At 40.1% G+C, this 287,826-nt stretch overlaps 12 protein-coding genes and 1 long non-coding RNA gene across 33 annotated transcripts; 10 read left to right on the forward strand and 3 right to left on the reverse strand.

Annotated features, from left to right (window-relative positions):
* The first annotated feature begins 25,959 nt into the window (after positions 1 to 25,959).
* LOC143421410 (sterile alpha motif domain-containing protein 3-like) lies at positions 25,960 to 29,265 on the forward strand. The gene is made up of 8 exons (XM_076890524.1): positions 25,960 to 26,053; positions 27,029 to 27,224; positions 27,312 to 27,473; positions 27,955 to 28,042; positions 28,133 to 28,297; positions 28,575 to 28,781; positions 29,015 to 29,149; positions 29,248 to 29,265. Exons 1-8 carry the CDS (start codon positions 25,960 to 25,962, stop codon positions 29,263 to 29,265), a joined length of 1,065 nt encoding a protein of 354 aa, XP_076746639.1.
* A 14,744-nt stretch (positions 29,266 to 44,009) lies between these two features.
* rmi1 (RMI1, RecQ mediated genome instability 1, homolog (S. cerevisiae)) lies at positions 44,010 to 58,372 on the reverse strand. 2 transcript variants are annotated; one of them, XM_014414422.3, is made up of 9 exons: positions 58,111 to 58,372; positions 55,089 to 55,298; positions 50,719 to 50,829; positions 50,036 to 50,185; positions 47,780 to 47,850; positions 47,407 to 47,530; positions 47,176 to 47,251; positions 46,791 to 46,980; positions 44,010 to 46,062 (listed from the first exon to the last, which is right to left on the reverse strand). In XM_014414422.3, the coding sequence occupies exons 2-9, from the start codon at positions 55,248 to 55,250 to the stop codon at positions 44,907 to 44,909; spliced, it is 2,040 nt and encodes a 679-aa protein (XP_014269908.3). In that variant the 5' UTR covers positions 55,251 to 55,298; positions 58,111 to 58,372; the 3' UTR covers positions 44,010 to 44,906. The 2 variants fall into 2 exon arrangements, with proteins under 2 accessions (XP_014269908.3, XP_076747033.1); XM_076890918.1 differs by lacking the exon at positions 58,111 to 58,372 and adding an exon at positions 57,514 to 57,709.
* A 43-nt stretch (positions 58,373 to 58,415) lies between these two features.
* hnrnpk (heterogeneous nuclear ribonucleoprotein K) lies at positions 58,416 to 72,304 on the forward strand. 3 transcript variants are annotated; one of them, XM_004547281.3, is made up of 17 exons: positions 58,416 to 58,542; positions 59,377 to 59,450; positions 59,661 to 59,724; positions 60,069 to 60,166; positions 60,491 to 60,547; positions 61,558 to 61,601; positions 63,156 to 63,228; positions 63,657 to 63,770; positions 63,956 to 64,084; positions 64,373 to 64,701; positions 66,377 to 66,424; positions 67,709 to 67,748; positions 68,870 to 68,885; positions 69,310 to 69,342; positions 69,450 to 69,517; positions 70,010 to 70,179; positions 71,434 to 72,304. In XM_004547281.3, the coding sequence occupies exons 3-17, from the start codon at positions 59,667 to 59,669 to the stop codon at positions 71,462 to 71,464; spliced, it is 1,308 nt and encodes a 435-aa protein (XP_004547338.2). In that variant the 5' UTR covers positions 58,416 to 58,542; positions 59,377 to 59,450; positions 59,661 to 59,666; the 3' UTR covers positions 71,465 to 72,304. The 3 variants fall into 3 exon arrangements, with proteins under 3 accessions (XP_004547338.2, XP_012773517.1, XP_004547339.1); XM_004547282.3 differs by having other exon boundaries at positions 58,417 to 58,542; positions 59,571 to 59,724; XM_012918063.2 differs by lacking the exon at positions 66,377 to 66,424 and having other exon boundaries at positions 59,571 to 59,724.
* Positions 72,305 to 73,466: 1,162 nt separating this feature from the next.
* On the forward strand, positions 73,467 to 81,452 carry qng1 (Q-nucleotide N-glycosylase 1). Its single transcript, XM_076890919.1, has 7 exons — positions 73,467 to 73,569; positions 74,366 to 74,556; positions 75,986 to 76,136; positions 76,855 to 76,967; positions 77,409 to 77,552; positions 78,187 to 78,382; positions 78,462 to 81,452. The coding sequence occupies exons 2-7, from the start codon at positions 74,374 to 74,376 to the stop codon at positions 78,689 to 78,691; spliced, it is 1,017 nt and encodes a 338-aa protein (XP_076747034.1). The 5' UTR covers positions 73,467 to 73,569; positions 74,366 to 74,373; the 3' UTR covers positions 78,692 to 81,452.
* Positions 81,453 to 83,683: 2,231 nt separating this feature from the next.
* LOC101465349 (kinesin-like protein KIF27) lies at positions 83,684 to 96,624 on the forward strand. Of its 3 annotated transcripts, none has more exons than XM_004547278.2 (15): positions 83,684 to 84,219; positions 84,495 to 84,695; positions 85,125 to 86,125; positions 86,743 to 86,886; positions 87,039 to 87,209; positions 87,348 to 87,550; positions 91,554 to 91,675; positions 91,788 to 91,925; positions 92,324 to 92,535; positions 93,020 to 93,082; positions 93,325 to 93,495; positions 93,623 to 93,799; positions 93,899 to 94,126; positions 94,974 to 95,172; positions 95,257 to 96,624. In XM_004547278.2, the coding sequence occupies exons 1-15, from the start codon at positions 83,922 to 83,924 to the stop codon at positions 95,871 to 95,873; spliced, it is 3,945 nt and encodes a 1,314-aa protein (XP_004547335.1). In that variant the 5' UTR covers positions 83,684 to 83,921; the 3' UTR covers positions 95,874 to 96,624. The 3 variants fall into 3 exon arrangements, with proteins under 3 accessions (XP_004547335.1, XP_076747037.1, XP_076747036.1); XM_076890922.1 differs by lacking the exon at positions 95,257 to 96,624 and adding an exon at positions 94,394 to 94,553 and having other exon boundaries at positions 94,974 to 95,166; XM_076890921.1 differs by lacking the exon at positions 95,257 to 96,624 and having other exon boundaries at positions 94,394 to 95,108.
* Positions 96,625 to 97,040: 416 nt separating this feature from the next.
* gkap1 (G kinase anchoring protein 1) lies at positions 97,041 to 103,180 on the forward strand. 2 transcript variants are annotated; one of them, XR_191084.6, is made up of 13 exons: positions 97,041 to 97,346; positions 97,771 to 98,033; positions 99,135 to 99,293; positions 99,440 to 99,517; positions 99,820 to 99,955; positions 100,078 to 100,106; positions 100,261 to 100,422; positions 100,644 to 100,730; positions 101,487 to 101,550; positions 102,170 to 102,240; positions 102,338 to 102,415; positions 102,568 to 102,704; positions 102,909 to 103,180. XR_191084.6 is itself a non-coding variant. In XM_004547276.5 (12 exons), the coding sequence occupies exons 2-12, from the start codon at positions 97,785 to 97,787 to the stop codon at positions 102,948 to 102,950; spliced, it is 1,155 nt and encodes a 384-aa protein (XP_004547333.1). In that variant the 5' UTR covers positions 97,042 to 97,346; positions 97,771 to 97,784; the 3' UTR covers positions 102,951 to 103,180. The 2 variants fall into 2 exon arrangements, 1 of the variants encoding a protein (XP_004547333.1); XM_004547276.5 differs by lacking the exon at positions 102,568 to 102,704 and having other exon boundaries at positions 97,042 to 97,346.
* A 720-nt stretch (positions 103,181 to 103,900) lies between these two features.
* LOC101464112 (ubiquilin-1) lies at positions 103,901 to 114,344 on the forward strand. 2 transcript variants are annotated; one of them, XM_004547273.4, is made up of 11 exons: positions 103,901 to 104,238; positions 106,736 to 106,878; positions 108,114 to 108,208; positions 108,381 to 108,643; positions 108,825 to 108,962; positions 109,060 to 109,219; positions 109,336 to 109,457; positions 109,591 to 109,674; positions 109,900 to 110,015; positions 110,109 to 110,280; positions 111,309 to 114,344. In XM_004547273.4, exons 1-11 carry the CDS (start codon positions 104,107 to 104,109, stop codon positions 111,450 to 111,452), a joined length of 1,569 nt encoding a protein of 522 aa, XP_004547330.1. In that variant the 5' UTR covers positions 103,901 to 104,106; the 3' UTR covers positions 111,453 to 114,344. The 2 variants fall into 2 exon arrangements, with proteins under 2 accessions (XP_004547330.1, XP_023011420.1); XM_023155652.3 differs by having other exon boundaries at positions 109,063 to 109,219.
* Positions 114,345 to 114,895: 551 nt separating this feature from the next.
* Positions 114,896 to 121,968, reverse strand: LOC101487441 (IDNK gluconokinase). Of its 7 annotated transcripts, none has more exons than XM_076890925.1 (7): positions 121,409 to 121,968; positions 120,163 to 120,324; positions 119,803 to 119,884; positions 119,341 to 119,371; positions 119,055 to 119,141; positions 117,490 to 117,533; positions 114,896 to 116,730 (listed from the first exon to the last, which is right to left on the reverse strand). In XM_076890925.1, exons 3-7 carry the CDS (start codon positions 119,838 to 119,840, stop codon positions 116,361 to 116,363), a joined length of 570 nt encoding a protein of 189 aa, XP_076747040.1. In that variant the 5' UTR covers positions 119,841 to 119,884; positions 120,163 to 120,324; positions 121,409 to 121,968; the 3' UTR covers positions 114,896 to 116,360. The 7 variants fall into 7 exon arrangements, with proteins under 7 accessions (XP_076747040.1, XP_076747039.1, XP_076747041.1 ...); XM_076890924.1 differs by having other exon boundaries at positions 120,159 to 120,324; XM_076890926.1 differs by having other exon boundaries at positions 120,143 to 120,324.
* An 11-nt stretch (positions 121,969 to 121,979) lies between these two features.
* On the forward strand, positions 121,980 to 188,506 carry frmd3 (FERM domain containing 3). 4 transcript variants are annotated; one of them, XM_014414423.4, is made up of 16 exons: positions 121,980 to 122,348; positions 141,950 to 142,054; positions 143,632 to 143,674; positions 148,333 to 148,414; positions 157,106 to 157,203; positions 160,114 to 160,237; positions 162,034 to 162,121; positions 164,029 to 164,117; positions 165,564 to 165,627; positions 166,032 to 166,067; positions 170,077 to 170,165; positions 171,736 to 171,810; positions 174,117 to 174,185; positions 174,343 to 174,467; positions 182,198 to 182,432; positions 182,783 to 188,506. In XM_014414423.4, the coding sequence occupies exons 1-16, from the start codon at positions 122,244 to 122,246 to the stop codon at positions 183,261 to 183,263; spliced, it is 1,908 nt and encodes a 635-aa protein (XP_014269909.2). In that variant the 5' UTR covers positions 121,980 to 122,243; the 3' UTR covers positions 183,264 to 188,506. The 4 variants fall into 4 exon arrangements, with proteins under 4 accessions (XP_014269909.2, XP_012773527.2, XP_014269911.2 ...); XM_012918073.5 differs by having other exon boundaries at positions 148,336 to 148,414; XM_014414425.4 differs by lacking the exon at positions 166,032 to 166,067 and having other exon boundaries at positions 121,981 to 122,348.
* Positions 188,507 to 188,696: 190 nt separating this feature from the next.
* On the forward strand, positions 188,697 to 191,403 carry LOC101485047 (uncharacterized). The gene is made up of 3 exons (XR_013100996.1): positions 188,697 to 188,778; positions 189,822 to 189,998; positions 190,378 to 191,403. It is a non-coding gene; the product is annotated as an uncharacterized LOC101485047 (long non-coding RNA).
* A 2,894-nt stretch (positions 191,404 to 194,297) lies between these two features.
* On the forward strand, positions 194,298 to 199,494 carry LOC101486193 (F-box and leucine-rich repeat protein 13). The gene is made up of 10 exons (XM_004547264.4): positions 194,298 to 194,369; positions 194,672 to 194,832; positions 195,187 to 195,341; positions 196,019 to 196,096; positions 196,856 to 196,922; positions 197,071 to 197,190; positions 197,295 to 197,422; positions 197,634 to 197,750; positions 197,909 to 198,016; positions 199,073 to 199,494. Exons 2-10 carry the CDS (start codon positions 194,800 to 194,802, stop codon positions 199,167 to 199,169), a joined length of 903 nt encoding a protein of 300 aa, XP_004547321.2. The 5' UTR covers positions 194,298 to 194,369; positions 194,672 to 194,799; the 3' UTR covers positions 199,170 to 199,494.
* A 3,591-nt stretch (positions 199,495 to 203,085) lies between these two features.
* On the forward strand, positions 203,086 to 222,784 carry rasef (RAS and EF-hand domain containing). Its single transcript, XM_076890927.1, has 18 exons — positions 203,086 to 203,247; positions 203,330 to 203,659; positions 209,186 to 209,332; positions 210,615 to 210,705; positions 211,965 to 212,060; positions 212,748 to 212,825; positions 212,929 to 213,044; positions 215,142 to 215,210; positions 215,371 to 215,437; positions 215,800 to 215,888; positions 216,883 to 217,183; positions 218,179 to 218,301; positions 218,690 to 218,840; positions 219,066 to 219,147; positions 219,266 to 219,380; positions 219,774 to 219,881; positions 220,045 to 220,121; positions 220,506 to 222,784. The coding sequence occupies exons 2-18, from the start codon at positions 203,355 to 203,357 to the stop codon at positions 220,606 to 220,608; spliced, it is 2,118 nt and encodes a 705-aa protein (XP_076747042.1). The 5' UTR covers positions 203,086 to 203,247; positions 203,330 to 203,354; the 3' UTR covers positions 220,609 to 222,784.
* A 29,475-nt stretch (positions 222,785 to 252,259) lies between these two features.
* On the reverse strand, positions 252,260 to 272,062 carry LOC101485884 (transducin-like enhancer protein 1). 5 transcript variants are annotated; one of them, XM_012918077.4, is made up of 20 exons: positions 271,225 to 272,062; positions 270,768 to 270,856; positions 270,004 to 270,067; positions 269,292 to 269,336; positions 264,408 to 264,470; positions 264,179 to 264,283; positions 260,877 to 261,096; positions 260,678 to 260,694; positions 258,540 to 258,653; positions 258,345 to 258,398; positions 258,007 to 258,156; positions 257,761 to 257,899; positions 257,227 to 257,426; positions 256,148 to 256,224; positions 255,800 to 256,049; positions 254,686 to 254,933; positions 254,166 to 254,313; positions 253,838 to 253,988; positions 253,569 to 253,645; positions 252,260 to 253,135 (listed from the first exon to the last, which is right to left on the reverse strand). In XM_012918077.4, exons 1-20 carry the CDS (start codon positions 271,246 to 271,248, stop codon positions 253,028 to 253,030), a joined length of 2,343 nt encoding a protein of 780 aa, XP_012773531.1. In that variant the 5' UTR covers positions 271,249 to 272,062; the 3' UTR covers positions 252,260 to 253,027. The 5 variants fall into 5 exon arrangements, with proteins under 5 accessions (XP_012773531.1, XP_012773532.1, XP_076747043.1 ...); XM_012918078.4 differs by having other exon boundaries at positions 260,877 to 261,093; positions 264,209 to 264,283; positions 270,768 to 270,868; XM_076890928.1 differs by having other exon boundaries at positions 264,209 to 264,283; positions 270,768 to 270,868.
* Between the last annotated feature and the right edge of the window lie 15,764 nt (positions 272,063 to 287,826).

A 287,826-nucleotide genomic window follows, 5' to 3' on the forward strand; every position in this document is an offset into this window, starting at 1 on the left:
CATAGTTATGAAAGCTATAAAAGTGCAAACGTATGTGTCGTTGACTGCATAGCGTGCAAAGCAGGAGAGACATTTTCTCTAGGTGCCGATTTGGATTGATGATCTCACCACACACTGAGATGGTTGGGGTCGCTAACTGTAAGTTCAGAACATCCTCAACACGTTTCCATTTATTTAACAATTTTCATGTGAGACCGTGCATGAATTGATGAATGACCTCCTCTGAGTTTAAAAGAAACTTGAGTACTAACAAGAGTCTCACTTTCAAAGGCCCACAGGCTCCAAAGTCCTCCTCAAACATGCTCCAGAACTGCTGCACATTCACGAAGCTACTATTAACTGAATTGTAAACTTGAGCTGTTAATTGTTAAAAATCTTAGATTTTACTTTGGGTTAGGGTTCTTTTAGCACCATGAATCTAGCATTTAAGTTAGCTATTGGAAAACTAATGCTAGCTATCCGTTATCAAGCTACAGTTAGCTAAAACGTTTCCAAACACAGCTCTACTTTTAACTTTGAATATTATAACAGCCTAAAATTTATGTTTAGATATTTGACTTATCTAAACATCTACTCCGTGTAAATGTAACCATAGTGAACATAAGGATCCCACAGCTTACCTGTTCTTACTGCTGCATGTCTTATCATTAGCTTTCACTTTTGAATCTTGCCAGGCTCAATTTCACACTTTGGCAGCTTATAGAAAATATTTTTGTCCTTTACTTTGATTTTTTTTGTTAAAGTCAGAGCCACAAATAGTTTTCCCCTCTTTGGGACGCTTAGAACTAACTGTATTTTGCCTCTACGGTGGACATTGATGTCACACAATGCTTTAAGATCAGCTTGGTCACAGAAATCCAACAGCACCATGTTGTTTAAAAACTAGAAACATGTTTTTCTGATTTCAAGTTACTTCAATAGATGACCTCCAATATTTGCCATACTGGTGAAACTGAATTGAAGATAAGGCGACTGTCCTATGATTTAAGGAGCGACCACAGCCTCCAAAAGCAGAAGAAGAAGAGGAAGAAGAAAAAGAGGATGATAAGATGATGATAAATGGGAGAAGGTAGAAAAACTATGGGTGTCTAGAAAGCTTTGCAGCCTGGCCCCCAAATGGTTTCACTAAAATGCTTTTGATGCAATGTGCATTTTACAGTGTAACCTTGTGAATTGAAAATCGAGGAAATGAAAATCGAGATCTTGAAAACAAAACAGAGCTACAAAAACCTTCTTGAAAGCAAATTTGCTGCAAAAAATTTTGGGTCTGCCTGGACTTGTATGAAAACCATAGCAGGGTTTCAAAATCCCCAGAGCAGTAGTCAGGTCATTTTAGATGGTTTTAATTCAGACAGAGATTTTGCAAATGCTTTAAACATGTTTTATGCTCGTTTTAGTTCTTCTGATTTTAGCGAGGATATTTTGGAAGTGAAACAGAAACTGAGAGATACTCAGCACTTTATCATTGAACTCAGCGATGTTAAAAAGGCCTTTCATACAGTTAATGTGAACAAGAGCCAGGGTCCTGATAATATTAGTGGCCGCCTAATTAAATCTTGTGCTGATGAACTCAGTCCTATATTTCAGGTTATTTTTAATCAATCCTTGCAAACACAACATGTGCCCTCTCTTTGGAAAGAAGCAGTCGTGGTTCCTGTCCCTAAATCTAGTCGTCCAAAAATTCTAAACGACTTCAGGCCTGTTGCCCTCACTTCAGTTGTAATGAAAGTCTTTGAAAAAATGTGATTATGAAAGAGACTGAACATCAGCTGGATCCAATGCAGTTTGCATATAGGCCCAACAGAGGAGTGGAGGACGCACTTTTGACTTTACTAAATCTAATTCTTAAACATGTAGAGAGTAAAGGGACTTTTGCAAGACTTCTTTTCATTGATTTTTCTTCGGCTTTTAATACAATGCAGCCCCATATTAATTAAAAGACTTTTAGAACAGTTTGAAATCAGGAAAAACCTGGTGGGCTGGATTTTAGATTTTTTTAACTGACAGGTCACAAAGAGTGAGAATAAATGGGGTTCTGTCTGACCCAGTGTTCTCCTCCACAGGTTCTCCTCAAGGGTGCGTCCTATCGCCCTTATTATTCACTCTCTATACAAATATGTGTCAGGGCAGACATGAAAACAGGGTCATTATTAAATATGCAGATGACTCTGTTATTGTCAGCTTACTGAAAGAGGGTGAAATTAACCACGGTCCAGTCATTGATGACTTTGTTCAGTGGTGTGAGGAGTCTTATCTCCAGCTGAACATATCTAAAACAAAAGATATGGTTGTTGATTTTAGGAAACAACAAAATGGGCACGGAGTCACTTTAATTAAAGGTCAGAAAATAGAGCAAGTACAATCATATAAATATCTTGGGACCATAATAAATGAAAAACTGAACTTTGATCAAAATTGCAAATCAGTTTGTAAAAAGGGTCACCAGCACCTTTATTGCCTTAGGAAACTTGTTCATTTCCACATTGACCAAAAAATTTTAACTTTGTTTTATCGTTCTTTTATTGAGTCTGTTTTATCCTTTTGTTTGGTGTGGCCAGACCTCTGTCACAGAGAAAAATTCTCTAAATCAGATAGTGAGATGGTCCAGTCGTCTGATAGGTGAGCCACAGTCTTGTTTAGCCTCCCTGTACTCTAAGCAGGTACAGAGGATGGCTTTATCAATCCTTAAAAATGGTTCCCATCCTCTAAGGGGTGAATTTCAGCTTCTTCCCTCAGGACGGAGGTTTCTATTTCCGAGATGCAGGACAAAGCGTTATAAAAATAGCTTTGTCCCCGTTGCTGTCACTGAATTAAATAAGAACTGTTTTTGATTCGAAATACTAAAATTACTATATATGTGCCACAGTGAGCTTTATATATTTACTAGGTATGTGTGTGGGGGGTTTTTTTTGTTTGTTTGTTTTAGGGATGCCAAATGCTGTCATTTTTCTGTAAAGCAAATTTACCTTGTCTTTGGGTATAAATAAAGTTACCTTGACCTTGACCTTGTGGGAAGTAACAGCTGGTCAATTTCAAAAACCAAAAGAGAAGGGAAAGCAAATTCTACCGAGAACATTTCTGTAAGTACGAGGTACGTCCAATCTCAAAAAAAAAAGAAAAGAAAAGAAATTTCCTGCAGCAGCAGAGAGGACATTCAAGGATTAATGGAAAGATAAAGATGGATAGATGAAAAGGCCGAGTATTTAGGAGACTAAGGTTGGTAGATATTGGATTGTCATGTAGCACCACTCAAGAAGAAGAGGGAAGTGAAAGGGACCAGAGATGCACCGAATAATGGGGATGAAGCTGCATCAGCCAGTACTCTAAAAAAGCATACAAAGGAAGAGGAACAGACTGAGGAAGGCTGCTGGGATGACAGAAGCGCGTGGAGTTGGACTCAGGGTCGGCAGAAAACAGAAAATAAAGTTTGGCATGATTCACAGAGGCATTTAAAAGCAAAATAGGAAAAGAGAGAAATAGTGAAAGCGTGGATGGATGGATGGATGGATGGATGGATGGATGGATGGATGGATGGATGGATGGATGGATGGATGGATGGATGGATAGATAGATAGATAGATAGATAGATAGATAGATAGATAGATAGATAGATAGATAGATAGATAGATAGATAGATAGATAGATAGATAGATACTAATCACTGTTCCTGGTGATATGCTCTCAGCCTAATAAACCTTAATTGATGCTTAATTGCTCATTGACACATAATTACACGGATGTGTCTTGGCACAGAGTGAGAAATTAAACAGGAGAATCCCTGACAAACGTGTGCAGACAAGCAGTTGATCTGGTGCATTAATTATAGTAGAAAGTGGAGAAGCATGTTTCTCGTTAGAATATTACACACAACAGCAGTAATCGTGTTAGTATGGCCCGAGCATCATTTATATCCAAACAAGCGTAGAGGTGTTTTGGTTTATTTTCTTTGTTATGGGAAATCTCCAGCATCATATCATTTTAAATGGGGTATTATTATTTGCGATACATGTAGATAGTATATGTGTAAGTGCAGTAAGTAGTATCCCACTTTTTTAGTAATTAATAAGGCAAGAAATACATTTTAAAAACTGTTACTTATTTGTATCTTTATTAACACTATGACATCACAGTCCCCTTTTTAGAGAGAGGAGTTACAGGGGACTATTTCTAGACCAGGACTGACGGTTGGGTCTAATATAGGTGGACAAGCTCAAGGTCACAACAGTCACACTATCAGAATTTTGTCCCAGGGTATTCTGGGTTGTGAAGTACTTACAATAGACAACCTTCAGCTTATTTGACTTTGTGGGAGCAGTGTGGAGCGACCACGAAAGATATCATCCTAATTCTTTCACAGTGGTCATCTTTTGTCACACCGGGCTTGCACAAAGAACACAAATGTGTTTGACAGTTCAGGAGTTGACAGAAGTGCAATCCGTCTTTTTGCAAACTTACATGTTTTTCTGACAAAAAGTAGAGTCTGTGAAACACTATCTCAGCGTGGCCCCATGAAACTTTAGTTTTTCTGTGTATCAGCAAAAACTTTGGAGGGGAACTTTTCAAGCTTGGAAGCGGAGTGAAAATGGTGCCCATTAAACCGTTCACATCAAGCCGGATTCAGCAGCAAACATTGTTTCCCATTTCCATTTGTTCTCAGAAATGATGTCTGTCTCTCTTTTTGTCTCCCCTTCAACAACACATAGGCTGTTTGAGGCAGGTTCTGGGAAAAACCTCTCTCCGACGAGCGACTGTTTTATGACTAAACTCGTGTTTAGCCGCATGTGCCCTTCATTCCATGTGCTTTCGCTCCTGCTGGGAGAGCTCACACAGACGCACAATTGCACGGAAGCGTAAACACATCAACGCGTGTGCGTGTGCTTGTTGACCAATGCACGCGCTCATTTTCTGTCAGTCTCTTTCTCGCGCACACACTCCCTGTAGGCCAGGCGGGTGGTCTGGCTAGGACAGGGATGGACACATGCTGGGATCAGAGCAGCAGCATGTGATTCACATTTCTCTCTCTCTCGCCCTCTCTTTCTGTCTCTGTCTTCCTTCCAATTTCTTGCTTCCTTCTTTCTCTTATTGCTGGAGCCTCTCTCCCAGCTCTCCCAGCTCTCCCAGCTCTCTGTGCCCCCCGGTGCCTTTGAAAACCTGAGTGTTTCAAATGTATTCTGCACACAAACTCATCAGTGAACCTATAGGGCCAATTAGATACTTGTGATTGAAATGTGGTGATTTTTGCCCTCTCTCACTTTCTCCCCTTCCCCCAAAAAAATCATGTGTTTTCTGTCTTAATCCTACACTCCCTCCTTTCTCCTGCCTGTTTTTCATGTAGCTAGCTGGGTACCAAACTCCTCATTACTCTAATAACTAATTACTCTAATTTGGAGAGAACGGCATTCTCCTAATGGGCTCAGAGGCCCAAAGAATATCAAGTGCTGTTTAATTCTTTGATTCTATTCAGGCTTTACATTTGTGCCTTCCCTCCAGCATCTCTTCTGCCCATCTTTCCATCAATTTGGATCCCATTTAGGGTCCCTCCACAAACAGCTAAAGATGGCTCCATGGTGGGGGGAGACAGACGTGAGTTCTAAAAGCATATCAAAGCATCGCATCGAGTCCCTCCATTCAATGCTGCCCGTTGTTCCGGGCATGCAACAAGTGTTTACATGTTGTTGCTGCTACTCGTGCTTCACTGAACGCGTACTTATTTAACCCTATCGTTTGCTGAAATACACAAATCTCCATGGTGACCAGAGCAGCAGAGCACATAGAGGGCTCTTGAGGATGCATTAGGACCTTCTTGCGACGAAGGGGATCTTCACTGTAAGCTAAACGGAGTATTGAGCCTGCTTCAAGGGCCCAAACACGGGTCATTGTCTCTACCTGGAAATCCTAACTATGAGCTGCACTCTGAATGGGCAGGTAATGATGCATGTGGAAACTTAGATGGAAAAATTGGAAACAAAAATAATTCCACGACCTAGAACGCTAGTTTGAAAAATTGGAGAATTTTAAATTGGTAACAAGATATAAAGGAAGACATCAAATTCCATATAATATATAAATGTCAGTAAAATATAAAAAATATACCACTCACCAATCAACCAGTTAAAGCCAAATACTGTGTAAGTGCTGCCCTGACTGGCTGAGGTCCTGGCAGGCAATTTCTGAGATTTGCAGGATATCTATAAGAACTTCACAGATGCTCGATCTATGGAGTTTCAATGAAAAGTGACATTTATAGGTCTCTCTGCAATTCTAATGCATGTCTTTCAAGTGTATGTTCAGGTAGGTGTCCGAATATTTTTCACCAGAATATTTCATTGTAACAAAATGATCAATGTTATTCTTCCGTATCTGTTATTGGACTGAATTCTGCGTCTGATTGGTGGAAGTCGAATGCATGAAAACTATGGTGGTTACTTAAGATAAAGAACAAAAGAAAATCAGAACAAGAGGAATTTCAGCTGCGATAACAACAAAGAAAATCAGGACAATCAGTAGCTTGTTGAAAAGAAAAAGAAAGAATAAATGCGTAATTGCTGCTTTTATTTTTCTATAGGTGGAAATGCATTAAATCAAGCACTTTCTATCGTTTCAGAGGAGTAATCATTTGCAGCCCTGATCATTAACAGCAGTGAAATAACCTGTTTTTTCCCAGATAGTTTCTCTGAAACTATTGTCTATGTATATTTCAGGAAAAACATCTTGTGTTTTTCAGCAACCTTTGAAAAAGTATTGAAAAAGACAGAACAGGAAAAACAAACTAAATAAGAAACAACCAAAAAAAGACTTTAAAAACAAGATTAGCTTTAGACAAGATGTAGCACGGCAACAAAAACAAAAAGCAAAGCTCAGAGAATAAGATAAGCTCAATTAAATGAAACAGCCTGACTGATATCAGTAAATTACAGCCTGCTGAGGTGTGTGTCTGTGTGTGTGTGTATAGGTGTGTGTGTGTATTAGGATATAAAATCTGCACACTGTGATATTTATAGATACATTTTAACTAGTTATTAAAGGTAATAATTAGAAAATACCACAAATAACAACATTACGGTGTAAACTGTTGCATTCCTAGATGTTGTTGACTGTGGAGGGCCACAAGTATGGAGGACCACAAGAGCCACGCGCATCGAAATAAAGAATTCTGTGCTTAAATAATCTGACTGTAAATATAAACCTACAGAATAAATGCATAAGCTAAACTACCAGACCCCTGTTTAACTACCAGACCCCTGTCATCAACGAGTGCCCAGTGGAGAGAGTGGACAGCTTCAAATACCTCGGAGTTCACATCACGCAGGACCTGTCATGGTCCTGTCACATCAACACCGTGGTGAAAAAGGCCCGACAGCGTCTCTACCACCTCAGACGCTTGAGAGACTTCCAACTGCCCTCCAAGGTGCTCAGGAACTTTTACTCGTGCACCATAGAGAGCATCCTGACGGGAAACATCTTAACCTGGTTCGGGAACAGCACCATGCAGGACAGACGAGCTCTACAGAGGGTTGTGCGGTCAGCTGAGCGCACCATCCGCTCCGAGCTCCCTGACCTGCACTCAATCTACAGCAGGCGGTGCTGGACCAAGGCCAGGAAGATCGTGAAGGACCTCAGCCATCCCAACAACAGACTGTTCTCTCTGCTGAGGTCAGGAAAGCAATTCCGCTCCCTGAAGACCAACACAGAGAGACTGAGGAGGAGCTTCTTCCCGCAGGCGATACGGTCTCTCAATCACACCACCACACAGTACTGACCCACACATATAGTTCTTACACACACTGGACATTCTGGACATTGTTTCACTTCATTACTTAAATCACGCTGCTGTTATTGTGTATATATTTATTTATATTTCTTCATACATTCTTATATAGTTCTATATTGTGTATTTTGTTGTACAGTTATTTTATTTTCAACTTTAATTTATATATTTTATCTTATTCCTTCCCAGTTAAATTTACCCTTCATTCTAATTTGTGTTGTACAGTTATTTCATTTTTAACCTTAATTTATATTTTATTCCTTCCTAGTTAAATTTACCCTTTTTAATTTTTCATATTTATTTCCTATCTTATTCATAGCCTTTTCCTGTTTTCTTTAGGTCACGAGCAGTTGTCCAAGCATTTCACTACATATCGTACTGTGTATGACTGTGTACGTGACAAATAAAATTTGAATTTGAATTTTATTTTAAAGCAAAATTAACTGAATTAACTGAAATTAACTGGGAAAAAAATGCTTGTGAAAGTAGAAAGATAAGTTAATCACATGGTCAGAACATGGACTTCTTATACAGGGAGTGCAGAATTATTAGGCAAGTTGTATTTTTGAGGAATAATTTTATTATTGAACAACAACCATGTTCTCAATGAACCCAAAAAACTCATTAATATCAAAGCTGAATGTTTTTGGAAGTAGTTTTTAGTTTGTTTTTAGTTTTAGCTATTTTAGGGGGATATCTGTGTGTGCAGGTGACTATTACTGCCAGCCACGCTGTGGAGTACTTGGACGCGTGTGATGGAGCATTGTCCTGCATGAAAATCATGTTTTTCTTGAAGGATGCAGACTTCTTCCTGTACCACTGCTTGAAGAAGGTGTCTTCCAGAAACTGGCAGTAGGACTGGGAGTTGAGCTCGACTCCACCCTCAACCCAAAAAGGCCCCACAAGCTCATCTTTGATGATACCAGCCCAAACCAGTACTCCACCTCCACCTTGCTGGCGTCTGAGTCGGACTGGAGCTCTCTGCCCTTTACCAATCCAGCCACGGGCCCATCCATCTGGCCCATCAAGACTCACTCTCATTTCATCAGTCCATAAAACCTTAGAAAAACCAGTCTTGAGATATTTCTTGGCCCAGTCTTGACGTTTCAGCTTGTGTGTCTTGTTCAGTGGTGGTCGTCTTTCAGCCTTTCTTACCTTGGCCATGTCTCTGAGTATTGCACACCTTGTGCTTTTGGGCATTCCAGTGATGTTGCAGCTCTGAAATATGGCCAAACTGGTGGCAAGTGGCATCTTGGCAGCTGCACGCTTGACTTTTCTCAGTTCATGGGCAGTTATTTTGCGCCTTGGTTTTTCCACACGCTTCTTGCGACCCTGTTGACTATTTTGAATGAAACGCTTGATTGTTCAATGACCACGCTTCAGAAACTTTGCAATTTTGAGACTGCTGCATCCCTCTGCAAGATATCTCACTATTTTTGACTTTTCTGAGCCTGTCAAGTCCTTCTTTTGACCCATTTTACCAAAGGAAAGGACGTTGCCTAATAATTATGCACACCTGATATAGGGTGTTGATGTCATTAGACCACACCCCTTCTCATTACAGAGATGCACATCACCTAATATGCTTAATTGGTAGTAGGCTTTCGAGCCTATACAGCTTGGAGTAAGACAACATGCATGAAGAGGATGATGTGGACAAAATACTCATTTGCCTAATAATTCTGCACTCCCTGTAATATAAATGTGGACACCCTGCCTAAAAATGTCCTGAGTTGACACTGAAAGCCAGAAGTATCTCAGTGTGTCTCCAGATCTAAAGCTGGATTTTGTCCTGGGAGTCTACATTTAATAAAAAATCATGACAAATCAGTCCTGCTTCAAAAACCAAGTGCTAGACAGCTTACTCCAATTTAAATATGCATCTATCTAACAGCGTTAAATTCTCCACAAGCTGATGAAACTGCTAATTAAATGAAGAGAAACCGACAACAGTGTCATCATCTGCTAGATGCATTTACATGAATTCACTCAGATGCTTTCTCCATAAACACATGCAATTCAAACCCATTCTCCTCTTTGCCTTCCTGTTGCTTTGTCACGAGCCCTCACTCCCTATTCATCTACACCAAACACCTCTCCCTCAATCTCTTCTCAGCTTTTTCTACTTCCTCTTTCCATCCTTATTATAGTTCCTTCAAACTTCTTGCCCCCCCCCCCATTCTCCTCGACACTGCCTCTAGGCTCATCAAATCAGATTTCAGAGTGAGAGGCATCTGAGTTTTCTTAACAGATGATTGAATTGAATAGATGGAAGCAGGATGGAAGGCTGTAGGAATATAAAAGACTACAAATAAATATGGGGACTACATAGTTACATCTTTTTTGAATAGCCAGCTGTAAGTTATAGAATTTTGAAGCCGTTTCACTTTTGTTCCAACTTGGGCAAACTAAGAATGAACACGTCCTCAAAATCTGGAGAAAATCCCTTATCAACCACCCCCCAAAAATAAATATTTACCTGCGGCCTGTGTTAAAATGCTGAAAAACACAAGCAGAAAATAATACCTAATGACTACTACTAATGGTAAAATAAATGATCCATTAGATGGTAGATTTAAATTTTAGGCAGCACTGCAGTCAATAGAAAAACTAACATGATGATGGGGCAAGACATTTGCAAGAGTGTGATAATGCATGATAATGGGTGAGCAATACATAGCGGCCAGCTGGGTCATTTCCGATCAGCTCCATTAATAAGACTTGAAAATGTCCCCGTCCAAATCCAAGACTTGTCTCTAATGTGTGTGAATGTGCATAAATTAATTACTATTTTTCACTGTTGGAATAATTTTTCCCTGAGCAGCAACATAAACCTGCTGGTCCCTACTTGCAGTAGTTTAGTGCAGATGTGTGTGTGAGTGAGAGTAACTTCCACATGCAGTCTAGCTGAACACAAACATTATATATACAACAACATGCAAGTTTGTTAAAACTTAAGCAGAAACTAGAAGGAATAAACTGAAAGGAATATGCATTAGTTAAAAGGTTAGTGAGCAACGCAGATTATTTTTTCTTGTGTAAAGTCGTGATGTAGCTATGGCAACTGTTGACTACTAATAGAAATTATTACAATTAAAGACAGACCTTGAACAACAAGGTGACTGACACAGCCATCAGCGACATCCTCCATGATCTCCAAGCGTAGGTAGTCCCTGCTTCTTTCAATCTGTCATTCATCGCTCTTTCGTGGTAACAACTCACCATGAAAGTTGTGACTCACCATAGAAACACATACTAAAAAAATCCCAACAGGGGACGCTGATCAGTGGTACCTTACAGGTGCTGAAGCATGAGCCTGCAGTCATGCGACAGCAAAGTAGAAGAAGGTTTTTAAATCATTTAAATAAAAGGAAACATTTCGAATTAAAACACTGAAAATAACAACGACTGTATGTTTCAGTATTTTACTGTGAGAAAAGGTGGCATTGCACGGAAAACTGCTTGAGGCTGTAACACTGAGCATAGAGTCGGGGAAATAATTATTTATTACAAAGAAATGCACAGAATTTTATTTTAATGGACAGAGACAAAATATCAATCAAAAAGCTAGAAAACAGACATGAGGTAAAAGTTATGAAATGATTTGCATGCCACAGAGTGAAATAAGTACTTAATCCTAAAGGAAAACAAGACTGAGTGTTAGGTGGGCAAACCCGTAGTTGGTCACCAGGTTTGCACACATCTCAGGAGGGTTTTGGCCCACTCCTCTTTACAGAAACTCCACTTGCTACTTGGCAACTCAAAGCCTTTGCTCCTTCCACAGATTTTGTACAGGACTGTGATCTGTGATGTGTTAGTTATTTGTTACCTTGTGGATATGTTCTGGGTTATTATCATTCAGTGTTCTCGCTGAGAGAAGAAGGTTTTGTCCAAGATTTTACAGTGCATGACCTAAACGTGATGGAGTTGACCTGTACCCTTAACAGAAAACAACCTTTAAATGCAATGTGTTTCCCCATCTGTGCTTGACTGCCAGGATGGTGTTCTTTGGGTCATACTCAGCATTTCTCTTCCTCCAAACACGGCAGGTCCAGTTGATGCCAAAGACCTCGATTTTCCACTTTCGTGTGTGAATGTTGGTTAGTTTGCACTTGAGTTTAGAAGTGCTTGTATGAGTGGGTGTGAATGAGGCATGTGGTATACAGCGCTTTGGGTACTCTGGGAGAGTAGAAAAGCACTATATAAGAATCAGTCCATTTACCAATGTAAAACTTTAATGCTGTGTTTTTGTTGATATTCTGTCTCTCTCCAATAAAATGAAACTGCCATAAAAATCAGATACTGCTTGTTTCATTATCAGTGAGCAAACTTACAAATTCAGCAGGGGAGGATCAAATAATTATTTTCTCCCACTGCAGTAAACAAAGGCGTGAGACTAAATTATTGCACAAATTGAGTTCTTTACTTGACGATGGGCATTAGATAAAATTTTAAGGAATCAGCAAAGTTGAACACTGTAGATGTTTTAGATTTTATTTGAAGGAGATTTACTCCCATAGCTGTTTAGCAGTGGGAGGAAGTCTCATGTTTAAAACAACACACAAACTATCAATATCAACCTGTAATGTAGGCATTCTGTCTGTCTGTCCTGGAAAACGGATCCTTCGGCTGCTGAGGTTCCTTCTGTTTCTTTCCTATTTAAAAAGTTCTGCTTTATCTATAGCAACGGCCTCATTTTTTAAAATGCATACATCACACAGAAAAAAGCTGCATGTCAGCATGTCAGAGCAACATTCTCATTCCTGTAGAGTTGTGGTGCTGTTCCACTGAGATCACAGCAATAACTAAGAAATAATAAGAACAAAAAAAAAAAACAGTATAATCAACTTTAGAGGTTTTGGCTTTGCAATTTTTGCAACACTTAATAGGTCAACAATTGCAGCTTAATCAGAGTTTTTAATTCACTTTTCCAGACTTTCCTAGGAAACATTAAATCAATATGAGGCCAATAAACAACATTACAGAAAGAAGCAGGGGGAAAAAACGCACTGAAAATATGATATTTTTGTTTGATAACATCAGAATGTATGAATATGAATCAGTCACTCCTTGAATAGATAATAATGGCAAGGTGCAATTTTTTTTCAGAATATTCGATCGTTTATAACAATTTTGTTGCAGTTACAGTACAAAGTCTCTATTTTATTATTGAAACTTTTGTATTATAGATGCAATACAAAAGGCTACTTTTTGGAAAGAAAAAGGAATGCAGTGTTGCCTAAAGCAAGCTTTAAATTGTGCTGCAGTGTGGTCCAAAAACATAATAAGCTGTTGCTAAATTATTCCCTGTCACTGAAAATTGCCCAGAATACACACAGCACCAGTTTTAATAGTCTTAGAGGGGAATGTAATGGCAAGAAAGAAAAAGGAGCAGAAAGAAGAAAAAGAAGAAAGGGAAAGAACAAGCTGGATAGAGAGATGATGGAGGATGAAGAGAATATAAAAGCACAAAATAACACGTCAATAATATAAAGTAAAGGCTGGGTGGTGGGTTGCAGTTGCAGCTAACCACAACAACATCTCCTCACTCTCACTCCTGTGGTTTGTTGTTTTGAAATGAAAATTAATGTAAATTTAAGTAAAAACCCAGCAGCTTTAATATGCCTTGGCAGTGATTCAGAATATTATTAGTTTTAGGCCAGGGTTTGGATAAGGAAGGGTTAGTCATTTATGTCTAAGGCTAATAGATAGCAAAACCAGGCTCACATAAAAGATTTTAGCAGTTATGTTATCAGCAGCAGAAAACATATTCATTTCCCTGTAAAGGTTTTAAAAAACAGACATGTCTTTGAGTTTTCTTCTTTCCCGTTTGGCTGCATTAACATCAAATGAATGTCATGTTCAAGTTCTTGTGAATCACAACACTGAAAACTACAGTTTCAATCCCAAGTGGGAGCTTTGTTTGCTTTAGCTGTTTTTGCTTTGGTTTGGGTTAAAGCACATGGTTAGTTTTAAAAAACAAAACTTTAAAAATATGTATTGACAAGATTGATGCTCCACTGTATAAAACAGCACTAAATGGTATTCAGTGCTTGACAGTGGACTGCTGAGAGGTTTTAACTAAATTTGTGACAGCTTGAGACTGAGGCATGTCAGTGAGCATCTACACAGGCACATATAAAGGCTACCTTTTTACCTATGGATACTCTTTGGAGGTATGTGGTTTTGAAGACTTTGTAATTTGAACTAAAATGTTTGTGTGCTTGTATTACACAGTCAGATTGCATGGGCACGCCACTCTGTTTGGGAGAAGATGTACGTCATCATTGTATAAATTTAAGGCATAACATCTTGATTTACGGGTACAGTTAGTGTCTAGAAAATTAATGTAAATCAGAGTAATGTGTGTCTGTGTGTGTGTGGGTCTGTGTGTGTTTTGGATTCACACTCACAAAAGGTCTTTCATGTTGAGCTCTAATTCTCTTCCAGCCTTGTCTGAAAACATCCACAAAATATACAAAAATATCCTCTAAGATGAGAGCTACATTAACCACTTCCTGTTTTTTGTCTGTATTTTCTTTCTGTCTGTCTCTATGCAATCTCCATACCATGTAATTCTCCTGTGATGGACTTCATTTCCTCTTATTTCCTTCTCGTCCCCGTGGTTTCCTGATGGTGACCTTTCATTTCGTACTCTGCCTCATGAATTAAAGCCATTAAGTCAGCCAATAAACACACGCACGCACACACATAAAGGCATGCACAAACAGGTGTTCGTACCTATAAATTAACATCCCGATAACATGCATGACTCCACTGTTTTCACCTGAAAATGCAACCAAATCACATCAAGATCAAGTGCAGTAATCTCCTTCATGAATAAACCATAACACTAACTCAGTGGCAGTGCACAAGCCCTCAACAGCTGGCTGACAACTGACTGACTCACTGGCGTGAGAGTCACTGATTTCAAAGATCTGTGTTGATCTGAGCAGGACATATGCTTGATACATTGGCTGTCATTTGTCATCATCTGTAGTCTTTTCCAGGATGTGTATTTTCTTAATATTATCTGGGGGTACAGAAAAAGGCTTGATGATGTTCAAGAGGTGTAAGGGAGCCGCAAAAGCACTCTACTCAGCTTGTTAAATTACCTTCCTAATGGCCAGCTTGTCAGACCGACTCGTTTCTGAGGACAAGTGGGGGGAGAGAACAATTCTCTTTCTTGTCACAGCAAAATCATTCATTCAGCTCTTTATATGGTTCCCTTGCTTCTTCTTTTTTTTTTTTTAAGTCCTGCTTCTCAAGTACATCCAGCTCTATTTAAATGTTAGTAATGGCTTGGTAGTAGAGGACAGGATGTAGAGAAAGGCCAGCCGTATTGTAGGCCTGTCAATCGTTTGTCTGCACTCTTTCAGACTTGCCTCTTAAGTACGCTCCCCCATTAAGTCTGGTTAACCATCATTTACCTAAGTCATCAGAATGAGGTCAAAGACTGGGTTCGTTGTTTCTGCTTAATTGCGACATCTCCAGAATTAGTACAGTCTTTTCACACCGTTTTATAACTTCGCTGTGAGATATAATGTAGAAATTGTGTGAAATTAATTAATATGCACTCATCAAATTAACATAAATATTTATGTTGCATTAATTATTATCTAGTTTAATTGCATAGCTTATTTTAAAACCACTACACACATGCTGGACTTTTTATATTATTATCAGTAACGTCTATTATCTTTTCAAAAACTAATTTTTGTGCATGCGGCAACTTTCAGTTAAATACAACCACAAAAAATCTTACATCACATTTACAGACATTATATGTATTAACAAGGCTCGAAGCATCACTACATATAAGCTAGATTTGGTTAAATTAGTTATAAAAGTAGGTACAAAAGATGTCAGAGCAATCAGAAATTTGCAAAGGTGGTAGCCTGCGTCCTGATGGTAGTAACTCGTATTCAGAATAGACAGGGTGCTGCTGGAGATGCTCACAAAATCAACTGAATTCATTCTTAATAACTACAAACAAAGACACATACCAGCCCATTAGTCCCACTTGTGGGACTAATAAAGGTTATCTTATCTTATCTTATCTTATCTTATCTTATGAAAAAGAACCAAAAATGGTCTCTAGAAGTGAACAATAGGAAATAACTATTGTGTGTAAAACTGTCTTAGGTTCTGCATGAAATATAATGATTGTAATACTTTTCACTTAATTTTAATCCCATGACATTTTTCATCAATTTATTTACAACCTCAACACAGGTTGAGGTTGTAAATAAACATTTACAACATTACTAGCTACTTATTAGTTTGTCTCCCTGCTCAAAAAACGAAAGACAGAAAGAAAATCTAAAACTGTGATGGAATAAACAAAAAGTGAACACAGGAGGCAATCAGAGAGATGGGAAATATGAGGGTAACAAGACACAAGGAAATTAAACTATAGCAAAAGCACAAGAGACAAACAACTAAAAAAATAAAACAGGAAGTAAATAACTAGACAGAGATGAGACGCTAGCACTCAGCTAAACACAGAAAAACACACTGGATGCTACAGTAAACTACAACACAAAGAATCAGAGAGTCAAACTCAGAGACTGCATAACCAATAATTATAATACTAAAACAGAAAAGTGAAAAAATCAAAACAAAATAATAAAACTATGAATCAACTTATAATCAAAACTACTGCTCAAGAAATAAAAAGAAAAATAAACTTAAAAACTTAATAATAATAATAATAATAATAATAATAATAATAATGATATGAGAAAAGCCCAGAATTATCCCATCAAAATGTATTAACAATAACATATACTGACAATTATTGTTCCAACTAATGTCTTGTACATTGTTAGGAAATAAAAAAAAATAGATAAATTATTTACATAATTTAATTAAAACCTAATCCCCAGAGTTTGTAGTAGTCAATGACACTGCAGCGTTTACTCTAATGCACTACAATTTCCTCTTCTTTGTGAGTTTTTTCTTCCATAATAATAATAATAATAATAATAATAATAATAATAATAATAATGCATTTTATTTGAGGGCGCCTTTCAGAAACCCAAGGTCACCTTACAAAAAACAAAAATAATAAAAGGAACAGTAGTCATAAAATACATAAAATAAGTTAAAATTACAAGCTGTGTCTTAAAAACGGAAAGGGAGTCAATATTTCTTGGTGCAGGAGGAAGAGAGTTCCAGAGCCGAGGAGCAGAGCGACTGAAAGCTCTGTTCCCCATAGTGATAACGTGTGAGGACAGAACAGTAAGATGAATAGCAGATGATGATCTGAGAAGGCGGGAAACAGTGGTGATATGGAGCAGGTCACACAAATATGAAGGAGCAGATTTATGGATACACTTGTATGTACGAAGTAAGATTTTAAAATTTATCCTGGCTTCTACGGGCAACCAGTGAAGCTGCTGAAGAACTGGGGTAATATGAGCTCTTAACAGAGTGCAAGTTATGACCCAAGCTGCAGAATTTTGAAGAAGTTGGAGTTTATGAAGGGACCTTTTAGGGAGACCAAATAGGAGGGAATTACAGTAATCAGTACAGGACGTAATAAGACTATGGACAAGGATGGCAGCAGCATGGGGAGTAAGGAAGGGAAGGAGTCGGTTAATATTACGTAAATGGAAGTAAGCAGACCGGGTTATGTAATTAATGTGAGACTGGAATGAAAGAGTATTATCAAGTATGACACCCAAACTCTTAACCTGAGGGGAGGGAAGGGTAGGAGAATTTTCAATGTTAATGGAAAAACTGTGGGATTTGGTTAAGATAGATGGTGTACCAACAAGTAAAACTTCAGTTACTGTTAAGTTTGAGAAAACTGGAGGAGAACCAGGATCTAATCTCAATAAGACAGTTTGAGAGGGAGGTAGGTGGGAGGGATGAATTGGGTTTAGAAGAAAGGTAGAGCTGGGTGTCATCAGCATAACAGTGAAAATTTATATTATATTTTTGGAATATATGACCAAGAGGGAGCATATAAATAATGAATAAAAGAGGCCCTAATACTGAACCCTGGGGCACACCAGCAGAAACCGGATAGAGAGTTGAAGAATGGGATTTAAATTGGAGTGCGGTCTGAGAGATAGGAGGTAAACCAGGCAAGGGGGGTATGACTAATACCAATGGAAGCTAACCGGTTCAGGAGAATAATGTCAGAAATGGTATCAAACGACGCACTAAGATCAAGAAGGATGAGGATGGATAGGAGACCAGAATCAGCTGCCATCAGAAGGTCATTGGTAATTATTAACAGAGCAGTTTCTGCGCTATGATTGGGGCGGAAACCAGATTGAAATTGTTCATAAAGATTATGGTCATTGAGATGTAAATGAAGCTGGGCGGCGACAACTTTTTCAAGAATTTTTGAAATAAAGGGGAGATTTGATATAGGGCAAAGATTTTTGAGAATTGGGATAACAGAAGCCTTTTTCAGTGCTTCAGGAACAATTCCAGTGTTCAGGGAGGAATGAATAATATTGGTTATGAGAGGTGCTAACGAGGGAAGACAGGCTTTAACTAACACAGCAGGGAGAGAGTCAAGTTGACAGGTAGATGACTTCGATTTTTTAATGAGATTAGATACATCAGTTATTGTTACTTCAATAATTATCTTTCCATAAAAAATAAAGAGTTTAACATTTTATACACTGTATAAGAAGTGCCTTTACCATATTTGACATAAATTATAAAAGTTTTTATGCAGTAAATAGTGAATTTATAACATTCAGCTGCAAATATTTCTACACTGCTGTACTTTGAGTGTCTGGTTTTACTTTCTTGTGAACAATAAAAAAAATCCTCATTAAAGGTGTATGATTTTTTCCTTTCTTTAAATTTCATGTGTGTATTGGAGACAAATTTAGAGTGGCATGGTTTGAGCATGTGCAGAGGAGGGACAGTAGATATGCTGCACAAAAAGATGTTGAAGATGGAGCTGCCAGGCAGGAGGAAAGTGAAGGAGGACATGCAGAGGGTTGGTGTGACAGAGCAGGGCGGTAGGGAGATGGGTGGTATGAAGGCAGATGAGGCAGACAATGAAGAAGAAAAGATGTGCATATGGGATGTATCACTGTAATTATTGTTGGAAAATAAATGTCTGACATTCTCTTATTTAACAGATTCAAAATACAATATTTTTTATTGTGTATTACAAATCGTATAATACAGTATAAAACTCCTTGATATAACTACGAATGCAAACTTGTGCTATACAAATAAGGCAGAACTGAATTGAAAAATACAATACATTTCATCACAGCTAAGTGCATATACATAGTACATGGAAAACTTTTATACATGAACCTAAAGCCCTTGAAAACTTTGATTTGAGCATGAAATGGGTCTTTTCTTGGTTCTTTTTAAAAGCACAATAATCATCTTCTCCATCCACCCAGATGAGGCAAATCAAAGTGGAAAGGTACTTTATTGTTTCCCATGTCCAATTTCCTCATAATTTTCTATTCCTTTAATGATTCACATTCTCAAGTCACAGCAGGCACGCACACACACACACACACACACACACACAGGCATTTAGAGGTATGTTTTTGCCATAAAGAGAAACCATTTGCTCATTTTGATGGAGGCCTAAAAGAGAGGTTGAGCTGTCTAAGTGGATTTTTCATTACTGACTGTAATAGGGCAAAGAAAATTACAGCTGCTACAGCAGGAGGGGCATTAGAATTGTTCATGTACTTTTTACACAGATAATTGTAATGACCGGAAAGGTTCAGTGCAGCTGTACATGAACATTAGAAAATTAACACGGTGCTCTCTCTGTCGCCTGCGTGTGCTCCGTCCCTTCACGACTGGCCTGCTATTTGCAATTTGGAAAGGTACATCCAAACTCGCAGGGGAATGAAAAAGCTTATTTTGTCCCCCTGCTACTGCTCTGGACTGAGACAAAAGTGGAAAACCAACATAATCAAGGAAATCATTTTCAAAATGAAAGGCTAGGGCATTCGAGTACTTTCTCATGCTGCTTCTAAATGTATTTTTTATCATGTGCTACTGAAAAACCTTTAAAAGGTAAAAAGAATACACATATATATATATTATTTCCCCGCAAAACTTTCAGCCTGCTTTCAAAAGAACCCCCGACCCATAGTGCATGAGCCATATGTTTTAGAGGAATTAGTCATAAGGTCATAGTAATGGCAAAAATGCTGAAATGTTTGGCTTGTCTCCTCTTTATTTGTTCCCTGACCTCGTACATTGTAGTAATTGACTGTCTGCACTAAAATGCTTCATATACAGCAGTGGGGGAAGGAGTACTCAAACCCTTCACTTCAGTAAAATGTTTTCAACAACAAAAAAGAGGAAAAAAATTTAATAAATAAATAATATAGCGAGTCACACATTCCTGTCACAACTGCTCCAGATGTCCTGCCTTTCCCTCTGGGTTCATACTTTATCGCTCCAATTTCAAACCATCGCTGAATACAGTTTGGAAGAAGATTACTTTGTGTGTTGTACATTATCACTGCAGTGTTGAATAATCCATTGGCTGCCAATGATTTTTTACAGCTTTCTTCTGTAGGATATAAACTGGGTTAGTGTCTGTTTTGAATGTGTTTCCTCCACACAGATGGTCAAGTATGGAGCTAGTATCTATAAGGATTTCTGAATTAAGATATGTTTGGTTTTATAGGATATTGAAACAGTTTTGCGCATTTTATAATTGTTTATGAGCCTCCCAACATAAATGATGGTTAGTTATCAAATTTGATTTCACACTTCCACTTTCGGCTGGTCACCACAGTCCATAGCATCCTTCTCTGTCACACTCCTCCTTCACTATATCCACAGATCTTCTCTAAGGTTTCCTCTTGTACTCTTGCCTGGGAGCTCCAGATCTAAGATCTTTTGCCCTGTGTATATACAACGTCCGTCCTCTGCACATGCCCAAACTACCTTGCCTCTCTAACTTTGTCTTTGAACCGCTCAACCTGAAGCATCCTGCTAATGACCACACCGCTGTGCTACATCTTACTGCCATCTTTTTGTCAAAAATCTAGTTTCATACAATCTTCCCATTTCAACATTTCATCATAAACTTGACTTTATTTTGCATTCCTCCAACCCAAGATTGAAAAACCCGAAAAAAAAAAAAAAGGCGTTGGAATTTTTATTATAACTGCTACTAAACATCATACACGTTTTGCTAGAATTTAATAACCTCAGTTTCTTCCAAGTTTTCAGTTTCTTTTTCACTACATTCAGAGGCTCTTCTCAACTTTTTTCCAGAGCATATTATATATATATATATATATATATATATATATATATATATATATATATATATATATATATATACATACATACACACACACACGTGTATATATACATATACACATGTGTATATATACATACACATACATACACATATATATACACATATATACGTGTGTGTGTGTATATATATATATATATATATATATATATATATATATATATATATATATATATATATATATATATATATATATGTGACATAAAGACGAGAAGCTGGAGAAATACCAAGGGCTCAGAGAAGAGCTCGAGAGGATGTGGAGGGTGAAGGTAACGGTGGTCCCCGTGGTAATCGGAGCACTAGGTGCGGTGACTCCCAAGCTAGGCGAGTGGCTCCAGCAGATCCCGGGAACAACATCGGAGATCTCTGTCCAGAAGAGCGCAGTCCTGGGAACAGCTAAGATACTGCGCAGGACCCTCAAGCTCCCAGGCCTCTGGTAGAGGACCCGAGCTTGAAGGATAAACCGCCCGCAGGGGCGTGCTGGGTGTTAAGTTTAGTTTATATATATATATACACACACACACACATATATATACATACACACACACACATATATATACACACACACACACACACACACACACACACATACACACATATATATAATAAGAGTTGGACAGCACCAGGGCCCGACATGGTTCACGCCTACTGGCTGAAGAAGCTAACTGCACTCCACGAGCGTCTGGCAGCACAAATGAACCAGCTGCTAGTTAACGAGAGACACCCGGAATGGCTAACTGAAGGCCGGACGGTCCTGATCCCCAAGGACCCCAAGAAGGGACCGGTCCCCTCCAACTACCGACCAATAACCTGCCTCAGTACTACATGGAAGCTCCTGTCAGGCATCATATCGGCTAAGATGAACAGGCACATGGGTCAATACATGAGCGGGACACAGAAAGGAATTGGCAAGAATACCAGAGGCGCAAAACACCAGCTACTGGTAGACAGAACAATCAGCCGAGACTGCAAGACCAGACTGACCAACCTGTGCACTGCCTGGATTGATTACAAGAAGGCCTATGACTCAATGCCCCACAGCTGGATACTGGAATGCCTAGAATTGTACAAGATCAATGGGACCCTAAGAGCCTTCATCAGGAACTCAATGGGGATGTGGCGTACAACACTAGAGGCCAACTCCAAGCCCATAGCACAAGTCACCATCAAGTGCGGGATCTACCAAGGAGATGCTCTGTCCCCACTGCTGTTCTGCATAGGCCTGAACCCCCTCAGTGAGATCATTAACAAGACTGGCTACGGATACCGACTACGGAACGGAGCAGTTGTCAGCCACCTCCTGTACATGGATGACATCAAGCTGTATGCCAAGAGTGAACGAGACATCGATTCACTGATCCACACTACCAGGCTATACAGCAATGACATTGGAATGTCGTTCGGACTGGAGAAGTGTAGTCGGATGGTAACAAAGAGAGGGAAGGTAGTCAGAACTGAGGGGATTGAACTACCAGAAGGCAACATTGCAGACATAGAGGACAGTTACAAGTACTTGGGGATCCCGCAGGCGAATGGGAACCATGAAGAGGCCGCTAGAAAAGCTGCAACCACCAAGTACCTGCAGAGGGTCAGGCAAGTCCTGAGGAGTCAGCTGAATGGTAAGAACAAGATCCGGGCCATCAACACGTACGCCCTGCCCGTGATCAGGTACCCTGCTGGGGTAATAGGCTGGCCAAAGGAGGAGATAGAAGCCACTGACATAAAGACAAGAAAGCTCCTTACCATGCATGGAGGGTTTCACCCCAAGTCCAGCACCCTGAGGCTGTACGCTAAGCGGAAGGAAGGGGGCCGGGGACTGGTGAGTGTCAGCACCACAGTCCAGGATGAGACAACGAACATCCAAGAATACATTGGGAAGATGGCCCCAACTGACCGAGTGCTCAGTGAATACCTCAGGCAGCAGAAACCCAAGAAAGAGGAGGGAGACGAGGAACCATCATGGAAGGACAGAGCCCTGCACGGTATGTACCACCGGCAGATAGAGGAGGTGGCTGATATCCAGAAATCCTACCAGTGGCTGGACAAAGCTGGACTGAAAGACAGCACAGAGGCACTAATCATGGCAGCACAAGAACAAGCTCTGAGCACAAGATCCATAGAGGCTGGGGTCTATCACACCAGGCAAGACCCCAGGTGCAGGCTGTGTAAAGATGCCCCAGAGACAATCCAGCACATAACAGCAGGGTGCAAGATGCTAGCAGGCAAGGCATACATGGAACGCCATAACCAAGTGGCCGGCATAGTGTACAGGAACATCTGTGCGGAGTATAACCTGGAAGTCCCGAGGTCAAAATGGGAGATGCCCCCAAGGGTGGTGGAGAATGACCGAGCTAAGATCCTGTGGGACTTCCAGATACAGACGGACAAAATGGTGGTGGCTAACCAACCGGACATAGTGGTGGTAGACAAACAGAAGAAGACGGCCGTAGTGATCGATGTAGCGGTTCCGAATGACAGCAATATCAGGAAGAAGGAACACGAGAAGCTGGAGAAATACCAAGGGCTCAGAGAAGAGCTCGAGAGGATGTGGAGGGTGAAGGTAACGGTGGTCCCCGTGGTAATCGGAGCACTAGGTGCGGTGACTCCCAAGATAGGCGAGTGGCTCCAGCAGATCCCGGGAACAACATCGGAGATCTCTGTCCAGAAGAGCGCAGTCCTGGGAACAGCTAAGATACTGCGCAGGACCCTCAAGCTCCCAGGCCTCTGGTAGAGGACCCGAGCTTGAAGGATAAACCGCCCGCAGAGGCGTGCTGGGTGTTTTTTTTTATTTACATATATATATATATATATATATATATATATATATATATATATATATATATATATATATATATATATATATATATATATATATATATATATATGTATGTATGTATGTATGTGTGTGTGTGTATATATATATACACACTCTCAGAAATAGAGGTACGAGAGAAGAACATTTTTGTACCTATAGGTACATTTTTTTTAAATGTTCCCTTAAAAGTACAATACTGGTCTTTAAAAGTCCAGAAATAGAATAGAATAGAATAGAATAGAATTCAACTTTATTGTCATTGCACATGCACAGGTACAGGGCAACGAAATGCAGTTTGCATCCATCCAGAAGTGCTTTAGTGATATAGATATATTACAATATATATTAGCAATAATATAGATATGTGAGTATATTACAGAAATGGGTCTATTATGGTATGTTATAGTGTACACGGTATGAAGTATGTTGTGAATATTCTATAACTATAAGTATGTACAGGCTGTAGTGAGTACAAGCTATGTACAGGATATGAACAGGATATAAATATGAAAAACTATACAGAATATGAAATAAATAACTTTACAGAATCTGGGATATACAGCTATACAGAAATGGGAACTATGCAAGTTGTAAACAGTTGTAGGATTAAAGATTATCGAATGTACAGAATGATTATTTACACAGAGCTATACAGTAGTGCAGTTAAGATAAGTGAGATATAATTCCTACAGAGGCTATATAAAGTGCTAGTGGTTGTGAGTGGTGGTTCAGTCCATGTTATTATTGTGTTTGAGGGTACAGTTGTCCATTGTGGGTGTGTGTATGTTCAGTCCATGAGTTTAACGTGGGTCAGATGTCAGGAGGCAGAGTTCAGGAGTCTGACAGCTGTGGGGAAGAAGCTGTTCCGGTACCTGGTGGTCTTAGTCCGGAGGCTCCTGTGGCGCCTCCCAGAGGGCAGGAGGGTGAAGAGTCCATGTGATGGGTGACTGGGGTCTCTGATGATTTTCCCAGCCCTTTTCAGACACCGCTTCCTGTAGATGTCTTTTATGGCAGGAAGTGGTGCTCCGGCGATGCGCTGGGCAGTTTTCACGACCCTCTGCAACGCCTTCCGGTCCGAGGCAGAGCAGTTCCCGTACCAGACTGTTATACAGTTGGTCAGGATGCTCTCGATGGTGCAGCGATAGAAGTTCACCAGGATGTCTGAGGACAGGTGGTTCTTCCTCAGAGTCCTCAAGAAGAAGAGGCGCTGGTGAGCCTTCTTGACCAGCTTGGAGCAGTTGGTCGTCCAGGTGAGATCCTCGGAGATGTGGACTCCCAGGAACTTGAAGCTGCTCACACGCTCCACAGCCGTCCCCTTAATGTGGATGGGTGGATGTGGGTCAGCATTCCTCCTGTAGTCCACGATGATGCCCCTTTAAAGGTTCAATTTGAAATAAAGTACAAATCTGTACCATTTTGACCTGTACTGCAGTGACAGTGGCAGAATGTGGTAATGGGTCAGCATGGGAAAATCTGGATGGGCCTGGTTAATTGTAAAATTCATATGAGATGTGAGTGTGCTCATAAAAGCTACATGTTATAATAAAATCTGTTGGTCCTCTCCTCTGTACTTAAATTATCCTATGATGCAAAGAATATCTGTAACCTACCTTTGTGTAAGTTATGTTAAATTATATTAAAAAAAAAAAACACACACACAATGACATGCAGGCACAACCAAATGATGTTAAAAAAAAACTGGTCCATTTCCATTTTATTAAGTTCCAGTTATAATTTTTAATGTTTTAAATCTTTCAAAAACGTGAAATCATTTTACTGTTATGTTTGGCCATTTACTTTTTTGCTTTTACTACATCCTAGAATTGTTCATTAATTGTCAGGTTATGGAATTTGCAACATCAAGTTAAACCGAGGCTCTTTGGAAGTTAAAATGTCAAGCAGATTTTTATGTTACGGTGACTACATTTTGTAAGTTACAAATATAGTTCGCCAAGACAGCATAATGGTTTCTAAACAGCTGCGCATTAATACCACAATGTTGTATTTTCATGTGTCAAGTTCGCAACGCGCATTAATCCCAGAGGCCGAAAAGGCAGCAGCGATGAGTGCTCCGCCTCCGCGCTGAAAATGACTCTCAGGGGGTTATCCACGGAGGAGCTCCTTAAAACGTTGATGGAAGAAGGCATTGATGTGTCAAACGACGAGGCGCAAAGATCTAGAGGTAAGTCGGGTGTGATTTTGTGTTTTTATAAAAATTACAACGTGTAATTTTACAGTAGAGTTAGCAAAAGTCCGAAGAGCTAGATTTAGCATGGGCGAAAGCTAGCAGTTAGCTAAGTTTTAAACAAAGAAAGGTACAAATGTGGACTATTTAGACTGTTGGTGGAATGTTCAACGTCTGTCTGCCCGCCGTATTCGAGTGTTTTATCAATAAATAGTGACGAACCGTGTACAACAATGTAAAAAAAATCAATAATTTCTCAAAACATGCTAGTATGTAAATATAGCTATTAACAAAATCGTTTTCTAAGCAAAATTTATGGCATCTAACTTGTTTCCCGCTCAAAGGGATTTTAAACAATGGAAGGTACACATTTGTACCATTCCACCTACTTAGTGGGATTTTCGAATATGAGAGCTGTAAGCTATGCGCAAGGACATTTACACTTACTTACATTTTTATATTACCAGTTAATTTATATTAACAATTAATCAAGAGAATTAATTGTAACTTCCTTTTGGGGAATATAGACAGATTCACAATGATAGCTTATTATTATTATTATTATAATATCGTGGCTCAGGGGGTTGGGAATCGCATCTGTAACCGGAAGGTCGCCGGTTCGATCCCCGGGCTCTCTGTCCTGGTCGTTGTGTCCTTGGGCAAGACACTTTACCCTACTTGCCTACTGGTGTTGGCCAGAGGGGCCGATGGCGCGATATGGCAGCCTCGCTTTTGTCAGTCTGCCCCAGGGCAGCTGTGGCTACAACTGTAGCTGCCTCCACCAGTGTGTGAATGTGAGAGTGAATGAATAGTGGCATTGTAAAGCGCTTTGGGTGCCTAGAAAAGCGCTATATAAATCCAATCCATTATTATTATTATTACTATTATTATTATGTATTGACCATAATGTCACTTTAAAACTAAATTTGAAAATGGTTTTATTTTTATTTCATACTGTACTTTATATTTCAGATAACGATGTAGATGGAGAGACGGTAGACTGTGGACTCACGGAGACCATGGTTGCATATCTTTTTGACAAGTCTTTCAAAAAGCAGCTGAAGTTCAGAGACTTCACAAACCGCTACAAGGAAGTCATCATCACTTTACAACCGGTCGACCCATGTGAAGGTACAGTTGAAGGTCCAGTGTCCCAAGCAAACCAGAGGTAGGTTGTGATAAATGTCTAAATTTGCATATGCATTTAAGTGCTTGCAAAATGGCTAGTTAATGCTGTTTCCCTACTGTATTGCAGTTCTATACCTTCTTGCCGTAGACTGCCTGCAGTTATTTCCATTCCAAAATTCCCACAAGATGTCCAGAGTCGCTTGGATCTCAAAGAACCAGTCCAGAAAGAACAGAAGTACCGAAACAAAATAATTGGGACTCTTTATGAAATGCTGTCACAGTACACAATGTAAGGGTTCCGTTCTGAATAATTACATTAATTTTTTAATATTAATATTGCTGTTGTACGAAAGGCAGAGAACAAATGCTTAGCCCATCTCCCTCCCAATTTGGAGACCAGCGTTCGAGTCTGGCGTGACACACGGTTCAATTGAACTGGCAATAGTGGTAAAACCATACATCCTGTGTCTCCAGACCTTGTCTGGACTATGATATCCAAAGTGTTCATTTTCGAATTTGCTCAAGAGTAAATTAATAATTCAGGACTGCAGTCAATTAATTAATGAAGTTTGGGAGAGGTGTGGCTGTTTGTCCATGCCCATTTTTAAAAAATTTAAATCAACTTTAGCTACATTGATTTGACATTGGTCTATAACATACTATTTACGGTAATAACAATATGATTAGAAGAATTGAAGAACAGAAAAGCCCCCAGGAAAGGATAAGAGTAATCAGTGTACTGTGGGTTGTTTTTCTTATGTTTGAAACAGGTACCCAACCCACTCAGACTACATCCAGGTCATCAAAGCCCTGATTGTGAAGTATCCTTTCCTAAGAGATGTACACGGAAATGGTTATGTGAGTACCTCTCCTTTTTTGTTTCTTTTATAGATTATATTAATATAAAGTAAGCATAATTAACTACTTATATACATTTGAAACAACTAGGACACCTGGCACAGCCAACTCAAGAGAAAGTTCAAAGCAGAACGGGCTCCCCTAATCAGCAATGAAGAAGTGAACCGGGTTAAAGAAAAGTTTGGACGCACGCAGAAACATCGGACCACAGAGGAATCCAGCAGCTCCTGTCTGAAGAGACTGAAGCCCTCTCTCGTAAGTCCTCACACCCTCAGCCTCTAAGAGCTATGTAGTCTTATTATCACTGTAAAGCTAAAAGTTAACATTAATTGAAAGAGACATGTTAACAGATAACATTAACATAGAAAAAGGAACTTCACAGTTGATTTAACAAAAGTCAGCTCAACTTGCAATTCCTATTCAACATTTTTGCATTTTTTTCAAAGCATTTGGTGTACAAATTACCGCATTTCGAGTAACATTAACTTATCAGATTTTACTTATGATAATACTGATATCTGCTTTGACAAAGGATTCGTGCTTTGTGGGGGAAGATGCAGCCTCCGTTGATGCTCATATCAAGGTGCTAAATGATCAGCACAAGAAGCTACATCCTGACACAGCACTGGTGAAAGACCGCATGACAAAAACCTTTGCATGGAGACGTCGAGAGGTAGCTGAAGGAATGTGTACTGTGGACCTATTAAAGAGATATCCATTCCTGGGGACATCTGCAGGGGTAAGAATTGTTAAGATGATTGGGGAAACAGCTAATGATTTTTTTGTCTCCAAATCTGATTATTATTTTCTGTACTAACTGATTATTCAATCTGTTCATTATCTTTAGAATTTTTGTTCAAGGGTTAAAGCACTTTACATTTATCTCCAGTCTGTGTCTTTAAACATGTCAAAAGTTTAAATCCTCAATGTAAAATGTCATTCTTTTGTCTATTCTGCTCTTTTCATTTCCAGTTGTGTGATGAGGTTGATTTAATGCATCCCTGCCAAGACAACATCTGTCGCCGCTTTAGCGAAAACTTCACTGCTGTTCTTCAAAATATTCTTCAAATGACCAAGGATTTGCCACTGAAGAAGGTCTACATGGAGGCAAGAGAGAATGCACTTGCTGAAGACATTACAGGTGCTAATTTGACCTCATACAAATAGTAAATTTTGTGACAATTCATTTGCTCTCTCTTCCAAAGATAATTGATGTACGATAGTGCTATGTCAAGAGCATGTTAATGGGAATTTGCATGCTATCAAAATCTAATGAAGTGAATTTGCATCTGTATGACCTAGGAATTGACTTCAAGGGGGCACTTCTCCTCTTGCCATCCATCTTCAAGGAGAAGATAGAAGATTTCATCATCCTTGGAGAGGTAAATGCATGATGCAATGCATAGCCTTTGGCCACAAGTTTCATTCTCGGTGTTTTGTTGGCATGGAGCTGAATTCAGCTGCGGTTCAGCATCACAGCTAAGCTAATGTAGGGAAAACACTGCTGTTAATTTACAGTGCTGCTGTGATCTTGGGTTTTGTCTGGTGTTTATATAGATAGATAGACCTTTATTGTCCCCTTAGGGAAATTCTTCTTCACAGGTACTGTCACTGTCAGGGGTGATTGCTTTTGCCCTTGAATATTATGTCAAACTTTAGCAGCTTATCAAACACTACCACAACAGTCATTGGTCAAGAAGCTTTTTGTTTGGAGTAGGGGCCATGTTTACAGGTTATCAGAATAGACAGTTTTGTTTTGCAGCAAAAAAAAGAAGGTAATTTGAGGAATCTGTTGAAAATCCACTTGGCACATATTGCTTAAACATACTGTATACTAATGTTTTTCTTCCTCTTCTGCAGAATACTCCCACGAGTCCATACCCAACCATTCGAATGAAGGATAAGAGTTGGACAACTGCCCTCTCAAGACAGTGTCGCTGTGTTGTGACAGTTGAAGGAGTGGATGTTTGCTCGTGCCGCTCGCTGGATGAGGCCTACATCTCAGCATTCTCCACCTTCTTCGTGTTCAACATGACCTACCCTGCATACTTCAAGAAAACACTTGTCTTTCTTCAGAACTGCATTGTCAACATAGGAAACCAGGGAGACAAACCCCTGCCAGTAAGTGTCACCAGGGTACTTAACCAACTCTATTAAATATGCCCCCACTCCACAAATGTTCAAAATGTTCAAAAAGGGCATTTACTCTGAGGAAGTTGATTACACATGTTGGGTTAGTACACGCACATGAGCCTCATTTCAGCATCACTTGTGGAATAAATGACTGCCAGGCAGCTTTTTCCAAGTATCACTCTTTTCGACGCCATGTGTATTGCAAACACAAACCCTCTGTTTTGAATAGCCTTGAGGTAGTTGAAGATGGATTTGAAAACCATGCACACAAAGAGGTTGAAGACCCACACACACACAGTTCAGACGAGACGCACACAGTTCAGCGGCCCACACCACCTAGTATGGACAGTTTGCTTGATAATTTAGGAGATCATTTATTTAGCTTTATTCTCAAATGTACTGAAAAAAATAACCTTCCACACTCTGTTCAGCAAGACATCGTTGATGATCTTAGTTTTCTTTTGTGTTTTTTTAAAGAAAACTACGACTCGTTTATTCGTTATCATTTGGATAAACATGGTTTCCGCCTCAGTGATTGTCCAGAACTTGAGCAGGTTTTGTCTACTTCAGATTTTTTCCAGAAAGCATGTGATTCAATTCGTTCACCATTTATGATAAAAGAACACTGCAAATCAAAAATGAACATGACAGAACCTATCAGTTACACAGTAAGAGACCATTCTGGTGTGAAAATTGGTAGTTATTCGTATGTTCCAATCCCACAGGTATTAAACAAATACTGTCAGGTGGAGGATGTGTGGGAACAAATTGTTCTGGATAACCACAGAAATCAAGATGATGATGTTTTGACTGATTACAAAGATGGCATGTATTTTAAAGACCACTCATTTTTCAAAGACCATCCTCAAGCTCTAAGACTTCATTTTTATGAAGATGAATTTGAAATTGTGAACGCACTTGGTGCAAAACGAAATAAATACAAAATCTGTGCATTTTATTATACTATAGGAAACATAAGTGGAAAACATCGCTCAAAGTTGAGTCACATTCATTTAGCCTTACTGGTTCGCCATTCACATTTAAAAGAGTGTGGGCTTGAAACTATACTTCAGCCCTTGATAACTGACTTGAAGATGCTGTCCACAGAGGGTTTCACTATCTGTGTCGATGAAGTAGAGCACACAGTTCATGCTGCTCTTGCTACCATTTCATGCGACAACCTTTCCGCTCATATGATTGGGCGTTTCTCAATGTCTTTCAATACAGGCAGAATATGCCGATTTTGTATGGCCTCGCACTCGGAGATACAACAGCGCTTTTGTGAGGACCATTTTGTTATTAGAACAACCAAAGTACATGAGTACCACATAAACTGTGTGGAAAACAACCCAGAGAGTGCTGCTTTGTACGGTGTGTATGGTAACTGTACATTTGATGCACTGCCTTACTTTGATGTGACCCAGTCTCTTCCCCCAGATGTAATGCACGACTTGATGGAGGGGGTTATTCCTTTGGTAATGAACTTGGTTATTTGTAAAGCTCACAGGGAAAAGCACATTACCATATATGAAATCAATGATGAGCTGAAAAATGTGAAGTTTGGGAGGAATGACAAGCCGAACAGACCAGTGCCACTGACGGAAAAGATGCTTCGAAATTCTAACATAGTTGGATCAGCCAGTCAAAAATGGTGCCTTTTCAGGCTCTTGCCTTTTTTAATGGCTCCCCATGTTCCACCTGGCACTCCATACTGGCATGTGTTCTTATTATGTTCAGAAATCGTAGATCTTGTAATGGCTACAAATGTGAGAAAAGATGAGCTTGCTCATTTAAACCTGCTTATTCAAGAATTTCTTGAAATGACTACAGAAGTGTTTGGAAATGTTTTAACACCCAAGTGTCACTACCTTATTCACTACCCAAGGCTGATTTTGATGTATGGTCCTCTTCGCCCTTTGTGGTGTATGAGATATGAAAGCAAGCATCAATATTTCAAAAATATAGCGAGTAAATGCAAAAACTTTGTAAACATCACTGCAACTCTTAGCAATCGTCATCAAATGAAACAGTGCTGGGAGTTTTCTTCAGGTAGGTTGCTTGTTGACTTTGAACATTCACGCAGCACAAGTGTCAGTGTGCCATTTTCATCTCTGCCAGGTGACTTACAGAATGCTCTGGAAATGCACAAAAGTTTTACAGATGTGCATTTTCAGGATAAAGTGCTTCAGCGTGTGTCGGCTATATCTGTCAGCAGTGTCAAATATGAACTTGAGGATGTTTTTGTAGTTGGCCATGTACACACTGAAGCCATACCTATATTCTTTAAAATCAAGTATATTTTGAATGTTGATACTTGTTGGGTATTGTGTGGGAAACTGTTACTTCCTCGCACTTATGAATGTCATTTCCATGCTTACCAAGTGGCAGTTGACAATGACTGGATCCTGTTCAATCCAGGAAATGAATTAGACTTTCAAGCTCTAGACACCTATTTAGTTGATGATAAGCTATTTGTGTCCTTGAGGTATTCTGTGTGACGTGATTGCAAGAACATTTTCCACTTTGTCTATATATATGACATATATATATATATATGTAATGAACATATATATTCTGGCTTGATGAAGTAGAGCAAAACATTTGTGTGGACAGTTTTTTAAATACATGCCATCTCTGTGATCCGTCAAAACATTGTGTTCAGGTGTTTAATGTCTTTATGTGATTGTTTACTTTTTTTAAAATGAATGTATTTTTCTTGACATGTCCTATGGCAATATACGAATGTAATCAAGGACGTATTCCTGTGGTTTAAATGCTTTGATGTGATTCTATTATCGAAAATAAATGGTTAAATAACCAAATATTTTGGACTATTGGCGGTACATTTTTGTCTCTTTAGGTACAAAATAGGTTGTCGCTGGGGGGGTACTAGGGCTGGGCGATATGACCCAAAATTCATATCTCGATATTTTTTACCTGGACGGCGATATAAGATATATATCTCGATTTTTTTTTTTTAAGCCATGAAGTAAGAACAAAAAGAGAGTTCTTAGTCAAAGCTGTGTCCCAGATGTCACACAGGCACTTTTATTAACATAGAGCATAGATGTACATAAGATTTACTCAAAAATAAATTATGAGCATTTATTAAATAATAATGCTCCATAAATAAAAGAAAACAATGTTGTTTTTGTGCATAACAAAAAGCTCACAATTGTGCAGTCAAAATGTAAACTAAAAGACGCTGAGTAACAAAGACAGATTTCACAGCTGCTCTGTTCCCAACTTCTACTGTGTGACTGACAGTCTTGAGTTTGAAATCCTCTTCGTAACCACGTCTCTTAACAGGTGCCATTTATGGTCCTTATACACAGTAGGGTAATATTACGTTGAAGCACAGTACGTATCACTCCGCGAAGCTCCTCGGTAGCCGTAATGCTCCGACAATCCATCAAGCGGTGCAGCACCGTAGCTTACCAAAGTCGTACTAAAACATTTTTGACAGATTGCTGAGCGCTGTGTACCACATAAAATCGGTTAGTGGCCATCAAGCACAACCAGAATTCATACATAAGGCGCGCTGTCAACTTTTGAGAAAATGCAAGGATTTTAGGCGTTAGCGTGGTTAGCTCGTTAGCGTGGTTAGTTAGCTAACACGTTGACGGCGTCCAGCCCCACGCACGGGGCGATGTGCAGTAACTCGTTAACGGAGATTTGCCGTGTCCATCTTGTCGCTTCCTGCAGGTGAAGCGATGGGGGAGGAGGGGGAGCTGTGTTTATTGAAGGAGGGGCGAGGCCGAGTAACGTTGCGTAAAGACAAAAGTGGACGAAAGAGAGGCAAACTTGCGGCTCCACAAGTATAATTATAACGTAACATAGACTATATCGATATAAAGGATATTGTCACATCTTATATCTCGTATAAAAATATATCGATATTTTTTAAAAACTCGATATATCGCCCAGGCCTACGCACATGGCCGATTGTTGAGTGAAACAGATGAACCAGAATTGGTTTGTAAAAATGGTGCAACTTCAGTGATGTGGAACTGGTTTGGTGTTTGTCCGTCAGATACACGACAAAGCACATTTTTTTGCAGAACATGCAAGCGGCCGTCGTTATTGTCGTATTTGTCGGACTAAGATGCTCTTAAATCTGGGAGTAATCTGGGTTCTAAACTCCGTATGCGTCAGGTCAAACGAACACTGCAGCATCACCGAGAGTTAAAAACTGTCTAAATTCTTTCATATTTAATAAAACGATCAGCATTGCTGCTTTACCAGGTGTAACTATGAAGTTTAACTTCCAAGCATCCATGAAAACAAAATTTATTACATTTAACGGAGTTAGAAGTTAGCGGGAAGCTAGCGGAAGTTAGCTCGCTAGTTTCGCTAGTTACTTAAGCATGATATTGCATGTTCTGACTGAGAGATTTCTGAAAAAATTCAAACGTACAGCTCTGCTATCACTTCCAACATAAATGAAGACAGGAAACTAAACAGCAGTGACGTTTGTAGGGTTACTGAAGTTGGGCTAGCTGATATATAATGATGTGCTACGTGATCGCTAGCGACACAGCTATGTTAGCATAACATAAACAGTGAAGCTGGAGGACGAACACTAACACTTTTCCACTTATAAAAGTTAACGTTAAGGTTCCTGATAGATAGAGACAAATGCAATCGCATGGCAGGATGCTGTAAACGGACCAAACTAAAGTCAGGAGAACAACTGAGATAATCCATCCACAATACAAGGTTAGTTATTAATATACTGCAACAACATGGAAATAGAGCAGCTGCCAGAGAATTCAACATTAATGAATCAATGGTACAGAAGTGGAGGAAGCAAGAAGAATGAGTTTAATAAAGTTTGATTTATTTGACTGCTTTGTTTCACTTAATGTGCCTTATAATCCTGTGCACCTTATGGTCCGAAAAATACATACTGCACACTGCAGTTTAATGTTGCAAAGCACCTCTTTTTAACTTCAGTGGATATTATACATGGTTATGCTCAGGATATGTCAGCCCATTTCTACTGGAAATGCCTTTTGGTTAAACTTTCAGCAAGGAATTTGCATTTGCACTGTTACATTTTTATAAAGCTTTAATGTACATAAAAACCAGCTTCTTGTTTAAGTGAAAATAAATGGAAGGTTGCCTTTTTGCGCTAGTAATATTGTGGAGTTGTATTTTGTCTTGCATCAATTATATCGTCAGTTATATCGTTATCGCAAATTTTCAAATATATATCGTGATAAATATTTTTGGCCATATCGCCCTGCTCTACTAGGCAGTATCGTTAGAAGACATAGCATACATTTTCACTGCTATGCAGATGACACCCAGCTCTATCTGTCCATGAAGCCAGATAACACACACCAATTAGTTAAACTGCAGGAATGTCTTAAAGACATAAAGACCTGGATGGCCGCTAACTTTCTGCTTCTTAATTCAGATAAAACTGAGGTTATTGTACTCGGCCCTGAAAATCTTAGAAATATGGTATCTGTTGGGGGAAAACTCTGTAAAAGACCCAGGAGAAATAAAGACACAATGAGACAAAGTTACTTTCTTTATCAAACGTGTACACGGGTGAGCTGCTAAGAACAACTCACCCCATGCACAGTGGCTTGGTAATTTTTATAGGAAAGACAGTGAGAACAGGATAAGAAAATACAAAACAAATAAAATAAACAACTCCATATGTGGCGCTAGTCTCGTCAGCAGAGAGCTGGGAGAAGGCTGTGAGAGATAAAACAATCTAAAACAATATGTCCCAAAACAGTATGTCTTTGCTGGGAAAGTCTAAAAAGATAATTCTAAACTAATCTAACCATAGGCAAAGGGCAGACAAAAGGCATCTTTGTACATTTAAAAGAAGGTAAAGAAACATAGAATCATTTTTCCTGTAACAGTATCTAACCAGATTCTTACTCTGGATGGCGTTACCTTGGCCTCCAGTAACGCTGTGAGGAACCTTGGAGTCATTTTCGACCAGGATATGTCCTTCAACGCACATATTAAACAAATATGTAAGACTGCGTTCTTCCATTTGTGCAACATCTCTAAAATTAGAAATATCTGTCTCAGAGTGATGCTGAAAAACTAGTTCATGCATTTATTACTTCAAGGCTGGACTACTATAATTCATTATTATCAGGATGTCCAAAAAACTCGCTGAAAAGCCTTCAGCTAATCCAAAATGCTGCAGCAAGAGTACTGACAGGGACTAGAAAGAGAGAGCAGATTTCTCCTGTTTTGGCTTCCCTTCATTGGCTTCCTGTTAAATCCAGAATTGAATTCAAAATCCTGCTCCTCACATACAAGGTCTTAAATAATCAGGCCCCATCTTATCTTAATGACCTTGTAGTACCATATCACCCTATTAGAGCACTTCGCTCTCGCTCTGCAGGCCTACTTGTTGTTTCTAGAGCAGGGCTCGCAAAATCGCTAGCCCGACGTCCCAGGGCTAGCGATTTTTCCAGTCGGGCTACCAAAATCTATCTCAGCCCTGCCCGTCGGGCTATCATAGGTAGGAAAAATATATGTCAATGCTTTTGCATTCTTTCGGCAATGTAGTTGGGTAATTATGTCATTGGCATCGGTGAGCCACTGTCAATATGTCACATATTGAAATCGCGTTTGAATTTGCGCTTGTTTTTTGCTTCACTTTGCAATCGCGCGAACTGCGCATAGAGAGCGACAGTACTGATTGGTGAGTGACGATAATTTGCGCACCAATTCCTCTGACATCATCTTATCAATCGTTAGCTTACTATGCAAACATGACAAGTGAAATCTCCCACAGCAAGCTTAAACATGTGAGAGGTTGATCGCGCAGAGAATTGCTGACAACGTGAGTGCGTGTGTAAAAGCAGCAGGATATATATTTTAGTTCAGCCAAATAAGACAGGTCAGGGTGAAGAAGTGACAGCCAAAGAAAAGCTTACCACAAAACGGAAAAGAACAAAAGGAAAGTGCAGCTTTATGGTTTCATGGACAAAAGAATTTCTGTGGCTGCAATATGACAAGCTAAATAACCAGGGGTGCACATAAGTGGTCCGCAGGTGCGCATTCGCTGTCAAAATAAAAAACGCGCACAAGATAAGAAGTTGCAACGCGTGTTTGCGTACATAAGATTTTCTGGAGGAGGACAGACATTTGTTTAGAACGCTTAAAGATGTCGAAGAAGCAAGCTCCTTTAATAAGCAATTACTTTGGTGTTCCTCCACCTCCAAAGAAATGTCAGAAGGAGTCCGAACCACAAAAGAAGCGCGTGTTCTCGGAAAAGTGGTTGCAGGAGGTGAGCTGGCTTCAAACAAATGATGAACGCACAGAGATGTGGTGCACAATGTGCCGTGAAAATCCCACTCTAGCGGACAAAAACAGTGCCTTTTATATGGACGCAAACGCGTGTTGCAACTTCTTTTCTGGTGCGCGTCTTTTATTTTGACAGCGAATGCGCACCTGCGGACCACTTATGTGCACCCGTGTAAATAACATAATGTTCTGCCGGGTGTGTTGTTGGTTTTCCCTCGATTTCTGAGTCGACAAGCGTCTTTGTTACTGGGACCAGTAATTTTAAGAAAGGCCCCCATTAGAAGCCATGAGAAATGCAAGAAATGCATTATTATTATTCCAGAAATAAACAGTTAAACATTTTTCTGGAGTTACGATTTCATTTCAGTAGGTAAATAGTGTAAAACATATTTGCTTATATAGGAAATATCTGTTACACAGAGTGGTGATAGCATGACACGTTCAAGGTAACAGTGAATGAGCAACAACTGGACTTAAATACATAAATAGCCCTTTTTGAACTAGAAGTCATAGTCATACATTTCATTCACACCCAAATGCATTGGGGACAATCGAAGGTTCAGTATCTTGCCCTTTGACGTGTGGACTGATAGCATTGGGGACTGAAGCACTGATTAGTACGCATAGCCACAGCTGCCCAACATAAATGATTCCATGTTGGTTAAAGACCAAACCAATCAGCTGCATATACACTGCAAAAACTCAAAATCTTATCAAGTATATTTGTCTTGTTTCTAGTCAAAATTTCTCATCACACTTAAAATACGAGAAATCAGCTACAGATATTTCAGTGAGATATAGGAACTTGTGAAAAAGTCTTGAAAACATATTGCTTTATTTTTTGTACCTTTTAACATTTCACAAAGTAAACTTGTTTTGTATTATGAACACATGTTTTTGTTGGCTGGTTAGAGTTGCATGGATCGCAGATTTATCTGTTTTTTGTGAATATAAGCTGCTGACTGGTGAGCAGAATTTTCAGCTTGGTACGTTAGTGTTCATCGTCAGTTAATCATCAAACATATTTAGTGCTTATAACAAATATATTATGCTAAATAAAGACAGATTTTTCCACAATGTATATGATAGTAAGAGTTAGTAAACCTCTATTAAAGTCTCCCTCTGCAGTCTGTTGTTTCTTAGATTCAGCATTGAAACTGAATTTAAAACAAAACATAGATGACATTCTGTTGCCTCGGCAACCACCAAGATCTCACTGCCTACAGACATTCAGTAACTCTCATTGGATAATGTTAATAAATATCTTTCACTAAATATGAACGTTTTCTACCTGTCCTTGTTTAAATTATGAAAGAAGTTATTATGCCTGAGAATCTCTAGAATGTCGAATACTTTCCACTAAACAGTTGTCTTCTACTTTGGTTAGTTTTTTTAACAACCATTTAAAAAACATATTTTTCTTTAGTTTTATTTTTTACTGCAATTCCTGTAGAGTAGCTTTTATAGTGTTAATTCAGTATGTGCTACAAAATAAAAGCCTTTCCTTTACATTAGGTTTGTGGGCATTTTATTTTGAATTGTTCTAATCATGGCACTTCAAAGGAACAGCGCATCACAGGAACAGCCTGTGATGTCACTGTGCACATTCTACTGAAAAACCTATAAATAGGGGAGACATTCAACCAACTTCAGTGGATCTCGGATGGCAGAAACACAAAACAACCTGGTTGTTAAAACAAAGACAAGGCAGACGCAGAGAAACGCAGACGCAAACGCTGACGCATCTACAATGGCAGAAGCAAAAAAAGCCGCACAACCAAATACTGAAAAGTCTCCTGTGGCACAACCACCAAAGGAAACGGTTGTGAAACCAAAGAAACAACAAAAGCAAAAACAGAAAAGAGTGGCTGAAGAACCAAGAAGACCAATTACTCGGGCATATGCCCGGGCTCTTCTTGAAGCTCAAAACACCACGGGTTATGGAGCAAACCCGAAAAATGAAGAAGTGCAAAAAAACACTGAAGCCACTCCTGAAAAAGAAAAGGCTGAATCCCTCCCTATTTCAAATGCAAAGGAGGACATGGAGAGAGAGGGAAATGGGAAGAACCACAGCAGACCAAACCCTGTGCCTAACGGAGGGACTTGGCAATATCAACCCAATCCCACATTTAGACCCCCGTTTAATCCCTGGCACGAGATTGCTGCTCTCAGACACCAACTGGAAGCCTCCCAATACCATCAGAACAACCTTTACTGTAAAATGGTAGGTGCAAACAAGAGGGCCTCTTATCACCAGCTTGAGGTGAACAAACTTCGTGAAGAAATTCACGAGAACAAGCGAAATTATGAGGAAACGATTAAAGACCTCATAGAGCAGCTGGAAGAGGCTTCTAGTAATAAGCCCAATGACATCAGTGAGACAGACACTCTCACAAATGACAATGAAGCTATTGTCATATTGGATGAGGTGATTGCTACCCTGCAGGACCAAATCAGCCACCCTACCACAGAGCAGTGTGTGGAGTCTGCCACTCCAACCACAGAGGCTTCACACACTGACTCTGTAGGACTGAAGTCCTCTAAGGAGGCTGAATTTGAGCTCAAATGTAGGATTCAGCAAGAGCAGATTGAGATGCTCCAGAAACAGCTCCTAGCAGCTCAAAATCAGCTTGAAGAGCAGGCCGTTAAACATAGGCAGGAGCAGGAGACACTCAACCTGGAAATCAGTGACCTGAAATCCCAGCTCTGCCCCAACAAGGCCCTTCATGATTTGAAGAGAGAATCTCCTGAGCGAGAGCTGAAAGAGGCCAAAGATTGCTCACTTAAAATCCCACAGCAGCACAAAGAACAAAATTCCACTGCTGCAAATGAAATGCATAAATGTGAGCCTCTGAAAGAAAACGAGACTGGAGAACAGGAGAAGATGGAAAAAGAGGACTCACTGCCATCCACTGCAATGTCTCTGCAGGAGCCTCAGAAAGAAAAAGACACCACAGAACAACAGAAGATCGAAAAAGAAGAGTCAGCTGCATTTTCTGTACAGGAATCTTTGCAAAGTCTACAAGACAAACAGAAAATGCTCAATGTCAAGGTGGCTGAACTCGAGAATGAAGTTAAGAGCCTGCCAGAGATTCCGCCAAGTAAGAAGAAGAAGAACAAGAAGAAGCGGAACTGTGTGCGTCCCCAATTTCACATAATTGGTGTCAACATCAAGTCCTAAAAATCATATTTATATACAACTAAATTGTCAGTGAACATTTGAACCCCTCTCAGTCGAGACAGAAGGCCACCCCTTCCTGAGCCCGGTTCTGTCAGAGGTTTCTTCCCATTAAGAGGGAGTTTTTCCTCTCCACTGTCGCAAAGTGCTTGCTCATAGGGGATTTGGGGGCTTTTTTTTAACACCAACCACTGACATCAAATTTAAGACTCAGCAAATATGGAAATGGATCATCCGTCATCAAGTGAGGAATCATCCATTTAAAACATGTTTGCTGAGTCATATTTAGTTGTATATAAATATGATTTCTGTCACACTCAGGCCAATCACAGACTAATTTGGACAATTGGTAAAAAATAAATAAATTGAAAAAATTGAAAAAAAGTAGTTGTGTCATTGTTTCGTGTAGATTTCAAATAACATGCCATTTTATGTCAACATATTTCTGTTACATTTGTAGTGCTCGTGGTTTTATATTCTTATGATCCTGTTTGTTTGATGAGTATATCCTTCTTCCTTACTTCACATATTTACTGCTGCTTGGCTAGCTTTAGTCATGCTAGCATCAGCACGGGTAGAAACAGATACACATCAGAGACATCACATGTAGCTTGTGTTTATGTTCAGAGTGACATCTGATTTAAAAGCAGGCAGCAAAGCACTGAGCAGCATATCAGTCAGCACAGAAAGCAAATGCCATAAATGTCATCAATTAGGCTGGAATAGTTTGTTGTTTGTCTTCTATTGTAAGTGCTTTACATTTCAGCATGACATCCTGTATGTGTCCTAGGCAGTAGGGCTGGGCAATATTATACCGTTCACGGTAATACCAGTATAATGTTAGGCAACGATAGGAAAATTAAATATCGCGATAGAATATGAGTAAAACGCGCATGCGCAGTGCCTTTGTTTTCATACGCACATGTAGGGCTGGGCGATATGACCCAAAATTCATATCTCGATATTTTTTACCTGGACGGCGATATAAGATATATATCTCGATTTTTTTTTTTTAAAGCCATGAAGTAAGAACAAAAAGAGAGTTCTTAGTCAAAGCTGTGTCCCAGATGTCACACAGGCACTTTTATTAACATAGAGCATAGATGTACATAAGATTTACTCAAAAATAAATTATGAGCATTTATTAAATAATAATGCTCCATAAATAAAAGAAAACAATGTTGTTTTTGTGCATAACAAAAAGCTCACAATTGTGCAGTCAAAATGTAAACTAAAAGACGCTGAGTAACAAAGACAGATTTCACAGCTGCTCTGTTCCCAACTTCTACTGTGTGACTGACAGTCTTGAGTTTGAAATCCTCTTCGTAACCACGTCTCTTAACAGGTGCCATTTATGGTCCTTATACACAGTAGGGTAATATTACGTTGAAGCACAGTACGTATCACTCCGCGAAGCTCCTCGGTAGCCGTAATGCTCCGACAATCCATCAAGCGGTGCAGCACCGTAGCTTACCAAAGTCGTACTAAAACATTTTTGACAGATTGCTGAGCGCTGTGTACCACATAAAATCGGTTAGTGGCCATCAAGCACAACCAGAATTCATACATAAGGCGCGCTGTCAACTTTTGAGAAAATGCAAGGATTTTAGGCGTTAGCGTGGTTAGCTCGTTAGCGTGGTTAGCTAGCTAACACGTTGACGGCGTCCAGCCCCACGCACGGGGCGATGTGCAGTAACTCGTTAACGGAGATTTGCCGTGTCCATCTTGTCGCTTCCTGCAGGTGAAGCGATGGGGGAGGAGGGGGAGCTGTGTTTATTGAAGGAGGGGCGAGGCCGAGTAACGTTGCGTAAAGACAAAAGTGGACGAAAGAGAGGCAAACTTGCGGCTCCACAAGTATAATTATAACGTAACATAGACTATATCGATATAAAGGATATTGTCACATCTTATATCTCGTATAAAAATATATCGATATTTTTTAAAAACTCGATATATCGCCCAGGCCTAGGGGGTACCCTCATAGGTACCCTATTGTACCCTTTTCAAGGGAACATTTCTGTACTATAGTTTGAAGGTACATTTATGTCTTAGGAAAGTACATGATTGTACTTCAGATGGTACAACTTCATAAGGTACAAAAATGTACCAAGCCTAAAGGGTACAGAAATGTCCTTCAAAAAGGAACACCCCCAGCGACAAGCATTTGTACCCTTTTTGGTACACTTTGGTACCCCTATTTCTGAGAGTGTATAATAGTTTCATTAGGAAATAAAGTGAGTTTTAATCATTTACTTACAATATAAACAGTAGGGCTGAAGTCCACATGTAACCTTTATTAAATTGGAGTGAAATTTATTTTATTCGTCCATACTGATATCTATCATCAAGGTAACTGTGTACAATCTCTCCACAGTAATCTGTGACTCTCTAGGGTCAGTGAAGTCAATAAATGAGATGGACCTATTTGCTCTACACTCATATGAAATAAACTTGTATTTTTCATTTAGTAAATAAATCAAAACCTTAAAACTTTGTGTTTAAAACTGAACCTTTTTCTTTAATTGATCGTTCTCTTTAGACTCTTATAGCTCTGGGTAATTAACAGCTATGAGTGAACAACCATTGTGTGATGGAGCTAAATCAGAGACAGCTCTTTAAACTTGATGGTACTTCTAAATTGCACTCATGGTTTCTGTAGCATGACTGCATATAAACAGGAAATAAATGTATTGGGTACTCCTTGTTACTCACCATACAGCCACCCAATAATATCGGGAGCAGACGGCTGGTTTGCTTTCATACCCGGTGAACAAGCACTCCCCTCTCAGTTCATTTACTCTATCACCCAATAGTTATTCCACTTGTATCTCCCTATGGGTTGCTGCTTTCCCCCTTCCTCACTCAGCCCTCCACCAAATTCAGCTTCATTAGCACATAACAGGCTATCAACATGCATAGCAGGGTCCTGATTTAGATGTTCAAGCTGATTAGCTCTTAATGAACCAAGACCGGCTACCTGAATGGAAGTGCACACAGTGGCATAAGACTACAATATACATGCAGGTGCGCTCCCACCACAGAAACACAATTCTAAGGATATAACATACATTTTAATAACCCGTGTTTTGCTCATTATCACACCTAAGAGAAGACGTAGACAAGGCAGAAGAGACACTGAGTAATTTATGTAGCAGAAATTCTTAAACTGTTTCATCTGAAAGTGAGATCTCTGACTCCTCTAAAGAAGCCCAGGTAGTAATTAGAGATACTTTTAAACACTGTGTGCTTAAACAGTGCATATCCAACAGCTGCGTTTGATACAGACCAAATGAAACACGGTGTATCTGTGAGGCAGTCTGCTTTATAACGTTATTCAGCTAAACTGGAAAAAACACAACGCTCAGAAAGGAAAGATAAGCATAGCAACAAGGACGGGCACATTTTTATTAGTCACAGAGCGCAAGACAAAAAAAAATGTATATATAAAAACGTTCAAGATACAGTAAATGCAGACAATGCATTAAATTTGTGGTATGCGCGTTCTTAAGAGATGAAAACAGACGAGACTCTGTAATGAACGGAAATAATCGAAGCTCATGGCCTCTCCTTTATCTTTCTTTCCTCTCATTCTTCTCTGAGGGAGTTTATTAAAGACCCGCATTGCCCTTGGCTATTCAATCACTTTTCAGTAAGAAGTAATGGTTGTACTGAATGAATGCAACGGCTGGCAATTCATTACCACAATCAGACGACTAACACCCCACCCCCCCAACATCCCTCCTCTCATCTTGTGTACTTCGCCCTGCTCTTCGGGTAGTTTTCAGCATTAAGCAGAATTCGGGGCCTTGAAAACCGGGATGTCTGATCTGATTTGCACATAACCACCTTTGTTTGTTGAATCTGTTTAGTGTGCTTGTGAGCAATGCGGCGCATTCTAAGCGGAAAACAACACAATGAATAGATGAATGAAATCCTCAAATGACAAATGGCAGAACGTCACATTCACATGGAGCAGATGGGATGCTGATCATCATTTCACACCTTCTGCTCTCCAAATCTGAAGCAGAAGGGCAGGTTGATCACCAATTAAAATAACTACCTTAGTCTGAAACTAGCGTGATTTTTTTCCTTCCATGCAGCGCAACTATTAGTTTCATTACATGAAAAGAAAACTTTCAAGGCCACTGAGTGATGTTACATCTGCCACAGTTTTGTTGGCAATTTTTTTTATCTCTGCCTAAGAGCAATATACTTTTCCGCTGCCTGCAATTTTCTCATTATCGCCCACTTCCCCTCAACCACTGTTTATTTTCTCCCGTCCCTCACCCTCTGCTCGAGCTCCTGGAGTGTTTTCTCGCTGACGGGGTCCACTTTGGTCACCACCGCTTTCCTGCCCTCCAGTTGAACAATAACAGTCATAATGCAGCACATGTCCACAAGCTCTTCCTGGCATCTCCTCATCCCCGCATCCAGCTCACCTCTCCGAGACGGGTCACGCTTCAGGGCTCCCTTCTCTGCTACCGAGAAGCCCAGAAGGCCTGTCAAAACTTCATTGGACAGCTCCACGTCCAGGTAACCGGTCCCGTCAGATATTGTAGCAGAAACACTCCAAACGCCATTACTGCTGCTCAGTTTTCCCAAGAGAGTCACAATGAAAGCTTTGACATGGATCTCCATGATGTGGAGAAGTGGTTTGGACATTAAATTTTCTAGCAAGCACAAGTATGTAAAGGGTGGAGAGGTCAGAGTGACAGGAGGGACTGGGCTGCCACTCCGAGCATTTTGTTTGGACGACCTTGAAGCTTCTGTTTCGTAGCTAGTGCTCTCGGTGCCTCTACTAGACCTAAGCTGAACAGGGATCTCATTTGGTCCACTAGTCTTCCCACTGGTTTCTGCCTCTTCCAAAATGCAGTCCATATCTTCATCCACAAAATCAATCTCGTCATTAGCAGCCAAATATAATTCACGTGCTGCCTCCGAAGCTGCTGGAGAAAGAAATAGCTCGGGAGTTGTCTTGGTTAATTGCTCTGAAGCTTCTCTATTGTCCCTTTTCTGTGCGCTGGATCTGGAGTTGATAGACCCAAGTCGTGGCCCAGAGCCACTCAAAGTGCATGATTCAAACAGAGCAGCTTGGGGTTTTGTTGCTCTGTTGGGATTTCCTGTTATTCTGCTGTTCCGTGGTGTGTTTCTGTAACTGCTGTCAGATGGTGTGGGGACACTTTCATTTTCCTGGAAAATCACACTGTCCAGCTCCTCCAGGGGAAGGTCGTCAAAGTCTTCGTCAGGAAAGTCTTCGTCTGCCATGCTGTGATCTTGGATCTGTTGATGAACTGCATCGGGGGGAACTGAGTCAAAGAGGTCAGCTTCCACGTGTTCGTCATCATTTAGGTAACCCTGGTCTAAACCATTTCTGCTGCTTCGGGTCGAGCCACCTCTGTCAGAGCGGGTGGAGAGTTCACTTCTGAAAGACAACAGCAAATTATGTCGGACTGAGTTAACAGGGCTTTTAAATCATCGGGGTTAATCAGCTCACTGTTCAAAGCGCACACAGAAGACTGGACAAAGAAGTTCACACAGACATAAATTTGAAAAAACTGTAGCGACAACACTTTGCATCATCCTATCCTTGAATCTTCGTCATCACAACATTGAAACGATATAACAGCTAAATATGAGACAATGTTATTTCTCTGTGTAAGTCAATGAGGCCAGTGTAAACTAGTGACTCTGCAGTTCATTCCTCCTGGAAATAATTGTACCCTGCACAACTCGCTTAGCATTTTACATCATGACATATGAACTGTCTTTTTCCTGCATCTCAAAATGACCGGTGTACGTTCCACTTTATTCTCAGCAGCTTCTGTCTCTTCAGGAAATTGATGAACTTTAAATAAAACGGAAATTGTCGTGACATTTGAATCTACCCTGTGATTTCTCCTCCTGCTGTAGGTATACTGCCTATTTGTTAAGAATGTTGTTCTTGTCACCGGCCGCAGCGACGTAAAGACATTTTATTAGAAAACTTTGTGAAGATGCTGTAAGACGAATGCATTAAAACCATCTTAAAGTCTTTTTTTTCCCTGAAGATAAAAGTGATGTTAAAACTAGAAATGCCACGATTTCCACGACAGTGCAAAGTGAGGCTTTGCAGCATCGAAATGTCAAGACATCACATTGTTTACCACCCACCTGGACGAAGCGGCTGGGACAAGGCTCCTGATGGACGAGCTTCTCGAAGACTGAGTGGAAGCCTCATGCAGCGTGCTGTAGCCGCTGTCTCGGGCAGGTTCAACCTGAAGCATTTCAACTTCCTCTTGGGCCTCGAGACTGGCTAACAGCTCTGCATCATCAAGATCCAGATCATCCACTTCCTGGTTACCTTAAAACAAAGAGAAAAAAACAACAACAACAACATATATGTTAGTATAATTTTAAAAAATGGGCAGGTTAGATTAAAGAAGAAAAGCAAAGCCATATAAGACAGAATGTCTAAATTTCTAATAAAGTGTATGTAGTGTCACATTGTGCCGATGATGGATGATCTTTGAAGATACACAGAGTCTAATACATATACCTTGTTGTTGTGCTGGAGCCTCCTCTCCTTCCTGTTCCTGCTCAGGAAGTCCCAGTGTCCGACACAGCACCCTGCCCTATCACAACAGTATCAAAATAAGCCACTGAATGTGTATGGTGTACTCCATCTTATTGCTATACAAAATCCTATAATATCTTTGTGTAGTTTTATACAAGAAAAGAGAAATCAGAAGAAATGAGACAAAACGTACGAGAAATCGTTAGAGGTTACCTGGTTATTCCTGTCCACCAGGTCTTCGACCTCACCACCGAGGATTTTGATGTTGGACGGCCCCAAAAGCAAAACACCAAGTCTGCAAACTATCTTTCCTTGCAGCTGCAGCTTTGCACCGGGCCTGCAAGAGTCAGCAACATTTCAGGAAAATGTCTAGTTCTTATTTTTAATTAACAATAACAACAACATTTCATCCATTTCTCATTGTGCTTGGATACTTGTGTTTCTATAAAACTCGAGGCAATATTGTTAGGAGGAAAAGACTTTTATTTCATTTTAGGCAGACATGTGCCCTTTAAAATGTTTTCAAATAACTAGCAGTAAAAAGACACGATATTGCAGTAACATGTTTTACAGCTCAATCCTTAACCTGAGTGCCGCGCTGAGAGCAGGGATTGGCTGATACTCCATAGCCTCCAGGCTCTGAACTCCATCTGTCACCTGTGCAATCAAACATGTTTGATCAGAAAACACGTAAGTAATAAAAAGATTATGATGACATTTATGCAAATCTATAAGAAAAGTGTGTTTGTCTTTTTGTGTGAATTAAACAGATTAAAAGACAGTTGTGTGAATTTTTCAGTTCATTTTCTGCAGTAATCTGAGACCCCGTGGGCTGTTGTCTGGAGGCTCTCATAAATATGTGAGGGTTTGGATTTAGACAGAAATATCTGGGCCAAAACTTAACAGCTCTGTAACTGCTCTTTACTTATGAATGTAGACGTATTAAGGCATAAAGGAAAATTAGAAAAACAAAAAAAACATAGTAGATGATTTGTGCATTTGTGTAAGTTAGCATATTTAATTTAATTTACAATTTCACTAAATAAGGGAAATATGACTATCTAAAATTTTTAAAAATAAACTGAGTTCAATTAGACTGGCCGCAACCAGGTTTACTGCCAAACCTGCTAAATCAAGAAATGATTTAAATTAACACAATCTAAAGAAACTCAAAACAGCTGAGAAACAAAACATTGACATCTATCAGTCTGGAAATGATTACAAAACCATTTCTAAAGTTTATCCACAAATGGAGAAAACATGGAACAGTGGTGAACCTTCCCAGAAGTGGATGGTCTGCTAAAATTACTCTAAGAGCTCACCGACAGCTCATCCAGGAGACTCCAGAACAACATCTATTTTGGGATGTATGTACATATTTTGGGGGGAAAAAGTCTGTGGACTGATGAGAGAAAAGTTGAACTTTGTGGAAGGTTTGAGTCTCGTTACATCTGGTGTGAAACTAACACAGCATTTCATAAGAACAAAATCGTACCAGCGGTCAAACATGGTGGTGGTAGTGTAATGGTCTGGGGCTGTTTTGCTGCTTCAGGATGACTTGCAGTCAATGATTGAACCATGAATTCTGATCTCTACCAGAAAATCCTGAAGGAGAATGTCCTTCCATCAGTTTGATCCTAAACATGTGAGCCAATCATCCTCTGAATGACTCAAAAAAAAAAAAAGTCTGGTCTTATAATAACTCTGGATACTGTAGCATAACTTTAAACAGGTCAATGATACCCAAAAACCCTCCGGTGTGGCTGAATGATAATAACTCTGAAAAGATGAGGGGCCAAAATTCCTCCACAGTGATGTGAACAACTCACTCAGTTATCACAAACATTTGATTGCAGTTCTTGGTGACAAAGGTGTCACAGCCAGCTATGACATTTAGGGGCAATTATTTTTTCACACACAGTTCTAAAACAGTAATTTATATTTACTAAGTTTATGTTTGTCTAAAAATGCAAAATTGTTTGATGATCTGAAACATGCCAGCGTGACAAATATGCAAGAAAAGAAAAGAAAAGGAAATCGTGAATAATAAATAATTTTCCACAGCACTGTAGGTTGTTTAGACTCTAAAACCCATGTAGACTGATTCAGTATGGAAATAACTGTTATTTCGATTTCTTTTAATATGATTATACACGCTGGCTGCCCTGTCCTAGTCAAAGCTAATCTACGACTCTTTGATCAAAAATGGTCTGAGAAACAGTTAAAAAAGTCACAGCAACGTTTCTAAGCAACACCTGCACTGTTCTTTAAGAAAAGAAAAAAAACATACACTGAAAAGTATATTACTTATGGTGGAAATTAGAGTCTGCCTCATATATTCCTGCAATTTACTCTTTCATATGCTCTCACTGATGGTACCGTCCGCTCTGATTCAGTCAGGAAGAGAAGCAGAATTATTCCACTCAACCAAACATACAAAGATAAAGTCTGGTCACAGATAAGTGCTGGACACACTGCGTCAAGACGAGTCCAGACAATATTTTCTATTAACAACACAGTTTAAAGCTCTGTCTCTACGGGAAGTGCCTGAATGTTTTTCTGTTTGTCTGTGAGACGCTGAAAAGCTACTAAGACACAGACAAATGCAGGATGCTGGATGATGCAAAAGCCAAAGCTTTAAAATGAAATTTTATGTTTTAAATCTGCAATTTTTGATCTCCCTTTTGTGACCCAAGAAGACAACTAGTATCATCACATATTCAACATCTGCTTTTTAAGGTTAACGCTGTTATTTACATAAAGGCATTCATTCAAAAGGCTTTTACTGAAACTCAATTGAGATTTTTTTTAATGGCAACTATGATTCACATAAGACTCTGACCTGCAGTAGAAGCATACGGGTGGGTTTGGCTTCCCAGGGCCTCTGGGTGGTCTGTGTGACTGCAGACACCTCGTCATTGACACAATCTGTGCCCCTCCACTTCTGCAGCTGACCATACGCCGGCTGACTGATGTCCAATAATGAGTCGACCTAAAACAGAGTTGGACCTCTTGTCATGTTTCCATTTGCGTGCACGATGATCAACCGAGCGTTGGTGTCACCAGCAAGGTGAGTTATCTGTATGCACAGCCCAAATTAATCATCACCATTAACTCAAGCGCTATATTTCCTCAAGAGCTTGCTTTGCAATTTTTTTCCCTCTCCGATGCAGGCAAAAAAGCCACAAAAGCAAAAGTAACAACAATAACAAATGTACACACAATACACACAAAAACTCCAATTTTAGACTACTTTCAAAAATCACGGATCAGTTAAATAAATGCAGCAGGAACGCCTAAATACCCCCCTCCCAATGTGAAAAGCTGAGTGACTTGCCTTTATGTGATTTAGCTCAGGTTTTATGCTGTTGGTACACATATTGTTCTCAGCCTATTGTTTGCTGTTTTTACATGCTTTTTTTTTATTTGTTTTTTTTTTTGTTGAAAATATGATCAGAACTGTCCCCAACAACAAAAAGAATAAATAAAGAAACTGGATGAACTATGTAACATGAAAGTTTGTACCTGGACGCAGAAGTTGCCACTGAGCTCAGTCTTCTGGGCTTCAGCGAGCCCTTCTGGCAGGACAGGAAAGTCCAGGTCTCTGAGGTCTGTTAACAGCCATTGGTCCAGCGCCTGAAAAACCACATCAAGCAGTGAGATTCATTTTTGGTTCACTTACTGTCATTCAGCAGCAGTTACACATAGAGTGGACCTATTATGTTCACTTCCAGTCCCATAATTGGCTGTTCGACAACAATATTTTGGTACACTGTGTCATACAAATGATGCGTCAATACAGGGAAATATTCCCCACATGACGCCACCGCAAGCTGCGACAGCTGACGCCGAGTAGGATGGAATCATGCTGCCATCAGCTTGTTGTAACAGAAACCAGGATTTGTCAGACCAGAATGTGTCCTTTCACTCTTCAGTCACCCACATTTGCTCATTATTACCTACTCTAGCATGAGCTCCTTGTTCTCAGCTAACAGTGATAGAAATGTGTATGGTCTTGGGCTTCTGTTTCTTGGTTATCAGCCCCAGGGTTGTTTGAGTTTTGCCTTCTGCTAGCTGCATATTTGCAGTATGACGATCACATGAATGCAAAAAAGGAAGAGACACCGAACTAACTGCTGTGTCACAGATGTTATTCAGCTCAGACTGGGTTATTCTACCAAGAGTGATAAAATGTGCATGAACCACATCAAATCCACATGTTCACATCGAAGCCAGTAACCATCTTTGAGTCAAAAGTGGGGTAACCATCCACCCCGTGACCACCTTCTATCATGTGGCCCATACTTAACCCATGTCATAATAAGTGAGCGAACATCTTATAAGACAATAAGTGGAAACAAGATCTCTTAATCTATACTGGAGTTTCTGGAGCTGTGGAGAATTATCCAGAAACAGGTAGGAAAGGAATCCTTAGACTTTTGTTGACAAAAACAAAGCATTTGATTTCTGTCTATCGAGTTGTACACTGCTCCTCCTTGAATCACTACCTTATCGTGGTGGAGGGGTTTGTGTGTCCCAGGGATCCCAGGGGCTATGTTGTCTGGGGGCTTTTGCCCCCTGGTAGGGTCTCCCATGGCAAACTGGCCCTGGGTGAGGGACCAGACAAAGAGCGATTCATAAGACCCTTATGAAAAGGACACCGAGGGAACAGTTTACCCTGCCCGGGATAGGGTTACCGGGGCCCCGCCCTGGAGCCAGGCCCGGGGAGGGTGCCCGAGGGCGAGCGTCTGGTGGCCGGGCCTTAGTCCATGGGGCCCGGCCGGGCACAGCCCGAAGAGGAGACATGGGCCCATCCTCCCGCAGGCCCACCACCCGCAGGAGGCGCCATAGGGGTCGGGTGCATTGTGTGCCGGGTGGCGGCCAGGAGCGGAGGCCCTGGCGGACTGACCCCCGGCTGCCAAGACTGGCAATAGGGACATGGAATGTCACCTCTCTGGTGGGGAAGGAGCCTGAGTTAGTGCGTGAGGTTGAGAGGTACCGGCTAGATATAGTCGGGCTCACCTCTACGCATGGCTTGGGCTCTGGAACCAGTCTCCTGGAGAGGGGCTGGACTCTGTCTCAGTCTGGAGTTGCCCCTGGTGAGAGGCGGCGGGCTGGGGTGGGTATTCTAATATCCCCTCGGCTTGCTGCCGGTACGTTGGGGTTTTTCCCGGTGGACGAGAGGGTTTGTTCCCTGCGCCTTAGGGTCTGGGAACGGGTCCTGACTGTCATCTGCGCTTATGCGCCGAGTGGCAGTTCAGAGTACCCAGCCTTCTTAGAGTCCCTGGGGGGGGGGGGGGGGGGGGGGGGGTACTGGAGGGTGCTCCACCTGGAGACTCTGTTGTCCTGCTGGGAGACTTCAATGCTCACGTGGGTAACGACAGCGAGACCTGGAGGGGCGTGATTGGGAGGGACGGCCTCCCTGATCTGAACCCGAGCGGTGCTTTGTTATTGGACTTCTGTGCTAATCACAGTTTGGCCATAACGAACACCCTGTTCGAACATAAGAGTGTCCATAAGTGCACGTGGCACCAGGACGCTCTAGGCCGTAGGTCGATGATCGATTTTGTAATCGTATCAGCAGACCTGCGACCATATGTTCTGGACACTCGGGTAAAGAGAGGGGCTGAGCTGTCAACTGATCACCACCTGGTGGTGAGTTGGATCAGGTGGCGGGGGAGGACGCTGGACAGACCTGGTGCACCTAAACGCGTAATGAGGGTGTGCTGGGAACGTCTAGCAGAGGCCCCAGTCCGCGAGATCTTCAACGCACACCTCCGGCAGAGCTTCAACAGCATTCCGAGGGAGACTGGGGACATTGAGTCCGAATGGACCATGTTCAGCGTCTCCATTGCCGAAGCTGCTGCATTGAGCTGCGGCTGCAAGGTGGTTGGTGCCTGCCGTGGTGGTAATCCCCGAACCAAATGGTGGACACCAGAGGTGAAGGGAGCCACCAGGCTGAAGAAGGAGTCCTATCGGGCTTGGTTAGCCTGTGGGACTCTGGAGGCAGCCGACAGGTATCGACAGGCCAAGCGGAATGCGGCTCGGGCAGTGGCTGAAGCAAAAACTCGGGTGTGGGAGGAGTTCGGAGAGGCCATGGAAAGACTTTCGGACTGCCTCGAAGAGATTCTGGCAAACCGTCAGACGTCTCAGGAGGGGAAAGCGGTGCTCTACCTGCACTGTGTATAGTGCTGGCGGAGCGCTGCTGACGTCGACTGAGAAAATTGTCAGGCGGTGGAAGGAATACTTCGAGGACCTCCTTAATCCCACTGACACGTCTTCCGAGGAGGAAGCAGAGTCTGGGGATGAGGGGAATGACCCGCCAATTTCCGGGGGCGAGGTCACTGAGGCAGTTAAACAACTCCTTGGTGGCAGAGCCCCTGGTGTTGATGAGGTCCGCCCCGAGTTCCTGAAGGCTCTGGACGTTGTAGGGCTGTCCTGGTTGACACGCCTCTGCAATGTTGCGTGGAGATCAGGGGCAGTACCTGTGGACTGGCAGACCGGGGTGGTGGTCCCCTCTTTAAGAAGGGGGACCGGAGGGTGTGTTCCAACTACAGGGGGATCACACTCCTCAGCCTCCCTGGGAAAGTCTATGCCAGGGTGCTGGAAAGGAGAGTTCGTCCGTTAGTCGAACCTCGGATACAGGAGGAACAATGCGGTTTTCGTCCTGGTCACGGAACACTGGACCAGCTCTTTATCCTCTCCAGGATACTTGAGGGTGCATGGGAGTTTGCCCAACCAGTCTACATGTGTTTTGTGGACTTGGAGAAGGCATTCGACCGTGTCCCTCGGGGTGTCCTGTGGGAGGTGTTGCGGGAATATGGGGTGTCTGGCCCATTGCTACGGGCCATTCGATCCCTATACAACCGTTGCAAGAGCTTGGTTCGCATTGCCGGCAATAAGTCGGACTCGTTCCCAGTGGGTGATGGGCTCCGCCAGGGCTGCCCTTTGTCTCCGGTTCTGTTCATAATTTTTATGGACAGGATTTCTAGGCGCAGCCAAGTGGCGGAGGGCTTTCGCTTTGGTGGCCTCAGAATCTCATCTCTGATTTTTGCTGATGATGTGGTTCTGTTGGCTTCATCGGGTGAGGGCCTCCAGCTCGCACTGGAACGGTTCGCAGCCGAGTGTGAAGCAGCGGGAATGAGGATCAGCACCTCCAAATCTGAGGCCATGGTTCTCAGCCGGAAAAGGGTGGAGTGCCCACTCCGGGTCGGGGATGAGTTCCTGCCCCAAGTGGAGGAGTTCAAGTATCTCGGGGTCTTGTTCGCGAGTGATGGGAGAAGGGAGCCGGAGATCGACAGACGGATTGGGGCTGCAGCTGCAGTAATGCGGACGCTGCACCGGTCCGTCGTGGTGAAGAGGGAGCTGAGTGTAAAAGCGAAGCTCTCAATTTACCGGTCGATCTACGTCCCTACCCTCACCTATGGCCACGAGCTGTGGGTAGTGACCGAAAGAACGAGATCGCGGATACAAGCGGCAGAAATGAGCTTCCTCCGAAGGGTGGCTGGCCTTAGAGATAGGGTGAGAAGTTCGGCCATCCGGGAGGGGCTCAGAGTAGAGCAGCTGCTGCTCCACATCGAAAGGAGCCAGCTGAGGTGGTTCGGGCATCTGACAAGGATGCCCCCTGGGCGCCTCCTGGGTGAGGTGTTCCAGGCATGTCCCACCGGGAGGAGGCCCCGGGGCAGACCCAGGACACGCTGGAGAGATTATATCTCTCGGCTGGCCTGGGAACGCCTTGGTATTCCCCCGGATAAGCTGGAGGAGGTGGCTGGGGAGAGGGAGGTCTGGGCCTCTTTGCTTAGGCTGCTGCCCCCGCGACCCGGCCCCGGATAAAGCGGATGAAGATGGATGGATGGATGGAGTTGTACACTGAGACAGTCGCACATCCTGCCTACCTGCTGGTTGGTTTGCTGCTGTGACAGATGAGCTTCTCCTCCTGCCTCTCCTTGTAGCCACTCCACACAGGCTTCTAGCCAGGCAAAGGGCACCTGGACATGCCAGGAGGACTGCAGCCATGCTTGGGTAGCACGGACCACTGCCTGAATCCCAGGAGTCATCTCTTCCTCTAAGTGTATTTGGCTCTCTTCTGCTTTTCCAGCTGCTTTCTGTCAGAATATACAGACTGCTTTAGCCACATTCTTATTCCGAAGCTGCTTTAGCCACATTATTTCAATTCAGGTATTCATATCATAGTCGCACTTCTCATTAATTACTCAATAACACATTTAGAGTTTTAATCATTCACAGTTTTTATTGTCATTCAGTCAATGAGTCACTGATGCATTGACTGAACAAAATTATGTGTGCAGAAAAAAAACACACACAAAATCACAACAAAAGGTTAAAAAGACTGTAGTGTAACTGTCTATTAAATAGTAAACACTAAAAAAAAAATTAATTAAGATGGTAGTGAAGAATAAAAAAATAAAAAATTTATTTACAAAAATATGTAAGTGTATAGCTGAGGTGTCTGGTGGTGGTCAGGTAAAAAAAATGCAACACAGTAGTTATCTGTAGTGCACCGTTTGTTTGTTTGTTTGTTTTACTTAATGTAGTTTTAACTTGACTGTATTGTAAGTGCAAAATATGAGAAGAGATAAAATTCTACATTTAATTTACAATGATCCCTGAGCTGAGTCCCCAGTGACCTATGACGGATTAATAGTTAAGCTGTGTTTTAACATGTTCGTTTTTAAATGAAGCCTCTTAGAATAAATTTAGCCTTGCAGTTTATCTTATTTTGTTTTCTAAGTGAGTACTCCAAATGGGCAAAAAATTAATAATAATTCAAGGTAAAGTGTTGAATGTTAACCCTCACTAGATTGCAGGATGAGCTTTTTTGCACACTAGTCTCTTTGTAAAGCCCTCAAACCACTGGGACCATTTAGAAAAGACTGTTTTATAACAAGAACATAATATTATTGTATCTGATTGTTTTCTTGGGTTATTTGAACAAGGGCCCTGTGCTTCGTACGTCGCTTACTACATCCAAGATCAAATGAAACATCCAAGATCAAATCATCGCGCTAACCGTGAGCTCGCTAATCCGGTTCCCCGAACACACCTGCTGTTGACGATTAGTACAGCTGGATGAAGTAATGTGCGATCACTGGGTGCCGTAAAAGGGGATACGCATCGATAGCAGAAACAGTGATCGGCAACCCGCTGATTGGTTGGCGAAAATGGCGAAGGAGCGCGCTCGGTATTTTTCGGCAGCAGAGCAAGAACTCTTGAGTGAGGGATTTCAGGAGTTTCAGAGTTTAATTAAAACGCAAGGGAACACTGCAAAGGCTGCAAAAGCAAGGAGAGAGGGCTGGCAGAAAGTTGCTGACAAATCAAACTCGTAAGTAATCCAATAATAACAATAATAATGGAGTGGATTTATATAGCGCTTGTCAAGGCACCCAAAGCGCTTTACAATGCCACTATTCATTCACTCTCACATTCACACACTGGTGGAGGCAAGCTACAGTTGTAGCCACAGCTGCCCTGGGGCAGACTGACAGAAGCCAGGCTGCCATATTGCGCCATCGGCCCCTCTGGCCAACACCAGTAGGCGGTAGGGTAGATTTATCATATCACACCATATTATCCAATATTATATTACATTATATTATAATATGTTATATTATATCCCCTTTCACATTAGAGCCACAACAGGACCCACTAGAACATGGGAACAAGTAAAAGTGAAATATAAGAATATTCTACAGAATGGTAATATTTATCACTTATATTGCTTTTAGTCTCTTGGAAAGAGACCCTGGAATACTCTGTTTGTTTGTTCATAACAGCAACCAAGAAAAGGGCAGAGCAAAAAAAAAGACAGGTGGTGGTCCTGCACCCCCTCGTCAACAAGTTGGTTAAGTGAATAATACCCTCACGGGAAAATCGATATCTCTCTATGAGCACACTGTCGCGCTGAGCTAAAGGATCCTGTCTGTCCCGCAATATACGCTGAATTCTGAGGACTCTCCTTATCAATCTTGCACCTTCCGCAATGGGTTGCTCGCGTAAACGGACAGGATATGACTGCGACAGACTTCCCAAATCCACCTTCGCTTTTATAGCCGTGGTCTCTCATCTTGATTACACGAAGTAATTTACAATTACTACTCTGAAATATGAATTACATCTGTAATAATCACATACATGTAATAGAATGTTAATAGTACATTTCCCTTTTTTAGGAAATGACCTGTGTGAAATCAATAAAAGGATCAAGTGCTGCATTATCTTTAGTTACATTGGTGTTATTTATTTATGCTGAAACAGTGGTGGAATATCGCTGTTGCTTTCGTATGAATGACGCGGACATACCTGCGTGGCCGCGATCTAATCCTGTTTACATAAAGTAAACCTGCTCCCCAGCAGGTTTACGCTTACGGCTCTGTTGCTATGACAGCAAGTCCCGGATGGGCTTCGGGGAACCGAACGATCCAGGATCACGCGAAATCGTCAACAATCTAATCCAGCTAACTCACTTAGCGCGGTACGAAGCACAGGCCCAAGGTAACCACACTGTCCCTGTACATGATCTTAAGCAGACGTAAACAGATGTTGCAGGACTGAACGGTTTATTAATTTTAAATTGAAATCGCCAATGAAAACAGTTCAATTACGACAAATATTTCGGATGTCTTTATCATTATCATTACCTTACAAAAATTATGTTTATGTCTTGCAGGTATTTCATGCAGTTGTGCTTTTAAACGTAAAGTATGAAAAACAAATGAAATTCAGCTTTGAGAATATGCATTTCAAATCAAATCGGGACTGCGAAAATATCAGAAAAATTATATATTTTTCCCAACATTGTCCAGCCCTTCTGTTGGAGAGCATGAAAGGGATATCGGGTAAGAAAAACTTTACCAAATAAAAGTGTTTATAACCATTTAGCTGGTATGTATATGTTACCTGAGAAGCACGGGGGCAGACTCGTCCATCAAGTATTGCACAAGTAGGTAGAAAGGCGCCAAAGTTGATTAACCCAGCCTACTTATATAACAAACCTGAACACAAGCATCCAGCAGCAGAGGTCCCTACTCACAACAGAAGGCCTTAAACCAAACACTCGTGTCGGAAAAACGTGACCATTAGCCTTGCAAATTGCATCTTTCTAAACTGGAATAACTAGAAGGGCCACAGTTAACAGTCGATCCATGTCCGGAAACAGACTGGTATGTACCGCCTCGGTTCTCGTGATTGGCGTTCGTTGTAGCCAATCGGATTTATCGCCTGCTTGAGTCGCTCTCCGTTCAGCCAATCAGCACACGGTGAGTCGTCTTATCATTTTATTTCCAGGTTCGGTGGAGAAGGAAGAGGCAACTAGCGAGGTGTTTGCTGCAGGTTTGTGTTTTGAAGATATATATTTGTGCTTTTTGTTGTTGAACTGCACGGCTACTATAATGAGAACTACGCCTTTAATGTTTGTTTGCTCACTGTGTTGCTTGTTTGGTGCAACCCGCTCTGCTTGGCTGCGTTTGTGCTGAACCGAAATTAAGGCAACATGGCGAAAGTAGCTAGCTGCTAGCGTGCGCGACTTAGTGTACTCTTTGTATTGATCGATTGGTTATATTTTAGCAACTCGTTCACGTTAGATCCGTGTCGCGTTACTGTTCGCATTTGAAGCGCTAAGTGGTGCAGGGTAGTAGGGAAGTTTTAAATTCCAATGTGAGCGCAAGAACTCGAAGCGTTTCACTGCGGGCTGGCTAGCTCCGCCGACGGCTAACCGCACCTTAGGCAACGGTCCCTATGTTAGCTTTAACCGGACCAGCTTACTTTCGATTTGGTCACCAGTTCACTATCTTTTGGCTGCTATTGGTTAATATAGTATATATTACTTATATTAAAAAAACAACCCTCGCCTTGTTGTTTTTAGCAATAAGTTATTTTTTGGTCTGCCATTATATGTTAGTGTTAACTATTTAACTCCTGATTATAAAGCTGTCGCGGTTTCTCCTCTCTTCAGCCAGACAAACCCCGTGCGTGATCACATTACAGCTGATAACATTTAGCAACGGTGTTCATTCTGATAACAGTGGTCTTAGTTGATTATCGGTCACTTCAGATAAAATATAAGAATTTAAACCCATCATTGGTGTTTACCGAACTGTCTTCTCGCGCTCTCTATTTATATGCCATCATTTCAGTATTTTAAATTAGCCTCTCCCTCTCTTTCAGGTCGCAGGAGTTGTTTGGTTCTTGCTCCGGTAGTTCCGCCTCTCAACACGCCCTTGTTCTCCTAATAAATATCGGTGAGTCTCTGGGATCGGCCAGTTTCTTCCATGTCAGTCCTGCGATCTACTTTACTCAGATGATTTGTCTAATTTCTTCATTTTTTTTCTTGCTCTTACAATGATAACAAAAAACCTCAGCTCACAGGGGCCAGTTTTCTGCTTCTCCCTCCCAATTGCTACCATCTCTATCCCTGATCGAGGTGTTTGGCTCTTCTATTCTTCTGTTAGAAGACGATGGAGACAGATATTGATCAGCAAGAAGAGGCTTCATTCAGCAACACAGAGACTAACGGTAAAAACCTTATTTTAAAGTTTTGCATGTTGTTTAAATACATCAGATTTTGGACACGGTTGGCAAATCTGTGTATTTGGAGATTAAAGTAATTGCTTTTTTATGTTACAGTAAGGGATCTAAATATTCACTGGTCTATGTTTAAAATTGTGTTTGTGTATTAAAAGAAGTCTTTTCTTTCTTAGATGTGCAGAGGGAGATTTGTATATGTTTAGCTTATAATGGGAGAACAGTTTGAAATCACTTTTCTCTTTCGACTGAATAGTTAATTTATCTTGTTGAAGCGTGTGCACGTGCACGCTGGCGCAGTGTTGTCATGCTGTGTTTTTATCTCCTTTTGCCAGGTAAGCGCCCCGCTGAGGATGCAGATGAGCAGAAATCATTCAAGCGCTCCAGGAACTCGGATGAGATGGTTGAGCTTCGCATCCTCCTGCAGAGCAAAGTAAATCAGCTTCTCTTTCATTTCACATTTCATGTTGAATCCTTATGTGATTATTTATATTTTTGTCTCATTCTTGTGGGTAGCCCTTCAGTAAGACTGACAATGTCTCCTACTCAGACCATTTTGTTTTTTGTTTTTGTTTTTTAAATGTATTTTTCATGGTTTTCTTTCTGTTCACCTCATTACATTTATGCCTTTTGAATAATTAATTTCCAGGCTTCATTATATTCATAAAGTACTTCTCCTCACATTTAATTGTAATGTCTTTTAATTGCAGCACCATAATTAATATTTACTCTTCTTATCTGTTCTTTGTGTTTTTAGAATGCAGGAGCTGTAATTGGGAAGGGTGGCAAAAACATCAAAGCCCTGCGTACAGACGTGAGTACATCTATTCTATGCAGCCTGAATTTTAATTTTGTTTAGGATTTTAATTTTTTATTCTATAGTTTTTCTATCTCTCTCCTTCTCTCTTTCCACTGGCCTCTAAAACCTGACTAGCCTCTCTTATGGGACAGCAGTTTTTGTTTAAAATTTTTTTTTTTTTTTACAGTAATAGCTATTCAAATATATTTAAATATTTAGCTTTTGTATTTTCTTACATGTAAACAAGGCAAAGTTTCTAAGCCTCCTGTTCATTAGGTCCTCTGACAAACCAGTTGGGGTTGTGTTTATCTTTGTTTTTTGTTTTGTTTTTCTTCTCACATAAACATTATGTAATCATCTAAGCTAAACTATCCCTAGGCACAAAGGCCCAATTTCATGTCCATTTGTTTCTTCACAATGATAATTTATTGTCACACTGCTGATGTGGAAACACTGGTGCTCCTGTTAATTTAAATTTATGAGCACAGTGCTGAGTTTGTAAGGTCACCTGCTGCTCAAGCTAACTTTTTTTTTTTCCCTTCTTTTTTGTGTTTAGACAAACAGGCCAGTTGTTAATTCATTGAGTTTCATTGACTTTCTCTAGCCCTCAGCAATTTGTTGTCCCCCTCTTTTCTCACTGTCTCTGGTTTATTCCCCAACATTGAACTCTTCATGATAATGATATGCCATTACCCATTTTCCAATGTCACTTTTCCTCCTTTTCTCTCTTTGACAAACCAATCTCTGAGAGAATCAAATTAAAGTAACATTTGAACAGTGTAGAGCCTGTATATTAAAAATGTATTCCTCTTCCCTCTTCCCTCTCCCCTTGTTTATTATTTTACTGTTTACTTTTTTGCCCACTTCCTCCTCTGTTGCCCATGTTCTGGATGGCCCCTCCTGCGCCCGCCCACCTGACACCCTGGTTGGCCCTGCCCATAATCGTGCCCTGTCCTTAAATGGGCGCCTTACTTGATTGACATCTGTGCTCGAATGGCCCTGGCCCCTGCCCATGCCACGCCCAGTACAAAGCCAGTGTGTCAGTCCCAGACAGCAGTGGGCCTGAGCGGTATGTCCCTAAGCTCCTCCCTCTCACTGCCTGACTACAGGTCAAATAAACAAGAAGAGATGAATAGTCATCCTGCCTCTGTCCAGTCACTGTATTTTTAAACTACCTGTTCATACAATATATTAGCCTGAGTCAAAATGCCTAAATACCTTCATGTCCAAATCTGCCTGTTGATCCAGTAAAAGCCATGTGAACAACCTTTTATATGCCATTTTTAAAGTCACGTCAGCATTTAAACTTAGGCTGGTGTTGTCAGGGTTTTTCTGCCACTATCTTTTTAAATCTTTGCTATAATCTGTGCAATATGTCCGTGTGTTTTTGTGGTTCCTCTTTTGTTTGTTTGTTTGTTTGTTTTTAAGTTGATCATCTATCCTCTTTATCTTTCGTGTTTTCACTTCCCTCCCCCTTTCAGAGTGGATATACTGGTGTTATTTTTAATTTTTGTTAGTTTCATGTCCTCACTTGCTTCATCATCTCATTCCTTCCTTATGAAGCCCTTCTTTTATATTGATAAACTACAGTAGTCCATCCATTCTGAAATGCAAAAGGCAAGCTGAGATTCAAGTGTTGTGGTTTTTTTTTTTTTTTTTTTTTTCCTTTCCTGTCTTCTGCTTTATCTGAACTTGGTTGACTGCTGAAGCCATTGAAAATACAGGATATCTCTGTCCTGCTCATTTTTGCATTCTTTGGTTTTATATTTATTGCTTCCTCCATCCCCTTAAAAAGCAAACAAAGCAAACTCGAGTGGTGGCAGACTTCATTTACCATGGTGTAATCTGCTCTTTTACTCTTCAACTGCCAACATTCTGCTCCCATGTAAAAACTGTGCTTAAGTTTTCCTCCTCAGTAACTAGTGTTTATTGTACTGTCACTAGGTGGGTGTGGACACCAACATTTTAACTACAAATTGACTGTCCAAACTATTTATTTATTTAAAAAAAAAGAAAAAAAAAGTTGCGTGTAATTTAAAAAAAAAAAAAAAAAAAAAAGCGATGGGGTTATTTATTTGATTTTCCTCTGCGATTTTAAACGTACTGTTTTGCGCATTTTGGGGTCTTTGTGGTCAAAATGTTTGTGGTTTGCATCCACCAAACTCTGCTTTAAGATTTTAGAGTTCTCTTTGGCACCATTGGTGCTCATTCCTGCCAGTTCCTCCTCAAACCTCCCTTGTCTCCCCTCTTCAGTGGTCACCAAATGCAGTCACTTTTCTTTGGGTCCTTTTAATTTTGTCTCTTTGCTTTCCTTCTCTGGACAAAGACTTTCCTTTTCATTGCATTGTTTGGGTGCCAGCTTTTTGCCAGTTACAGAGGTTAAAAAAAACAACCTTGACCTAACATGTAAAGTTTAGAAAACCAAAAAAAAACTGGACGCAAATATTTAATTTAGCTGTGTTAGTCTCATTGAATCATTATTTGGTGTTTGACAGTTTTTTCTATGGCAAAAAGGGGGATGGTATGAATTCTATAATCTAAAATGTTGTTCCCTTCCTCCTGGGATGCCTTGCCGGCACCCCAACCCCACCCTCTAATTGTTACGCATGGATGAATTCTGAAGCATCCTGAGCATCAGTGCAGACATTGAAACTGTTGGAGAAATCCTGCTGAAGATTATTCCAACATTGGAAGAGGTGAGCACTTTTATACCCCCGTTTTATTTAATTATTTATTTTTCCCCCTCTGATTTTAAGTTATTGCAAAACTAGTTGTTGCAAATGTGGGTTGCTTTGAAAATTTCATATGCTTGTTGTAGGTGTGAGCGTGTTTGCCAGTATGTGGTTTTTAAGGTCAAACTTCACTGGTTTAAAGGCTTTCTGATTGCATGTGTCGGCAGTCTGATGTGACTATGTATAACACTGTTTCTATGTGCCTCTATCTACCATTAATTGGTTTTTTTGTTTTGTTTTTTAAAGAATAAATATTAGAATTTTCCCTCTAAGAGTCTTAAGCTACATTTCAGGTTGAATATGCTCATGTGTTCCCATTGGCAATCAGGTGTATGAGGTAACGATGTATAAAATTTGTATTATGGTTTGAATATGTTAAATGTCCCGTGCAGTACCAGCAGTACAATGGGATGGATTTTGACTGTGAGCTCCGTCTGCTGATCCACCAAAGCCTGGCCGGTTCTATCATTGGAGTGAAGGGAGCCAAGATCAAGGAGCTGCGTGAGGTATCTTCAAAAAAATGGAGATTTGTTTTTGTTATGTTTGTAAATTTTATATTATTCTTAGACTTGATTTAAATGCCATCTTTTGTTCATCTGTCTTTCCCTAATAAATGGACAGCCTTGGGATTTTGTTAAATGAGCATCTGTTTTCTTTGTCCATTCATGTGTGTGTCTGTATTTGTCTCCAGAACACAAAGACCAGCATCAAGCTGTTTCAGGAGTGTTGTCCCCAGTCGACAGACCGTGTAGTTCTGGTTGGTGGTAAAACGGAGAGAGTGGTGGAGTGTATCAAGACTATGCTGGAGCTCATATCTGAAGTAAGGTTATCTATTCTGGAGTAGTTCATTTATGTATTTATCTTTGCAGCTATTTATATATTGAAAATTGCTGATCTATGGGAATTTTTTTTTTTTTTTTTTTTTTTTGCCTTAGGTTTGGTTGGGAGTTTTAATTCAATATGAAATCCATGATAATTTCACAGAACTTAAACCATATAATAATAAATAATACATAAATAATAATATTGTTGCGCATGATCCCTCTATTTTCTTGTAAATTAAATTGACGCTCTGGGCAGGCCTGAATGTTCTGTTTCCCTGTTTCAGGCTCCCATAAAGGGCCGTACACAGCCCTATGACCCCAACTTCTACGACGAGACGTATGAATACGGTGGTTTTACCATGATGTTTGAGGAGAGAGGGGGTGGACGCAGACCAATGGGAGGTTTCCCAATGCGCGGTAGCCGGTCCAGCCATGGAGAGCGCAGCTTTGACCGAATGCCTTCAAGTAGAGGGGGAAGGGGACCCATGCCTCCGTCACGTCGAGATTACGATGAAATGAGCCCCCGCCGAGGTCCTCCCCCACCACATCCGAGTAGGGTTGGTAGAGGGAGTAGCCGTGGACGCAACATGCCAATGGGACACCCACACAGAGGGTAAGAGATGAGCACAGATAACATGCAGTTTGCTCCCCTGCTTTGCTTTTTCTTGTGCACAAATCAGTCTTGTCCCAAGGCATTCCCACTTAAGTGAGTTTGTTATAATAAGAATACATTGCCCATCTTGTAAGCATTCACTGATTTGCTTAATACTATAGAGCTTAATGACTATAGAGATTGACTGACCATGTGACTTTCGCGCATTGCATGCTGGATACTCGTGGCAAAGCAATGCATCAAACGCAAGCATTTGCAGCATCGCAAAACGTTCATTCTCCGGTTCCGATACCTTCTTTCTTTGTCCCCCAAAAAAGTTATGTACAAAACGAAGGAGAACAATGCCGGTCCGTACAAAGACAGACTTGATGAAAAGTCAAAGAAAAGATATGAGGAAAAAATCAAAGGAGTGAAAGGGTCAGACCCTTACGAGCACACAGAGTGGACAAAATATATTAGTGTGCTGCCCAACTTTCACCACGCTCATATTTATAATTACACGGTTCTTGGAGTGAGTGCATACACTCATGAAGTTTAGTAACTTCAGGTCACTGCAACAAGCCCAGGTACAGTTTACTGACGGATGGGTACAGGACCTTGAAATGCACCGTGTAGAACGAAAGACCATCGTACGTATCATAAGTTTACCAGTCTCACAAATCGTCTTCATAAATACACATTCGTTAACCGTTTATTAATAGGACTTTAAGCTCAACAATAATTAAATAGTAGTGGAAATAATTTCTGATTCGCATTACAGAAATGTAGCAGTGACAATAATATTGTATGCTGTAATCGTCCTGGGCAATTAGTGATACAATAAACAAAGGAGCATAGTGCGACAGTTTCTGTTCAGCGCCAGACTTGCTTGTAACCTATATCACCAATTATGTTATGAAAATGACGTATTAACTACTACAAAACACTGACCTTTGTGGAAATTCTTGGGGCAGACTAACATGTGAGCTGGAGTGTTCTGGGACGTTATATTTGGTCTTTGAATGGCTGCAATCCAGGCCATCTGTCGCCTCTTTGTTACTTCGGAAACATGGCTCAAACAATTTCTCTTCAACGACGTAATCCGATTAAAAAAAAAAAACCGATCTCTTTACCCGTCGGCTTCCCGTGGCTGTCATGTGACCGGCTATTGCAGTTAATAATACAACAGCTTCTTGACATTTTTGTGTTTCTTTTTATCGCTGTGTAATGTAATTTCAATTGAAAGCCTGCGTGCGCTAGTACCTCTTGCCACGAGTTCCCAGAATCCTTTGCGGTTTTACCCCTGAATGACGTCACATTTTCAATCTCTATATAAAATTTGAGTTCGAAGTTGAGTCCTTTCACTCCTGTTTAGCGCTTCTTGAGTTTGATAGGTTAAAAAAACAGCAACTCTATATTCAAGAGCACTTGCTCATTTTCCTACATGTCCATATACAGAGCTTAATCTCTTCAGGTGCCTTCTTTCCATTCAGATGCGTTCTGTTTAGGGTCAACTTGGTTCAGTTGTCTTGTGTAAGACGAACTAAGTCCAGTATTCTGTATGTTATTGAGTGGCTATCATTTCATTAAGTGTATGTGCTCATCATTGTCTGGGTGTGTTTGTATCCTTTTTTTTTTTTTTTTTTTTTGTGCGTTTATTTGTTTTTGCCGACCCCCATCTCCATCTTGCCCACAGAGATGATCGTTACTATGACTCGTACCGCGGCTCAGATGAGAGGTCAAAGTAAGTTTCTGCCCCTAAACCTTTGACTAAACCTCCTAACTAATCTCAACAGGGATACTTTGACATTCTGATTTTCAGTTGGTTTGTATTACCTGCATTTGTAACATTATAAGTAGATGTTCTGTAATTCACTTCATGTTAACGCCAGTGGGATTTTGCCCATCGGTCTGTGTTTGGAGTGATTCGCTGCTGCTGAAAGCCTAAATTTACATTCACAAATGAAATGGACAATTTGTCTGGAGTTTATGAAAATTAATTGTTAAGGTATCCCCACATGTTTCCTCTGCTCTACACATTTTTCTGCTCATTTTTGAGAAACTAAAAGATTTACTCTTCTTTTGTATTGCTAACTACTAAATACTACAGTTTGTTTTTTTTAGTACCCTAACCTTCATTCACATGTTCAGCCCATCTATTTGGAGTGCTTTGTAGGACAGTAGAGCAACACTGTATGACAAGCTCTTTCTTGTGATGGTAACACATTCATTGTGCTACTCATTAGATAGTTATTTTGTGGTGGTGTGTGAGGGTCATGTGCTGATGTGATGCTTGTCACTTACAGCCCCTGCTAAGAGGTATGCTTTCAATGCCAGCTTTTGATTTAAAAATATTTTTAATATATAGAGATGTATAATTTTGCTTCATTTTGGACTCTTAAATCCAACCTGAAGTAAACCAATTCAAGCAAATTATGTTGGGTGTCAAACTATGGGCGGGGCTATTAAAAATTCTAAAATGCAAGCTCTGCGATGACAAAACAAGAACAAAGCTATTATGATACCCTGACAGTAGCCTTGTTGATGATATCTCTAAGACTTTTTTATTATTAACAAAACGTGGGGAAAGAGTGTAGCAAAAGCACTACATGATATTAAGTTATGATGAGACTTTTATCACAACATTAACATCTGTGCATGTATGTTCTTAAGAAAAGAAAAAGTACAAAGTACATCCAAATGTGTTTCTTCAGTCTTCTTTATTTTAGCTCAGTCGTGTAGGGGGGGGAAATTCAGCAGCCCTTGGCTCTGATCATCATCACCACCACCTGTCACTCCTCTCACCATAACACTGTCAGAGCTGTTCCTGTTACTGTGTGGGAAGATGGCTGAGAGGAAATGTGTTTATACTGTAATCTTGCTCAGCGTGTGTGTGCAGTTTGACCTGGACCAGAAATTTTCTTTGGAATGTTGTCAAGCATTTTTCTAAGCTTTTTCTATTTCTTTCCACCCCAACCCACATCTCCCTCTCTCTGTGTTTCTGCCCACCCCTCCCTTCCATCACCAGTGACAGAAGAGGCAGACCGGATCGCTACAGCGATAGCATGGTTAGTGACCCTTTGCTAAATGCATGCGGCTCTGGTACTAGCATCTCATTGGGTGCCAGCGTCCACAACCTAGCATACTTGTTGGTCCTGTCGCCACACAATATGCTGTGATTGTCCCATTATCCTGTCATGACAATAATGGTTTATCAAGTCAGCATGTGATCAACTGCCATAACCAGAGGGATTTTTTTCTAGGTTTTCTTTCTGTACGTCTGTCTGAGGCGAATTTCTTAAAATTTGGCACAAGTTTGTTTGAACTAGAGTATGAACTGGTTTCATTTTGGCGGCCAAAGATCAAAAATAGTTTGAAACAGTTCATTATATATTGTGTAAGTGTGTAACCATGGAACTGATCATAAATGCCAAAGAGTATTAAATGGTTAAGTGATAACTTTACATACAGAAGGGCAGGGCTGGGCAGGATGTAAATTGAAATTTGATTGGTTGGCGGAAGGATAAAATAACAAGGTGGTAATTCTAGTTGACATTACGTCGTCACTCGTGCAAATGAATGTGCATACACTCAAATGAGCCATGGATCCAAGCTAGCTTTTGCATGGTGTAAACCATCCCACCAAATGACCGTAATCACCACAGCCGGAGACACCCCATAATAATCAGCTATAATTACCCTCTTACTGTGTACTTTTCACGGCCAGCCTGTTTTTCCTGTAAAGTGAGGGAGGATGTTGGAAGGGTAGGGAGGTAGGGGGTGGCCGTGGTTGGTTGCTAAGCACTAATAATGCTTTGTTGACAGACTGGAAGGTCTCTCTCCCTCATTCTCCCTCTCCCTCTCTGAGAGCTGGCAGGATACTGCCTGCCGTTGCTCAGCAACAGCTATTTGAATTGCTTGTTGCCCTGGTGACAGCAGCAGCTGAATAGCAGCTGAAAATGGGGGCTGATGGAGATGCAAGGAGAGATGGGGAGGGGGGATGGAGGGAGAGAAGGAGGAGGAGTCTGTATTATGGATGAAATACTGGGTGGCTTTTAGTTTAGTCTACTCCATGGATGCTGCAGCTTCAGCATCCGTGCATTTTTGCGTACGATCTGTGGGATGTAAAGATGAAAGGACTTCATTGTGCTGTATGTAACCGGTCTGTGTTTCTGTGTGTTTCTTACAGAGTGGCGGAGGATATGGTAAGTGCTAAACATCCTGTATTGCGTGACGAGGATGTGGTTACAATGCTGTTAACGTCTTAATCAACAGTACAGGTTGGAGAATTCTTAATAATTTAGTGTGGTGACAATAATTTTCTCATATGTTACAAATATAAATGGGCTAAAAGGATATTGCAGCTAATGAATTTGGGATATTAATTTAAATCTGTATTGTGAATTTTAAAGAAATTTGTTTGCAATGACATTTGATTTTAAACATGTTTCCAGCAAATGTTAAGGATTAGGTAGAGATTTAAATATGATTTAACACATTTCTTGATTTCTTTGCCATATGTACCCACTTATGGGTTTAAGTTTAGTATCAAGGGGGGTCATTTGAACAACTGTTGGCCTGTCTTGGTGGTGATCACTGAGTGTTCTTTTTGTTTCCTCTTCTGCTCAGATAACAGTTCCTCGTGGGATAGCTACCAGTCAGGTGAGCCTCTACACTTCATCAGTCAACGTGATTAGAAAAGATTGCTTTTTTCTTTCTTTCTTTTTTCTTCCCCCTTTTCTTACCTTTCCTCTTCTTCTTGCCATCAGGTGGTCGTGGCTCCTATAACGACATGGGTGGCCCTGTCATTACCACACAAGTGACGATCCCTAAAGATGTGAGTGAATGACAATATAGAACTGTAAACTTACACCTAAGGAAGATCTGTTTTATTTGTCTACTGTGCCCCATATTATAAAGATTGGAACTGTACATTGCAATCCAAGCATGTTATCTGCACTCTGTCATTATCATTATGACATTTAAGTGGCATTTAATTTTTTGTGTGTGTGAGAGTTGCTGTTAGGTGTGCAGCAGCTAAAATTTGCCAACAGAATATCCACAGTAGACAAGTCATTTAAGGTCCATTTATTGGTTTTATTAAAGAACTAACCACTACCTAAAATAATTTCAAGATGTATTTTCATTGATTTTTTTTTTTTTTTTTTCCTGAGTAAAGCTTTTCTGTGTTTTGTGTCTCCAATTTGGATTTGTCAACCTACACGCACCTTTAGTCACAGAACCTAAAATAATTTAACATTTTGCCCGCCCCCTGTTCACCACCCCTCTTTTTTTTTCTTTTCTTTTTTTTTTTTTTTACTCGGTACAGTTGGCTGGCTCTATCATTGGTAAGGGAGGCCAGCGGATCAAACAGATCCGCCATGAGTCTGGGGCCTCCATCAAGATTGATGAACCTCTGGAAGGTTCTGAGGACCGAATCATTACCATTTCTGGCACCCAGGATCAGATCCAGAATGCCCAATACCTCCTACAGAACAGGCAAGTCCTGACATGGGCTCGGTATATTCCAGTGACTTTTATCCTGTTTTCGGTTTAGAAATTCTTGGTCTAGCATGCTGGTGGTAGTTATATCTTCAAGTTGTGTTTATAAGGCTCAGTAACTTGTAATGTTAGTTTTGAACTTTTAGAAAACCTCAGTCAAACTGTTCAGTGGTCAACTGACCTCTCATGAGTGAGGGTTGCATCATTAAAAGTATAATGCAACCCTCTCAGAAAGTGCATTCTTGTTTACTTATGCTGAGAAGAGCTGCTCATGTGTGAAAGATTAACTTTCCCTCAATTCATTGAACCTCACATTAATAGGGGAAAGGTTTGGTTGAGGTTGTAAATATGTTATATTGAAATTACATTCTGTTAGTCCACTTTTCGTTGGGTTTCTGAAATTCTGTTGCCTGCTGTCTTTTCTTCACTAACCCCCTTCCTTTCTTCCCATGCAACGTGCAACTAGTACAAACCTTCCTCTTACATGAAATGGCTGTGACGGAACAGACAAGCTTTAACAGCTGTTGTACATATCACGTAACATGTTTATTTTTGTTTTGTTTTTGTTTTAAGGGTTGATGTGATAGGCATATTTTGTTGACTGTCACATCTGTCCCGTGAAATATGATTGTTAAATTATTATGAAAAAAAAAAAAGCAGAAAAAAGAAAACAGTCCGTTTGCCATCAGAGCCGTTTCACTGTGAAGCAGGGAGTGGATTGATTCTTCCCCTGGCTGCTGCTGTGTGGAAGACTAGTGATTTTGTTGTTTTTAGTTAGAGCAACCGACAACAAATCACAGTCTGCCAAATAGCACAGGCTCCTCCTCTTCTGTCTCCCTTGGCAACCAGTAGGCACGTATAATACACACTACTTCCTTGTTGATGCTACTGCCCGAATGCTAATACAGCTGTAGACCTGCCGCCCTTTCTCTTGAGTAGGGTAGTGTTGCCATGCTAACTAACCCTTCCTCCCTCTTCCTTTCTCTCCTTCCTCCCTTTCAGTCTGCTGCACCTGCTTAGACACAAGGGCTAACCACACCCTGCTATTTTCCTCGTCTTCCTCATTCTCTTTCAGGCACTTCAGTCACATCTTCATCCTCTCTTTCCTCTGCCTCTCCTATTTGCTGTCTCTTTCCACTCCACATTCATGCTCCCACTCATATTTACAATTCCATTGGCTTGCAATGTGCAACGTCCTCCCCCCCCCCCCCTTTGTGTGTGTTGTTTATTTTCTCACTCTTTTTATTTCAGTGTGAAGCAGTACTCTGGTCATTTGCTGTAGACCAAGGAGGCTCAAAGTGAAGAAGAATGAGATTGCCCCTCCTTCCTCAACCTTTCTGCCCTTCCCAGCACATCACCTTCAGACTATTCTGGATTGTGGGTGTCTTTTGGTTTTTTCTTAATCTTATTTTTGTATTTTTTAATGAAATAAATGTCCAACATTCCTGTGCATAAGAGAAAATGTAGATGTTCTGCATTTTTAAGAGTGTAATCCATTAGTTTATCAGATACACACTTGCTTTTTTCTAACACAGATAACAAATTATCCTTCAGACTTTTCACAGAAATAAACATAACCTTTATTTTTTGGATGGCTTTTTGTTTTTGTTTTGTTTTTTAATGACGCGTGTGTGTTTGTGACTTGGTGGAAATCTATCTTTTGTGCGTACATGTAAGCACATGTCAGCGTGTGTGGGTTTGGTGTGCTTTCTGTAGTCTATATTGATTCCTTCGCACCCAGTTGTACTACATTACCACTCTGTGCAACATGCAGAACGTAAGCTTATTCTTTTTATTTTATTTTCGAGAGCTGTGGGGGACTTAACCCTTTCAGACTGGATTTTTGGGATGTTTATGTTGGGATTTGTGTGAATATAGCAGTTGTCTGATGAAACAGCTGAAATCTTTGATTTTTTTTGATTTTTTTTTTTTCCTCACAAATGGGGAAAAATGTAGCTAGAAATTTGTTGGCATTTTATTAGAACGTTGGAAGGAGAAGGGGGGGGGGAAAGGATATTGAACCTCATTGTCCCTGCAGTTTCCTGCTCTCCATGTGCCCATGCTGTAGACTCCCCATTTTCAAATTACAAGATGAATAAAGATGATGCCACTTTTTACTAAATCTTGAACTTCTGTTTTTATTAATTCACATTTCTGGTCTATATCAGTTTCTAAGTGTTTTTAGTTAAATGCTGTTTTATTAATATACTGCCAAACAACAACAGTTGCTTAAAGGCACTTTATATTGTATGATAAAGACCCAACAATACTGCAGGCATGTGATTGAAGAGTGAGTATGTGAGTGCATACTCACATACTCTGAGATGTAATGTCTGAGATGTATCTCTTGGGGTTTTTTGAGCATCTGAGCATTTCACAGGAACTTGTATTCCTGGGAATATGGGTAACTATAATGTTTGGAAATGACCTTTTAACCCTTGTCAGACTGATCTTAGAGAAGCATCAGTTGCTTCTCTAAGATCATTGCTGATGTCTGTCTTCTTTGGCAATTTGTTAACGCACACCAGAATGCTCCAGACAAATACACTACTATAACTTGTGCTTTTGTAGAGGTGCTCGCACCTGCTGATGATAAACACATTTGCTCACCATCACCTGGCCACAACTTCATTTTTCATACAGAAGCAGTAAGAGTGTGCTTAGTTTTTCACACACTGACTACATTTTGGGTTAGTTTCCGTTAGATAACACCACGATGTAATATGGCATGTGTTGTTGTTCATCTGAGGCTGTATTTACCTCATTTTAACACCCAGCAAGAACCACATTTTATATTCAGACGTGTAAAACCTTAGAACTGAAAGAGAGTGGAATTTATTTCACTTTCTTTAATATGAGTCCCCCCCCCCCCCCTAAAAATAAATAAATAAAAAGAAAATAAATTCAAATATTTTCCGGTGAGTTCAAGAAAAGCAAAATACACTCACAATAGACTCTCGGAGTAAATGTATGAAAGTTTGACTGAATAATTACTCAGATTGTTTTGTTATTAAAATTTTTACTTAATAATTTTGTGTTGATCATACTCAGCCAGCAGAAATAAATCTATTGATTTATATTTTTTTCTTTCCTTTTCTTAAAAAACAAATAGAGAAGTTAATTCTTATTGGCTCACCAGATCGTCCTCATGTGGTGTTATTACAGTCATTTACCTCAAATCCCCTCAAACCATGAGATTTATGCCACCATATTTGAGACATTTTTACACCAGCAGGCAGTTGGAACGGACGTTGCTTTGTTGTTTCCTCTCTTAGCTTCTTGTGATTGGTTCACTAACCAGCTAAGGCCACAAGCGAGGCTCTGATTGGTCAATAGCTGGAAACCAGGTAGTGGGAACAGTAGAGCGCGGGTGTCGTGCTTTCGTCGGTGAGTAGCAATAGCTTGCACAGGAATAAAAAAAAGTACTGCTGCCCACTGCGTTTATATTAGAACACAGTTTTTATTATTTAATGACGATGACTGTATACGCTCAGAAATGTCCTTAATGGTCGTGAAACTCCAGAGACCGCGTGCGTGCTCCGGTAGTTGCACTTTGCACCTACAGGTTTCTCAAATAAACGCGATGGCGTAAAATTGGCCTGCATAACAAATAATTAAGCCTTAAAAATGAATGAAACATATAAGTGAGAGGCAAATCATGTTCACTGAGGAGAGGAGTAGAAAATGGGGTTCATTCAGCAGGCAACCGGAGCTGTGCGTCACTGCGAACATTAACCCACAGTCATCAGATACTTGAGAACTCCTGGAGGGGTGTAATTGTCTTCTTTTAGGGAAAAGGAATAGGAGTGACGTCGGTCAGACATGCGTCGCTTTTATGTTTGAAGTGCTTACACAGGATGAATACCTGAACCTTCAAAATAAATCCACGTTTCTTTTAAATGTTGGCCCAAAGCACTTCATTGTGGAGAATGTTATTAGACGATTTTTGTTCTTTTTTTATAATCTGCATCCATTTTTTGGTCATTATTTTTATTATTTCAAATAATGAATCTTTAGTTTGTAAAGGACTTACTCAATCCATACATGTTTCATCAGCTCTAGTCTTTGCATATATTAAAGATAGTTGTGTTTATCCCCACACTTACATTCGTGGACTCTTCTTATTTCCACAGAGGAGTGCATTCATACTATGCATGCTTGTTTTAATTTCTGCTCCTTACAGTCTCCATCATGGAGCCTCTGTTACCAGGAGAGTCTGGCCAGTTCATAGCAGAGCAGAGTCGGGATGTGTTTGTCGAGGATGAAGGAGTGCAGAAGGTGGCGGAGATGCTTTACGGTCTCCAACACAGTGACGAGCTGACAGCCAGTGGCTGGAAGAAAGCAAATCCATTGGCCCCAGCACCCACATCTGACCAGGGGAGTGTACTAGTACCCAGGCTATGAAAAGATTCTTCATAGTATACAGTATTGTGCAAAAGTGCTGAGCCATCCTTCATTTCTTTATGTTTTGCTTCCAAGGAGCCAGAGTTTCTTGCAATGTTTTAAAATGGTTTTAAGCAATAGTTCTTCAGTCCTTCTGAAAACCTTTCAGAAGATTTTCTTCCATCATTTTCATCATTTTTTTTCCACCAGTTTCTGGTTTTCTATCAGTCCTGAATATCCCTATCTACTGTCTCTGTCTTTGGCGGTTCATCAGTTTTCCCTCCAGATGTCGACCTCTGTGTGTTCCCTAGTTTTTCCCTTGGTTATACCTATATATAAGTTAGACCAAGCATTATATCTGCTATAGTCAGGGGTGCACATAAGTGGTCCGCAGGTGCGCATTCACTGTCAAAATAAAAGACGCGCACCAGATAAGAAGTTGCAATGCGCGTTTGCGTCCATATAAAAGGCACTGTTTTTTTCCGCTAGAGTGGGATTTTCACGGCATATTCTGCACCACATCTCTGTGTGTTCATCATTTGTTTGAAGCCAGCTCACCTCCTGCAACCACTTTTCCAAGAATACGCGCTTCTTTTGCGGTTCGGACTCCTTCTGACATTTCGTTGGAGGTGGAGGAAAACCAAAGTAATTGCTTAAAGGAGCTTCTTCGACATTTTTAAGAGTTCTAAACAAACGTCTGTCCTCCTCCAGAAAATCTTATGTACGCAAATGCGCGTTGCAACTTCTTATCTGGTGCGCGTTTTTTTTATTTTGAAGGCGAATGCGCACCTGCGGACCACTTATGTGCAGCCCTGACTATAGTGCTATGCCGAAGTCTTGAGTCACCCCTCATTTCTTTATGTTTTGCTTCCAGGGAGCCATATTTTCTTATAATTTTTGAAGTGCTCTTGAGACATTCCCTTTTAAGCTGTCTTTGGGCATTGGCTGCTTTTTCACTTCATTTAAGTCCGGTCCTTGTACCTAGCCATAATAACTTAGTGGTTATTATTGTGAAATTTAAAAAAGAAAAGAAAAAAGGTTTTAAGGGGGGTTTATTTAATAGTTGCAGCTAATCAGGTGGTGAGATTGTGAATATGTGTTGCTTTACTCTGTTTTATATTACCATAAATATAAAGTATTAAGGTTTTCAACTGTTGTCTGGACACAATGAAGGATTTATGAAATGATTGTATCTACTGACATCCAGAATTAATCAAAAAGACAGTAGCTGCAGTGGTCTTTGATTGTATTTTGTATGGGTACAGGTTTTTAAAATATTGACTAAAACACTAATTTAATACAAAATTTTAAAACCTCAGTTGAGAAACCCTGTCTCTTTTGGACAGTGTGTTACAGTATATTCACTTTTCTTTCCTTTTTTTTTGTATACTTTCTTAATAATTTGTGCAATTTACCACTGCAGGCATTGAACTGGGTATTTGTAGTAGACACCATGAACTTTTCCTTTTGGCCAGAGGAAGAAACCCAGCAATGTGAGGTGACTTATAAAGGCACCACATACACAGGCTACATGACCCTGTGTGCTGCCATCACCAGAGCCATGGAAGAAGGTAAGAGTACATACCTGTACATCCACTTAGTTACTATATTATACAGACTTATAGAAAATAGCAGTAGGCAACTCACAGCACTTTCTATTTTAAGGTAAAGACTCTTCAGCTTTATACATAGAAAGCCAGAAATGTAACAATCCTTGATGAGCATAAACATGAAGGATGGAAATGTCAGATTTATAAATTGTTTGCCGCTGTGACTGTTTGCAGCAAAGTTACAACCATGCTCTTACCTTTACTTCATACATAATTTTAGGTGTTTTAATCCTAGTCTCTGGAGAACAAAATGTATATTTTGATTGTCCCTCTATTCTGTGCAGTTTTGTTATTACCCATTATCGTGTTTGTGCCCTTTATTTGAACTACAACTGCTGGGAAATTGCTTGTAGCTCTGCATGTGCCTGTGCATCATTTATAATTAGCATGAATGACTCCGGATATGAATCAATTATGTCTCATATGGAATAGCTCTCAGTGTGTGGTCGCCATGGCCTTTATAATTACAAGAGATTTTCTCAGAAAAGCACAGGTAGTTTGGCTCCAGTGTGAATCTCGGGGTGGGGGGTTGACAGCGTGAGATCAGAGCAAATTATGTATTTTGAGTCTATTGTGAGCAATGGCCACTGTCAAGTTATATTCTTATTATTGCACACCGAGGGTAGCTCCTGTTTTAAGATTAATCCACCTAGCACCTTCTCTTCTCCACACTCCACAGGTGTACCTATTACTGATCCAAAGTATTTCTCTCAGATGAACGTGGAGGAGTTGGGACGTGTCCTTCGGTCAGACAATGAAACACCCATGCCGATGCTGCGGGAGCGTCACCAGGTTCTGATATTAATACGATATTCAAATAATGATTCAATTGGTCAATATATGGATTTCAGTAATGCTTCAGTTTTGATTTTACTTTGCTTTTTTACTTTCTTTAAATCTAAAAGCTGTCTTTTCAGTCAGGGCAGTCTCAGCATTTACAAAATGAAAGGAGTGCTTTTTAAAGCAACAGTGACTTTTTCTTTTAGAAATAAACAAGGTTTTACATTCCTCTATTCAACATCATGGTACATATATTCATATTGGGCACATTTTTCTGCCTTTCTTTGTATGAAATGTCAAATTTTATTTTGATATTAAGCAAGAAAAGTGATTTTATGGTTCAATTAATTATTGAGTCTGTTAGTTTTGTTACATTTATAAACACAAATTTAAATTGTGGCGCTTTCTGCCTGTTACATTTAAAGAAGCCACCTGCTGAATCTTTTTAACAAGGTGCTGACAGAAGGCGGCCGTGTGCTGCTGGAACATGGTGGAAGCTTCCGCAGTTTTATCAGCCAAGCCGGAAACGACGCCCAGAAGATGGTGGAGCTCATTGTGCAGAAGATCCCCTCGTACAGGGATGAGGCTACATATGAGGTGAGAGTTTAGCAGGATCATTGTACAAATTAGGAACCTCTTCTAATTGGGAATGTGCAAAAAATAAAAGAGACGCCCTCTATTTGCTGCACTAGTTTGGCTTTTCAGAAATGTCAAGTTGGTACAAGAGGAAAGGGTTGGAATGATTAACTTATTTACAGGTTTTTAGATACTAATACAATCACTTATGGTTGAATAGGTCACAGTGAGCAAGCATAAAACTGTAATTTCCCCAAATATTTGGAAAACTGATCTTTTTATTAGTACGGAGCATAAATACATAACTGTGCAGATACTTTGAGTTTTCAGCCTAATGATACAGCCTGTATATTGCTTTATAGATTATGCACAATGCATAATACATATTAAATGCATATATGAAATATATGTGATCAAATATATGCATTTGGAGAATTTAAAATAAATTGTGATGTGAGAGTTCCACCTCCTGGTCAAATACAGTGCAGCAACACTGATGCTGTCAGTTTATTACACAGTCAGAGGAGAGCATTATACTCTTTGACGTTATTTCTTTAATTTTATATTTGTGTAAGAACACCTGCCAAATTATAAATATTTGTGGCCTAAGGACAAATACGATGTTGATATTTTGTCACTTTCTTGGTTGCGTAAGGGTAAAAGGATTTCATTCTACAAGCGAGCCCAGATTCTTGTGGCAGATTACTGGGGCCTCATGGCGGCCAGAGGACAGGGTGACATCATTAACATGGATTGGCTCACCATGTTTGCTGACTACAGGGTTCCTCAGGCGCTTGTCTACTTAGGAGCTCTACGATACTCTGATACGCTGATGCAGGCGTTGAAGAACGGTGAGACAGTAGTGTGTCTATGCACTTGTTTCTCTTACTGAAGATAATATTTCAAATCACGAGATATAATTGCTTTCAGGTGAGCTTCTGTCTTCAGGAGACCGGAGAGAAGTAGAGATCCGAGGTTGTTCCATTTGGTGCGTGGAGCTGATCAAAGACCGTCTCCACAAGCTGGTGCAGGAGAGAGATGGACAACCCTGCAGTGTGAACTCGGTTATCATCGACTTTTACCTGTGGCCTTACGCCAAGCAGCACCACAAAGAGATGGCCCACATTCCCATACACCACACACGCTGTATTTACTATTGATGAGCTGGCTGGCAGCCGTACATACAGGAGGCTGCACTTCTCAGTCTGCCGCTCGCTGGGCTGAAGCCAAGCACATCACTGTGCCAGGTATACATACAAACAGACTTCTCTTTGGCTGCAGTGGAAACAGCTGTGAAGTGTTAATGCAGCGTGTCTTTCTGAGTGGGCACTGCTGTTCATTTCCGGTCTCAAATATGTCGGTCATATTTTCTCACAAACCTCTCGATGTGGAGAAAATGATCATATTATGCCAATCTGCGTATGCTCTGCAAGTATATAACAGTCTAACAATAAATGATATTAGGGCTGCCACAAACGATTATTTTGATAGTCGACTAGTCATCGATTATTTTTGCGATTAGTCGACTAATCAGATCATCATCCATTGGATGCAAAACTACAGCTTATTGCACCAGCAGCATCTGCTCTTATATAACTATCATTAGCTTACAGCTTTAAGTGTTTAAGGTCTGTGCTAACTAAAAATAAAGACAAGATGATAGTTTATTAAATTTTAATGAAATTTGCGGATTGTTTCGGTGAAGTTTAATAAACTCCTTGCTATCTAAAATATAACAGGACACTGGAGTATATTCTGGAGCATCTCACACTTCTGATAATCAGTTGTCTGCTTGACGTTTATTCAGCTGTGTAAAAACTATAACTTTAATCTCAGACAAACTGATTTACTCAGGAACAAATAAAATACTAAAAAAAAAAAGCCAAACAATAACATTTTAAGTTATCTAAGTGACTCATATATATTTAACCTGAGTAGCGAAAGACGGCGGTGGGTTTGAAAACGATTTGCGGGGAGTCCGGTGTTCTCACGGCGCTAGTGAGCCTAGCCCCCGGCTCGCTAACGAGCTAGTGGGTAACAGATGTCTCCGAAAACGTCGGAGCGCTTTTGAAAATATGTGGTGTCCTGATAAACTGAGCAGATATTTGAGGTTTACACAGCTACATTCTCGCCTGAAAATATGTTAAACGTTTATTTTGTGACCCAGAAAGAATAATAAGAGTAACATTAAAACTAACCAGCTGCCGCCATTGTTGGAAACTGCGCTGGGCCGCGCTATGAATTCTGGGACACAGCTGCTTCTTCTTCTTCTTCTTCGGGGTTTAACGGTAGCTGACATCCTTGTACATGCAATGCTGCCATCTTCTGTTTCAGTCCGTTATTACACTCTTAAATCCTGCCACTTATTCCTGCGTCTTTTGTGATCTTACAAAGCTTCAAACGACGCGTCGACTATTAAATCAGTCGTCGACGATTTTGATAGTCGACGTAATCGTGACTAGTCGACTAATCGTGGCAGCCCTAAATGATATTCATCAAACTGGAGGAGGATTAGAGTACTTTGGTTTTTGATACTGTCTTTCTTTTTTAAAAGGAGTGTAATCAGAGTGTTTTTTAAATTCAGTGTAGTCAGTATTATGCATTTCATGAGTGCAAATGGATAAGCCCGATGTTAACATGCAGCTCTTTTTACTTCTCTCTTTTTTTTCTTGGTAACATAAAGCCTTTGGTCATTTCTCTTTTCAGTGAAATATTATTTAATACAAGTTATATAGAGGCATCTTGCTTTCTGCTCCTCTTTGAAAAGGGAACAGAAAAAAGTGACAGCCTTCACTGAATATAGCAAAAATGTGATGAAAGATGGAAACCTTCCTCAGATGAGAGATTTCTGCAGTCTGCATAATGAAGGAGTACAGATATTGTGTTAAGCTGAATATTGAGAGGCTTAAGCTAAAATTTGAAATAATAATAAATTATCTAGCAGATGCAGTCTGCCTGAAAGGTATACTGTATTATTAGGATGACAGCGTGTGGTATAATAGATTTCATGTATTTTCTTCGTGCCAGCTGAGTTTGTTAGATGGGGTGCTCTGCTGTTGTCCAGTAAGTAGAGATGGCACGATACCACTTTTTTATGTCCGATACCGATATCATAAATTTGGATATCTGCCGATACCGATATGAATCCGATATAGTGTTTTTTAATCAACAAAACTGTTTTTTAAATATCTTGCTGCATTTTGTATAAGTTCATACTCAAGTTTAAAACAACAACTACACTAAAGCTATTCTGTTATACCTGTATGCAAAAAAAAATATTTCATAGTTCAGCAATACTGATCAATCTAATAAACTTACAGTTTTTTACAGACGCTAGGACACATTTCCCAATACTTAGGTCACTTTTGCAAAACTCTTCACACAATCCTCCTAACTGACCGTCAGCTTGGCAAAGCAGTTCATTTCACATTCAAAATGCACTATAACTACCAAAAGACTTCATTCAGGTCTCAAATAAACTCATTCTTCCAGAACACTAGCAAAGGTTGACAGCCGACAAACACACTTTGTCACCCACAAAACAATGACCTAAAAAACACTAACAACATGTAGCATTACACAGTGTTTTCTTGTGTAAAACAAGGACACATCTCTGTTTATAATTTCAATATATGTTACTGGAATGAATCCGACATCATGCAGAATTCGTTAATATTTGTTTATGTATTTTTATTTTTTTGCACTAAGTAATCCCAAAATACAAGAATTTGTATACACACCATCCACTGATACACATACAATAGTAATGCTATTCTACTCGGTCTTCTCCATTTGGCCACATCACATCTTATGTCATCTAGGGCAATGCACCTAGGAAAGAATCTTCTGGCATGCGAGAATTGAAGGAGTTGAAAAATTGAAGGAGTAACACCTGTGTAGATGTTCATCTACAATGAGAATAAGCTGTGGCTGGTTAAACTGCATTTTTAGATTTAACATATGTTTCAATAAAATATTGCTGTTGGATTTTGCTGTCTTTTCAAGTTTTGCATTGTGTTATTGTTTTGGCCATAAGTTTAACAGTTTTGAAAACAGTATGTAAGCACATGCAAAATGTCCTGTACGTACAAAGATTTTTGGCAGTTGTTGTGTCTGAGTGAGAAGATGATTCATGAAATTTGAGAGATGTAGTCATTGAATGCATTTTGTGCCAAAACAATGATAACTGGTCCTCAGTTTAGCCCACATAGACTTCTGTTGTGCTCACTGTGTGAGGAGTTTTGCAAACGTGACCTAAGTATTGAGAAATGTGTCCTAGCGTCTGTAAAAAACTGTAAACCTGCACCATCCTCCCTATTCTGGTATTTTAAAGAGTACTTAGCGTAAATATTAAGCAACCTAACTAATAGGGTTCCAACTCCCAGCAACAAAAATAAATAAATAAAAAATGGGGAACCACCCCTCACACTCCACCTCATGATGCTTAATCGACGTAATCAACCTTAATTTGATGCAGTGTGAAAAAAAATGCACAGAAATCAATTATTTTTCAAGAAATATTAAATAGATTCAACATCTTTCTTCAACAAAATTGCAGACTGCACAGATGGTACCTTCACAAAGGAAAAAGTACTATAGCTTACTAGGGTATATATATTATACTTAATAGTTACTATATACAGTAATGGACTTCTATTCATTTTGCATCAAATTAAAACTTTGGGTGTCAGATAATTATTTATTAAAAGCTAGACATTTTAAATGAGAATAAGAAAGAAAAGTATGTCTTTGTGCCCCCTTTTCCCTGTTAACGCCCTATCGGCCCCCCTGGCTAAACTTTGCTAGATCCGCCCCTGCACAGTTACAGCCGTCAGCTACGTAGAAAAAGATCCTGGAGTAGAAAGTAATATTAAATAAATTCTAACAACAGCTGATCAAGCTTAAACGTGCTGCTGTTGTTCAGCCACTGGTTTCCTCTTTCTGGTGCGAAGTGGGCCAAAAGCAAACTAGAGACACGGACTCCCGACAGAAAAGCCGATCAGCTGATCATTAAGCAGTTTCATGATTGAAGTAGCAGCAAGAAGAAGCAGTCGCTCCATATATCGCTTGTTAAGCTTAACGCAGGAATGCTTTACAAACATTCAGAGATGGACTTACACACTTGCTTTACTTCTCTCGGGATAACTTTGTCGGAGATGAAATGCCGGGTTGCTAGCGAAGCTCCAAATGCTATCCAGACCACCACAGGTCCCGCATGCCACAGCCGCTCTATCACGTGATGCATACTGCTCCGACGTGCTAACGTTCTGAGGTGAGTTACGGCGGCGTGTGGCAAGTTTTGTGAGGTGCTTTCGTGATATTTAATAGATCGGATTACATTTTTTATTTTTCTCCGATATCCGATCCAGTAATTTAGGTCAGTATCGGTCCATCTCTACCAGTAAGTGATGCAGAAGGTGGTCAGGATTACCCATGACCCATCGCACAGTTTGTGCAGTGATCTCCTCTCCACCACAGCTAGAATAGTGTCCAACTTGCAGCCAATCACAGAGCCTGCCGTCCTGATCAGTTTATGCAGTCTGTTGGTGTCACCAACTCCGATGCTGCTCCTCCAGCAGACCACAGTGAGGTAAGCTGCGCTTAGCACAACAAACTGTAGGAAAAGCTCCAACATTTTGCTGCACACATTGAAGGATCTCAGCTTCCTTAGGAAACGAGTGTGCTCGTTCCCCTCTTGTAAACAGCTTCTGTGCACTCCTCCACTTTATCCCAGGACAGACATGGCCTGTTTCACCACACTATACCTTTGAACATGGAAACATTTCTGTTTCAGAATTCTTGTACATCTAAAAGAATACGTATTTATCCAGAATGACCAGACAAAAAAATTAAACTATACACTCATACTAACCACTAAGCAAATGCCTGTGTAAATAAAACTGCTCTATACCTTTGTAAAGTAGAAACTGAAATCTTTCGAATTGGAGAAGACTTGAGTAAGAGCTCAAACCTCTTCGCAAACTTAAAGAAGTCCGGTCGTCTTAAAAATAGAGTTAAATAACAATTGGTTGGTTGTCTCATATGATCGGTTTCGCTGTATGGCAAATGAAAGTCATCATATCTTAAAAAGACCTAACAAATCTATAAATCAAGTAAATCTCAGACTCCTGATGGCGCTGTCGCCTTAACGGCGCCGACTTCCACGAGTACTCTTGAACGTCCCACTTCCGGTTTCATAACGGCGGCGGCAGCGGTTTCCCGGGCAACCGAGGACCGACAACAAACGAGATGTCACAAAGTTTAACAAGAGCGCGACAAGCGATTGCCCGAAAAAAAGTGACCAGGTGTTACGGTGAATTTGTGTTTATTGAGTCTTGTTACTATCGAGATAAACAAGTTAAAGAGCTCCATTAAAGACATCAGGACGTCATGAGCGAAGGGTGTGTGCGGGTGGCGGTCCGTATCCGGCCTCTGCTCCCCAAAGAAGTCCTCCACGACCACAGGGTGTGTGTGCGTGTAGTGCCGGGGACCGGACAGGTGATGGTGGGTGAGGACCGACTCTTCACCTTTGACAACGCGTTTGGACCATCAGTCAGCCAGGATGAGGTGTACGAGTCCTGCGTCCAAAGCCTGGTGGAGCGTTTGGTCGACGGTGAAAATGCAACCGTTTTTTGTTACGGGCAGACCGGATCAGGCAAGACGTACACACTGGGCAGAAGGAGCCGAGGTAATGTGAAGTTTAACCAAAAAAATTGGTTAAGCTCCAACACAGAGCTTAACCACTCTGACTGATAAGTGACTGATGAGTTCATGGATTGTAGGAAAAAGGGAACTAAGGGGTTCAGGGGGTTGTTTATTTAATGTGGAAAAACCAACATCTGTGGACTTGAGTCTTTAAACACAGCAGTTTTAGGAGTTTTGTTTGTGCTCTCCAAGGCCCATTAATCATCTGAACTTTCTAACTTCATAACTGTAATTCTCTTTTTCCAAAACCTTCCATAGATGAAGAGGGGGGAATTATTGACCACGCAGCCCAGGATCTGTTCCTATACCTGGCGGAGAAGAGGAAGGAAAGTGATGTTGTGGATGTCACAGTGAAGGTGTCCTACATTGAGGTCTACAGGGAGGAACTAAGAGACCTATTGCAGCTGCAGACCACCCACAAAGAGCTTCGTATCAGGGAAGATGAGAGGGGAAACACGGGTAATCAACTTTTTCTACCTTTACTTTACATATATTTTAATATTCAGAGTGGAAATAAAAAAGTAGAAACCATACACTTTCAGAGATGACAAACAGTATCCTATATTTTTGACCATCCATCTGAGTTTCATCCGACTGATAGACCGATTGTGATGTTATTAACATGTATGTATTTCAGGATAAAAAGTTTGAGAGAGCGCACTGGAGAAATCACAAGTACTGCGAAAGATATTATATACTGTGTAATCATTTACAGTCAGCGACTCTGCGGTGCACCTACTTGTAATAATATGTAATATAGTTTTCAGCACATTTAATGAGTGAATGATAAATGATCCAGTGAGATTAGGCATTTTGTGTGAATGTCTGCCTACAGGGGAAGCAACAGTCTTGTTTCATTGACTAAAAAGTCTCTTTGTGTGATTCCAGTGGTGGTGGGAGCCAATGAGGTTGTTATCACCTCAGCAGAGGAGCTGCTCAACAATGTAGAGATGGGAAATATTTTCCGGCACACCGGCACCACTGGAATGAACGAGCGCTCTAGTCGCTCTCATACCATCCTCACCCTTCAGGTCATGTTATCCTACCACAACAGCAAGAACTCTTCCTTTAAGTCTGTCCGCTCCTCTAAGCTCTGTCTGGTTGACCTGGCAGGCTTGGAACGTGCTGGAAAAACTGGGAACACCGGGACACAACTGAAAGAGTCTGCTCATATCAACACAGACTTGTTTGCGCTGGGCAACGTTATCCGTGCACTTTCAGAGCTAAGTCGAAATCGGCACACTAACAACTCCTGCAGTGCACACGTACCATATCGTGATGCCAAGATAACTCGACTCCTTCGTGACTCATTAGGAGGCAGCACCCACACGCTAATGGTGGCGTGTGTAAGCCCCTCCGACCACTTTGTAGCTGACACCCTGAGCGTCCTGCAGTTTGCATCCACGGCCCGATCCGTTCAGAACCGTCCAGGAGAAACACCGGATCAAACAGAGGTTAAATCATGCCCTACTACAACCTGGCACCCCAGTGATGCTCGACTAGGGGAGCTGGAGTATGAAGTAGAGACACTGAGAGAGCTGTTGAAAGGGAAGGAGAGAGAGGTGGAAACAGAAAAAGCAAAGACTGGTCAGAGATATGAAGAGGGAAGTGACATCAATGCATACTGTCAGACCGAAGTATCTGAACCAGATAGGACAGCAAGCCGAGAGGAAACGTCACAGTACCGTCTGTTGGCAGAGGAAGCTGCTGCTCTGCTTGAGAATATCTCTGGCCCCTCTCCAAGTCCTTCTTTCAGGGAGCGGCTGGAGGATTGGCAAGAGAGACTCAGAGCTGTCAGTTACTCACCTCCAACTCGTATGGAGTGTTCAAAGGAGGAGGGAGACCATTTTGCTCCATTAAACCTCAGAGAAGAGCTTAAAAAATGCCAGGTAACTATAAAAGACTTTAAAAGGGATGTTGCCATGAAGAGATCGCAAAAACTTTGATTACAAGCAATTGATAAAAGTAACGCAAAAAACCTCAGAGATTTTTATTTGCTTACCTTGAAGCCTAAAAGATGGCTAGTGTCTCCAACATGTGGACATGCCTGTCACATTAAACAACAACAAAGGCATGTAAATGAGCTTGGTGTCTTATATATATTACTGTACCCTCATAGATACCTGTTATTCAGAATAGGAGAAGCGTATTCAGACTGAAAGCATTCAAACTGCTGATGGAATTGCCGTTAAAGAACTGAAGTCTAATATGGATTTTTTTTTTTAAAACCACTGACATATCTAATGTAAACTAAGAATGACTGCATCCCGTTTAGATTTGAGGCTGTAGAAAGAAGTGAAGCCATTGGTATATCATTGGTTATTCCTTTGTTTCCGTTACAAGTTGTCAACATTTCGTCTGGAATATCTTATCCTCTGAGAGCTTTTGATAAGGTGATGTGAACAAATGCAGCATGGCTCAAATGGAACTGTTTACATAAACAAAAGCCAAGCTGTACAATTTTATAGGCTTGCTATCCTATCCAGTTTCTCTTTTGTATGCTTAGGAAGCTCTCCACATAGACGAGCAACTGTTGGAGCAGAAAGATGCAGAACTGAGACGGGTAAAGGAGGAACTCGAGAAACTCCTTCAAGAGAGGAAAACTCACCTTATGTCGTTAGAGGAAGAAAAGCAGCGATTACGTATACAGGTGAGGAGGAGAACACTGCAATAAAGAGCTGCTCTGTGATGCAGAAATCAGTATATTTTATTTACGGGAAAAAAAATTAAAAGATGAATTTAAGGCATGTCTGCTGTGTTATCGTTTGTTCTTTAAATGTGCGCCTCTGTGCAAATGTTTAGACAGAACAACTGGTGAACCAGCAGATAATGATTGATCGCCTTCGTGGCGAACTCATGACCTTTCGGGGGACAGCCTCAGGGGCAACAGTGGAAGTGGGGAGGTCTGAGTACAAGAGACCCCACAGTGTCCCTCTGATCACACACAGCTGCATGTGGAGGCCTCCCAGGAAGGTAGGTAACTGTGGGTAGTGTGTGGGTTAGGTTGGTGTCCATAAGTGTGGGTTTTTTTATTTTTGTTTTTGTTGTTTTTGTTTGGTCTGTTATAATGTTTTTTTTGTGACTTTTATTATCTGTGCCTGTGCCTTCTAGATTCACTCCAGTCCACCAGCCTATACGCTGGAGAGGGTAATGGCAGCTTTTAAGATGCATGGCCAACTCTTGCTGGCTGAAATCAAGGAAAAAGAGGACGTGTACTGCCCGCTCTTAAAACAGCAGGCAGAGAGCAAAGATAGCAGACCAGAGATGGAGGAAGAGGATGAGAATGACACATCTATGCGCAGACCGAGATTTAGGTGAGAGCAGCATTCTTACTTGTGCAAAAATAAGTAGTAAGTTTCAAGTAACTTACACTCCAAATGCTGACTTAACTAATTTAACTACATGTCAATTTTCTCTGTAATTCTGTTACATAAATACAGTGCAATATGCTAAATTTATTGGTTAAATGAAATTTACATGATTGGTATAGAATCCCTAATGATTAATTATTTGAATAAATAAACATTTGATTTTATATATTTAAGCTGCATTTTATTCACAACTATTGCTTTATGTTTATTGAGGCTGAAGAATCTTTTTTAGTGTATTCTGCTAAACAAGCAATCCCAAAAATCTGAGGCATTAAATCATTTATTCATGTCTAAGGCAATTTAAGCTAAATGTGTAGTGCGAGGATGGACTTTGAAGAAGTAAAAAGTTGTTTTCTTCAGATGCTGCTGCATTTATTCCACGCCGCTTTTGCACTTTGCATATCAATTTTGGGAAAAGGGCTGGATAGTGTGTTGTGTGTACTTGAAAATCCAGCGACACGCTGCAATTTTGCTGTCAAGGATGACTGCATATTGTGCTGCTAGGCAGCGACCTGTTCAGACAACAAACCACTCTTCACTTGGTTTGTGCAGCCAAGCAAACGTCTCACAAAGGCAAAAACATCTAATGTCAAGTTTTTCAGTTTCTCTTTTTATTCTTTTAGATTTTTTTCGATTTCTCTGCAGGTTTGAACCGGCAGCTAAAGCAAGTTTTGCACTTTTTAAAGTAACCCTCTTGGTTTGATCATCTTCCTCTGCATTTGTCACATATAATGAAATAAGGAGTCACCATGTGATCCTGAATTGGATGAATGAATCTATTTGCCTCATCAATTGTCAGTGAAGGACATTAAACTGTACGGAAAGTGTTTATTTGAAGAGTGTGAGTGGATTTTAATTGAAGCAAATCTCTATATAACGCTGGGATGTCAAACTCATTTTACATCGAGGGCCACATCCAGACCCACTTTCATCTTAAGTGGGTCTGGATGAGTGAAGCTTTCTGTGTAAAGCTATTTAATGACATATTTAATACCTGAGATATCTTATATAGCATGTCTCTGTTTTTCTACATGAAAAAATGTGTAAAATAGAGAAAAGGTTCTGGTAGATCACTATGAGGTGCCGTATGGGACATTATTACTGAAACGCTCTCACAAACACTACTGAAATTTTATCTCTGAAGGAAAAAGTGGCTACACAGATGTCTACTCAGCAACCTGCTAGTAGCCTAAGTGTAGCAGCTGCATTAGTTAACAATATATTAGCCTCAGCATAAGTCAAAATTTAGAATAGAAGGAGACAGGCATTATCCTGGTTAATTCTTTTTGGCATATTTGCTTTTTGTCTTTTATAGCAAAGAAAAAAATATCTTAAAATCATTAATAAAACCAGGGAGAGAAGGCTTAGCGTTCCTCCATTTAGCACAATGGATATATTTACTCAAAAGTATGATGATGTCAATAATGTCTGAGACACCCAATGCTCGATGATCCGATTTATCGATGATAAATAATTTCCCCCAGGGATCAATAAAGTATTCTGATTCTGATTCTGATTCTGATCCATATAAAAAAAATGATATGATGTAATTCAAATGGTGGCACATCATTAATTTTTAGGGAAATCCAATTTTTTAAGTCACACCAAAAGATTGTGTGATAGGGCATAGAAAAAAAAAGATGTTCTAGGGTTTCATTTTCATCAGTACAAAAAGAACACTGATCCACCTCAAAGCCAAATCTCTTTTTTAGAAATTCTGCCACAGGATTAATTTTGTTCATTACTTTAAAGCGTGTTTCTTTAACTTTAGGTAGAATAGGCCATTTCATAAATTTCGAGTATGCTTTATCCAGTGTATCTGAAATAACTATATTAGAACCATGCCATGTAACCATTCCGTCGTAACTATGAAATATTTTGTCTTTAAAGAAACTACTAATAAATTTATTATTGCATTTTCATCAAACAGCTGACATTGTCCTAGCAATAAATTTGGGAGCACTGATGAGAAATTATTGTATATCATAAAGTTTTTAATCAAATGAAGCAGAGGCAGTGGGGCCAGTTCACAAAATTTGTTATATTCTCTTTGAGAACAATTTAGACAATATTTTTCTGAACAGTCTGTGTAACTTAGAATGACACCGTTATCATCCAACAAATCTGTTATGAATATAATCTTTTTGTTTAAACCAGACGCTCTTGAAAATTGATTTTTGATTAAGTGTTATTACCCTATTATTCCATAAGGTTGAATTATGGGGAGAAGTTGTGGGTAAATATCATTTTCCAAAAATGCAAAGTCTGTTTGGGAAAGTTCGATATCTTGCTTGGGATTTTATTTACCTCAAAATCACATTTCAAAATGAAGTCTAATCCTCCTATTTTATTAAACAAGGATCGGAACTACATAGAGTCTGGCTGTGACAGACAAGATTTTAACCATTTAATTCTAATGGTGCCAACCATTAGATTAATAGTGGTTAATAGTGTTAACAGTTGAGTTGCCAATATAAAAAGCTTAGGGGAAACAGGACATACTTGCCGAATTCTGTGTTGCAACTTGAATCCATTCCTGGATTCAAAGAAGCTAATGTATTCTTAAGTAATGCGGCTGCTTCACTTAGGCTACTAGCACAGCCGTCCCCAATCCCCAGGTCCTGGACCAGTACCGGTCTGTGAGTCGTTTGGTACTGGGTCGCAAGAGTTGAGGCTCGAGTTTGAAATTTATGGTTTTCAGGGTATTTATTGTTTGGTTTTTTTTATATCATTTATATTGTTAACTCGGTTTCCCATGTGTTATGAATAAATCTTCTTTTTTTTCTTTTTTTTTTTTGGTACCGGTACTGATTTTATTTTATTGTATTTATCCATGACACCTTAAAGGCCGGTCCGTGAAAATATTGTCGAACATAAATGGTCCGTGGTGCAAAAAAGGTTGGAGACCGCTGTACTTGCAGGTTGCTGAGTAGACATCCTTGTAGTGTTTTGGAATTTACCACTTTTTCCATTAGTTTCCTTGTCAGGAAACAACTTCCTGTTCAGCGGAAATGCCTCTCGTTTCAGTGGAGTGTGTGAGAGCGTTTCAGTAGTGTGTGTGTGTGAGACCGTTTCAGTGGAGTGTGTGAGACTGTTTCAGTGGAGTGTGTGAGTGCGTTTCAGTAGTGTGTGTGTGAGAGCGTTTTAGTGGAGTGTGTGAGTGCGTTTCAGTAGTGTGTGTGAGAACGTTTTAGTGGAGTGTGTGTGAGTGCGTTTCAGTAGTGTGTGTGTGAGACCGTTTCAGTAGTGTGTGTGTGAGACCGTTTCAGTGGAGTGTGTGAGTGCGTTTCAGTAGTGTGTGTGTGAGACCGTTTTAGTGGAGTGTGTGAGTGCGTTTCAGTAGTGTGTGTGTGTGAGACCGTTTCAGTAGTGTGTGTGTGAGACCGTTTCAGTGGAGTGTGTGAGTGCGTTTCAGTGGAGTGTGTGTGTGAGACCGTTTCAGTGGAGTGTGTGAGTGCGTTTCAGTAGTGTGTGTGTGTGAGAGCGTTTCAGTGGAGTGTGTGAGAGTGTTTCACTAGTGTGTGTGTGTGAGATAAAATTTCAATAGTGTTTGTGTGTGAGAGCGTTTCACTAGTGTGTGCGTGAGAGCGTTTCACTACTGTGTGTGTGAGAGCGTTTCACTACTGTGTGTGAGAGATAAAATTTCAATAGTGTGTGTGTGTGTGAGAGCATTTCAGTAATAATGTCCCTTACAGCACCTCATAGATGACTGTCCTGATTGATGGTCTGGCCCCCAGACCATATGTTTGACACCTCTGATATATGGTATTATAACATATGTATTGTAAATACTCATAATTTTCCCTCTGTGTGTAATATAGGCCTGATTGGTGTTTTGGAAATGTTTCAGGTGTTTGATTTACTAAGTCAAGCTTTGATTCAGAAAACTCAGTATAAAGTTAATGTCAAACGATGTCCGTGGACTAATAGAATGACATTTCTGCAGGCGTTTTTTAAACCAAACATGGACCAATCAGCAGAAAAAATCAGCTCTGAAAGAGAAAAACGCAGAAGAAAATCACACATGTGGTGGAAAACCAGGACTACAGCAGCCTCAGAGAGCCACAGGTACACTTTACATGCACTCTGGTTTGCACTTGTCTGTAGGCTTATCCTTTTTTATAGTGATGGCTTTCTGCCTTAGAACCTTTCTATGACATTCTCAGCTATTCTTTTCTAGCCATCAAGGAAAACCAGCTCAAGCAAAGATCTACGAGGAAAGCAAGAATAAGAGCAAGCGCTACTGAGAGAAGGATCCGAGATCTGTCAATCAACATGCGCATGAAGGAGGAGCTCATCAAAGAGCTTGAGCAAACTGGTGTGTTTCGATAATGTCATACTTTGTATTCTGCTCTCTGCTAAGTGAGGAACTATTGAAGCCTCTGGATTTATTGGTGTATCGAAGGAAGTATGAAAAGCTTTATAACCAGAATGTCCTGCAGCTTCCAGAAGCATCATTAGAAATTCAAAGATGACAATGACAAGAAGATTGTAATGATTAACTTACTATACACAAGCTTATCCACGACCTGCCTACACTGATCTTCTCAGAGTCATGTTTTCAAGTAATGATAGTATATTTCTCTAATGCTCAGGCTGATTCTTGTCTACCCTAGATTAATTTGGCTTTTGAACTGAAAACCTGACAAATTTATTCATGTTATCTATTATTTTAAACAGTACATGCATCTCTAAGTGTGTGCTTTTGTGTGGTAGACAAGGAAACTCAGTCTTTGGAAACACGTGACAGGCAAACTGAGGACGGCAGAAAAGCCGGCGTTTTTGCAAGACTTTCCCTGCAGAGACGGGAGTTGCGAGTGGAGATGTATCACAGCCTGCAGCACATGAGAGCGCAGAGAGCACAGCTTCAGAGCAGCCTGAGAGAGACCAGTGAGAATAACAAAGAAGTCCAACAAAATGAAAATGAGGTTAGCTGTACAGATTATTTTAAACAACAATAAAAAAAAAAAAGAGATGAACTTATTAAAATTGTTTTTGTGTGAGCATTTTGCCTTGTTGGTCCAAATACATGATGGGGCAAAATGAGCAATACCAAGGAAAAATAGTTAATAATTAGAAAAAAAATCAACTTTAAAAAGAAACAATAGAGTTTTTTCACAGTTTTACAAAATGGTAAAAACATCCATACGCCTAACTTTTTCTCACTTTCATATTTATCTTTGCTTAACGAAAGTTTAAATATGAGTCAGCTTTATAATCTTCACATAAAAGCAGTTTGACCTTTATCTTATAAAACCTTAATGTATTTAAACTAATCAGAAAATGGAGGAATAATATAATAATGTGATCACCTGAAAACTGTTTTATCATTAAGAGAAATATCAGATTTGAACAATATATGACAAATAAGGGGGGGGGGGTTTGTTTGTTTGTTTTTGTTTGTTTTTACAGGAGCAAAGTGCTGGAGTTTCAACTGTATATAAACTGTATAAGTTAGAGGACACAAATGAACAGGTAAAACATTGTTCTTGTTCCCCTGAAATAGTCATTTGGACAGTGCGTTTAGTTTAGTTTAGTTTAGTTTAGTTTAGTTTAGTTTAGTTTAGTTTAGTTTAGGAAACTTCAGGTATTAAACTTCTTACAGTGTTTTAGGGTCTACCTTTGTCGTGTCTTCATCAATCTCCTTTTTTGTCCCTTGTGCCCCTTCCTTTCCTCTTTTCCTTCCTTCTTCTCCCTCCCTCACCTTCTCACTGTAGCTGTGTTGCAGTAGTTGGCTGGAGGAGGAAGAGGAGCATGTTCTTCAGAAGAGAGCAGAGCTGAATGAGCTGGAGGAGGAGCTGAAGAGGAGAAAGGAGGTTCTTATTCACAGGGAGGCGTGTGTGCGACAGAAAAGCAAATTAGAGACCAAGAAGCTGTGCTCCAGTCAGGTCAGACTGTGTTTGCTATGGTTTAATTTAAATACTATCACAAGTCACTTTATTAATTACAGTAAAAGATTAGGTGGACACATATAAATGGTAGAATTAGGAGGTTTATTATCAATTTGTTTTTCAGGCTCTGAGTCAGGACCTGCTGCACGTGTCGATGCAGTTGGAGTCGCTGGAGAAGCAGCTACAGAGGAGGAAGGCAGGAGTTACCATGAAGGAACTGGAGAAAGAGAGAGACTTGCTTAAAGAGAGAAGAGACGCTCTGGACGCCCAGCTGAATGACAACCAAGTGCTCACTGTGGAGGTCAGAACAAAGGGAGTGTTGTGTGTATGGTGTAAATTTGACCACGATGTATTTCTGGTACATGTTTAGGTGAAGTGATGTGTGTGTGTCGTCATGTAGGAGACGCATTCCCTTCTCCAGGTGGAAGAAGCTATCGAAGCTCTGGATGCAGCACTTGAGTTTAAAAACCGCTCGATCCAGGACAAACAGAAGAAGCTGTCGGCCACAAACTTTTCTTTGCATCAGTCACAAAACGCTGAACCCGCCCAACTCTGTTATGTCACCAGAAAACTTATGGGCCTGTCGCTGCCTGAGGCACTGGAGCTGCTTGTGAAATATTTCAACAAGGTAACGTAAAATACTTGCATACATATGTATATACGGAATATTCTGCTTTACATATAATCCATATACATTCTCCTTTCTAGTTCTATATCTTGTTCCGTCTTCAAATCCTCTATTAATTCTCTTCCTTTTCTTTCCCATCATCTCAGAGTTTGATAAAAACTTGTTAATTTACCTGTAAAAAGTGATTTTATGGTGCTCATACGGAATCTGAAAGCTCTCTTTTTCTCCTTCTGTTTCATCCATCCATCTTCATCCGCTTTATCCAAGGCCGGGTCACGGGGTCAGCAGCCTAAGCAGAGAGGCCCAGACCTCCCTCTCCCCAGCCACCTCCTCCAGCTTATCCGGGGGAACTCCAAGGCGTTCCCAGGACAGCCGAGAGATATAATCTCTCCAGCGTGTCCTGGGTCTGCCCCGGGGCCTCCTCCCGGTGGGACATGCCCGGAACACCTCACTCTAATAAGTTTACTCACCTCTTTTTCTCTTCACATGTGGTTCAGTGGTGTACCACTATTGCACCACTACTGCCCACTTCTGCCAAGTGCTTTCTCATAGTAGGTTGTGTGATTGTTGCCATTTTCCCTCTGACATTGTTGTGTATTGTAGCGTAGTGTCCCTAAAATATAAAGAGATCAAAAGGAGGCAATTAGGGTGGTTCGAGTGTCTGACTAGGATGCCTCCTGCGTGCCTCTAAGGTAAGGTGTTTTTGGGCATGTCCTACTGGGAGGAGGGCAGATCCAGGACATGCTGGAGAAATTACATCTCTCACCTTGCTTGGGAATGCACTGGAGAGAGAAGTTTGGAAGCTTGCTGCCCCTGCACTTTATCAGAAAGTTTATTATCCTTTTAGGTTGTTTGTCTTCGAGAGACAGAGCGCCATCTACATTTGCACTGTGAAGAGCTGGAACTTCAGGCAGAAGAGCAAAAGATGTTGTTGAGAGAGATGGAGGCTGCTATGCAGCGTCTGGCCTTGGATACAGATCGCAGGCTCACCCAGCAACACAGAGATCACCAGTACAACATCCAGCTGCTGCTGCAGAAACTTAAAGGTGAGGAAATTTGTGGAGCCTGGATTTGAACTTGAATTTGTTTTATGACACTTGGTTTCACAGTATGTCTGCATATGTGTTCAGAGGGTGCTCCAGGAGAGGCAGAACAGGCAACACAAGACAGACTGCAGCATCTGGAGAAAGAGCTTTGCTTCTACAAAAGCACCAGCCGGCAGCTCAAAAAGAAACTCAGAGTGATCTTCAGCGATTCATTGCAGCCTAATGATCAGCCTTCTTGCCCACAGGAGCACAAACCTATGCAAAAGATGCAGATTTCTTCAAATGAAGCCCAAACTCATCCTGAGGAGGTTCAAACACGGACGCATATTGTAACAACATACCAAAAAATAAATGCAGAGAAAATGGACAAAAAGATACACAATGATTTCTGTATGAACAGAAATGAAAACCAAACCAAGTGCCCTTCTTCTTCTTCTAACCGCCAAACCCTCAAAAAGACAAAAATGCCAGAATACACCCAAATGCTCACACCGTCCCTGGGGAGGAGAGTAGGAGATGAGTCTAGGGAAGGTTTGGAGATGACACCAGTCCGTTTGTGTCGCAGGGATCTGAAGCAAATCACTCCAGCTGACCTGCAGCTCTCTGGTTCTACCACTGGGAGGCGACCGTCTGCTGTGGGTATGAGCACTGAGTCAATCCTGGAGGACTCTATAGAAGTCCTCAGAAACACTGACAGGTGATGTATTTATGTAGATGTCAGGAACAGTAGTAGATACCAGGAAGTAAACAAAGCTGTTTGATGTTGTAAGGCACTCAATGCAATGACTTAATGGGGTTTTAGAGTTCAGGCCAGAAGAACTTAAATTTCTTGTAACAATAATTATTTTTGTTTTGCTTTTTTTCCCCTGTTTTATTTCACCTTTCTACAACAGCACCATCATAAAAAATAAGAACTGCAAACTGTTGACCTGGAGAGATGATGCAGTAAAATCTCATTACTCTTTGCTCAGTCCTTTTATTTGTCTTCCAGTATGGTTAGAAATTTTTATCCTACACGTTTTTGTTCTTCCCACATATTTTTTGGGGCGGTTCTAAACCTTTCAAGTTTTCAAATGTCTTAAATCATAAATGTGCCATAAATATGTTGGCTCTTTTCTTGTATTTCTATATACCATCTTATACTTATCATTATCCATATCCACTACATTGATGCAAAGTCAGTCAGCAAGCTGGAACATTCTCATAAAACGTAGACAGTTTTCATTAATTAGTTAAAGCAATTTTGTTTATGGAGCACTATCTTTAATCCTTCATTGTGAATGCTTAAGGTTTAATATGCTGCACTGTTGCAGGATTATAAAGCTTTTTGATGACAACTTTGTGTGGACTTTATGTATGTAGTTTTATGTTGATTGCTGTGTAAATTATTATTATTTTTATATTGGTTTACTCTTTTCACAATCTAATTTATTAAACACACTAAAATGCTCACCTCACTGTATTGTCTTGATTATCTGGGCTTATTCAAACCTAATTTTGGTGTGAGGGTGCTGTGATCTTTCTCTTCTTGTACATTTTATACACTAGTAATTAAAAAAAACTTGCAAATGCGGTCACTATTTTTTAACATGCAATAAAACCAACATACTTGACAATGAAATTTATAAATTAAAAGCATTAGAATTAAGGGGCAATTACTTTTGCAGGTAGGTTTGGATAGTTCTTTTCTTAATAAATGAAATCAACCTTTAAATTTACATTTTATATTTACTTGGGTTATCTTTGTCTTATATTTCAATTTGTTTTACGCCAATGCGTATTTCCGTTCGGTTGTCATGGTGATATGATAGTTGTTGTAATATGACGAACACGGTAGGTCGTGATTGGACATCCGACAACTAAGGTGTAACCATGACAACAGGCTAAACTAGCTAGTTATTGTGCGATAATCGCTTAGTATTGTGCAGTTGGCCTTAAAAAGCGATTCGGTCAACAAACTGCGCACATGCTGCACACAATAACCGATATATCTGCACATATCGTAAACACTTCTTTTTCTGCATCCGCATCGCAGAGGATAAGGGAATCCCAGCCTTTTTCCTTTTTGACACCGCCGGGCTTCTGTACTCTTTTGAGACAATCGCTGGTAGCAAACCAACCCTAACCCTCAGCCCCTTTGCGAACAGGTGAAAGTATCCTCAGACAGTTTTCATGTGAGTAATCCTTCTTTAACACAAGTCAGTGAGCGCATTGAAAAAAGGAGATCAACGTGAGTCCACGCGTGTGCTTTTAACTGACATGGAGCGGCACTTTTGCACTTGTTTAGGAGCTAACAACACTGGCTAAGCCTTAGCTGTTACGCTGCTGCTATGCGATGCTAATCTAGCTGTGTCCACTAACTGTTTGTAACGGAGCTCTTTAAATGGTTTACATTTATCTGTAATACTGTCTGTTGTCATAAGATCACAGTGCTGACTCCGTGTGTAGCTTTGTATGGAGGTGTTGGCTGAAATACTGTGGTACTAAAAAAAACCCAACAACAAACAGGTTGTGAATATGCGCTAACTCGTCATTTTATGATCTGCTCTAAGTTATTCTGAATAAACTGTTGTACATTTATCTGCTTTCATCGTTCAGTTTGCCTTCTCACGATGGCATCGTCTGCAATGATCACAGTCCCCACCACAGCATCCCGCTTTGCCCTGCTACAGATAGATTCAGATTCGGATTCGGACACCTCCGAGTCGGGGAAGGCTACCACCAAAACTGGACGGGACTCCTCTGGGAAGCCCCGACAAGGAAAAGCAGGTGCAGCCGGAGGGAAAGCTGCTCAGGGCAATGACAAGAAGAAAGACAAGAAGAAGAAGAAGAAAGAGCAGCAGCAGAGTGAGGCAAATGAGGTGAATGAGTGAGATGAACAGCCTGCAGCTCTCTGCCTCTTACATATGTGTTATTTTGCAGTGACATGAAGAAAGATCAGGCTCTTCAGTCGTTTCACTTCTCCTGAAGCGAAACTGCAGAGGGCAGGGAGAGGTAAACAGGTTGTGGTTTGCTTTTGGTGTGCTTGCTACTAATGAAGTGAAACAAATGCTGTTCAGATGATAAGTGTGTAAGTTGTATTTCGTTGAGGTCATTAAAATTTTATATTGTAAAGTGCAATATTACAGAGAAAACCTCAAGATTCAGACAAACCCCTATGATTTTTAACATCATTTGGTGATGGTTGTGAAACTAGTCTCTGGTTATCAGCGCTGAACTTATCTAAAGCTATTACATTGCAGAAGCCTACATACCAAGTCCTCATAAATGAGCATGCAGGTATGCTTTCTGCCTTCTTGGTGATACTGATATCTGGCCAGATTTTTATTCAAAGCTGCCAGTGTGATAGCTTTCATCTTTAATAAATCAAATAACATAGGAGTAGACAGCATCCAGTGGATTTTGCAGGCTAAATTCTTATATGGAATTGGTCCAATCCCAGGAAAAAATACTAAATAATAAAAAATTGGTTTCAGCACAGTTAATCAGTTCAAAGTGCAAGTTTTCTGGTTTTTTGTTCTTGCATCTGACTGTAGTTAGACAGAAATTAGACTTACATAAGCAGGGAGTTAAAACATGATCTTGCCTCAGAATCTGTAATGTGAAGATTTGAAGACTGTCTCCTTGGACTCTGTAAATATTAAAAAATATATATATATTTTATTGACCGGTTCGTTAAAAAACAAAATGGGGAAAATGAAAATGTTCAGCTCTGAGAATAACAATGTTGCAGCACAATTAAAAGGAATGTGTTCAGGCCCAACACCCACTTAAACACATTAACAAATCCTCCTCCACTCCACAGACACAAACCACAGGCAGCATACATCCTGAGAAAACAGACCGTTTTTTGTTGTTGCTGCGCGCACATAGACAAGTTGATGGTTTCTACAGCTAACAATAGAATTTGTGTTTATGTCAATAATGATGACATCAGGTTGTTTTATCTTTCTCTCTATTAGTTGCGTAATCTGGCCTTCAAAAAGATTCCTCAGAAATCTTCTGCCCCTTCTCCCTGTATGACGCTGTCAGGAATAGCCGGTGAACTTCTCAATCCTACGTCGGTGGACCAGGATACACCGTCGGAGGGTTGGCAGCAGTGGAAGCAGAGAGACGAGCAGGTTTAGAAATGACAGCTACTCACATTACAGATGAGTGAGATAGTAAAACTTGTATGACTGTCCCTCATAGAGCAGCACAGGCCACACCTGACCTTACACACAGCACGAAAAGTCCCTAAAATTCAATGTTCTTCCTTTTCTTTTAGATAACCACAGAACTATATGAGGCAGACTTGGAAAAAGCCTTGATTTTAAGTAAACTGGAGTATGAACAACAGAAGCAGGTACGCTGCAGAAAAACACTAATATTCTCATTTTGAAAGCCACATTTGGGGGCACAGATGTCAGAGCTGTATGTTCACTTTTACGTAAGTCGCACATCGCTCTGACACACCTGTGACATGTTCACTTAAATTATAAGTCAGCGTATTACCTTATTCCTTCTTCATGTTGGTGATTAAAGGATCTTGTTTTAAATGACTCTGCCTGAGTTTCTGTGGGTTAAAAACAAAACAGAATTTATTTCTGGTATGCAAAGCAAGAACTTGAGCTAACTGAAGTCAAAGCATCTGCTTTCATTCATCAGAGCAACACAAACACGTCCTCGCCAAAGTCACGGTCAGGAAAAGAAGGTGGAGGCAAGAAGGACAAAAAGAAGAATCAGCAGGCAAAAGACAAAAAGACAGTTTCTCTGCAAGACTTCCAGGCTGAAAGCAGTGCAGGTGAGACCAGCTTACAGATTACTTTAAAGTCTTATATATGGACCTCATATATATGATTTACTACATTGCATATATTGTTATTTTCTTGTAACTAGTTATTGCATTGTGTTTTCTCTTTGCAGAAAATTTAAGTAGAAAACAAGAGAAAGAGGTGAGCCGGTTCCACTCTGTTTACTTTATATTTTATAGATTGCACAGAAATGTGAATGAACAAGTGAGGGACGAATTAAAGATAAAATTAATTTTTTAATATTTTGTTTGTAACTTAAAAAAATGTGTAAAACATCAACCAAATTACCTTCCAGGACTCCAGAACGGCTAATTTAGCACTGGGAGTCGGGCAGGACGAACGTTTTTTTAATAAGTTGGAAGATGATGTCAGTCGGATAATCCAACGGGAGAAAAGACGCGAGCAGTATACGAACAGCCAGGGACAAGAAGTCAGCACGTCAACAGAACACGAACCAGTGAGTGGACACAAGTACCACAAAATACTCGCGTAGCTCTCTCATTAACTCGGGTATGAAAGTGAACAAAGTTAGCTTTTCCTTTGAGTTTTGGTTAGTGATTAACTGCCTCAAGGTACATCTGAAAAGCTGTTTGTGAAACTGCATACATGCACCATTACCAAAGTGAAGTTTCTTTTTCTTTACTTGCTGATTTTATTTCATGTTTTTCTTCCTGTTAGGACCCCAGAGCGGAGCAGCTGAAGTATGAGCTGGAGAAGAAAGATCAGGAAATTGATAAGCTGAAAAAAAACATTTCACAGTGGGAGGTCAGCACCCATAAACAGTTATCTGATCTAATCATCTTTCAGTTTCAGAAGGACAGTGATTTTCTTTGTCTTTTCCTGTATGATGAGTCACAAAAAGGAAATTTGATTTTCACAGCTGTAGAAACGGTGAAGTTAATCAGAAAAATCTCTGCCATGTTTAAAGCCAAACAGGTTGGGTTTAGTGTTGGTTTGTCATCATCATTAAGATGTTCTTACTCAACTCACGTAGGCTGTGGGCTGCTATGGCACTGTTAGTTAGTGTGGACTTCTTCTGTAAAAAAAAAAAAGTCTACATATTTAATTTTCAACTGCATATTTTTATCACTGGACTCTACTAGAGTAGCTTTGGATGATTCATAATTCAAAAATACAATTTTTCTCATTCTTGCCTTTGTTCAGCCCTCTTTGACTGTGTGAAACAAGCAGTTTTAGTTCCTCTCCCTGCGAGCCACTTTCCGCTGATTTGCTGCCCTTTAAACAGCACAGAGCCAAAGCTGTGAGTCTGAGATAACCACGTTAGTGCATCCACTCTCAGTAACACCATATAGAGACAAGAGTTGAAAATGTCAGAACGTGAGCATGTTGATCAGTCTGAAGCTTTTGGCTTATTTCACTCGTCGTTGAAACTATATGCATGATTAATATGAGCGTTCCCCACTGTAACACTGTGACAGAAAAAAGGAAAGGTGACCACACCTGCAGCCAACACTGTTGTGTCCAGTGCTACAAAAAGAATCTTTCTTTTTGTCTCTGCAGGTAAAATACAAAGAGGTGAAAGCAAGAAATGCTCAGCTGCTGAAGATGCTGCAGCAGGGAGAGAGTGAGTTTGATAACACAGTAGATACAGTTTGGTCCAAAAGTATTTGAACAATGACACTTTTTTGTTGTTGTTGTAATTTTTTCTTCTGTACAACAAGACAACACTTCTGGATTTTAAATCAAACAATCGAGATGTGGGTGAGGTGCAGACTTCTGCATTAAATGATTCTGAATTATCGATATATTTATGCACAGTCCTCCATTTTCAGTGGTTCAAAAGTAATGGCAGAATTGACTGACTAGCATTTTCATAGACGGCTAAGGCCGTCTTATTTCATGACAAATGAAGTAGATGAAAGCTGCTGTTCTAAGTGAACTTGCATTTCTTAACTTTTCCCTCCAACTCCTAATAAGAGATCCAAAGAGAAGTCATTGTAAGTAAGAGTGACCTGCAAACAAAGGTAGGATTGACTGAATATAGAGGAATATGTATGTTGTTGTCTGCAATTGCTAAACAACGAATGTAATGTGTTTGCCTGCGATTGAGTCACATCTCAATTGTCTTGATTTAAAACCCACTGTGGGGGAGAATCATTGTCCAAAAAGTGGTTGTTTTGACTATCCTTTCCTTTCCTGATGAAGATCTCGTGTGTGATGTTTCTGTTCTCTCTCTTTTTCAGTGAAAGACAAAGCAGAAATTCTTCTACAGGTAGAGGAGCTACTGCATATTAAAGAAGAGCTGTCTTCACAGGTCTGTAACTGTGTGTGTGTGTGTGTGTGTGTGTGTGTGTGTGTGAGTGTTGGGGGGGATTCTAAATTTGTAAATCTGTGTTTTTCATTTTAATTAGGTAACATTATTGCACGCTGCCCTCGAACAAGAGAGATCTAAAGTAAAAGGACTGCAGTCAGAACAACCAAAGCACCAGGTGAGAGTACAAATACTCTTCTGTGTGGTATCTTCATTGTAGGAGAGAAGAACTGGTGTTAAAGTGTTGTCTCCATCTTCATTTACGCTGAACTGACTGCATACTAGTTTATGATCATGCATGCACCTCATTGCTTTCGTGGATTTCTGTAGAAACTGTGGAAACCTAACAGAAAAACTTCAGCCTGTAAGGCAGGTAAAGTCAGAAAGTGTCAGCGTAAGTAAGCCAAAGGACAGAAACATAAAGAGTTTACTCGGCCCAGTCAGGGGAGCAGTGAGCTTAGATTCAGGTCAGAGCATTTGAACACTTTTTCTTTATTTTTAAGTCAATATGGTTTCTTTTTTTTTCTTTTTTCCCCAGTTGATAAAGACTGTGTTTGCCTCATTTATGTTCTGTTTCTACATCCATCTTTTGACTTGAATTAATAAAAGCACACAAACAGATCTGATATCCATAAATAATTGTGTCCTTTCTGCAATTTTCTGTTTCACAGGGAAACAAGAAAGGGAAGAAGGGCTCAGAGGCAGATCTATGAAGGTTTCAGAAGGAAAATGCCTGAAAACAAAATGAAATAAACAAATGAAGAAACCCCTGAAGAATATTCCCACTATTGATCAAAATCAGGGTTTTTTTTTTTGTTGTTGTTGTTGTTGTTAAATCTTAGACTCCTGGTCAGTCTGTTTTGCATGCCCTCCCTAAACACACACACACACACACACACACACACACACACACACACACACACACACACACACACACACACACTAACAGAAAAAGCTAGATTTGGCACGATATGTTACACAATTAAATAAGATTTACAAGAGGCTTTCTGAAATAGCGACAAACGTTCTAAGCTTGTGTTAAAGTAGCTGCTTGGCACATCGTGCTGCCCTCTTCAGGCCTCAGAGTGCCTCTGGATCTCCTGTACTGTTGAAGGCTCTGTGCCTGATCTTTAAAGGTTTTATTGCCAAAATGACAGGTGTGTAATGCAAAGTTGTTTTGTTTCTTTATTTTCCCACTGTTAAGTAAATAAATTACTTTTTCAGTGAAAATGTGGTTTTACTTTTTGTGTGTGAAAGCATCGAAGAGCCTAAGAGGAATTTTTAAAAAAAGTGTAAAAGTGCCTCAAACAAGCCAAAAAAAAAATTGTATTTGAGTCATTAGATGTTAACATGAGCCAGATGAAAATAAGATACTTTAAATCTGCTTGGGTCAAATCTCAAAAGGAAGAAGGATTTAAAAATTTTTTAGACTATTGTCATCAATTACCACTTATCACATGTGCGTCACCTTTGGAGGCTGTTAAAATTATAATGATTCATTATTGTTGCTGGAATGAGAGTTTAAAAGTGAACTGAGAGCATCTAGGATTTGAACTGCTGTCTGATTTTTATGGTGCACTATATCTTTAAGTTAAGTCTGGTTACATAACTGGCTTATTATTAAGTATTTTATTTTTGTTAGTCGAAGTGCACTCAAAAACTGTTATAACAGGCAGCAGGGGCATCAGATCTGTGCATAGTAGCAGCTAGGTGTGGGCTTTGCGTGTCCACCTCAGTGACCGGTGTGGCCTCAGCTGGCACACATCCGCACAACTTATTGCCGAGTCATCGGGACAGACACGCAGCCCGCGTCGGGACGGTGTGCTCCTGCTCTGCACCGTGTTTAAAGGCCCGCGGGCCGGACAAGTGATGTCGGCAGCAGTGAAAGACGAAACTACAACACCGAGACACCGCCGCAGGGCTGAAAGGATCCACGTTACCGTCACAAGTGTCACGGAGAGCAGAGACTTCATCGTTAGAGGAGACTGCACCGTCAGACAGGTCAGGGAAGCACAATCAGCCAGCTGGCCTCAGAGCCTTGTAATAACAGGCTGACAACGTCACTGAGACTTTTATTTTCATGCCATAATAGACTGAAATTAATGTTTTTGTTAATTTACGTGGCTAAAGAACTAAGGGGGCGGATCACTAAAGGTACTAATGTGGTATATAAATTGGAATTGGACTCATGTGCAGCCCAGAGTGCTAATACAGATTTATTATGTGAAAAGTGACTCTGCACGTTTGAAGATTGTTTTGAATGGAATAACTGTGTGAAAAAAGGCAAAAAAGGAGTATTTTTTAAAGTATTTAGCACGAAGTTGAGTACTAGCTAAAGAGTGGCCCTGAATCCAGTAACAAAATATAATTCAAAGGCCACTTCATTAGTTACATCTGGACGCCCTTTAAGTTTGTGGTATAGATTCAACAAGGTGCTGGAAGCAGTTATCAGCATCTTCACATGACATGAGAGCATCACACAGTTGTTGGTGTACATCACAGGGGGTGGCTGTAGCTCAGGAGCTAGAGCACGCCATCTACTAATCAGAAGGTCGGTTCAGTCCCTTTATATCTGCGTGCTAAATATCCTGGAGATACTAACCCCAAGTTGGTTTCTGATGCATCTATCAGAGTGTAAATGTGCGTGCGTATGTTTGATAGAAACCAATGAAGTACAGTGCTGCTGTATGAATGGACGAATGAGGCATGTTGTACACAGGAACCAGTCCATTTATCATTTACATCCATGTTTGACATCCCAAAGGTGCTCCACTAGATTGAGGTCTGGTGACTGTGGAAGTCATTTGAGTACAGTGAACTCATTGTCATGTTCAGGACACCAGTGTAAGAGGATTTGAGTTTTGTGGCATGGCTCCTTATTGTGCTGTAAACAGCCATCAGAAGATGGATAAAGGGTCGCCTTGGGTCACAGTGACCACCAACTGTACTCCGGTAGGCTGTGGTGTTTACGTGAAGCTTAGTTGTACTAAGGTACCCAAAGTGTGCCAGTGAAATATCCTCCAAACCATTACTACACCACCACTGGCGAAACCTCTGATACAAGACAGGATGAATCAATAATTTCCTGTTCTTTACCCCAAATTCTGACTGTGTACCATTTGAATTTCACAGCAGAAACTGAGACTCTTCAGACCAGGCAATGTTTTCCCAATCTCATACTGTCCAGTTTTGCTGAATCATACTTTTAGTTTCCTATTCTTAACTGACAGGACTGAAACCTGCTGTGGTCTCCTGCTGCTGTAGCCCATCTTGTTCAAAGTGTGACGTGTTGTGTGTTCAGAGACGCTCTTCTGCATGCATGGTTGTAAAGAGGGGTTATTTGAGTTGTTGCGTTCCTTTCAGCTTGAAGAAGTCTGGCCATGCTCCTCTGACGTCTGACATCAAAAAGACATTGTCACCCAGATAATGACCACTCCTTGGATATTTTCTCTTTTTCAGATCATTCTCTGTAAACCCTAGAGACAATTATGTGCTAAAATCATAGGAAATCAGCAGTTTGTAAAGTGCTCAGATCACCATGTCTTTCTCAAACAACCATCGCCAGATCACCTTTCTTTCCTATTCTGATGCTCTCAACATCAGCAGCATGTTTGAACTTCAGCAGGTCATTTTAATCATGTTTTCTACTCTAAATGTTTGACTGGCTGATTAGATATTTGTGTTTAACTAGCAGCTGAATAGTTGTACCTAATGAAGTGGCCACTGATTGTATGTTATTATATGTATATGGGTGTATTCAGTGGGTTTACTGTTGTCACACAATTCAAAATCATATATTGGATTGTAGTTACTGGTTTGTTAATGTGTATATCACTTAAATCTTTCCGCCGGAGATGATTATATTACATGTACGCTTTATTTATAGTCAAACCGCATAATGTACCATCTATGGAATGCCAGGGCTGCCAAAATGAGTTAATTAAATACGCCATTAAATAATTTATTAAATGTGTCAATAATAAATTAAATACATATTTATGACATATTTAATTAATTAATTATTGACACATTGAATTAATTATTTAATGGTGTATTTAATTAATTAATTCTGGCAGTCCTGGCATTCCATAACTATGTAGATTCCTATTTTAAAATCTTCAAAATAATAATTCACTGAATTCCTAAAATAAATGGTGTGAAGTGCAGAGTACAGTATTTGCTTCCAAAAGATAGTAAATTTAAATAGAAAACACCATAACATGAATAAAGTAGAAGTACACTGGAACTGTACTTAAGTAAAGTCTTGAATAGTCATACTCTGCTACATTGAATTACTGTTTCTTTCACTGCCCTCATCTAACGGTTTTGGTGGAGAGACCCCAGGATGGAAGTTATATTGGCTGGTGCCACCCAAGGCCCCTGTCTGGATATGCCCCTGGTGTCTTTGCTGCTGATCTTTGAGCTGGTACAATGGGGGTTATCACCATTAAATACACCATTAAATAACAATGGGGGTTGTGTGTTTCTGTGTGTGCAGTTTAAATGGGGTCTGTCAGAGCACCTGGGAGCCTCAGCAGAGGAGCTGGTTCTGATCCACTCCAGTCGAGTCCTCAAAGACTCTGAACCCTTGAGTCACTTTAAAGGACTAAATGGGTCGGTACGCCTCAGCATGATCCAAAGGTATGAACAACCTGCTCTGTTTATGGCATGGGTTCATGCCGTCGCTAGTAATAAACCAACATTTGGTATTAATAAAGATAAAGAAAATAAAGATATAGGTCCAGATTTACTAAAAGGGGCAAAATTGTATGTGAGTCCAATCACCCAAATAGTGCTCATAGGCGTGGTGAGTTTATTGGGAATTTACAAAAAATTGTGCTGTTTTCTAAACACAGTGTAGTCAGTTCATTTCAATATCAAGAAAAAAAAATAAGACAGATTTTACTTTCTTTTTTAAATTACATGTCACATATGTCAGTAAATCATTGTGTGCGCTTGTGTTAAATATTGTTCCTCCTGTGTTTTGCGCCTTACTTATGCAACAGAGTCAGCTGCAAAGAACTTTAGTGACCTCTTAAGAAAATATTGCAGACAAATCTGGCACTAATAAAAGGCAACTGCACATTCATTAGCTGTAGCTATATTTATTATTTGCTTTTAAATCATAGTAAATATTAAAAACACTGCCTTACATTGGATACCACATGTACCACATTGGGACTACACAGCATTTTTATTCTTTGCTGTTTATTGTGCATATTCAGAGAATATTCCACATTTTTATTGGCTCTAGTTTTCAAAGTGCAACAATACAGAACTTTCACTTTTCTATTTGGCTTTTATAAAATGTCTGTGCAGAGAGCAGGGAATATAGAAATAATACATAATATAAATATATAAAAATATATAGCCTCATGAAAAACTACATTAAAACCCAGTAAAATAAAATATTAAAATAGAGCAAATAAAATATTAAATTTATCAGAATTTAATGAGTGTCTTCCCAAAGCAAATCAAATAAATCTATGAAAAAGCCAAGAAAACTACTTATTACTTGGAAGCTTGTGGAAGGTGAGATTTTAGAGTACAGGGAGAACATTACATATAAGTCACATTTTAGGTCGTATATATAAAGCACTGGTAGTGTCTCCCACTTTGTCCCACATCAACGTACATTTTGCTCCACATTTAATTTGATAGAATCTGATCACCCCACTATCACATGAAGTATTAAACAAAATATTATGTCTGAAAAGATTCTCAGTCAGAGATCTGCACACTCTGCTCTTTAAAATTAAAATTGTAGAAGTAATTTTAAGTAATAAGTAACTTCTGCCTTCAGGTTCCTTTGATATACAGTCTATTTATACCAAACTTATGTAAAAAAAGAAAAAACAACTGGGTATCTGTCTTAGGCCTCAGCATTCATCTGCTCCACCTCCCACTGACCCAGACCTCCACCCTGAACCGGATAACATCACACCTTCCCCTACTTCTCCTCTCTGCCTGGGTAAGATGTGCAGAACACGGGAACTCTTCTCGCCTTTAACTATTTTCATAAATCTAGTTTGTGGTTCTCATTTCTCCAGACTTCTTTGTTTGAGCTTCAGCTGCTGCTCTGTACTCAGCTCCTCAGTGAACTTATAATCTGTCATTCTGTTGATTCCACCTTGTTTCTGTAGTAGAAGGTCTGGACAGCCTTGTCCTTGAAGACAGCGGGACTAGCTTCTTCCCGGAGCTCCAGTGCCAGATGGAGAACAGATTGCTGGCTGACCCAGAAATGATGCACCGTCTCCTGGGCAGCCCCTTTGTGCAGAGCACCCTCTCCACCTCTAGCCCTCAACTTATCAGAAAGCTCATTCTGTCTAATCCCCAAATTCAGCAGCTCCTGCAAACAAACCCAGAAGTGGAAGATATGCTTAACGACAAAGATGTCATAACACAGGTGGGTATAGTGGATGTCAGAGCATTGTAACATCTGTACTAACATTAGAGTAGACACTTGCAAAAATGTTGTTATTTTAACCTTTCTAATTTCACTGCAGTATGAGTACAGTTGCTTCCTCCTTGCCTGATTTCTCCCTCCGATATTTTGAGTATGTTTTTGCACTTATCTCTCTTTCCAGTTGCTGGAGCTCATCAAGAACCCTGACATGATAGAAGAAATGATGAACAATGAGGACAAAGCTTTAGAAAATTTGCAGTCAGAGCAGGAAAATCCTGAAGTCATTACTGACAATTCTGACCCAGAAGCAAAATTACAGGTGTGACTTTGAAAATGATGATTATTATAGGTCAGGTTAAACTTATCTTGTATGCTTAACCTGTTTTCTTTTGAATATCTGCTTTGCCTTTTACCAGAAGGTAGGAGCATCTGCATCGGTGACTACATCACCCGGAAATCACCACATACTGGAGGGTGAATCCAATCAGACGTTCTCTGGTCACTCGACAGATCCTCTCAGTGAACTGACTGCCACATCCAGAGCTAGGTCAAACTCTCAAAGCAGCATCACAGCAGGCATGAGCTTTATGCTTGAGGCATTCTTAGGTTATATGTTTTTAAATGTGTTAAATATTTTAAAGATATCATTGAACTGCTTTTTAAAATATTCTATTAATGGCTTCCTGCTTCAGGCATGCAGTCACTGCTAGAAGAGATCACTGCCAGTCCAGGTCTATTGGAGAGCCTGCTGTCTGGGCCATACGTCAGCAGTCTTTTAAACTGCCTTAGCCAGAACCCTGACCTGGCTGCACAGGTGATGCATGGACACTTTAATTCTTAAATGTGCAGTATTTTCACTAGGCAACTGCAGGACAACATTTCCTTCTTCCTAAACAGCAGAGATATCTTATATAGTTCATCCTGCTTTCATTTTTGCATTGTTGCAGATGCTTCTGAGCCACCCTTTGTTGGCTGGAAATCCTCAGCTGCAGCAGCAAATGAGAAAGGAGATCCCTGTCTTTCTGCAGCAGGTCTGCTTATTCCTCTAACTGTTAACCTGCTGTCTTTCAGCTGGATTAGATGTCTGCAATACATTAGGAACACTAATAATTTTCTTGTTCCTGGACAGATGCCATGGTTTTTCATAAAATCCATGTAGATATGATCATCTTTAGCAATGCAGGAAAACGATTCTACTCTGACTCCGTTGCTCAGTGGATATGATTAATAACTTTGCCATTATCAATAATGTGCAGATGCAGGCTCCAGAGCTGCTCTCGGCCATGTTGAACCCCAGAGCCATGGAGGCTCTGTTGCAGATCCAACAGGGCTTGCATACTCTGGCTGCAGAGGCTCCAGCTCTCATACCTGCGTGAGTAAAAACAACCTAAGGAGATCTATTGTGGTGGAAGAACTGTGTTTCAAAGACAGAGAAACCTTATCGCCAGTCTTGCCCGTCATGCAGGAATGCTCTCGGAAACACTGGAACAGGTATCGGTGCCACTTCTGAGCATCCATCTGACTCCATTCCGAACAGCCAATCAGGAAGCGGCCAACAGGCTGCTTCAGCGACAGAGCAGCAGCAGCAGCAGTTTGTACAGCAGATGCTACAGGCCCTGGCTAACACTAATAACGAGGTACTACCTTATAAACTTTTTGTCTGTCTCCAACGTTGAGTCTCAATTTAAAATATCAGTAGTAAATAGCATTTTGACAGTAAATGAGAATTTCCCTTAGGCAGGCAAATGATACACGCCTTTGATATTTAGTGATTCAGTACTTTTAAAAAACTACGCAGTATAAAGAGTGACTGACTGCTTGATATCAGCTTGCATTAACAGCTGCTGGTATGAATGTGGATAAATTAGAGTACCACACTACATCTCATGGAGCCAAATGATGTCTAATTTGTTCAGTGGTTTAAACTATTATACATTTTAACCTACTGAAGCAGGTCCAGCTGGGCCTCAGTGACTCAAATTCTAGTTAATCGTTAAAGTTTCAGAGTCAGTGCTTCTACTTGTGGATCCAACATTTACTTAGTGGGTTACAGCCCCGGTAGAGTCGCTGTTTTCTGGTGGGAAGGAAGGTGGCATTAGTCTTTCCCTTTCTTAGATACTGACGCTTTTTTCCTGCAGAACCACTAAACTCGGCTGAGTGCTGCCAGCATTCAGCTCTGGTGGTTATTGCCACAGAGCTTTTTACTGCTTACTCCAGTGTGTGAGGGAGTGTGGTTCTGACAAACTTATTGACTTATTTCTCTTTTTTGCTTTCGATTTTATTGCAGTGCTCCTTTTTTATCCCCCGCAGCAGCGACTTGGGCATCTCTTTGAGTTCAATTATTCATAAAAACTTTTTTTCATGCCGCCTCCTCTCCTTTTCCTCCCCAAAACATTTACCTTTGTTTCCCACATCGCCTGGACTTTCTTCTGATTCATATCCAGATGTTTTTGCACCTGAAGGGAGACTCATACCCAAATACCCAGAAACAAAACTGGGTGTCTGGGTTAACAAAATCACTAAATCTGGGAAGGTTTATTAATCTTTTCCAATTTGTTTAAAAGGATTCACAATTAAATCGCTAATTATGATCTCATTTTGAATTCTTTCACACATTATTTTAATAAGTAAGACTTTAAATAACTCTCGTGTCATGTTGTGTCAGGTCCATCACAGAGAGAGAGAGTTCAAGGAGGAGCTGGAGCAGCTGAGCTCAATGGGCTTCAGAGACAGGAAGGCGAACCTTCAGGCCCTCATCAGCACAGGAGGAGATCTCACCACTGCTATACAACACCTGCTCAGTCTCTGACACGTATTCATCCGTGCACATATACACTGCAAAAGATAAAAACATAAGAGAATAAAAAGCCATACTTACTTGATGCACTTTCAAAAACTAACTTATATCACACACATAATGTTAAACTCTGTTTGTTGTCCTACACTTACACTTTAAACTTCAGTCAAACAAATTAAAGGTCTGAGGATGGTGAGCGCTGTATGCATCTATGATATTGAGGTATACAGGTACATGTAAAACTGACTGAGAAGTGAGACAACAGGAGGAGGATTTTTACATCCTTATTGTCCTTGAAGTGTGAGTGTGTGGGTTAATATTAGAAACAAGAGAACACAATGCCTTTCACTGTCTTATATGCACCAGTCATGGTCTGTGTAGACTCAAAATTCCCCAAAAGTTGAGACACAATGTAAAATGTAAATAACACCAGAATACAATGATTTGCAAATCTATTAAACCCATATATTAATTTTAAAAAATGAAAAAAAAAATAAGTTCATTTCATATTTGATGGTATCATCCTTCCCAAAAAAGTTGGGTCAGGGCCATGTTTACCACTGCGTAACATCCCCCTCTTCTTTAATCAGTCTGTAAAAATCTGGGAACCGAGGAAACCAGCTGCTGGACTTCTGGGAGAGGAATGTTGTGTTTCTTTGTTGTATTTTTCACAATCCTCCAAATCTTTCCAGTTGGTGAAACATCTGAAAGGCAGGCCAGTTCAGTACCCAGACTCTTCTACTGAGTCGTGCTGTTGTAATAGATACAGTCTGCATTAGCACTGTGTTGCTGAAATAGAAAAGCTGTCATCTGGATGGAGCATACGTGTCTCTAGAACCTCTACATACCTTTCAGTGTTGATGGTGAATTTTTAGATTTGCAAACTTCCAATTCCTACACACCGATGCACTCAAGTATCATCAGTCATTATTGAACTGAACGGCGATAACAAGCCAGATAGTTTTAGACAGTTTTCAGCGTCCGTATTTTCCAGAATTTCAAAATAAAGTTTTTGTCACCACAGAAAAAATTTCCACGTTGTCCATTTTAAACGAGCTTTGAGAAAATGGCATGGATCTGGATCACTGTTTACATGCGGTTTCTTTGTTGCATTTAACCTGCATGGTGAACTGCGTTCACAGACAATAATTACTGGAAGTTTTCCTGATCACATGCAGGGATTTCCAACACAGAATCATGTCTGTTTTTAATGCAGTCCAGATTTTTTAGAATTTTTTTTTTGGATAATATTATGACAAAATATTCAAAATCTTCACATTTTTTGCATTGTGGGAAAGTATCAGAATTATTCCACAAATTGTAAACTCACTTTTTTGGTGAATCACAGGCCACTTTTACTTCTGACAAACTCTGCCTCTCGAAGATGCTCTTTTTATACTCCATCACGTTACTGACCTGTTGTAGATGAACAAAATCAGGTGTAAAATGGGCATTCAATGTTTTGTTTTTTTTACTAAAATGTACTTTTCTGGTCTTCCGTTGCCCCGTCCCAACTCTTTTAAGATGTGTTGCTGCCATCAAATTCAAAATGAGCTCATATTTTTCCAGAAATAGTGTGCGTTTATGAGATTTGCGTATTATTACATTATCTACATTTTACACAACAGCCCAACTTTTTTGGAACCAGGGTTGTTATAGACTGTAGACATAAAACAATGCAAGTTTGCAGAAATATTCACATTATATTGTTATTATTATCAGAATCGGAATACTTTATTGATCCCTAGGGGAAGTTATTTAATCTCTCTGCTGCCACACTTTAAAGCTCAGGCCTCTTCATGTTGCCACCTGGACAGTCTAATGAAAGCTTTTAGCACCCTGAGACAGTCAGATGTCCTGGATGCACGCAGAAAATTTGCACTCTCATTCTCAGCCAACAGACTGAGCCAGGAGTGCAATATGTTCCGTGATGTTCCCACTCTGTCTAGCTGCTACTGCGGCTTCTGCACCACAGGCTCTAAAGACCGTAAATAATTACAAAGTTTGTCTTCGAACGTAGACTCAGTTTCAAAAGACGTTCAAAGAAAGAAGATGACTTCATGCAAAGTCCAAACCTGCTTGGAGGTCAGTGTTTATCTTGAGGTTAGACACGTACAGAAAGTGAGGTTTGCACAGCCAAGAGAAAATCACATCAGCCATGAAATACCTGATGTGATGCTCTCCCTTAAGCTTGAGCTCTATGCTGCAGTATTTTTGCACCATAAGGAGCAGGCTCATTTATCTCCTTGTGGATTTCACGAGCAAACAACAGACTGAGCAATATCCTTTAGACGACTCGTGGCTCTGTTGTAAACAGAACTATTAAATGCTGTTATTTACTTTGAATTCAATTCTGTTGTTTCTCATTTATGTAAATACGTGCTATTTGTTGCTGAATTTATGAGGCTTTGTATAAGATGCGTTTCCTCCACGCCTCTGTGTTCAAATATAATGTTCTGCAGTTGTTCTGCAGTAGGGTCAAACAGCAGCATTAGTTTAGCAGGATTTTCTGTGGCTACAAATTGTTCTTTTTGGGTAATAATGTATTAAGAATAAGTATGATTAAGTATTTAATCCACAAAATTGTAGAAATAACACTCCTCAAAGCTTTTCTTTCTAATATCTAAACTTGCACTACCCCACTAGAAACACTAGGTGGCATTTAGAGTCTTTTAGTATGGCTTGTATGAAAATCAATTTGAATCTGAGATGTAGCAAAGTAGGTCAAAGTTAACTCATTGTTATTCTCATGTTATTGCCTACAGTATTAAAATGTAAGCCAGAAATCCACATCTGCATGCTCACCTCTGCAAGATATACAAACTGGGTCAAATGTGTTATTCCACTTACTGAAACTGTACAGACCCGTGCACTGAACAACATTAAAAGATGTTCTTAAACTGAGAGCGTTCCTCTGCTTTCCATTCCTGCCTTTTGGGGGCTTACAGCTACCTGACACACGGGACACGTACTCTGTCATCAGATGGATGCGCTCTGCTTGACAACCTGCATGTGTTTGTCTGTTGCCGCCAGACTGGGGGGGGTTAATCTCCAGCAAAGTGTGTGTGCGGCTGAATGTGTGAGATATGAGAGTAGCCGGGAGGGGGGGTTTCTGGATTAGAAGCTCCAAAAATATTCGGGTTGAGGTTTGTAGATGAGTCACAACACTAGAACAGCTCCACAAGTGCAGGTGTGAGAGAGTGTGTCTGAGTGTTTGGTCTGAACCTCACAGAGGGGAGCAGTGAAGTGTTCAGGTTAAATCTCTTTAATGATTCGACTTTGTCGGTGTGAAGATTTCAATCTCAGAAGAAACTTGTTATCCTGAAAATGATAAAGAAACATTCTCAGCAGAGAAGACACTGTGCAGAGTTTTCTAGGGCTCTAAAACAAACAAAGATGCTTATGTGACCTGACTATCTTTGGGTTTGTTGAGGACAATCATCAGGACAAATAAAGAGCTTCCATGTGTTTATTCCAACTATTAAAAAGATCAGCATCACATCATTTATGATCAAACACTCGAAACGTCCAGAAGTCCAGGGTATGTGGAGAAGTAACAAAAAATGTCCAGATTGAAAAAGAAGGCAAAATTAGTAATGAAATACGTGTGTGTTTGTTTTTTTTAGTTAAAGGATTCAACTAAAGGCGATTCGTCACATGTTATCACTATGAAAAGAAGAGAAACACAGAAAAACCTAAAAGCTGGTCACTTAACAAAAAACAATTAGCACCATCTTCCACTCCACACAAATCTATCTGGCCTTAATTAAGCACTCTGGTCTTAGCAGTACAGCAGGGCGGTACCTAAGGCAGGACACACCCCCACAGGCAGAAATCACAGCAGGCTGTAAAAACCTTTTATCTTCACCATGGCATATTCTTAAAAGATACCATCCTTAAATACGCACAAACCGGTTCAGTTTCAAAGCTTACACACATACACACAATGCATTTATTAGAATGGCACCTAAATATTTAAATGTTTGCAACCAGCTAGAACTCTCGAAAATCACACATACTGTGTATTCCACTCTTCACTAAATAACTAATGAGCTCGTCAAGCCTGCCACACTCTGTGGTTTTACATCAACACTGAAACAGTGATTTATTTCTCATCCTCACTACAAACCAGACATTAATTAGCTATTCAAAAGGGACTAGAACAACAGTAAAGGCCACACACTCTGTGTTGTTCTACTTAGGCAAACTGCTGGTGCTAAAATGTCACATGACAGTGTGATTACACTGATGTTCATCATCTTAGTCTGTCATGTTGACATGTTAATCATTTCTATCACAGCTTTGTAGGTATTTAGTTTTCAAGTATCTAAAAATATTAATTTTGTCCTAATAAAGGCATTAATCATACTTTTTATTACTCCCGAGGCCTTTAAATCTATTACAAAATTTACAGAGATGTTATATTTCTGTAAAATTATATAGATTTAAGTTTATATAAAAATGGGCTCCATGTTGTATTTAACTTATTCACCTTACATGCTAAAGATGCCCACAGGGACCCCAGAAGGAGACACCACACCAGCCTCGTGGAGTCACAACTTTCCAGTCTTTGTCCAAGCCTGGGTAACTAGGAGGGGAACATCAGGAAGTGCATCTGTGACAATATAATAATCGAACATGTGGATTCATCTACTGCTCAACTGTTTTCAAGATATTCAAGGGAAAGAGGGAAAAAAAGCAAACATCTGATGTCCACTGTCAAGCTCGTGTGCCAGTCCATCGAGTAGATGCTGGATGTTTTCAAATAAGTGGAAACTGTGACTTCCTGGTTGCTGTGGAGAGCCACACAGGGAATCACCAAAGTCATTCAAATGTAATCCTGCAGGATCCTGAATATTTGCTGGAATATCAATGTTACAGCTGCTAAGGATCCCATGTGGTCTGTTGTGGTGGTCAAGGCTACGCTGGTAGCCCTGACCTGTGGTCGATTAAGTGCCTTTCAACCTCCACAGCCATATCATCGATGCCCCTCTGGATGTCCAGTGTCAACACATTCTCCTCATCAGACGGAGCCTCTAAAGTATCAAACTGGGAACGCAGCATGTCGGCTTTCATATAGTGACCCCTCCGGGCCACCATCCTCTGGTAAATGAATTCATAGTCACCACGAAGGAAAAGAAAAAAGACATCAGGAGAAGCCGGAGGGAAGATTTCTTGGTCTGTCTCCGAAGGGGAAGTGAGGGCTTTGGAGCCATGGAGGAGGATCCGTCTGTACTGGTGCTTCAGTGCAGAGCACACCAGGAGAGCATCAGAGCCTGAACTCCTCTCTCTGTGACAGGAAGACATGAACATATGTACAAAGTTGCTGAGGGCAGGAATGAATAACTACTGAAGTTCAGACTGAAAAAAATAAGCTTAAAGTAAACTTTAGTCTCAACAACTAAAGAGAAAAAGATTGACGCAAGGACGAGCGGATGGAGAAAAATAAGTGCATCTGAGTGTGGAAGAGTTAAGCAGAAGGACTCTTTGATGTTGCCGCTGACGTTTTTAGAAAAAGACGACACACTTTTTGCTTCTCCCTCACCTCTTTTCCTCACTTAATCTGTCTTTACTCCCCAAACTGTTTTTCCTGGCTCTCTGGTTTTCATCTCAAGTTTCACGACCATCGTTGACATTTTTTCTCTCTCGACAATTTCATGCCTGCACATTCTCACCTCGCTCCTCTGCTCTTCATCTCTACCTCTAAACCCATCATCTTCTCCTTTATGTCATAAAAAATACCTGTTTTCATGAAACGTGTGTGTGTGCAGTTGGCTTACAGCAGATATTAGGGTAAATTGCCACAAAACACTGGCGGCCATCAGTTTTACCCCCTCAGTCACAAGATTTTTAGAAAACTTGACCTCTGACCTTGACTGTGAGGTCGAGGTCAAAATCCTGCCGCCTCGCCCTCCTTTTTGTAACCTTTGATGTGATGACAACACCCCCCACATCAACCTTTAAAAGGCTGATGGTTTAAAAAAAAGCCAATGTTGTGTCCTTTGAAATGATAGAACTTATGTATTTGTAGAGATTGGTTAGCGCTCACCTCTGAATGACTTCGTGTAGTTTGAGAAGCCACGGCAATCTGTCCTGCAGAGACAAAGAAATGCAAACACTAAACACAAAAACTGATTTTTGTTGTGCACAGCTTAGTTTAAGATTGTGTATTTAACTCCTTTAAATAGTTTTCCAGCTGGTGTGTATATATATATATATATATGGCTAAAAGAAAAGTCACCACATGGATTTAACTACACAAATAACTAAGAGCCTTCCGCTGGGTAATTACTGCGGTGAATAACGTGTTTCGGCTGGCAACAAATGATTTAACACAAACTAACGACATGAGCAGCTCCTCATTTGTTAAAGAAACATTTTGAAAGACATTGTGGAAAAAAAGGGTCAAATTATTGACTTGTATCAAGCAAATTGTAAAATACTCGTGGCCTTAAGAAAACCACATATCAGTGACGCTAATTGGGGAAAAAAGAGCTCTGATATTCCTGGAGGCAAAACAAAAAGGTCATGTGGTCTGAGGAGTCCAGATCTACTCTGTAATGAGTGGAAAGAAAACGGTAAAGGGTAAGAAGAGAAGAGGATGAAGTGCTGCAGTCATTAACCCCACTCCCTACCACACGAGCCTGTTATGAAGTGGGGTTGCTACAGCTGGTCAGGTCTAAGGTTCAGCAACATTATGTGCCCAAAAATGAGGTCAGCTGACTACCTGAGCCTACTTAACGATCAGGTTTTTCCATTAATTAATATTTTTATCCCTATTGGCAGGGGCATATTCCAAGATGACAATACCAGGATTCATCGGGCTCAAATTATGAAAGTGACTATGGAAGCGTCAGACATCTTTTTAACTCTGTGACTGGACACCACAGGGTCCACCTTTAAAGCCCACTGAGAATCTTTGAATTATGCTGGAAAAGACTTGAAATCTTGTCTGTTTCCTTCAAAAAGACATTTGATGACCTTCCCTGTACTCTCATTTACAAGTTAGAATACTTTGGTATCCGTCAATGAAGATGTGATTTAATGACTCCACTCCTCGCACATCATTTATTCTCAAACTGCCAACTGTTGACAATTTTTAAAATATGCCAAAGGGTTGGACGGAGCACGTCCCTGGGTAATTCTCCTCGCTGTTCAAAGCAGACCTCTGAGTGGGAGGTTATCATCTGCCACCAAACACCGCTACCGGTGAACTGCTGCCAAATGCTGGCGGGGGCTCCTCTGCCTGTAAGCCTGTATACTCAGCTTTGGCAGGAAGCCAGACAATTGTTTGGAGGGCTCCCTTTATTTAAAAAGTCAGCATGGATGGGAAGGAGATGAGCCCTGAACAAACAGATAATAAATGACTGAACTGAATTTCAGGACTGACGGTTGTTATGAAAAGTTCAGCATCGCTCCCTGCTGCTTTCACTGTCTGCACGACTGAAGCTCCCTCCGGCTACTTGTGGATTTTGTGCATTTCTGTAAGTCAAACAGAGTTATTTAGTCCTGACAGAAGAGAGACTGAACGCCATAAATGATTGACATGTAAGTGAAGCAGACAGAATGCACACTCACACTCAGACACACACACACACACACACCTGGGCTGACCTGATCTGTAAGCGCTTCACCGCGAGACATCTTCTCGATGTTCTCCCGTGGGTGGAAGTCATCCCCTTCGTACAGGGGCCAACCCAGCTGATGGGTAAACACACATGGACAGAAGAGTATTAGGCACACAAGGAACCAAGAGGGAGGTGTGTGTGTGTGTGTGTGTGTGTGTGTGTGTGTGTGTGTGTGTGTGTGTGTGTGTGTGTGTGTGTGTGTGTGTGTGTGTGTGTGTGTGTGTGTGTGTGTGTGTGTAGGGAGGTTGTTGGTTAGAGTTGAGGCTACTTACCTTTTCAGATAGGAAGATCCCAAAGGTGCTTCTATATTTAAAATAAATAAATAAAGAGTATCAAGGACAAAACTGGTTTAGCAACATTTGAGAAATGTTGCAATAAAACAACTGTCAGCATCCTTTAATATCATAAAAATATGATATTATTATTAACTAATTTTGAAAATATTCACTTTTTTTGGACCTTCTCTTTTAGCTGTGAGAATTTTCTACTTCTTTTTTGTGCTGTTTTCACTGTCTTAAGACATTGTTTTTATGTCTTTATTTTGTGTGTTAACCACATTGAGTTTACATGTAATAAAACGTGTAATATAAATAAAATTGCCATTGTCTGTCAATATAATCTCTATTAAACAGGGTATCGTTATATACTGATGGTTATAATGGTACAGAAACAGCTCATTTACTTTTGTTTCACAAAACTTATGCATGAAATACATGAACATACTGTGTACATACTTTCCACAACCCGAGACTCCCATTATGATGTAGATCATCCTGGTTGTGGTTCTTCATGCACTATATTTAAAGCAGGCTTTTCCTGAAAAGGATTAAACAAGAAAAAGGAAATAAATATATCTGATTGTAAGATTTTAGAGCTTTAAAGTTTAAATCAATATTAATAAATTATTGTAAAAATACATCATTAGAAGTGAAAAGCACCCACTGAACATTTTACTTAAGTCAAATTAATAATGACAATCGTGAGAACTAACTGGCCATTTTATTAGGCACACGTGTTCAACTGCTTGTTTACACAAATATCTAATTAGCCAATAACACAGCAGCAACTAAGTACATCAGATGTGGTCAACCTGCCGAAGTTCAAACGGAGCATCACAAAGGGAGATGAAGGTGATTTGAATGATTTTGAATGTGGCATGCTAGTTGGTATCACGTGGGCTGGTCTGAGTTTTTCAGAAACTGCTGATCTGCTGGGATTTTCTCACACAGGCATCTCAAAGGTTTACAGAGACTGGTCTAAAAAAGAGAAAATATCTCATGAGCATCAGTTCTTTGGGATGGTACACAGTCAGAAATCTGGGTGTAAACAACATGAAATTCTTGATCTATCCTGTCTTATATCAGAGCTTTAGCTAGAGATGGAGTGGAAATGGTGTGGGGGATATTTCACTGGCACACTTTGGGCCCCTTCAAGTAAACACCACAGTCTACCAGAGAACTGTTGGTGACCACGTCCATCCCAATGACTGTTTTCTGGAGTCATTGGTCCATCCCTTTATAACCACAGTTTAACCATCTTCTGATGCATACTACAAAGCTCACAACAAGTCCTGCGTTGTAACAGCAGTACAGGCTGTTGCTGGTGGTGTAATGGTGTGGGGAATGGTTTTTTGGCACACTTTGGACCCCTTGAAACTGAATTGACCATCATTTAAACCCTTTATAACGACAGTGTTGCTATCATCTGATGGGTGCTTCCAGTAGGATGCCAAGCCACAAAGCTCAAATCATCTCACACTGGTTTCCTAAACATGACAATAAGTTCACAGTCGCCAGATCTGAATCCAGTAGAGCATCTTTGGGATCTGCACCTGATGCTATCATGTCAGTGTGGAGCAAAAACATCTGAGGAATGTTTCCAGCACTTTGTTGAATTCATGCCATGAAGAATTAAGGTAGTTTTGAAGGTGAAAGGTGGTCCAACGTGATACCTCATAAAGTGGCCGATGAGTGCATGCATGCATAAATGTTTTCTACAGCTGATGATAGTTTCCTTAAGGACTAATCTGCTGGGTTGTTTTTTTTTTTTTTTTTTTTTGCTCTGTCCAGTTAACTGGACGTTTAAACTGTAACCGATGCCGCCGTTATAATGAACGGGTGGAGCTTCCGTAGCTATAAAAAGCGATCAGTTCTTAAACGCGGAAGTCCAGCTGAAGTGCAGCCTCCCACTAAAATTCAATTCAATCTTTACTGGCAGACTTTAGCACGTTTACAGTTGCTGTTCGTTAAAGAAAAACTAGCCTCGGTTTTACGTCACGAAAAAAAAAATCAAGCCTTCCTGAAAAGCTGAAACAAACAGTAACAAAAATGTGAGACCTGCCTGCTAAACGTGACTCCGGCGCAGGAAAGAGGCGATAACATCCCGTGAACGAACGATTTGACCATGGCCTCTGGCTGTTTTGCTAAGGGACGTGATGACGCACTAAGCACGTCGCTTACGTTAACAATTAAAGGGACCGCGGTGTTGCGTTACAACGAAATTGACTCTGACGTCATTACCGATTAAATTAATTATTTAATCTCAGTTTGAGTGTCGTTACAATGAGGAAATATCAGTAACAATGCATATATATTATATGAGTTTTATTATTTATCGCTAACGCAAACATTTAAATACATATGGAAGGTAAAGATGCCGTTTTTGCAGCATCAGCAACCTCTGAAATAATACTTGTTATAATTGGTAAATAGTTATAATCAAAGGGTATCCACAGGGCAGGGCAATCTACGCTCGCCAGGTCTCCCGTGTCATTTGGACGTAATTGCAATGAGGAGCAATGAGAAGGGTCACAAGACACTTGTGAAGTGGGGTTGAGCCAGAGGGAGAGAGAGAGAGGAGGAGGAGGAGTAGAGGGAAAACCATCCTCCGTCCTGTAGATCCATCAGTGGGCAGGCTGGAGACGGATGAAAGCTCTCCTCCCATCCTTCTCTGCTGCATCCATCCGCTCTCTTATCCATCCATCTAACCATCCACCACCCCATCCACCTATTCATCTCCAAGGGCGTCTCAAGGGGTGACAAGACCCGACTGAACGGCAATGTATACGCGGACGCGTGCGTGTGCGTGAGTCATCCGTGTGCGTGAGCCTCTGCGCGCGTCTGGTCTTGTCTGTGGAACCTCCGACATGAGGGGCTGAAACAGAACCGACAGAAGGATGAAAATGCTCCGGTTTCGCAGCCCCAGCCTCCGCTCCTTGGACCAGGAGATACTCTGTACGATCCGGTTACTGGACGACTCCGAGATCTCCTGCAGCATTCAGGTAGATTAAAGCCCTGCGCGTCTCATCTACCAGTCCATCTCGTAGTCTTTGATAATTGCGAATGTCACGTGGACGCAGTGGATCAATTTTACGCAGGCATGGAGAATTAAAACTAGGGGGCTGCAACAACCTCACGCTTATTATTATTATGATTATTATGATTATTATTATTATTATGATGATGATGATGATGATGATGATGATGATGATGATTATTATTATTATGACTCGTCGTTTAATAAGAGCTTTCTCCTTAATTTCCCTTCTGCTGTAAATTACTGGAAAGGTTGCTGCCTTGCTCAGACGATTCAGGCAGTGGAGAGAAAACAGCAAGCCCAGTAGCGATCCATGCATTTGCGTTGTGGTCACCGTGGCTAGATGTGACTGCCATAGAGTGAAGTCTCATGAACTTTGATTTATAGAAGATAAAACGATGGAGCGCCATGGGCGTGGTGGTGATGATGATAGTAGTGATAACATGGACGGAAACTGTTTGAGTTATTGATTGCAATTATGAGAGGCTGTGGCTGGCTGAGTGGGAGAGAGACGGAAACACTGATGTGCTTTACTTGTGTGGTCTCATTTCTGTTTGCCACAGAGATGATAATACATACCCTCTACCAGCAGCAGCGGCAAGTGTTTTTATCAGACAGTGAAGATAGTCACTGTAAAGCACTGAGTTCGTGATGCAGGTATTTATGCTGAGCTATCTCCATTGTGTCGAAACCGAGTCTATAACTATCACTTTCAATTGCTTTTTGCAGTTTGACCTAACATGAGCTGCTGAAAAGATCTGCAACTTACTTTCAGTTTTTTTTAATTTCTGTTAAAATAAATGTACCCACATATATACCAAGAAAAAAATAATTTTCATTACTTTAAAAATGGGCTTGTGAATAATATTAACAGGAAAAGATCAACTCTGTGCTTTAATATCTTTAATGTCACATAAAGGTGTGGCATAAGTCTTTCCAAAAGCATCCTTTGCTCTGCTATGTGTCATGTGTTTGTCAGAAGTCCTCTTATTTGAAAGAAGAAGAAGAAGACATTTTTTGCTACTCTCCTAGTGTAGTTGGTCCCACGTTTGTCCAAAAAGCAAAATATCGTTGGTTTGATTCTGAAAAGAGACACAAATCCCACCGGTGTATGTCAGAAAGGGCATGTGTTGTAAAAATAAAATAAAATAAAATCTGCCATACTGTCCAGTATGTGGTGATACTGTGTCTGATCAGTAATCTTTTTTTAATCTGAAATGAAAATTTCATCTTTAAGTGAAGACATTAGCTCAGGCAGACTGATAACCGAAGCACAAAATTAAAACCACAACAAAACTGAAATCCTGTCAAATCCAAATCAATGTGCTTTGTAAAACCCGATCCTTGGATCCAATCAATGAATCCTTTAACTATCCTCACCTGAGATCTAACGCTGGGACATTTTAAGACTGCTTGAACAAAGGAAAGTATAGATTCCTCCAGTCTTCACAAACAAACTAAATCCTGTGAGGCTCCACAGCCCCTCCAGCCCTGAGCTGCAGCTGTTGCCAGAGAGATAAACATAAAATCCCGTCAGTCTTCCAGTTTATGATGCATTATTACACATAAAAATATATGAAATGCTGAACAGCAAATAAGTGCCAAGTCACAATATGACTGGATTCTATTGCACTGTGCTATGGTTTTTTTCACTTACATCTTCAGCACTGCACCAAATCCTCCACACAGCTGAAGCACCTTGTTGACAAGCCTGAGTTGTACGGGGCTGAGGGCGAAGTGAATGCTCAGAGCTCAGAGCGCCACCTCTTCTCGCCCTAAACCGCCTTCGGAGCGAGTTGTCCGCTGGTCTGCTGTTTAACCCGAAAGACTGAGAGCACTTGCTGCATGTCAGACTAGCTGTCTTGCTGGTTTCCTGCATGTACTCAATCAATGATTTAAAAAACATCTTCAGGTCCAGTGGAAGAGAAGGAGGAGAGCAGAGAGAGGAGAGACAAGATTGGCTCTGTTTTCTTTGTGTTTAGTGCTGATAATGCATGTACAGTTTCGTGCTTGCGTCTCTGAGAGCAGAAGAATGTGTTAAACTGTGTACATGAGTATTAAAGCTTTTACTTTTTTTTTTTCCAGGAGATGTGAAAGCGTGTGTGTGCTTTTATCCATGCGCAAGAGTATTTATGAACGATACGGAAATGGATGTTTATATTTCTAGCTGACTGCATTTTCCAGGGCTTTCTTTAATGGCTTTGTGTTCCGGTGCTGAGCTGCTCCTTCCTACATATTTCATGATGTTTCCTGTGCTCCTCATGCTACACTTCTGCTTCTCAACAACAGCGCGTCTCCTCTTACCGCTGCTAGGAGACCTCCATCTCTTACTTTATCTGCTCTTTTTTTTTCCTCTTTGCATTTCTTATTTTGTCAGCTTTTCCCAATTGTCCTGCATATGTAGGTCAGAATAAAATGACAAACATATAATGAAAATAGGAAAATTGAAAGAACTGTGTGTTTGAATAGTTCCTAAAATGTACTTCTGAGCACAAACCACGACTGAATAGAGTGTAATGTCAGACTGGGATGCCCTTGATTCCTTTAACTTTTCTCTAAGGCATCAGTTCAGTTGACTCTGGATTAAAGACACTGGTGCATTAGCTGCTCCCTTTGGGGACACAGTATTTGGCACTGCATAGATAATCCTGAAGACTTTAAAGTCTCGAAACACCCCACCCAGTATAATTACTTGTAAGGCAATATCCAGCGCAGTGCAGAAAACAAAGGGATGTTCAAGTGACTTGAACAATTCAAGTAACTTTGCAGTCATTTTGCACTTTGCTAGGTACACCTATCCTATACCTTGTTGATGTCAGAGGAGAATGATGAGGCAGCTTTGAGCCGACAGGAAGGCAAAAGTAACTCAAATAACCATTTGTATGCAGAAGACCATTTCTGAACACACAACATCTCAAACCTTGAAGCAGGTGGGCTAAAGCTGCAGAAGACCACACTGGGTGCCGCTCCTGTCAGAATAAGAAAATTGAGGCTCACCAAAATTGGACAATAGAAGATTAGAAAAAGGTTGCATGATTGGATGAGTCTCAGATTATGCAGTGACATTTGGATGGTAGAGTCAGAATTGACCATAAACAGCATCCTGCTTTGTATCAAAGGTTCAGGTTGTTGTCGATGTATTGGTGTGGGGGATATTATCATCAATTAAGCATAATTTAAATGGTACTGCCTACCTGAGTGTTACTGCTACTTCATGATCACAGTGTAGCCACTTTCTCTGATTCTCATCATGGATGTGCAGCTGAAAAACAACTGCTGCTGCTGTTTGTTGCTGCCTGCTGCTAATTAAGACAGGTCTGAAGGCAAAAGGAGGTCCAACACACTAAAAGCAAAGTGCGACTAATAGAGTGACCGGTGAGTGTAGGTAGTAAACATGAATGATATAAAACAGGCTTAATATAAAGGACGCGATAAGGGATGATAAGTTTATTTTCTTTACAGTGAAAGTTATGAATAAATGGTCTTAAATTTAACCTCTTGCACTCTGGAGGTCTCCTTACATGTGGTGCATTTACTGTCTGCTTTAAATGTAACAAATATACGATTTCTGCTCATCACGTTTGGTGGAATTGCACTTTAGAATCTCCAAAAAGAGGCTCGATAACTAAGATAAATAAGAGGCGATACTGACTGATTTTTATAAGGCTGTTGTTTGAAGTTTTAATCAAGTAGAAGAAAAAAGTGTCAATATTTGCTAGAAGTTTTCAATCTCATTCTTCCCCGGTGATACAGATAACACTCGCATTGTATTTCTGTTGTTGGAAAGCTTGTAGGAGCCAATTAGGACTCAGTTCTATAAATAAGAACCAATTTTTATCCAGTCAAGAGAATGAAGCGCTACCAAACACTGAGGCAGTTTGAAGCTGGAGTTGCTCATGATTGTGTATGGTGCTGTTTATTACTGAAGTATGTTGGAGGTTAATTGGCAGTATAAAGAGAAAGCAAACTGACTGCTTAAGAAAGCTGGTGTCAGACTATAATTCGTCAGACACGGCTGATCAGTGTGTCATCCAGGTGCACCATCTCGTTTGTGGCTTCCTTAGTCTCTACAGAGCCCGAGGATTTTCACTTTGGCCTCGCAGTTGTGAAGCTGTTGCTGGTTACTGAATGACTGAGGGGGCAGGGATAGCTCAGTAGGTAAAGTGGTCGCCCCATGATCGGAAGGTCGGCGGTTCGAATCCACTTAACGGCTACCCTGAGGTACCCCTGAGCAAGGTACCGTCCCTACACACTGCTCCCCGGGCGCCTGCTTAGTGGGCTGCCCACTGCTTCACTGAGTGAATGGGTCAAATGCAGAGAAAAACAAGTAATTTCCCCATGGGGATCAATAAAGTATCCATTATTATTATTTGGGAGATGGTTTTTCAGGTCGACAATAAAAATAGTCTGAACGATTAATTTATTTGAAAAAATGCGCCAACAGAATAAAGCGTTTGTTTTTCCGTCACATCTTTGTGTCCGTTAATGAAAATATCAGACTTTAACTCCAAGAGCTTGTGCTGAGCTTAAATTGATTAAATCAGATTTATGTAGGGAAAATGTGTTTGTTGCTGCTGTTATGCTGACCTTTACCTGACTATAGATCACCCTGATGCTTTTTTGTCATTGTTATTAGTTGATAAAAATATGGGGTTAGGTATGAATTCATCATTTATATTTTGGCTGCTCTCTTTAGGGGTCACCACAGCACATCATCTGCCTCCTGTTATCCCTTGCATACTCTTCTGTTAGAGCCTTTCCTCTCTAACTTTGTCTCAAAACACTCCATCTGAGCTGTCCTTCTGCTCTGCCTCCTCATTTTTGTTTTTTGTTAGTGCTATTGTCTCCACATCATACATCACAGCAGATCTCACAACCATCTTGCGATCCTTCCCTTTCACTTGTGCTACTATCCTTCTGTCACAAATCACCCCTGTCACTTTCTACTCACTCCACCTTGCCTGCACTCTCTTCTTCACCTCTCTCTCTCCATTGCTTTGAATTGTTCTTTTATTTTAAATGTATATTTATTTGTTGCCCTGGTTTCTAAATGCCGAATGCCAGAAACTGTTTGAGAAATCATCAGTTAAATGTAAACATTAGTGGATATGGTAAGGTGACTTTTATTTTTGTTTTTGCATTTCACAAACAGCAAAGAGCAAATGATTAAAAATTAAACTGGGTTTCAACTGTGTTGACATAATCAGGGCTGGACAAAACCTGAAAGTATACCAACCTAGTAAAACAATAGGTTAATTTAAAGCTCTAGTCATTTACAAACATGTGAAAAAGAAAGTTTTCACTGGACTCTGTCCAGTGGGGGAAAAAGTTCACAATTTTTATTTCCATTGGAATTAAAAAGGCTCGTAGCAGCCAGGTATACTCATGCAAGTGTAAACATCTCTATGGAGCACAATTTTTGGCAGTTTGCTGGTCTGGATCATTCAGTTTGGTGTTAAGACCATGCCATGATCGCCCCAGAAATTTCACCCCAACGTCTGACCTTACAATGCTCAGATAAATAATTTAAAAAAAACCAAGAGCTACATTTTAGAGTTCACAGGCCTCAGCATGATAAATGTCAAAGTTCATGATGCACAATTAAAAATGGACTGAAAAGGCGTGACTTTTTTAAGAGCCACAGAGCCACATTTGGAGAACATCAAACACAACAAATCAAGTATAAACACCTCATACCGAGCGCAACGGGACAACATTTTAGGCTTATTTTGTGCCACAGGACCGGGCACCTTGCAGGCTCTGAGTCGACCATGACTTTCTATGTATACCAAGTCCATTTGTTGGGCAGCTGGAGCTTGGCAGAAACTGGGTCATACAACAGGGCAATGATCCCGAGCACAGCAGCAAATCTACAACAGAAAGTCTGAAAAAGAAATGAATCAAAGTGTTGCAATGGCCCGGTCAAAGTGCAGACATCAAGCTGATTGAGTGGTGGGATGTTAAGAAAGCTGTGCATAAATGAAAGCCCACAAAGCTCAATGAACTGCAGCAAAGTTGTAATGAAAAGTGGGCCAAAAATCCTCCACAACAACGCGAGAGACTGATAAAGACACTGAGACACACCGTTGCTGCCAAAGGTGTTTCTGCAGGCTGTTGAATCAGGGGAAACACTTTGTTTTTTGTGTATGACTGTTATATGATTACGAGGAACACAGGACCCATAACATCACTGTCATTTTTTCAATTTTCTTCACTGTAGTGCACAAATTTGTTAAAAAGGCTCATTTACAGCCTAAAACAAATCGTGTACTGTGTGGCATTCAAAGAAACCTGAAATCTAACTGTTGGGAGAACCTGCAACAGCAAATATGAAGTTGGAAAGACAAATTAAAGGGGACAAAAGCTTTTTAAAACCATGTTTAGAATAGAATAGAATTCAACTTTATTGTCATTGTCATGTCACAAGTACAAGGCTACGAAATGCATTTTGCATCCATCCAGAAAGTTCTTTAGCCATAATATAAATATATAGATATATTACAGAAATGGGTCTGTTATAAGTATGAGGGTACAAAATATGGGTCTATTATGGGTATGTTACAATGTACGCGGTATGAAGGTATGTTATGAATATGCTATAACTATAAGTATGTACAGGCTATGAACAGGATATAAATATGAAAACTATACAGAAATATGAAATATAAAACGATACAGTTTTGCCTCGTAGTCTTTAAACCTTTCAACTTTTTGTTTGTTTTTTCATCAGATTTGATCCAGTTTTAATGACCAGATTGATAATAAGTTCCCAGATAAGTGGCCATTTAGGAGACATTTTAAGATTGCTGCTGAGTGAGGAGACTTGCTTCTGAGAAAGACTTTTTATAATACATATAAATCTGACTCAGCAATATTGAGAGGTATATACGACGAGCACTTCTGTTCTAGTTATAGTAATATGGATTGGGATGCGGTTGTGTGTGTATCAGGAAGAACGACTGGATTTCTCTCTCTTAGCCTATGGTCTATGACTGGGAAAATATTGTCATACAGGACAGTGACAGCCTCCAGAAGAGTGTAATCATGTTTAGGAGAACATATTGACAGCAGTGTATAAGGCAGGCAGAGAGCGAGTGGGGATATGTGGCATGTGCCTGCAGCCTACATCCTGGAGGTTGGAGGTGAATGAGTCCAACCTGCTGCTCTCATGTTCAGTGGCAATGTTAAGTCCAACCAGCCGAAGGGGAGACGTCAAGATCAATACACGGTGGCGTCCTCTGATTTCCTTTCACTCGTTTTCCTCCCATCCTCTCTTCTGTCCTTCTCCTCTTTCTCTCTATCATCTCCCCCGGCATCTTAACTTTCCGCTCCTCCAACTCCCGCTCCCTCTTTCACCCCACTTATCCTCTGCTCCATTTTCAGCTTCGCATTTACCGCTCCGACCACCTTTTCTCACTTTCTATTTTTGCCTGCCTCTCATCAATATCTTCTTTCTGTCACCTCGCCCCCCCCATCTCCTCCACTCTCTTCTTTCTCTCCGTCCCTCTCCTCTGTGACAGATCATGTATAATTAAGGGAGATCACTGTGCTTCATGAGGCCAACATCAGTCAGCTGTCAGCGCTACACCATGCGGGTGTGTGCAAACGTGGATGTGTGTGTGCATTTGGAGGGACCATGAAAGATTTAAAAGTTGCCACCGAGCCAAAGTTCTGCAATTATGGACATTAATTTGCTACAGATAAGAGAAAGACTGATATGGCAGTGCAAAAGCATGATTACAGGGAACTTTTTGAAGTTTGTAATAAATGCGTTGTTTCTATTATAGTATAGGTCATCAATACGTCCCCAACACAGTCTATTTAAAGGAGCATATCAGCTATGGCATTGTTTTTCACTGTGTTTCCATTCCAGCTGGTCAAGGAGAGGTGTCTGTAGACATCTGTCTGTATGTGTTCAAATAAAGCTGAGGCAGTGCTCTTGTTTTGGCTAATAGGCATTCTTTGAAGAAGCTTATAAATAGCATCAGTTTTCTATTCTTATCCTTCCTGCCGGTGCCTCTTTGATGCTTTCCCGAAGATGAGTGAAGAGAAATAATCTTTTTTTTCTTTTTGCAGCTGAAAGACAGCAGTAAGAGATGAGACAGCAGGGGATAGAGAGGGAGGGACATATCAAAAGAACGGGGTGGATAGGAAACAAAAATGAGATGATAAACAAGAAAAAATATAGGATGACATGGTTGGGTGGAAACACGAGCCGTGAAAATGGCATCGAAAAATCAACAGGGTGTTGGAAGGAACGGGAAAGGAAATGAGGTGGTGTGGCTGTGGAAAAAAAAAGATTAAGAAGATTAAAACATGAAACAGACTTGAAATGAGACTGGCAGAGCGAGCGGATTTTGGAAAAGGAAGACGGGGCAGAGAAAAGAGCGAAGGGTAAACCGGAACACGCGGCGGTATATAAACAGAAAAGAATTCACAAAAGGTGGAAAAATTGGGATTTTAAAATGGAAAAAGAGACAAAAAATAAGTAGGAGTGGAAAAAGTAGGTCACACAAAGCAGGCTGATGTTCAGTGTCGTGGTCTCGTTGGCTGTCACCACACTGGGAGTGAAAACCACTGCAAACACACTTAAACATTTTAATGCAACAGTTGTTTTTATTACCACACATGAACTCCAGACAATATTGGTCATTAGACTTTCTCACAGCAGGACATGGTCCCCTTCAGACGTGCTCTCACTACTGGAAATACTCTGTGGTTTCAATGGTGGTTAATGAATAATGTGTGCTGGAGGCAAGACACATGACATGACTTGCACTCCTCTCACGTGAGCTCAATCGCCCGTGAGTTTGTGCAAAAGAGATAGCAGGTTAATGACCATTCACGGTCAGACGTTTGCACTCCTACATACAGATCCAGTGGTGAATGTGTAGAGGAGTTAGAATTTTGACACAGAGACAAAATTTCCAATATCTAATCCGAGACATCATTTTGTGGTTCTTCCTATATAGTGGTGTGAAAAAGATACAGTGCTGTGACCGTTTTGATGATGCTCTGCAGTCCCAAAGCCTTTAAATGGCTGTGTAACTGTTTCCAGACTGATAGATGTGCATAACTTTGTTTCTCATCTGTTTTGAGTTTTTGAGTAGTAGATTGTGGCATAATGTGTTGCTATTTGAGATCTTTTAGCCTACTTCTCTTTTGAAGATGGTTTCTACTGGCTGTAGTTAATAGATGACCGTAGCTCAACAGGCAGAGCAGGTCATTCACTAATTTGAAGTGGTTGCTCCAGTCTGCATCCCTAAGTATCCTTGGGCAAGATACCGAATTCCAAGTTGTTCTCTGATGCATATGTTGGTGTATGAATGTGTGTTAAAGTTAGACAGAAAGCTCTTAGGTGTAGAAAACAAAGTGCTGGTGTGAATGTGTGAATGAAGCATGATGTTTAAAGCACTTTGAGTGCTCCAGTAGAGCAAAGAAAAAAACAACAACCCCTAAATGCTACATAATAACCTGTCCATGTAACTCTTATTTCAGTCATCAGGCCTGGGTGTGGCTCATGAAATTGAGCTCCGGTTTCCAAAAAATTTGATTAATCACGGTTAATTTGGGATTTAATGATAGGGAGTAATTACTTTGTAACACAGAGAGTTATCTTTCTTTTTCTTCATCTTTTTAAAAACGTATCTATGTATAGGAGATATGCAATACAAAAAGCATGCATAAGGAAAAGGACAGTGTTCTTATCTTCTGCTGCAATCACATCTGGTTTATTGAAGCTCTGTCTTAATAGATTCCCCCCTCACTTTTAAAAACATCTGGCAGATGTGGTTAAAGATGCTGACCATACTCTCAAACTGAGAGTTAGGATTTAGATTGATGGTTGCTCCTGTCTCCGTTTCTGTTGTCAATATTGTCCTTTTAAAGCAAGTTCACAGAAAGAACTTTCAAGCAGCTACATTCAATTTATTCGATTGCATGAAGATAATCATGTTATTATTAATGCTTCTTTCAGTGAGGCTGTGTACATAAACCCAACAACCGACATTTGTGCTTGTGTTTTCATGGTTTGTTGGTAACAGAATGAGCCCAGATGCACTTCCCTTTGCTTTCTGCCACATTTCTCTGAATATGCAAAGGCTGACAGAAGCAGACGACAGACTTCTGCATTTCCGAAACATCTTAAAAAGCATCGTTTCAACTGTTTCTGAATTTAGAAAAGGACTATAAATAGAAAAAAGAAAAACAGAGACATAGAGAACAAAACAGTCTGTGTGTTTTTTGTGACGGCATCAATGGCCTCATCGTGTGAATGTGCAAACATGGTGTATCAGCTCTTTTCCCTGGAGGAAATGCACACCCTTACGTATTGTACCATAAACAGAGGAGGATACGTATGATGGACTAATTTGTGCTTCAAACATGCAAATGAGCAAACAGTCAGTTTACAATAACTCACAGGTTTTCACACGCGGCTCCTCTTTTCTGTTCTCGTGGATTTCTCGATCGTTTGGCACAAATGTAAACATTCTGCGGTGCAGAGATAAGACAGCTGCTTCGGTGCTTCCTTTGTATTCATACCAGCAGTGTTGCATCTCCAGTCATGCCATTATCGTCACACCTCTTTTCTCCCGCAATCTGATGACAATCCATTACACAAGGAGCTGCTCTTGCTCCATATAGTGATCTTTTTTTTTATTCTTATCACAAAGCGTAACAGACCGCGCCCCCAGCCGTGAGCTCGAGGTGTGCATCTAACATGTTTAAGATCACGTAGGGTAATTTGTGCATGCTTTTGAGCTCATGTACAATGTGTTCATGGGAATCTCTGGAGCACGGCACTGTAGGTGATCATAGGGTAATTATGTTTCCCTCCTGTCACACTGAGGCAAGGTCACAGTCATCATGAGCACTGCTCCAAATTGTACAAGTGTAAATATATTTAAAAATAATGATTTTGAGAGGAGGCACATTAACATTATATCGCAGGAAAACGGCATCTGTGTTCAGGCCCGTCCAATAACGTCGCTGCACCACCTCAGCTGAATTCTGCTTATACACTTTGTCTACAAGATGTGCTAATTCATGCAGTTTTGTAATGAAAAACTTAAACACCCTTGTCACTGCAGTGTGAGCTCAGTTTAATTATTTAGTTCACAGTAGTTTAATGCTTCTTTTGCAATCATAGTAACCAGCATGAACCAGGGGAAGCGCTCCTCATGTGTCTTTGAAAAGTGTTCTACAGAGGTTTGGCAGTCAGGGAAAAACATAATATTGTAATCATCACATCAAAACTATATAGATTTTTGCAAGTCCCTCATTTTTTAGTTTTCCATGTATACTTGTGACCCTGTGTGGATTACAAAAACAATCCAAAATAGATCAAAACCTGTGAGCCCAAAATTACTGTGACATCCATGATGAGCATCTGTAAACGTCTGACTATGAGTGCACAATGAGCTTAAAAGAAAAGCTGGTCTGTAGCTCCAGGCAAGAGTCCATCACTGTTGTGGGTCACTGGTTGAAGAGGTGAAATCAGCACCCTCTCTAATGCAGCGTTTGAGATCAATACTGAAGCTGTGTGAGTTTCATTCTGACACACGGCATGCTGCCTTTTCTCTTTACACTGCATCTTTCTGTGCCGCCTTTCAGTAAAAAAAAGCAAAACAAAGACAGCATAGGTCTCCTAATCAGAGATTTATGGGTAAATGGTGTGATGATAGGAGGCTAGAGAGATAATGATGCTGAGGTCAGACCAAAGATTTCTCTACTTATAAAGTGGATGTTGCATAACCCAGCTCCAGACAGGAAGTGTTTGATCCTCTGCTGCTTTCTTCCAATTATAGAAACTGCATTTCCCCAGTGGATAACTTATGCATTTTCTCGCTGTCTATGGAGCTTACTTCAAAAATCTGTTTTAGACTCTGCCGACTATCTCCGTCTATCTTCTGGCGGTCTACAATCAAATTGGTCAAAGTAGCCATGAAGAATAAAAAATTGAATAGATCTCTGCAAATCAAATTAGTCATTTGGTGGAAAGGTAATGATGTATGGAGTACCATGAAATAGTCTTTGAGTGTTAACATTGTGTATTCAATTAAAAAAAGCAATAAATCAATGCTGAACATGCCATATATTCAGTTCAGTCACACAGTGGGGAAGGGACGAAAAAGGCAAAGTGTCGTGTTGCAAAATAACGAGGAGAGTTTAAACTCTGTTTTTATCTCCTAGTTGCGTGTGTTCCTTTCCCCACATCCCATGTCCCACACATTGATTTGTCTCTGCAGTATCCTCATCAAGCCTCTGGATTGATCCATTCATTAGCTGGGGGGGGGGGGGGGGGGGGGGTTGGGTGGTAAACACAAACTGGCTTTAGAAATATTGGCACTGTGAATAATAGGACACATGCACAAAAGCCTACTCGCACACATCCTAATTGGCAAATTAGGAGGAATTGGTCCACTTGTGACTTAAATTTCAATTTCCCTGAAGAGCAGCAGCAATGACAACAAAGAGAGAAAAGCCACAAATTAATGTACCATTTGTTTGAATGACAGTTACTTGGCTTTTAAACTGGTTGGCGTGGAGGTAAAGAGGGCAAACCATTATTTTTCAATCCCCCACCACCCACCCAGAGGATGCAGATAGGAGTGAGAGTAGATTTCTTCACGGGGGCATCACAGGAATTTAACACTGATCTTCACACAGTGTTTCAACTCAGCCAATTAGGTATGCCGTGTCATGAAGCAATTGCGTCTCAGTTGATAAGGAGGAGTCATAATTGAGCTGGCATGCATGTTAATTAAACAACAAGCGCTGTTTAACTAGGCCAATGTACCCAGGGTCCTAGTGCAGAACTGGTAGTGGTCACAAAGTCATGATCAGAACAAATAAGATATCTGTGATGAACTTCAGCTACACTACATACTGTACAGTCAGAGTATCATCAGGGGTGGGGGAGTACCTTAATCACTATTGTCAGTACATACTGGTAATGTGACTTGCCACACATGCTTACCTCAAAAACTGACATGATGACGCTCCTTAAAGGAAGTTGGTCTCAGGTTTTTTTTTCTGGCACGTTGTACTTGAAACCCCCCACAAAGTTCACAAAATGTTCAAAAAGTTGTTTAAACGCTGCTTAAAGAGTCAGTCCCTGGACTGCTAGAGATCCTCATCACATGCTGCTATGACAATGCAAAGAACCTTATCCAGCGTAATTACACAGAGAGGAAGTGAGGTATAGACTTCTAAAAGTCAAGTCAATAAAAAGCTGGACTAAACTTGCATTACTGAAGCCCTGATTAAGGGGTAGAGCAGGCTATTTCTCCTGAGGAGAATCAGAATCTCGTCCGCCCCCATGTCTGAAATCCAATTTGTTCTGTGCATCTGTGAAAATGGCATCTCCCCGTCCTTACCTTTCATAGTAATTTTAACAATTTAGGGACAGATGGCGATAAAATCTAAACGTGTAAGTCAGGCTGCAGCTGTGGCCACACAGAGGCTTAAAAGTGAGACAATTACTGGAGTGAAAGACCTCCAATGACTGTTTCTGGTGATTTCTCAAGGACAGAGTCCACCAAGGCTGTTGGTGAGTCGCGTTTACACAGGAAGCAACTATCAGCACATCCCTTAACACATCCCAGCCTGATTCTTCTCGGCTTCACTACAGTACCAGACACTTTAACACCCACTCGCACAATGTACACTTTCAGATTTTCAGTTTAAAAATTTCACGATTGTTTATTTTATTTTAATTCACTTAATGTACATAATTCAGTTACTTACTGCATATAATGTGGTCTGTTGGTGAGTTACGTCCTAACAGGAAGCAACTCATCAGTAATAGTCAATGATGTTCAATCGATGACAGGCAAACTGACAGCTGGCAACACAAAGTGGGTGATCCTGAGTTAACATTTTCTCAACTTTGAGGTGAGGAAATGCAGGTGAATGATGCCATTAATTGGCATATGACAGGTTGACAGGTACATTAGAAGGTTCCCTAGGCAACCTGAACCTGGAATATTGCAGAATGATGCGTGATGACATCAGCAACGTGATGGCCAGAGACAACAATTAATATACGACAATAAAAATGCAGATGATTGCGATATGACAGGGTGGTAAACACATCAGAAGGTTACCTAGAAAATTTGCATCACTTTGCCACTGATGGCTGATCAGACGTTCCAGGCTCTGGTTGTCATCCTGCCCTCTCATTGGTAGTTTCTTCAAGTACTTTGAGGATGAGTAAAGTTTGAGTCTGGACCCACGCATTTTATGCCGCCATTGCTTATTTCGCCTCTTGTCACAAAAAGGCGAGGATGGATGAGTGTCATTAACTTTCTTTAGTTGTTGGTCTCCACATTGCTGCTACTTGTTCCTTGTGTAGACACTTAAAAATGTTCATGCTGACTAGGCAAAATCATTCAAACATTCGAAAACTACAGTACTCAAATACTCAAATTAAAATAGAAGATTTGGGGGAAAACCCTGAAAACTACGTGTTTCCACACAACTTTTCAATTGGGCATTAATCCATGTGTTCCAAGTTCATTTCCCAAAATGTAATTAGCTTTGTAAATGAATAATAGACAGATACAATAAAACATCTGTGTCTTAATGGTTTTTTTTGTTTTGTTTTGTTTATTTGGCCAGAATTTGGACTGGACTGGCTGTAAGGAGGTTAACCATGGTAGTGGATGGACACACACACTCGAGCACACATGTCAAAGTGCACTTTGCTTGTGCTAAACTGACTTCGCTCCACACTGAGGTTCTATTTGCAGAGTGTGTATGCATCTCTGTCTTTGAGCGGGGCTGAGAGAAGAGCACTTTGCCATCATTAGGTGAGATCATGTAGAGACAGGATGACTGGGTTAATCTTTAATGCCCAGCCTTTGGATATATAAAATATGTATTCAGGCCTTGTTGGACATGACATAGACTCTTTACATCTCTCTTCCTCTCTGCTTCACCAGTCAGTCTCTCTTTTTTATTCACTCGTTCTTTTAGCTCTATGTTAGCTGCTCTCAGCCTCTCAGTATGTTTGGCCCTGTTTCACTCTGTCTGGTTTGTTTCTCTTTATTCTCGCTTGGCGTCAGTCCAACACTCTTTGCTCCACGAGCGTCTGCCCGAGAACTAGACGGAGAAAAGGTGTCGTTTGATGATCTGGCTGGAATCAGCTCACAGCGTGGCTGTTTTTATTCCGTTTCGTCTATTTTTCTCCTCCCTCCATGGATCTCTCTCTGTTTTCTCTTCAGATTTAACATCTTAGTAACACTGTTGTCAGGGATCAGCCAAAAAAATCCTAAAGAGATGTAGACAGATACACATCAAAATGCATGGATGCTGATGGAGAAGTGCAGCTTAAAGAGACAGAGAGTGATTTTTTTCTAGGTTATTTACATACAACCCACAGGTGAACATGGACACACTGAGAATCGCAGCTTGGACACATTTGACTAATGTTACTGGTGATATACTGGTAAACCTGGACCAGCCAGTAGGGACATGCAGCAAACAGGATTACTGACAGCCAATTGATGTTGTGGTGATATAACACAGGCCACAGGGGAAATCCACCTAAGACTGCTGTTGAAGATTTTTAATACAGTTTTGGCATCTTGTATTCAACCAAACACCCCTGCAAAGTCCTCCACGTCACATATTATATAAAAAATGGTTTAATTAAACTGGACAGGTTTCACCAAGGAAAAGGTGAACATATTTAATGATGGTGTGAAAATAGTTGCATAGTGGTGTCAGCAGCTCCGCTTATCTTTACGAGGATTTACAGTGAGTTACGGCTCATCATTGAACTGTCACAACTTTATTGTCTGAGTGCTGTTGTAGTGTTGTTACATGCTTGCAACAGGCCTCTTTATTGACTCAAAAATCTATAAAACAAAAATCTGCTGTATGCTCAGCACTAATCCACTTAGAATCAGACACAGTTAGCAACTAGCTGGCAAACAAATTTGAGCATTTTGTATCTCAGGACCTGGATTTATTCAAAGGATGTCAGATGTCCAGAACCACAATCCAATTTCCTTGCTGGTTGTGTCACAGATTGATCAAAATTTAATCTTAAGAGGTGGTGATGTGACTGTGATGACCGCAGCCCTGTCAGATGGATTCAAAAACCCTGATCATTTTACAGCTATAGCTAATAGCTATAGCAATTACTTCATTCATTATTGTGTTTAAGTCTTTCTTTTTTAATCTTACCTTTAGCAGTTTAACCATACTTTACAATTTCGCCTGGTTCATTAGCAGTTTCTCTGCTAATCACATGTTTAGTAAAATAATTTAAAGGTTTTATTTATCATTTCAGGTAACAAAGCTGTTTATCCACTATATTTAGTTTGTAATTTCAACTCATAAATAACACTATTAGCTAAGAAGCATGGACTTTAAGAAGTTAAAATACATCCTGTGCTTTTAGCAAACTGTTTTAGGCATAGCATTAGCTAATAATTATGTTTGTAGTTGTGTACCTGGTTTTAGAGTCATTTGTGTATTTTAATCATGTATGCATTAACTGTTACCATTGAGGTAACAGTTAACTCCTCTGCCTGAAGCTGTTTAGGACCACTGAACAGGTTGAATATTAATAGGTTGAGCTCATCTTTACATGTATTCTCTGGCTAATGCAAAAGTACACTGACCAAAATAAGGCTACTTCAGAGGCAGCTCATGTTTCAAACCACCTGCAGATACCTGTGCAGGTATCAGACATTAACACAGTCGTCTTAATGTTAAGACACAGACGATTTATATTTTTGAACCTCTTTTTCTTAAATAGCAGTAATTTGGTACTCCCAGCACTGATAAACAATCTAGCTGATTCTCCTTTACTGTTGGTTGCACTGACCTGGAAATTCTGGCTGTTACAACAGTGTATCTTTGTGAATTGACTAAGGCTGTGTTTAATGTTTGCTTTGCTTTATTTGGTGCGTAACAAATACAGCCACGGTGTCCTGGACACATATAACTGTTGGTTTTTGAGTGGCTGCTGTGACATTTACAGCAAACATCTTATTTTCAGAGGCTGTTCTGTCAACACCTTGAGTCTAGTAGTACATATAACAGTGTGTTTGCTGAGTTGTTTACTGAGACATGCAGCATGACTCACTAAGAAATGTATTTAAAAGGTTGTCTTGGCAAAAACATTACAGTATTTACAGAATTCAACATATGAACAGGAATTAATATTTGTGTAAAACTGAGGATAAGTGAATGCAACGCCAGCAAATGAACTGATTTCACAGTTTGTGGCATGCTGCAGTGATGATAATGATGCTTTGATGTACTTAAAATAAAGGCTGTAGATGCTGTGTAACTTCTAGGCATATAGTATTAGTACAAAATATTTGCATGGGCTTTGTGCCTGGAAAGAAATTAATTTTTAATTGAGAAATGGTTTTGGGTTTTTTTGGTTTTTTTTTGTCTACCTACAAGCAGAAAACACATATAATATAAAAAAAAAAAGACACACAATTGCCTTTAAGATTTACATTAGATCAGGAAGATTAAAGGCACAACCTTAGATTTCAGTAAAAAAAAGAAAAGATATTTATTTGTAACATTAGTGCACAAAGCAATTAGAAACTCCAAGCAGCTACATTACTGCACCGAAACTGATGAAATAGTTGAGAGCTGATGGAGCAACCAGATGGAAAATGGTCCATGCTACTTTTCTTTGCAGACTTTGTACTGTAGCTCCAACAATGTGGGAAAAAGAATAATGAGGAAAATCAGAGCAGGAAAATTTTCCTAAATAGTGCAAAAAAAAAGAAAGCTCTGCTTTCTTAAAGATTAAAATCCGGTCAAATATATGGGACATCTGAGGCTCAGGGCCGTTAGTCTGACAAACAATCAGCCGTGCAAATGTGCTGAAAATGTGCTTCTGTTAAAGCCATTTAACAAAGTCAGCTGATGTCAGCCACTACACTGCATTTCACTTGCAAATCTCTGAAAATAGAAATAAAGAGCAAAGCTAACGACCTTACCTTGGCTGCTGATGAGGTGCTGTTCATACTGACCACTGCTGATGAAGCAGCCACTGGACAGAAAAGAGCACCATAAGGATATAGGATGCTCTTATAACCTTTGAAACAGATCATTCTCAATCCAGATGAACTTTATTTTTATCATCCTTTATTTATCCAGATAAAAGCCTCATCGAGATTAAAAACTATTTTTCAAGCGAGACCTGGTCAAGCCAGAGGGAACGGGGAAGTAACTGACACACAGTCATGCTTTTTAACGTGTGAGTGTGCTGCTTACTCAGTGCACAAAATGTAGCCGTCCTTAGCACATCCATCTGTGCAATCACGTGAAATATGTTAATGCATTTTTGCTTTTGTGCAATTTTTTTGCTATATTCAATAAGACTGTATAATATGTCCCTTAACTAAGAGTCTAATTCATTTAGAATTAAATGGAATTTCAACGTTTTTCACCTAAAATTCCAGCATAATTAAATTCACCTGGTAATAAAAATAATTCTAGGTAGTGCATAACTAGGAATGTTAAAGGAAGTGAGACACAAATTAGACTGAAAGTTATATTAGGAAGTGCTATAAAAATCCAAATTCCCAACTAAAGTTTCCTGATTAGGCGATGTGCTGACAGGCAGTTTTATTGATGAGATTTGGTCAGCTGTGGGTCTGACTGTATGTGATGACGCTGATGCTTCCCGGGTGATGAGCAAATTCCAGTCTCAAGGGCAAAGACATGATATCTGAGTGAATCAATCAGTTCTGCTAAACCAAGCACAGAATCCACCTCCTTCAGCAGGTTATAGAGCAGTTATAGGACACACACACACACACACACACACACACACACACACACACACACACACACACACACACACACACACACACACACTCAGAGCTGGGATCTTTGATGCACATAATATTAGCTTTAGTCAAGAGGTTAAAGGTAAAAATTTAATGTGTACTTGTTTTGATATGTATTTCCTTAAATGAGCTAAAAAGCATAATTTTTTTTAAAACTGCTCATCCAACTGTCCCAGCTGACATTTGGTGTCAGGTGTGGTGTAATCTAGACGGTTTGGGCAAGTACAATATAATAACAACAAAAACACTGTCTATAAAATAGGCAGACAAAAAGCAAATCTTTAGACTTTAGATATATCCAAAGTTATAGAGAATGCTAAGACGTAGGCAGGTCAGTACACTCAGCAGGAAAATCATACTGAGCATCTGAATGAGTAGATACTGACTAAGCAGCTGGCATTAAATGCAGGGTGCTTATTGATTACACAGTGTTAGGTCCTGCAAATAGACTGTATTTATTGGCACATTAGGAGGCCGTGTCCAGAACACCATCATAACAGATATGTCAGCAGCAAGGGACCAAAAGGGTGCTGACATATTTCTTTCCATTAACATGTTTCACCGTGATGAAATTATGAGAGCATCAGAGGAGTATTACCCATGAGGGTTCATTGTGGGCACAATGCAGTCATGCAGCATCTATCAGACTGAGCTCAGAGGTTTATGGTTTTTATCAGCATAACTCAAAAGACGGGTCACGTGTCCTAAACCGATGCGCTTTATTTCTTTGCAGAGAGACACCAGAGGCCAGTTCCTGTTGGACCATGTGTGCAATCACTACAACCTGCTTGAGAAAGACTACTTTGGTATTCGATATGTAGATCCCGAGAAACAAAGGGTAACTATGATACACACACACACACCTGTCCGTGCACACTGCACACACCATAACCATGGTATCTGTTATCATTTTCATTACCAATTGAGACTAGTTTGTACAAAGGATCAGGAAAAGCCTGTCATTTATTCCCAGAGCCCAGATCTTTTGTTTGTCCAAGTGAAGCCAAACTGAGGTGGGGACATTAACTAGATGTGGATTTATCAAACCAAACATGCATTTTCCTTGTAAAACCTAAAATAAAAGTTGGAAACACTAATGGTAAAGCATAAAGGTGTTACCAGAGTTTTCTTCTTTACCAGAGGAGTGATCACAGGACCTACACAGCCGGTCAGAGCAACGCTTATATTTAGAGAAATGTATGTTTATGAAAAGTGCTTTCAAACCGCATTTTTCACTTTTTACTGAAGACTTCAGTCTATAAGTATGTGGTTAGTTTTCCAACAGCCACATCTTAGTAAAGTGGGGATTTATGATTCTGCTGAAAATCTGCTTCATAACCACAAAGCCCTCTGAAACACTATGCCTACCCTACCCCTACTGTTCAGCACCACTGATTGCTCATGTGCATTTCTGGCTACTTTTTTGTAATAGTTTTTGAATCTATCAGTGAGAGAATAACATTTATCATCTCAGTATTAAGGATAACAATATATATCAATATAACGACTCACAAATGTCAGCAGATACCTGGACGGAGAGTGCTATCGTAACTGACGTAGGAGAATGTGAAAGGAAGTGGAAAAACCAGACCCTGGGGGCACAAGCACAAGCATAAATGCCGGCAACGACGTCTGCCACGTCGTAAGGTTTAAAAATATACCAGCAGAAGTCTAAATCAGGCCTAAGGTGCAGCATCTTTTTCTCTGTAATCTTTGAGGAGTCTCCTTCCTCTAAATCTGGCTGCTCTTTTACCCCGGCTAACAAATTCTTCTCCTCAATTTAGAAATTCCACTTATACACAGCACTCAGCTCATTACGGCAGAATCACACCTACTAACAGGAAACAGTGGCAGTGAGTCAGCACAGGCAAAGTGTGAATGTTGAATATCAGTCTGGAAGCAGCTGATACATTACATTACAAGTTCAAGTGCCAAATAATAACAAGATCAGTCTCCATATTTCAAACAGCCCACACAAAGAACAGACCAGACGCTTGATCGTAGCAGAAGCTCAGCTAGACTGTTTTTTTTTCTTAATGCAAAGCAAGGAAGGAAAAATAAGGGAAAATGTGTTTTAAGACAAACTGAACATGCAGTGTCATGCAGTCCAGAAACTGTAACATAATACTTTGAATTGTATGCTTTTGACAGTAAGATGGATCAAAAAGGTCAAATTTGGTTCTATTCAGGAATATAAGATCATCATGTCTCCCTAAATCTCTAAATCAATCTCTTAAAGTAATAATGTAGTAATAATCTTTTTTATGACAGTTTAAAATACCAGAGATCTACCAATGATACAAATGAGATTTTCTAAGATAATTTTTGAATTAGCTCTCAATCCAGTCCTGTAGTTTCTTTAGTATAAATTTGATTATTTTAGGGTAACATTTTTGGTCTTTCTCTCTTTTTCAGCACTGGCTGGAGCCCAATAAACCCGTAGTGAGGCAGATGAAGTGTGAGTGCCCTTTCTGTTTCCATTTCTGTGTCAGCATGTGTGTATACAGATGCAAAGCATCATGCATGTGTCTGTGTATTTGCGAGTGTGAGTGTGTTTTCTTATGCCGTGCATTTGTCTCAGAGGGTCACTCTGGTGTGAGGGGTCAAGCATGGCAAACAAGCCGACACCACCACAGGGACTCTAACAAGGCCATAACATCGTACGCGCAACATTGTTAAAGTGACGGGATAGGAGTACAAAAAAATCAGTTTGTTATTAATTAAAAACAGATACATTTTATTTGTTTATGTAATAATAATTAAAAAAAACATTTAGATCATCTAGGTTTAAGAGTTTTATCACCCACCCACCTGTGACAGAGTCAGGCAATGTTGGACATGAGTTTTTCCTCTGAAGTCCCGCAGGGAGACCAATGGAGACACAATGAAGACAGACAAAGTGACAAGAGAACTGTTTCTCAGAAACACAAAAAACTGCCAGAGGGACAAGTGGCCTAAAAAGGAAAAAAGTCACACGTTGCAAAGACGTTGCAGTGGAAGACAAGCTTATGAGAGTACAAAAACAAGTAAACAGCCTGCCTGCCTTATGTGCAGGCCTCATTCAAAGCTTCATAACAATCACCACAAACCGGAAAGATATTTTTACTTTCCATCTCCAGAAAAGGATGCAGATTTTATCTGATTACTTTATTTGTCTGTTTTGTTGTCCCATTTTTGACTATTCTGTTTGTTTAACAAGTCCTTAGGATAATGCGATGTAAGACAAAATTCATTTTCTGGATGTATCCATGTAAGGTTTACCGAAATGAAATATGCAGTGACATAGGTACACGTATACAACACCTCATTAATACAAATATCTAATGAACCAATCACATAGCAGCATTTAGGCATGTAGGCATGCTCAAGACAAGTTGCTGAAGTTAAAATCGAGCTCTAGCCTATTACACATAGAGACACTGAACCATCAACACTCACATTCACACCGATGGGCAATTTAGAATCACCAATTAACCAAACCCCACTAGCAGCAGTTCTCCGGGCAAAAATTCTTTGTTAATGTCAGATGCGACTAATTTGAGGTGATAGGAAGGGAACTCAAATAACCGCTAGTGAAACAATCTAAGCAGAAGAGCATCTCTGAGCACACAACATGTTTATCTTAGAAGCACATGGGCTACAGCAGCAGAAGATGCCTTTCCTTGACCCTTCCTATCTTCTGGAAACAGGACACTGAAGCTAAACTAAACTAAAACGACAAACTCAAAGAGGACTGGGGTTGTACCTGGTGTGGTCTGCTGCTGCTCTAGCACTGAATACTACTTCTGTCAGCTAAGATTAGGAAACTGGGGCTACAATTTGAACGAGCTCACCAAAATTGGGCAGTAGAAGATTGAAAAAATGTTGCCTGATCTGAAGGGTTTTAATTTCTGCTGCAACAACACTGACATGGTAGGGTAGAATCTGGAATAATAATATCTTTCATCATTGTGAGTTTTAAATCCAGTAGTGCAATATGGATGAAAGTTAATAAAATTGCATGAAAAATTAAGCATGTTTTGAAAACAGAAGGGTCCATCACAGTACCCAATAAAGTGCATGGGTGTGTTTCACCCTCAAAGAGAAAACAGATTCACTTAAGGAAACGAGAAGCGATGGAGACACAAACACACCAGATTTTTTTTATTTATTTATTTTTACCAGGAAACTGCAGCTCTAGTTGTGTCTGGGCTTCAGTTTAGCTCAATGTTTGTTCCATTTGATTAGGTTTCATGGCTAACCTTTCTATTTGGCTTTAGGGAAAGGTCAAGTTTTCACATTTTCAAGGTCACCAGAGTGGCATTTAATGTGTCCCTGGAGGCCACTTTTACGTTGTAATAAGAGTTACACAAACAGCCCGAGGGGTTGTTTTCAAGCTGAGCACAGCCTCCTTTCCCCTCTTGATGTTTGCCTCTGATAGATTTGGCCAATGTTTTTTCAGTATAACTATAATAACCTTGAGAATGTGACACATATAATCATACAATCTAAGTACCCTAAAAGAGGACACAATACAAAGGTGAATAAGAGAGTGGTACTTGTTTTCACCTTTGTTTTCCTTCGTTTCCACTTACTCTTTCACATTTTTACATTTCTATCTTGTGTTGAAAGATTGCAGCGGCTTTCCTCCGACCCTCCTTTTCTTTCTGTGTCTCAGTCTGAAGTTCACTAACCCTTTTAATGACTGTCCTGTTCTTTCTGTCCTGTTATAAATTAATAAAAGAGCTATTAGCGAAGTATTCTGCTCCATCGGAACATGTGTGAGATGACAGAAGGGGGAGGCTGAGGATATCAGTGAAAACTGGAAGGGAGAGAGAGGGAACAAGGGGGGAAAAGTACTAAAAAGAGACAGTGATAGATAACGTAACTAAAGAAAGAAGAAAAATAGAGCGAAAAGAGGAGATTGGAGAGACGGTTTGAGATGAGAGAAGCTGACAGAGTGAAAGAAAGAAAACGAGATTAGAGGGGAGTTGTTGAATAGATCTGAGTTGCACTGACACATCAGTTCCCTGTGGCAGGATTTACTCCCAAATTAGGTTTCAATGTGTGCGTGCACTTGTGTTTTATTTCGTCTTTGTGCATCCCAGCTTACGTACGTTGGCAAACATCACATTTGCACGGCCATGTCTTTCGCGCACAATTCACTTTCTCTACAATGTTTTCCAAAAAAACCTCTTCGTCCCTTAAGCTTGAGAAATAATTATAAGCAGCTCAAGTTCTTTGGGAGCGGGTGGGAGGATTGGCTCTTTCAAATTGCTCAGCATGTATTATGTAGATGTGTGCTGTTTTTCATAGCTGGATAATACCGCAGAGGATCCTGCCATTAAAGGGAGAGTGGTGAGGGCACTCTGGATGATTTCTATCCCATGTGAAATGATACTTTCTTCCTCCTTGATACTCAGATACTTTTGCATCTTTGTTTTAAGCGTCTCTTTGCCTCATCCTCTTTGAAATCTCTCCATGTGCACTCAAAATAACTCACATGTGCACGTGTGTAAACTTCGCCTGTGAGAACAGCAAAGACAAAACAACTCCTTCATTTTTCTAAGATTTGTAGCGTATGAAGCACAGGTGATTCAGCTGTTATGTTGGATTTATTTCTCGTGGTTTAAATGTCTTTCTGTAAACCATCCCTGCTGTTTTGTAGCTGTTAATTATATAATAACATATATATATTTTTTTCATCTGCTGACTTTTTAGTCTATAATCACCCAAAGAAGGTCAAAGTTTCCATTTCTTTTTTTTCATTCCCTTTTCCCAAGTTTCATTAATAGCCTTCAACACTTTGTCACTAGCAAAGGCCTGAACCCGGAGGCACATTTATGGATATGAACTTAAAAAACCCCAAACTTTCAAATATTAGCTTTCAACATTCATGTGTCAGAGAAGGCAAATTCGAGGCTACAGACCCTCTATAATGGATATGGACCCCGTGGCGTCTGTAACCATAATATTAGATTTTCTGACATAGTTCACAGGCTACAATTTTTTCCACTCTCAAAATTGGCAAAGAGTACCCTCAAAGCAAGCAAATGTAGAAAACCACAAAATTGGATTGATTGTGTCCATCAGAAAATTCAAATTGCAAAGCTGCCACACAGGAAGTGACATCAAATCTCCGCAATGCTTTGATCTACGCTTTGAACCAAACATGGAGTGAAAATTTTATATCGAGCAAACAAAATTCTGGCATTTGATCACTAGATCCTCAGACCAAAGCTATCAGTTAACTGTTTAACTGTAAGTAAGCGCCAAAGACACCAAATGGGAGTTGAGATGGGTAAAGGGTCCTTTAAGATGTTTTATTTCTTTAATAACCAAAATAAAATAAATTCAGACTTCAAAAAAAATCTTATCTGTGCTATTTTCACTTCAGGAAGTGTAAATTATTTATAATGCATTATATACAATTACTGTATATAATTAAATCTGTTGCTGTGTATGATGGTTTCCTCTCAGTGTTTCAGTGTTTTGGTGTTTGTATATCTTGTAAATGTTCTAACTTCACAGGGTAAACATTGAATATGTTTATAAGCAGATGAGCTGTGTGAGACTTCAGGAGGGAGTTGAAGCTATCGCTGTCATTTGATCCAAACCCTTCAGCCTGTTATTGAGTATATGTGTGTGTGTCTGTGACCGCTTATGTAACCTTGTGTATGTATGTTACGGTGCATATTTAAATACTATTCAAAGCACAAATCCTCTCCTAGAGATATGAAATGTTTTAGGACTCAGATCAAAGGAGAAGAAACAGACCCCAGTTCAAGTGAAGCACATGCCCATGTGTGTGTGTGTGTGTGAGAGTAATTACTGTAATTATGAGGTGACTAATCAGTATTGGAGACATGCTGTGGTTTCTGTTTTTGTCCCCAGCTTCTTCTTCTACATAATCTTCATGGCTCCTCTGTCCTCTCTTCCCCTCATTTATCTTTCCTCTTCTTTCCTCTTCTTATCTGTTTCTTAAAATCTTCTACTTTCCTTCTGATTCCCTTTATCATATCTGTCAAGCTTATCTCCTCTTTTTTCCTCCACGTTCTAACAGCCTTTTAACTTTCCTTACAGTTTCTGGTCTCTCTTAGTTTTTCCATCTCAACATCGTGTCTTTCTTGTCTCCAGCAGCTCAGCAGCCGTACACGATGTGCTTCCGGGTCAAGTTTTACCCGCATGAGCCAATGAAAATCAAGGAAGAACTCACCAGGTAAACAAGCACTGGCAATGGCGTATGAGTGACAGAGAAAGAAGGCAGGCTGAGAGAAAATGTAAAGTATTTCAGAGGATTTTCATGGACAAATATCTCTAGAGAGAGGAATTGAAAGAATTGAAAATATCCAGTGAGTTGAAGTCAATATGAAACAAAGCCTCTGAAAAATGTATTTGCCATGCAGAATTAAGGAAAGTCCAACTTGGTACTAGCAAGCTATACCTAATAAAAATATGTTAGTGACAGATGAAGACATTTGGCTAATTTTGTCTGACTGATTTGTCTAAAAACAGACTATTATATGACTTATAAAACTATTTCAGTATGCGTTATTAAATGTTCTCAAGTGATTGATTACTTAAAGTTGGGCATTGACTGAACACAGTGCAAACACACCGGTGTTATACACTGAGCCAGACGTGAAGGCTCTCAAAACTGTAGATGAGCCCATGAAGATACTATATAAGTAAACAAACTAAATAAAAGATTTGGAGAGAGTCTGCTCCACCACCAGCGCCACCTCTGCCAAAACAGAGCCAAACACACAAAGCTTCTCTCAGGCGCGGTGATAATTAGAGACACTCACCCAGCAGGGACTTGTGTTCTCTGCCCTACGTCTTACCAACTCTGCTTCTCTTTATCAGTCCTAATTTTCTCTTCAATTCCTCCATCCATTCACTTCCATCCTTTTTCCTCTCTGCCTTCGCTTGTTTTTTTGTCTTTCCGCCCCCAGTGTCTCCTCCCTTCCTGCTGTCGATCGTTCTTCTTCCTCACTGTCATCTCCCCCTCCACCCTCAGGTGTCTCTTCACACCTTTCAAGTCACGTTTCCGCGTCTTTCTGTCCTATATTTTTGTCTTGAGATATTTCTGGAACCTATCCCTCTTTTCTTGCCTAATTTCAACTTAGCTGAATTCTGCTTCAGTTTTTCTCCAGATGTATTATTTATTAGCTCTTCCTCCCTCTGAAAGAGCTGCGTGTCCATTTCTGTTCATTCACGTGTCCTAAAGAAACAAACAACCTCTTCTTAGAGTCCTAAGGAAAAGCATCACACTGGCACACTACTTATAAGTTTGAAGTGGAAGATGAAGTTGAGATGAGTCGGAAAAGTTCAGAAGGAAATGCAGTCAGTAATAAAATCCTGTCGAGTTCTCAATATGGAGTTATGTCTGGGAGCAATTTTTTTCCCATCATCAAAATCCCCAAACTTTTAATGGTAAAATGTGCCTGCTCCAGTTTGCAAGATGTAATTTTAACTCTTGTATATGAAGCACTACTGAAGATAGATGAAAAAGTTAACCCACTGTTCTATAGATCTGTAATTATTAGAGATGGACCGATCCGATATTACGTATCGGTATCGGTCCGATACTGACCTAAATTACTGGATCGGATATCGGAGAAAAATAAAAAATGTAATCCGATCCATTAAATATCACGAAAGCACCTCACAAAACTTGCAACACGCCGTAACTCACCTCAGAACGTTAGCACGTCGGAGCAGTATGCATCACGTGATAGAGCGGCTGTGGCATGCGGGACCTGTGGTGGTCTGGATAGCATTTGGAGCTTCGCTAGCAACCCGGCATTTCATCTCCGACAAAGTTATCCCGAGAGAAGTAAAGCAAGTGTGTAAGTCCATCTCTGAATGTTTGTAAAGCATTCCTGCGTTAAGCTTAACAAGAGATATATGGAGCGACTGCTTCTTCTTGCTGCTACTTCAATCATGAAACTGCTTAATGATCAGCTGATCGGCTTTTCTGTCGTGAGTCCGTGTCTCTAGTTTGCTTTTGGCCCACTTCGCACCAGAAAGAGGAAACCAGCGGCTGAACAACAGCAGCACGTTTAAGCTTGATCAGCTGTTGTTAGAATGTATTTAATATTACTTTCTACACCAGGATCTTTTTCTACGTAGCTGACGGCTGTAACTGTGCAGGGGCGGATCTAGCAAAGTTTAGCCAAGGGGGCCGATAGGGCATTAACAGGGAAAAGGGGGCACAAAGACATACTTTTCTTTCTTATTCTCATTTAAAATGTCTAGCTTTTAATAAATAATTATCTGACACCCAAAGTTTTAATTTGATGCAAAATGAATAGAAGTCCATTACTGTATATAGTAACTATTACAGTTTTTTCTGAATGCTTAAACCCTAACTGTGATTCCTGTAGCACAATCTCTAAAACTATTCAGACTTATAGCAAAACCACTCACTGAGTTTGCAAAACTAAAAGCACAAAAACTGCTTTGCACTCAGTTTGCAATTTTGTAACACACACTTTGCAAAACTGTAGGCACAATTCACTGCACAACACTCAATTACCAAATTTCCAACACACTCCTAGCAAAAGTATACACATGTATGGCTATCATTAACACTAACTTGCCAACTGTCTGGCACACTTTCACATGTCAAAACTTTCTTAGATAATTAGTTCACTTTGCAATCAGCCTAAGCACTATAATACAGGTAAGCTGTGTGTGCAGAGTACAATGGAGGGAGCAGAAAGAGTGAGAAGTAGAGGAGGCCGAGGAAGAGGACGTGGAGGTGAAGAAGTAGGATGAAGAGGACGACAAGGACAAGGAGGAGCAAGAGGAAGACGAGGAGGAGGGAGAGGAAGATGAGGAGGGGGGAGAGGAAGGGTAGGAAGAGTAAGAAATAGAATTGCTGATGACATCAGAGCTACAATAGTGGACCATGTAATCAACCGTGGAATGACCCCCAACGGGTCCAGCCTAACTCGAGCCGCTACACTGTAGCAAGCACCATAAGGACATCTTGAAATGAGAATCGGTTAGTACAGTCACTTCGCACAAAGATTTGTAGCACTGCCATATGCCAATGAGAAACACACCAATACCATTGATGTAAAAATACTGAAATTGTTACTTTACAGAATTGCTAGATGACCAGATGCTGGGGGCAGAGGAAGCATGTTCACTGCAGACCAAGTAACCCATATAGTCATTATGGCGATTGCAAATAATCCTATACTTGGAAATAAACACTTGTGTTTGTTTTGATGTACTTGAAGTTTGGATCCCTCTATGCTTATGGATCTATGACAGAAGTATGAGCTCAAACTGACATAGCCTACCTTGTGCACAGAGAAAGCAAAAGCCAGATGTGTTTTGTATTCATACCATCAGTGTGCAGTTGGCGCATTGTGTGCTTAGTAGATGATGGCTTGTGTGTACTGTTTGATACGGAAACACCATTTTTATGAAGGTGTGAAGAGTTAATCTAGCTGTGTTTGCTTTTGCAAGAGAACTACAATGTTTTGATTATTGGGTGACAGGTTTTCTTATTTGTGTGAAGAGTTTTGCAAAATTAGCCAATAGTTACAAAAAATGTGCTTAAGCAATCAGAAAAAACTGTATGTATAATATATATACCCTAGTAAGCTATAGTACTTTTTCCTTTGGGAAGGTACCATCTGTGCAGTCTGCAATTTTGTTGAAGAAAGATGTTGAATCTATTTAATATTTCTTGAAAAATAATTGATTTCTGTGCATTTTTTTTCACACTGCATCAAATTAAGGTTGATTACGTCGATTAAGCATCATGAGGTGGAGCGTGAGGGGTGGTTCCCCATTTTTTATTTATTTATTTTTGTTGCTGGGAGTTGGAACCCTATTAGTTAGGTTGCTCAATATTTACGCTAAGTACTCTTTAAAATACCAGAATAGGGAGGATGGTGCAGGTTTACAGTTTTTTACAGACGCTAGGACACATTTCTCAATACTTAGGTCACGTTTGCAAAACTCCTCACACAGTGAGCACAACAGAAGTCTATGTGGGCTAAACTGAGGACCAGTTATCATTGTTTTGGCACAAAATGCATTCAATGACTACATCTCTCAAATTTCATGAATCATCTTCTCACTCAGACACAACAACTGCCAAAAATCTTTGTACGTACAGGACATTTTGCATGTGCTTACATACTGTTTTCAAAACTGTTACAGTTTTTTCTGATTGCTTAAGCACATTTTTTGTAACTATTGGCTAATTTTGCAAAACTCTTCACACAAATAAGAAAACCTGTCACCCAATAATCAAAACATTGTAGTTCTCTTGCAAAAGCAAACACAGCTAGATTAACTCTTCACACCTTCGTAAAAATGGTGTTTCCGTATCAAACAGTACACACAGGCCATCATCTACTAAGCACACAATGCGCCAACTGCACACTGATGGTATGAATACAAAACACATCTGGCTTTTGCTTCCTCTGTGCACAAGGTAGGCTATGTCAGTTTGAGCTCATACTTCTGTCATAGATCCATAAGCATAGAGGGATCCAAACTTCAAGTACATCAAAACAAACACAAGTGTTTATTTCCAAGTATAGGATTATTTGCAATCGCCATAATGACTATATGGGTTACTTGGTCTGCAGTGAACATGCTTCCTCTGCCCCCAGCATCTGGTCATCTAGCAATTCTGTAAAGTAACAATTTCAGTATTTTTACATCAATGGTATTGGTGTGTTTCTCATTGGCATATGGCAGTGCTACAAATCTTTGTGCGAAGTGACTGTACTAACCGATTCTCATTTCAAGATGTCCTTATGGTGCTTGCTACAGTGTAGCGGCTCGAGTTAGGCTGGACCCGTTGGCCAGCTACCCTCAGGGTCATTCCACGGTTGATTACATGGTCCACTATTGTAGCTCTGATGTCATCAGCAATTCTATTTCTTACTCTTCCTACCCTTCCTCTCCCCCCTCCTCATCTTCCTCTCCCTCCTCCTCGTCTTCCTCTTGCTCCTCCTTGTCCTTGTCGTCCTCTTCATCCTACTTCTTCACCTCCACGTCCTCTTCCTCGGCCTCCTCTACTTCTCACTCTTTCTGCTCCCTCCATTGTACTCCGCACACACAGCTTACCTGTATTATAGTGCTTAGGCTGATTGCAAAGTGAACTAATTATCTAAGAAAGTTTTGACATGTGAAAGTGTGCCAGACAGTTGGCAAGTTAGTGTTAATGATAGCCATACATGTGTATACTTTTGCTAGGAGTGTGTTGGAAATTTGGTAATTGAGTGTTGTGCAGTGAATTGTGCCTACAGTTTTGCAAAGTGTGTGTTACAAAATTGCAAACTGAGTGCAAAGCAGTTTTTGTGCTTTTAGTTTTGCAAACTCAGTGAGTGGTTTTGCTATAAGTCTGAATAGTTTTAGAGATTGTGCTACAGGAATCACAGTTAGGGTTTAAGCATTCAGAAAAAACTGTTAAACTTATGGCCAAAACAATAACACAATGCAAAACTTGAAAAGACAGCAAAATCCAACAGCAATATTTTATTGAAACATATTTTAAATCTAAAAATGCAGTTTAACCAGCCACAGCTTATTCTCATTGTAGATGAACATCTACACAGGTGTTACTCCTTCAATTTTTCAACTCCTTCAATTCTGGCATGCCAGAAGATTCTTTCCTAGGTGCATTGCCCTAGATGACATAAGATGTGATGTGGCCAAATGGAGAAGACCGAGTAGATTAGCATTACTATTGTATGTGTATCAGTGGATGGTGTGTATACAAATTCTTGTATTTTGGGATTACTTAGTGCAAAAAAATAAAAATACATAAACAAATATTAATGAATTCTGCATGATGTCTGATTCATTCCAGTAACATATATTGAAATTATAAACAGAGATGTGTCCTTGTTTTACACAAGAAAACACTGTGTAATGCTACATGTTGTTAGTGTTTTTTAGGTCATTGTTTTGTGGGTGACAAAGTGTGTTTGTCGGCTGTCAACCTTTGCTAGTGTTCTGGAAGAATGAGTTTATTTGAGACCTGAATGAAGTCTTTTGTTAGTTGTAGTGCATTTTGAATGTGAAATGAACTGCTTTGCCAAGCTGACGGTCAGTTAGGAGGATTGTGTGAAGAGTTTTGCAAAAGTGACCTAAGTATTGGGAAATGTGTCCTAGCGTCTGTAAAAAACTGTAAGTTTATTAGATTGATCAGTATTGCTGAACTATGAAATATTTTTTTTTGCATACAGGTATAACAGAATAGCTTTAGTGTAGTTGTTGTTTTAAACTTGAGTATGAACTTATACAAAATGCAGCAAGATATTTAAAAAACAGTTTTGTTGATTAAAAAACACTATATCGGATTCATATCGGTATCGGCAGATATCCAAATTTATGATATCGGTATCGGTATCGGACATAAAAAAGTGGTATCGTGCCATCTCTAGTAATTATTGATTATGGTATTAGGTGTTTGGTACCTCACATTACAGATATTAATTACTAACAGGTGTAATTTTTAGCACGGCAGAAAAGTGCATAGGGACTTCTTTTTTTTTTTGTTTTTAATTAAATATGCAGTTCAGAGTTCACCAAATGCTGACTGTGTGTCTCTGTTCATTTTCATACACAAATATTTCACAGTGCTGGAATTACAGTTTTTTCTGAATGCTTAAACCCTAACTGTGATTCCTGTAGCACAATCTCTAAAACTATTCAGACTTATAGCAAAACCACTCACTGAGTTTGCAAAACTAAAAGCACAAAAACTGCTTTGCACTCAGTTTGCAATTTTGTAACACACACTTTGCAAAACTGTAGGCACAATTCACTGCACAACACTCAATTACCAAATTTCCAACACACTCCTAGCAAAAGTATACACATGTATGGCTATCATTAACACTAACTTGCCAACTGTCTGGCACACTTTCACATGTCAAAACTTTCTTAGATAATTAGTTCACTTTGCAATCAGCCTAAGCACTATAATACAGGTAAGCTGTGTGTGCGGAGTACAATGGAGGGAGCAGAAAGAGTGAGAAGTAGAGGAGGCCGAGGAAGAGGACGTGGAGGTGAAGAAATAGGATGAAGAGGACGACAAGGACAAGGAGGAGCAAGAGGAAGACGAGGAGGGGGGAGAGGAAGATGAGGAGGGGGGAGAGGAAGGGTAGGAAGAGTAAGAAATAGAATTGCTGATGACATCAGAGCTACAATAGTGGACCATGTCATCAACCGTGGAATGACCCTGAGGGTAGCTGGCCAACGGGTCCAGCCTAAACTGAGCCGCTACACTGTAGCAAGTACCATAAGGACATCTTGAAATGAGAATCGGTTAGTACAGTCACTTTGCACAAAGATTTGTAGCACTGCCATATGCCAATGAGAAACACACCAATACCATTGATGTAAAAATACTGAAATTGTTACTTTACAGAATTGCTAGATGACCAGATGCTGGGGCAGAGGAAGCATGTTCACTGCAGACCAAGTAACCCATATAGTCATTATGGCGATTGCAAATAATCTTATACTTGGAAATAAACACTTGTGTTTGTTTTGATGTGTTTGAATAAACACCAGTACTTGAAGTTTGGATCCCTCTATGCTTATGGATCTATGACAGAAGTATGAGCTCAAACTGACATAGCCTACCTTGTGCACAGAGAAAGCAAAAGCCAGATGTGTTTTGTATTCATACCATCAGTGTGCAGTTGGCGCATTGTGTGCTTAGTAGATGATGGCTTGTGTGTACTGTTTGATACGGAAACACCATTTTTACGAAGGTGTGAAGAGTTAATCTAGCTGTGTTTGCTTTTGCAAGAGAACTACAATGTTTTGATTATTGGGTGACAGGTTTTCTTATTTGTGTGAAGAGTTTTGCAAAATTAGCCAATAGTTACAAAAAATGTGCTTAAGCAATCAGAAAAAACTGTAAAGGGCAAAGTCAGCACTTAATCGTTATCTAAGGATTTTACAGAGTCAGGCTGACTATATTACTTATCTAGCCAATATAACACACATGAGTAATTTTAACATTATTTGTGTAAAAGAATGCACTCACATGAAGAAGTTTGACATATTTTGTCAATTATTTATACTATATTGACATTATTCATTCATACTTGCAAACTAAAGTATATAAAGGTGCTCTTTTTGTAGAATTTAAATTTATCTCGGACATTTATCTTCATGCAGAATAACGACATAATTTCTGTGTTTAAGTGTGCACCAAATCTTAATCTGGATTTTTCTATGCTTAAGTCATTTAAGAAACCTGAAAAGCAAATCTGTGTACGCAGACATTCTGACTCAATGTCCTAAAATAAGAGGAAGCACAAAGAAAGAAAAATTATCTAAATGTAGATCATGGTGTTTATTTATAGAGTCAGCAGCACTCTGACTCTATAAATAAAACTATTTAGCTACAGCAGCAGGGTTTTCGCTCCATTCAATCTTTTATGCTTTGCCTCTCCTGTGTCTTTCCCTCAATGAAAAACAAGTTTGATGAGTCAGTTGACTCAGTGGTGACGTCCCAACTGGAAACTCATCTGTTCCCCACTTTTTTTTTGTCTTCACGCTAACACGAGACAAGTCTGCATGTCAGTAGCACTGAAGGTGTTTCCATAGTAGCTAAAGTACCACATTCTGCTGGTGAAGATGTATGTTGCCATAGTTATACTTTCCTTAACTACCATGGCAACAGTTTCAGATTGTTACTTTCTCATTGGGTGGTGAATTTTCATCCAAACTATTTGGAAATAGAAATTGTGAAAGCGGGGTATTGGTTCCCCTTCATAATGTGAGCAGTGGCTTTATATAGTATATTGTAATTAAACGTCTTTTATTTATTTGATTTATTTTAAATAAAAATCTGTATTTATGCTATAAGAATTTATTTCTGTAACTTTATGCATGCATGTGCATCCAGGTATCTCCTGTACCTTCAGTTGAAGAGAGACATCTATCATGGTCGTCTACTGTGTCCTTTTGCTGAAGCTGCATATCTGGGAGCCTGCATCATACAGGGTGAGGACTTACTCATAGTGGATGTATTAGAGATGTAGCCAATATTTCACAATTACATCCTTGGTGACATGTTGGAGTTTTAAATGAAAATCACACATATACATTTACACAATTTAATTTGTAAATTATAAGGGCTGCTATTACTGAAATGACTGAGCTGCTTGGGTTGTGGCTGTAATAAGAATAAGAATAAGGATAATATTTTCTAGCCTTTTCCAGAATGCACATTTGCAAAGTGCTTCATAATTTGAATAGAATGAACACATCAAATTAAGTTAAGAAACTGTAATTACAAATTTGAGTTATGGTGCCTGAGCTGTTGACTCTTGACAATGAAATCTGTAGTCTGTAGCCTCAAATCAAAAGTAATCAGCTGAAGTCCAAAAGCACAAGCTGTAAAATAACTACTAACAAATCACTGTTTGATCCTGCAAATGCATTTATTTCCTTATTTAATCCATATTATTTAAATATTAAATAAATTAAATTAAATCAAAATTTGAATATAGTCCCAAATCACAACAACACTAAGATAATACCAAGAAAATAGAGAAAACCTCAATGATGATATGACCCAATATAAGCAAGGGCTTTGGCAACAGTGGGAAGGAAAAACTCCCTTTTAGCAGGAATAAACCTCAGTGAGAGTAGGCCATCTGACATTATCCGTGGGGGTGAGGTGGAGGAGATACTGTTTATTGATTGTAAATATCCAACTACCCACCAACACCACACTATCTAATGCTAGTTTGTCTATCTGATGTTTTTATCATCAGTGCTTTTTAATGTCATTTATAGAAAATCACTGACAAACACAATTTTAACATGTAAAATCAGATATATCAACTGTAGTCCACATGTTTGCAGGTTTATCATTTTCTTCATTAAGCTTGAATAAACAAGCTCATTGCAAAGAACAAACGTTTAGGAAATTTAAAAATGATGCCAACTAAAAGTAAAATACCTCTTTTAGGTTACTGAAATAACTTTATAAGTCAAAGTGATGTTTTAAGTTTGTTTAATTCAAGATTTCTATTCTGAAATACCCATGTGCTTTTTTTTTATTTACATTTTGCTGATTTATAAATACTTGTCTTATTCAAGCATTTAAAAAGTTCAGCTAACTGTCATTACTATGTATAGTTACGCAGTCTGTTAATCTAGCGTTACAGAATTATAGTTTTAAATTTGAGCATCCTCTTGCACTGTGTTGGGTAAAATTCAACACTCAGTTAATTTAATGTGCTTAACTGTGTATTTGAACCAAACAATGATCTTACCTAATTATATCAAATGTAACTGAACTTTCATCCAACCTCTGTGTAACCACAGTCTAACCCCTGTTTGACTAAGTTTGTCCTCATTAACCGGCTGCATTTCACAGCATCACACTGTCATTATCCTACTTTTTTTTTTTAAAAAAAGTAGATGTATGTGGACTACTGGGAAAAGGAATAGAAGAGATTTTTTTTCTATAGTCAATTAAACGTAACCGTTTAATGCTGAATCACAGCGCAGAGCCACTTGCTTTAATATGGATTAAGAAAAGAATTAGCTGGGCTTTATCATATAAATGAACCCTTGTGGCTCATACACAAATCCTTGAACTCTGCTAACACCCTCTGATTGGCTCATATCCCCAGAGAAGAGAGTGTGACTGGTTCACTTATCTCAAAACAGAGCATGTCTGCAGTGTATCATTGGCTGCTCTGATTAACTACGACAGGTCTCTGTCCTACTTTGTCAGGGTGTTGATTATAGAGCTGGGGAATAGTTTGAGGATTATTGTTTAATTAAACTCCAGGCAAGTTTTTGATTAAACCTTTATAAAGATACTTAATTAAGATATCATTAAAAAAATAAATTAGTGGATTCAATGAGCACAACAATGATCTGTTATTTGAGTCAATTGCTCATAAGTATCTTATTCTGTGGAAATAAAAAAAATTAATAAGGGAAAGATCTGTCTTTGGGCCTTTGTCTTAATTTGAGCAACCAGGAAATTTGCTGATGATACAAAGCTGTTTAATATTACAGCAGGCATTTTGTACTTGGTGCTATATGAGCTTTCTATTTTTCTGTGGGGGAAAACTGGAAGTTTTTTAACCCTAACTGTTAATATGGTCGTAGCCAGAGCAATCGTGGCTCAAGAGTTGGCAGTTCGTCTTGTAATCGGAAGGTTGCTGGTTCGGACAGTCTCGGTCATTGTGTTCTTGGGCAAGACACTTCACCCGTTGCCTACTGGTGGTCAAAGGGCCCGGTGCTGCCAGTGTCCTGCAGCCTCGCCTCTGTCAGTGCGCCCCAGGGCAGCTGTGGCTACAATGTAGCTTGCCATCACCAGTGTGTGAATGGGTGAATGACTGAATGTAGTGTAAAGCGCTTTGGGGTCCTTAGGGACTGAGTAAAGCGCTATACAAATACAGGCCATTTACCATAGCCGTTAGTCCAGCCACCCGCTGCACTCATGGTGTCACAGCTATTCTAACACTTTACACACAAATACAAAACAGGCATGTGACCATGCCTAATAATAGCTTGCAGTCTATAACTGTTCTGACCCAGCCATTTGCAATCCTACAATATAAATATAGAAGCAGTTGCATGTAAATGGAATAAGTACTATAAAATTAAAGTTACAAATTACAAGCTTGCTTAATATGCAACGTTCAAGTTGAGTAAAGCTTATTTGCAAAATAAAACATCTTTCTTTATTTAATTTTGCTTTACAATGCAGTTTTTATGTTAACCTGAGCAACATGACTACTAATTGTAGCTTCATACTATATATGCAGTCAAGGTGTGTTAAATTAGTTCTTTCAATAAGTTAACAAACAATGTATACCCATTTCCTGATGTATTTGACCTATTTTCAGATAATATTTTTACTGAAATCACCCTTTCTCTTTATAGCTGAGCTTGGGGACTATGACCCAGAGGAGCACCCATCAGACTACATCAGAGACTTCAAGCTGTTCCCTAAACAATCCCTCAAACTGGAGAGGAAGATAATGGAAATTCACAAGAATGAGCTCAGGTGAAAGACTAATATATATATTTTTTGTCTCGTGGTTTTGCTGTTTGTCTGGAGAAGGCTTTTTTGGTCTATTGTGGGCTTTTTGGGGGTATTGTTATCACCTCGCCAGGCAGACAGGCAGTGTGTACAGCCAAGTTTGTGAATGTGATAACTCGATGATAAGGCAATGTAGGATTTTTGAATTAATTGAGCTTTGGCGCAGCTACTTTTTTGAAGATCTTGAGAACACAATAACAAGGTGATGAAGGAGTTGCACATTTATACCATAGGTGCATCTACTAGGAGGCTGAGGGATAGCACTAGCGGCCGCCAGTACTTTTTTTATTGTTGTACCGTTTGATGTTGGTGGCAGGTGCTATGCTCACTCCTGTAATCTGTGTTTTAAAACAGGCTGCTGAGACAACTGTCTACACAGCAGACAATAAAATGCTGCCTTTCTTTCTGGTTAGACACAGAATTGTGTGATACCCAGAGATTTAAGCTTCATTGCACTGGAGAAGGTATTCTCAGTCGAGATTTGTTTGAAAGTAAATAAAAACATCCATTAGCTTAGAGGAATGAGCATGAATTATTTATTTCATGCTCCGTTTAGACACCTTGCTTGTTACTACTACAGAATTTAAATTTTGATGAAAATCACTCATCCCTGATAAATTTGATCGTCTTGTGTTCTTTTGCATATGAACAAAAGCTAGGCATTCTGGGTACCACAACTGTATCTTTGAACCCTTATTCGCCTCTTTTCAACCATGTGATTACCTTTCCTGAAGGGAAAATGGTTCTGCAATAAAGAATAGTTTGAGTAAAGAGTCATTAAAAAAGCATGTACTCAGTAGATTGACTATGTACTCTACAGGTACAGAATAAGTTTCTACATTACATGCAGTACTGTATACATAAATCCCCTCTCCTGGGTTGTTTGTGTGTTGCTGCAGCGATTAATAATGTCGTGACCGTCACACTTAACAGTGATTATAAAACATCAAAGACAAATCCTTCATTTCCCACAGCACAGAGGCAGATGATGCCAAGTGCCCTCTGTCTGGCCCGATGGGTACGACTGACAGGATTAACAGCATGTTGATCAGTACTGAGCTGTACAGAGACTTCAGGTGATTTTTGAATGGGAAGCACTCTGTCTGCAAGCTACATTTCCACAGGCATTCTGTAATGGTTTTTATGCTTTCCTTTATCTGCACAGACAGATCCAATATATGCGTGTGCAATTTTAAAGTTGATTTATATGTCTGGAGTCTTGAAGTGAACCAGTGTACCACACTCATTTTCCTAATTTGCAGCACTTAGACTAATGAGCAAGTAAAGCATTAATGCCCCGCCCCCCCCACAACCCCTTTGCCTGGTTTGTTATGACTGTTTCCTTTTATAATAATAAGAGATAAGTGTACTCACTTTAATTGGTTAAAAATTCTGTAATACTTTTATTTAAACTGATATTGTCTAAATACTGTAGACTTAGTACGACAAGCAACCTTGTCCTTGTAAAAGAAACTAGCCTAGCAGTGGAGGGTTAGTGCTGTTCTTTCTGGAGAAAAAATAGCAATCCTTAGAATAAAAAGTCAACGCAAATTTGTTCACAACCAAACTCTCTAGATATTGACCTTTAAATCTCAAAACTCTAATAAGATAATTGCATGTATTGATTTTCTATCTGGTTGTATCCGACATTTAAGTGAAATCCAATTGAAAGTAATCCAACATAGGAACACCTTAATAACATATTCTTCAGTCTGTCAGTGTATAAAGTTGGGTCTCTCCTTTCCTCTATTTTCTATCAGGGGCCAGTGTGCTGAACTAGCAGAGCTGAACATGCTCCAAAGGGCTCACAGTCTTGAAACATATGGAGTCGACCCTCACCCATGCAAGGTAACGTAACTGGAGAATATATACAGTACACAGTAGCTTTACACATAATGGGTTACGCACTGATTTCCACACAGATGGCTTCATGTGGGTGTTATACTTTCCATGCACACAAGCATGTGCGTATCCACTTGTGTTCGTGTGATTTCGTCATCATAGGGTGTTGCGTGTTCCATAGACTGTATATAAAAGATGGATGTAGCCACCGTGTCATATGTTGATTAGTGAGCTCCCGTTCTAAAGCTTTGAGGTGAGTATTTTTGCCATCTAAAAAGCTAGTGCTGGATATGACTGTGAAACCACACATTCATTGACTAATAATTTCAGATGTACAGCTCAACAGCCAGTGAGTATAGTTTTCCCATTTTAATAATGACCATAAGTTTTTAGAAAAGAAAGTAATATTTTATTAAGTACAAGCTTAAACTAAGGGTTGAGCTCATAAAGTCACGAGAAAAGGGTTTGCTGAGCTGACAGAGCAAGAGAGCCAAGGGCTGTTTTCCCAAAGACTTGTATACACCCAGAAGTGTTTTTGCACCAACATGAGGCGCCCCCTGCTGGCCATTAAAAACTATGCACGTTTTAAGGCAATTATGCATTGGATGAACTTTTCAGATGCAAAAGCTACATTCATCTCTTTTGCACACAGTCTATGGTTGGGCCTGTGCAATTTGTTGTGACCTTATAGACAGATGGTACATACTGTATTTTATGGACAATCACACCAGCTGTGCAGCTGGCAAAATTAACCAGCCCAGGACACAGATTAAGTAAGTGTCCAGATGAAAATATGGAGGTTTTGCAAGAAAATAATATTTTGCCGACAGCTGTCACCAATTAATAGCTCTCCACACTGGTAACCCACTGCTACTACTACTACACGAAAACACCGTTGCACACACGTGTTGCACCGACGCAAGCTAGCAATTCCGTAAACGTCTCTATTGCTCAAAAAAGAAACAGCTCCATCCAGTGGCGTGTCGCATTATAGCACCTGTCTACCTGGCCTCACATACTTGCTCCAAGCAGATTAGGAAATAATTTAAGGCCAAGAGCTTATGTGCAATTTACGCTATCACATCCAAGCCAGCTAGTTAATGTTCCCTCCTTGAAAACTAAATAAACTAGGTCCATAAAGAAGCCACTGTTCTGAGGACACAGTGACTTCACTGACTGATCAGAGACCACCATGGTTAGTCAGTGTCATTGATTTGTCTTTCAGCTTTAAATTGCTAAAACTAAACTGTACTATCAGATATGTTACACTTGCTATTCTGCTTCATTCTCCTGTTACTTGTTTCTTTGTTTCTTGTGCTATCCCAATAGATTGAACAGACTGCATCTGATAAAGAAAAACAATATTTTACAACTTGCTCATGGCTCGCTCTCATCCTTTCTGTTCATCTTCTGCCAAGCTGAAGTGTGAAATAGGGACATCCTCTTGTGAACAGACAAATCAAAGGATACAAAGCAGATTAACAAGATATTTAAATTCTGTCTAGTGGGAAGGATCCCCTTTATCTGTTCCACTCTTGTCTGGCAGGCTTTTTTTAAATTAGTTTGCTGGAAATAGCTGTTACTGCAAGTACTGTACTATCATGCACATGCAGATCTATGGAGATAAAGTAAGTAAGCACTAAGATGTGGGAAGCACACAGGGGAAAGGGAGGGATTTACACAGATATATAAAGATGAATACAAATTTAGAGATTTACTGATGATTAATGATGTGGAAGTTATTATTTTGATTTTTCCTCACTACATCAGATTTAGTCCATCAGTCGGTATTTTAACTGCCTTGTTCTTGATTAATTAAAAAGTTTAATGACAAACATGGGATTTTGTGCATCAACCAATGAGGTCATAGATAGTCCACTTGCCTTACATGCTGTGATATGTGTTTTTTTCAGGACTTTACAGGCTCTACTGCCTTTCTTGGGTTCACAGCCACAGGTTTTGTGGTCTTCCAGGGAAACAAGAGGATTCACCTCCTCAAATGGTAAAAACATCAACCTGTAAAAAGCTTCTTTTGGCTGCTCCCTTAATCACAGGTTGTCAGCACAGCAGAAGGCTCCACATATTTGATTTGCTAGATTCTTACACCAGACGCCCTTCCCTTCACAGCATTTAACGGATTACCGTCTCCAGTCTCGAACTGGGAGTCTTTTGTATGCTGGGAAAAAAGCAAACCACTACAATGTGTAGCCACAATTGTCAATCATTAAACATAAATATTAAATGTCTAATCACTAACAAAGCTAACTGCAGAAAACTCTATATTTATGCTTTATCGCTGAAGTATTGCTAAACTTATAATTTTTATTAGAAGCAAATTAAAATAATCATCTCTAACTTTTCCTTGCAGGCAGAACCGTTTGTTTATTTAAACATGACATCTATAAGATTATCTTGCTACAGAGTGTTAAAATACACTTTCCTATAGCCATGCTTTCCTTAAGCAGCAGTTGTAGTACCTCCATATTCATAGTTTTAAACAAAAGTTCATAAGAATAAGGAGAAAAATGTAGTTTATCTATCAAAAGTAATAAGAATTGATAGTGTTATTTTAAACTATGCACCATTGGTAATTAAACTGATAAAAACACACAATATTTTTTGAAATGAGCTATGTGTGTAAAAATTTTTTAAAAAAGAATATGAACGCAGCCCAACAAATGGCAGTGCAATGAACTTTGCACTTTAATTTGCAAAGTCATCGCGTTTAAAATAGTTGCAGCTTTATAGGAACTCTGCTATCTTTTGCCAATGAATGGCATCACGTTGGCAATTACCTGCAATCTGTTTGTGATACTACAGCGAATAACTGTGATAAATGGCGATAGATGGCGATTTAATGGCAAAATGACGTAGGCGCTTAGCAACCTTAGTTTTATATAGAAATATAAAAAGAATACAACCAGCTGACAACCAGCTGAGTCAAGTCCTCTGTTGCTAAGAGATGCGTTGTAAGCAAGTTCTGCTCATCAGTGCAGACTTACGCAGATTGATTGCAATGTGTTGCCAATCTGTTCGGCTGCAGTTATTTGCAAATCCTACCAAACTTTCTGAGAGTGAGTGTAATCACTTCAGACTGTGATGCTGTTTGTTGGTCTTAAGGAGGTTGCCTACCTAAAGGTACTATTCTAAGTTGCTCTACTTGTACCTGGTTAACAGTTATAGGCCAACCATAGTACAAATATACATTTGCTCCTTTAATCAAAGTTTCTTTTAACCCAATATTTCTTTTAACTGGCATTTTTTCTCTATGACATCAGCAACTGGAACTTGTGTTGCTTGGGTGGCTTCTTGTGAAGACATCTTTACAATGACACAATCAATGACAGCAGAACTTTAAATGTACTTAAAGCTTTAAGTTTAGCATTTAGCCTATATTTAACTCTCATCTGCAGATATTTCAAAGTCTTAACTCTGTGTTTGTTTGCAGGGCTGACGTTAGCAAGCTGAAGTTTGAAGGAAAAACCTTTTACGTCATTGGCATTCAGAAAGAGGTGAGCGAGGTGTCTCTAAAAGGTTAAAAATGATGACTCAAGTGAGATGTGCAGTTTCCTCCATGTCCTGGTGATGAATTGTGCATTTTTGCACCAAAGTAATCAACATCCTGCTGACTTGTTAGATATAAACTTCTAACATGTGTTCATTACTTATTACAAAGGCAAATGTTGCACAGTCAGACTGCAGAATTTGAGATCAGTTGTGTGTTAGTGACTGTTTGCCAACCCTGAGCAAAACGGACGTCCTTCATTCTCTTTCCTCCTTCTTTCCTCCTTCTCCCTCCCCTTTCCCCCTATCCTCATCTGTGTAATGGTTTTGTCAGATAAATGTGCTAAGTGACTGTACTGTTTGTTATCCTGTCCACCATCACACACACTGTATATGTGTGTCGCTGTTTCAGATCTCCTTAACAGGCAGGATTCACTGTAACAGGATGGTGGGTGTGTTACAACCTCCTAATTCACATTATGTGCTGACTGTGGCCCAAATATTAGACTCCTTCACTGCACCGCATCCCTAACAAAGATAAACTACAATATACAGTGGGGCAAAAAAGTATTTAGTCAGCCACCGATTGTGCAAGTTCCCCCACTTAAAATGATGACAGAGGTCAGTAATTTGCACCAGAGGTACACTTCAACTGTGAGAGACAGAATGTGAAAAAAAAATCCATGAATCCACATGGTAGGATTTGTAAAGAATTTATTCGTAAATCAGGGTGGAAAATAAGTATTTGGTCACCTCAAACAAGGAAAATCTCTGGCTCTCACAGACCTGTAACGTCTTCTGTAAGAAGCTTTTCTGTCCCCCACTCGTTACCTGTATGAATGGCACCTGTTTGAACTCATCATCTGTATAAAAGACACCTGTCCACAGCCTCAAACAGTCAGACTCCAAACGCCGCCATGGCCAAGACCAAAGAGCTTTCGAAGGACACCAGGAAAAGTATTGTAGACCTGCACCAGACTGGGAAGAGTGAATCTACAATAGGCAAGCAGCTTGGTGTGAAAAAATCAACTGTGGGAGCAATCATCAGAAAATGGAAGACATACAAGACCACTGATAATCTCCCACGATCTGGGGCTCCACGCAAGATCTCATCCCGTGGGGTCAAAATGATCATGAGAACGGTGAGCAAAGATCCCAGAACCACACGGGGGGACCTGGTGAATGACCTGCAGAGAGCTGGGACCAAAGTAACAAAGGTCACCATCAGTAACACACTACAACGGCAGGGAATCAAATCCCGCAGTGCCAGACGTGTTCCGCTGCTGAAGCCAGTGCATGTCCAGGCCCGTCTGAAGTTTGCCAGAGAGCACATGGATGATACAGCAGAGGATTGGGAGAATGTCATGTGGTCAGATGAAACCAAAGTAGAACTTTTTGGTATAAACTCAACTCGTCGTGTTTGGAGGAAGAAGAATACTGAGTTGCATCCCAAGAACACCATACCTACTGTGAAGCATGGGGGTGGAAACATCATGCTATGGGGCTGTTTTTCTGCCAAGGGGACAGGACGACTGATCCGTGTTAAGGACAGAATGAATGGGGCCATGTATCGTGAGATTTTGAGCCAAAACCTCCTTCCATCAGTGAGAACTTTGAAGATGAAACGAGGCTGGGTCTTCCAACATGACAATGATCCAAAACACACCGCCCGGGCAACAAAGGAGTGGCTCCGTAAGAAGCATTTGAAAGTCCTGGAGTGGCCTAGCCAGTCTCCAGACCTCAACCCCATAGAAAATCTGTGGCGGGAGTTGAAAGTCCGTGTTGCTCGGCGACAGCCCCAAAACATCACTGCTCTCGAGAAGATCTGCATGGAGGAATGGGCCAAAATACCAGCTACTGTGTGTGCAAACCTGGTAAAGACCTATAGTAAACGTTTGACCTCTGTTATTGCCAACAAAGGTTATGTTACAAAGTATTGAGTTGTATTTTTGTTATTGACCAAATACTTATTTTCCACCCTGATTTACGAATAAATTCTTTACAAATCCTACCATGTGGATTCATGGATTTTTTTTTTTTTTTTTTTTTTTTTCCACATTCTGTCTCTCACAGTTGAAGTGTACCTCTGGTGCAAATTACTGACCTCTGTCATCATTTTAGGTGGGGGAACTTGCACAATCGGTGGCTGACTAAATACTTTTTTGCCCCACTGTATGACATGGTGTCTCCAAACTGAAACAGAAAGCAAGTACTAACTTTCAAACAGTGGATGTCTTGCATTTGGGACACATGCTTCATCTGGTTGCTTGATGTTTATCAACCAACAGAGCTGTGGTAGATTCTGAGCAGCAGTTTCAGTGCCTCGTCTATCTGCATACTTTATTTTTTCAGGATTTACAACCGATGTGCTCTTTACCTTCAGTCTGCCTGAAGCAGCTCAAAAACACCTGCAAATCCTTGCAGCTAAAGCCATTTTGCTCTTAAATCTACCAATCAGCCAATCGATGAGTGTCAAAGCTGTTGTCTTCATTACAGAAGCTCAGTTCCGCTCTTTCATCGCTGCTTAACTTGTCAGTCTGTCTGCCTTGTCTGTCTGTTCGGCTCCTCGTGAAAGGCTGAAGATGCACTATTATCTCTGTGTTTCTGTCTCTTCTCTCTGTGTGTAAACATAGTCATCTCTGGTGAGTAAATACAAGTAAAAACAGTAGCGCAAATCGTTGTTGTATTTAAGTCCTCAATTTGACACCTTTACCCGCAGCCCTGCCCTCGCCTCACTTTATGATTGGAGGAACCTTTTATCCATGTTTTATTTCTTTTTTCATGATATTGTCATTAAGTGTTGTTTGTCTGGTGTGTTATATAAAAGTTCTCTCTGCTCTCATTTCATATGATCGCAGTTCTTCCGTGGCTTCCGTCCCCGTCTTGTTCACCATGTAATCAAATTCACCCTCTGACTTCCAGTGAACTATAGATTAACATGCAATGTTTCGCTGCTTAATCTATAACTCTATCCATGCCTCATTCATCTCATTCAATTTTTTCATAACCGTTTCATCCTTTTGATTGTGTGGGTGTGTGTGTACTTTATTTATGTGAGGATTTGTGTGTTGATGCTTGTTTCCTGAATTTTCCACCATGTGGCAGGTCACTCCTCACTCTTCCCTCTCCTCTGATTACCCAAACCTACCTGTCCCACTTTGAGCTGATTGCAGGTTATATAGATGAAACACTTTTATGAGATCAAAGTCACAAATTCTTGGTCAGCTTCTTTTTGGCTGACTCAACAGTTAACTCCTAACACACAAGCATGGCTTACCCTGTGCATGGACCTCAGTTTCATAATCAGCTGTGATATGTAAAGAACAAAAAAGACTTACTTCAGTTTTCAAGGTTAGCTCAACTACTGTACATCAAATCCCATTTGATTCAATTTGTTTGGATGAGCAGTTCTAGAAAAACCTTTTTTCCCCAAACAAGCGTGTTTTTGAACAACCCATCTGCCACTCGATCAGGTGTCACAACGCACCGGTGAACGCACAGCAACGACCGCATAGGTTCTGCTGATGTAGGACGCCGCCCTGCTGTGCGTTCATGCATGTCTGAAAAGCATGTTGCAGAGAAGTGGTTGCAGCTGTAAAAGGCTGTATTTGAACCACGATCGTGATCTTTTAATAAACCTAATTGGTCCTTTACTGTAGGCACACAGAGTAAATAGCATCATCTTTATTGTAGTTAAATACATTTCTGACATCTGAGTTGATTTTTACGTTTTAGAATGTACAATTTCGGTCTCTTCCCCTCAGTGGATGATTTTTTTCAATTAACTCTTTTTTTTCCCCCCAAAAAATCCAAGTCAACGCTTTTGCACGTCAGCCAAAGTGGGACCAAAGGCAGATTAACACGCAGTCCTGGCGCCTTCACACACCTGTGAACACACACATGGCAACTGAAGCACATGTGTGTAAATCACACCTGCATACCTAATATAACTGATATGTGACAGTTTGGGGGCTGCGCAATATAGCTGATGAAGTGGGCACAGACTGGACCCTTTCACTGCTGTCAACTTAACAGTGAAGTGTTTTTTATTTTAACAGACACTTATAGCGGTATAATATCATATTCTGTTACAGTATCTCATTCTCATGTTATTGATTTCATTGCTTCGTCTCTGCCTCTATCCTCTTTACTGAACAGTATTGATCTGGCGTCCCACGTTCCCAGACTTGCAGAGCCAGAGACTAGATGTTTCCGGGAATAAATCTCTCCTCTTAGTCCATAAAAACCCATGTTCTGCCTTTTAATGCTGAGCACTGTGACCGAATGACTTTATCTTGCCAAGCTTACAGCTTAGGGTCTGTGGGTCAGCATTTTGCACAGCTCCCTCACATTACGTTCAGCTCTTTTCTTGTCCTTATTCACAGTTTTTTCTTTTCCAGTAAGCTCATTTCTCATCCTCACTGTCACTCTTTCTGTCTTTGTCCTTTTCTGTGTAGAAGAAGCTGGTGTTGACATTTCACACCTCGACCCCTGCAGCGTGTAAGCACTTATGGAAGTGCGGGGTGGAGAACCAGGCCTTTTACAAGTACGTCTGCACACACACAAACACGCACACAAATTCATTTTTATTTTTATTGAGTTCTTCCTGTAACTGCTGAGACTGTGCAGGATCAGCTTACACCAAAACCCCGAATCCAGTAGGAACGTTTTGAGCTCTTATATCGAGCCAAGATTTTGCTTCACTTCAAAACCGACTTAATTTTAGCACATTATCTCCTTAATTTACTCCCAGTACTGCAAGGACATGTCGTCGTCCTTCACTGGGGAGCAGCTGATTGCTCCAAGGCCATTGATCTCATCTGCAAAGACTATTGACCCCACTGGCACGGAGGGAAGGGAAACAAGGTTCATGACAAGACAAGATGCTAACATCTATGTTCATTAATGTAATCGAGAATCAAATATAGTGGGCAAGCACAACAGATCTGCTCCTTTTTGTCAATCCCAGTTCAGTGAGAATATGAGGAGAGCAGACTGATGAATATAAAACAACCGAGATGGAAAAACACAAGAGGATGTCACATCTGCAATGTAAAATTTGCACAAAATAACAACCCAGGATCTTCAAGAGATCCTGAACCGTTCATCTTTTCCTATCAGCTTCACACTTATTCATCATTCCTCAACCAAGATGGCTATTCTTCATTTAAGGTTGTTCCTGAGCTTGATATTAGCAGTTGGATCTTTTGCTCATGTCTGAGAAGATGAGCCGTGTGAAAAGAAAAGGAAGAGGCACCAAACAGCAAAGTGCGTGTGGGCGTGGAGGGGGATAAGAAGGCTCAGCGGCTCTGAACAGCTGGTCTCATTTGATGGAGAGAGGTCAGGCTGGAGGAGATGAGATTTTCCAAAGGTTTGACGCAAGAACTGGAGGCTGCTTTGTGACGGATTTCTCTACGGTGGCCTTCCTCCTCCACACTGTCAGTCAATCTGAAGGTCTCCCGCTCTCTCTTAACTGCAGGCATTCTTCACTTTTCACATGCTTTTCTCTCTGCCTTGCTTTATTTTATCAAGAGGCACCATACATGCAGACAATCTTACAAAAGGAAGACATCGTTATGAATTTGTAAAATAGCCCTTGCCCCATACAACCCTGAATACTGACTTCCTAATGACAGCAGCTCATGTGTCTCTAAAAGGCGGACTGAGATGGAGTGGATGTCAGCTCGGATGTCAGACAAGCATCAGAGCCGCTAAATCAAATCAGAGTGAATTGAGTTTGTGAACGGCAGCCAAGCAGAGCTTTTCCAGCATATGGTGTCTCGTGCACGAAGGAGAGCAGACATGTGTGTGTCTGTGCTCTAGCTCCTTCTCTGCTGCACTGGAGTCTGGTTTCACATGATAAATTATATAGAATGAAACATGAAGGTTTGACCTCCAGCCATGAGCTTTTAAAAAGACACACCGTGCTGTAAGCTTGTTGAGAGGCTACTCTGTGTTCTGCGAGAAAAAAAATTAGTGAAACATTATTGTGATGAGAGTTTGAGCCTTTAAAAATCTGTTATTCTGCTACGACATGTGTTAGTCAGGGTTCAGTGTGCAAGGCTGCTGTACACGTAATGTGTCTCTTTTTGTTTCTTCCTTTCTTTGTCTGACAGGTGTGCAAAGTCAAGTCAGATAAAAACAGTTTCCAGCAGTAATATCTTCTTCAAAGGCAGCAGGTTCAGATACAGGTGAGGTGTATTATATGATTAAAGAAATCATAAGGAATATGTGCAAAGAGAATTGGGAACAACAGAGATGAGGGGGGTATGGTACATTTCAAGCACTGAAATGTAAAGAGTTAATTTTGTGTAAAAGTGTACAGAGTGTTTCGGTCCTGCACATTGTCACCTTACTCTTTACTAACAGCAGCATCATCTTACCCCATGCATTTGTTGCCAAAGTGACAAAAATGGATGGAAAATTAGATCATCAAGACACCAAATAACCAAGATGGGAGTTCTCGTCATTGCACATCAGCACCTACATCCTGGTTTCTATGATTTACTGACTCTAATATCACCGGAAAGCTTCTATATACTCTGTTATTGAAGCTAAGTGAGCCCTGATTCTCCTCTCAGACAAAGCTCTTTACCAGGCTTACACTTCAGCCTGCCCCATTTCATCAGCTCGCTGAAGCATTTTGGCTTAAGGGCTCAGCGATGAGTAATAGCATATGGTGGAATTTGTTCTGAAAAATGGGAATTGGTCATTTGTGCAAAACAGGACTGAGATTTGTATCCCATAAATGAAGGCAGTTTATGCAAAGCCGAGCAGATCGGGTCTTCACATAATGTGTGTTGATCCAGCTGATTCCAGTATTTCCACCAGTGCTGATGCCACTGTCGCTTGAGATATGAAGTGCGTATGTTTTATATCACCCCCTAATTTATGACTTAAACATCAGTCTAAACAACAATAGATTAATGGGTAAGATGAAGAAGCCTGCTGGCTTTAAACAGTGCAGTTACAGTCTGACTAATGAAGCTGCCGACTGATGGCAGGAAACTGTCTGCTCAACAGGAACAACACTGAATGTAAGCCGAGTAGCATCAAATCTGATTTTCTCCTTTTCTTTTATGACATGAAGCAATCGGTGTAACTCAGACATACTGTCCGTGAAATTATAGTAGCACATTAAAAAACAAAAAATGCTCATGGGAAACTCTGCATTAATATGAAAAACTGCAAAGACCCTTGCTGCATTAATAGAAATTAAGAGTATAAGTAGCAGCCAAGTGCTGCTATTCAAATGCACTTCATTAACTGAATGATTACTTCAAGTAAAACTCATTCGAGACATTCTCAGGAGGGGACATCCCAGAAAATTCACCCCAAGGTCAGGTCGTGCAGTGCTCAGAGAAACTCAGACTCTATAGAACTCAGTTAGCATGTTAAATGCTAAAGTTCGCAACAGTACATTTAGATAACAACTGAACAAGTGTGGCTAGGTGGATTCTTAGGAGAAAGTCTCTTCTTTCTAACAACAAGGCAGCACAGCTTAGGTGTTCAAAATTATATCTGTCCAAAAAATAAGACTTTTGGAACAATGTGCTTTGGACAGTCAAAGTCAAAGTGGACCGAATTTCAGCACAAACTGTGATGCATGGTAGTATACTCATATGGAAACGATATATATAAATCTTATAAAGTTTGTATCTGTCTTGTGTGAAACTTGTATGAAAAGCATACAAGAGTGAAAACAGATATAAGATCCCTTGAAAAATTCTAGAAATGAAACTTGTATGTTTTGGATACTTAATAAAACAATATATGAAAGTAATGAGAAAGTGGCCACTTTCATGAGTAAATCATATAAGCCTTATATGATTCACTATATGAAGTAGGCCACATCTTATGCAAGTGTTTTATAAGTTTTTACTATTTATTTTCCATATGGGTAGGGTTGATGATATGGGCTTAATTTGTAGCCACAGGACCTCTACATTTGCAGCCGTTGAGCCGACCATAAACTCCTTTGCACACTAAAGATTTCTAGATTCAAATGTGAGGCTGTCTATCAAACAACTTGGATCAATATGACAATGATCCCAAGCAACTGCAACAGACTGTTTGAAAAAGGAATGATTCAAGGCGTTGCAATGGTCCAGTCAAAGTCTGGACCTCAAACCGACTGCAATGCTGTGATGGGACCTTAAGAGAGCTGCGCATAAACAAATACCTGTGATGTGAGAGACTTATAGAACAGACATATAGAAAATTATTACTTCATATTATTGTTGCAAAAGGTGGTTCTACAAGCTACTGCTTATTTTTTCAGATGATAGCATAGAGTGAACTTATTCATATTACTGTCACAAAGGGCCTCGGGAGGTTTGTATAGTTCTACAAATATGCATGTAAATGAAAAGGAGTACATTTTTTACAGACCTGCCTATAGGGAGACTAATGACCTGCCATCGTAACATTTTATTTTCAATTACAGTATTTTTATAAACACAAACCAACCTTTAACTTATGTGTTTTTCTGTGTTAGTGGCAGAGTAGCCAAGGAAGTGATAGAAGCCAGCTCCAAAATTCAGAGGGAGCCACCAGAAGTGCGCAGGTAAGGACATCTGAGAAATTACCTGAAGTCACACTATTTCATATAAAACATAAAATAAGGACAATTTCATCTATTGTTCTGCAGATATGAATACCAGAGTGCACATGGTGGTGTTATGTAAGGGTGTTAAAAAATGTATGACGTTCATGTTTTTCAGAGCTCAGTTTGGTCAGAGTCGAAGTTTTAACTCTCTGAGCCATAAAAATCTCATCATGAACATGGAACCTTTGGTACCTGCACTGCCCTCCACCAACGAATACGAAGAGACGGCCGTAGACAGTGGTAGGAGGATACTGCTTACTACAGACCCAAATACACACAACAGACATGCACTCATGCCCCTCTAAGAGACATTTGTGAAGTCACATGGGATCTTCCTTGTGTAGGAAGAAATCCATGCACAAAACTCAGAGAGAGAGAGCTTTAATTGAGCAGCTGATGCTCCCATCTCGCCATCAATCCTGTCTCCCTGGTGACCAATTGCGACATACTAAAAATACCCTCTCATGATCCCCCCTAAGGATCCCACTATAATTCTGACTGTCAGTTTTTCCATGTGTCTGCACCTTTGTGTGTTTTTGCAGACTAAGATTCCATTTTTCCTACTCAGACATAAAAGGCTGATGGGGTGTAGATGTCACCCTGCCGGGCAGGCTGCACATACACAGAAGTTTTTAAATGAAAACTGATACCATAGATGCATCTACAAATAATCTTAGTAACCTCCACCTCAAGGTCAGAGGTCAAGTTTTCTTAAAATCTTATGAATGCGATAACTCGAGAAGAAAGTGACCTAGGATTTTCAAATGGATAAAATAGGTGCATCGGCTAAATATCTAGGATGAGTTTGAATCGCGGTGACCTTGACCTAAAGGTCAAAGGTCAGAGTTCAAGTTTTTGAAAATCTCCTTTGATCTCAATCTCATTTCTCACAGCATTTTCTTTGTGTACTTCACACATTACAATAACCTGTTTTCATGTTTTCAAACCACGGATAGTGCCTGAGTCCTGTCTTCACTTAGCTGCTGTTGATTAGAGGATTAAAACTCTTGGTCAAAACACTGTTGTGGATGAAGAACGATTTGATGCTCATTTTACCCTCAGTTAAAATTATATCCATCCAGCCAGGCACGTCTCTTCCATCGCCTCAGAGCTTCTCCTCTCCTTCAGTCAGTATTTTTCACCTCTCCTGTCCTCACCTTTAATCCACCTGAACCACATTCGTTAGGTTCTCAAACATGTACAGTGCAGTCATGCTGTTGCACCATCACTGTCTACAAATTATTTATAGACTTCATCGCTTTCTCTCATGCCTTTTTTTGACCGATTTTAAGGTCACTCCGTCGTTTTATCCACCTCTATTCTTCTTTGTTGCTTGTCTCTGTTTTTCACTCATCTCCCTTCATCCCATTTACAGGAAAATCAATTCTTTCTTGGCTCGGGGTCAAAGACCTGCAGTAGAAACCATCTCGGCTGTGACAGGAAGCCAGTATAGGAAATGTGCTCTGTCTTGCACCTGGCATTAAGGAGTTAATAAGTAAAATTTTTTAGATAATAACCTGAAATGTGACTAATCGATGGCAGGAAAAAAAAAGGAGAAAGAAAACAAGCTTCCATGGGAGTCAGATGAGAGTTATGTGATTTGAGAGTTTAATTACGTTGCATGTTTTCACCCAACCGATGTGATTGGACGACACATCACTGTTTCATGAGCTGATTCTGCTAAGGTGGCTGACGCAAGGACTTTAAGATAAAGTGTCCTCAAGATGGTTTAGGGTCACAGTCTATATTCAGAGCACTAATCTCAGCCTTTACAGGGGAAACAGGAAGCTGACCCAAGGTCATAGCTGACCTTGTTCTGTTTGTACAGTTTGCTCCCTACTTATCTACCACAATCCAAACGCATACACTCTGGCTATGTTTTCTCTAGGAACATCATTAATGGATGTTTTATAGCCATCAGGCTTCATATTTCCGCCTCACAATCCATGTTTTTGCAGCAGTTAATGCAGCATGTGATCCAACAAAATCTTTCATTTTCAGTCTCACAGCGAGGCGAGTATTGTAGTGAATAAAGTTGGATTGTACCCAGTTTGCTGTAGAATTGGAATTAGGTTTATTTTATTGGTGGAAAGACTCAGATAAAGACAGGGTTGCAGAGAGGAAAAGAAAATGATCCCCCATCCCGTCCTGAGTCAGGCCTGTCCCCCTGTAATCAGTTAGATTAGCTGCCCCTTTGCCACCAGGACCACCTGGTTATATTTAGAAATTGCAGCTTTGGGCCTGATCCTCCTCTAATGCCCCCTCCACTCTTTGTTACCATCGCTGACATTCACAGGAGGGCCCACCATGTCTGTGCATAAGCGAGAGAGAGAGAGAGAGAGAATGTCTCTGGTGCACTGGTGTGTCTCTCACCATCTCTATAAGTGTTTGTGTATAGGCGTGCGTGTGTTGGAGCTCAGCTGGCAGCCCAGTCAGTCAGGGTCTTTGTGCAGACAGCTGGTCCGGCTTTTGTCATCAAACTGAATGATGGAGCTTCTAGGGCACAGAAACAGCAGTGATGTTGGAGGCAGCCTCGTGCAGGGTAGTTTGGAACTGGGCGACGGTCCCGGTGTCGACAACACCCAGAATTACGGGAGCAAAATAGGGGGACTCGAACTCGACATGACACCAGAGAGGCTGCGGGAAGAAGGGATGAAGCAGAGAGAGGTTGGAGCTCTTGAAGTATTCCACCCAGGAGAGGCTGAAGATGAGCAAGACTCATCGATAGTAGTGGCTGAGGCCTTGAGGTGCCAGGTGAAGATAACAACCAGGCGAAGCCTCCACCTACGTATAGCCAATCACACAAGACGGGATGTCTATGTGCGACTGGTGGGCAATGGGGGTCGCATCGCTGGATTCAGTACTGGACCTCAGAGAAATATACTGGAAGAGAGTAAGCCAAGTGGAAAAGGTCACTGTGTGAAGTTTCTTTTAGCTCCTAATAAATGTATCCTTTGACATTTTTTCCCACAGTCTAACCAGGAGGTAACGCCTTTTAAATTTGTGAGCCTGGTAGCTCAGCAGTTAGTTGCCAGGTCTGTTGTGGCAACCGCCTGATGCAAACTGTGAATGTAAGCTGCCAAACATGGGACTCTCAAGAGGCTGCTTTAATAGAAGTGTGCATGTGTGCATAGTTTAAGTATTACTCATGTTATGCGGACTTGATTTTGTCCCCATAACATTAAACATCTGGGTACCCAGAAGTAAATCATGAAATAGGGTTAGAATTAGGTCAGGTTGAAGTTAGGGTTATTGTTGAAGATCTAGTGGTACGATTAAATCTTCAGCTGCTCTTCACACCACTAGAAATACTAAATGTGGCTCGTGTGAAAAGTGTGCTGGATGGAGCGCGTGGGAGGCAGCATATATGACACCCACTCGTTAGCTGTAAATTTACAGATCATTACCTGCTCTCTTCTTACATCCGCGCAATGTGACGTCACAGGGGCTCTGTGCATCCTGAGGACCTGACTGGTTAAAGACTGGACATTTGCATCTGACATTTACTTCTGCTGGATCATATCTGCTAAAGTTTAGCACCCTGCTCTGCATATTTACAACCTTAAATGAAATGATGATTAAGCAGATGGGTCAAGATAAGGCACTTTAAATATTTGATTAGTAGATTTGGGAATAAGTTTAAATGAATTAAATGATTAAGTTAAATTAGTAAATAGTGAAGGATTAACAAAAGCACAAGTACTGATTTTTTTTTAATGATAATGCTTAATAGTTTTAGTTTTACTCCACCTATCTTTATCCCACTGGCTAAAATATCCTTTGAGCTTCATCAGTGATCCTATAAACAATTGACATGCAGATGAAAGACAAAGCAATTCCCTCATTTACAGACACAGTGAGAAAGAATTATTGCTAACCTATTATATTTCAGCATTTTTGATGCCAAAAGATGTATTCTCATCATGAAAGACTGCAATCAGTTATGCACTTATGTGCGTTTAGCTGACTTAACAAAGTTATATCACTTTCACAAATCGGCGATGATTTTGGTTGAAAAGTAGATTTTATAATTCGACTGATGAAGCTGTAATCCTTCAAACAGCTCAAAAATTGAGCTTAAAAGTTAAAAAAAAAAAGAGCTGAGCACACAGTTAATGGAGTTGATAGCTGATTTATTTCTGAACAATCATAGAGACAAATTTACTTTTGAAGTGTTTGAGTGCTAAAGATGAGGTTACATGACAAAGATGAATCGGTCTCTCGGCACTTGCATAACAAGGGAAACCGCTGCTCTGAGTACTAGTGTGTGTGTGCGTGTTTGCATAGGCACGAGGATGATGTGCATCACCTCATCTATGGAGAGGCTTTCATGTGAGCTAACAGGACAGACTGGATCATAAATGGGAAATAGCAGCAGCAGCTGCAGCAGCAGTGATGTGTTTAGTTAAGTCAGACAGAACTCAGGATTTCTTCTTTGTAAATTTACAAAATAATTTTTACTCCTAATCTCAGGCTTAGCTGGTCATGATGTGAACTCGACAGTCTCTGCTGCATAGATTTCTAATACGTTACAGTGCAAACAGGATACAGGTACCATTTTAATGTTAGTCAGCTTTCAGTGTGTCATAAAATCAAACATCCAACTGTAATGGACACACTGCCACACTTATGAAGGATAGATTTAATAATAAGCAATGCACCTGAGGCAGTCATATGCTGCCGTGTGGCTATCAAGATTAGGACCCAATATGCAGGACTTGGAAGCAACACTGAACTCAAAATACAGCTTTACTGCTGGACTCACAGGAATCAAACTAACAAAAGAACCTAAGCTGAGCAGATACCAGGAATTTACTAACTAGAAAACTGTACTGGAGACACATAACACATGGGATGCAAAAAAAGAGTAAGGGATGATGCAACAAAGAAAAATGACGAGGGAGGGGAAGCAAACGCAACACAAGTCACAGAAAACAATAACTATCACAATAAAACAGGAAGGTATGACTGAAAGAGAACGGAGGGTTAGCTTTACATAGAGTGGGACTCTGTTCTGATTCATAATTTTACATATAATGTTGTATGTACCGTGTGCCAAGCAGTTCTGCCTTGGTTGCTTTTGAGTCCTTTCTTTTTGTCCTCCCCACTTAGCTACTTAGCTACTTTTTAAAAACACGATTTACAACCTGAAGAGGTGATAAAGCGATAGATCTTTCAGCCCAATTCTACTTTTTCTGCATAATCCATCATACATGTAATGTAATCAAATGAAAAAGTCTCTTTTTAAAACTTGTTTTATTAGTTTTAACCTTTTAACTTTATGCATCAAGCAAAAATTGAATTATATGCAACAGTCTCAGACTGGAAGAAATTTGTTTAACATTTAAACTTATTTTCTGCACATTCCAGCACATAAAATAAAATCTTTTTTTGTGTTTACACTCGGTCTTTCAAATAGATGCAAGTAAAACACAGCAGAAAATAAATAAAATCAAAAACTATCGGTCCTGTTGCTCTATTTTCACCTGTAAAGCAGGAGTGAGGTAGGCGGAGGTTTACCCTGGTGTGCCACAGCGGTCAGTTGAAGAATCCGCGAGTTTCTCTGTGAATTTCCCATTACGTAGTAGCACACTCGGTGCTTGCTTGGAAGTTTAGGGGTTTTTGTTTGATGTAAAAATAAGTTTTCTTCCCACGCACAACGGACATTAATGTTTTCATCACTTTTTACGGAATCAAACTTAAAGTAAGGTCAGTACTTCCACGCTTTAAACGCTGCATGCTCATACTCTCTCCTGCACTCGATATATGATCCATTGTTGATCTGCACACACCTGTTGCCACGAACGTCGCACTCGCTTACGTCACTGTCATGAGACATTCTCGCAAAAAAATCACGGTTTTAGTAACGCGCGTTCTTACGGGAAAGTAACGGTAATCTAATTACCGTTTTTGCAATAGTGACCCCTTACTTTACTCGTTATTTGAAAAGGGTAATCGGATTACAGTAACGCGCCCATCTCTGGTAATGACAACACATTTGTGGAAAGGGAATAATCAAAAATCAAGTCCAGTGCAGAATTTCAGTAAAGGAACAAACTGCAATAATTACAACTGAGTTTTGTTTTCTTTTGCTGCAAGCATCATCGTCGTCGTCGTCGTCGCCATCACTGTGTTGTTTTTCTTCTGCTGCAGCTTCCATGTTTTTATTCCTCCCCCCTTTTTTCCCTCCCTGAGTTCACACACTTGTTGGCTTTTTGCCTGCTGTGTTTCCATGGTAGCAGTCACCACTCACTCTTCAGCACTCCTTTGCCCTTTCTTTCTTTTTTTATTTTATTTTTTTTATCAATTTATAATTGAATCGGGAGCACGGTAACTCATTAGTCACTCTGACACTGAGTTTCTGTATCTGATATTATACCACTTTCAATCAATGGATCATAAAAACATTGCAGATGTAATGTTTGTCATGTATTCTCATCAGGTTTTGACCCTTCTTTCTCAGTTTGTGAGGCTACATGTTTTCAGCTGTGTTTGTAATGAACATGAGTCTGTGTTCCTGTCTAGCTATCTTTGTGAGGACCGGAATCTGCATTCTACTATACTTGTAAGAACCGACAGTCACTTGTGAGGACACACTCACCGGTCCTCAAAAGTTTGAAGGCCTTTTTGAGGCCTAAATGTGGTTTTAGTGTCAGGGTTACAATTAGGTTATGGTTAGGTTTAGGGTAAGGGTTAGGCATTCATTTTTAATGGTTAGGGTTAGGGTAAGGGGCTAGGGAAACCATTATGTCAATGAAGGTCCTCACTAAGATAGCTGAATGGGCTTGTGTGTGTGTGTGTGTGTGTGTGTGTGTGTGTGTGTGTGTGTGTGTGTGTGTGTGTGTGTGTGTGTGTGTTTACATATCTTTGTGGAGACCAAAAATTTGAGGTTTACTATGCTTGTGGGGACCAACAGTAGAGTCTTGACCTTACACATAGAGTGCCACAAGACAGCAAGATGGATTATGGATTACAGGTGTAGACTGAGTCATATGTCACTGAACATTTACCTCCCAGCTCATACTTAATCTACAGCAGGAAGACAGCTAGGCTTATTTTTAACACTCACTTACACACACGCGCGCACACCTACACACACACACATTATATATTTCCATTTATCAACAAATGTGTGTGTATTTAGGCATTAATCTCTCGCACCTCATCAATCTCAAAGAGTAATATGTAACTGCACACCAGAGTATTATTTTGCTAGCTGAAATTTGTACACACCAACAGAATCAGGAGGTCTTCATCGCTGCATCAACTGTTGCTCACACTCACAGAGGTGTTGTCAGCTGCTCACATCACTGCACCAAACGCAGTGACTTATATCTATGCTATGCACTTGCAGCGTAGCATTATTATGGTTTCACCAAATTGTGTGTTGATGCCACAGTTGGGTATTTATTTATTACTTGGTTGCTGTTTTTCCAAGTCTGAAGCTTTATCCTTACGTGAGCGAATAACGCCATCTTGTGGTCAATGTAGTCAACAGCAACACACACAAAAAAGGCAAAGCTGAGAGGTCTCCATTCCCAGCTGCATACAAAGTAATATTGATTTTTGCAGGCCGATTACATCCTGCACAGTGTGCTAATACTAAGAAAAAGTCAAGCAAGTGGTGATAAAGGCAGAGCTCTCGATATATGTTTAGACTAAAACTATTATATTCTTTATTCAAATAATCTGCTTTTAAAACATCAAGCTTTGCAAAGTGTGAAATTGTTCATATTTACATTAAAGAGAGATCACATTGGAGAGCAAAATAATCTTCTGTCTTTTAGTTACAAACTCTAAATGTGCTTTTTGTAGCTCCGCTGTGAACTGTGCAAGACACAACGCTGAAAATGCACTTTTTAAAAAAGTATCGAAGTCTGCTCATCATCTGTTCTGTAAATAAAAGGTGAAATAATTATGAATGTTTATTAAAAACAAAGATATTTTGACTTCTGTTTCCCCCTCACCAGGTGTTGCTGCTGTGAAGGACTCGGTCCCCTTGTCTCCCCTCAAATCTTCAGCTGGGTCTGCAGATGCAGAGCAGCAAAGTACTGAAGCAGGAAACTCTGCTTCGGGCAATGACTTGCAGCCTCGTGTTTCCATGGAAACCTCAAATCTCCGACCTCAGACGCCCAAAGCTGAACATGAATTGGAGGAAGACGATGAGGCCAGCGGCACACTGACCATTTCTGAGCTTACTTACAGGTCAATAAATCTTTATAATAAACTGTCAAAAGCAGCTTTTTTTAATTATAAAAGCCTCAACAGCTGCTTTCGGCTGAATGATCATTTTCTGGCTCATGTGTTCGGTGTAAACAGTAAAGATGGTTGTGTTTTTGATGGATGCAGTTGCCGGTTTTTGGAAAGAAAACTCCAAATTCAACCCATTTTCTCTAGCAAAGGACAAATTTTAGAGTTTTTAACATTTTAGGAGCAAAAGGTATCTCTCAGGCATAAGTGAGATTCAGGACATTCAGCAGACACTGAATCTGAACATTAGTAACATTCATTGGGTGAACTCAGGCTCAGGTTTGCTTATTCTCTCTCTTCTCCAGTCCCTGTGCCAGCATGCTTCCCACCCCAGTGGACGACAGCCAGGGAGGAGTCGACTTGCTCTTCTCCTCTCCAGTTCAAAGCCCCGCCAGGTTGCTTAGGGAGCTCCATGCTGATCCTGACATCCAGGCCCAGCTGGAGGCCGAGAGGGAGCGAGACAGGGCCTATGAGCGCACCCGCCTGGCCGCGAGAAGTCGAATGAGCGGAGTCCTGACCAGCAGTCTGCGCCTGCTGTCATCCAATGACAGAGTCAATGCTTGCGTGTTGAGCGTGGCCCGCTTTGTCGCTGTGGTAATGGGGGTCCTGCTCGTCACCGTGCCCACACTGCTGCTGCTGCTGGAGTCAGATATTGACGTGTCCTTCCTCCATGAGATCCGGCAGACACCGGAGTTTGAGCAGTTTCACTACGAGTATTACTGCCCGCTCCGACGCTGGATCCTGTGTAAGATCAGCATGGCCATGGAGAACCTGTGGTCAGACTGAGAAGGGAAAAGACATTCAGAAAAAGAGCAGAGAGAAGAGGCACTGTGAGGAAAACAAATACGTCCAAGTGTATGTCTTAACATGTGATTTAATCTTATATTTAATCTAGTATTCAGCCAAAACACCAGTCTGCCAAAGAGATGAAATGAGACTGTAGTTTATTGGCTCACAAAATTCTTGTTGGATGTTTCATTCAAAAAATCAATTACATTTCTGTCAGGATCCCTAAAATGAGTTAAAAACACTGGGACAAGAGCATTTGTTTCACCTCTTTGGCTGCGTAATTTGCTGCTTGGAAGAGAGAAATACGATTTTAATAGTAGCATTTAGTCACTTGTTAAGATAAACACTTCAGATAGTGATGAAGTGAAAAGATAGAGGACAGTAATGCTCAAGGAGGAACTTGTGGAAAGGGATGTAATGGACATAGAAAAAGTCCCAAAAAGAAGAAATTTGAATGGCTGTTCACTCCTGATGCTGATAAGTTGATGCGGAGACTCTCCACAAACCTTTCTGATTGGTTCCTGTCCTTGGAGCACCTGATTGGTAACAGAGCCTGTCAGTCATGACGGAGTGGGTGGACGCAGAAAGCTATGATTGATTAGTCACTGAACAACAACATCCACAGTCAGAGGTACATTATATAAATATATACATATATATTTAAAACAAAACAAAACAAGAGATATTGATAATAATGCCAATTAAAAAAACTTGTTTTTAACATTTTGTACATTTTTATGTGATCAGATCTTTCAGGAATTTTTCAGTCAGAGGATCTACTTTGAGCTTATTTTCAAATTAATAGTTTACAAAAGATTACAAAAAAAAAAGCGAATTTGCTGAGATTTATCAGGGTGTGAGTGTTGAGAAACTATTTTTTAGGACTACCACCAACAGTTGTTGGCTTGGTAGCACCCTGGCTTTTTCCTACAGAGGCTATAGCACAAATCTTTTACACAGATCACTGATTACAACTGTTTCAGATTACGTGATGTCATTTTGGAAAGATGAGGAAGGCCGGAGAAAAACTCTCAGCTTTTTTTCTTTGATAAAATGTGTTTCGATGAAAGTGTAAATGTCATCTGAACTAAATGTTAGCTCATTAGTTTACGGTCGCTCATGCATCTTCAAACAGTGTGGACAGAGTCTGTGGTAAACGTATGAAAAAAGGAAGAAAAGGTTACATGGAAGTTTATGAGGGAAAATGATCGTGGAATTGAGGTTCGTTTTTGATTAGTCAGCAATGTGCTACTTCACAGGGAGCTGTGCATAAGTTTCAGGAGAAACTAAAGATGGGTTGGTGTGGCTGACTCAAAAGAGTGTGCTCCAACGACACTGTGGGACAAGTGATGCGTGTAATGGCCTGAAACCGCTCATGAAGGTATTGTATTGGCGCGGTTGCAGTTGCAGTTATTAATCTTGCAGAATAAGATCAGCAGTTTGGTCACAGACACAGTCATTGGAGTACATTTCTAAAAGCTTCTGTGGTTGCATCATGTTGAGTATTTATCTTTGGATGTGACCAAAGACAGAGGTATCATGTTGCACTGTAGACACAGTGAATCATGGGATTCTGGTTTGAGGAGATTTAAGGTTCTGTTCATGGATATATACTTCTGATTTGGCTTAAGTATTTACCCCGACCAGTCACCAAATAAACTAAAACCTCTTTCCTAGCACTGTATAGGCCCCACAGGTACTGGCAAAATCCTCTGAGAGTGAGCATTAACGATCCTCTGTTTACTGGGAATGCTTGATCAGATTGGGACCTAAGGATATTGGATGACAGGTCAGCACTGCTTTATTTGCTTTACTTGATAGATATCAAAGTATATTAACACGAAGGCCTACAGTTTCATAGCGAAACAGTCCCTATTCACTTCAGGTGTGAGTGTTTGCATAGACTCATCATCAATGTCATGATAATCTGTGGATTTTAATGATTTCTTTGAGCAGTTTTTTCAGGGTGGAATGATTTTACAACATACATCTTTAATGATTATAAAAACACAAACTTTGTGCATGAGTTTCAATTTATTTTGGATTTTCTCTAATTCACAAAGGGATAGTTTAAGTATAAGTCAAAAGTATGCAGGCTTAAATATATAGATGTACTCTGACTAATATTTTGTTGAAAATCTCTTGTTGCACCTTGACCTCATGCTTTTGGTAGCCATCAACATGTCTGTTGTAATTCTAGCTGGACATCTGACCATTCTTGGCAGAACTGGTAGAGTTTATTTATTATTTATTCAAGCGACACCCTGTGTCCACCCTGTGTCGATTAGGCAAAGTCCAAAATACATTCAAAATAGTGCAGCCGGTCTGCTGTACATTGATTCCATGCTGGGAAAAGAACAGTTCAAGGAAATCATTAAAAGCCCAAAGTTGCCATGACCTTCATGACGAGTGCATGTAAACATCTGACCACAACTGTAACTTGTTGTTGATTGGTGTGTAAATTTAGGATCAACTCAAGTCATTGGAAGTGACATCCTGCTATATGTATACACAGGAAAACTGATCTGGATCAGAGTGTAGGATTTTAGAAATTATTCACATTTGTCTGCCATGAAAGTATAAAAGGTGAGGTCAAATATAAAGCAAGCCAAGGTTTCTGTGTGTGTGCTGTCTGTATAGATGATCTCAAAAGTGTCACTAAGTAAAAGTTTACTTTTTGGACCTTACAGCCATCAACTTGTTGGTTGAACCTGTGACGATGGCTGTCTGTTACGACATAGTGACTCTGAATGAAAGTGATGCTAAATGGCTTCAGATCAAATGAAAACAGATGTAGTTGTGTCCGAAATGTAGTTTGATTTGGATCAACTTCTCAGGAAAGGGCATTTATGCAGTTTATGTTAAAAAATTAAAAAGTCATTAATAAAAAAAAACATGCATATACACACCATGTAATTTATCCATAACCTTTATCTCATATGTCTTGCTATTTAGAATAACCAAGCACTGTAGGTGAAGTTAGACATTAATATGTTGGCTGACTGTCTGTGTTGTTGTAGCATAATTTCACATAACTAATGTATGCATCCATGTCAGTTTCATTAAAATACTACACAAAACTCCTTCTCTGAGAGCCTGTACGTGCAGTTTGGCCTTCATAGATAAACTTCAATGCTCATTGCACTACTATCAAAACTGGGAATGGCTACACAGTATAATTTCGAGCCAGTCTCGAGGGTCTATTACAAAATCATCACTTAAAGTTGATTTTTCCACTCCTTGTAGTCTTTGTAAGTGAGCTGCTACAGAGGCTTCTGCAGTGCACAGCCCTCACATTCTCTTCTATTTATTCTGCCTCATGTTATCAGCTGTGTTGTCGTGTAACTGTGGACTTTATGCATTAACAAGCTTTATGCATATATAGCAGATATGCAGTAACAACAGGAACAAGTTTATTTGAGGACAAAGCATTTATTTTCCTACTACAGCACATGCACTGAGTTTCAAAGGTGAAACTGAGCAAAGGGCCAAATGACTCTGATGAAGATGTTTGCATCTAACGCTGCAGATTCTGAGATTTTTTTTTTTTAAATGCCTTCACTTGAGTGAACAAAGCTGATCTGTATGCACTGCTAAATGATCACCATAATCTCTGTCTTCATAGCGTGTATGCACAGGCATCAAAGTGCTCAAGAGATTCACCACAGATTAAAAGACTCTTCACGGCTCTAAAGATGCAGGCCTTGGTTCTTTATTTCTGTGCTCCACCTTCCTGCAGTTAAACCAGGGAATCTATCTTTTTTGGTTCCTTTTGCTGACCTCTCAGTGCAAGTTGCATGCCCTTCATCTGTAAATACTGTGTTTATAGCTGTGGCAAAAGAAAAAGATTTCCTTTCTTTCTTTCCTCTGTGTGTCTTGTCTGTGTAAAGCAATCCACTGTAGATTACAGGCTTGGCTGTCTCAACCATCATAGACAAATGCATGTTCTCTGTGTTTTTACCAAGAGGAGAAACTGATGATCTTTTTGAAACCAAAAACCACTTTGCAGTGATCTTTGGACTTAATTTTAGTCACTCACTTCTCAACATAGACTACAGGTGGTTGCTAACTGTGTTAACTTAAGTAATATTCTCATCAGATGAAGAGTAGCTCCTCTAGTTAGCTACATTGTGCTTTTGCTGTGTGCTTGTACATCATTAAAGCCAGACCTCATTGCTAACAGAGCATGCTAGCATATTAGCCACTGATGCCATTAGCAAGGCTAGATTTCATTCACTTTCACTTCACAGAAATGAATTTAATCTCACTAATTGTAAAGTATTAATTCCAACTTGCTCAGATCTTTAGTTTGTAACTAGAAAATTAGAATCAACCACTGACTCATTGCAAACAACAGAAAGGCCTTTGGGGTCTATTTGATACTGTAGCACTATGTTAGTCTGTAGCTCATTTATACATTAACACCCTTTAAGAAAAGGGGAATTGAACCACTTTCAGCTCTTTTTTTTTAGCTACAGAACTTGGGTTTCTGCTATTGACAAACAGCATACAGGATGGACTGGGAGAACAACTTTTGTTGCCTAATTATAAAGAAAACTGTGATAAAGAAAAAAATAGTAAAGTAAAAAAAAATCACATACAATTTGATGTCACGTCTAAGTGCAAATTCAGAAGATACCGGCATGAGTCAAGTATTTACAAACCTTAAATTTAACTGCCTGTCTACATATCTGGAAAGTTAACAGCAAGAACGCTGAACTAACACTTGGAAATCAGATTGTTTAAAACTACTATACACAACCGAATACACTAATACATGTTTTAATTCATTTATTTAAGATTTTAAATATTTGAACTCAGGTCTACTATATGCAAAACTACTGGACATCACATGGTAGAGCAAAATAAACTGTATATTGTTTCAGTGTTGTGTGGGCATGTACAGTAGTAGCAGAATCTCTTGCACGGTCCCTGTATTGTTTTGATTGTTATTGTTAAATCTGATTGTTTTGTTGTTTTATCAGTTAGTCAAGTCATTTTGTTGTTTCTTTTTTGTCATTTTGTCACTTTTAATAATAAACTCTGGGAGATTTGATTTAGGAAGAGTCAGAAAAAAAGGGGAAAACCATCCCTCGAGTAATGACCCCCCCTCTCTACTGGGACAACCAAGCCTTATGAACTTTGTGAAGTGAACATTTTGAATGTTTGTATGTTATAACAGAAAACATGGTTTGTTTTATATGTTAATACTGCCACAATAAAGCTCCCTGATGAACATACATTGAAATGTTGTTATTACTGTGCGAGTTATTCCTGCTAATATCCTAATAAATCATGTTCCCAATTTGTCAGAGATTTGCCTCCCTCCTGTGGTAAAAAGGAGTTGCTGCAGCTTGTGTTGAGATCTCTATGGTGATATTTGTGTGAGCAACACAAGACTTCCATGGGTGTGTTCAGAGCTTTACTGCAGCCTGAGCTTCATGTGTTTTAGATGCTACTTATGTTTTCCATGGCTGGAACTATCAAAATACAAGCCGGGAAAGAGTTCTGGGTAAGAGTGATTATTCTCTTAAACTGGTTCAAACTAAAGCTGTTGTTTTTGTGGCAAAAATAGCCAAACCATGTAATTCTTAGAGTGGATGTTGGAGAGCAACACTTGTTTCTTGTTTCTTCTATCTTCATCTAAAGTTCTCCAGGCTTTTGAGTTTTTTTTATTTGGTTTGGGGTTTTTTGACATTGGCCGCTTTTTCAGTAAACCAGGGTTGTGTGATAATGCAGTCTGATAGTATAATTTGCACCAACAAGGTATTTCCCAACAAGCTATTAGCCGAAAACCTGGCATATTTTTGATTGATGCACGGTGTCTCTGCCCAAAAAAACAAACAAAAAAAAAAAAACCAGGAAACTGGACAAGCAGAGGACAAAAGAAGAAACTGCAGGCTTAAAAAACTAGCTGCAGAAAATGAACAGTATCTGAAAGTTGTGTCTGTAAGAAATAGGAAAAAGCAAAAGATCTGAGAGATGTATTTTTCCCTTAGTTGATCCAGCTGCTGTTCACCAAAGCCTGATTGGAAACAGTCTCAGTGAAAGGTTGGATGATGTGAAGACTCCAGCGACACTTGAAGTATTAGGGAACAACTTTATTAGGTGACCAATGCGCTTCGGCTTGTGGCCTTCATCAGGGTCATTGCAAAATATCAAACAGTTTGCGTTTAAATAAAAAAAAGGAAACAGAAAAACTCCAAGTGGACCAATCACACATTCACAAACAAGTGGAGGGTTGGTTATCAAGAAGCCATTTGTAAAAAGAGTAAACGGGCAAAAGGCTGAGGTACACCAAATGACACTAGAACTGGACTGAAAATCAGTGGAACAAGTCTAATGGAGAAACAAATCTAAATTTTTGGTAGCACAATGCTGTAGTTAGCACTTTCACCTCAGAGCAAGAATATCCTGGGTTTGAATTCTCCAGCCTTTCTTTGTGAAGTCTACGTATCGTCTCCAGGTGCTCCGGCCTGCCCCTGGCTGTTAGATTAAATGATGATTCCACACTGACCACAAGTATAAATGTGGATTTTATCTCTCTCTTGATAGATTGGAAACCTGTCCAGGGTGTATCCTTCCTCTGCCCCATGAAAGCTGGCATAGACGCCCACCCAGCTGCTACCCTGAACTAGATAGGTAGAAGGAAATGGATGGAATCCAGATTTGACATTCATGGTTGAAACTGTTGTCAGTATGTATGACGGAGGTCAGAAAACATGCACAACAGTGAGTATCTACAGCCATCAGTAAAACATGGTGGAGGCTATTTAATGGTTTAGGAGTGCATTTCAAGCAGTTGTATTAACAATGTCTTCTTAACTGATGAAACTGTGAATGCCGAAAAGTGCCATCAAATTTTGATACACTTTGTAAAACTTTCTGAAAAGCATTTGATTGGAAACAACTTCATTCTTCAACATGACCCCCATTGAACATGATCTCCCATTGTCCTAGCAAAATATAAAGAAATGAGGGGTGACTTTTTCAGCGTATTGTATGTTGATGTGTTCAATATGTTCTGTATAGTGTGTGCATTAAACATTTGTTTTGCTTCTAATAAACAGGACTGTTCTGCCATTAATGTAAATAACTTGATCGTTTACAGAGAACATATTAAGGTGTACACAGGAAGGCGAAATACTAAAGCATGCAATAATGGATGCAACTGGAGAAGAGACGTCTTTTCAAATGCCAGATCTAAATACTACAACAAAAGGTGCTGTGTCTGAACTCCTGGAGGATGTTGGGAACTGTAGGCAGAGTATCAACCAGGAGCTGAGCCTTCATCTTCTCAGTGACTCTCTCTTCAGCGAGCAGCAGAAGCTCAGGCATGTGTTGGACTGGGCTAACAGATATCTCTGCAGTGGTTCAGTGATTTGCCATCAACTCTGCAGAGCTGACAGTTTGATAAACAATATGAAAAACAAAGGAAGCAAGAAAATCTCACCCAAACATTCATCTGGATCTAAATATCATCATCCAGTTTCCTTTGATGCCGGTGCTCGTGAGGTATATGGGGGAGGATCAAGTATGAAAACAACTTGTCAGTCCAGATCTTTAAATGATCTAACCAGCTCCTGTAGCTATAAGTTTTCATATGACCTCCACAGTCCAGTCTCCTTTTCCCCAGGGACACAGGAGGAAAATTGGCCTGATACTGAAACTGAAAATATAAAAAGCACAGAGCAACAACATGCCACCAATAAACACATTTCTAGCCAAGACTACCGCAGAACAAACAGATTTCACATGTCTAATCAAAGGGACCACACATTCACATCTGATGCTGCAACACACTTGATCAAAGAGTCCACATCATCTGGGAGGAATGCCATTTGTAAAAAGAGCTCCGCGTACAGTGAAGTGAATATCTTAAAACCGCTAGATGAAAGCAACAATTTCAGTGGCATGACTTCTAAAAGAGCTGGAGCTAAAAGAGAGGTGTCAGAAAGTCAAAAGGTACGGAGCAAAGAGGACAAGTGGATGGAAGAAAATGAGAAGGAGAAAATACAAGATGACAGGAATGAGGGAAATTATAGAAAAGAACAGGAATCCAGTTCAGATCACACACATAGTCAAATAAGCCTCGCTGAGCCAGAGATGATACCTGAGCAGACGGCAAAAACAGCTAATTCCCATGTTATCCATCCCTTGAAATCGTCATTAAACTTGAGTGTGTATGAGCAGTACCAGCTATGTGTGGCTCAGCTAAATCACCTCAGAATAAGCCAGCATTTCAAGCCTGAGTCACCTGTGAAAGAGGGGACGACATCTGGAGAAATGGGCGATTATGTTAAAGCTCGTCCGGGGTCTTGCTTTGAACTGAACTCTTACATCACAAATCCTGAGATTAAAAAACAGGTTAACAACACAGGAAGCAAAAGAGCCACCGCAGCAGAAAGCGCAGAGGAGAGGAGCTCACATGGCACCAAGAAAACTCCTAGCGAATATAGAAGTGCAAAATCTTGCAGCAATTTGACTGTGAAGCAAACACCTACAGCTTTTATGAAGGAAACTGCAGAAGAGAGAGCCTCGAATGATGAGAACAAGCCAGGTGATGTGTACTGTGTGGAGAAGGATGCTGCTCCTGTTTCTAACCCAGGTATGGAAATCGTTATATATGTTGTATGCAATCAGTCGACGTGTGTTGATGGTCCGGGGGTGTTTGGACCCTGAGTTTAGAGTTTATGGACCTTGTATTTTGGCCTTTAGTTTGTTTATTATTTTCCTTTTAATCTTCTTTTATTTTCTCAGTATTTTGAGTCTTTAGTTCTTTGTTCCAGTTACAGCTTGAACTTTAATGAATCATTTCTTTAGTGTTTTCCTCTGTTTTCCATCTGTCTTTCCTGCATGTCAAGCTTACTACTGAGTTTTCTTGTTTTATTTATCCTTACTAATTTAGTGTTTTACTTTGGTAGTTAACTTTGGTTTCCATTCATATGGAGTCCTCTTGTCATGATGTTTGAGTCTTGTTACTCAGTTCCTATAACCCTTTAAAAGACAAGATATAGTTGGAAAATTTGGATTTTCCAGTGAATCCACATCAAAATTACAGAATTTAAAAAGAATATTAAAAAACTGTATTAGTTCAATATTTCAAGCTATAGTCAATTAGATGAAAAATCTAATAAATAACAGTCCAGTTAGCACAGTGGTGTGGTGGCAAGAAGGTCCTGGGTTTGAATCCACCAGCTAACTGGAGCATTTCTGTGTGGAGTCTCTCCTGGCATGTTCTCTCCTTGTTCTCTGGCTTTCGCCCACGGCCCAATTATGTGCAGGTTAGGCTAATTACTGACTCTAAACTGGCCCTAGATGTGAACATGAGTGTGAATGACTGTCTCTGGCAACCTGTCCAGAGTGTACCTCATCATCCCTCACCCTATGACAGCTGGAAAGGGCTCCAGTCAAACCAAGACCATCCAAATCTATCCATCTGTAGAAGAAGACAGATGGATGGGTGTTTCTTTAAAATGCTATAGTTTAAATTGTTTCAAAAGATTAAAAATGTGGCATTGCTAATTATTACTATCAAGGTGTCAAGATGCTTTCACTTTGTCATGAAATGAACCCTTAGGTTATGAGATAAACAGGACAGAAAAAAAGATGATCAAGTTTTACATTTGGACATTAACGTTTGGCTTTTCATTCCTTTTTTGTTTCTTATCAAAAACTAAATTTCCTCACTTCTATCCTTGGAAGAACAAATCAGCCTGTCATGGAGTTATTTATAACTCATAAGTGCTCTACAGCAAGGTGCCAAGGGCTTTTTACAAATAAATACTGTAATTCAAGGAATGCTGAGATGAAAAGGTTTAAGCAGTTTGCTAATATGTATTTCCCCCCTCTTGTGTCTGTGGTTAGGTTTGCTTCAAAACAGGATTAGACATCATCCAGACAGTACAGACCATCAGAGGATTCTCAAAGATCCAAAAAATAGAGCTGGAGATAGAGCTCGCTGGATCCTCACTGATAATTCACTGGGAGAAAGATTTCCAAGGTTAGCTAATTTAGTGTGTGGAGAGTTGTTTATAACCTTTGAACAAGTTTATACTAGAAAAACTTGTTAAGTTTCCCCAGACGTCTACGCTCTCCTGATGTACACTTTTCTCTTCTTATCTAAGGGCATATGAACCAAATTTTAATTTTAATAGCCAAATAATTTTGTCTAGTGTGTGATGATGAGAAGTTGAATTTCACCCTTTGTCTCCTGCAGACATCAACAAGCAATCAAGTACACAAAGAAACTGAATCAGATCCCGCGACCTGTACAGACACACACTCTTCATCATGATGACTCTGGACTTACATCATGTGAGTGTAAGCTTGACATCAAAATTACAGACAAAACTGCAAAAAGATGATAAAGTGCTATAAAAAACAGAAGACCAAAGGAAAGCTCAGTCACCAACATCTCACATGACAAATTTGCTCCAACTGTTGAAACTTATGTATAATTCATTTCACTCTTTATCAGACATTCTGGTTAACAAGCCAATATAATGTTTACTTATGCGTTTCACTTTTTAACCAAGTAAATGCTCAGAATTAGCGCTGTTTTTACATCAGAATATAATGTGTAACTTTGTCTGTGAAGGTTCTCAGTCATCCAGGTCATCGTAGTCAAAGGAGCTTGGAAAGAAAAGCGTCTGGACTTAAAGAAGTCCAGACGCTTTTCTTTCCAAGCTCCTTTGACAATGTGTAACTTTCATTCACACTTACAGACTCTGCCACGGATGTCACTATGGACAATACCTTTGAATACCAGGTAGGAAATCTTTACTACATGCGCACATAGTTTTAGCCTTTTTTTTAAACAGTTTTTTAAACCCAAGTCTATCTGGTGTTTTAATGTAATAATCTTAACATTGGTTGTAACATTTCACAGTGTCTTGTTAAAACAATCCCTCTACTTTCTGTTTTGCATGTTGTGGTGTCGTTACACCTGCTAGTCAGCAGGCGTCCCTGTAAGAGACCGCTGGTTGTGTTTGCCTGATGAGGTGTGGCTGTTCATCCTGTCTCTGCTGCCTCATAGGGATTTATCCATAGTGGTGCAGGTCTGCCACCGCCTGCATGCACTGGCATCTGATCACTCACTGTGTGAGTGAACCTGTAGTTTGGTAAACACTTCAGCTAGATTTTAGTATCATTCTGCTAAAATTCAGATCGAACACAGGACAGATGTCAGAGGGATTTTCTAAACTTTTCCAAGTAGCAGCACATGGTACGTTCTCATGATGTAAGAGCTTCCAGCTGGTGTGTGCTCTACTGCTCCCTGAACAAACATACACATGATTACACTGACCTGCACAGTCATGCATAGAAACTACAGTTCAGAGTTTTGAATGAACAAAAAAGCTGCTTACATTAAACAAAAGTTTATGTTTTACTCCTCCTTCAAGGGAAAAATCTAAGGCTTGAAAACTCGGCTTTAACTGACCAGTGGTTGCTGTGTGTGGGCAGACGTTGTCCTCGAAGTTTGTTTCTGTATAGCTGCAGTGGCCTCTCTGTCTGCTCCAGTGGGCTGCAGATGTTTTTCTCACTGTGTAGGAATTCGCTTAAGGTAAAAAAAAAAAAAAATCCAATAACAAGAAAAGTAATACAAAAATATGATTCAATAGAGTAAATAACTAAATGATAATCATGCAGAGGTGGCATGAAGGATTGGAAGTTCTGCTGAAAGGCTGTGAAAATAACTTAGAGTTGTGTCTGACTGTTATGTAAAAAAAATCACATTCATTATCTATTTTTTGTGCTGCCACTTTTTTATTAAACCCAAACTCTGAATGCATCTTCCATCACTGGTCACAAGTCTCATAGATGTAAAGTGTGTAAAATGTGATATTTTGCGGCTTACATCAGTACTTTGTGACAGCAGTGCAAATATCGTGAATATAAAGTCATGCGATCATTTCAGGAACTCAAGGTCACAAGTTGTACTGGTCCTGGTCTCCATGGTGATCAAATTTTGTCAGTGATTAGTCAGTGCTGTGATCACGTGACTAGTGTGGATGTAAGCTGGAGTGGAGCAACAGACACAGGAGTGAAGGCTCTGACGGATTACAGAAAAGGGTCAGTAAACACACACATATGTTTGTTTTCACGGCTTACTGAGTAACCATGACCTAATTATAACCATAACCTAAATACAAAATTTTAAGCATGCCTTCAAATTCATGTCCCCACATTGACTGTTGGTCCCCATGAATACAGTGAGAGGCCAATTTATGGTCCTCATGAAGACATTTAAACAAGTACACACACACACAGGAGGATGTTACAGTGACCCTAACAACTCCCACTAACTGCCTTGACCTAACCTCTAAACCTCTAACAAAGTAAAAACCTTCACTCCAAAAAATGTCATCATTTTAAATGATGAAGGGATGATTTTTGTGCTGATCACAGGTTGTGTATAATTGACTTCTTGTCATTTTTATCTTAGTGAAGTGAAAAATATGTTTTACATGTTGAATTGTTTACTGTGCTCAGAGTAAGAAGGGCATGTTGTATGGTGAAAATATTATATCTTCATATTTGTGGGTCTGTCCATCTATGCACCCATCCACAACTGGTAGATGTTCGCACTTCCATGAGTTTGGTTTTGCCTGAGTTTTATTACTGTTAAGTTTCCCTTCCCACTGATGCCAAGGGTTTGTTGAAATCAGTCCATCCAGTTTCTTAACCTCTGTTATAATACCAGATAAAGAATCTGACATGGGCGGATAACTTTGTTTCTTCTTCTATAGCCTAAAATCTGTTGTCCTGAATGGCTGTCAAGTCACTGATGCCCCACTGAAAGAACTTGTCCTGAAACACAAAGACAGGTCAGAATCCTTCCCTATTAACACATTTACTGCTAATGGTGGTGTAACTCATGCTACACTGTAGGCTTAGGTGGGGGTTAGAAAGTGTCCCATAATGCACGTGCATGTTTGTCTCTGGATAAACTGTCTTTGTAAATATCGTGCATGAAGGGTTTTTTGGGGGGATGTCTTCAAGTGGTTGTCAGATGAGTTTTAGTTTAGTCAAGTTGAAATATGAATTACACTTCAGACATGAAATACAGTCTCTCTGTCAGACAGAGAATTTCAGGGCACTGTTAAATTTGCACTTCTTCTTCTTTTGAGATATTGCAGGAATTAAATGTCTTTGCACTGACAGAAAGGGGATTTTCATCGGTCCAGCCCACTTAAGATCACAGTGGGCTGTTGTGGCCACTGGTATAAAAGGCCTTGAAACCTCTGACTTAACTGAATTAATAACTGGAGGAGTTGTGAGAATTGCATCAAAGAGAAAAATTATAATGTTATTCTGATAACGGCTTGTAGTGGCTGACACCTCACATTCTCAAGTCTAAGCCTCGAAAGACGCTGCTCTTATGTTTCAGATAATCCTTAGTTAATCCTCGCAATCCTTATTTTAAACTTAGTTTGAATTCCTGGACACCGAATGGTTTTATTATTTGAAATAAATACCACTTCGTCTCGTGAAGAATGAGATGTGATTATCAGAAGGACATTAAATAACCACCACATCAAGATTGTCATGTTGTTGTTTTTGGTGTTTACAACATTGTCTTTTAGCCTGCGCAGGTTGGAGGTGTTTGGCTGTCAGTTCCTTACTTCATCCTGGCTACAGACAGTATATGAGGTGCTAAATTTTGATATAACAGTTAAAAACACATACTATTAATATAAAAAAAAAAAACTATGATGCTCTGCAGAGCTTCATTTACTAAACATGATTTAGCATGTGAAAAAGTAAGTCCTTGTACATTTCTGCATGTCTTCATATCCAGATGTGCTCCGGCCTTCAGCATCTAAACATCGGACGAGTGCCAAAAATCACCGTAAACAGCCTCACTGGGTTGACAGCACGGCTCAAAAGCCTCATTTCACTGAATCTCACAGGACTACAGGTGGATAGTTTTCTGTGACTCAATCTGAATCTACACATTGAATGTTTATGGAGTTGCAGCTCTGTCTTTAATAGTGCTCTAAACGTAGTCCCTGCCGCTAACAGGTCACTCATGCCATAGTTGATACTTTGCTCCAGAACTGCATTGAACTTCAGAGTCTGTCCTTCAGTTCCTGTCCTGGAGTCACTGACCTGACACTGCATAGCATCAGCAAATATTCACCTTGTATCAGGTATCCACACATATGCAAAGGGAAGCAAAGTGCACATAATTAATAAGAACCAAGCGTTGCCAGCAGTGTTCTTATCAATAGAAACCGGCCAGAGGAACTGTATAAAAATATGTTTTACTTTAGAAAATAAAAAGTTAAATTCATATTTTCATACTTGACATAACAATTAACATCTATGATATCCATGTGGGTTTTTGTTTGTGTGAGTTAGAGCTGTTGATGTGAGTGGCTGTAAAGCAGTAACAGATGCAGGTGTTCAGTCTTTGGCTCTGGGCTGCACAAGACTTCAGCAGCTGGATCTCAGCTCCACCAGCACCGGAAACAGAGGGTACAAAGCACGTCTCACCACATGTGATCAATGTGCTAGTGTCAGTGACGAACAAGTGAACCCTCACCTGTGTGTGTGTGTGTGTGTGTGTGTGTGTGTGTGTGTGTGTGTGTGTGTGTGTGTGTGTGTGTGTGTTGTGCATGCATGATGTGACCCAGGGTTTCTCTGCTAGCAAATTACTGCAACAGACATCTTCATACCATCAAACTCAGTTTCTGCCACATCACCGTAAAGAAAATACTGAAGCTTTGCCAACATTGCAAGAGGTAAAAACACACATTCAAAGATGTTTCTTTATTCTCTGCACAAAATGCAGAGTCACTGTGTACTGCCATTAATTCCACTGAGCAGAATGAACACAAGGACGTATCAATACAGTGTTTCAGAAGGTTGCAGTAGCTGCTCTTCACACGCTTTCAAACTCAATTTCTATTCATTTCTCTACATATTTAAATGTCGAAGGTTTTCCAATGTTGTAGTTCTAAATGTAGCACACACGAACACATTAGGTTCACCCCCCATGACCTTTTACAGGATAAAATTATAATTAGCTCATATATAAATGATGTTTATCAATGATGTGCAGTGTGTGTAGAATAAGGCTGTAACACAATCAAATGTGTAAAAAAAAGTACTTTCTGGATGGACTGTAGTTTATCTAGTAGCATCTGGTGAAGCTGTGTCACACGAAAAGGAGAATCGGGGATGTAGCGGGGAGACTGGGACAACTTAAATAGTGAACCTTTTATAAAATGTCCTAATAATATGTGCAGAAGGATATCAGCTGAGCCATCAAATATTGAGGACAGGCACTGAGGTCAACTGATGTCACAGGACTGTGGGCTCCATTTAATGGGTCTGCCTGAGTTGACACTCTGCTCATTATGTTGTATCTGTCTCCTAAATTCAATTGAACAATCTTTTAGAAGTTCATACGAGTGTAAAACCATATATGAGTGCCACACTAAACAAATTACATGCTGAGACATGATTATGCAGTGTGAAACTCTGTGATGTTTTCGTAGCATATGACAGTTACGAAAGTTGCAAAAAAAAAGACTTTCCTTCCATCTTATCATGAGCACACTGTAACTGACCATGAAAATAAAGCATGTCAGCACTGCAGTAATTAATGCAATGATGATCTAATTGGTGGAAATTATTCGAAAATATGAAAGTCAGCTGCTAGTGATCTAATAAGTGAGTGACATGGCAGAATAAAGGAGCAATCTATACCCAAATCAAATGTCTTTCTGTAGTTACAAAATATGAAAAATGCATGCTGGCACCTATGATCTGGTTCCATGTTTGTCTCCTTTTAGGCTGAAGGTGCTTCATCTCTATGGCTGTGCACATCTACCCACTGAACACGAGATCAAAGAAGTGAACAGCACCGTTAATGTTTCCCCTTTGTCCTGACCCTGACAGTTATATCTCCACGAAATATTTATTGAACAACTCAAAGAGGGAAATGTTGATTTAGCCAAGTATGTAGCATTATTAGTTTTATTTTTCTATGCTATTACATGAGCAACAGGCTAAATGAGGTCTGCCATGGTCTGAGGGACTATTTTCAAGGATGACTAAAAAGCATTTAATACCGGTATATGTGCTTGACTGCATGCGTTTAAAGATTGTTATCAGATGTGCAGAAATCTGAAGGGTGTATCGTCTAAGCATTAAATATTTTCTGTCATTATATAACTTTGCGGGAATTTTTTAAAAGGCTGCTTGTTTTTCTACTTTTAACTCAGGTTAATGTTGTTAGGTAAAAACCCATCTCATCGTATTTTACAACTTAAATTTTAAAAAAACAAACAAAAAACTGCTTTTGTTTGTATGTGCCGCTGACTTTGTAGTGGTGTAGTGGGTTACTGCTACTTAGAGCAAAACTGTGAGCTTGTTTTTTTCATCTGAATTGAGTCAAATAAACTAAAAATAAACTAAAAACAGAAGCTAAGAATACTAAGATTTAATAAACTGTTTATAAAACATGAAATGGGGGCAATGGGTTTAATAATATGTCTGATTATATTTTACATTAAAATGTAAAGATTACAGTCTGGCTACAAAGGCATGATATTGTACATGGAATTAGCAAAAATAAAAGATGCAGGAGTACTTTCAAATTTCTATAATTTGCATTCCTGTGTAGCATTGCTGGTATCATCATAGCAGGACTAGCAGTGTGTTTTGCACTAGTATGACTCCAGGTTTAAAGAGCCTTCCAATAAAAGCTCCAATGAGTACTAATAATCAAAGATAGGAAACATAATTCATATGCTGTGAATGGCCAACTATGTTACAAAGTCAAAGGAGGAACCACATCAGCAGTGGCACTTTAATAAGACAATACCGAGGGTTTACTTTTAACTTGTTTGAGGGCAAAACACAAAAAAGTGCTGTTTTTATGCAGTTGCTGGTTTTGCAGATTTTGGCCACACTGTTAGGATTCTTGCTTGATGCTGTTTGGTTTAACAGCATTTGCAACACCACATTTTATGGTCCTAAAATAGTTTATTATCAGTATTGCATGCCTATAAAAAAGAAAGAGAGACGGGAGGGGGAGGATATAAAAGAAACATATCAGAAGGAGTGAGTCTATTCCTGGAGCTGCACTCCGTCTCCTTCCAACAATGGGGTTTAACCTTACGACTGGCTATCAACTATCAAATGGAAATCCAGCTCTGAATTTAATTTCACTTTACCTAACAGCTAAACTCCTGTAGGCTCTGCCTGTTTTTCTAGTACTTTTTTTTCGCTCTTTTTATTATCTGCAAATACTCGCTTTCAAATCTAAAAGCCAGATTGCTGCAGAAATTAAAAACAAAACTATGGCAGCAGCAAAGAAAAAGAGTGAGGAGGAACAAAAGCGCCTGAGCTCTCTCTTTCATGCCTACGATGTGGATAATTCTGGGCGGATTGAAAAAAATGAATTCAACACCATTTGCCAAGAACTCCACGTCTCGTCCCAGGAAGCAGAAGGCATTTTCAATCGCCTGGATGTCGACAAGGATGGCACGGTGACCTTAGAGGAGTTCCTTAGTGGCTTCAAAGAACAGCACCAGGAGGAAGAAGATGATGCTGAAGAAGACACAGACTCCTCAGCTTGGGATAAAAAAGAGCAGGTCCTGTCCAGGTGAGAGGTGAAAAGGCCTGAGTGCTCTGAGTGTAGCTAACAGCAACTTGTCATAGCAAAATGTGTAAAATATGCCTGCATGGGGCGGTCTTCTTTAATGGTAGGTTTGAATCCAACTATTCTTGTGGGTACAGATCGTGTAGTTTAGGATAACAGAAACTGATACTTTGACCTGACAGGAAGCTGAATATAGAGATAAATTAGATGACAATTTATTTATGAAAATGTGGACCAAGCATTGCTGACATGTCCTTAAACAGGAAGCATAACCAATAATCTGGTTCATTAACCTGATTTTTACTGAAGAACAAAGTGTGATGTACTAATCTAGATTTTTTTGTGTGTTAAACAAAATTTAACAATATCACAGCTGTCACATTTTGTAAGATATGCGATTGAGGTATCTGGTTTGCAGAGCAGTCTGTAAAATCAGGTCAGTGGGCATCCAGCTGGAGGATTGCTGCTTAACCTGCCATAGGCAGTAAAAACTGAACAATGTGCTTGGTGACTTCATTGTATTCCACGTACTGCACGCAAATTTTAGCTTTTTTGTCAATGGATCCTAATGTTTTTCACACAAGGAAACCATCCTTAGATAACAAGAGTAGGTTGGGCTGTGTTACCATGGCAGAGCAGGAAAATCAGGCAAATGTGCCAGTGTGCCAAAAAGTGATGAAGATGATGAACAAATAAAGTAATTTTGATGTAGAAACAGCATTTCAATCACAAGGTAGAAGGTGCAATTACTTTTTAGCAATCTGAAAGCTACATGTGAGGTTTCTTTAACCTGTTGTAAATGATTACTTTATAAGACAAGGACGTCAGGCTCATTATGATACCTGTTAGTGTAACATTAGAGTATTTTAGTATGTTTTTGTTCATTTTTGTGTATTTTCCCATATAAACTGCAGTGGAAATGGGAAATTGCAGCAATGAGAATACTTACAAAGACTAGAGAGAACATATTTCTTCCATGTTGGTGTATGTTCATTAATTCCATGTTAAATCCAGAATTTAATTTAAAATCCTTCCCATCTCATGCAAAATCTTAAAATATTAGGAGCCATCTCATCTTAAAGACCTCATAGTACCATATCAACCAGGTAGAGCACTTCGCTCTCAGACTGCTGGTTTACCTGTGGATCCTTGGATATTTCAAAGTAGAAGCAGGGAGGCAGGGTGTTGAGCTTCCAGGCCCCTCTTCTGTGGAACCAGCTCCCAGTTTGGATTCGGGAGACAGACACCCTCTCTGCTTTTAAGATTCGGCTTAAAACATTCCTATTTGATAAAGCACATAGTTATGGTTAGATCAGGTGACCCTGCATCCCCCTTTAGTTATATTGCAGTAGGCTTAGGCTGTTGGGGGCTTCCCATGATGCACTGAGTGTTTCTTGCTCACTCACTTTTTTCACTCTCTACATGTTTAGTCGTTACAAATCACTGCCTCTCTTCCACAGAATGTTTTTTGTCCTGTCTTCCTCCCCTCACCCAGGCAGATAGCCGCCCCTCCCTGAGCCTGGTTCTGCAGGAGGTCTCCTCCTATTAAACAGGAGTTTTTCCTTGCCACTGCCATCAAGTGTTTGCTCATAGGTGATCATGAGCAAACACTTGATGTTGAGGTTTTCTCTGTTTTCTCCATGTTTTTGTAGGGTCCTTATCTCACAATATAAAGTGCCTTGAGGCAACTGTTTTAGTGATTTGAAACCATATAAATAAAACTGATTTGAATTTGAAAGGTCCTCAGTATGATATAAACGTAAAGTCTACTATCAAACAGTTAATATTATTGTGTTGAAACAGATAAATAAATTAATATTTATGTATACATGGTTTTTTTTTTAATATTCGCCTCTATTTAATGTGATTAATAGTCAAATAATAATTTGGGCCTGGAAAAAATGGAAATCTAGACTACGTGTGTGTCAGTCTGTTCTTCGCTCAGTTACAGAAACTTCAGTTTATTCAGCTAGAACGATAATAGGCTTTCGCCACAGAGCCACTTTCATTTGGCCTGAAGCCCAGAGGTCTATTGTTAGGAAGAGAGAGGGGAGTGATCACACTGGCAGGTAGCGATGGCAGGCGCGTTACCTGAGGCAGTGAGACACAGCAGCTTTTTCCGTCCAGCTGGCCATTGGCTACAACAATCTGTAACATCTCGCGTGAAGGCTACGCGGGAGCAAATGCTTTTATTTTAATGATAGTTTGGATTGTTTAAAATGGATTTCTTTGATCAAAACTTTTGTAAGGGCACACCAGCTGTGGTAATGTTTGGATAGGAGCGGATTAACTCTGGAAGTTTGGAGTTTGGACTACTTTTGTTTTTTCCTGGTGTCCGGAAAGTAAAACGCTGGCGTTCCTGTAAGGTTTCAAGGTTTCGTCGTCTCGGTGGTAATTGTAATTTACCGAAACGCCTTCTTTTTTTCTTTTTTTTTTACCCCAGCCAGCCACAGCCCCCTATCAAGGGAATGAGCGCAGAGGAACAGGACCGGCTGCGGTCCCTCTTTCACACCTACGATGTGGACAACTCCGGGCAGATCGAACGAAACGAGTTTCTCACAATCTGCGCAGAGCTACAGGTGTCAGCAGCCGAGGCTGACCGAATATTTGACCAGCTGGACGTCGACAAGGACGGCACTGTCACCCTGCAAGAGTTCATCAGCGGATTTCACGACCGCTACGAGGCGGACATGGAGTCAGAAGGAGGCGACCCGTCTGCTGCTTGGGAAGACTTTGAGAGCAGGCTGAACGAGCAGGCCAAGTTCATCCCCAGGTGAGAGTGCACAGCTGTTCTCTGGCCGGTAAGGGCGATGGGTACAGACGGGCGGATGTGTTTAAAATATGGAAATGTTCAGGAGATATGAGTGCGTTCAACAGTGAGCGCAGTGTGCGTAAATGTGATAGTGACAATTAATCTTCACAGGGAAAATAGCACCTCTGAAGTAAAGCACACATCTAATTTAAAAAGGTGAACTCTGGGAAAGATCCAGAGCACATTTCAAAGTTTGCTGCTACAAAACGACGAATCCATTTCCATCCATGACTAAAATCATTATTAATAATATGAAAATGAGAGTGCGCCTGTGTGAAAATCTCTGGATGTTCACGTTTTTATTTTTTTGTTTTTTCCAGAATGCATGTAAGCTAAAGACAGGCATTAATGGTGACCCCCCTCACACACACAGGTGTATGGGAAGGCGCAAGCTGTGCAAATCACTCATGCTCTAACATAAAAGCAGACAAAGGGAGCAAACTCCAAACCATGTTTAACAATTGTGCCATTAATCCATAAATCAAAGTAATTCCTAACAAAAATTCAAAGTTAAAATGCTCTGTTATGATTGTTTAATTTATCTTCAGTTATAGTTTGTCTTGGCAGCCGGGGGTCAGTCCGCCAGGGCCTCCGCTCCTGGCCGCCACCCGGCACACAATGCACCAGACCCCTATGGCGCCTCCTGCGGGTGGTGGGCCTGCGGTAGCCTGGGTTAGTTGTAACATATCCTGGGGTGAAATGTAACACAATGAAATAAGGGTACTGACAAAACATTAACATGTAATCTTTTTTATTCAACACACGAATGCACTTAAAGCCATTTATGTAGCTGTGTGTGTGTGACAGAATGCAGAAATCTAGCTTTTGAACATATTCCAACCCCCCAAAAAAGACAAATTATGGAATTTTCTGCAACTGAATATTTCATTAATTTTGGTTGGTCTTCCTTGATTTTGGCCTCATTGGCTCAGTGGGCATTATAACCTACAACTCTTGCACCAACTTTTGAACATAACAATGAAGCTGAAAAAATGTAGTTGTGCACCAGCATCACAATTCCATTACTTTTTATCATGGCTTAACCTTGGTGTGGTTTGCAAAGTGCCTCAGAAAGATGAGGAAATCTGTTTCTTGCACCCATCCTGATTTATTTCCACTACCAATACTTCCTACTGGTCCATCTCTGACACAGTGGTCTGCATAATGTATGTGTGGGAACTCAAACAGTGGAGGAATTGTGTTGCCAATGGCATTAACCGCATATACAAAGGCGACCAGTGAACCTCTCTCTGCTGATGTCGTTGCCCCAACTTGTTTAATATAAGTTAAAGTAATAGTGTGGTAAGTTTTAACATCTGCATTATTGTTACAACTAACCCAGACTGTTGCTGTTACAACTGACCCAGACTCCTATAGCCACGAACTAGCTAACATTACAGCCAACGGCTAAAACATTAGCACTAAAGACCTACGCAGAATATATCCCCATAGACATACAAATAACACAATTTAAGTTTGATGAGTTTAACTGCAAAGCAGATAATGCTATTAGAAATTGAAATAAAGTAGAAAAACGTACTTTTTGGCATACAAATTACTTTTTTTCGTGTTAAATTGTCTGTGTTTGACAAAATGTGCTGATTTTTCACATGTGATAGCAGAACTGAGTTGGGCATGCACAGGATGAATCACATCATTTGAAACTTAGCCCTGATTGGAGAAATTGGAAGTGTTACAACTGACCCACGTTACAACTATCCCCGGTCTCCCCTACAGCACTCTGCAAAGTCATTTCTCTTTTCTTTATATTTTGTTAGGAAAATGGAAAATGATTGGAAACATACATGGAAATATAGTATATAAGGGAAAAACAGAGTTGGTAGCATTCTTATGAGTTGATATTTCCTTTATTCTTTAACACCGTCTCATTCTCTAATGTTCAGCAATAGTTCCAGGCTTCTTGAAGGACATATGAAGCTCTTCTTTGGATGTTGGCTGCCTTTTGTTCGATTATCTGTCTAGATGATCCCACACTGCTTGAATAATATTGAGATTCGGGCTCTGAGGAGGCCGGTCCATCACTGACTGTGTTCCACTGTGTTTTTTCTATCTGAATATGCTTTTACTGCTCTGGAAGTGTGTTTGGGAGCATTGTCATGCTGAAACATGAAGCCACTCCCCCAAACCATGACGGAGCCTTCTCTGTGTTTTACAGATGACTGTAGACTCTGACTGTTGTACTTCTCTCCTGATCTCCATCGTGCACACTGACTATGATTGAAACCAAACATTTAAAATTTGGATTCATAAGACATGGTGCAACTGATTCAGTCCAGTTCAGCTTTTTCTCTCCGTTTCTCTTTATGTTTTGCATTTTTGTAGATTCAGCTAAGGAAATGAGAATAAATGATGTGTTTTTGTAACAAGCTGCTAGTAACAAAGTGCCTAAAATAAGGTTTAAAACTGATTACTTCCTAAGTGGTTTGTTATGTGTATGTGGCTCATCCTGTGAGTTAGGTGCATTTTTTATGCTTGAATTATTCATAAATCAGTATTAAGTGATAAAAACAGTTCTCTGAAAATGATCACATCCAATGACTGGGCTCGATAATGCTTACTCGCTTTACACACACTGTAGACCTATCCACGTGCATGTGGCCACTGGCCTTACATGGGACTTTTGCTCATGCTGTTGTGTTGCGGCATCAGGACATTGATTGTCACGGTGGTGCCGTCGGATAAATGCACTCTTTCATCTTCAAGCATTTATAGTCACTGTTACATCAGTCAGCTGAGGGAGGATAGTTTGGAAAACCCAGTACACGCTTCACTTCAGACAGATGTCTGTTTTCAGGAGTTGAAAAGATATTTTGTGTGAGAACAAGAAGACAAGTCAAGAGCAAAAAATCAATTTCTTCCTTCTTTATGCTTGAGACTGATCTAATGAGTTATGAACTTTGTTCAGTCTCTCAGCTGATGGAGACCGAGCCTGGAAAGATGGTTTGACCTATAAAAGGCTTTCGCTGCTCGGTTTTCAAGAATTTTCTTCTAGGGGGTTCAAATGTCTCTACTCTGCATTTGTTGACATGATCAACTGTTTACAAAAATTGCGTTTGAACACAAATTTCATATATAAATACAAAATTTTACAGGGTTTAATTTGGGTCTCTTCATTTGATTTCATTCTTTCGGCTTTTGCGTTTCTGAGTTCTGAGTTCGGGTTTAACACACACCAGGAAAGCTATTTTGTTTTCAGGGTAAATAAACGACAGGTTGTGTCACTGGGAAGCAAAGTGACATACATGAAAAGAAGCATTCATTAAAAATCAGTCTTTAAAATTAGAAGAGTTATTCCAACATCAGATATTACTTAAACTGACACACAAATCGTTTTGTTTTCTACTTGCTAAATAATCTTTAAAGGCTCAACAAAAATGTAGATTTGCTAAATATCTCAATTATGTTAATTGCTGTTAGGGTGGAGCGGTAGATAGAACAAACTTTATAGCAAACTTTCTACCAAGCTGATGAAATGCTTTCTTCAGCCACTCAGAATAAAGTAGAACAGTTTGTCTACCTGTCAAAGGAGTGTTGACTTAAGGCATTCTCAATATTGTTTATTTAGTGTTTATTTTGTTTAATATTAGTGTAATTAAAGCTGTACTACACCCTGACTCATTTGTTACACTCCATTTTTCATATCGTAACATCAGTCTTGTTAGCAGATCAAATGAAAATCAGAACTCCAAATGCACAATTGCGAGGAAAACATCAGGATTTTTATCATTTGAAACATTTTCCCACAGTTAAAGACTTTTAACCCTGTTATTGTAATCCAGTGTTACCTACAAGAAATAATCTGTTGTCTGCCATTTATCTAATTAATAATAAAAAGGTACATTTTTTGTGTGTCCACACCGCCATTGTTATTAAGAATATAAAACAAATACTCAAAAAATATTCAATAAATAATTAAACCTCTTGTGAATTTGTTGGATAATGTCTGTTTTTAGAGCATATTCAGCTGAGTCCGAACAAAGACAGAATTGTTTGTTATTTTATCTGTGTGTACCCTACAGCGGATTTTAAATAGACATTCAAGACGTGAGTGAAGTGCATTTTCAGCTTTAAATATAACCCTATAATGACCTTTGTATCATATTTGACGCATGAGTTTCTGAGACCTCGTTCTCATCAACATCATCAGCACTTGCCATAATTTCAAAATGTTATGGACAAAACTCCTTTTTTTTTGTCTAAAATTAACACTGTTGTTAACATAAAGTTGCCAAACACACCCAATGTATGAAATGCCATACAAACAATATATAATTCATATATCATAAAAATATATCATACACAACATGATATAGCAAAAAAATGTTTGTGGATTTTGTTATAAGTTTGTTATAAGTTCTAAAAAATCTGAATTTTCTGGCTATTTTTTGATTAGTTGGGTCTTACAGGGTTAAGGGGATTTAAAAAAAACTTTTACGAACTGTTTAGGAATTATAGACATTTTTTATACTACAACCAAGCCCAGATGAAAATCCATTGAAGTCAGTGACTGAGGTCTAAAGCTCATGGACATCACCAAATGCTGTGTTTCGTCCCTTGAGATGCTCCGCCGGGTTTTTACTGCAGACACCTTCAGCTGCTGCTTGTTTCTGGGTCTCTCTGCCTTTATTGTCTTATTTCATGACTGAAAGCGGCTCTACTAGGTTGTGATCAGGTGACTGACTTGGCCATTGAAGATTATGTCATTTCTTTAGCTTGAGAAACTCTCGGGTTGCTTTTGCAGTCTGCTTTGGGTCATTATCCATTTGCACTGTGAATTTACACTGTGCCTGATCAGTATTAGCAGAGAGTACAGCCCTGTATACTTCACAACTCATCCTGCTACTTCCATCAGGAGTCACATCATCAATAAACACTTGTGACCCAGTTCCAGTCACAGCCATACAAACCTTTCTCTTCCCATCATTTCGATACAAATTAACCTTAGTTTCATCTGTCCAAAACATGTTTCCATCACTGTATTTTATTGTGTTTTCTGGCTAAGGCTAATTTGGCCTTCATCTTCTTGAATCTAACCAGTGGTTTGCATTTTGTTGTAAACCCATGAAGATGTCTCTTGATTGTAGACTTTGACAATGATATGTCTTCCTCTTCAAGAGTTTATTCTTAACTTGGTTAGATGTTGTAAAGTTTTTTTTCTTAATCATCAAAATAATTCTGTCATCATGCACAGTGGTCAATTGCTTTTGAAGCTCTGAAAATGGGACACTGTGTATAAAAATGTTTATATTGTCTAAACAGTTACTGCCATCCTTTTGCAAAACCATTGAATTAAAGCAGGAAGGCTTCACTTCAATCGCATCTTGATTTTATTTTTTTTAATAAACAAAACTACAAAAATATTAATGAATCAAACCGTACAAACCAAAATTCTTTAATGTAACCCTCAATTTCTGCTAGCAAAAATTTGTTTGCAGCGAGCTAATTTATCTCCTGATTTTTCTCCAGGCGTGAGCAAGCAGCAACACTGTATCAGAACATCAGTCTGACTGAGCCCAGACTGATTCCTCAATTTGAGAAAGTCATCCTCAACTTCACCAAAGAGATCAAACAGCAGAACTCAGAGATGGAGAACTTGGCACTTGCCATCAAACGGTGAGCATCATGCACACACACATATATGATCAGTCATTACCTGTGAACGATTAGCAGATGACCTGCTCTACATACTGAACTACAGCCACCCTAATGAGCATGTGGCAAAGATGTAGACAGGACGAGTATGAACCACAGGAGAGAGACTTGAGCAACCAGATCATAAGTAAAACATATAACTACCAGTGCATCAATGTAGACTGAACCTCTTAGTTTGACCTGTTGATGTCAGACATGACATCATCAGTACTTTAAAAATCAGGAAACTCTGGTTGGGCCTTTCCCTACACCTGACGTACACGAAGGCTGAGAACAGTCGATGTAAGTATGCACAAAGGAGTTAATTCTGCAGCCTAAAAAATACAAAGCAACCTGTGACAGAGTCTTTGCTTTAATGTGCTGAATGTTTGATTTTGATGGCAACATAAAGCTTACACAAACAAACCCAGGGTAGTAGGTGCAGCAATATTACTTTGACAATAGCAAATCATAGCAAATAAACATAGGTAGAGAATAATGTGCTTAATGTGGAAAAAGTCAATACTTCTGAGACAAGTGGAGAGTATTCCAACTGCTCATCCACGTTGTCACAGTGGCTGTTATCGCAAAGTGGAAGAATAAAAGAACTACAGCAACTTGTTCCTAAATTAGCAAAACATTTAATATTATGAGCGGGATTACTGAGTTGTGAGGGACATAAGTCTCTAATGCGCAGCTGACTCAGTAATTACCGCGTTATAAACCTCCTTTGGCATTTAACATCAGCACAAACACTGTTCTCAGGGAGCTTCGTGTCATTGGTTTCCAAGGTCAAGAGCTAAATGCAAGCACAATGTCAGGTATTGGATGGATCGGTGCAAAGCATGCCAATGCTTATAGGAGCAGTGGAAGTAAAAGTCAAGCTCACGTTTCCCTGTCTGGCAGTCTGATGGACAAGTTTGAGTCTGGCCAGTGCCAGGAGAACCCGAGTTGTGTGCCAGCAGTGAAGTTTGGGGGAGTAGGGATAACAGGAAAGAAGAGTGTGAGTCAGGCCCTCTCGTCTAACATCAGTATCTGGCTTCAAAAATGTTCTTATGTATGATTGGACAAAAGTAGCATGACTGTTTGACACTGATAGTCAAGCTTGTTTTCTAAGAAATTACAAATGTTTTGTGTCAATCCAAATGTCAGGCGAACAATAAATACTGTCACAAATCAGAAAGTTAAGTTAGCGTCAGCTGCCTGGATCACATGGATAGAAATATCTGGAGTCTAGTGAGGTGATCTTATTACTGTGTTACAGAGCGCAGGACCAAGCATCAATGCAGCTCAGTGAAATGGAGGAAGAAATGGACCAACGCATTCAAGCTACCGAGAGAAAAACACGTGAGCAGGTGGGACCAATACCTAGCCCACACGACACACATATGAGACCCTCCACTGCAGACCCGTGACTTTGTGTTTTTACACTGTTTGCTTTTTTTCGGCTAGTTGCTATGATGCGTTTCTTTCCCTGGAGTTTGTGTAGGCAAAGTGATAAGCAGGGCGCGTTTGTTCAGCTCTTCCCTCATGTCAAACAAACATACGCAGCCGTGTAGCAGCTTACTGATCCCAATTCAGACACGCCTGCTGCTCTCACAACTCTGTGGATATAAAACAGCAGATAACTCGAGGTGCTGGGGCATGTTTTATCCTCTATTCTAAAATGATAAGGCTGTATGTGTTGGTGGTGATAAGGATGGTGGTGTGTGGATGAAGATGATAATCTATAAAGAGCCAGGTCAGCTACATCAGCATGTGGCTGACCTGAACTTTGAATTGTTTAACCTGCTTTTTATTGACTGATGAAGTTAAATCTCTATGAATTCTGTCTGTTTGTCAAACGTATCCACATCCACAGCTAGAGTAGGCAAATTTGTTATTACAGCAGCTTTTTAATGCCTAAATTTAGGTCTGTTTATGTCTTAATATATCGTCTATGAATTAAAAGCCCCCAGATTTGGAGCCTCATGAAAGCGGCAGATATTTCCCAAAATCCAGCAGAACACATAATCAGTGTTTTGTGGAAAATGATAAGCTTTGATAACAGCATTTAGCTTTCCATAACATGAAATAAAATGCAATAAAAGGAAGAAAAGCTGACAAAGACTGGCAGAAACATAAAGCATCACTTGTTATATCAGGAAACAAACCATTGAATTTATTTAAACATGTTGATTTTATCTGTGGTCCTGACGTTTCTTTAAAAGCTGTGAATATAAACTCTGTTTTATCACTGTGCCTAAAGTTATGTAAGTGTTCTCCATTGACTCAGCTGACTCGGGCTCTACTGTTTGTTTTGTCTAAGAAAAGCACACAAAATTAGAGGGCGGTCACCTGTATCCTCTCACACCATGATATTCACACTGTCATATCCTGGCACCTGTAACGGAGGAATTTATTTTGGAAATTGTACATTAAAAAAAAGTTTTTGATTCCTCAGACCCTTCATCAAGGGGTTTAAAATCCACTTTAAAATGGCTTTATGCAGAGTAAGAAGCAAAAGCCAATCACACACATACACAAACACACAAATCATACAGTAAACTGCCTTTCTGATGCAACTGATTGATATATTTTCTGTTTGGGGGGGTTTGTATTTGTGCTTTTACAGGAGAAGAAGCGAGCAGAGGCTTCGCTGAGTGAATTACGAAGAAGTTATGAAACTGAAGTGTGTGAGCTGCAGTGTAAGATCCAGAGGATGCAGATGGTACATTTTTAACTTGTCTGACTGAGTTCTGGTTTTTTACAACACAATTGCTGTAGTGGTGGTTTTAAACATATTTATATGATACTGACACGATAAGGATTTTACGCTCGAAACAAATTTAGATCCAAAATGCTGACTTTAACTCATTTTAATTATATTAGTACATTATTAGTAAATATATTAGTACAATGTAAAATGTTAACTTTAATGGAATCGGGTTTAAAATTGATTGGTATACCATTCAATTTATACCACATTTTTCTTAATGATTAATTAATTGAGTAAATAAACCTTTGATTTTATATTTCAAGTCAGCTGTTTACAAGGGAAGTGATTTCATACAATCTTGAAGAGCAGATCAAGCATGCAGAGAAGCAAGTTATTGTGTTGGGTTGGTCTTAATGAAGACATCTGTGTATGTGTCCAAGCATTTGCATCAGGTCTGAGAACATGCACGGAAAAAAGCATCCCGAAAGTCATCAGGTTAAAATGTTTAAATAGTACAAATTTAGCCGTTTTATGAAACTTTTTTTCCCCACTCCTCTGAAACTGATTTGTAAGAGCTGTTTATTTTTATTTTTTTGAACCAATTAGAATCGACATTTCTGGATGCATGTACAAGTAAAAGTAGCCCACAAGAGTGAGTAGGTCGAATAATCTTTATCCTATACATTTCAACTTTACCAGATAGAGGAGAAGTACAAGAACATCACAGTGAAAGACGAGAGCCCGGCCTTGAAGAAGAAGATCAATGAGCTAACACTGGTGAGAGTGAATGTATTTGAACTCATTTATACAGTCATTATGCTTCCTGCTTACAACACACAGCTGTAATCTTCTGTTTTGCTGCTTGTCTGTGCGTCTGCAGGAGAACCAGCGGTTAAAGCAGGAGCTGCTGAGGTCTCAGACCAAAGTCGCCTGCCTGCAGAGTGAGATGGACTCGCTGAAGACCGAGCTAACCGATCAAAGCATCAACTCCGAGCGGTAAATCGGTTTGGCTGCTTTCGTTAAATAATTTAAACCCTCGGTACAGATTTTGACGTGTGGTCCGTGGAGTTAAAGTTGAGCACCACATCTAATTAGCCACATGTTATTTATTCTTTTTACTTTTTTACATCGATGATTAAAAAAGAAACAAAAAAAATAAAAAAAGATTTGTACTTCACATCATTTAGCTCTCTCTAAACACATACAGTTTCACTGCACACCATGAAAGTCTAAACCTCCATTATTGACGAAAAGAAGTTGCAGAACAGGTTTGTATTTCCACCTTTTTCTTTCCTTGTTTAAAGATTAATGAGAACTTGAGAAAAATAAATATTTACACTTGTAAAACCACTGAATACACTTCATACCAGCTAAATGTACTGACTCTAGAAGAATCCAGAATACCTTATCACACGACCCCACCCCTGAGCCGAGTAACAGAGACAGACGACAGAGGCACAACCTCTCCTGGTTGTCTGTCTGCATGTTGGCTCCTGAGAATTTTATTGTGTTGTCACAGCTGAAACAGGATATCCTGGAGTGCCTTCACACGTACAATAACATCTTTGGGAGCGTTACCTAGTAACAGACGCAACAGAGACAAAGGGAGGAGAAAACCCCGCCTGCTTCTGACTCATTGGGTTGACACTTTTGTTCCTCCATCTCTGAGGAGTCTCGCGTGTCTTTCAGTAACTTTGCACAACTGTGACAGACGTGTAAAAAAGGAGAAGACTGTATAAAAATATCAGCCATTATTTAATGGGGAAACTATGATGATTTTATTGAAAATATATAATAGAATTGCGCTGGAGAGATTATATCTCTCGGCTGGCCTGGGAACGCCTTGGTATTCCCCCGGATAAGCTGGAGGAGGTGGCTGGGGAGAGGGAGGTCTGGGCCTCTTTGCTTAGGCTGCTGCCCCCGCGACCCGGCCCCGGACAAAGCGGATGAAGATGGATGGATGGATGGATGGATATATAATAGATTCAAGATTGATGTTTTTACCTACTATGTTTTTACATATCACAATAAGAAAAAACTTCCCAATAAACCATTTAGCAGGGGAAAAAGAAAAAGCAGAACAGAGGAGGGATCCCTCTTCCAGATGTTTATATTTTACATTACCTACCTTCAGACAGCAGATTGTAAATAAAAGAAAACCATAGTGCTAAAGCCAGTTTTCTGTATCAGGCTGTATGCAATTTTTGTTTACTATTGGAATCACCTCACTTCTGAAGCAGCCTCCAGTGGCCACTAGAGATACGGCATATAACCCATGTTGGTTATATTTTGCAGCAGCTGCTGTTTGACTGAAGATCCTAAATTTATTTTAAAGTATTGCATCTTTAGTTTACTTTGGTTGCTTCCCCTTCTGGTTTAACAATATAAGAATTAGTCAAAATTAAGACTTTGTAGAATTTATCATTTGAAAGTGTCATGTAATTAATATCCATAGTATCCTTATTTTCTCATTATATTGTTTTATGTACTTTAATCATGAAGGTTTGTAAAGCAAGGCCACTTTTGACTCATAAACTAAGTGCTCAGCCAGACTGAAAAACAGGAAGTTTTAGTGCACAGGCATATTAATAGATAAGACACAGAAAAGAGGAACTTTATAACCAATGTTTGAAACTGTGTGACGTGTAAAGTACCAAAATAACACCTATATGAGGCACAGTTTATGATTCTAATGTTCGAGATCCTGCAACTGGCGTTTGGGCTGTGCAGGGGGTCTCTCTCTTTCGGAAGATGATTGAATAAGAAGAAATATAAATGTTTTAACACACTATGAGTCGGTGTTCTCTCTCTAATAAAAGTAATCCGTACATTTAAGGAGTTTGTGTTGTTTAAGCTTTGTGTAGAAACTGAGGCCCTAAACAGCGATGAACATACAAAAATATGTAACACTTTAGATATGTTTTTTTTTTTAATTGATAGATAAATATATGCTTGTGTTCAGATTTAGTAACATTTGGCTCCACAATGTAGTGGTTTACACATTCACCTTAAAAGAAGGAAGAAGGCTTTCTGGTGTAAAGCTTTTCTTTAGATTCACTAACTGTGTCTCTGTCTGTCTCTGTTTTCCTTCAGAGACGAGGAGCTCATGAAACACTTCTCTGATGAACGAGACATCCTGGAGAATCAGATTGAGATTCTACAGTAAGCCAGATAATAACACACACACACACACCTGCTGAAACAGATTTTACAAGGTTGCCTACATTTAAAATGTCTTTTCTCTGTGTGTGTGTGTGTGTGTGTGTGTGTGTGTGTGTGTGTGTGTGTGTGTGTGTGTGTGTGTGTGTGCGTGCGCGCGCAGGACAGCCAACAGGAAGCTCCATGACAGCAATGATGGCCTGAGAGCAGCTCTGGAGAGGATAACGAGGGTAAATCTTAACACTTAACAAAGTTACTTCATTCACAGAATAAATAAAGACATTTTAAATGTCTTCAGTTAGCACATTTTCGTATCTTAGTTTGATTTGATCCACTCATTTGATTGGACTGCAGCCTATTTTTAAAAAGTAATTAGTCTTTAAATAAATTTATCCTAAAAGCTCATATGTGCAAAATGTTATTTCATTAATTTAACTTATCAGTAATTTGAAAAAAAAATTTCTGGGAATTATTTCATCATTTAGGCTCTAAGGGGTCATTAAAAACTATGCACTGCCTTACAACATAACATCATTCACATCTAAGATTATAACAATACATTTTATAGTTTATTTTTGTTTCTTGTGTGTAGCAGTCTAATGGAGGATCACCAGGAGAATTTAAGGAAAGAAGCAGAAGTAAAAGCATCTGCTACACATCACCATATGCATTATTAGACAGGTACGGTCTACAAACAACACAGATGACAAAGAAGAGCATCTGTGCATTAAATGTACATTAATCATCTGTATATTCTCTGCACTGGCACACTAGAGCTGGTCTTACACCAAAAATGGAATTATTTTGTTTTCCTAAAAAACAATATATATATATTTAAACTGTTTTATTTTTATTTTTCAAATAAATGTTGAAGTTACTGTAGAGTTTACTTGGCTCCGACAGAAGTTATCGGTGCATTCAGATGTTTTTGGAACTGACAAGGTTTCTTTTCCCAGAACATGTGACATTTTTATTTGTCTAGTAGATTTTGCTGCAAGTTATTTATTTAAGCCGCTGTGAGAAGCTGAACCATGAGATTCTGCAGTTATCCGGCATAAAGGTTTTGTTTTTGTACCATAAAGCAGCAAATTCAAGCCCAGTTTTGCACTAATAAGAACTTTTTGCATCTTAAAACGAGACAACAAAAGTATTTTCTTTTGACCAGTGAATACAATGTATGTGAGGATTAGTTTTGCCTCTCTGAAAAGTTAATTAAAAAACGATTCAGGTATGTAATTATTACAGTTTTAGCTTGTGGTTCTGCCTTTTGGCACTTTTACAGGCATTTAGGCAGAAGCAATATGAAAACAACATATATTGCACACAAGATCATGTACTTTATACAAAAACTACACATGCACATAACATTTTAAAATATTGTTTACAGGTTTTATATATAACTTAAAAATTGATCTATCATATGTTTTTAGTACTTTACTTTATTACTATTCATTAAAAACAATGTAGACTGTGTAAATGTTATTACAAAAGAGCGTATTAACCCAAAATAAGTCCAGGACATAAAAAAAAAACCTCACATCTAGCTTCGCAGGTATTCCATCAAAAATCCTACAGGAAAACCAACAAAACTACTTTATGTGTGAAATGATCTATTACCTGAAGCACACACAGGAGGAGATTTTGTGTTTTTTTTTATTGCCTTTCTCGTCCTCAGGTACTCCCAGCACATGGACGAGTACCCTCTGTTCAGCCGCCGGCCCAGCGGTGACACCCTTGCCCTGGCCATGTGTGACCCTGGCCTGAGGCGCAGGCACAGCAGCGAGTGTGAGGAGGACAGCCTACCTGAGATCTACGTGGACAGTGGCCTGTCGACGCTCAGAGGCTCACATGGAGGCTATGACTCAGAGCATGAGGTCAAAGGTCAAGAAGAAGAGGACGAGAATCACAGTCCGGAGAAAAAAAAGGAGGACGACGATAACAACGACAGTGTAATCGGAGAACTCTCTGACACTGAGGTAAGACCATAATCATGTCTAGCTTATAGCTACATATTTGTTTTACCAAGTCTAAGACTTAATAACATAATAACTAACAGACACAACAGATGTAATAACTTGAAGAAGAAAGGAAGTGGGCTTATTCAAGTCTGTGGAGACGTTTCACCTCCAATCTAAGAGGTTTCTTCAGGTATAAAAGCAAAAGATGGAGAGTCCCAGGTATTTAACCCTTAGTGGGGGTGTTCCCCTTTGGAGGTGGTTCTTGGTCTGCTATTGATCGCGTGCGTCATCACATGAGCCATGCTGTGAAAAAAGGCATTACCATCACCGGGGGTTAAGGGTGAAGCCACTGTGAGGCCTCGCCCGACCCTATCATGTGACCTATTGAGGTCACCTACAACAACAGTGGAAAGACTTGAATGGGCGTTGAAGTGCCTGGAAACCGTTGCCAACCTTTGTTGCACACATAGTGTTCATGGCGATGGCCTCTTTTGCTCCTCCTTTAAAACATCTGTCTTCCCTCCAAAGAGCTTCCTTTTACCTTTTAGTGTAGATCTACACCTGAGTCTGTTCCTGTTGAGGTGCCTCTTCAATGTTGTGTCATGCATTTGTGGAGTGGCTGTTGGGTTTCTGCTGCATAGATCTCCAAGTACTCCTGCACTTTGATGTTTAGCTTGTGTTTGGGAGTTTTGATCTTGGGATGGACCCGTTTTTGCACCGTCACGCTTGAATAAGTTTCTCTGACTAACCTGTTTGAAAAGGGATGACCAAGTTGTTCCATAGGGCTGTTACCTATGATACCTATGCATACACCATTTTAATTCCCTCTTTTTCAAGCTCTTGAGACCACCATGACCTGGATGACTGAGAACCTACATAGACGATAATAATTAATGATTAAATACAAACTGGTATTTAAACACATAGAGAGTGAAAATAGCTAACTCCAGGGGGGAAAAGCGTATTCTTGCCTTGAATGCTTAACTATCTGCTACTTTGTGTCTATATCACAGCCAGCAGAGACACAGGATGGGGAATCAGCATTCGGATCAGACAGCAGCTCAGTTTTGGACTGGAAGCCATCTGAACCACCAGCTCCAACAACGAGAAAGGCCCTCAGTGCCATCAATGTTCAGGTGAGAGAGAAAATTATGAGAGGAGTCATAAAAGAGGGTTCTTTTATTTTGTAAGAAAGGTCAGAAAAACAGGATTATTGGGGTTATTGTTGAAATTTAAGTTACAGTCAGATTTCTGGAAAAAAAATTGTAATTATTTAGAGACCTTACCAGACTTTGTGACCCTTCGTCTCTTCCTAACATTTTGACACTGTAGAAAAAAAAATGTATGAGAAGGTACATTTCGCTCTGTAGTAGCTATGGCTGTGGACTTATTATGTGTAAATCGTCGCTAGTAAGAGTTGAGGAAACTGCAAAATGATCATTGCTGATGATAAAGTGAATTCAACTTGAAGCAAATGTGCAGAAAAGTTTCCTGGAGAGCACTACCTTCCTGTCACCGCTACAGAAGGAGGACAAGGACAGCACTGACCTGGGCTACATGACGTCCGAGAAGGCTTACAGGATCGTGTTAGCTGGGGACGCTGCTGTGGGGAAATCCAGCTTCCTGCTTCGCCTCTGCAAGAATGAATTCAAAATGAACTCTAGTGCAACTCTGGGTGAGCTGGACACAAACTAAAAGCAAGCATTTTAATGTCATGTCCTCTTCTCTACAAGAAGCCTTGTAAATAAAAGCTTGGAGGAAGTTTCAGCTGACTGGTTAATGCTTAATTTTTGTAGACTGTGAAGTAAGATCATTAAAATAGTATAATGTAGTTATTCTGATCAGCTATTAAACACTTTCACTTGCTTCCTTCTTGACTGGCTCTTCTTTGTGTTTTCAGGAGTGGATTTCCAGATGAAAACACTAATCGTGGACGGAGAGCCCGTGCTGCTTCAGCTCTGGGATACGGCGGGGCAGGAGAGGTATGTGTTGGTGTGGATAGTACGTGTTGCTATTTCTTGACAATAAATAGCACTTCATTAGTGGAGTACATGAGGTTTGTAACTGTCTAGTTTGAGCCATCTCCTGTGCTATTTTCAGGTTTCGCAGTATTGCGAAGTCTTACTTCCGCCGGGCAGACGGTGTTTTGTTGCTGTACGACGTCACCTGCGAGAAGAGCTTCCTCAATATTAGAGAGTGGGTGGATATGATTGAGGTAAAGCAATACCGTCCACAGCTATACGGTTACCACCTGACACACTTTGAAGTGAGATGTCCAGGCATCAGAAACATGTATAATATAGTCATATGGTTAAGTGTGTCCACTGTGACGCTGGCAGCATTTGTGTTATCAAAAGATATTTAAAGGTCACACTGATGATTCTGCTTGTTTTTCTTCATTTACATGCAGCCAATATGTAAGTGTTGGATAAGCATGCATTCAATATGATCTGGTGTTCTGTGTGTGTGTGTGTGTGTGTGTTGTATATTCGGCCAGTGGTGTTCAGAAGTTTGTGCTCAGTGTAAAACAAGTTCAGCACACCTTCCGTAACCTGTCACAAGAGATTTCAATATGATTATTATTATTGTTCATTGTTTTTCTTGGCAGGATGTGTCCCACGAGGACATTCCCATCATGCTTGTGGGTAATAAGTCTGATCTTAGACAAGATGGAATTGGCTGCGTTCCTGCCAGCTACGGGGAGAAACTTGCCATGGTAATTAAAAATAAAAATTTTTACCAAACATTTACATTTACAGTTACCTGTTACACATCCAACTTGGAGAGAAATTATTTAAACTGTAACCTGTAATTCGAGGAATGAATGGCAGTTAATAAAAATATTAAAACATTAAATGTTTTCTGTCTCTGACCAACAGACATACAACACTCTGTTCTGTGAAACTAGTGCCAAAGATGGATCCAACATCCTGGAGGCCGTGCTGCACCTGGCCAGGTGAGATTCACATACCTGATTATTCCAAAACAAAACAAAGCTGTGGGACTTCATGAATTAGACATTAAGAAGCTAACATTTTGTCATTAGTTTAGTGGGTGTTTCACTTCGTTATTGGAGGATGGATGTTGTATATACAGCTTATATCGCATCACTAACTAAGCATTGCCAGTGTTGATCAGTAACACATTAAGAACAACAAGTTTAAACGTCCACCAAGGGATACGTCATTGTATGATAACCATAAATACTGCTTGATCTTTTGTTTTACAAGTGAAACGCTTTCTGGCATTTAAAAGTAAAACTTTCTTTTTCTTTTTTCTTCCACATTCCCATCTTTCACCTGTTTACCCGTCTTACCTGTGTTTTTTTTCCACTCCACAGACAGGTAACAAAGTTCGCCAACTATGAAGAAAAAAGCAGTCGTCAGTCGCTGCCGATTTTAGACGCTCCCAGAAATCAGCCAAAATTCTCCTGCTGCACCTGATCAAACTCGTCCACACTGGACTTAATGTGGACTGTGCACATGCAAAAAGACATGAAAAGCAGAGCAGGAACAAATGATCAATGTGAATAACCGCAGCTGGATTAAGAGGGTGAAGTAAAGAAGTGGAGAGACGGGACATTACAAACATTTATTTGCTAAATCTTTTAACCGCTGGATCTTGGCTTAAACCTCTCGCCATGTCAACGTTTTTTTTCATTATGTTATAACAAATTTGCCTTTTTCTGTTTGGTGTCATTTACACTGTTTGACTAATTGCACGTTAAAGCAGGTGACACAGGAGAAGCGAAAGGTAGCTGTGAGAGTAAAGTAGACTTTTAATGTGAGGTTTAAATCTGAGGCCAGGTGAGTGAGTATGGTTGTGATATTTATGTTGTTAAATATTTGCACATGGCAGAAAATAGAAAGCTAGTTTGGTTTATGTTCATGACAAGAAAGTACAGATCCTGATATACAGTGTTGCAAAACAGTTCCTGATTTTTTTTTTGTTTTTTTTTGTTTTTTTTTGGCATATTTGTCACACTTCAGTTCTTATATGATGATTTCATTTATTAAGGGGGGTAAAGCTGTTTAAATCCACCTGATAAAGTAATTCTTCTTAAATCTAGTCAATGTTAGTCACCCTCAGCACCTCAGCAGCAGAAATGGACAGTGAGTCTTTCACATCCCTGTGGAGGAATTTTAATTCACTCTTGTTTGCAGATTGGCTTTAATTCAGCCACATTGGAAGGTTTTTGAGCATGAATGGCTTGTTTAAGGTCTCAATCTGATTTAAGTCCAGACTTTGATTTGTTTTTAATCATTCAGTAGTGGACTGGCTGGTGTATTTGGGTCATTGTCCTGCTGCATCACCCAAATATGCTTGAGCTTCAGGGCAAGCTGTGTTAGTTGTATGCAGATGTGACAGGACTCAAACTCTCCAAGTTGTTAAACTTTTGGTTAATTTGAGACAAGCTTTTGTGTACTCTGCCATCGATGTCAGTTTTGCTCAGTTTCTTTCTCTTTGTTGCATATGAACACTGACCTTAACTGAGACAAGTGAGGCCTGCAGTTCTTGCTCTGTGTTCTTTTGTGACCTCCTGGATGAGTCATCGATGTGCTTTCGGAGTAATTTTTGCAGGCTGGCCACTCCTGGGAAGGATCATCACTGTTCCAAGTTTCCTCCATTCATGTATAATGGCTCTCACTGTGGTTCACTGGAGGCCCAAAGCCTTAGAAATGACTTCATAAGCCTTTCCAGACTGATCCATATCAATGACTTTGTCTCTCAGCCATTTCTTTTGATCATAGCACGATGTGTTGGGTTTTGAAATATTTTAGCCTTCTCCACTTTGTCAGACAGCTTCTGTGGTTAATCACAGAAACCGTTTACTATGATTTAACAACGGGAGCCAATTACTTTTCCACACTGGACCAAGTAGATTTTGATAGCTTTTTACCTTTAAGAAAAGATAAAAACATTTAAAAACCTCATTTTGTATTTAATCTGGTTATCTTCATCTACTATTAAAATTTATTTGATGATCTGAAACATTTAAATGTGACAAATATGCCAAAAAACTAAGACATCTAAAGCTAAATGGGTTAATACTTTTTCATTGCACTGTAGCTTTGCTCACCACTGCAACAATCATGTAATTACATTTGCGCTCGGTTATTTTTCCTCTATGTACAGCTTGAAATGTTTGATGTTATTTATGTTTATGGTCATATCAGAATTTACCGCCATCACGTAGACACCAAGAATCACGGGAGAGCCTAAAGTGACAAAGGCTCGTTCTCTGTTCATCACGACAAACCCTGGTGCAATATCGCAACCTACCATGTTTATTATTATGATGCCACAGCAGTGTTACTTTTTCGTCTTTTCATTGAGGATAATTTTGTGTTGTAGAATTTATTATCTTAGGAAAAGGCCCAATAGTTTAGGTAAAACTTTAAATAACTAATTTATTACACAATGAGTAGGTAAACATGAAATACAGGGGGCAGAGAACAGAGTATGGCTTTAACTGTATAAAGTTGTAATCCTGGTGATTTGTTCCAACTCATTTTATGGATCTCTTTTATTAATATTAGAGAAAAAAACAGTTATATTATCTAACTGCTGAATAACTGTATCGGTGTCTGTAAGCTCGGAAATAAAATCACTGGTTGGAGCTGGAGAGGCAGTTTTTCTTCTTCAGTTATTTCACTGGTACAAAAATATGTAAAAAAGTAAATGTTACACATGTGAAGAACAGTTTCATTGTTATCGCCTGTTGCATATTATGCCTTGGAAAAAAGAAAAGCATTAAAATGAGCTTTAGAAATTTTCAGCTCTAGTAGTAGTAGTTTGAATACTGAACTCAGTCCAAGACATGGTATTAAGTAGATAATCAATTAAAAAGATTACAACAACAGACACACAGTGAAGAGGTCCAGTTTCATGAGAGGAGGAGACCTAAAAGTTTCAGCTGTGCAGGTCTGTCATTCACATGGCCACACCGTTCGAACTATAACTGAGTTATCCAGTTTAAAAGGATCCAGGATATCCAGGATAAAATAACTCCACTCAGAGTCACTGAACTGTGAATGGGGAAACTCTCCATAGAGACCTGGCTTAAATGGGTTTTTTAATACTGTAAAGTTGCATATTTTAACATAAGAGTCCGTGGCACTTTATACTTTACCTTAAGACCCTACAATGATCAAGGGAAACCCTTTGAGCGTGCATTTGGCGACAGTGAGAAGGAAAAACTCCCAACAGAAACCAACAATAACAGATAAACCAGACATGAAACTCTACAAACTCTGAAGAGAAATACAACAAGTTACAAATAGGTAACAAAAAAATGATCAAATCAAATTTAAGGTATTACTGCTACACTAAAAGTATCAGAACAATATCAGACAAAAGAGCCTGGTGATATTTGATTTGACTGTCCATCTGTCTGTCTCTTCCTCGCTGATACTCGTGCAATCTGCAGCCCCATTAACAGCACAAAGGAGGAGACAAATCAATAAATCAGATATTTTCTCCTTGATTGCTGCTCAAAAAAAAAAAGACCCTCCTGTTTAGCCATACTCCCCGAGCGTCTGGAAGTGTCTGTGAGCATGGCTGTTTGAATAACTGCAACATATGTCGAGGATTTCGCTCTGTGTGCGTGTTTAGAGCTGGCACGGGTCCCTGTCTCCACCTCCCATCTGTGTACATTGTCATGTGCTTGATGAGGCGAGACCATTCATTTGTCAAACAACATGTGGGGTGGCTGAGGTGGGGACGTGGTGTGTGGGGAGAAGCAGCTGAGAGCAGTGTGCGAGTGTGTGTGCGAGTGTGTGTGAGTGTTCACTGGTAGCAGGGGGATAATTAGATAAAGGAGAACGTGTAGCCGAAAGGTTAATGACAGTAATGAATATATTACCATAAAGGAGACAGAGCAGGTTCTCCTTTTCTCCTCTCCATCAGCAGGTTTAGAAAAGTGACAACAGCAGACTGAACCACGGCAAAAATCACTGATGATTTCAAGTTGATGGTTCACTAAGGAAGAACGATAAAACGGGAAAACTTCAGCGTCTCCTTAAAAAGTTTCAAAAGATAAATAATTCAAGATTAAACAGATTTTTAATCAATGGGACGCATTTTTGCTAGTTCAGGAACACTACACACTCTCTCACACACACTCAACACACAGAAAATGTTCCTTGAGCGTCCTCTGATCGAGGCAGGGACTGTCACCATCTGGAAAGGTCAAAGGTCATGCAATGGAACCAGTGGTCACTCTTATGACATCTGGGAAGGCAGACAGTCCGTACAAATCCACACCCATGTCAGATACGCACAAGTGCTTACACAGTCTAGTGCAGCCAGCACGTTTGTGTGTATTTGTGTGTGAAGATACTGTGTTAGCGTTAAAATAAAGGCACATATGTGGAAAATCATTAACTATTTTTATTGCATTTATTTTTTTAGTCATATCTTTCTCTCTGCACAATGATAACTGCATGTTTTTCTCTGTAAGTGCAGGCTGCCAGTCAACAACACTGTGCTGTACCAGATCTGCAGGCAAGAGGGCAGCAGCCTACTATGATACAAGCTTAGCTCATTGCATTGTGTAATATGTTGTAATACACTGTAGAACTACAAGAATTTATATAGCCTATTATTTGGGTGAAAGATTTTTTTTAATTGTTCTTTTTTGCAAATTAAGCTCTTAATTTGTGAATTATTTCAAAACTGTGCAGCTTTTTTGGTATTTTTTATGCTGTTTGCCAAGAAGGAAATTGTAAAACTGTAACTGTAAAACCACACCTGGGCTATGTTGGTGACTACTGAAGTCAATATGTCTAAGACTTGGAATCAGTGCTGCCGTCCAGTTTTCTAAAAGAACGCTTTAACTCACTTATGCATAAATGTGATATGTATTTATATAAATAGTAACTGCTGTAAGGGTCCAATAAATCCAGCAAACACTTATCCTAAGTGACAGGCCACTCATCTGTATGCTGAATGCTCAACCGCTACGATTTTATATAAAGTAGTAAATGAAGGGAAGGGAAACAGTTTTGTTTGTGGATAATGTGGATCTGGTCTAATAACTGAGGAGATGATGCACTTGTGCTTCTCTTGGTGAGCATTCAGCTCTGTAGAAGGACGAGCAGGGATTAGTAGATTTTATAATGTGTGTTAATCAGATTAACTTGATTAGGTTAATCTGAGAATGTTTGTGTGTGACTGTATATCAGTGTGTATGACAACTTGGCTGCAATGTGGCAGGATTAAAGCTGGTGCATTGCTCAGCTGCAGACAGCATTTTAAAATGTCTTTGCTGATAGAGTCACATTACATGACCGGCGAACGGTGGGGATGCCAGACCGTATTCTTCAGTGTCTGAACAGCTTTTTTGTTGATGTCTTGTCAATGAGTTGTCATTGCAGTCAACGTCCACAGACGCCCTCTGTTATAAACCGAATCCTCCTCAGGGACCAGAACAGATCTGTACTTCTGTCTGAGGTGGCGATCCTGCAATTTTAAAAACTGCTAAAACTCAGATTCCACACGGTGTCCGTGAGCCAAAGAGTAAAACACAGATCGTGTTCATTTTACTTCCATCACCAGTGTCCCCTGATAGTCCACTGACGTCTCTATGTGTGCTCAACACAAAGCAGGCACCCACTGACATAATGACCTGCACAACAATACAGAGATCTCATTTAACTATATGGGCATATTGACCAACCTCGTCACACACAAGAGAAACCAATATCGACATGCTGCTCTCACAGCAGTGTTATCTTACTTTAGTCCAGCTGCCATATGGTTTAGTCAGCTGAACACAGCTTTATGTACGTATCACCTCTTGTGGATTGATGCAGCCCAAATGAGCATTAAAGCTGCACTGACTGAAAAGGCAAGATCAAATTTACAACAATAAAACTGCTAAAAGTTCAAATGGCAAAGGAAAACCCAAAGATCTGAGATCTAACCAAAGTACTAATTTACTAGTAAATTTAACAGCCAACGTAACCCTGTAAAACCATGAAAAAAAAGGCCATAAAAATTTTATTGACACTTCTGACAAATAAAACAATAAACCAAATAAATATAAATAAATATGAGGTTCAGTTTGGATTATTTTTGCTATATTCTGTATTTTTGTGCAATTTATTGCTTAAAAATGTATTGTGCAATTTATTTTTCAGAAAAAAAAATCACACTTTTGATGTAGAGGTCTCAAAAACCTACAAAAACCCATCCCACATCACATATGATACATTTGGCATTATGGGGTTATTAAAGCCAGACTTTAAAATGTGTGCATTAAGATCCTGTAGCCAATGCAGACTGGAGCTGCAGTGGCTACAGGCTGATTTCTGCAGAGAGTGCAGAGGCAAAGGGTGCGGGTAAAAAAAAAAATACTGATATACAGACTGGTTTTGTTTGATTCCAGTGATTAAAAAAAGTATTTGAATATTAAAATCAGTCCTGCAGGCAGCCAGAAGAATAAAACACTGTAGTTTGTTAGGGCTTATGGATCGCTACCCCCAGCTGCTGTGCACAGAGCAAGTTGTCAAAGCCCAAAAACATCATGTATGACAAGTCTAGAAATTATAAAACTGAGCACGTTTCTAAGATGATAAATTAAAACTTTTTGCTACTTGGCAAATAAATAAATAAAAGTGCACAGAGAACTCTCTCTCTTTCTCTCTGAGCTTTCCCCCCAAGATTTTAAAACTTCTGTTTTGCCTGCAGGCTGTCTACCAATCAGAAGGTCAGGGGTTCGATCCCTGGCTCCTCCAGTCTGCATGTCGAAGTATCCCTGGGCAAGACAGTGAACCCCAAGTTGCCCCCAATGCATTCACTGGAGTGTAAGTGTGTGAATGTTTATTTAAACGTCTTAGGCAAAGGACACAGCTCGTGTTTGGATGCGTGAATGAATGAATGAGCTTGTAGTCAGAAAGTGCTCTGAGTGAAAGCAGTGGTGCATGATTTTTCTCTAGTAGGTTTTGTCATACAAGTGTTGGACTGCAATCATTGTTTTATAATTTTTCTAAAGGCAAACACAGGTATAGGATTACACTATTTCCAAATCACATTCAAGAGTTAAAGTATAAAAATGTATACAACTTTCTAGATTTTTCTTAGTGCAAACAAATAAAATGAAAAGGCTCACACAAACACAGAAAGACACACACATAATAAAACAGATACGCACACACACACACCACAGCACACTTATCAAGTGATTAACTGTCAAACTGCACAGCCAGAGTTCAGCAAAGGTCAGGATTGATTTACATAGACAGATGGAGAACCCTAGTGTGTCAGTGTGTGTGTCAGTGTGTGTGTCAGTCTGTGCACGCCGCCTGCCATCAATAAGTGTATTGGGCTCCACCACACGCACACGAATGTTCTAAAAGACACACACATGTGCACACACACATGTGCACACTCCCCTGTGGCGCTGCTCTGTGCAACTCCTTCATGTTACCATGGAGATGATGAGCTTGCTGTACATCATCATAATGGGGTCGTGGCACAGTTAAAGGTCAAAGGTTGTGGGTGGCATGGTGTGTTTGTGTATAAGGTATCAGTGTGATTGTCCCGGTGGTTAAATCTTGCAATGTGAGAACTTTTCATGGGAAGTCAGCCTAAAAATTTTAAAAAAAAAAGTTTGGAGCCATTTACATGCGGGAGACATAATTTAATGCATGAAACTGAGTTAAAAAGACAGCTAGTAGAAAGCATTGCCTAAACATTTACACTGTGTGGCTTAAATTCCCTACATTTTTAACCCAGTCTGGAGTAAAATAAACTATCTTGTAAGATTCGGATAAATTTAAAGCTACGTGTTAACCTAACTGAAACAAAGTGATATGCATTATATATATATATATATGATATATATACAAATTTAGTATTCTCAGTATATATAATTAGAGCAACCTTTACGAGAACAGTTGGTATAGTTTGCCACACAACTAGGGTCCATTTAGGTCCAAGTAACATAGATTTTTTTCCATCAGGCGGTGGGTGAGAGTTAGGGTCTGTGCTGATGTCTGCATGCCTGCCAAGTTTTTATGACCCTACAGACTCATGCGTGGAGACTTAATATTACAGTGCACCTACTATGCATGCGCAGCAAGCACAGGGCTTCAAGCAGACTTCAAAGAAGTATAACAAAAACGACTCCTGGGCTGTCAAGCCTCCTGCTGTCTGGATCTAAATAAGACCTTACAACTCCAATAAGCCTGGCTTAGAAGTTAAAGGTGGGATATTTCAAGAGCTTTATTTAAAAAAAAAAAAAAAAAAAGTTTAATTTCTCCACCCTTTTTTAAAAGCAAAATAATTTTTATAGTGCATGACTCCATGCGTGACTCTGCTGCATCTGCCAGAGAAACTATAAGAAACTGTTTAGCTGGAGACCTAAACTTCAAGGCTATGGTATCAGCAGGTGTCTGTGCCCAGAGGGTAAAGCTGGATTCTCTAAAATTCTCCAAAAGTCTCAAGTTCACAAGTAGTGGGTGACGTCACAGTGGCAACATCCATCATTTTCACGCAGGGTGGACCAAGAAGAAGCTATTTTTCTGCTTGTTTTTAGCCTGCACTAGGCTAAAAATGAATGTTAGCCTGCATTTAATCATTCCCTCCAGTCGTTGCTTGCCAAGAGCTTCAGCAGTTGTTGCATGTACCGTTTCTTGTATTGACACCTTCCACACTGAATCAGCAATAAAGTTCACATTAAAAGGCTATAGAAGGTGGTTATAGAAGGTGAAGGTGAAGTTTCATGACCTTCACTTAAAAGATTGTTGTTTGAATCCTATGCAGTACACATATTTTTACATTCAATGTATAGTAGAAAATGATTGTGGTTGGAGTTAAAATCCTGTGTTTATCACATTTTTGAAAGCTCCACTGTTTAGGTTGCTTGGCTTATGACTTCAGTCAGGGGGCTGTATTCAAAAATATTTGATCCAGGCAGAAAATCTATTTTATATTTAAATAAAGTCAAAGCCATGAAGTGACACAATCACATTTTGTTACTTTTTCACAAATCATCATGAGACCGAGCTGGCAGTAGTCGGTGTTTCTCTTCTTCAACATGAGCATCCGTTGCCTCTGCAGTAAATAAAGTGACGCTGACATGATTCTCGTGTGTTTGTGTGTTTGTGGGTGTGTGTTTGTGTTTGTGCGGTGCTGAGCGGGAAAGAATAGAAAGGAAGAGAGAGAAAGAGAGATAAATGCTGCTGTCGTGCTGTGCGGTGCGCCCCGTCACTTTGATGAATCTCACAGTGAGCTGACGACACCTGCTGACAGCACACTCAAACCTGATTGGCTGGAAAGGCTCCAGGTCAGGAGGATGCTAATGGATATGATGTGGACAACAAATCGCACGCAGCAATGCAGACTCACACAAGGACACACATGAAGAAATAGGTCACGCACGCCCACATTAAGAATATCCAGCACACAAATGCAGTACGAGCACACAATCAGCCCTTGTCTGGCTTTGTGTACATCATTATCGGGGCAATTATAGCTAATGATACAGTTGCCGCTCTGACTTACCTGATAATTAATTAACTCATTCATTATTATATTACAATATGCAGCTATTTTAAAGAAAATCCCTCCTGCTAGGCCATTACAGCCTACAGTGAATCCAGGAAAAGTGTTAACATGAGCAACCGTATACAGAACACAGAGTAGGGCCACTTGATACACATGTCAAGCATGTAACATGAGCACTCTATAACAAAAGAGCCACTCTGCTCTCTGTTTTGATTTGTGCTTTCATCATAGAGGTCAGAAAGCCTCATGCTCTTCCACTTGACTCCCTGTATCTGAACTCCGCATATTTCTTTTTCAAAATGATTTGATTTCGTTCTGATTATGATTTCAGCGCTTGCTGCTGAGAGAGAAACGCAGACACACACACACACAGAAAGAAAAACAGGGTGAACGGAGTCCAGCATGAGTGAAACATCAGTGAGAGGAGCTGGAGAAAGTCATGGTGTGTGGGGGCGAGGGCGGGATGATGAAACGCAGGAGCAGTCTGACCTTTGAAGAGCCGGTGGAAAATGTAGGGACAACTTCAAAAAGAGCACCATGAAATATACAACACACCACCGCCTCTGTCGTCGGAAAACCTCGTACCTCCAGGTGTGCTGTTTTCCAGCTGGTTGTTTTCGGGCCTGGGCTCGCCTTTGATATTTACCTTCACAGGTCAGATAAGCAGCGTTACCTCAGAAGGCCCTGTGAAACACGAGCTGCTGAGATACAGACTTGTTTTTTTGTTTGTTTCTGTCACTGTATTCGGCCAACTTTGGCTCTGAGATGGCAGGAGTTGTTTTTTTCTGTCTGTTGACAGTGAATCAGATGCAGCTTTGTCTCCATCCCTCTTTAAATCATCTCTCCTTCCATCTCTGTCCACGCTTCACATCTTTCACTTGCCCTATGTGCCTTTCCCTCACTCGTGCTGTTCCCCCGTCCTCTGCTATGCAAGTGTGTGTGTGTGTGTGTCCTTTCTCTTGATCTGCCCATCTATCCGTCTGTCTCTTTCTATCTTGCTTGCTTTCTCTCTATGTGTGTGTGTGTGTGTGTCTGGTTGATGCAGATGAGACAGTGATACATGATTTGCTGCGAGTCTTTCTGTCAGAGGACATCAGATCATCAGCAGCACACACACACACACACACACACACACACTCACACTGTCACACACACTTGCAGGCAAGCACACATACATAGACATGGGGTGTCTGAGGAGATAAGGGAGTCTTTGAAGGTGGAAATTAGTTTTGGCGCCTGGCTGCTCCTGTCTTGCAGGTCATGTGACTAAATCCTCCAGTTACACCAACATAAACTGATAAGACAGCTACTCCGAGTGTGTGTTTGTATGTGTGAGTGTGTGTGACTGTGCACATTTACCTGAATGCATGAACCCATGTGTGTGTGTGTGTGTGTGTGTGTGTGTGTGTGTGTGTGTGTGTGTGTGTGTGTGTGTGTGTGTGTGTGTGTGTGTTTATAGATTCCATTTATCCAGTGTGCATCTCTTGTGGCAGGCCGAGGTAATTGGTGGCAGATAAACAGCGCTTAACACACACACACACACAGACACACAGATATACACATGCACAGTAATCAGAGGGGATTTACAATGTGTAGTTTGGAGCCTAATTGCTCTTCAGGTCCCAGTGAGAGTGCTGCCAAAGCCATTAGCCACTGCTGTTCTCTGAGTATTCAGTGCGTTGTCACTTGAATGTCTGTGTGTGTGTTTGGTCTCTAGAAAATGATCGTGCACACCACTTCAATGTATTTATGCATGCAAGCAAGTGTGTGTGTGCTTGTTCTTCTGTGTGTAGATCCTTATTTGCTTCTCATTGGTGCGCGCGTGCCCGTAGCTTTAGTGTTTTTCTCAGGGACTTGGCTCCCTTCCAAGCCCGAAGAGCTAATTGGAATTAGAATAACATTCCTCAAAGGCCGCTCGTTTAGTGCCAGAGCTGAGTGCTAACGACAGAGTAGTGGGTGAGAGCAAGGCGGGAGTGAGCGCCCTAACGATCTGCGCTAACAATGTTTTATTCTGATTTTTAATGAGGGGTAATCACTCAGCTGGATAAGAAGAGCAGCAAAAAAAAAAAAAGGAGGGAGATGGAGGGGGTGGAGAGGAGAGAGGAAGAGAGGTGATGAGGAAACAGTAATTATCTCCTCTTCGAGCTCTGAATCACAGCCGTCTTGCTGTCTCTCCCAGGGAAATTAGAGATGCACACTAACTGCCTTTATTCAGAGTCACTGCTACCTGACAGCACCGTGATAACACACACACACACACACACATAAACATAAAAAAAAGGCCTTTCAGAACAACAAAACTGCAGCCGTCACCTGATTCTGGTTCTGATGTCATTTAAATGGTTTGCACACTGCTGGATGTTTCCCTAATCAGTGAAAACTGACTACATAGGAATATTTCTACAAACAAACTCACGGAGATGGATGTTTAAATTGGAGTTTTGTGGATTAAAGGTGGGCCAGTCTGTTGATCTTAAAGAAAACCCCAACAATTTTAACTTGTAGCCTCAATATTGTATAAATGTGCCCTCCTATTAACTCCACTGCTTTTGTCTGTAGTATTTAGTCAGAAGGAAGAAGAACTATGTCCACACTAGCCCGGATAGATTTGAAATTAAGCGCAATCAAAACAACTGCTCTATAATGCCCTCCGCTAGCTTTGTTTAATTGGTCACATGACTGCATCACATGACTAAAATGCCTCATTGTTCTAGAAAGTCTGCGTTTTCGAGAGCATTGTACCTTGGCGAAAACGCTGTTTTCAAACGGAAACGCATTAGTGTGGACGTAGCCTAAAGTAATATTAGTCTTCACACCTTTCCTGTCAATGAGAGAAGGCCTGGTTCTTCTGGGGGGAAGGGTTATAGAGCTTACGATATAACCTACGTAACAGGACGACATTTTTGCATTTCTTTGTAAATTCACATCCACTCTGGTAGTTTCAGGAATTTCCCACCAGGAATTTGCTCATAAGTTGCTCATAATTTCCTTATGATAGGCAACGATTACTATTCTTTCACTGATAAATTAAAAAACTGTGGTAAAAAAAAAAAGTAGCCATACATACACAGGAGGATAATCACAATAGCTTCTGCTTGCATCGAGCCAATGTGTGGTTACACGTTCTCAGGAAGTGTACGACAGGTTTCGGCATTTTGATTCAGGCTCATCTTCTAGTCATGACTCCTTCTGTGTCAAACAGTTTTCTAATGTAGACTGTTTTTGATATAGTATATATTTTTTTAACATTCACGACTGTAGCTAATGGCTGTGAGATGGAAAAGCAACACTGGTATCACACTCATCATACAACTTTACTTCCTGGATGGATGCCATCTTTGTTCGGCTTGTGGCAATTTTCTTTTAGCATACGATGGCGTTCCCCTAAACTCACTTCACTAAAGACTAGAGAGGAGCATGGAGCTGCTGTAGCACTTGTGTTAAGTGCAGCGTCCTTATCCACTTGGCTCATACTCAGACATCCAGATTTGGTTGATTATATACAGAATGATCGGCAGGGCCGGGTATGGAGCGAGAAGGATGAGTAATAAATGCTATCCTACAACACTCAGCGTCAGAGAAAAACAGCCTATGTGTATTAACACTCGACAGATCACTGATGTAACAAAGATGGAGCATCCAAATGCTTTCATAAATATTTAAGCATTAGATGTTTGGTTTTTTGTTTGCTTTTTTGCTCAAATTTGCTTTTCCTCTCATCACGCCTTTTCTTTAGGAAGTTCTACCAAACAGATAAACAACATAAAATGAGCTCTTGTAAACACATAAATCTTACCCCCGGGCTGTTTTCATAACAAAACATTCTCCCAGATGTTTAGTGACATATACCCTTCGGCATAGTCACATAAAACATATAAAATGAGCATTAATGGGAAGTTGATGCCGTATATTAAAATCTTACCGACAGAAGACAACATTTAAAGACTCCATCCCCATTAAATCAACTAAATGTCACCGCGTGTGGTCGTGAATTCAAATTGAAATCCCACAATACCTTGTTCCCAATCCACCTAGGCCTTTAAATTGGTTTATATAAGCTTTACACTGGTGATAATGTTCCTTTCTTCAGAAATCAGTAAACGAAAAAGAAGAAAAAGACCCCTGTTCACCCCCATAGGCACTGAAAAAAAAAGGCCCGTAACATTAAAAGCTTAGAGAAAGAAATAGCTTGATGTAGACTTTTTCTGGGTCATTTATAATTGATAAAATACACATACTGTACAAAAGGGATGCGGTTTCTTTTTATACATATATTTTTGTGTATTTCCCACAACATGAACAATAAAGTCACCTGTTAGTTAACTGATATTGCATAGAGTGAATATTAAATTGCACTGTGTTTCCCCCGACGTTTCACAGTCATGGCACTTAGTTAATATGTATCATAGTTTAACAGAAATCTTTCCAATCTGGCCAATAAGATTGAATCAGACAAGCCAGTGAGCAGCTTTTGCATTAAAAATCCCACCAGGAAGCCATCAAGGCTAGCAGTTAACCCCCCCCCCCAATCAATATATTGTAAACTTGCAAGATTTTTCACCCAGTCCGACTGAGCGTTAATCAATACAAACCACAGAGGGGGTTGGTGAGAGAGCAAAAGCGGGGCGAGGGAAAGGACTTGAAAGAAATCAGATTTGCAAAAGAATCAGGGATGCACTTAAATGGAAATGATGGCCGAGAGAGAGATGAAGCCAGAGAGAGAGAGATGGAGTGATATGGCATACAGCAGTAGTGGAGTGTGAAACAGATGCTGCTCAGTGGAGAGTAAGAGGCCAATGGAGCTTGTAGCTTCGAAAGGGCAGAGGCTGAATCGATTCAAGCACGCAAACACACACAACGATCTGCACTACATCTGCGTGTGTGTGTGTTTGTGCAAAGTGGGATTGTGGGGGTGAAGGAGAGTGAAAAATGGATGAAGAAAGGAGGGGTGGGTGTGTGGAGGGTACAGTGAGTGATAGCAGCAGGGGAGAGATAGAGGTGGAGATGGATCAGCAGAGAGATAGAGGCTGATTATCACTGAGCACTGACAGAGTAAAGGTCCTGTGGGTGTGTTACTAATACGCATACATCTACACACGCGCGCGCCCACCAACACACACACCCACACCAGGTCTTCAAGTAAACACATGAACTTACGCACTCAGCCACAAAGTGATGGAGATGAAGCAGCCAGTGTGTAATACAGTTAAACCCCCATTTCCACAGGCATCATTACTAAATGCCTGTACCCCCTCCTCTCAGCTCCGCCTCTTTCCTCCTGTTTTCCCCCTCCCTCCGACAGCCTTTCAGCTCCCCCAACCCAAATCATAATCAACTCTCAGTGTTCCTCTGTCTTCAGCATCCTACCTCTTTTCTCCTTCTTTACACACACCCCTCTTCCTTCTCCCCTTTTCCCCCCACTCCTCTTCTGCTTACTTTATCATAGCTCCTCTCTACGTGAGGGGATTCTCTGGCCCCTCGGAGCAGAAAATGGAGGCTAGTCGAGGGAGACAGCAAGAGATAAAGAAAAGCAAATATGTTGCACTGACACACATGTAGACACAGAGACATACATGCCTCAGAAATGCTCCTGTTCAGTAGTACAAACATCCAGTTTCAGCCATATTCAGTTCAAATCAGTTTTCTGTATATAGTGCAAATTCACAATAAAGGTCACCTCAAAACGCTTTACGGTTAAGATCTTAAATGAATACAGAGAAAACACCAACAATTCGGCAAACCCCTGTGTGTAAGCACTCGGCGACAGTGGGAAGAAAAAAGTCCCTTTTAACAGGAAGAAACAAGCTCAAGGAGGGCAGGTCACATATTAGGAAAGAGACAAGAATACAGGTGAGAGACTCTCTTCTGTGACTCAGCTGAGAGGAGATGAAGGCAAGCAGGCAGCTCAGGGCTACTGTCACGTATGTCACAATCCACCCGTCCGTCAAGTAGCTGACACATGTACCTTTAACTAATCAGTTTTGATGAACATTATACGTTCTGCTTCTCTGTAATTTTTGGCCATTTTAACAAACTAATATGGATACAGCATTACGTGACTTGTTGGCTAGTGAAGTCTAATTATGAGGGCTCGAGCTGACCTTTGCTGAATTAGCCATTATGGTATTTTCAAACCAGGTGTGATGAGGAGGGGTGGATCTGATCTGGTAAAACCTGGGACAGTGCATTTGTATGCCCTGGATAATCCTATTCTAACCACATTTTACCAGTTTAACTTAATTTTGTATTCGATTAGGCCTAAAACTAGCAACTGAGCCCACAATGGATTTACTGGTGTCACAGAGCAAAGGCACTGAGGACTATTTTCAACCTCGAAGATTTTCTGAAACCAGAGGAGTTGCGCTCTGCTGGTTATTAATGTTAAATTCTGGTTTTAGACACTTCCATCTTTGCTTCACCCTTCTCTCATCTTTAATACAGTGGTCCCTCGCTATATTGCAGTTCACCTTTCACAGCCTCGCTGTTTCGCTGATTTTTTTTGTGCAATTTTGCATGTTTTTTGTTTGCTTGTTTTTACAGCGCATTGTGTTCTGCATCCTGATTGGCTGTAGACCATTGTCAATCAATCTCGTGCTGGGTCTCCTGTACGGTAATGCCTCCAGCATGTCAAATTTACTTAAATCTTCGATCGCTAGCACTGTGACTCTGAAGTACCGAACTGTATGTTTGTAAGTTTTCTCCCCAATGTCGATGAAACGTTTTGCACCGGCAAAGGCACCTGGTTTCATTCTATAATACTGGACTTATTTTTCTGTTGTTCATACCTGTCTGAGAAAAGTGTGTAAAGTGTGTAGTGAGGGGGTTTTAGAGCCTTAAAACATCTATAATAATTGTAAAAAAATAAAAATAAAAATAGCGTTGGCTACTTCAAGGATTTCACCTATCGTGGGTTATTTTTATAACGTAACTCCGGCGATAAACGAGGGACCACTGTACACGTTATTTGATAGTGCCTCTAGTGGCCACCTGAAAAACTGTAGTTTCTTGGAACTTCCTGTTGGCTTCATTTTTCAGTGTGTTATGTTGTGAAATTGATTGTAATTCAACTACCCTTATCGTTAAAGGGATATCTGGCAATTACTTGGATAGAATTTCTAACTTATCCAAATGGAAGATAAATGTACACCTCCCCTTAGCTGGTCTGTCTTTTTCTGTGTTGATTAGAACCTTTGAAGTGGTGCTCAAACTTCAGGTCTTCTTTTGGGACCTCAGATTTCATGGCAGCATGTACTTTACACTGTGGTGGAAAGCTTACGTCACAACATTTAAAACTACAATTGTGTGGGTAAATGTTTTTCTTAAATAGCTAACAGATTGGACATTTGAGTGTTTGGTGTTCCATGTTTGATTCTGCACAGTACATAAACTACAATAATAGCCAAATAATGTCATTTTCAAATAAATAAGGACTTGCTTTGAGACCACAGTGAGAAGGATCCAAGCGTGCTTCATTTAACATGATACAGCAGCATCAGAGGTGACCTGTAGAATTAACAATGTCGACAGATTAAAAGGAAAAAAAACATAAAGCAATCAGAATCCAGTGTTTAATCTCCATTATGATTAGAATTTTGATCAAGTGAAGTCTAGCGGGAATGGAGAACATTACAACGCCCTTTTGTTCTGGATTTGACTGTGAGCATGAAACACCGAGTTTGTCGGAGTGCGAAGAATAACACCTTTAGAATCAGTGAAACAAATGGATGCTGTTTCACAGTCTGACAAAAAGGATGGGATGGGGGCGACAAACAGAGTTCTATCAGAAGAGGAGGATTATGGAAATCAGGTTGTGATCTCTGGTGCGGTAATCCTCGCCACAGCAAGCAATCCCATAAAAAGTGTTAGTGAGATTAACCAGCAGATTAGCCACGTAGCCACACACATGTTTAACTGATTAAAACCCTTAAAAATCCAGACTCTGGGGAAGACCCATTCCATTTAGCGTCTGTATTCAGAGTTTCCTCAAGCATAATTAAAGAAAATTTTCTGAGTTGCCCCCTGAGTGTGTGAGCAGTGGCAGAGGCAGGCTAAAATGAATGAAGATAGAGGATTAGTATGACCCAGAGAGCGATAAAAGAATTTTAATTCCCTTTGTATCCTGATGATTGATGAGAAATCCCCTTTTCCCCTCCACTCTATTGCTGACTGAAAACATAACATTTTGAATTAAAAATGAAATAAAGAAAATGGAGATATGAACTACGAGGGGGTTTATGCATGTATGTTTAGTTGCTTGTGGTTAGCGATAGCTGAAATGAGTCACGCTAAAGGTAATCGATGTCTCTGATCGGCAGACTCCAGTTTATAGCTATTGACTGGGTGGTCAATACATGATGAGCTTTCAGCCTGCTGGGAAAAACAACCCTGGAGCCGTGTGTTTGAAAGCAGCTCGCCAATTTTCTGATCAATTCCCCAAAACTGGGTGAGTCAAGGGCTGAATGTCGAAAGTTGTTCCACTCATAGGAAAACAAGCTCAGTTAGACTCATAAATTAGAAATATTGAAGAAGCTTGTGCTGGTATATGCTGCAAGTTAAACGCACACACGCACACAAAATAAACAGCAGATAAGGTCAGTGTACTAGGATCAAAGAGCCAGTACATCAGAAGAAGTCTTGCACATATAGAAATGACCCTAAAATAAGACTGAAAGAAGAAGAAAATAAATGCAAGTGCAGTTTTTTCCTTAGTAAACTTTACTGAATATGACTTTTTATGTGGTGCTGTATTTTCAATCGGTCTCTACAGTGCATTATTGTGCAAAGGCCAAGTGAGGTAAATAAAGTCACCTCCCATTACCACCCAGGTAGGCCACGCAAGACATCTGGATGAGCTTACTGTAGTTCTTCTGTGGATTTAGGCTGTCTTAGTGACTTCCGCCTCGTCTAATCCCACATTTACTCAGTGATGCAGAGATCAGGGCTCCATCTGTTGCAGGACTCCTTGTTTTTGTTGTTGCTGAGGAAAGATCTCTGTGTATCTGGGATAAGTCAGACACTTCCCTGATGCTCCTGGATAATGGGCAACAAGTTAAACACCTACGCTGCCTAAAGGTTGAAGTACAGTATTGTGTTACTTCCCACCTTACCAGGATCGCAGATAGAGTGATTATTGTGATGCAGACAACCAGGGGCGGAGCGTGGGGGTGGCTTACGGGGCTTAAGCCCGGGTTGTTTTGTCAGAAGCCCGGGGTATTTTGGAGTGTAATTTTTTCATAGTTAGATGCCTGGCTGACAACTGTATAAAACAAAAAGTACACACAATATTCGAAGCACATAGTGCACACTGTGGGAATTTACGACTGTGCGTGAATCCCCCCCTGATATTGGTATGATCCAAGCTCAGGCACTAAGCGACTGAGCGAGGGGGCGGGGCAGCTGCTGCCCGTGAGTGCGCTGTTGGAGAGACGGAGCCAGCCATACTAAGGAGAGCTTAAGTTTGACCAGGTACCAAAGCAAATCATTTGTACCGTACAAATAATGTAAATATGACGGTGCATCACGAAAGATTGATATGAAACTGATCACTTGACCAATATTACGTTACTTGCTCTTCAAGTGAATCAACAAATGGCAAAATGAAAAGCCGAACAAATGCTATTTTTTTTTAGCGTCTTAGCTTACGTGTGTTTATTTCATATTTTCAGTTCTTACCCTCCCTGACTAAATCGGTTTCAGTTATGTACTGAAACATAAGAATGGACATTAGAGGGTTCTTTCAAAGAAAAACTCAGGTAAATGTTATTTTATATATTATGCTTTGTATGTTGTTCAGTATATTTCTATGCAAAACAAGAGGGATTTCAGTACACAGCAGGATATTCACATTTGTAACCAGATATTTACATACACTTTAGGGAGAAAACATAAAACATTTTTACTGTACAACATCAATTTAGAGTAAATTTTTGTTTTAGATAAATATTGAAATATATTTTGAATTAGTTAAATTTCAGAATAAAGAGAGACAGAGCTATTTTTATCACTTTCATCAAATTTAGGAGTACATATACACTAAGTTTATTGTTAATTAATAAGAAAACTCCAGACGATTCCATTCTGAGCTGAAGAAGCTTCTGATAGGTTAGTAGAGTCCATGTGAGTAAATTGGTGGCACAGCTGTGGATGCATATAAGGCAAAACACAGAGCCTGTTTCTTTGACATGGGAAAATCAAGAGATATCAACCAAAACACCAGGAAAAGAACTGTGGAGCTCCATAAGTGTGGCTCAAGTTTGAATACAATTTGGTGCCATTTGCAATTAAGAAATACAGATAGTTTCTCTCTTTACTCTTAAAGTTAACAAATATGTTTTTATATTTATCAATCTAAAAAAATAAACATTTAGTCTGATTTGATGTTACAATTAAAAAAGTGTTTTTATCTGAAGAGTAAATATCTGGTTTCAACTGTATATTTGATGATTGTCAGCACAAAGAGGGAGAGAGAGGAGAACGAGGACAGAACAGATGAACAAGAGCAGGTGAGACACACATGTTAGTCAAATGGTTGTTTACCAAAAGTATCACCGTATCATAGGTCCTCATGTATCTCGTACCTAGTGTTTCTTTTTAGGTTTGTTATTTTTCAAATTCTGTATTTATTAAGTTCTGCAGGCTTGTTTACACAACAAGGCTAAATAATTATATAAACTTTTCTCAATCTAAATAGTGGACTTTGGTAGAATTAAAAAATAAGTGTTGTGCAGGTCTATGATGATTTTTAGTGCTATCATCTAGTTCTGATTGTGGTTCTGTCTTGGTTAAGTCCTCAGTAGTCCTGATTTTGAACTGTTGTAGTCCTGTTTTAATTCTGGATCAGTTCTGGGTCTGGTTGAATTGGGGTTTAGTCCTCGTGTCTTGATGCAGCCCTGACCTTGTTCTGCCTTGCTGCTTAATTAAAAAACTAGTTTAAGGTGTCCTGCACATGTGATATATATTTTTCCCTATATGAAGTCATTCTTTTTTGAACAGAGCCTATTAATCTTTCAGTCATTTCTACACCCCCCCCCCCCCCCCCAAAAAAAAAAAAAAATCCCACATGCATACTACTCTTTGGGCTAAGCCCCGGGTGTTTCAAATGTCTGGCTCCGCCTCTGCAGACAACTGTATCCTATAAGTGAATTCAGTGTTTAAACCTACAATGAGTGAGAAAATAGTAAATGTGCAAAGACCGAATCCTTGTGAATGCTATCATCTGTGCCAGTGGCTGAGGTTTCTTAGATACCTTAGCACTATTCACTTACACGGCACTCTAATCATTACCACATTTTCCTAAACGATTTATTTTACAAGACTAATCCAAGTTACATTTCTCTGATTATGCAAGTCCAAGGTTAGGAAAACTCTGTGGCTTATTTAATCCTAAAACCTCAACTGACTCAAATATGAAAAACACATTCACATATAATGAATAACTACAATTACACACCCCTTCAACAAATTGCCACCCACAAACTCAATAAATGAAATTTGTGTGGCAGGAGTAGAGATCAGGCTGGAAAGGTGGAGGTATGATCTGGAGAGAAGAGGAATGAAAGTCAGTAGAAAAAAGATAGACTACATATGTGGGAATGAAAGAGAGACAGGTGTAATAGTGAAAATGGAATGAGCAGAGGTTGTGAAGGTGGATAAGTTTAAATCCAAAGCAACGGACAGTGCATATGAGAGGTGATAAAGAGAGTGTAGGCAGGGTGGCATGGGTGGAGATGAGAGTCAGGGGTGTTTTTTGACAGATGGAGTGAAAGGGAAGGTTTATAAGATAGTAGTGAGACCTGCTGCGAGGTATGATTTGGAGACGGTGACACTAACAAAAAGGCAGGACGCAGGATGTTCTTTGGCGTTCGTCTGCTTAACAATTAAGCTCCTAATTAAGACTTTATTGTAGATGACATTTCAGCAGCTGAAGTTCCTCTGGGTGGGGCCCAGGCTGAGGTTTAGCTGCTGGTGCGGACCGCTGTGGTGTGCTTCTTTTTTTTTTAATTTTTTCAATAACTCTGACTGACAGTCAGCTTCAGGTGAGGATGCATATTAAAGATGGAAAAGCCTCACTCACATTCACACACACATACACACACAGATGCAAGTACACACCTTTATCTCTGTCCTATTGAATAACTCTCTGATGCTTTCCATATTCCATGCAAGGGATTATTACAGCTTACCCACAATCCCCAGCAGCTGATTATCCTGTGTGTTGACAGGACAGAGTTGTGCTATCGGCCCTGCGCAGCAGTCAGCTGTGTGTGTGTGTGTGTGTGTGTGTGTGTGTGTGTGTGTGTGTGTGGTTGAGAAAAACATACCGTGTTTGATGTGTGAATGAACATGAAAAGGAAAAGGAAAGATGTATTCTGCATTTATGTGTACGAGTGTAGCAGAGGAGGAAGAAGGAAATGATTTTATTCTCACGTGTCTGTGTTAATGTGAGTAAAATGGAATGAAAATTAGTGCGTGTGTGTGTGTGTGTGTGTGTGTGTGTGTGTGTGTGTGTGTGTGTGTGGTAGTAGTCCTGAAACAGGCAGGTGTTTGTGGTTGATACCTGCAGCTCCAGCAGTGCTGATCACCCCAGCATGGTACCTCACCTTGGGAGGGAGGCAACTCTAAGCTTATTAACACGCACACACGCATGCACAGAAACACACACACACACACGGGGGGGGATTATTATAATAATGATAATAATAATAGTAGGAAATAGAAAAGTAAAAGGGAAAAATCGAATAAGCTCGGGGGAGAGCGAGGAGGAGAAACCATCGTATGTTTCCAAAGGAGAAGGAGACGTGTGGAAAACAAGTAGAGAAAGATGAAGGAAGGCGCACCAAGCAGGACCAAGCGGAACTATAAGAGAAGAGGAACCACAAAAGGCAAAAGCATCTTAGCTTTGAAAGAAGATAGAACAGAGGGAGGTGGGAAATAAAAATGAGAGTGAGGGCAGGAATAGAGAAAGGAGGAGAAAGAAAAGTAGAAGGAGGCTTGAAGACACAGCATAACAGCATGTAATAGTTTTAGAGGCCCCGGTTTTATTCATGCTGGCAGCACCCGCTCTCTCATTATCCCCTAGTCAGATTTGTGTGAATTTAATTTAATATAGGCATTTTGTAGCTTGTCTTTCTTCAGACTCTCTACTGTATGAGAGATGTCCTCAAACTCTGTGAGGAAAATGTAAACAGCATTAGAATAGAGTAACATAAAGCACACAAGTGATCCCGGAGTGACCATTAATAGTGTTGGAGTGCTTGTGTGACAACATTATAGCTCGTGCTATTATCATCTTTCACATCGAGGTGTCATTTTTCAACTTGAAGGGTTAATTCGACCTAAAAATCAATGTTTCCCCCAGCCTGCAGTGATACTTATTCACTAGATTGTTTGTGTGTGTGTATGTGTGTGCGTGCGTGCGTGTGTGTGTGTGTGTGTGTGTGTGTGTGTGTGTGTGTGTGTGTGTGTGTTGGCCAGGTTTAGCAGAATAACACAGAATTGGATGGCACTCGGTTTAAAGAGCAGATAAAACAAAATAACTTGAAAAACTATGCAGCAGGTAGACAAAGTTTCACCTCTCTAAAAGCAGAGGTTTGGGCAGGTTGCTGGTCTGGCGCAGTAAGGTGTCAGTGTATACAATTACCAAATAGGAAAGACATCAGCAAGGATCGTTATTGCTGTCTGCCAATTTAGGAAGGGTTATAAGGTCATGTCCAAACACTTTGAAGTTCTACAGTCAAAAAAATTATTCATAGGTAGAAATCCTTCAGGCTGATGTTAGAAATGATAGTGCAAGAGACTGGCTGGGTTTAGGATTTTTTTTTTTTTTATCAGTTTTCTTTCCTTCAGCAGCCTGAATGACGTGACTGCACCCACTTGATTTTTCTCGTTACCGACCAGACCAAATTGAAACAACCTAAGAACAGTTTTCCCATTGCACTACAATTATATGCAATTGTGTTGTTTTGCTGCTAGTTAATGTCCAGCTGCAGAAAGCTGCATATTCATACTGCATTGTAACCATTTCTCATGCCTGTGTGCACTGACATAGTATTGCTATATGATTTTAACTCCTGAAAATGTTGATTTTTGAGGAGAAATTATCCTTAAATACCCATGTGTGCCAACTTTGCTTCCAAGTGTTTAGTCAGGAAGAGTGTCAGATCAAGAGGAGCTTGTGTTTTTTTTTTTAAATCATTTCTTTGTGCCATGCAGCTTTTAACTCACTACAGCAATAACCAGTTTGAGTTGTTATGAAGCTTCCTGGTCCTCTGTCCCCAAGCTTTTCACCGTTACCTTCTCAAAATTATCCACAAAAACAAAACAAAACATGGTGACTCACGTTTGCATGCCAACTTTTTTTTCTTTTCCAGTTTTAGAGGTAGTTGAAGCCTATGATGTTCCTGTCTTTGCTCCTTCTGCCTGTGAGTTAGAATGTAAACCCTCCTCCCTTTGCTTATATCGCTGCTCTTTGACCTCCAGTGAACTCTGTCTAGCTAGCATTGCTATACGCTAACTCAGCATCTTATCTCTTGACCTTGACCGGTGTGCACAGTTCAAACTCCTAACCTTGTTTTGAATGTGATTATGACAATGAAGCAGAAAATACTAAGAAATACTTTGTACATAGTTCAAATTCAGTACTTGGGTAAGTGAGTATGTATGTAGCGTGAGCTAGAAGGTAAAGTTGGCTTTTTAAAAATGATAATTTATCAATAAAAAAATAAAAAATAAATCCTTCAGGCATTTGCCAATCTTCCCGGGAGTGGACATGTCAGAGAAACTGCAAAAAACATAAAGGCTACATCTCAGACACTACAGGCCTCAGTTAGCATGTTCAATTTTTCATGACAGCACAGTTAGATAAAGACTGGACAAGCCTGGCCTGGGTTGCCAGGAGAAAACATCTTCTCTCTAGTGAGGATGTTTCGCTATAATGCACAGCATCACATTTGGAGGAAACCAAACACAGCATATCAGCACAAACAGCTCCCACCAGCTGTCAAGCACACTGGTGAAGGAGTGATGATTTAAACTTGCTTTGTAGCCACAGCACCTAGACGCCACGCAGTCATTCAGATGACATTCAACTGTATTCCAGTATAAGTAAATGTGTAACTTTTGTATAGGCGACTCCATCTGTCTGACACCTAAAGCTTCCCAAAGCTGGGTCATGCAAGAGGAGAACAACAAGCAAAACAGGAACAGAAAGACTGAAAAAGAAAAGAATCAAGGTGTTGCAGAGACGAGACCTCAACCCGATTTAAATGCTGTGGTGGGAACTTTAAGAGCGCTGTACACAAACAAATGCCCACAAACCTCAATGAACTGAATCAGCGCTGTAAGGAAGAGAGAGCTGAAATTCTTTCACAATGACAAGAGACTGATAAAGTCATACAGAAAGGATTATTGGGGAGTACTTAGTTGTTCACAGGAACTGCATAGTAGTGTCCAGTGAGAACTTTCTTTTTCGCATTGACTATGCATGCCTGAATAATATAAATATTAATCACAATGATGGAACTGACTGTATGAAGTATTTTAAGAGCTTTTTTGGTCGTTCTGATCTTCCAGTCTAAAACTTTACTGTTTAACATTGAGTTTCTCTGATCTTAACTGAGATTTTGTCCACAGCCAACTGTTTTTAGGCACTCCAAAAATCTGCGATAAAGACAATAACCCACTGTGCACCACCTCGTAACAGGAAATGGCCCGTGGCGTTAACAACCAGTAGGTACAGATATGGTGTCACATTTATCAGTTAAAGATTCATGTGTAGAAACCAGAAAAGATAAAAGAAGAGTGAACATTAAATATTACTAAAAAGGTGGCTAGAAACAAAACTACAAAAGAAAACAAAGCTGTCCTTGTGTCTCTGTGTCATCCGGATAAACATGTTTGCTTTAACATTTAAAGCTGTAATATCTGAGTGCAACTCGTGTCACTTCCCTGAGAGATGGAAGACGCTGATTGTCGGCCTTAAAACACAATAAAGTCTGAATTATGCTGAATCCATGCATTATAGTTTGTGATAAGGTTGAACCCTGCACGTGCATGCATCAGTCGCGTTAACGGAACTTTTTCATTCATCAGTAGATCATTTCTTTCTGTCTCAGGCATGCTGAAGGAAGAAATATCTTGTACCATACATACAGTGGGGCAAAAAAGTATTTAGTCAGCCACCGATTGTGCAAGTTCCCCCACCTAAAATGATGACAGAGGTCAGTAATTTGCACCAGAGGTACACTTCAACTGTGAGAGACAGAATGTGAAAAAAAAATCCATGAATTCACATGGTAGGATTTGTAAAGAATTTATTCGTAAATTAGGGTGGAAAATAAGTATTTGGTCACCTCAAACAAGGAAAATCTCTGGCTCTCACAGACCTGTAACGTCTTCTGTAAGAAGCTTTTCTGTCCCCCACTCGTTACCTGTATGAATGGCACCTGTTTGAACTCATCATCTGTATAAAAGACACCTGTCCACAGCCTCAAACAGTCAGACTCCAAACTCCGCCATGGCCAAGACCAAAGAGCTTTCGATGGACACCAGGAAAAGTATTGTAGACCTGCACCAGACTGGGAAGAGTGAATCTACAATAGGCAAGCAGCTTGGTGTGAAAAAATCAACTGTGGGAGCAATCATCAGAAAATGGAAGACATACAAGACCACTGATAATCTCCCTCGATCTGGGGCTCCACGCAAGATCTCATCCCGTGGGGTCAAAATGATCATGAGAACGGTGAGCAAAGATCCCAGAACCACACAGGGGGACCTGGTGAATGACCTGCAGAGAGCTGGGACCAAAGTAACAAAGGTCACCATCAGTAACACACTACAACGGCAGGGAATCAAATCCCGCAGTGCCAGACGTGTTCCGCTGCTGAAGCCAGTGCATGTCCAGGCCCGTCTGAAGTTTGCCAGAGAGCACATGGATGATACAGCAGAGGATTGGGAGAATGTCATGTGGTCAGATGAAACCAAAGTAGAACTTTTTGGTATAAACTCAACTCGTCGTGTTTGGAGGAAGAAGAATACTGAGTTGCATCCCAAGAACACCATACCTACTGTGAAGCATGGGGGTGGAAACATCATGCTATGGGGCTGTTTTTCTGCCAAGGGGACAGGACGACTGATCCGTGTTAAGGACAGAATGAATGGGGCCATGTATCGTGAGATTTTGAGCCAAAACCTCCTTCCATCAGTGAGAACTTTGAAGATGAAACGAGGCTGGGTCTTCCAACATGACAATGATCCAAAACACACCGCCCGGGCAACAAAGGAGTGGCTCCGTAAGAAGCATTTGAAAGTCCTGGAGTGGCCTAGCCAGTCTCCAGACCTCAACCCCATAGAAAATCTGTGGTGGGAGTTGAAAGTCCGTGTTGCTCGGCGACAGCCCCAAAACATCACTGCTCTCGAGAAGATCTGCATGGAGGAATGGGCCAAAATACCAGCTACTGTGTGTGCAAACCTGGTAAAGACCTATAGTAAACGTTTGACCTCTGTTATTGCCAACAAAGGTTATGTTACAAAGTATTGAGTTGTATTTTTGTTATTGACCAAATACTTATTTTCCACCCTGATTTACGAATAAATTCTTTACAAATCCTACCATGTGGATTCATGGATTTTTTTTTCACATTCTGTCTTTCACAGTTGAAGTGTACCTCTGGTGCAAATTACTGACCTTTGTCTTCATTTTAGGTGGGGGAACTTGCACAATCGGTGGCTGACTAAATACTTTTTTGCCCCACTGTACGCACTTCACCGTATGGGGTTTTTGTATTTGTCTGTATGAACGCTGTAGGAACCCAAATCCAATCTCTACCTGTGTTTAAATCCTTCAACAGAAAGAGCACAGCCTGAAATATCTTATATCCCAAACCGGTCCTCATGAATGTAGAGATTCGTTTCTACATACTCACACCCGTACTGTACACATAAGCTGAGCAGCAGGAAGAGAGCACCTTTTTTGTGTGGCGTTGAGATAAATAGGATTAGGGATTTGGGAGATTTAGGAGGAATAATCCGTCTGTGTATCGGAGAGAGGCAGCAGCGGTGATGATCAAAAGAGAACACTGTGATTCGGAGCTCAGACATCTCCGGATGGACTGAAAACTTGGAGTGACATTTTCTCCATTTTTTTCCTCCAAGGATCAGCTCTCATTTTGTCACTGTGAGTGCTGTAATTGCCACATAATCACCTCGTACTGTACGACAGTGTGTTTATGCAAGTGCCAGGAACGGATGGAGAATTATATATTCAAAGTAATTAATCAGATTTACAGTTTACATCGAGGGAAACAGCGAGCTAGTCTGCTTGTTGTTGGTGTTAGTATTAAGCAGGGGATTGGACTTAGTTATTTAACACACAGATGATTTGAACAGCTGCTTTGTTCAGCTGTTATCTATATGTCCACATCAGTACAATACAGACAAAAAATGTTTAAAAAACAACAACTTTTTTTTCCTGCGGACAGATTGTTAAGTGGGCCACCCAACAGCTCCATTCTTCATCTACCCATTTAATGCTACTCTTAGCCATGAGATTTACCCTCAAAGCAATGCACAGAAAGCAGGAAAACACTTCATAGATGGAGGTCAGGTGTTTCTTCTAGGCAAAATGAGTGGTAACACAGGAAGAGGTTAGACTTTAGTGAAATTCAGCAACTTGTTAGCAAGACGAAGGCAGTCAACTGAAGCAACAGGAGAAATGGACGCTGTCACGTACAGATGTGGTCAGAAGTTTACATACACTCATCATGGGTCGTTAATGTCATGGTGATTTGTGGATTTTAATGATTTCTTTGAACTGTTCTTAATTGTACAACATGCATCAGAATTTAAAAAAGATTTTTTCAAAGAGAGCTGGATGCAAAAGTAGTTGGTTATATTTTGTCAAACATCCCAGTATGCAGTTGGACATCCACCAGATGTTTTTGGTAGCCATCAACAAAATTGGTTGGTTTCCTGGCACGGACCCAGCTTTTAAGAATAATCCACAGATTTTCAGTAGGGTTAAGGTTAGGTTGGTTTTGATGTGTGTTTGTTGAGACCATCGTCCTGTTGGAACACCCAGTTGTGTTTCAGTTTCAGCTATTGAAACTATTGATTTTATCGATTTACCTTAGCTGTTTACTTGAAGAATTTGGAGGTAGTCTTTCATTATTCCATCTACATGCAATGTACCAGTGCCCCTGGGACCAAAGCATGATGCTACCACCACCATGCTTGACATTTGATACAGGGTTCTTAGGTTTGAAAGCCTCCCCTTTACTGTCATTGAGGTCAGATAACTCCGTCTTTTATTGATCTGAAGATAAAAAAAAACATTCCCCAGAAGGCACCTGACTTTCTCCTACAGGCAGCTACAAATTTCAGTGGAGCCTGAAGGTGTCAATTTTGAAGCAGGGCCTTTTTTTTAGTCTGCACCCTCTCAGTTCATGGTGATTTAAAACTCTGAAAACCTTCTATGCCCTTTTGCTTTTAATCATTCAGTGCAGTCTAATACCAAAACATTTCGCTCACTGCTCTTCTTCTGTTTATTTGCTGATGTTGTGCGTTTTCCATTTAGCACCTATATATGTTTACATTTAAGACATCCCATGAGGTTATTCTCCAACTGTCAACACCAGCAGACCCAAACCCAATCCAGTCAGTAATTATGGTCAAAACATACTCATTAGGTGTCTTCCTGTTCAAACAACGTTCAACCCCAACCGGGACAGACTGTGTCACGCCTCCCTTTAGCAATAACCAACTGTAATATACCAGAGTGCTGTCATTAGTGAGAGAAACAGTTACACAACTGCGTTGCCTTAACGGCAGGTCTCACCATTCAGATGTTGTACTAGTGTTGCAATCTTGGCAAAGGTAAGGCCCTGAGGAAGTATTTTGGACAAAGCAAGCACCAGTACATCTCCCAAGTTATTCAGCTGACTTTTCTTGGCGACCCTCTCAAAGCTGCAGTCATCCCAGTTGCTCGTGAAACTTTTCCTGCCACACGTTTCCAGTTAACGTTCAATTTAAATGCTTTGATAAAGTTAATCTGTGAGCAGCCAGCTTTCTGTGGTGTACCCTCCTTGTGAAGAGTATCGATAATCATCATCTAAGCAACTGTCAAATCAGCAGTGTTCCCCATGATTGTGGTTGCATTTATTGAACTTTGTGTTCTGGATGTACTCAAACTTGAAATGATCTATTCTGATCATTTGAGGTGCTGATTTTATGATTTTTATGATCTGTAAAAAGCCTTCAAAGTTAAAACAAAAAAAAGGCTTGCAATATGCCATGTTCAGTAAAGAGTTTCTAAATTATGAAAAAACTATGTTCTCATAATATCTTTTTGTTGTTGTTGTTAGATGCACTGGCATGCTAGCTTCACTTAGGACTGTACAGGTTGGACCTTTCAGCTTATAAAGTAACAGAGGTGACAAAGATTTTATCTCGTGTCAGCAGTTATGTGGGAAGCAGCGCACTCTGAATCTTCACTGGATGTTTTTCATGTGACTCCCAAAATAATTATCCTTGATCAGATGCAGTAGGCCAAGTCACAGCTATTCATTTCATGCAAGTTTATAGTGGTAAGATGGCCAATAGGAGCAGACAGGATGCAGCTTTTAGCTAAGAAAAGCAATGTGTTGTATGAGAGTTACATAATGACACTCAACTACAGTGCATTTTATTTTCATGATTCATCCACAAAAGCCAATAATTCCCTACATCTTCCTCCTTTAAAAACTTGAGTGTTGTTGTATCAAAGTGCAAAGTTAAAAGACACACGTTTTAAAAAAGAAACATTTATTGTCTAGACATTTCAATCATTTTAGACCCACTAGCATTAAGATCACTTAGTATTTCTCCCGATTAGACGTTTCTGCTTCATGTAAAAGACGTACAAAAAGTTTGTTTCTAAAGCAAATCTGGTAAGAAAAAAAGAACATATGTACATTTATACAAACAGAAACAGATTTAAGAACAAGCTAAGCACAAGGTCGTGAAATTAATGAGCTGAAGCTAACCGACTCCTTCCTGAAGCTGAAGCGCGACTGCACCTTCTCTACCCTCGTCCTTAAGACGACGGTGAAAAATAACGATTTAATCTTTTCTTTAAAAAGTGACATCACATGTTTCATTTCAAAGCTAAACTTTGACCTAGTGTCCAAATTCAGAAATACAAGGTAAAGAAAGTATATAGCAAAAAAAAAAAAAAAAAAAAAAGTAATTTATTTAGTGAGTATAATCAGGAGAAGTTTTGTTTTGTTTTTTTACCCATCCTAGTCACTTATGATTTTCCAAATACAAGAACATTAAATTACATGTTAAGCCTTAATTTGTTCCCATCCAGGAAATATAATCATCGATTCATACAATAAGACATGACGTGTTTCAAAGATTGGTAAAGGCAGGGTGGGGGTGACTTACAGCGGTAAAGACATGGTGATTCTGTGACATCATTTCAGATCCATTGAGCAAAGCCCTTTCCGACATGCATTTCTTTCCTTTAATCACACAGCTTCATGTCTGAATGCACGAAGCAGCCTGTCACACTAGAATGGAGCCGGAAACACTGAAGTGTCACTTTCAACACAGAACAAAGTCTATTTGTCATGCCACTGTATTAACGGATGCACAAAAACTACTGCTGTCTCACTCACTCTCTCACACACACACACACACACACACACACACACACCTACCTTTCAGTGACTGACAGGGAGTTTTAAACATCCAAATGTAACCACACTAGAGTTAACACTGCCAGTGCAATAAATCTTTTGCACGTATTGCAAAACTCAAATCGGACATCTGCATATATCACGTCTGAATGAATTCGTGTTTACTTTACCACTGCCCACACCCTACAAGTCAAAGAACATAAACCCCAAATATTTTTTTTAAAGTCATTATACTCACTTCACTACCCCAAAGTAGTCAACCTGGAAGAAACAAAAAGGGACCTACAGCACTTTACCAGTATGATGAAGCCATGGAGTATGATGTCTGAAAGGGACTTAACTGTGGGGTTACTCTAAGGAAACACCCACCAACATGCACTGATGGCATAGATTACTGCCATATTGTTATTATTGCCATGCCCCTGCCCCTTGCTTTTGTTAGAATAAAGCTCCATCTAAATATTTCTGTCAATATTGTGGAGATTTTACATTTGTGTAGGACAACTTTAGTGTGAAAATATATGAAACCTATGTAATAATAGAATTTGACAATTAGTTAATCAACTTTTTTGAAAACACCAGGTTTTCACTCTTGCTCTCACCTTTTCCCCTTTTCTTTTTTAAAATTAAGATCACAGAAAGAAGGTTTTTCAGAATAACCCAAGTTAAGCATTCTGTAACATATTACCATTTCCTGTTCTTGAAGCTTATCTGGATTGTTATGCTAATTTTTCTTCACATAGCTGAGTGCTTCACTTTTTCCATTTGAAACTGGTATGGATCTTTAAAAAAAAAAAAACAACAAAAAAAACCCTATCATGTTACATGAGGATCAAATAAACTCATGACAGATGTTCGTGGCAGCATAATGTGAGACAAGTCATCATAGCCTTCAGCGTGTTTTAAAAAAAAAATGTACCATTTGGACATTTTAAGTAGTTAAGTACAGCGTGTAGGTGGAAAGCTACAACTACAGTGCAGTTAGTGAGGATAGGACTTAAGGTAAAGACAGAGAATGTACTTTTCAGACAGAGTAGGCGTATCAGAACAGTAAGCTGAGGTTTTAAGGTCAAACAGCCATAGCTAAGAGGAACGAAAGGCTGTGAGCGTCTTCTGAACCAAAATACAAATCAACATATTCCACATTCACTGTTTGAAAATGTCCCTCCATTCTGTTGTTCCTCTTTTTCTACCATCTTTCCAACATGATGCCAATTCTTGTCCATTCTTCCTTTTCCATTTGTCGTTTTTTTTACACAGTCACCCCGCAGGCCTGAGAGGTTGTCCAAATGTAGTTGTGCTGACATTTAGTGTGTTTCAATATCTGATGTTCAGCAGTGTTGTCTGAAGAGCTCGTTTCAGAGTCCCCTTTGGTCCTTCTCTGATGCGTGTAAATGATCCCAGGTTAGCCCCCAGCAGTAAGCAGATATCTGAATATTTCCTGTGCTTCCATTATCATCCACTTGCTCCAGTTTATTCCCAGCTGAGTTGGAGTCATGTACACAGGCACAACAGATCAGTGCATATACAACATGGGTCTCCTTAATGTGTTTCTCTGAAGGTTTCTAACAGAATAAAGAATGTGCCATCAAGGTCCACCTTATCTGTGGTGTGTTTCTAGAAACACAGAGCATATTGGAAAAAGAAGAAATGTCCCAGCTTTCTTTCCATATATTTAGTAGATGACCTCATAAACAGTGGCCTTCTTGTCCCCTGAACCAGTAACAATGTACTTGTCATCCACAGATATGTCACAGCTTAGTACCGAGGATGATTCTTTAGACTGAGGAAAAAAGAGATGGGGGAGAAAAAAAAAAGTCAGTAATGAAACATTTTAAAAGAAAACTAGAAAATAAATTCATGTGTGTTTGTATGGAACACAGTGCTTAAAAGTTTTAAAGTTGTGCTTTTAAAATTTACTGAATAGTACTGAAAGTAATATAGGAGCGACTATGAGACTGCGAGGCTTTTACCTCAGTACTCATATTCAAAGTTTAAGCACGTTTTTCTGTATAATTCTCTTTAAACAACCTCCTTTGTTGGACAGCACTGACTGTTTCATAGCATTGACTCAGTTACTGCATGGATGCAAAACAGTGCTAGTGGATTTTGCAGGGTGGTTTATTAAAGCCAATGCAGCAACTTTCGAGGAGCACATTTTGTGTCATTTATGAAAATATATAATACAATGAATGTACTGATCAATTGCCACCAACCTGGAATATGCTCGCCCCATAAGGTGTCCTCCATGCATTCAGTAAGTTGTCCTTTCCTGTGCTCACAAACCATTTGCCTAGTAGAAGAGTAAATACAAGCATGCACAATATAAAAAATGAAAGCACTGTAGAATGGAACATACAACGTACAGACATAACTTCAGTGAAACCACTGGGCTGGGGGTGTCTTCACCTAACAATGGATTCCAAGCCCACGTTTTTTTTTTCCACCTCTATTTTGCAGCTCATTTAATATGCAAGTTGCTTACCACAGTAGGCAAACTGCAGGGAGAGCACACAGCTCTCATGTAGATGAAGCTGGTATTTATCCGGTTTGGTTACATGAAGGACCTCAACATTGCTACTCTCCATTCCAACAGCGAGCCATTCTCCTGTCGGACAGTAGCCGAGCGAGAAGATCTGAACACAAGAGAAAATAAATATTAATAAGTCCTGTCAGGATTACAAATTTAACCAACTGATACACACAGATTTTGTTTTAGTGGGGATGCTACTTTAAAATAAAAACTGAAACTTGTGGATTTCTTTTTAAGTAAATGACTGAAATAATGTTCAAATGCCTGTATGATTGTGCACCTGTGATGTAAAGTCATGCTGCTGCAGCTGCCGTCCCTCCCTCAGATCCCAGGAGCGGACTGTGTTATCCAAGCCTCCGGTCCACAGCTTGGTGCCATCATTGGAGATGTCGATACAGCTGGCTCCATCTGTGTGGCCCTGGAACTGCCTGTGGGATACACACATACATTCTCAATTAAATAAAGACGGACATTTTGGAACAAGGCACCAACCATGAGCTGTGCAGGGCAGTTGGTATGCATCACATGTTACCATATGGAGAGTGCTTACAGCATTTCTCATCAGAAGCCACTTTTGTAGTACTAACACTACAGATTGTCTGCCTCTTGGTGCTACAATCATAAAGGTTAAATCAGTCAGGGGCTGAGACTGCAAATTAAAGGTCAAATCTGTTGCTTAGAGGAGATTAGAAAAGCCAAGCAGTGATTGTAGATGTCCTTAACATTTAGCAGAGGCATATATTTATTTGCAGCAATCTTCTGAAGAGTGACAGAAGTAAAAGCATACAGTTATCTTTTACCTAACGAGTGTCTGGTTGTGCAAGTCCCAGACTGCAATGTTTCCATCGCTGCAGCAAGAAAAGCAAACTTTGGAGTCTGGGCTAATTGCCAGAGCGTAGCATGCTGGTGCTGATGATGTTAACTCTGCTTTAATCCTGGGAGTAGGCGTGGCCAAATCCCAGATTGACAACGTGCTTGCCTCGCCTCCCACAATAAGCGTCCGACCATCAGGGAGAAGACGGCAAGACCGGATGTAGTTGTCTCGGTTCTAATTTGGTAGGCACAAAAAAAGTTAATATTTAGTACAATATACAACATTTTATTGTGTTGTATATTCACCACATACATTTCATTCACTATTCTGCAATCTAGAGCACAAATTCTAGTCTGATCATTTCTGACAAACAAGTGTTCCTCAAACTAATACTCAACTATATATTATAAGGCCATTACTGTAGTCCTATCCCGGAAGGAGTATAGTAAGTAAAGCTAATTTTTCATGGGGATTCGACAAATTTGGCCTGTCCAAACAGTCCAATACTTTTTGTTATATGGACTGATCACCATCAAAACACTGCCAAGTGGTCAAACCAAGTCTGGACAGGTAAAAGGGAAGCTGTTGTCACCACACGAATAACACAGACAGGCAGAATAACAACAAATTAGTGTTGTAGAACAGTTTTCTCCGCTATGCATGTTGATGGCAGCTGGCCAGTCTCCCCTCACAGCTTCTATGTTTGGCTTTGTTTTGTGCTCATGTTAATTTCCCTTTTACTTCTGCAAAATAAACTCATTGTTATATGTGGTCTCCTCTTTTGAGCTAGTCCAAAACCCTATTGTGGCAGGAAATATTTTCCACTTCTGCACCTCAACAGGCCTTGCAGCAAAAGTACATTAACTTTTGGGTGGTGCAATTTTGAGAGTCTCAAACTGGTAGGCCTGGGAAGACTTGTTTTGTTAGAATTCATTTGCTGCTACAACTCGCCTTGCTCTTGTGGCGGCTGATTCCTTTGCAAATTATCCCCTAAATTCTAACTTAAGCTATGTATATATAGAAAAATTCTCCTGTGTTTGTAAACTGCTATCCACTTTATGCAAACCATGAGCCAGCTCATAACAATACACCTCACTCACCAGACAGTCTAGCTGGGACACAGGACTCTTGTTTCCTGGGTGACTAATGTCCCACACCTTGACACAGCCCTTTCCTCCTGTGTACACATGTCGGGTGGGGTTACTGATGGTAACGGCACACACCACCTCTCCGTGGTTCAGTGTGTTGATCTGACGGGCATGGCGAGGGATCCCAGGCCCCACCAAAGCATCTGGAGGAAATGGAACTGGCTGCATCTGTCCGTCGGCCGCGACATGAAATGAATAAGCACTGATGACAGAGTGGAAAAAGGATCAAGAAAAAGAAATCATCATTGTCACCATCATCATGGGAATTATAAGACTAATTAGTTTTACAACTATACTTACGGTTTGCCACCAGGGATTCCTGTCAGACTAGGAGGCATTCCAGGAACTCGCATGTGAGGATGAGGATCAAAACCAACCTTTTGGACAGAAAACAGACATTTTATAAGCCCAGGACTAACAAATACCCATGAGAATTGGCAAAATGCTCACAGGTCAATACTAACCTGTGAAAAAGAGCATAAACACTCATGAGCACAAAGCTAACACATACTCTCAAGCACACATTAAACTGCTTATTCTAAATGACAACTACAAGAGACAGCAAACACACACAGGCAGATCTGTAGGTATTTGTGACTGCCTCCCACCCCATCCTCATCCAACAAACAAACACACACAGCTGCTAAGTACACAACCTGAGTTGCTATCAAGTGTTGCTCAGACACTGCTGTGTGACTACTAAAGATATTTAAACAGTGTAATGAACACTATGCAAATACAGCAAAGAGTAATGTGGCGAATGTACTGCACATAGGTATGCAATCTGTATAAATACTATCCAAAAGAAAGCAGGGACATGAAGCTTTGCAACTATTCACAATTTAATAGTAGTTTTTTTGTTGTTGTTTTGATTCTTGTTTTAAAGTATTCACATTGATTAATGTCACTTTCTTTAAAATAAAATTTCCATTCTTTTGAGTATTTAAATGCCCTTTTAAGTTACAATGCATGACACGGGAAACTACAACATAATGACTATTTCTTTAGAGGGGTGTAAGTTCAATGAATGTGGTAGAGATGAAAATCTGCCTGGAGCAGGTTACAGAGTTTTATGGCTGAGAGGTGACAACAACTGCTGCCCACCTGCTTCAGGTATAATAGCAAAGAGAAAGGCACAGTTGAAAAGTTTCATGTGAAGGGAGCAGAACTCAAAAATGCACTCTGTTCTTTTCACACACATTCACTGACATGAAAATTCATAAAACTAAAGAATCCAGAAGTGCAAACCTGACACCAGGCTAACATAACTCTAGCATCTGAGTTTCTGCCAAAGTTCTATCTTGGCATGCAATCCATAGACATACACAGATTTAAAGGGTCACCTCATTTTATCACGTTAGTCTTGTTCTTCTACTCACCATTGGTGACCGCCCGTATGCGGCCACTGCAGCTGCCGCTGCAGCACTCATCTGAGGTGACATGTTGTGCAGCCCAGCAGCATAGGCTGCAGCTCCAGCTGCACCAGCTAGCTCCCCGTTCATTCCTGCTGTGTGGGGCAACATGCCAAATGCACCTGGATATGGACCTGGTACAGCCAGGGGAGTTCGCAAACCTGCAGCTGGAAACAAGCACAAAAGGATTAATTAGTTAATGTCTAAGAATGCAAGTCTACGTCTTTTCACCATGCACTTACCAGACATTACTGCCAACGCTTGACTAGGCTATCATGTAAAAGCAACTTAAGCCTAGGTAAACTGAGATTTCTAACCAGATATCTTGCAGTCACACTTCATATTAAGCTGTCTCTAGGATAAGGTTTTAAATATCTTCCATGAAACTGACTGAACGAGCAGACTTCTGCCTGAAGCAAGCAAACTCATTTTATTTTCCTCTAACAGAAAACTACATCATTTTTATAACCATTTATTAAGTAGTAAGTTTAAATGACCTACTAGGTGGATGTGGTATTTCCATTGAGGGGGGTTTTGAAAGATTTGGTCGGATTCCAGGTGTGGAGCTGGGCCCGGGGGTGGAGTCACCTCTAGGCGTGGGTGTGCTTGACTTCAGCCCAGGTGTACCTGCCTTATCTCGCTGCCAAACACCAAGGAATAATTATAAATATACAATAAATAAATAAATCACTCCATTTACTGGGTTTATTTATATAAAACAAATAAGTTTTTCTTTTCCATTCCTACCATTGCCATCTCTTTAGACTTTAAGGAGGAGGAGCTGGCTGATGATGCAGTAGAGGCTGGACTACAGGGGTCTTTCTTGAGAAGACGCGCTTTATCCAAACCATTTTCTCTAGGAGAAGGAAGAGGTGTGCCACGAGGGGAGGCTGGATCCTGGTGAAGTAACAAGAATTCTGTTAACTATTTGGGAGTTCAACTTAATACAATCCTTGAAAGAAGAAGACCACAGACGCCTGAATATGATGCACATCTTAAAAATGGACCATTGATGTAATGTAATTTAAGCATGTACCAGACAGCACAAAAACTAACATTTATAAAATATATTCAAATGTACTGACCTCATTTGAGACATCCACCACCAAATTGTCATCACTTTTCTCTGCGTCACTATCCTAGGGAAGAGGATCAGTTAGATAATCAAATTAGTCCATTGACTGGCTGTATAATTAATAAAATATGTTCAAATGAATGAAGACATTCCTTTTCCTTTGTCACGTTACATTAAAGACACAGGTACCAGAGAGATTCCTTACATAGTGACTTGAGTCCTTGTCATCCACCTTTCGCTTTTTGGTGTCATTTGAGAAGTCAGGTCCGTTGCGTCGCTTATCTGAATTCCTAAGACTTTCTGGCAGCAATGAGTTACTCTGCGAATGAAAGCAACGAGGAGGATGAGAAGGGCAGAACACTGCCGTTCATAAAAATATGAAAAAGAAAAAGGACAATTTGGAGGATAAAGACAAATTTTGCCATTTACGGTTCTGATTTCACTCAGTTGTGTATGCATCCTGCATGAGCTCACTAAAGTGTCTGATCCGTCTACCACTAATTACAAGAGCTATTCAGCTATGTAGAGCAGGTTAGAAAAACATACTCCTACTTGCAAATAGGTTAATAGTTCACAGAAGCATGAATTAAGCAGCACTAACACTTAAACAGCAACCTCTTTTCTCACTTGACCAAAGCCCGTCACAGCCACACACAAACACATGCCTCTGAAGTTGATGATTACATTAAGTGGCTCTCAAAATCTATCAGTGCTCCCTCTCCTGGCTCTGACAAGCTGCACTGGCTGTACTGAGAGTGTGGGTGAGAGTGTGTGTGTTTGTGTGCACAGTGTGTAATTGACTGTGAAAGCCTGTGTGTACGAACAAGTGTGTAACAGACTGTGAGTGTGTATTGCTTGCATAACACTCCTGTGTCCCTGCGTCCCAAGACTACACATACACACAGAGCTGCCTCCCCCTGGCCTCCTGACCAATGGATCCTATTGTTAATGGATTAAAGCTTCATGTTGAGTCCATTATAGTCTCAACCTGTCAATGAAATGTGCATCCAACATACACAAACACATGCGCATGCACAAATCAAGCAAGGGAGTGAGTGCTTGGGCTTTGAGGGGGGAAAAGGGTAAATGAAGGAGGAATGGAGGGAGGGTGTGAGAGTGTGGAGGAAAAGAAAGGGTGACAAGAGACGAAGGACGGAAAAGAGTTTCCGGGGGGGGGGGGAATCTGTATTCTGCCAAAGGCCCCTTCCTTCATACCCCCCCAAACCTCCTTTCCTCCCCTCCTCTCTTTATTGAAAGGTTTTAGTGAGCTGAGCACAGAAGCACTGACCCGCAAAACGTAAGCAATTTCCCCCCTCCCTCACTCTCTGTTCGCTTTTAGCATGGTGCCTCTCTCTCCCATCTCTGAAATACACACATATACACACGATGTCACATGACTGCTGGTCCCTCACCCCCCACTCTTCCCCAAGCCCTCCCCTCTCAGTGGTGATGATATTAAACACAATGAGAGTCTTTAAGCGCGGGATAAGGGGCGGTGGGAGGGGGAGAAGGGGGTAATCTGCTCACTGAGGTGTTAAATAGGCACAACAATGCAGGCTAGGGTTGAGAAGTGTGTGTGTATGAAAAATGTGTGTGTGTCTGTGTGTGACCATGCTAAAAAGCTCATTTGGAGGAGAAAGGAAACCTAAGTTCAGAGCAGATCTAGGGCAGAACTAAAGAGGCAGGCCAAAGCCCTACCCAAAGAAATCCCACCACCCCTGCAGACACAGACACACACAGAGACACGGACACACACACACACACACAAGCTGAGAGTCAAAATGCACAACTTAAAAAGGTAAAAGCTACCTGGGTGTGAAACAGCACTAAAAACTACAAGGTGCTTTTATTCATAATGACATGTCATAAATTTTATTGATCCCTCAGGGGGAGTTACATAATAAAAGCAATTTCCATATAATGGGGACACACACACACACACACACACACAGCAACAGGTGACATCTACTCACATTATGAAATTCTGTCCTACAGCATTTGGATGGATTTGACATCAACCTTTAGCTACTGCATTTTCAATTAAGCCCTACACCTTCTAAGAACTGTATGAGTGGCCAAAAATAACCTTTTATATAAGTGCATTAGTAAAAACCAAGCAATTAGCATATCTCTTGAAATTATATAAATTAAATATGTATTTATTAATGTGTGTGTAAATTTGCATTTGACCATGTTTAGGAGCAGTTTACTTACTCACAGCTATCTATTAACTAGAAGAACAAAGCAAATTTCCCGTAAACCTAAACTATCCCTCAAACAAAAGTAAGACAATAGTAGCTCACCAGAGCAGTAAACATTGCTGCAGAAAGAGGAAGTACTTACTGTACTGGGCTCTCGCTCTGTTGTCATTGGAAAAGCATGTGTGTGGTTGAGGTCACGGGGGGTTTACCAGAGCAGAAAAAAAACCAAACAGATAAGGGAAGAAGAATGAGTTCAAACAGACTTCATTGCAACACAACTCATACATAAACAACCCCTTTCTATCAGAAGTGTTTCTGTGCTGGAAGGTGCGTCTCCTTACCTCTCAGGTGTTCAGGTCCTGCAGGGTGAGAGTCTTGTCCAGACATGTGAGGTTTTTTCTCACCACTCTCTTTTCCTGCCAGATGAGGAGGAACAGCTCCGAGTGCTCCTGACAGAGCCAGAAGACTAGCTGAACCACCCAGCTGAGAAGGATGGAGGCCAGCAGGGTGAGGAGTGAGGGGCACAGGAGCACCACCATGGTTATGGGACAAGTGCTGCTGCTTTAAGAGAGGGGAAGGGGAAAAAAACAGAAGGCGAAAGAGGTGGTTAGTTGGGAAAAACATTTTTAAAAAAGTGACCTGCTACAAAGAGGCACCAGTCCATTTTTATTTAGTCTGTGGTATACACAGCTGGACCTGTAACAGACAGGTCAGACAGATGAATAAAAAGCAGTTTAAAAGAACCACACCTATGTGGGTATGGCTTAATTCAGCAGTTGAGATGTAGTGCAGTACATAAGGAGCATAAGCTATGTTATGTCAATTTGTAAAAACTACAATCATGATACTTGCTCTCAATAAAAAATATTTGAAACAGAGATGTAGTGCAGTACATCACAATCATGGCTAAAACAAAAAACAAAAAAAAACAGAGAAGTTGAGTTCAATGAGAAGTCTCAAATTTCATAATACAACTACCATAAATGTTTAAAGCATCAGTATCCGACACCAAAAACCCAACATAAAAGCAAGCCAAAAACAGCTAAAACTTAACAATGCTCTGTAACCTAATCAAAAGAGACTTCTGTCCCTATTAAAGTCTTCAACAGATGGGACAGTTTCTCCACTGTCTGGGGTTTACACCACCTCAACAAGCTGCTGCGCTCTACAAGGTGGTGAACACAGCCTCTCCCCCCTACACACATCCTCCTCCCTCTAAGGTCAAACACTGAACAATACTGACAGCTGGGATCACAGCCCAAACCCTGAGGATGTGGAGGGGGTAGGAGGGAGGAATGACGAGAGCCCCAGCTGCTGCTTGCACTGTCAGATCTTGTGAGAGAGTGAGGCGACTGAGCAGAGAGGGGAGGAGAGAAGGAGAGAAGAGGGTCAGAGAGACAGAGAGAGAGGGAGAGCCAGTTTGGCTGGCAGCCCTGCTCTCTCTTTCACACCAAATCAGGCGCTCGTCTGAGCGTGAAATGCCTTTGTGTTCCAAAACATCATTATTGCCTCCTCAGACAGTAGCTGCGGGAATCCAAGCTCACTGATTCGCCGCAGGGAGGGGAGGAGGAAGGAGGGAGAGAAGAAGGGAAGGTGGGGCACAGGAGGCGACTCGGCGGGGGTGGAAGCAGTGCTGAAGGTCAAACCGACTTTTATCTCACCTAATTGACGCACCCACCCCCATCTCACTTTGGATCCCCCGCCTCCTTTTACCTCTCCATCTATCCTTTGCTCCCTGCATCCTCCCCCAAAGAATGGAGGTAAAACAACAAAACAGTCTTTTAGCATCAACCCCCATGCCTGCCTGCGCTCACACACTCAATTTCCAGAGTTAGCTCGCCTGCCAAACAATCAAACATAAACACACCCACACGTCACACTTGATCACACTTAACATGCATACGCATAGTCTAGATAAACAAGGCAGGCACACACATCCTCACTCAACCATCCTACCTCTGCCTGTTGTTTTCTGGGGATAACAGAAAAGCATGCTCTGCTACACACAAACGCACACACACACAAACAGATGCAAAGCACACACACGCACGCACACGGATACACAAACAGGACCCCTGATGGGAGTAAATGGAGGGGAAGTATTGGTAGAGGCAAGGGGAGCCTGGTTTGTCATGGGATGTGAACTGGTGTGTCTGCGTGCATTTGTGTGGGATGTGCATGCGTGTGTGTGTGTGTGTGAGAGTGTGAAGGTAGGGGCAACATGCTTCATTACGCTCATTTAACTCACAAACGGGGTGAATGACAGGCTGGCGTGGGAGACGAGAGGAGATGGGAAGGGGGGGGTGTAAGGGCAACGCTGTGACCCCCCCTTTTACAAACACAAAAATCCTGCAATTAAGACTCAAACAGCAACTGCCAAATCCACCTCTCACACCAATCAGACACTAACAGAGACCCCCATCAGTTCACGCCAACTAACAAGCCCACCCCACATCACACCAAGCCCTCTCCAGACCCCTCCTCTTTCCCACATTCCCCTTGAACCAAAACCCATAGCGTCTCCTCCAGCCAGTCAAGCCCCTATGGCTCCTATAAGTCCGAGTAATAATGGTTCTCTAATCCCACCCAAAGAGTCATCACCACCAACAGCTAGACTCTCCATCTCCGTTTTACGTTGAGCATCACTGTCAAACCTCAAGGAAAAAAACTACTTTTTACTCTTAGTGTGCCAAATCATTTTCTACTTAAGTATGAATAGCTGGTCATGCCCCATCAGTCTTCCAAGTCTGTCAACATCTTTTCAATAAACACCTTTCATAATTCCTGAAGCATATCCTCTTTGTCAACTTACTCATAACGAAAGAGTCCAGTTCTATCAATCAAAATCAAAACCATAGTCTCAAAAGAGAAAACATATTTGCACAAGGGTTAATTTTCTTTCATTTCCCATAAAAATCACTCATATGCCCTACATCTAATTCTACAGTCTAAGTCCAGTGTTGGCTTATATCCTTGAGTTAAGTCTGGTGACAAAGGAATAAGGAATCTCATTTAAAAAAAAACAAAAAAAAAAACAACACACAGTCTCAGGCATATTCCTAAAACTTTATATAGATATCTGTTATGATTTGGTAGCAGTTCTCAGGGTTTTAACTGAAATGAGAAGAGAGAAAAAAAAAGACAAGACAGGTGACCAAAATGAGGACTTTTACCTTGTGTTTGACTTTGACCCATTTGTGTTTGAGTAAACAGTAAGATGTGTATTTACAATCCGTTTTTACTATGTAAACAGTACAAATTGTTTCTTCAAATAGAACACAGACCTTTGATGACACAACAAGACTGTGGAAAATGTGGCTTCTATGTTAATCATTAAATGGTGCATATGCAATGTATTAGGTAATTTGCTATACTAATGTCCATGTCCTTATTATGGTTGCCCCCTAGGCAGCGACTAACACTAGTCATACTTACTATGTTAATTACACACAAAGAACAACAAGAACAAACAAAGAAGATTACTGTGGTAGCCAACAACAACCTGAGAACTGAAATAATTTTATTACCAGAGCAAAATCAAACTGTGTTCCAAACTTGTTTGTGTAGGGAAAGAAATATTTCCTATGGAGTAAACACACACACTGCGATAGTTAATGCAAAGAGAAATTAAAGGAATACACACTGTAGGTGGAAGACCGGGCAGTCCACGTACCCCGATGACAGCATTGAGCTCTGCCATGGTCACCTGTTTGGCTCGCTCCACAGCCTGAACCACCTGCTGCTGATGCTGTAAAACAAAGATGCACAAACGTTTGCCAAAGCCTGAGAGTAATGGCAGATTTACCAGTAAAATTAGAGTGTATAAATGGGATACAAAGCACAGTCTGTAGCTCTAAGTCACACATACTTACCTCCTGTGAGAGGAAGGGAATGACTTGTGCACAGATGGTGTTTAGTCTCTTGGCAATCTCAGTCTGATGAAGTAAGAGACACACAGAGATAGAAAGAGACTTAATTGTTGATAACATAATTACATTCATTTAGAAAAGACATCTGTTCAGTAACACCAATAAAGCAATAAACGTGCACACACACACACACACACACACACACAAGAAAGTGCTGCCACCACAGCAAGCAAGCAAAATCCCCCCCCCCCCAAAAAAAAACCCTACCAGACAATGATACCAATGACACTCATCGACTTCTCTCCACACAGAAATCCAGTGTGTGCCATTTTCAGCACACACAGTGTAATGAGATTTTCCTCTCTAATTATAATTGTGGGCTCAGCTCAGGTTTCTCTCTTACCCGTTCTATTTCTTTTGCTCCCTCTCCGCCTGTCCTCTGTGTTCTTGTCCCTCTTCCCATCAGCACTTCAACATAATCTCATCAACTACTAACTTGGTTTGCTCTCCCTCGGTATCCATGCCAACACATCCGCCTGCCCCTTAAACCCCCGGAGGTGGTTACAATTGGCTGAAACCAGATACCCCCGTGGTGGCATCAAATCAGATAAGGGGACTCATATTACACATCATCCAATCAAATTGATACGAGGACGACCAGAGTGAAGTGGGAATCGGGGACCATGAAAGGTAGTAATGGCTCAGACGACACACACATAAATATATAGATACATAGAAACATGCATCATATCACCCTGTATTATTGTTGGGTGAATACTCAGGAAAAATGCGATGGTTGTCGTCACCGAAACAACAAATGGTTTTATGGAAACTTTTCAAAACTCAGCCAAAATTAAGTCATCAAGCTAGAAAGAAATGTAATATCCCACAGCACAAAGCAACCACCTGTGTGGGTTTAACTAACCCAAAAATGACTTCCCTTGCTATGCAACTGTTATATGTCCTGTTGACTCACTTTCCAGTAATAGCAAACAAGTAACTGTTCAAGAATTCATTGCCCTAATCTCCCATCTACATATAATTAATTTAACCTGACAATCTGCTATTGTTTACAAATTAGAAATTTGAAGAAATGGCCACAAAATCAGGGGATTAAAGCTATTACAGATCATCCAGAGAGTGATGGTAAAGCTAACATAGGCAAAACCTTTTTTATGCTGTCACCGAGCAAAAATTCAAGACTAATCTATGAGTAAAGTGTAATCAAAATGGTCCGAGAGGAAACCTGACTTCTGCATGTTCTCTTGGCTGTTTTAAAACTGTGAAAAAATGCAGAGAGGAAGACTTTGGGAAAACGCTTATATTTTTAAGAATAAAGGAGCTCCTGTTGGCTGTTCTACAAATGCAGATGTACATGAATGTCCCTTCAGATGGAAACCCTGATTGAGTCATGGGAAATCCCACTGGGAAACTTGCTCTTCAATCACTGGCATGAACTGGCCGCACAAAAAGGAAGATGGTCTTGTCAAACAAAGAGTCTAAAAGGGAGACAGCCAATAAACATATTAAAGCATGGTGTATGTTTCTTTTACAAGTTGGAGGATCGCTCATTAGGTAAAGGGGAGTGTTAGTAACGTTACACACCTAGCTAATGGCATGGTAAGTTCCCAGACATCAGCAACTGTTTGAAGGAGACATCAATATACAATATGTTATAGAGTTTTATTACCCGATGAAGGTACATCACAGCACGACCGTTTTGGAAGCATGACTGTCTGTTAAAACTTCATCTCAGTCCTTCCACTAGTCACTAAGATATTTCAGCCTGGGCCAAAGTCCAAAGGCTGACAGGCACTGCCATCTCTAAAACTTTAAAACCATGGCGTTGCTGCTCTAAATTATTTAATGATTTTAATGGGTCTGACAGCTCCTGAAAAACTGAAGTGGAGACGTCCTCTTTAGCTGGAGCATACTTGCGCTCAATTAGATGTCTCTGTCACGCACACACCTGTCAGCTCGCCAAACAGCCACAGTTCAGCCAATTATGTACTTGGATGAGCTAAATCAAGTGCTACCGTTTTCACAATGAGTCTTGAACTACACACATAACTGCTTCAAAAATAATAGTACTTTCAGTTATATTTATAAAAATTATGAATATATTTATAAAGTAACACAACATACATCTTGACAAGTCAACAAATGATACTCCCCAGACAAATTTAAATAAGGTGGTTGAATAAATACTCCACGTAAAAGTAAGCAAAGTCAGAACAAATAGACGTAAGTATATATGGAACAGCTTCCCTCTGAGAAAACTAAACACCGAACAACTGACTCTTTATCCAGAATCAAAAGACATGTTAAGCCTTCAGAGTACACATACCTCCGTGTCATAACTACATGAGCTCAGCAGCCTTGCCACAGTTTTAACATTGCTGTCTGTGTATGTGCACCTGATGGCTACAGGACACTTTCGACAAATAAGAAAGGGGGATCTTAAAAACCTGTATTCTGTCCAGTTTTAAAGTTTCAGACTTTCCTGTACTGCCAAAGTGCGTCAAAAATAACCAAGTCATTCCATACCAAGAAATTTTGAAATGAAAAGCTATTTCTGGCATACTATGTATATCCATTCTCAGAATTATGAGTTGTAAGCCTATAATTAGCTTTGTATACAGGGTCAATCATTAGGCTGCCTGAGAATAGTGTGACCAGATACTAGGGCAACCCAGCAAACCTAAGTCGAGAGACAAAGTCAAATGCTCAAATTTCCCAGGCTGCAGCCAAGACTTACAAGTTCATGGTGTTGGCCTCAAAAGTTTCTCCTCTCACTCACTTTGAACAGGGTAACGTTATATGTTATCTAACTGAATTATATTTGCTTGTGGGGAAAAGCTGCAAAAAGTTTTCAGGCAGCAGCTCAGGTGCTAACCAATCAAATTATGTTATGCAAATGTCCTGAGAGAGCAGAATGAAGATTGAGTACTCTGTCATTCATTTGAACTTTAGCAATAATCTCCAGAAAACAAACTAGACTTCTATCAGTGGAGGGACGAAGACTGTTTTGTGATTTTTGGCAATATTTATGATGAAAATGATCAAGTTAGAAGCAACAAAACATGTTTCTTTTTCCTCTACTTGGTGCCCAGCCTTTGTATAGGTGGTACAAAGGAAGGGAAATAAAGTATTGTTGTGTGCACTAAAGGAAAAAGCAATGTGACTGTGATATTACTAAACCTAAATGTCAAAACTGAAAGCTGAATATCCACCCAATAATCAAATATTAGTGTCCAGCTCGACCAGTTCTCTTGTATATGCTTACATTTAGACCCAACCAGCTACACTAAGCTCATAACTGCTAATCAAAGCTTTCTTTGCTTGCTTTGTGATTTTACACAATATGATCTGTTGTTACTCTACTACGCCTCTCCCCCAACATTGAGACATGTCTAATGTCAAGCATAAAAAAGTAACAAAATCCACAAAAACTCACAGCCCGTGCATCCAAACCCTTAAATTAACATTTCTATATAGTGAATGAATCGAACAATGACTCATAACTGAGACAGTGGGTGAACAGAAGTTGAGGATGCAGAGACAAGATGCAAGCATACACAGAAAATGTGCGAACAGAGAAGCAGCTTCCCATTACACATATAATTGGAGCATTATGCACCCCCCACAAACGTACATCCTCAGCAGGAGGTGAGTTGTTCGTCTATATCCTCCATACCCCCACCCACCCACAGAAGCTTGTTGCTCTGACAACTGCAGTCCCAAGCTAATGACCTCCCCTGGAGCTTTAGTGAGTGTAACTGTGTGTTTATGTGTGTGTGTGGACAATAGGAAGAGATGCATCTCCCTTACAATGAAAGAGCAGTAGCTTCACATGGACATAAAATGAAAGAGGAGCCAAAGAAGGGGGAATTTGGGGTGGGGGGTGGTTTGTAGCAAAAAGGAAGAAGAGATCCCATAACTGTTATTGGAGAGCAGAGGAAGGCAGAAAGAAAAGAAGAGGACTTGGGGTATAAAAAGGGAGAATAACACAAGAGGAGAAGGAAGGGGAAGGAGTGTGAGAGAGGCGGAGAAGTATCCCCACTCTTCACTGAAGCATCCAGCCAATCCACCTCCAATTTCCTCTGGTCTGACTGGTCGATAGCTGTGGTAATTACTGGTAAACGCTCTGAGCCCTGCACCACTCCTGTGGGGAAATGTGTGTTTGTGTGTAGCGAGAGGGTGAGTTTTTCCCCTGCTCATCATCCACATGTCTACACACTTAAAAGAAAATTTTTAACTTTCACTGTCTGTGTACATATGTATATGCATCAACAAGTTCTGTGCTTGTGTTCACTCTACCGTCTGTGAACTGAAACTGTCACTATCGTCGCGTTTTTGCATACATTACTTAGAGCTATGCAAAGTGCCCTTGCCTTTCTGCATGTGCATGTACACTGATTGGGTAATTGCCCTTGTTATTGTGCGCTTCATGTTTGAGTCTGCCTCGTTACTGTGTTAACCTCCCAACTTCAAAAAAGGGAGAGCTCCACTGTATCTCCTCCGTCTGCCTCACCGTGATCGATTCCTCTGCCCTCACCAGCCCTACCCCTCTAATGTAATAAAGCAGGCCGCTCCCCTAGACAGCACCAATCAATCTACAGAGCCATTCATCCTGCCTCTGGGCTCAGCCGGCCGGCCCTAACTGGGGAAATGGAGACAGAGCCCCATCGATCACAAATAAACACACATCCACACACACATATACAAGCATACAGTAAAAGAGAGACACACACACACACACACACAAATGCACTCGTGCACACGCAAGGACACGTCAACAGGCCCACACTCCACATACATCAAAATCCATCCATGAGAGGAAGACAGATAAACAAGAAGACCGACAGAGTAGACGAGCAGCCATACCTGTTTGTGCATTTCAATGTTGAGGCCATACGACATCTCATAGTACTGGGGGAGGGGAGGGAGGCAAAGAGTGAGAGGGTTAGAGGGGGTGAAACAAATCCTAAACCCCTGAAAGAAAAAGCCTGAATAACTTAAACAATAATTAGCTACACTGTAGATGTCTTTGAGGATATTTGCAGATCTTTTTAAATGAAGTGTTCCACAAAGAGGTCAAACTACTTTGAAAGTCAAAACATGCAAGTCAAATGCTTTTTAACTTGAACATGAGGCAATGCAACATGCTCGCAAACAATCTGAACTGAACAGCATTCGTGTCCATGTTATGTTTGTTTCTGTGCTAGATTAGAAGCTTTTGACACACAGCCACATTGCTTTGTGTAAAAGAGGTAAAACTTCAGTGATTTAAGGTGAAAAGTAAGCTCTCATGTATATTTTATTTTCTGAAACAGTGAAACACATTTTAAATCAACATGAAAAGTCGTAACAGCACAGCATCTTTACGCAGTAAAAGCAGGTGACACTTGCATGTTGCTCTTCCTCTTCCCTTCATTTAGTATTTAACAATACATATATTTTATATTACGAGTCTTCAGATAGGAATTTGTATTCTGCTTTATAAGATATGGACAACTTTCTCCTCTAGGAAACTTTAGAACTCAGGCATGTGATGTGTGACCCTGCAGGGCAAATGAATTGAGTATAGGGAGCTCACCATGACGTAGTGCCTCTGCATCTCTGTTTTTTCACTGGCCAGCTTCTCACACTCCAGTTTGAGACTTTTAAAAAAAAAACAACAAGAAATACAATACACCATTTACTTTGAGTGGGACTCAACATTTCAAGTTAAACTAATCAGTTTTCATTCTTTCTCTCACCCCTCTTGCTTGATGATTTAAACACCTTCTAAAACAGACCATGGAGATGTTTTTAAAAGAATTGGTGCAAAAATGGAAAATACAATGATTGTTCCCGTCAAATAATGGGTATATGTTTATGACAATCCTCTTCTTTGAATATGTAAATCAGAAACATTATGTCTGCAGGTCTAGCTTTCACCTGTTGTGAATGACCCACACTGACAACATCTAGAGCAAAGTTAAAAAAAAACAAAAAGAAAAAAAAGAAACACTCACATGTAGTACTTAAGCAAGCCTTTTCCCTACACAGCTACACACACAGGGGAAAATAAGGCGTGATTTATGAAACCCTCAGCCCACACGCCACCCCTCTGGCTCTCACCCATCAAGAAGATGTAGACCTACCGCAGTGCAAGCGCTAACACTGATGCCTGCTTGCATATGTGTGCACTTTTGTATGTGTACGTGAACCTAATCCAGGTTTATGGGTTAGTCTGAAGCCAGGGTTGAGGTTTTGTTCATTATGGTTATGAGGATGACTGTGGTTAGGGTGAAGTTTAGTGTTGGGAGGGCAGATGACAATAGAGGAAAATGTGAATTGAGTGTTTGTGTTATCCACCTGTGGTACTGTGCCTGAAGAAACTGAAACTCCTCCTTGATGCGGTCCAGTGACTCTGGGATGGTGAACTTGAAGGGCTGGCCTGGAGCCTGGTGGGGCGTCTGGCGCGTGCGCGCGCGCGCAAACACACACACACACACACACACAGACGGATTACCAACATCACACTGGTACATTACTTACATATTATTGGTTACATTATGAATCTGGTACTTTTCAGCACAAATACAATATCAACAACTTCGAAATATTAGTAGTTCTTTAAAAAAAAAACAAAAAAAAAACACAAAAAGCTAAAACGCAGTATAATCAATCCCACTGTAGAGCCCAATTAGTTAGAGGACTGAGCTTAATATAAACACACAGGCAGCCCGGAGGGGCGGGTCATATAACGAGGTAATGTTACCCGGTTAGCCCGGTGAAATGAGCGTCTGTTAATGCACAAAGAGCGCCTTACCGGGTGTCGCCCCTGGGGAAACATTGTTATCTCCGGGAGGATGAAACTGTTTCTTTCTTAAAACCCCGTCAAAGTGGGATCAAATGGGGATGAAATGTAAGGTTGTGGGAAGCTCCCAATCACGGAGAGGAATCCATCCGCCGTTGTTATTAGGACCCCCGGTCGTTAATTACAAAAAAGCACCGCTTGTCCGCTTCGTCTGGGTTCACCGACCGTTTAACGTGAATTTCCGCTTCTCCCTGTCTCTCGGTCGTCTGTCCTCCGCTCCACAGGCAGCGCGACCGTAAATCAACCGGGAAAACACGGGAAACGGCTCATTAGTTGAAAGCAGCTGAAGGGGGAGGGAAGAGAAGGGCAGGAGAGCCAGGTGAGAAATGAAGAAAAAAAAAAATAGGGCTGGAGCCACCTTCGCCACTCCGGCGTTTGTTTTGTGTGCGAACTGATGTATTCCGAGTACGGAGGGCCGACCAAACAAACAAACAAGATAAAATCAACCCCGTAGATCCTCAACAGACAGCCGCAAACTGCCGGCGCTCAGTCAGAGCATCAGAAACAAATCCACACAAGTTAATTGCAGAGAAGAGTTCCCACTTGACTCGCCGCAGTCGCTGGCTGGCGGTTGAACGGTCAACAAATACAGAAATATTTACTTCCTCGATCAGTGTGGAAGCAAGCCTTGCCTCCAAAATAGATTTCTCGTTTTTAAGACAAAAGATAAAAAACGAGGAAATATATCGTTAATTTTGATAACAACAACTCCCACAGCGGCGGGAACTGTTCACGGTCTTGCTCTGCTTTACCTCAATGGCAACTTTCTCACGCGGTTTCACGCTCACCCAGCTAACCGAAACTATAGGCCAGCCCACAAAACGCCTCCGAACCAATCAAAGTCTCCGCTCCACGTGGGGACAATAATATGGGTTATGAAACTGGCCAATGGTCTCTCTGCGAAGTTCCTCGATTCCGTTGACCTCGTTGAGCTACGCAGATTTTGACCAATCAGCGCGTCGCAAGGAGCTGCCACTTCGGAAGCGCGCAGGGCGGGCAGTGCGGTGGGGAAAAAGGCAAGTCTCAGCTGTCAATCAAAGTAACGTGGGTTCCAAGAGCAGAGCTGTAAATGTGCGCGTCCACACATACACACACACGCACACATTAACAAGCACACGCAGGCACACACTCAAACAGAAAAACACAAATATTGTTTTTCTTAGCTGCCGTGAACCTTCCCAGCAAGTGTCGTGACAAATAACCCCAAATCTCTCTCTTCCTCTGCTTTCTCTCCCCTTCTATGTAATAATTTTCAGCGTGGGAATTGATTTAGTAGGACTTGAACGCGCTTTATGTTCTGCTCCTAAAAAAAATCTAATTATGCTGCTCATCTGTTGCAGTTTATTGCTATTTTCATACAGTCAGTCTACAGAAATCGCTCAGTTTGCCTGATCATGTTTCCTTCGCTGGCCAAGGACAAATCCAAAACTCCTTACTTGTACTGTGATGTCTTTATATCTCTTCAAAAACGTAGCTCGGCATTGTGCAAATGCGATTTTGACCCAAAGAAAGCAGAAAAATGCCAGGGGGGTTCCCGATTCGTTGTAATAAAGCTCACAGAATGGTATTTTATTATACCAGCAGTCAAAGCCAGACTGAAGCAGCTGTAAATAAAGACACACTAACAAGTGAGCAGCGCACACAAAGAAAAAAAGCAGATAACAAGTCAAGAGTAGCTGCTAAAGTAATGAATACAAAAATATAAATGATAAAGAGGTTTTTATTGAAAATGTGTGAAGAGATATGCCACCTTCATCAAAAACGAAGACCATATCTTTTGCACATAAAAGTTTCAGCAATGTTTTTAAAATAAAGACGTCACCATTTATTGCTCTTCTAACCAACAAGCACAAGTTATAGCTCCATTCCCAATAAAGGCTATTGCTAAGTTACACTCATGTGCCAGCTACCTGATGAAATACTGCATGGCTGAAGTCCCCACGTTGTGACTGGCGAGGGGTGTTTGAAGCTGAGTCATAAAGGAGGCTCGCGGGATCTTCTCTACTCCTCTTATCCCATCTACGCACTGCTCACTTCACATTGGATGGCCCCTCAGAGACACACTGGCCTGTGATTGGCTTGGAGACCTCAACCCCCTGACCCACGTGACCTCTGACCTCTATGGTGGCTGATCCAGTCCATATGAGAGACTCCTGACTGTGACCAACAGTGACCTTTTTTTGCAGGTCTCACACATGCACAGACACGCAGGTGCTGTGGAGTGGGTGGTACGGTTACAAAGGCTTGCATGGCAGCTACACATTTGTGTGGGTGCTTAAACGCATTTTGTCTTTTATAAGTGTTGGTTCACATTTGTGTTAACCTTTGCTGCCTGTGACCCACACCCTCACCCCACCCCCGGTCCCTCTAAAATGAACAACCAGGATTTCCTTGAAGTGCAACTCAGCCACACTGTTTGGAATTCACAGGAAAATTTTGTGCTGCATCAACCTAATGGTTGGACCTTTTCATTTAGGCTGTTTATATTAATTTATTCGTTTTGGCTGTATGCGACTGGCTTCTGGAGCTACAGTTAATCACAGTTACTGCCTTTGAATATATGGTAAATTTCCACTAAAGAAAATCATCCTGAGTGTGTGTAATTTCTGAAATTTACAGCATGTTTTTAGAATCTTGGCTAGTTATCTGTTTGCTGCATAATGTTTTGGTTTTTATTGTTTTCCATTCTTAAACCTCTCTACGGTGCACTGAATTATGCACATTGCTACACTTTCATGGCCCCAGTTCCCCCATCTTCTCTTCTGTTCTTCTCAAATGCTTCAAGGCTTAATGTCATCATTTTTTTAGTGCAGATTCAGTTGTTCAGAATCAAGTGCAGTGTTGGCCTTATTGAGTGTACCTGAAACGTAATCTAAAATTTAGATCAATAACTTGTCCATACTGTGTGATAAGTTCCTACAAAAAAGAGGTACAATCCCAGTTCTGCAAAGTTGTGATGTGGTGAAAAATGTAAAAAATTAATAAATAAATAATCTCATAAACACATACTTTATTTACACATCAAATCTTTCTTTTTAAAGTATTGAATTGAATTCGGTGGCAGCAACATGTCTCAAAAGTTGGAGTACTGCCACATTTACACCTGTGTAGTATCCCCTCCTCTTTACCACTCTGTAAGTGTCTCGGAACTGTGGAGACCAGCGGCTGCCCCCCTTTAGAGCAATGTCATCCCATTCCCTGGGTCTTCTTTATCATATTTTCCATTTTATGATCTGCCAATTTCTTTTAGTTGTTGGAAGGAGTGGGCCGCAAGCAATCCAATTCAGCATCTGAACTCTTCTACTACAAAGTCATGCTGTTGTAAAATAGATGGAACATGCAGTTTAGCATTGTCTTGCTGAGGTATGCAAGGTCTTCCAAGAAAAAGATGTCATCTTTTAGGATACGTTGTCTAAAGCCTCTCTATACCGTTCAGCATTGATGCCTTTCCAGATGTGGAAGCTGCCAGTTCTTTTCACTATTATATCGCCATAGCATCAGAGACTTTTGAACTGCAGACTTTTGAACTGAGTGCTGCAAACCAGATGGTCCCTGTCCTCTTTAGCCTAGAGGATGCAGCGTCCATGTTTTCCCAAGAGAATTTCAAATTTCGATTCATCTGATCACAAAACAGTTTCCCACTCTCCTCTGTCCATTTTAAATGAGCTTTGGCCCACAGAAGACACCAGCAGAATTTCAGGATCATGTTCACATATGACTTCTTCAGTGATTTGCATGACAGAATCATCCCTGTTTTTAATGCAATGTTGCCCAAGGGCCCAAAGATCAAGAGCATCCCAACTTTTGTGAAGCATGTTGCTGCCATCAAATTATATTTGAGCTGTTATTTTTCATGAAATAGTAAAAATTTAAATATTTGATGTTTTTCATGTTCTTATGTGGATAAAAAATATGGTTCAGTGCAAATCACTGCATTCTATTTTGATCTACTCTTTACAGAGAATCCCAACCTTTTCAAAACTGGGGTTGTAATCATTAACATTTTTAGTGCTCTATTAGTTCTACAAACACAGCAAAACAAGAAGAAGCACAAGGCAATATGCTCCTTTTTTCCTTACCTTAACTCACCTCAATGCAAAGATCCTAACAGCCCATCAAGTAATAGTTAAGAGGTCACACACCAGTCAAAACTAAACCTTTTTAATACACAACACAACATCTATAGTTAAACTATACATTGTATTAATAAAGATCCATGTTTTCTGTTGGTGTCTTTTCTGCACTATAGTATTTTATTTAACACTGTATTTTGAATATGCTAATCATCCAGTATCCCCAAATAAACAGGATGATTAGCATTTTATTATTACTTTATGAGAGATTTGCATTTGAAGTTATAGACACAAGACACCACAAAGTGTTGAGTAATGATGAAAGTGATGAGTGAGACCAATTGCTTCTACCTAATGTTAACCACAGGTTACTGGAGAAAAAAGTAAAAATACAGAAAAACACATGTCCTGTATAATAGAACGCTGCATTTTTTCTTAAAAGAAACACTGGCGGTTTTTTAAATACAGTTCAGTTTAATTTAAATTATATGGCATCAACTCACAAGAACAGTTTCCTCAAGGTACTCTAATGTAGAAACCTCCATATCGTGCACTTGGCGAAAGTAGGAAGGAAGAACTGCCTTTTAACAGGAAGATGCAACCAGAGAGGGGCAGCTATGTGCTGTGATTGGTTACGGGGTGAAGGGAAATATAAGAAAAATAGAAAGCATGAGGAGATAAGGACACATCACAAATTATGTTAGAAGTAAAACACGGAAAGTGAAAAGAGTAGTGTGGAGAAGAAATGCTCAGTGCAGCAGGGGAAGTCCCCCAACACCCTACTTGGCTCGATTCGACTCAAATCTACTCTACCCGGTTTCCATCATTTTCCATTACAACTAAGTATCACCTCAATGTGGGTGGGGTCATTATAGAAAGACTGCCAGAAAGTATGTTCACATTATTTGTATACAACACAAACACAGCACAACGAAGCGATGGTATACCTGCTGCTCGGTCCATGGCTTTCTGTCAGACTCAGGGTAAAAGAAGAGCACCGGAAAAGAGTGAAGTCGGCAAGACAAAACACTCCAGACCACGATGTTGGTTTGCGTGTTGCCATTTCCCTCAGTTTCAAAAATCACAGGCTTTATTCTTGTGAAGGAGTTGCTCTCATGACTCATCCAGTGACATCACTTCCTGGCCAATTAATGACATGCAGTCTGTTAACGTTACATTTTTGGTTCAACTCACCTTACTTGGAAACCCATAAGTAATAAAACCCATTATTACGGGTAGATTCGATCTGACCCAAGTATGTACTATTGAAAAAGAGGCATAATAGATAAGTCAGTTGATCTAGCTCTAACTATAAGCTTTACCAAAAATGGTTTGACCTTAACCCCAAAACTAGATAGGATGTCTTCTTATTTATATATATTAAATTTATAGTGCTGGTTTAAATCTGCGCCATAACAGCCCCCAGCTATTGTGATCGGCCGCTGTGTGTACCCGCTGTGCGTGTTCAGCTAGTTTTTCACTTCAGTTTTTGAATTTATCAGTGCGATGATAACAGTCATCACCTCAATATAAGTACTCAAAGACGTCAGCAAATCTCTAGACTGGGACTGCAGAATCAGATTAAGGGAAGGAAGGCACAAATTAGTGGAAAAACTTAAGGGATACATATGATAAAAATGCAAAACACAACCTCTTTGCCTTTACTTGTCATTTTGTATTCTATTTGCATTCTATTCATTTTATATTCTATTCTATTTGTATTCTATCTTGATGTAAGTACATTAATCAATGTATCATGACAGGATTAATCATGATTTCTGGGACTAGTATCAAAAGAATCTCTAATTCACTCATGAGCGTTGATAAAAATCTAAAGGTCATCAGTGGATCAGTAGCGGATGTTTGAAAGTCTGTATCCTGTGCAGTGAACATAAAAAAGAGGTATCCATACTTGGTAAATCTAGACCTCTATAAATATATTTAAGCAGGTCTTCTAAAGCAGGGGTATCAAACTTAAGGTCCAGGGGCCAGAATTGGCCTGGCAAAGACTCCAGTCCAGCCATCTGATGGCTTTGGAAAATGTGAAGGAGCGCATAAAGGTTTTTAACTTTAGTTCAATTGCAGCTTTTTCTTGTGATAAAGACGCCCCCCTTCTCTCCCATACCATTTTATTACACCAAAGTAATTAAGAAATGAATGAACAATTAAATGACACAAAAGTTCGCGTTTTTCAACTATCTGCTATAGAAATGTCTCTTCTGTTTGTTTGGTTTTTGTTACAGTGATTTCACTGGTGCAGCCCACTTGGGCTGAATGTGGTTCTCAATGTAAAAAGAGTTTGACATCCCTGGTATGAAGCGTTCATTTCTACTGCCACATGCCTCAGATATCCTCAGGAAGATTCAAGGGAGCAGGTCCAATGCCCTCAATGATACCTTGAGTTCCACTCCAGTGATTAGACGGCAACAGTGATTAGACGGCAACAGCGATTAGACGGCGACAGTGAAGATGGCGCATGAGTTCACTGGCCTCATGCTTTCCCTAACAAATGCCCTTTCCTTCATTCACTTCTAAAGTCTCTCCCTCTCTGTGTCCCAGTCATTTGTTTAGAGTGGGCAAGCACACAATTAGCCTCTGCTTTCGATGGGGTACAAGAACCTGCCATACAGGCCTCATTTGGTTTGCAAATGCCCAATTTCTTTCTGATTTTAGTAGCTAAAACAAATGCTTGAGCTTTGTTTATAAAAGAGGAGGGAGAGAGAGTGGGGTAGAGCGAGAGAGTGAGAGGAGCGAGGAGGCAGAAGTGGCTATTTTAACTGTGACCCGGTCATCTTGCCTGTAGAGGAGAGAAGAGGCTCTCCCAGATAATGACTGAACAAGCAGCTTTGTGTGGGATGACAAATGGAGTGATCCCACTCTCATCCCACTTACCACAAGAAGAGCTTTGGCGCAGTGTGTGTGTCTTTGTGCGCGATCTTATATGCAAACATATGTGTTTTGTTGGGCTGTGTGTCATTTGAATGTGTGCATATGCATACATCGGGTTAGTTTGGTTAGTGTCATTGTGTGTGTGTGTGTGTGTGTGTGTGTGTGTGTGTGTGTGTGTGTGTGTGTGTGTGTGTGTGTGTGTGTGTGTGTGTGTGTCAGGAGAGGGTGTTAAAGAGTGTATTCATGGTCAGGAGGTGGTGTGTGTCAACAGCAGATGATTTGCGTGAGGGTTCTGGCCAAGCTGTCCTACGGAGGCCTTTTGTTTTGTTTTGACTCTTCTGTTTTTAATAGACAACCAAGGGCGTAATTTGAATACCACCGACCCCGCCTGTGTGCCACTTTCTCTGTATTCTGGCTGTGGAAGTTCTAGGCACCGGTCAGCTCCTTCTCTGGAAAAACGCAACTCCCTTTGTGCCAAATCCAGTCATCCTGTGCACACTTTGGGATGAGGTTCTGCATGAAGAAGAGCAAAGGATATAATACTGTATATATGTTCCAAAACAGGTAGGAGGCCAAAGTCTTTGGGCAGATGTCTGAATCTGTTCACTGGTTCAATATTTGTCAGGATCAACTGAAAGATCAAAACCATCTCTAATCTGTAGAGTCAACATAAACTGCTGCCAGTGAAGAGCCATGACGCAAACATACAGAAATGTGTTTGCTTTGCTTGTTTCACTGTACCCTTTCAGAACTTCACTCTTGATGCCTTCTCAGTTAACACAACCCTTTTTTTTTGTCATTTTCCATTTTTCTTCAAGAGCAAATATAAAATCTTTTACATATTTATCAGATTTCACCTTTCCAATCAAAAACATGCTTTTTTATTGTGACTCTGGAAGTCTGTTTTGGCATCCGCCTGGATCACTTGTATCACCCTCTTGCTCAAGTTCAATCTCAGTCTAAGGAGTGCCCATATACAAACAGGATTTTGAGATGTAGCAACTAGTTTGGAAGCCAGTTGCGATCCAATATGCAACTTACGCAAGTGTGATGTGGAAAGCTGAAACCACAGGTACACATATACTGACAATGGATGTTTGAGCGAGAGGTATCTTGCAGAGGTGTGGACTCGAGTCACATGACTTGGACTCGAGTCAGACTCGAGTCATTAATTTTATGACTTTAGACTTGACTTGAAAAAATGTTCTAAGACTTGTGACTTGACTTGGACTTTTACACCAATGACTTGGGACTTGAATTGGACTTGAACCGGTTTACTTGAAAAGACTTGATATTTTACCCCAAATATAAAATTTAACATGCATATTATATAGAGATTGAAAATGTGACGTCATTCACGGGTAGAACCGCAAAGGATTCTGGGAACTCGTGGCAAGCGGTACTAGCGCACGCAGGCTTTCAATTGAAATCAGTCACACAGCGATAAAAAGAAACACAAAAATGTCAAGAAGCTGTTGTATTATTGACTGCAATAGCCGGTCGCATGACAGCCACGGGAAGCCGACGGGTAAAGAGATCGGTTGTTATCGGATTACGTCGTTGAAGAGAAATTGTTCGAGCCATGTTTCCGAAGTAACAAAGACGGCCTGGATTGCAGCCATTCAAAGATCAAATATAACGTCCCAGAACACTCCAGCTCACAGGTTAGTCTGCTCCAAGCATTTACACGAAGGTCAGTCTGCTGTTGTAGTTAATACATCATTTTCATAACATAATTGGTGATATAGGTTACAAGCAAGTCTGGCGCTGAACAGAAATTGTCGCGCTATGCTCCTTTATTTATTGTGCATAAATAGTGAATTGTCCTGACACAATATTGTGTTTCGCTTCTGTTATTATGGTACATTGACAAAAACATATACTTTTATTCACAGGATAAAACAGGGTTTTTGTATCACTAATTGCCCAGTACGATTACAGCATACAATATTGTTGTCACTGCTACATTTCTGTGATGCTACCAGAAATTATTTCCACTGCTAATTAATTACCGTTGAGCTCAAAGGTCCTATTAATAAACGGTTAAGGAATGTGTATTTATGACGACGATTTGTGAGACTGGTAAACTTATGATACGTACGATGGTCTTTCGTTCTACACGGTGCATTTCAAGGTCCTGCACCCATCCGTCGGTAAACTGTACCTGGGCTTGTTGCAGTGACCTGAAGTTACTAAACTTCACGAGTGTGTGCACTCACTCCAAGAACCGTATGATTATAAATATGCATATAAATATGCTAAGATGAGATAGCTGACTTCATCTAACTAGCAAATGTTTTCCAGGCTACGTTGGTGATACAGTTTTTTTTAATGTGTATGATATTTTTGTCATGCGATTTTAAAGCTGGTCCTACAACCGCATCCAAGAATAACATGCAGCTTATCTCAGAACTGTCGGTGAAAATTATTCTAGGAGCTAGGTTTAATTGAGCTGCATTTTAAAGAGGTGCAATTTCACAATTTGTGTATATTTTCTAAGTTCACTATTTTGTCATGTGTTGAGAAAAACACAGATTTAAAAATTACATGGTCTAATATTTACATTTAGCATAACTGCAACATTATTTTTTCGTTTTTTTTTTTTTTTTAAAGACTCGAAAGGACTTGAAATTCAAAGTTTCAGACTTGTGACTTGACTCGGACTTTTACACCAGTGACTTGAGACTCGACTCTGACTTGCCTGACATTACTTGAGACTTGACTTGAGACTTGAGGATAAAGACTTGAGACTTACTTGAGACTTGCAAAACAATGACTTGGTCCCACCTCTGGTATCTTGGATCTACAAAGCTAAAGTTTGTGAATTGATTTCATTAGTTTTAATTAATCATTTTAATCATTTTCACTAGTACATGCGCATGCTGCTGTATTATTTGGTGTGTTTCAGGTGTTGGGAAGCTGACGTGTTTAACCACACTGGGAAAAGTAAAAAAAAAAAAAAAAAAGATGGTTTTTTAAATAAACAGAAGAAAAGTATGCAATTCACTGTGTTTACAGTGCTTAACGAATTTATTACACCATCACACAATACATCCAATGTAAGGTTTATGCAGCATCTTACCTAAATTAACAGTACTGGTAATTACCCAAATCATTATTTGTGTTTCTGTAATATTAATCCACAAGTATGTACAATCTCTTTAATCAAAATCACAGGTTTAATACTAAAATGTGATTATTGTTGTTATCCATGAATGTTCAAATGTACTATTTTACAAAAAGGCAGAAAAAAACAGCAACACACGTTATTACAGTCAAATTACAGTTATTTACTTGGATTGACTCATTTCCAGTGTGTCACCTCAAATTTGTGTATAAAAATGTGAATTCAGTTTCTCATTTCAGAGTCAGAATACTTTGTTAGTCCCAGAGGAAATTATGTGATCACAGTTGCTCTGAGAACAATAATAAACAAGTTAATGTACTAAAATAAAATAATACAATATATTACAAAATTCCATATAGCTTAATAATACAAATATCTTTAATATAAAAGTATCCTGATTTGTTACACAAATTATAATATTAATAAAGTTGTATAATAAATAGCAATATTTAATAATAATTTTTAGTTTTAAATAAGATTTTGAGAGCTTTATAAGATATTTGTGTTTTCTTGTTTTTATGACAGGTGGTTTAATAAATTTGTTTAGCACTAATATATATATATACGGGTCCAGGTCAACATATAACTTCATTCATCAGACACTGTCAACCCCTGTAAAGTGTAAAGGGAAAAAAATTGGTATCCTGAATTTGCATTAGTATTTATTTATTTTTCAGTGGCCATGTACAAAAATTAGTCTCCTAAGCGACTCACTGAACCAGATTTAGATATTTGCTAATTTCCATCTGCAGTCTCTGGGTGGGTCAAACTGTAATAAAAATACACAAAAAAACATCATCAAGGAACAAATGATACTAATATACAACCTACTCACAGTTCCCACATGATAACCCAAAGCTCAGCTCAGGTGGTAGATCAGGTCACCTACTAATTGGAAGGTTTGTGGGTTGATCCCGTCTACTCGAGTTGCTCTCTGATGCAGCCACTGGAGTATGAATGTGTGTGAATCATACTGAAATATCAAAGACACCTAAATGGCCCTCTTAAATCTTCATATTTAAAAGAAACAAAAGGACTACAAACTCTCTGTTTTTGACAGATTCTCAAAATCCACCTTTTGATATCACATGAGACAGACTAGAGATGTATTCCAGATTTCAAGCATTCAGGAAGATAATAGTTTTAAAAGAAGATGCAGGTTGGGAGAAAGCAGAGTATCTCAAAGCTCCAGAATAAATATATTCTTAGCAGCTGAATAAAGTTTTTTGCAACGTTATTTTTTAAAAAACTGTTAACAATAGTTAATGTAAGAAAAAATAAACATTCTGTTTCTTTCATGAGTAAATTGTGAACTTGTCCAAAGGTAATATTGTGTGTTTCCTGTCATTTTAAAACTTTTAAAACTAAGTTTAGGTTTCCCTTAATGTTTAACTTCACCAATGTTGCTTATTGTGATCATTTCATTTAAGAAAAGAGGATTTAGTACAACAACAAGTTGTTTATATCCCTGCTGTTATTTGCACAGTTTTCCCATTTTCTGTAAATAGTCGGTTGTTTGTTTGTTTTTTAAGCGCAAATCATTTTAAATGCACTTTTTCTACATTAAAAAAAATCTTACTCAGTTGCACATTTCTTTCAATGTGAGCCTGCTGTCTTTAATAACCGTACAGTTTGATATTCTCTACTTTTGTGCGAATCTGCGTGCTCCATCTTCCTGTCACTTTGCTGCCAGAACACCTGCATTTTCCCAATGAGGGACAATAAAGGACAATTCTATTCTATTCTATTAACTTCACCAAGGTTGATTATATTAGGAATAGAGAATTTCAGTGATGGTATATTGAGGTGCTTTGTGGTTGAAAAACACGTATAAAAGATTTTTTCATATAATGGATGGAAATATCAAAATTAATATATTCAGTATTTGTTAAATTAGATCATACTACCTGGAAATGAAATTTATATGATGCTTTTATGAGGTGGTATTGGTGTCTAACTGCTGAAATGGGTTATTTTAGCCTGTTGCTTGGTTGCTAGACAACACAATTATGTCATAATATCTGATAACAACCTTCAGGTGCCTCAGATATACCTGAGAACCAAATCTAGTTTCTCAACTTCTGATTGTGTAGGATTCGTTTGCTGACAAGGAAACAGAAAGACAGACGGATAGAGCTTCCTTATGTTATAGTGAGATATTTTGATATGCAACAGATTTCTTTCTTTCTTTCTTTCTTTTTGAAAAAAGACTGACTCTTAAGTGCTTCAGTCATGTCCATCTCAGAGGACAGCCTCAAGCAGGACCAGATCACACTGGAGAGGTTTTGTTTTTTTTATCAGGCTTGGAAAAAATTGCAATATCTCTCCAGGAGACTTATATACAGCAATAGGGAAATGTGGGTAGCTCTGATTAGGCTCCTGACCTGATTGACAAAGACCTGGATAAGCATTAAATACTGGATTGATGGATGTCTTGAGCTAATACTTCACCACGAGCATCACCTCATCCTTCCTTGCCATTTACACTTGATACATGGCACAGAGTGAACTGTTGTGTGCGCACTGAAATCTGAGTAGCAGTGAACACACTACTGCAGTCTTGTCTTATTTTTACTGCTATGCCTACAGGAATGAGCATCTTCAACTGAACCTCCACCCATGCCTTTGGTAAATCACTCGTTTGCAGTTTCCCATCATCTCCAGTCGCTCTGGTGTCGTGTTGTCATGCAGAGAGTGATTCTCTTTCCACAGACTTTTGTTTTGTAATGCTGGATCAGCGCTATTCGTTTTAACACTGTGTATACATTCTTATAGACACATAGCTGAAATCAGAGAAGGGGAAAGTCCTATGTAAATATGGAATGCAAATATGTAAATGGTATTGAAAGCAGCCTGAGTGTGGTTCTGTTTATTCAGACTATAAGTTCGTGTTTCATCTTTATATAGGTCAGAAAACCTGGCTGCAATGTTTTCATTGTATTTTACTGATGTATAGAGTAAGCACTTTTTCTTTATATATCATCTATGCACTTAAATTCTGATTGGGCCCTGGGTTAAATTGGTTCCCGGCACTCTTACTTGTTACTTGAAGGGTTAACTCCACCTAAAGGTCAAGAGTCTATAAATTGCCACACTTAAACAACAAAATATACTGTAAAATTGGACTAATTCATTAACAGTTTGTGTGTTCAGATCATAAAAAAACTGATTAATTGATTAATATTTTATGTACAGTGACTAAAGCAGCATGAAGCGTGCACAGACAAGATCATAATTTCTTTAAATTTAAATCACGTCACAGTGAAATAATCAATTATACGTGGCTGATCTACTTTTCAAAAGTCTTTATGAATCACGTGGAGATTTTTTTTTTTTATTCCAGGTTGAATGTAAGACTTCCCATTTCACTCTTCAAGAGTCCTTTTTACTTAAAGGGCGTCACAGATTTAAACTGAACCTGTGAAACAGGTTTTTGGCATTTCTTGAAGTTGCAGTATTGTGTTCATTCCCAGTACGCTGAGCTCGTGTATAATTTATGACGGCGCATTAAACAGCCAAGCACCAGGCTGCCTATCATGTAAACAGATCAGGATTTTACAGCCCTCTTGCCGGCTGTTTAAACAGACGAAAGGAAAAGGAGGGAAATTAAAATCCAAATGGAAAACATGTGTGGCACTGCACGCGCACGTGTGTGTGTGTGTGGAGGGTTCACTGCAAGATAATGTGGAAGTGACGCAGCGTGAGGCAAAAATCCACACATTAAAAACTTTCAAACACACACACATACTCACATATGGACACACACACACACATTAACCAAAGTTCCACAAAACCTCCAATTTTATCAAGTGCAGCTGTGAGCAGAGTCGTATCAAAGGCAACATGTGGAGCAGGGCTGTGGTGCTGCAGAGAAGATCAGGTCCAGATGGGTTTAGTCTGTCAGACAGATCTGCTCACCTCTGCCATCATATCCGACTTAGTTACGTTACTGTATATATTGCTCCAGCCGCCAGACTGATCGTTTCTCCTCTGTTCTGGCCCTTTGTTTTATTTTATGGCTTTCCTGTTTTAGCAAACCCAAATAGTAACCACAGGAGTGACATGCAACAAAAGCGACGAACCGGTTCAGGCTCGTATCGTGCGTGTGGGTTGTGTAACTTGGCTTCGAGCCACCAGGACGTCCGTCTGTGTTTCTGATCACAAAGATAGCCAACCAAGCCAGAACTGCATATTGTCAGTGGGGAGAATAAAGAGTCTCTAACTGTGCGGATCGTGTGGATGTGTTTTTAAGAGGTTACTTTGTGTGTCCTAACATGTGTAGTTGCAGTCAAAGGCATGATCTACAGCAGATGGGTTAGAAAAAGACACATCCACACATGCAAGTTCAAAGAGTGGGTAAGACTTGTGCCATATATATGCCACAGACTGGAAAAAAAAAACAGCTAATCATACTCAATGCTGAAAATGAATTCTAAAGAAGACATCATAGAACATATTATACAGCAATTAGCACAGACCACATCTGGTCACAGTGGTAGGAGATTATACTACTGTCAGAATAACTAACACTGTCGTGGACAAACATGTGTGTGCTTTAGCAACAAAGCTGTAATTAAGGATGCTGTGAACTTTCTTGTATGTTTCTTGTATGTGATCATCACACTGGTTTTATCATCCAGCTACATTTTCCCTCATTCCTTCCCGTGTGGTATAAAACAGCACACGTGGCTGCAAGAGGTTGCGTGCTGACATATTGTATATGACGACACTTTGAGTTATCATGCTCAAGTTAGTCTCCGTACACAATGCCTTACCTCTCCCTGGAAGTCTCCTTCGAAACAGCTGCACTTGGATCACCTTCAGTGTGTCACAAAGGTGACCCTTCAATTTAAATTTCATCGCAGAAGAAGGCAGAAGGCCGGCCTACTCGGGGAAAATGGCAACCATGTTAGACAGACATGTGAGACAAATGCATGCAGCTCTGTAAATACTGAAATAAGCATGCTTAAAGTCACACTCTTGACCTCATACCCTGCCAGTGGGCTTCAACAATGTGGACTCACAGCCTGCTCTCCTAATCAGTGATACTCCTTGACGTGAAGGTTGGATCAGTTTGGATGAGAACATGATGTTTGCTCCATGATAAAATCACACACATCCATACATTCATTATCAGAGCTACACTTCAAGGTTGCATCAGTAGCTGCACTAGAAACCATCCAGACGTACACAAGAACTTTGAAGAGAAAAATTCACATCGGGCATCTTTTGTGCATGCAACATTTTCACCACACAACCTTCAGTTTAAACCATAAACTTTGTCATGCATATTTACAAAATTTGCTGTTTGCATGGGGGGTTTTTTTGGTTCAGAAAACATATGAATTTTGTAGAATTCATTTTCACTTGCATTTTGTCTTATTGTGCACCAGAATGATGGCTTTAGTCGTGCTGAAATATAAAATAAAGAAAGGCTGAGAGAAAATTCTCCAGAAACCAGCTAAGCAAGTAAAAAAGAAAAGAAAAGAAAAGAAAAGAAAAGAAAAGAAAAGAAAAGAAGAGCACAGTATGGCTTATTTTCTTGCTTTTATTATTCACTGGGCTGACCAAAGTCAGGGGAAACCTGGGGTGGAATGAAGCTGATCAAGAGAAGAGACAACTGCTCTTTGTATTCCAAAGTTCTACATTTTTCCATATACATATCAGTAAAATCTACTTCCATCCTCTTCACCTAACATGCCCTATTGCTGCAGGAGGTTTTGTTTTGTTTTTCTTGCTCATCATGTGGGATAACTATTTGTCCTCTGTAGCTCAGAAATAAGTCAGTCGAGGCTTACAAATCCCCCAAGGAATAGCCCATAATTAAAACTTGTATTAAATACTGACAATAAAGTGCTCCACCGTGTTGTGTAAGAGCTCGAGGACATGAGCTCAAAATCCAAGGCTCCCACTTTTGTCTTGAAGTCCTATCTGAAAGCTTTGTAGGGTTTTTGCATGTCCATGTTCACATAATGGTATTCCGCATAGCATCTCATGATTTTACAGCGAGCTAGAAATGTTCAAAGTCTAACGCTGAGAGTCAAACTTTATACCACTAGGGTATTTTGATCTGTCTTTTTGATCTGCGCGTTTGATCTGGCTATTCTTTTTGAAGCACTCTCCTTTTAGTTTTCCTCTTCACTTTAACAAGGATAAAACAGAAAGCAGAATTGTAGATGCCAAGTCGCTCAGGAACCAAAAAAAGCGTGTTGAGCGTGGAATGAAAGATGAAGTCTACTTCTACTTCTGCAGCCTCTTAACTGGAGACAATATTGCCAGTTTATATGCATTCTTTTTGTTGTTATTGTTATTGTAGGGTGTGTGGGTGTGCATGTTGCCCTGCAAATACACTCGAACATACTGTATTGCATTTATAATCTCTGTGGCTGCTCAGAGCTTCCACCACATTTGTTTGTTTTTGTCCACGCACGGCCGTGTATCTGTAGGTGTGGGTCAGGAAGTAGG

This window comes from Maylandia zebra, linkage group LG12 (genome assembly GCF_041146795.1).
Source record: "Maylandia zebra isolate NMK-2024a linkage group LG12, Mzebra_GT3a, whole genome shotgun sequence".
NCBI lineage: Eukaryota > Metazoa > Chordata > Actinopteri > Cichliformes > Cichlidae > Maylandia > Maylandia zebra.

Excerpts from the sequence above, each read along its gene's own strand:
- LOC143421410 (XM_076890524.1), top strand. The coding sequence starts at position 25,960 with ATGACTCTCAGGGGGTTATCCACGGAGGAGCTCCTTAAAACGTTGATG. Across the intron at positions 27,225-27,311 it reads GTGTCCCAAGCAAACCAGAG|TTCTATACCTTCTTGCCGTA; the intron begins GTAGGTTGTGAT and ends ACTGTATTGCAG. Across the intron at positions 28,043-28,132 it reads ATGTACACGGAAATGGTTAT|GACACCTGGCACAGCCAACT; the intron begins GTGAGTACCTCT and ends TGAAACAACTAG.
- rmi1 (XM_014414422.3), bottom strand. The coding sequence starts at position 55,250 with ATGACTCCTGGGATTCAGGCAGTGGTCCGTGCTACCCAAGCATGGCTG. Across the intron at positions 47,531-47,779 it reads GCTCTCAGCGCGGCACTCAG|GCCCGGTGCAAAGCTGCAGC; the intron begins GTTAAGGATTGA and ends TGACTCTTGCAG. Across the intron at positions 46,981-47,175 it reads GGCTCCAGCACAACAACAAG|GTAACCAGGAAGTGGATGAT; the intron begins GTATATGTATTA and ends CTTTGTTTTAAG.
- hnrnpk (XM_004547281.3), top strand. The coding sequence starts at position 59,667 with ATGGAGACAGATATTGATCAGCAAGAAGAGGCTTCATTCAGCAACACA. Across the intron at positions 59,725-60,068 it reads CAGCAACACAGAGACTAACG|GTAAGCGCCCCGCTGAGGAT; the intron begins GTAAAAACCTTA and ends TCCTTTTGCCAG. Across the intron at positions 70,180-71,433 it reads CAATACCTCCTACAGAACAG|TGTGAAGCAGTACTCTGGTC; the intron begins GCAAGTCCTGAC and ends TTTTTATTTCAG.
- qng1 (XM_076890919.1), top strand. The coding sequence starts at position 74,374 with ATGGAGCCTCTGTTACCAGGAGAGTCTGGCCAGTTCATAGCAGAGCAG. Across the intron at positions 74,557-75,985 it reads CCCCAGCACCCACATCTGAC|CAGGCATTGAACTGGGTATT; the intron begins CAGGGGAGTGTA and ends AATTTACCACTG. Across the intron at positions 76,137-76,854 it reads CACCAGAGCCATGGAAGAAG|GTGTACCTATTACTGATCCA; the intron begins GTAAGAGTACAT and ends CACACTCCACAG.
- LOC101465349 (XM_004547278.2), top strand. The coding sequence starts at position 83,922 with ATGAGCGAAGGGTGTGTGCGGGTGGCGGTCCGTATCCGGCCTCTGCTC. Across the intron at positions 84,220-84,494 it reads ACTGGGCAGAAGGAGCCGAG|ATGAAGAGGGGGGAATTATT; the intron begins GTAATGTGAAGT and ends AACCTTCCATAG. Across the intron at positions 92,536-93,019 it reads TCCAACAAAATGAAAATGAG|GAGCAAAGTGCTGGAGTTTC; the intron begins GTTAGCTGTACA and ends TTGTTTTTACAG.
- gkap1 (XM_004547276.5), top strand. The coding sequence starts at position 97,785 with ATGGCATCGTCTGCAATGATCACAGTCCCCACCACAGCATCCCGCTTT. Across the intron at positions 99,294-99,439 it reads GGAAGCAGAGAGACGAGCAG|ATAACCACAGAACTATATGA; the intron begins GTTTAGAAATGA and ends CTTTTCTTTTAG. Across the intron at positions 100,107-100,260 it reads GTAGAAAACAAGAGAAAGAG|GACTCCAGAACGGCTAATTT; the intron begins GTGAGCCGGTTC and ends ATTACCTTCCAG.
- LOC101464112 (XM_004547273.4), top strand. The coding sequence starts at position 104,107 with ATGTCGGCAGCAGTGAAAGACGAAACTACAACACCGAGACACCGCCGC. Across the intron at positions 104,239-106,735 it reads GAGACTGCACCGTCAGACAG|TTTAAATGGGGTCTGTCAGA; the intron begins GTCAGGGAAGCA and ends CTGTGTGTGCAG. Across the intron at positions 108,963-109,059 it reads ACCCAGAAGCAAAATTACAG|AAGGTAGGAGCATCTGCATC; the intron begins GTGTGACTTTGA and ends GCCTTTTACCAG.
- LOC101487441 (XM_004547269.3), bottom strand. The coding sequence starts at position 119,840 with ATGATCTACATCATAATGGGAGTCTCGGGTTGTGGAAA. Across the intron at positions 119,142-119,340 it reads GGATCTTCCTATCTGAAAAG|CTGGGTTGGCCCCTGTACGA; the intron begins GTAAGTAGCCTC and ends TTTACCCATCAG. Across the intron at positions 116,731-117,489 it reads CTACACGAAGTCATTCAGAG|AGAGAGGAGTTCAGGCTCTG; the intron begins GTGAGCGCTAAC and ends TTCCTGTCACAG.
- frmd3 (XM_014414423.4), top strand. The coding sequence starts at position 122,244 with ATGAAAATGCTCCGGTTTCGCAGCCCCAGCCTCCGCTCCTTGGACCAG. Across the intron at positions 143,675-148,332 it reads CGTAGTGAGGCAGATGAAGT|CAGCTCAGCAGCCGTACACG; the intron begins GTGAGTGCCCTT and ends TCTTGTCTCCAG. Across the intron at positions 174,186-174,342 it reads GAGCCACCAGAAGTGCGCAG|AGCTCAGTTTGGTCAGAGTC; the intron begins GTAAGGACATCT and ends CATGTTTTTCAG.
- LOC101486193 (XM_004547264.4), top strand. The coding sequence starts at position 194,800 with ATGTTTTTCTCACTGTGTAGGAATTCGCTTAAG. Across the intron at positions 194,833-195,186 it reads TGTGTAGGAATTCGCTTAAG|GAACTCAAGGTCACAAGTTG; the intron begins GTAAAAAAAAAA and ends CGATCATTTCAG. Across the intron at positions 198,017-199,072 it reads CTTTGCCAACATTGCAAGAG|GCTGAAGGTGCTTCATCTCT; the intron begins GTAAAAACACAC and ends GTCTCCTTTTAG.
- rasef (XM_076890927.1), top strand. The coding sequence starts at position 203,355 with ATGAGCGCAGAGGAACAGGACCGGCTGCGGTCCCTCTTTCACACCTAC. Across the intron at positions 209,333-210,614 it reads TTGGCACTTGCCATCAAACG|AGCGCAGGACCAAGCATCAA; the intron begins GTGAGCATCATG and ends ACTGTGTTACAG. Across the intron at positions 215,889-216,882 it reads CCATATGCATTATTAGACAG|GTACTCCCAGCACATGGACG; the intron begins GTACGGTCTACA and ends TCTCGTCCTCAG.
- LOC101485884 (XM_004547263.6), bottom strand. The coding sequence starts at position 271,248 with ATGTTTCCCCAGGGGCGACACCCG. Across the intron at positions 264,471-269,291 it reads ACATTGAAATGCACAAACAG|ACTGAGATTGCCAAGAGACT; the intron begins GTATGGCTGCTC and ends TTACTTCATCAG. Across the intron at positions 261,097-264,178 it reads TGCCCGGTCTTCCACCTACA|CAGCAGCACTTGTCCCATAA; the intron begins GTGTGTATTCCT and ends CCTCTCTTAAAG.